Source organism: Salmo trutta, chromosome 17, assembly GCF_901001165.1.
Source record: "Salmo trutta chromosome 17, fSalTru1.1, whole genome shotgun sequence".
NCBI lineage: Eukaryota > Metazoa > Chordata > Actinopteri > Salmoniformes > Salmonidae > Salmo > Salmo trutta.
In genome coordinates, this window is record NC_042973.1 from 32,797,103 (window position 1) to 33,037,627 (window position 240,525).

At 44.3% G+C, this 240,525-nt stretch overlaps 6 protein-coding genes across 9 annotated transcripts; 5 read left to right on the plus strand and 1 right to left on the minus strand.

Annotated features, from left to right (window-relative positions):
* The first annotated feature begins 7,286 nt into the window (after positions 1-7,286).
* On the plus strand, positions 7,287-14,088 carry LOC115151358 (receptor-type tyrosine-protein phosphatase beta-like). The gene is made up of 6 exons (XM_029695272.1): positions 7,287-7,388; positions 7,764-7,947; positions 8,068-8,672; positions 13,261-13,414; positions 13,556-13,659; positions 13,985-14,088. The coding sequence occupies exons 3-6, from the start codon at positions 8,543-8,545 to the stop codon at positions 14,086-14,088; spliced, it is 492 nt and encodes a 163-aa protein (XP_029551132.1). The 5' UTR covers positions 7,287-7,388; positions 7,764-7,947; positions 8,068-8,542.
* Positions 14,089-17,629: 3,541 nt separating this feature from the next.
* On the plus strand, positions 17,630-70,809 carry ptprq (protein tyrosine phosphatase receptor type Q). Its single transcript, XM_029696534.1, has 43 exons — positions 17,630-17,979; positions 18,120-18,231; positions 19,473-19,581; positions 22,031-22,145; positions 24,926-24,995; positions 25,079-25,278; positions 25,748-25,976; positions 26,135-26,263; positions 26,389-26,535; positions 26,750-26,913; positions 31,660-32,167; positions 36,391-36,552; positions 36,644-36,823; positions 37,710-37,817; positions 37,939-38,220; positions 38,426-38,534; positions 38,620-38,792; positions 41,749-42,099; positions 42,180-42,455; positions 42,578-42,729; positions 42,867-43,008; positions 43,138-43,419; positions 43,518-43,735; positions 43,872-44,034; positions 61,017-61,135; positions 61,218-61,404; positions 61,526-61,767; positions 61,930-61,999; positions 62,173-62,331; positions 62,475-62,793; positions 62,905-62,978; positions 64,585-64,684; positions 66,095-66,223; positions 66,607-66,651; positions 67,399-67,425; positions 67,640-67,721; positions 67,805-67,895; positions 67,964-68,040; positions 68,187-68,321; positions 68,421-68,546; positions 69,504-69,785; positions 69,940-70,063; positions 70,154-70,809. Exons 1-43 carry the CDS (start codon positions 17,926-17,928, stop codon positions 70,189-70,191), a joined length of 6,861 nt encoding a protein of 2,286 aa, XP_029552394.1. The 5' UTR covers positions 17,630-17,925; the 3' UTR covers positions 70,192-70,809.
* A 2,897-nt stretch (positions 70,810-73,706) lies between these two features.
* On the minus strand, positions 73,707-119,062 carry LOC115152061 (IQ motif and SEC7 domain-containing protein 3). Of its 3 annotated transcripts, none has more exons than XM_029696553.1 (15): positions 118,138-119,062; positions 111,276-111,341; positions 108,321-108,450; positions 107,284-107,634; positions 106,412-107,163; positions 105,027-105,188; positions 102,704-102,826; positions 91,811-91,977; positions 89,498-89,637; positions 87,626-87,757; positions 86,290-86,389; positions 77,248-77,406; positions 77,064-77,159; positions 76,940-76,983; positions 73,707-76,250 (listed from the first exon to the last, which is right to left on the minus strand). In XM_029696553.1, the coding sequence occupies exons 1-15, from the start codon at positions 118,668-118,670 to the stop codon at positions 75,792-75,794; spliced, it is 3,414 nt and encodes a 1,137-aa protein (XP_029552413.1). In that variant the 5' UTR covers positions 118,671-119,062; the 3' UTR covers positions 73,707-75,791. The 3 variants fall into 3 exon arrangements, with proteins under 3 accessions (XP_029552413.1, XP_029552414.1, XP_029552415.1); XM_029696555.1 differs by having other exon boundaries at positions 76,064-76,233; XM_029696554.1 differs by lacking the exon at positions 111,276-111,341.
* Positions 119,063-132,349: 13,287 nt separating this feature from the next.
* On the plus strand, positions 132,350-156,335 carry LOC115152062 (WASH complex subunit 1). Of its 2 annotated transcripts, none has more exons than XM_029696556.1 (11): positions 132,350-132,431; positions 142,960-143,100; positions 144,474-144,585; positions 144,699-144,845; positions 152,435-152,571; positions 152,654-152,789; positions 152,969-153,161; positions 153,269-153,427; positions 155,124-155,279; positions 155,561-155,629; positions 155,758-156,335. In XM_029696556.1, the coding sequence occupies exons 1-11, from the start codon at positions 132,355-132,357 to the stop codon at positions 155,904-155,906; spliced, it is 1,476 nt and encodes a 491-aa protein (XP_029552416.1). In that variant the 5' UTR covers positions 132,350-132,354; the 3' UTR covers positions 155,907-156,335. The 2 variants fall into 2 exon arrangements, with proteins under 2 accessions (XP_029552416.1, XP_029552417.1); XM_029696557.1 differs by having other exon boundaries at positions 132,423-132,575.
* A 10,490-nt stretch (positions 156,336-166,825) lies between these two features.
* On the plus strand, positions 166,826-173,556 carry fkbp4 (FKBP prolyl isomerase 4). The gene is made up of 11 exons (XM_029696558.1): positions 166,826-167,261; positions 168,540-168,684; positions 168,765-168,907; positions 169,023-169,143; positions 169,251-169,407; positions 169,720-169,810; positions 169,987-170,070; positions 170,185-170,370; positions 170,477-170,620; positions 170,739-170,834; positions 172,398-173,556. Exons 1-11 carry the CDS (start codon positions 167,172-167,174, stop codon positions 172,464-172,466), a joined length of 1,326 nt encoding a protein of 441 aa, XP_029552418.1. The 5' UTR covers positions 166,826-167,171; the 3' UTR covers positions 172,467-173,556.
* A 27,728-nt stretch (positions 173,557-201,284) lies between these two features.
* Positions 201,285-203,348, plus strand: LOC115152066 (beta-1,4-N-acetylgalactosaminyltransferase 3-like). Its single transcript, XM_029696562.1, has 6 exons — positions 201,285-201,423; positions 201,598-201,751; positions 202,252-202,324; positions 202,435-202,586; positions 202,847-202,973; positions 203,105-203,348. Exons 2-5 carry the CDS (start codon positions 201,639-201,641, stop codon positions 202,887-202,889), a joined length of 381 nt encoding a protein of 126 aa, XP_029552422.1. The 5' UTR covers positions 201,285-201,423; positions 201,598-201,638; the 3' UTR covers positions 202,890-202,973; positions 203,105-203,348.
* The last annotated feature ends 37,177 nt before the right edge of the window (positions 203,349-240,525 follow it).

Consider the following 240,525-nt stretch of genomic DNA (forward strand, 5'->3'; position numbering starts at 1 on the left):
TTTAACCTGTCTCCTCCCCTTCATCTCCTAACCAATTGTGCTATTATGTGTTTTTTTCGCGATATTTGTGAATTATTTTGTACATAATGTTTCTGCAACCGTATCTTACGGCAGAAAAGAGCTTGTAGATATCAGGACAGCGATCAGTCACCTCGGATTAGACAAAGATTTTTTCAACAACAACAGCAGCAGCAAGCAGGACTCACACGATATTCTCCAAACACCCCACAGGGCAGACGTCCCAATTATTCGCTAAAGAAGGTGACGCAGAGGAAGAAGAGCGGGATGCCTCGTCCGGACCCGAAGAAGGCAACTAGGAAAGCTGCCGTTACCGTCAATATTACTCGCCAACGTGCAATCATTGGACAATAAACTAGACGAGGTACGATCACGAATATCCTACCAACGGGACATCAAAAACTGTAATATCCTATGTTTCACGGAATCGTGGCTGAATGACGACATGGATATTCAGCTAGCGGGATATACGCTGCACCAGCAAGATAGAACAGCACACTCCGGTAAGACGAGGGGGGGTGGCGGTCTGTGCATATTTGTAAACAACAGCTGGTGCACGGAATCTAAGGAAGACTAGATTTTGCTCGCCTGAAGTAGAGTATATTGTGATAAATTGCAGGCCACACTACTTGCCTAGAGAGTTCTCAGCTATACTTTTCGTGGCTGTTTATATACCACCACAGACAGATGCCGGCACTAAGACCGCACTCAGCCAGCTGTATAAGGAAATAAGCAAACAGGAAACCAGAGGCGGCGCTCCTAGTGGCCGGAGACTTTAATGTAGGGAAACTTAAATCCGTTCTACCAAATCTCTATCAACATGTTAAATGTGCAACCAGAGGGAAAAAAATTCTAGATCGCCTGTACTCCACACACAGAGACACGTACAAAGCTCTCCCTCGCCCTCCATTTGGTAAATCCGACCATAACTCTATCCTCCTGATTCCTGCTTACAAGCAAAAATTAAAGCAGGAAGCACCAAAAAATGGTCAGGTAAAGCAGATGCTAAACTACAGGACTGTTTTGCTATCACAGACTGGCACATGTTCCGGGATTCTTCCGATGACATTGAGGAATACACCACATCAGTCACTGGCTTTATCAATAAGTGCATTGAGGACGTCGTCCCCACAGTGACTGTACGTACATACCCCAACCAGAAGCCATGGATTACAGGCAACATTCGCACTGAGCTAAAGGGTAGAGCTGCCGCTTTCAAGGTGCGGGACTCTCACCCGGAAGCTTACAAGAAATCCTGCTATGCCCTGCGACGAACCATCAAACAGGCAAAGCGTCAATACAGGGCTAAGATTGAATCATACTACACCGGCTCCGACGCTCGTCGGATGTGGCAGGGCTTGCAAACTATTACAGACTACAAAGGGAAGCACAGCCGTGAGCTGCCCAGTGACACAAGAATACCAGGCATGCATGAGAGCATCAGCTGTTCTGGACAACTGTGTGATCACGCTCTCCGTAGCCGACGTGAGAAAGACCTTTAAACAGGTCAACATTCACAAGGCTGCGGGGCCAGATGGATTACCAGGACGTGTGCTCTGGGCATGTGCCCTGACTAACTGGCAGGTGTCTTCACTGACATTTTCAACATGTTCCTGATTGAGTCTGTTATACCAACATGCTTCAAGCAGACCACCATAGTCCCTGTGCCCAAGAACACAAAGGCAACCTGCCTAAATGACTATAGACCCGTAGCACTCACGTTCGTAGCCATGAAGTGCTTTGAAAGGCTGGTAATGGCTCACATCAACACCATTATCCCAGAAACCCTAGATCCACTCCAATTTGCATTCCTCCCAAACAGATCCACAGATGATGCAATCTCTATTGCACTCCACACTGCCCTTTCCCACCTGGACAAAAGGAACACCTATGTGAGAATGCTATTCATTGACTACAGCTCAGCGTTCAACACCATAGTCCCCTCAAAGCTCATCACTAAGCTAAGGATCCTGGGACTAAACACCTCCCTCTGCAACTGGATCCTGGACTTCCTGACGGGCCGCCCCCAGGTGGTGAGGGTAGGTAGCAACACATCTGCCACGCTGATCCTCAACACTGGAGCTCCCCAGGGGTTGTGCTCAGTCCCCTCCTGTACTCCCTGTTCACCCACGACTGCATGGCCAGGCACGACTCCAACACCATCATTAAGGTTGCAGACGACACAATAGTGGTAGGCCTGATCACCAATAACGACGACTAAGACCAAAACTAAGAAGATGATTGTGGACTACAGGAAAAGGAGCACCGAGCACTTCCCCATTTTTATCGACGGGGCTGTAGTGGAGCAGGTTGAGAGCTTCAAATTCCTTGGTGTCCACATCAACAACAAATTAGAATGGTCCAAACACACCAAGACAGCCGTGAAGAGGGCACGACAAAGCCTATTCCCCCTCAGGAAACTAAAAAGATTTGGCATGTGTCCTGAGATCCTCAAAAGGTTCTACAGCTGCAACATTGAGAGCATCCTGACCGGTTGCATCACTGCCTGGTACGGCAATTGCTCGGCCTCCGACCGCAAGGCACTTCAGAGGGTAGTGCGTACGGCCCAGTACATCACTGCGGCAAAGCTGCCTGCCATCCAGGCCCTCTACACCAGGCGCTGTCAGAGGAAGGCCCTGAAAATTGTCAAAGACCCCAGCCACCCCAGTCATAGACTGTTCTCTCTACTACCGCATGGCAAGCAGTACCGGAGTGCCAAGTCTAGGACAAAATGGCTTCTCAACAGTTTTTACCCCCAAGCCATAAGACTCCTTAACAGGTAACCAAATGGTTACCCGGACTATTTGCATTGTGTGCCCTCCCCCGCCCCCCCGCTACTCTCTGTTTATCTTATATGCATAGTCACTTTAACTATACATTCATGTACATACTACCTCAATTGGCCTGACTAACCGGTGTTCCTGCACATTGGCTATCCGGGCAATCTGCAATGTGTCCCTCCACCCGCCAACCCCTCTTTTTACGCTACTGCTACTCTCTGTTCATCATATATGCATCGTCACTTTAACCATATCTACATGTACATACTACCTCAATCAGCCTGACTAACCGGTGTCTGTATATAGCCTTGCTACTCTTATTTTCAAATGTCTTTTTACTGTTGTTTATTTCTTTACTTACCTACACACACACACACACACACACACACACACACATACCTTTTTTTCACACTATTGGTTAGAGCCTGTAAGTAAGCATTTCACTGTAAGGTCTACACCTGTTGTATTCGGCGCACGTGACAAATACACTTTGATTTGATTTGATCTACACTGATTGAAGTGGATTTAACAAGTGACATAAATAATCATAGTTTTCACCTGGATTCAACTGGTCAGTCTATGTCATGGAAAGAGCCGGTGTTCCTTGCACTCAGTATATAATTACCATGACAATAAACCATGTTAATGACACTTCGTCATCAGTAAAACACCAGTGGCCTCCACTAGGAAGAAGTGAAGTATTGAAGAAGCAGGAAACCACATTGATCCGTCATTGATTAGTGATTGATCAGTAAATTATTCATTTTTTTCTCATTCTCCACAGACCACTAGCTCACATTCAACTCCTCGCTGTTCAGCTCTCTGGATGTGCACACTCACTCTCTCTCATACACACACAGACTGTTTTGATCTGCCGTGTGGAACACACAGCAGTGGAGTTGGTTAGCAAACCACTGCATCAATACAGCCCAGAAATTAATCGACTGAACAGTGGGTGGGTGTGTGTCTGTGTGAGAAAGAGAGAGTGGTCCTGAATGCACTGGAGAATTAATCTGCAAAGAGGCTGAGGTGTATGGAATGCTGTCTATCTGGTCAACTTTAAGTTCTTTACTTTCACCCCGTTCTCTCTCTCTCCCTCTCTTTCTTGCTTCCTTTCTTCCTCTCTCCTCAGGAGTTGCTCTCTGTGTGGCTGCAAGCCTGGTTGTCAGAGCTATGGTTGTCATAGTTCTTATCCCAACAAAAAGGAAAGGGCAGCAGGGCAGAAAAAAATGGGCTGAACGACACACGCACTGATTGAATTGGACTGTTTATGTCTTCACACGTGGCTCTGCTTCTCAGGAAAGCTACTGCTAAATTCAAAGTTGTGTTGCGTCACTGGGGAGGACTCCTCGGTGCAGTTCAGCTGTGATTACACTCCTCCTCCTCTTACACAGAGCTCTGACAACCTCAGTCCTTACTGAAGCCACTGGACATGTAGTTACCTCGCTCTTCGGTACATAGATGAGATATCCAAACAGCCAGGTATTCTGATTCCAAAGCCATATTGATATTGGCTGTATGCATGTTGTGGTACTATCTTTAGAGGATAGTGCATGCCACTCCTGTTGTGCACTGATGAGATGACCAGGCTTCCCCATGGATGGAACGGTGCGTGTGTGGCTGCTGGTAGGGTTCATCCAGGTAAGACACACACACACAGTTTCTAGCTATTAATTTTAGGTGAAACAGTTATCTATCACAACACTCGTTTAACAGTCTGTGTCAAAGTTTCAAATGTGACACCTATAGTCTGAGCGATTTATAGAATGTCTATGTATAGAACGTCTCTCTCTTTTCCCTTTCACTCTCCCTCTCTTTCCAGGTGGTCAGTCTCTCTTGTGTCCAGTGCTCCGAGCCGGCGGTCGTGGTTGTTGAGGTTATGTTTGGCCGCTTCCCCTCCGGTCAGGATCCAGACTGCTACACTATCTCCTACAGAACGGCACACAACCTCAAGGTCAGAACCCACCGACCACACAACCTCCATACAACCATCACCCAACCTCACAGTCTGACCACACAACCACCGGACAACCACAAACATATCGCAATCACTAAACCACTCTCTGTCCTCACCCCTTCAGGTGTGGCTTGATCCTATTGGCCACTCTGAGAGTTCCCCTGACTGCAGGAAAGAAACATCACACTGAACGCTATAAAAAAACGCCACACTGGAGATTAAGACCTTTCATATTGGTGAGCCTAACCTTGACCCCTGACCTCTATGGTCCTGTTATAAAACAGAATTTAACAGATAATGGATGAAAAGGAATGGTTTACTGTTTCACAATTAGGCTTGTGCAGTTGTAACAGGTTCGTGTGTGTGTGTGTGTGTGTGTGAGTGCGTGCGTGCATTTGTGTTTGTTTATGTGTGCACTCTGTAGCTCCTGTCCCCCTCCTCTCTCCGTGTCGAGGTGACCACCACCAGTGCTTTGCTGTCCTGCAGCCTACAGAACCAACAGACCCTCACTGCCCTCAGTCTTCACAACCATGCACACCAAACACACACACACTGAACACACACACACAGACCACACACACACAACTCCTCGTACGCAGTGAGAGGTCTGCAGTCTGGAGCACACTACAGCATCACAGCAGAGTTGACCACGCCGTTCACACACCTCAACATCAGCCTCACCCAGAGACTACACACCACCATAGAGACAGGTATATTTTTAGATTTTTTTCCTTTATTTAAGCTGGGGGTCAACATTGAGACCAGGGCTCTTTCACAAGGGAGCCCTGCATATACAATTTCATGAGACAAAATCACAAATCTAATACAATATAAACCAAGTAAAATACAACATAAATATTCACGAAAAACAATTGCATTCCTCAATAAGAAGGTTCCCAATCAGTATTTGAAATTGCTCGAGCAACACCAGAACATCCAATCGTAATGTATTTTGTAGTTAGTGCCAGCAATGAGGTGTTTTAAAACTAAAAGCGGATTTACCTAGTTCAGTGGAGACCCGAGGAACCTCAAGAGTTAACCAACCTTGTTAACAGGTTTGGTATCTCATATTTTAATAGTGAAGTTAGGTGAGTTGGAATGTTGTGTAGTAGAGCTTTGTAAACAAAACGGGAATAATGAAGTGATCTACGGGACTTTAATGAGGACCAGCCAACCAGATTCAGATTCAGATCAACTTTATTATCCCACCAGCGGGAAACTCATTTGGTCATGTGCTTGAAAAGACAGTAGATAAAATATGACAACACAAAAACGACACAATAGAATTCAGTCAAAGTGCTATAGCTCCACATTTAAAATAAAAGTGTAATATACTGTGTTCACGAAGGACCAACAGACTATCTATTATACAGCCTAATGGCTGTCGGAATAAACCAGTCCCCATATTTATCTGTTTTGATTTTCTTTTGAAGAAGTCTCTTTCCCCCTGTTCGGCTGCTGCTGTGACTGAATTCTAAGTGAAGGGGATGAGTACTGTCCTGTAAAATGCTTTCAAGTTTTAGGAGGATGAGTTTTGTGTACAGGTTGATGGCTAAAGGTGTAAGAGAACTTTTGCCTTATGGCAAGGTGCTCCATCATGCTGGAAAAGGCATTGTTCGTCACCAAACTGTTCCTGGATGTTTGGGAAAAGTTGCTCTCGGAGGATGTGTTGATACCATTCTTTATTCATGGCTGTGTTCTTATGCAAAATTGTGAGTGAGCCCACTACCTTGGCTGAGAAGCAAACCCACACATGAATGGTCTCAGGATGCTTTACTGTTGGCATGACACAGGACTGATGGTAGCGCTCACCTTGTCTTCTCCGGACAAGCTTTTTTCCCGGATGCCCCAAACAATCGGAAAGGGGATTCATCAGAGAAAATGACTTTACCCCAGTCCTCAGCAGTCCAATCCCTGTACCTTTTGCAGAATATCAGTCTGTCCTTGATGTTTTTCCTGGAGAGAAGTGGCTTCTTTGTTGCCCTTCTTGACACCAGGCCATCCTCCAAAACTATTCGCCTCACTGTGCGTGCAGATGCACTCACACCTGCCTGCTGCCATTCCTGAGCGAGCTCTGTACTGGTGGTGCCCCAATCCCGCAGCTGAATCAACTTTAGGAGACGGTCCTGGCGCTTGCTGGACTTTCTTGGGCGCCCTGAAGCCTTCTTCACAACAATTGAACCGCTCTCCTTGAAGTTCTTGATGATCCGATAAATGGTTGATTTAGGTGCAGCAATATCCTTGCCTGTGAAGCCCTTTTTGTGCAAAGCAATGATGACGGCACGTGTTTCCTTGCAGGTAACCGTGGTTGACGCAGGAAGAACAATGATTTAAGCATTCCTTTTGAATTTTCCAGTCTGTTATTTCAACTCAATCAGCATGACAGCGTGATCTCCAGCCTTGTCCTCGTCAACACTCACACCTGTGTTAACGAGAGAATCACTGACATGATGTCAGCTGGTCCTTTTGTGGCAGGGCTGAAATGCAGTGGAAATGTTTTTTTGGTCTATGAAAAAAAGAACAACACATATAAATGTAATTAACGTTGACTGGTATATGTCTGAGTTGACTATTGTCTCTCCTCAGCCCAGTGTCCTATTGGTTGGCTGGCGAGTGGAAGGAGCTGCTATAGTGTGAGTAGGCAGAGCCTGTCATGTGGCGACGCCCAGCACACCTGTATGGGCGTGGCTTCAGGAGGTCACCAGGTAGAGGTTAAAACAGAGACAGACCTCCTCCTCCTCTCACCTGACCACACATAACAATCTGCTACTGCTCTGGACCGCTCTCAATGACAGAAAGGTCACACACACATAAGCGAGTGAGTGAGAGAAACGGGCTGTGTTAGCATGAATGGTGTTTGCTTTTCTAAACAGGCAGACACATTAGTTTCCTCCTTACAGAGGAGCGTGTTAGTCTGTGATTTAAAACTAATGATTGGGACATTCTCAGCATGTCTGTCTGACACGAACAAACACAAAATGTTTTTTTGTTGTTGTTTCTCTTCACAGGATAAGAGGTGGCCCCACTCGTCCGATGGCTCCTCCTACAACATGACTAGTGCTATGATATCATCATCGCTGCCAGCCAATCAGACGGACTGTTCTGCCCTGCAGAAGAACTCTACTGGACCCCGCTACTTTCTTACGCTGTTCTTCTGCCACATCCTTTTACCCTTTATCTGTCACTGGGAAAGTATGCATTAATACAGTCAATACCCAAGTAAATATACACCCCAATGCATCTTTACCACTGCCAGACACACATTAACCCTATCTCTCTCTGTCTCTCTTTCTCTCTCTCTGTCGCTCTCAGTCCCTCTCCTCCCTCGTTTGTTCACCTTTGACCTGCTGGACGTAACAGAGAGAAAAGCAGATATCCACTGGAGTGACGTCACATTCCTAAACTCCCAACCCGCCCCCCAGCTCATGTCCAATACAAAGATCAGGAGGAAGGGGAAGAAAATGGGGAAAAGGAGAAAGAAAGGGAGAAGAGAAGTGCAGGTCGTGTCCCAGTGTCCTTATTGTCCAGAGGGCTGAAGGTGCCAGGTCTGTCCCCAGGGAAGGTCTACTCTCTGTCCCTCAGAGCCTCTCACTTCACTGGGGCCGCTTGGCACCTTGGGAACACGCACATAACTCACACACGGCCCCTTCCCCCTCGGAACATCACCATTTGCAATGTGACAGCCAGTCAGATCACAGTAAGCTGGACGGCCCCAGACTCCCAGCATGCTGTGCAGTGGGGCTTCCTGGTTTGCTGGGGGGATGTAGCTTCAGGCCAGGAGAGGAGAATGGGCGTGGCCAGCAGTTCCAGGTCGACTGTGATTGGAGGACTGGAGGGTTCAGGAAGTACAGGGTCAGAGTTAACTCCGTCACAGAACATGGTGTGGAAAGCTGTGGATGAACTGACCATACACACCGGTATGAAACTCTGTGTTTGTGTAATTCTTTATGTGTGCATCTGCCTGGTTGTGTGTCTTATAAATATATTGAGTGTGTGTTTATGTGGTTCTGTACAGTATATTGACTGTGTGTGTGTGTGTGTGTGTGTGTGTGTAGCGGTGAGCCCCCCAGGTGGTGTGTATGTTTCTAGCAGAGGGGAGAATCTGACAACATGTTGGCCGACCCTGTCAGGTGCATGTGTGTAGTTCTGCCATCACCCAGCAGTGTGAGAGAGGGCTCAGTAACAGAGTCGTCAGTAGAGATGCTTTGGGATCCAGCCCCTGGACATGGACACAACTATGAAGTCATCTGTCTCGACTGTCACCACACACTTACCATACGTCTGTAGAGTGTGTGTGTGTGTGTTTATAACGTGTGTGTGCATGTATACTGTCTGTATGTGGTCGAGTAAATCAAATGTCATGTAGATTAAGAGTGAAATACTTACCTAAGCAGCATTTTTTGGGCCCTTCCTAACAATGCAAAGAGAAAACGAGAAATTATAGAAAAATAATAACACCAAGAATAAATATCCAATGGGTAACGATAACTTGGCTATATACACGGGGAATGAGGACCGAGTCAATGTGCAGGGGAAAGAGGTAATTGAGGTAGATACAGTTGAAGTCGGAAGTTTACATACACTTAGGTTGGAGTCATTAAAACTCGTTTTTCAACCACTCCACAAACTTCTTGTTAATGAACTATAGTTTTGACTACTTTGTGCATGACACAAGCCATTTTTCAAACCATTGTTTACAGACAGATTATTTAACTTATAATTCACTGTATCACAATTCCAGTGGGTCAGAAGTTTACATACACTAAGTTGACTGTGCCTTTAAACAGCTTGGAAAATTCCAGAAAATTATGTCATGGCTTTAGAAGCTTCTGATAGGCTAATTGACATCAATTGAGTCCATTGAAGGTGTACCTGTGGATGTATTTCAAGGCCTACCTTCAAACTCAGTGCCTCTGCTTGACATCATGGAAAAATCTAAAGAAAACAGACAATACCTCAGAAAAAAATTGGACACCTCCACAAGTCTGGTTCATCCTTGGGAGCAATTTCCAAACGCCTGAAGGTACCACGTTCATCTGTACAAACAATAGTGCGCAAGTATAAACACCATGGGACCACGCAGCCATCATACCGCTCAGGAAGGAGACGCGTTCTGTCACCTAGAGATGAATGTACTTTGGTGCGAAAAGTGCAAATCAATCCCAGAACAACAGCAAAGGACCTTGTGAAGATGCTGGAGGAAACAGGTACAAAAGTACCTATTTCCACAGTAAAACGAGTCCTATATCGAAATAACCTGAAAGGCCGCTAAGCAAGAAAGAAGCCACTGCTCCAAAACCGCCATAAAAAAGCCAGACTACGGTTTGCAACTGCACATGGGGGCAACGATTGTACTTTTTGGAGAAATGTCCTCTGGTCTGATGAAACAAAAATATAACTGTTTGGCCATAATGACCATCGATATGTTTGGAGGAAAAAGGGGGAGGCTTGCAAGCCGAAGAACACCATCCCAACCGTGAAGCACGGGGCTGGCAGCATCATGTTGTTGTGGTGCTTTGCTGCAGGAGGGACTGGTGCACTTCACAAAATAGATGGCATCCTGAGGAAGGGAAATTATGTGGATATATTGAGCAACATCTCAACACATCAGTCAGGAAGTTAAAGCTTGGTCGCAAATGGGTCTTCCAAATGGACAATGACCCCAAACATACTTCCAAAGTTGTGGCAAAATGGCTTAAGGACAACAGAGTCAAGGTATTGGAGTGGCCATCACAAAGCCTTCAATCCAATAGAAAATTTGTGGGCAGAACTGAAAAAGCGTATGCGAGCAAGGAGGCCTACAAATCTGACTCAGTTACACCAGCTCTGTCAGGAGGAATGGGCCAAAATTCACCCAACTTATTGTGGGAATCTTGTGGAAGGCTACCCGAAACGTTTGACCCAAGTTAAACAATTGAAAGGCAGTGCTACCAAATACTAATTGTAAACTGTATGTAAATCTTATGTATGTAAACTGTATGTAAACTTCTGACCCACTGGGAATGTGATGAAAGAAATAAAAGCTGAAATAAATCATTCTCTCTATTATTATTCTGACATTTCACATTCTTAAAATAAAGTGGTGATCCTACCTGACCTAAAACTAGGAATTTTACTAGGATTAATGTCAGGAATTGTGAAAAACTGAGTTTAAATGTATTTGGCTAAGGTGTATGTAAACTTCCGACTTCATCTGTAGGTAAGGATAAAGTAAATAGTCAACAGGATAGATAAGAAACCGTAGCAGCAGTGTATATGATGAGTCAAAAGAGTTAGTGCAAAAAGGGTCAATGCAGATAGTTAAATAGTTAACCAATAGCTACCCGGACTAACTATTTAGCAGTCTTATGGCTTGGTGTAGAAGCTGTTCAGGGTCCTGTTGGTTCCAGACTTGCTGTATCGGTACCGCCTAGTATAGAGGTCCAGGATAGCAAGGGAGCTCGGCCCCAGTGATGTACTGGGCCGTATGTGCTACCCTCTGTAGTGCCCTTAGGTTGGATGCCAAGCAGTTGCCATATCAAGTGGTGATACAGCTAGTCAAGGTGCTCTCAATGGTGCAGCTGTAGAACTGTTTGAGGATCTGAGGGCCCATGTCCAATCTTTTCAGCCTCCTGAGGGGGAAGAAACGTTGCCGTGCCTTCTTCATGACTGTGTTGGTGTGTGTAGAGTGGGCCATGATAACAGCTGGTGCTCTCATGCATGGTTCAGTGTTGATTGCCTCTAAGCAAGCATAGAAGGAATTTAGCTTGTCTGGTAGGCTTGCGTCACTGGGCAGCTCGTGGCTGGGTTTCCCTTTGTAATCTACGATTGTTTTCAAGCCCTGCCACATCCAACAAGCGTCAGAGGATTCAATCTACGTCCTGTGTTGATGTTTTGACTGTTTGATGGCTCAAACAGTCAAGTTCATAGCGGGATTTCTTATAAGTGTCTGGATTAGTGTCCTGCTCCTTGATAGCGGCAGCTCTAGCCTTTAGCTCAGTGTGGATGTTGCCTGTAATCCATGGCTTCTGGTTGGAAGATATAAATCCAGTTACTGTGGGAATGATGTCGTTGATGCAGTTATTGGCGGCCTGCATACTCACAAGCCCTGTCACTCATTGAGCATGTTTTGGATGCTCTGGATCGACAGCGTGTTCCAGGTCCCGACAATATACAGCATCTTTGTACAGCCATTGAAGAGGAGTGGGACAACATTCCACAGGCCACAATCAACAGCCTGATCAACTTTATGCAAAGGAGATGTGTTGCACTGCATGAGTCAAATGGTGGTCTCACCAGATACTGACTGGTTTTCTGGTGTTTTTACATTTACATTTTAGTCATTTAGCAGACGCTCTTATCTAGAGCGACTTAGAGTAGTGAATGCATACATTTCATACATTTTTTCCCCCGTACTGGTCCCCCGTGGGAATCAAACCCACAACCCTGGCGTTGCAAACACCATGCTCTACCAACTGAGCCATGCCCCTATAATTTTTTTAAGGTATCTGTGACCAACAGATGCATATCTGTATTCCCAGTCATGTGAAATCCATAGATTAGGCCCTAATTAATTAATTTAAATTGACTGATTTCCTTATATGAACTGTAACTCATTAAAATCTTTGAAATTGTTGCTCAGTCCATGTCCTTGTTCAGCCACGACTCTGGGAAACATAGATTATAACAGTTCTTCAGGTCCCGTTGATAGGATAGTCTCGAACGGAGCTCGTCCAGTTTGTTCTCTAGTTATTATACGTTCCTGAGGGTAGAGGCGGTTTATTTACTCGCCATCATGGTCTCATCAGGGAGAATCTCCGGGACTTGAAAGAGATTAGGGCCTGGTTTGGAATGAGCAGTACATCCACAGCTGCTGCCTCGTTGAAAAATATGTCTTCATCTAAATCGAGGTTAGTGATTGCTGTTCTGATGTCCAGAAGCTGTTTTTGGTCATAGGAAATGATGGTGGAAATAATATGTACCAAAAAAAGTCAAGATCAGCGTAAAAAGCACACACACAAAAGAACAGAATTGGTCAGGCAAGGTCAGGTAAGACGGCAGCTATCCATCTCTGCAGCGCCATCTCATGTGGGTTGCACACACATTATATAGATACTCGGCCGCATATCTATAGAATATGTTAATATGTGTGTGTTAGGTCCAGAAGGTGTGTGTTCAGAGGGCAGTGTTCTCTGGGTTGCTACCAGGCAGGCTGTACCACTTCTTTCTGAGGACGGAGAAAGAGTCCTTCACAGACAGCCCCCCTGTCACACTCAACGTCACGGAGAAAGAGTCCTTCACAGACAGCCCCCCTGCATGCACACACACACACACACACACACACACACACACACACACACACACACACACACACACACACCCCCGTCTCCCTCCCTGCTTAATCAGTGTGTGTGTGTGTGTGTGTGTGTGTGTGTGTGTGTGTGTGTGTGTGTGTGTGTGTGTGTGTGTGTGTGTGTGTGTGTGTGTGTGTGTGTGTGTGTGTGTGTGCGTGTGCGTGTATGTTAGCTCCCAGTCCAGTGGAGGTGTTTATCCTCAGTAAGACCACCTCATCTGTGACAGTTGGCTGGGGCCAAGCCAGTGGCGAGGTGAAAGGCTTCATCCTGTCAATTACAAACCAAACCTCCAATCAGCAGCTGAACCTCTCTGCCCAGGAGACATGGTGAGTCCTGCCCTCCTGGCACACTGTGTCCTTATTGGCTGATCTAGCTGCCCCTTGCTGTCTGGGTAACTCTGGGTGTGTTTGTGTGGGTTTGCTTGTTTGTGTGTGTGTGTGCGCGTGCGTGCGTGCATGCGTGTGTAGGTCCTACAGGTTTGAGGGCCTCTCCCCAGGAAGCCATTACACAGTAGATGTTATCAGCAGCAATGGAGAGAGGACTACAAATGCTTCTGTAGACATCAACACCAGTGAGTAACGGAGACACAAAAACACACACCAGATATTTGACTGGCAGAGAGTTATCTTGGGAGTTATCTTGGGAGGTTCCAGCAGGAACTGAAGAATTCCAGAGTTTATCTCCAGTTTATGTTCCAGGTTAAGGTCAAGTTCAAATGCTTTTTTTCTACATGCACACACACACACACGCACATACCTCCACAACACATCACACACACTACATATTAACCACATACAACGAACCCAGTACGATTAATTAAGATTGGTTGAGAGCGATGAGGGGAATGTTGATTGACTGATATGACAACAGATGTTCTGATTGGTGTTTCTCTCTAGTCCCAGGAGCCCCACAGGAAGTGCTGCTGGTGGAAGAGGATGTGACCTCATCAGTGTTTGTGAGCTGGGGAGCTGCCGCAGGGGGATGGAGGGGTACAAGGTAGTACACCGTCCTATCCTCTCCCTTACTTTCTCCTCTCTCTCTCTCTCTCTCTCTCTCTCTTATTTTCTTCTCCTCTCCTTCTTCTTCTCCTTTCCTTTCCTCTTTTCTCCATAATTTATAATTTACATCCCCTGACAAATCATTAACAATAGCAAATCATTAGCAACAATAGTCTCAGTTTACCCATTCATAATAATCCCCTTACATACACACATGCACACACAAATGCGCAAACACACAGTCATCACTCTGTCTCTCTCTCTCTCTCTCTCACACACTAACACACACACACATAGAATGAGTTCTTCGTAAGAGAAAGCAGGACAGGTGGGTCAAGTAACACTCAAGAGAACACACTCACCTGGTGGTTGCCTAGTGATCGTCGTCAGCGCAGATTGACTCTGGTTACCGGCCCTTTAAAGATGTATGACCCCCCCCCCCACAGCCACCGCCAGGGAGAATGACCAAGCACAATACACACACGCACGTACACACACACAAACACACACACAGACAGACTTACTGCTTTATTCTGTCCAGATCAACTGAAATGCTGTTCGCTCTATGTCATTGATTTGGGGTTTGTCACTGCCCAAACAACATTTGATTTTGCCCAAACAACATCCAACATTTGATTTTGTCCTCTAATGTTTTGTCTGATTGTGTGTGTTCTTGCTAGCTACTGTTGTGTCCGTCCGGGGACAAGTCATCATGTTGTGAGATGGTGGTCCATAGCAACAGTCTCCAAGTTGGAGGTTTGACCCCAGGATCAGATTATGACTTTACCATCCTTAGCCTGCTGGGATCAGACACCAGCCAACCTGCCATTACACAGTTCTCCACACGTAAGACTCAAACACACACACACACAAATCAACCTCTTTGTGGCAACTCTAAATGTGGCTGGCCATATCAGGGCCGTATCAGAGTTCCTAGTTGTAACCTTTGACCCTCAGATATGTGGAGAGACTGAGACAGAGCTGAGTGTGAGATGAGCCAGATCAGACGTTATACTAATGTGTCTGTGTGTGTGTGCTGCAGGTCCGGCTGGTGTGTGTTCCCTCGCGGGACGCTGCCAGTGGCCAGTTTGACTTCAACAGGGTAACTGTGGTAAATGGCTTGCATTCACACACGCTAGTGGTTGAGGCACGGCTGTAGCTACAACATGAGCGTGGAGTGCATCAGACGAGGAGAGGCAGGGACAGCAGCCTCCCTGACCGTAACCACAGGTACCTGAGTGCAACACAACTATTACTGAACAAAAATATTAATGCAACATGCAACAATTTCAATGATTTTAATGAGTTACAGTTCTTATAAGGGAATCAATCAATTGAAACAAATTATTTAGGCCCTAATCTATGAATTTCACATGACTGGGCAGAGGCGCAGCCATGGGTGGGCCTGGGAGGGTATAGCCCCACCCACTTGGCAGCCAGGTCCACCGACTGGCGATTCAGGCCCAGCCAGTTAGAAAGAGTTTTTCTCCACAAAAATACATATATCTCTATCTGTCCCTCCCTCCATCTCTCTCCCTCCCTCCCTCTCTTTCTCTCTCAGTACCGGGCCGTGTGCGGGGGGTGTGTGTGGTGAGTGTGTCTGCTCAGAACTTCTCTCTGCATTGGGAGCAGTCAGAGGGGTGTGTGGACCAGTACCTTGTCAGCCTGCTACCCATCCAAGGAACTGTCTCTGTCTACCACACACACAATGGACACACACACACACACACACACACACACACACACACACACACACACACACACACACACACACACACACACACACACACACACACACACAAGGAAGCGATTACACAGTCGATGTTATCAGCAGCAGTGGAGATGAGAAGTTAACCTGCTTCTGTGAACATCAACACAAGTGAGTTATGGAGAAACACACACACACACGAACATACTAGCACATACAGTGGCTTGCGAAAGTATTCACCCCCTTGGCATTTTTCCTATTTTGTTGCCTTACAACCTGGAATTAAAATAGATTTTTGGGGGGGTTTCTATCATTTAATTTACACAACATGCATACCACTTTGAAGATGCAAAATATTTTTTATTGTGAAACAAACAAGGAATAAGACAAAAAAACTGAGAACTTGAGCATGCATAACTATTCACCCCCCCTTGATGGCCAAAAAGCTACATTTTAGTCTCATTTGACCAGAGTACCTTCTTCCATATGTTTGGGGAGTCTCCCACATGGCTTTTGGTGAACACCAAACGTGTTTGCTTATTTTCTTCTGTAAGCAATGGCTTTTTTATGGCCACTCTTCTGTAAAGCCCAGCTCTGTGGAGTGCACGGCTTAAAGTGGTCCTATGGACAGATACTCCAATCTCCGCTGTGGAGCTTTGCAGCTCCTTCAGGGTTATCTTTGGTCTCTTTGTTGCCTCTCTGATTAATGCCCTCCTTCCCTGGTCTGTGAGTTTTGGTGGGCGTCCCTCTCTTGGCAGGATTGTTCTGGTTCCATATTCTTTAAAAAAATGTAATAATGAATTTAATGGTGCTCCGTGGGATGTTTCTGATAAAAAAATGTATAACCCAACCCTGATCTGTACTTCTCCACAACTTTGTCGCTAACCTGTTTGGAGAGCTCTTTGGTCTTTATGGTGCCACTTGCTTGGTGGTGCAACTTGCTTGGTGGTGCCCCTTGCTTGGTGGTGCCCCTTGCTTGGTGGTGCCACTTGCTTGGTGGTGCCCCTTGCTTGGTGGTGCCACTTGCTTGGTGGTGCCCCTTGCTTAGTGGTGTTGCGGACTCTGGGCCCTTTCAGAACAGGTGTATGTATACTGAGATCATGTGACAGATCATGTTACACTTAGAATGCACACAGATGGACTTTATTTAACTAATTATATGACTTCTGAAGGTAATTGGTTGCACCAGATCTTAATTAGGGGCTTCGTAGCAAAGGGGGTGAATACATATGTACGCACCACTTTTCTGGGTTAAAAAAAAATAGATTTTTAAACAAGTAATTTTTTTCAATTCAGTTCACCAATTTGGACTATTTTGTGTATGTCCATTACATGAAATCCAAATAAAAATAAATTTAATCTACAATTTGTAATGCAACAAAATAGGAAAAACGCCAAGGGGGATGAATACTTTTGCAAGGCACTGTAACTCCCCCAGACCCAAACCCTTCCCAGCCCTGCTCAGCAGCCAGGTGTCAGATAACCCCCAATGTAACCTAACACACACACAGGTTGAGTAATAGAGCTCATTATTTATTTGGTAGACCTCCTGAGCTAAACCCTGAATCATTTATTCAGTGAAGCTGCTCTCCCCAGAGAGAGTGAGATAGAGAGAGAGAGAGTGCCTGCAGGGAGTTATGGTGGACACAATGTCCTGACTCTCTCTGACCCTAACCGGCTGACCACTGGACGACTGGGTTACTACCAGAGCTGGACTATAACTACTACTGCTGAAGCTAACCTGTTGCTACCCTGGACTAGTACTACTACTGTAACTTACCTGCTCTAACCATTTCTACTTTACGGTGGTATGCACTGCCCTGAAACTCTTCAACTCTAACCGGCTAACCGTGGCTAACTGTTCTTAACTGTGGACTGGGTTACTACTTTAGGCCTGGACTACTGCTCTAAGAACTAAGCTGCTGTAACCTGCTGTAACACTGACCTGCTGTAGCTAAACTGCTGACAACACTGGACTGAAGAACTGCAAACTAGAACTTCACGCTAACTGCTAACTCTAGACTAAGCCCTCTAATCTAGAATCTTTCGATAATGGCTAGCACTAGACACTAACACGGCCTCTTCCTCTCTAACCTGCTGCCTCTGACCAGCTAACTGTGCTAACTCCATCATGGGCCTCACTCTCCTCCTGCTCATCACCTACCTGGGATACACACACTCACAGGTTAGACTGGCGCACACACACACACACACACACACACACACACACTCACACACACACACACACACACACACACACACACATACGTCTGCAACCGCATAGTTGTGTTGTAGTCATGTTCTGACCATGCGGTCTCTCATCAGGCTGATGTATCCAGTCTGAGTTCTCGAACAGCGTTTACGGTCATGGTGACTGCCGCGTCCTCCTCCAACCTCAGCCCTCCGGTCAGCCGCATTATCAACACCAACGAAACCGGTGAGACACAAACACACACACACACACACACACACATACACACACGCATACACAAACACTTGAATGTGTGACAGCCAAACTGATAGTGCTCTGAGGAATTGTTGGGTCTGTTCTGCTGCTGCCCTCTGCTTTATTATCTCCCACACTGTGTGCGTGTGTGTGTGTGTGCGTGTGTGTGTGTGTGGTAACTGTAGTCGTACTAAGCAGGATGAATGATGCTGTAGTGAATGTCAGTGAAATGCCAGAGCGCTCACCAGAATAGAGCAAGCTGGTCACATACACCCACACCCAGTTGGTTGACCCAATACCAAACAACAACAGTATCTGCAACAAGAGTAGGGGAGACCGGGGTTGGTTGTCTCACGGGTTAGTTGTCATAGATCTAATTATTCCCAGTCTAAATGGACCTGTGTAATATTTTTAAGGTTAAAATGTGTGCATTTTTTAAAAATAATTCATCCAACTGGTCAACTCACACGCATGACAAACAATTGAGGTGAGTGAAACTATGTTTTTCATAGGTGAAAGTAAAAATAACAAATCTTGGAATTTTCTTTGGAAATGTTTGAATTATGTGAGTATCCATGAACAATTATGTTTGTAGAAAAGAGTAACAGGAGAGCTAAATTTCAAGCCTATCCTTTTTCTATCACACACCCACACACGCACACATGCGTGTGCAAACACACATAAATACACTCACATTTACACAAAATTTCATATGTTATTCTCACAGCATAAAATGCTGAATTCTGTTAGGAATATTGTTCAATCAAAGAAAGGCTTTGATGTTTCTAAGACTGTATGGTATAGTGCTTCATTTCTTGTTACAAAAGGAATAAGCTGCTAGCAAGCATAGTGGCAACCAACCCCATACTGTGTGACATCCAACCCCACGATGGGGCTGGTTGTAACAAGTGGACAGAGTGTGTTTGATGGCTTATAATTCCATGTTGGAATATGATATGAGAATTAAAAGAGTCCCCATTTCAACCCAAGACCTTGGACTTGTAAGACTTGTAAGATATACTGGTGCTGAGAAATACACAGGAGAGTAAAAAAGTGTGACAACCAACCCCGGTCACCCCCATCTTTCACTACATCCTCCCAATTTGTTGAATAGATTTACTTGTTAAGGACTTTTATGTATGGTTTGGATGCTTTATGATGACATATCTAATAGAATTTCAGGAGATTTTGGTGAATATGGCTTGAACTACTTCTTCTTCTTCCTCCTCTAGCCCCAACATCCCCACCTACCAATCTAGAGGGAGAGAGGGTAGGCTCCAATGGGATTCTTCTGTCTTGGACCATGCCCTCTGACTCTCCCATCGACGGTTATGTGATCAGGTAAAGAGACATATTGTATGATGTAAACCCAGATTAAGCTGGACTGAGCCATGCGTCCTCTGAAACACAACCCAGCTAAGCCACACTGCTTCTTGACACAACGCCCACTTAACCCAGAAGGGCCAATGTGTCGGAGGAAACACTGTACACCTGGCGACCATGTCAGCATGCATTGCACCTGGCCCACCACAGGAATTGCTAATGCACAATGGGACAAGAACATCCCTACCCACCAAACCCTCCCCTAACCCGAACGACACTGGGCCAATTGTGCACCACCACATGGGTCTCCCGGTTGTGGCCGGCTGCGACAGAGCCTGGACTCGAACCAGGATCTCTAGTGGCACAGCTAGCACTGCGATGTAGTGCCTTAGACCACTGCGCCACTCGGGACACTCCTGGTTTTTATAAGAAATATTAATGTTGGAAATTCAAAAAAATCCAAATAGTTTGCATAGTCAACTTACACACAGCATTGACACACACACTTACCCCACCAGGACCTCTATATCAGGTGGTGTGAAAAGAAGGCCCGGAAAGTCGTGAAAGACCCCAACCACCCAAGCCATAGACTATTTACTCTGCTGCCTCACAGCAAGACGTACCGATGCATCAAGTCTGACACCAACAGGCTCTTGAAGAGCTTCTATCCCCAAGCAATACGACTGTTACGACTCCCGCCAAAGTCGGCTCCTCTCCTTGTTCGGGCGGCGCTCGGCGGTCGACGTCACCGGTCTTCTAGCCATCGCCGCTCCACCTTTCATTTTCCATTTGTTTTGTCTTGTTTTTCCGCACACCTGTTTTACATCGCCTCGTCACTCTATGTGTATATTATCCTATGTTCTCCCCATGTCTGTGTGTGTAATTGTTTGTTACGTGTCATGTGTGACGCTTCATGCTGTTTTTTCGCCAGGTCTTGTTTGGAAACCGTGGTATTGCATGCTGTACATTATTTGTGTGACGAGTGCGCTATTCAGTCTTGCCTTTGGCGGGAGTGTCGTTACGCAGTTGCGTCTGACTGTTTTCCTTCTGCCAAATAAAGTGTGCCTGTTCACTCATCTCTGCTCTCCTGCACCTGACTTCAGTTAACCAGTTGCGCACACTCCTGACAATGACTGATAAATAGCTAACAAAATAGCTAGATGGACCGAGTTTACCTTGTATCTTTATTGACCTTTTATTTCAATCTTTGCACCGTCTCTATGCACACAGGGCCTTACACACTCACACAGCCACTCCAACACACACACACGCACGCACGCACGCACACACACACACACACACACACACATGCACACACACACACACACACACACACACACACACACACACACACACACACACACACACACACAAACACCCACTCCCATCATTTGCTCACTCGCACATAATATGCACATACATTTATACTGACTATAAACCCTCACACCCACTCACATGCACCTGCTGCTACTCTGTTTATCTTACATCCTGTTGCCTAGTCACCTTTCCCCTATACATATCTACCTCTATCACTCCAGTATCCCTGTACATGTAAATATGGTACTGGAACTGACTTTTTAAATATTTCCTTTATATAGTATGCTTACTTACTTACTTTATTGTGTATTCAATATTTCTTATTCTTACTTCTTGTGTTTTTTTTCTTTCTAGGAATACATTGTTATTGATTATTGCATTGTTGGGTTTTGAGTTTGCAAGAAAGGCATTTCACTGTACTTGTGCATGCGACATTTAACATGCCACCAGGGTCTTTTCACAGTCCCCAGGTCCAGAACAAATTCAAGGAAACATACAGTATCATATAGAGCCATGAGTGCATGGAACTCACTTCCATCTTATATAGTGCAAGTGAACAGCAAACCTGGTTTCAAAAAACAAATAAAGCAACACCTCACGGCACAACGCCTCTCCCCCATGTGACCTACTTGTTGTGTGTATGTACTGACATGCGTGTGTAACTGATAGATGCACACACACACACTGCATGTGGGTGTCGGCTAATGGGGAAAATGTATATGAAGTGCAACGGGTTTCCTCAAAGGTTTTTAGTAATGACAGCACATTGGAGTTTACAGTCTAGGCTTAATCTGGGTCGGGAATAACACTATAAGGAGAATAGGTTGTTGATATTCCACAATTATTTACTTCTAAATCAAATTTAAATAAAGTTGTTTTTATATAATCTGGTGGTTAAATTTAGGGCTCCCGAGTGGTGCAGTGGTCTAAGGCACTGCATCTCAGTGCTAGAGGCGTCACTACAGACCCATGTTCAATTCCAAGCTGTATCACAATCGGCTGTGATTGGGAGTCCCATAAGGTGGCATGCAATTGGCCCAGCATCGTCTGGGTTTGGCCAGTGTAGGCCATCATTGTAAATAAGAATTTGTTCTTAACTGACTTGCCTAGTTAAATTAAAAAAATAAAAATAAATGTGTTTCTATTTCAGGTACAAGGAGATGTGTCCATATCCAGATACCACCTTCAAAGAGGTGACCAAGCACTTGGATGTCCCTGAGACCCTCCTCAACCTCTTTTTACCAGGATCTACCTATAACATTAAGGTAACACTCAATCAATACACATAAGTACACTGTAAATCCCAATGTGCTGTCATTAATCAAAACTTTTGAGAAAACCTGTTGCACTTCATATATCTGAGTACAGTTACTCTAAGTGATTTTGTAGTCATTACTCAAACCAATAGATTCACTGTGACCCTGTAGGGCAGTAGTCACCAACCGGTCAATCGCGATCTCCAAGCCATTCGTAGTTGATTACCAAACATTTCTGTATAAAATCCAACGATAAAGCTTTGCGTTCCTATTTTTATTTCTTGTTTCGCGCTGTTGACAGTAGGTGCAGTAGTGATTCTAGCATGTAATACTTGGTGTGGCAAACCCCCCAAAATTTGGCCAGATGCATGCCAGCAAAGCCACTACACAACACAACACAACACTAAACAATACATTAGTTGCACTGTAATGGTGACAAACGGTGCCCACAAACTGTTAGGACAGCAGTCCCAACACCTTACCACTACGACACTTGGCTATCAACAGAGCCTTGTCTGGCAGCGAAACAGTTAATTCAGCCTCATTCACTGACTTTAAAAAAACATAGGTGATATGGCTGACTTGCTTAAACAAATGTGGTTTCTACTGACAGTTGAGAAGTACAAACTATGGCATAAGGGGATGACAAGCGGATAAGAGGCAATCCGTAATTTCGATTAAGACATTAATAAGCAAGCCACGACGGATGTAGTCAATATATCTATTTGATTAGCACTTTGGAAATGTACAGCGACAGAATTCAGAACATGGGCCGTTCTCCCTGTTCACCAAGTCAGAACCATAGGATAAATAAAGGGGGCATATAAGCACACGATGAAAGCTTTTACAATATTCAATGATTACATTTCTCTAAAACATGTTATAGGCTACATGTGCACCACCAAGTCAGAACAGTAGATGAAATGAAGAAGGGAAAATATACCAAATTATAAGGATGAGGCACATGGGCTACGAACAGCTTACCTCACAACATACACTTAGTATTACTTTCTTAGCTACAGTATACATATCTCTGTGGCATATTACATCATTTATGCAGCACCATACAAGACATTTTTGGACTCACATGCTGACCAGACCGGACGGGAGCGTTGCAAAATACAGTATATTCACACATAAATCTTATTCTATCATTGCACCAACACTGCTCGTGCGCGTCAGCGAGCGTCTGCGTAGCCAGGCACTAAAATAGAACTTGGTTCTATTTGTGATACTCAACGTGCTGCAAGTCCTGCCTCTCCCATCTTCTCAATGGTTTTTAGGAGCATATACCCACTTGGGTGATTGAAAGATGAACTGAGGTCCACACTGCAGTCCAGTTGGTTGTGGTAATGCACCTTAAAGTTTGTTAACAACTGCCATATAAAGTCCAAAGAAGAAGAAGCATGAATGAGGAGAGATTACTAGAAATGAACTTAGTTGACCATTTTATCTGTGGATTAATTGTCGGAATAGAGAACCTCATGCATTTCAGGTAAAATAACAACCCAATGTTTATGTCCCAGGACAAATTAGCTAGCAACAGCAAGCTAGCTAGCTAAATTGCCATAAATGTTTAATGCTTTTCAACCTATCCCCAAATTAATATAATTGGTTCAGAGTTTGTTTTGATATTTCAACCTACGTGTCCTGATCGTGTCTGGTGTGGGTAGACAAAATCAACTCACATGCGATGGCGCACGCGGACAAATGCGCGTGTGCGGTCTGGTCAGTATGTCACCTTGTTGTGATGTGCTCACTTGAACAGGAATGTGGCGCGGCGGTCCTTCGTGGGTAAATTTTGTCATCAAAGTCTGGCATTCTCTGGATTTATGGCGCTTTCAAGAAAACTGGGAACTCTGGAAAAAAACAAAGTCAAATCATGATGACGTCAGTGATCTTCAGGTCATAGCTCTAGAAAGAGGCCCGAGTTGGATAACCGTTCAAAACGTATTTTCCCAGTCGGAGCTCGTTTTTTCCCCCCAAGATCCCAGTTGTCTTGAACTCACTGAAGATTTCCCAGTTCCGAGTTAACAGTTGTTTTGAGCGCGGCAGAAATTATACTGGATTGACAGCATGGCCAATGTTGAATGTTTATAATTTTAAGCTTGGAAAAGAGACCCTTAAACCCAGAATTGGGACCACAGAACCACTCCACTGAATTTCTCTTCATTATTTCTCTTCAAATGACAAGGATTGAAAAGCATTTGCCAGTAGATCGTTGACTTGATTCATGATGATGACTGCTAGCTTGTAAGATAAGTTACTGTAGATACGTGATTTTGCTTAATTGTATCTGTGGCCAATGACCTTGAGCCTTCTTGGATGGGCACTTCTAATGTAACTCGATGGCAGAACCCAAAGGGCTACAATTTTTTAGGTCTAACCCTTAGACTTGGCGGTGACGTAGTGTCCCCATGAGTGACAAAACACTGAGCCAATCACGATGCAACGCTCCGTATTTTCTGCTGGCTTGCCCCACCACCACAGAAAGCACTGAGCTAGTGTTGTGTGGCTGTTGCATCAGTAAACGTCCCTGATCGCTGGTAGAGATTAACATGGGGGAGATCTGATGACTGAATCTTGAATTAGTAATAATGTCTCTCTCTCTCTCTCTCTCTCTCTCTCTCTCTCTCTCTCTCTCTCTCTCTCTCTCTCTCTCTCTCTCTCTCTCTCTCCTCTCTCTCTCTCTCTCTCTCTCTCTCTCTCTCTCTCTCTCTCTCTCTCTCTCTCCCTCTCTCCCTCTATATATATATATATATATATATATATATATATATATAATCTAGGTTGCAGCAGAAAACTCTGCTGGTATTGGTCCCTATAGCAAGTCTATGTACATCAAAACTGCTGAGGCCCGTAGGTATCCAATAAAAACATACAAATACAGACACACTTATACACACAGACAATGACATCAGTTTGTCTATCCCTTTCTCAAGCCCCCGGCCTGGTGACTAATCTGACAGCATTTGCTCAGAACCACACGTTCGTAGTGGTCACGTGGTTCCTGCCGCTCCGCATCAACGGTCTGATCAACAAGTTTGCGGTCAAAGCCAAACACGCTCGTACCGGTCAGACCGTCCGCATGCTGGAGCTGGATGCTGAGGACATCATGACCGTAGCGCTACCACACTGCAACGTACGTATGTCTATCTCTGTCTTTCTCATTCTTTCTCTGTCTGTCTAGAGATACTATGACCACATCGGTAACAGTTTTAACTTTGGTCCTCTGTGAAGTATGTGAGATTAGCTTTTTCAACTGGTTTTTCAACTTTCAGAAAATATATTGTGGTCCAAACAGAGCAATGCTACAGGCCTCCAGTTTTTTTTCTCTCCCTCTCTTTCTTTCACTCTCTCTCTCTATTCAACTAAATTGAAAGTGGATTTATTGGCATGGAAACAAACGTGTTTATAATGCCAAAGCAAGTGAAAAAATAAAACAACATCGACAAAACGAAGACAAAAACAATCAGACATTAACAGTAAACATTAGAAAGCTTTAAAAATATTATATCATTAGCAGTTAAAAAATGTAGCATAACATTTCAAATGTTACATAAGCTCTGTCTTTGTGTACTTAAATACATAGTGTGTGTCTGTGTGTGTAGGATGCAGTAGAAATCCTGTCTCGTGGGACCGCAAGTCCATCAGAGGTGACAGCGTCCTCTCCTCCTGTCACCCTGTCAGCCGTCCCACCTGCCACCACATGGGCTGTACCAATATCCGTAGGGGTGGACCAGCTGCGTCCCTACACAGCATACGTCTTCGAAGTGTCCGCTTTCACCTCCGACGGAGAGGGACAGGTAGCCTCCACCATGGTCCGCATGCCTGAGTCAGGTACACAAACACACACTCCACCTCTCTACATATCTCTGCCCATCTCTCCATATTGCTTTCTATAACCGTGTACATCTCAATTCCTCCGTGTCTCTCTATCTATTCCTCGCTTCATCTCTCTCTCTCTCACCATGTCAATATATATTTGTGTGCTGCAGCCCCAGAGGACCCACCCTACAACCTGTCGGTATGGAATGTGACGTCTAAGTCAGTCTCTGTCTCCTGGGATCCGCCAACTATTGTTACCGGACGCTTCAGCTACGTCACCCATCTCTACGGCCCCACAGGTACACACACACGCACGCATGCAGACACACACATATACAGTACATTTAAAATACTTGCTGAAGCAAAAACACTGAAGGTGGCAGATCTAACCCTAACACTGTGTGTGTGTGTGTGTGTGTGTCAGGGTTTATCTATGAGAACAGCACAGGGGACCTGAAGTTTGTGTACTCTGGTCTGACTCCCTACACACACTACAGAGTAGAGGTCCGGGCCAAGTCTGCTGGCCTGCTGGGGCCTGAGGCCTTTTCTGCTGTACTGACACATGCTGAGGGTAAGAACAGACACGTGCCTTGAGTGATGTGCTCTACCAGTGCAGTACTTTTCCTTTCCCTATTGGTCAATGAGGTGAGTGCAGGAGTATTTTCCTACCTTGAACATCTAAACATTCTGCCTGGTTCTCTAACATTGTCTCTAAGACTGTCTGGTTCTCTCTCTCTCCACGTGTGTGTGTGTGTGTGTGTGTGTGTGTGTGTGTGTGTGTGTAGCTCCCAGTGCGGTGCAGGCTCTGCAGGCAGTAGCACTAGACTCTGTGTCGGTGGGTGTGAGTTGGAGAAGCCCTGCCCAGCCCAATGGTCTGATCACACAGTACAGACTCCTGGTTCTGTCTGACAACACACTGCTGCAGGACATCACTCTCATCGGAACACAGGTACCACTCTGTGGGTCTGGTTTTACTATCCTTGTGAGGACCAGAAGTCCTCACAAGGATACCAAAACAAGTCAAATTCAGACAAGTGGAGAAAAATATATATACAGTACCAGTCAAAGGTTTGGACACACCTACTCATTCAAGGGTTTTTCTTTATTTTGACTATTTTCTAAATTGTAGAATAGTAGTAAAGACATCAAAACTATGAAATAACACATGGAATCATGTAGTAACCAAAAAAGTTGCTAACAAATCAAAATATATTTATGTTTGAGATTCTTCAAAGTAGACACCCTTTTTCTTGATGACAGCTTTGCACACTCTTGGCATTCTCTCAACTAGCTTCATGAGGTAGTCACCTGGAATGCATTTCAATTAACAGGTGTGCCTTGTTAAGAGTTAATTTCTGCAATTTCTTTCCTTCTTAATTCGTTTGAGCCAATCAGTTGTGTTGTGACAAGGTAGGGGTGGTATACAGAAGATAGCCCTATTTGGTAAAAGGCCAAATCCATATCATGGCAAGAACAGCTCAAATAAGCAAAGAAAATGACAGTCCATTAAGACATGAAGGTCAGTCAATACGGAAAATTTCAAGAACTTTCAAAGTTTCTTCAAGGGCAATCTCAAAAACCATCCAGTGCTATGATGAAACTGGCTCTCATGAATACCGCCACAGGAAAGGAAGACCTGGAGTTACCTCTGCTGAAGAGGGTGGACTATTTCAGATCGTCAGTGATGTGTATGCCGAGGAACTTGAAGCTTTCCACCTGCTCCACTACGGTCCCGTTGATGTGGATAGGGGCGTGCTCCCTCTGCTGTTTCCTGAAGTCCACGATCAGCTCCTTTGTTTTGTCGACATTGAGTGAGAGGTTATTTTCCTGGCACCACACTCCCAGGGCCCTCACCTCCTCTCTGTAGGCTGTCTCGTAATTGTTGGTAATCAGGCATACTACTGTTGTGTCATCTGAAAACTTGATGATTGAGTTGGAGGTGTGCGTCAAATCAAATCAAACTTTATTTGCCACATGCGCAGAATACAACAAGTGTAGACTTTACCGTGAAATGCTTACTTACAAGCACATAACCAACAGTGCAGTTCAAGAAGAAGAAAATATTTACCAAGTAGGCTAATAATAAAAAGTAACACAATAAGAATAAGAATAACGAGGCTATATACAGGCGGCACCGGTACCGAGTCAGTGCAGGGGTACAGGTTAGTTGAGGTAATCTGTACATGTAGGTGGGGGCGAAGTGACTATGCATAGGTAACAAACAGTGAGTAGCAGCAGTGTACAAAAGGGAGGGGAATTGTTCAGCAGTCTAATGGCTTGGGGGTAGAAGCTGTTGAGGAGCCTTTTGGTCCTAGACTTGGCGCTCCGGTACTGCTTGCCGTGCGGTAGCAGAGAAAACAGTCTTTAACTTGGGTGACTGGAGTCTCTGACAATTTTATGGGGTTCCCTCTGACACCACCTATTATATAGGTCCTGGATGGCAGGACGCTTGGCCCCAGTGATGTACTGGGCCGTTCGCACTACCCTCTGTAGCGTCTTATGGTCAGATGCCAAGCAGTTGCCATACCAGGCGGTGATGCAACCGGTCAGGATGCTCTCGATGGTGCAGCTGGAGAAGTTTTTGAGGATTTGGGGACCCATGCCAAGTCTTTTCAGTCTCCTGAGGGGGAGAAGGTTTTGTCGTGCCCTCTTCACAACTGTTTTGGTATGTTTGGACCATGATGTTTGGACCATCCACTGCAGCTCCGTCGATGTTAATGGGGCCTGTTCGGGCCGCCTTTTCCTGTAGTCCACGATCAGCTCCTTTATCTTGCTCACATTGAGGGAGAGGTTATCCTGGCACCACACTGCCAGATATCTGACCTCCTCCCTATAGGCCGTCTCATCGTTGTCGATGATCAGGCCTACCACTGTTGTGTCGTCAGCAAACTTAATGATGGTGTTGGAGTCGTGTTTGGCCATGCAGTCGTGGGTGAACAGGGAGTACAGGAGGGGCCTGAGCACGCAGCCTCGTGGGGCCCCTGTATTGAGGATCAGCGAAGTGGAGTTGTTGTTTCCTACCTTCACCACCTTGGGGGTCGCCCATTTGCACAGGGCGAGGTTCAGACCCAGGGCTCCAAGCTTAATGATGAGATTGGAGGGTACTATGGTGTTGAATGCTGATCTATAGTAAATTAGCAGCATTCTTATATAGGTATTCCTCTTGTCCAGATGAGATAGGGCAGATTGCATCATCTGTGGATCTATTGCGGCGGTAAGCAAATTGAGGTGGGTCTAGGGAGTCAGGTAAGGTACGGGTGATATGGTCCTTAACTAGCCTCTCAAAGCATTTCATGATGACAGAAGTGAGTGCTATATTCATTTAGTTCAGTTACCTTTGCTTTCTTGGGTACAGGAACAATGGTGGACATCTTGAAGCAAGTGGGGACAGCAGACTGGGATAGGGACAGATTGAATATGTCCTAAACACTTCAGCCAGATGGTCTGCGTATGCTCTGAGGACTCGGCTAGGGATGCCATCTGGGCCGGAAGATATCGGTTTCCACGACGTGGCTGGTTTTCACTTTCTAGTCTGTGATTGTCCTTAGACCTTGCCACATACGTCTCGTGTCTGAGCCATTGAATTGCGTCTCCACTTTGTCTCTGTACTGACGCTTTGCCTGTTTGATTGCCTTACTTAGGGAATAACTACACTGTTTGTATTCTGCCATATTCCCAGTCACCTTGCCATGGTTAAATGCGGTGGTTCGCGCTTTCAGTTTTGCGCAAATGCTGCCATCGAGCCACGGTTTCTGGTTATGGTAGGTTTTAATTGTACACAGTGGGTACAACATCTATACACTTCTTGATAAACTCAGTCACCATATCCGTGTATTCGTCAATGATATTCTCAGAGGCTACCTGGAACATGTCCCAGTCCGCATGATCAAAACAATCTTGAATTGTGGATTCCGATTGGTCAGACCAGCGTTGAATAGTCCATTGCACGGGTACTTCCTGTTTGCGTTTCTGCCTATATAGATTTGCCAAAGGGAGGGCGGGGAAGGGCCTTGAAGGCATCCTGGAAGTTGGAATAGCAGTGGTTGAGTGTTTTAGCAGCACGAGTAGTACAGTCAATGTGCTGATAGAACTTCTGTAGCGTTTTCCTCAAATTTGCTTTGATAAAATCCCCAGCTACAATAAATGCGGCCTCAGATATGTGGTTTCCAGTTTGCATAAATCCAGTGAAGTTCTTTGAGTGCTGTCGTGGTATCGGCTTGAGGGGGAATATACACAGCTGTGACTATAACCGAAGAGAATTCTCTTGGGAGGTAATACAGTCTGCATTTGATTGTGAGGTATTCTAGGTCGGGTGAACAAAATGACTTGAGTTTCTGTATGTTATCACAATCACACCATGAGTGGTTAATCATGAAACATACACCTCTGCCTTTCTTCTTCCTGGAGAGTTCTTTATTCATGTCTGCACGATATACAGAGACCTCAGCTGGCTGTATGGACAAATACAGTATATCCCGAGAGAGCCATGTTTCCATGAAACAGAGTATGTTACAATCCCTTATGTCCCTCTGGAAGGAGATTCTCGCCCTGAGCTCGTCTATTTTATTATCCAGAGTCTGAACATTAGCGAGTAATATACTCGGAAGCCGTGGATGGTGTCCGTGCCTCCTGAGTTGGACTAGAAGTCCACTCCGAACACCTCTGCTCCACCGTCTGTGTTTTGGATAAGCCTCTGGAATCAGTTCAATTACCCTGGGAGGTACGAACAAAGGATCCAATTCGGAAAAGTTGTATTCCCGGTCATAATGCTGGTGAGTTACCGCCGCTCTGATATCCAAAAGTTATTTCCGGCTATATGTAATAACACAAAACATTTCCTGGGCTTATAATGTAAGAAATAACACAAAAAAATGAAATACTACAAAGTTGCTTAGGCGCCATCTTACACACCTCAAGGCTGTTTAAGAGCTATTTGACCAAGAAGGAGAGTGATGGAGTGCTCCATCAGATGACCTGGCCTCCACAATCACCCAACCTCAACCCAAGTGAGATGGTTTGGGATGCGTTGGACCGCAGAGTGAAGGAAAAGCAGTGCTCAGCATATGTTGGAACTCCTTCAAGACTGTTAGAAAAGCATTCCAGGTGAAGCTGGTTGAGAGAATGCCAAGAGTGTGCAAAGCTGTCATCAAGGCAAATGGTGGCTATTTTGAAGAATCTGAAATATAAAATATATTTTGATTTGTTTAACACTTTTTTGGTTACTACATGATTCCATATGTGTTATTTCATAGTTTTGATGTCTTCACTATTATTCTACAATGTAGAAAATAGTAAAAATAAAGAAAAATCCTTGAGTGAGAAGGTGTGTCCAAACTTTTGACAGGTACTGTATATATATATTTTTAATTTAGGAACTGAGTCGGGGTACCCCTGACCCCCAGCAACTGCGGCCCCTCATGATGGGTTCAGATTTTTTGTGGCCCCCAACACCCCCATCAAAGTTGCCCATACCTGGTTTAGGGTTAGGGTTAGAATTAGGGTTAGGGTTAGAATTAGGATTAGGGGTAAGGAGCTAGGGGTTAGGTTTAGGGTTAGGGTTTAAGGTAATGGTTAGGGGTAGGTTTGAATGGAAGCAAATGTTTTGATCCCCACAAAGACAGTAAAACAAACGATTGTGTGTGTGTGTGTGTGTGTGTGTGTGTGTGTGTGCCTGATGTTTTCATCTTATCTTCAGAACCTAAATGACACTGATCTCCATGGTGATGGAACATTAGTGCCAGGTATCCCTGGTGACTCTCTGCGGCGTAAGAGATCAGCTGACCTCAGCCTGACCACCTCTCCGCTTGCATTTACGGTCACCCTGCCCGACCACACGGTCGTCACCGGCATGACCATGACCACAACCAGCCACACACACAGCGCTTCAACCCCCCCTGACCTTAATCCTAACCTTGACCACAACAGTTACACTGTCCCCACAGTCACTGAGAGCCCCAGTCTGACCAGTATGGGCCCTGGGACTGGGACTGACCAGACCTTTGATGCTGTAACTTCAGGGACTTCTGTCCTCTCCCTGACCTCTTCAACCCCGGCCACACCCCTCCCCTGGCTCACTGCCCACTCACAGCCCGGCCAGCTCACCTCTGGCCAGCCACGCCTCTCCACCCGCTCTGCACCTGCAGTCACTGGACACCTCCAGACACTCCCCTCCACCAGGTCTGCAGCCTCCAGCACCCCGGGAGGTACTGCACTCACTCCTAACCTATAACCATTTCACCTTTTAACCTCTAAACCCTTTTAAATGTGCAATATGCAGAAATGGCTCTGCCCTTTCCTGGTTGCTAAAATTATAATATTTCTCCTAATTTCAGTTTACATGACCAAACAAGCACTCAAAGTGTAGAGAATCATTGTACAATCTATACCGCTGTAAAATATATTTGAAATACCCCAAAAAATAGTATTTTCACTTGTTTGAAGCTGGTGTACAAAACCGAACGTAAGACGCAAACGCAAAACTTAAGAACGGGAAGCATAGAAATAGAGCACAAAGAACAGATCCACCGCATCTTAGGCTTGCTTTCAATACCAATGACAGATCTATAATTCACATTACTATGTGAATTTGGTTGGGTCGCCCAAAAAGTTACATATTGCAGCTTTAACACTATATATATCTACCTCCATCACTCCAGTATCCCTGCACATTGTAAATATGGTACTGGAACTGACTAACCCTGTATATAAATCAAATCAAAGTTTATTTGTCACGTGCGACGAATACAACAGGTGTAGTAGACCTTACAGTGAAATGCTAACTTACAGGCTCTAACCAATAGTGCAAAAAAGGTATTAGGGGAACAATAGGTAAGTAAAGAAATAAAACAACAGTAAAAAGACAGGCTATATACAGTAGCGAGGCTATAAAAGTAGCGAGGCTACATATAGTCAGGCTGATTGAGGTATTATGTACATGTAGATATGGTTAAAGTGACTATGCATATATGATGAACAGAGAGTAGCAGTAGCGTAAAAGAGGGGTTGGCGAGTGGTGGGTGGGACACAATGCAGATAGCCCGGTTAGCCAATGTGCGGGAGCACTGGTTGGTCGGCTCAATTGAGGTAGTATGTACATCAAGGTATAGTTAAAGTGACTATACATATTTGAAAAACAGAGAATAGCAGCAGCGTAAAAGAGGGGTTGGGGTGGGCACACAATGCAAATAGTCCGGGTAGCCATTTGATTACCTGTTCAGGAGTCTTATGGCTTGGGGGTAAAATCTGTTGAGAAGCTTTTTGTCCTAGACTTGGCACTCCGGTACCACTTGCAATGCGGTAGTAGAGAGAACAGTCTATGACTGGGGTGGCTGGGGTCTTTGACAATTTTTAGGGCCTTCCTCTGACACCGCCTGGTGTAGAGGTCCTGGATGGCAGGCAGCTTAGCCTCAGTGATGTACTGGGCCGTTCCCACTACCCTCTGTAGTGCCTTGCGGTCAGAGGCCGAGCAATTGCCGTACCAGGCAGTGATGCAACCAGTGAGGATGCTCTCGATGTTGCAGCTGTAGAACCTTTTGAGGATCTCAGGACCCATGCCAAATCTTTTTAGTTTCCTGAGGGGGAATAGTATTTGTCGTGCCCTTTTCACAACTGTCTTGGTGTGTTTGGACCATTCTTGTTTGTTGTTGATGTGGACACCAAGGAACTTGAAGCTCTCAACCTGCTCCACTACAGCCCCGTCGATGAGAATGGGGGCGTGCTTGGTCCTCCTTTTCCTGTAGTCCACAATCATCTCCTTAGTCTTGGTTATGCTGATGGATAGGTTGTTATTCTGGCACCTCCCGGCCAGGTCTCTGACCTCCTCCCTATAGGCTGTCTCGTCGTTGTCGGTGATCAGGCCTACCACTGTTGTGTCATCTGCAAACTTAATGATGGTGTTGGAGTTGTGCTTGGCCATGCAGTCGTGGGTGAACAGGGAGTACAGGAGGTGACTGAGCACGCACCCCTGCGGAGCTCCAGTGTTGAGAATCATCGTGGCAGGTGTGTTGCTACCTACCCTCACCATCTGGGGGCGGCCCATCAGGAAGTCCAGGATCCAGTTGCAGAGGGAGGTGTTTAGTCCCAGGATCCTTAGCTTAGTGATGAGCTTTGAGGGTACTATGGTGTTGAACGCTGAGCTGTAGTCAATGAATAGCATTCTCACATAAGTGTTCCTTTTGTCCAGGTGGGAAAGGGCAGTGTGGAGTGCAATAGAGATTGCATCATCTCTGGATCTGTTTGGGCGGTATGCAAATTGGAGTGGGTCTAGGGTTTCTGGGATAATGGTGTTGATCTGAGCCATGACCAACCTTTCAAAGCACTTCATGGCTATGGACGTGAGTGCTATGGGTCTGTAGTTATTTATGCAGGTTGCCTTTGTGTTCTTGGGCACAGGGACTATGGTGGTCTGCTTGAAACATGTTGGTATTACAGACTCAGTCAGGGACATGTTGAAAATGTCAGTGAAGACACGTGCCAGTTGGTCAGCACATGCCGGAGCACACGTCCTGGTAATCCGTCTGGCCCCACAGCCTTGTGTATGTTGACCTGTTTAAATGTCTTTCTCACGTCGGCTACGGAGAGCGTGATCACAGTCGTCCGGAACAGCTGATGCTCTCAGGCATGCCTCAGTGTTGCTTGCCTCGAAGCGAGCATAGAAGTGATTTAGCTCGTCTGGTAGGCTCGTGTCACTGGGCAGCTCGCGGCTGTGCTTCCTTTTGTAGTCTGTAATAGTTTGCAAACCCTGCCACATAAGACGAGCGTTGGAGCCGGTGTAGTATGATTCAATCTTAGCCCTGTATTGATGCTTTGCCTGTTTGATGGTTCGTCGCAGGGCATAGCAGGATTTCTTGTAAGCTTCCGGGTTAGAGTCCCGCTCCTTGAAAGCGGCAGCTCTACCCTTTAGCTCAGTGTGAAGGTTGCCTGTAATCCATGGCTTCTGGTTGGGTTATGTACGTACAGTCACTTTGGGGACAACGTCCTCGATGCACTTATTGATGAAGCCAGTGACTGATGTGGTGTACTCCTCAATGCCATCGGAAGAATCCCGGAACATGTTCCAGTCTGTGATAGCAAAACAGTCCTGTAGTTTAGCATCTGCTTCATCTGATCAGTTTTTTATAGACCGAGTCACTGGTGCTTCCTGCTTTAATTTTTGCTTGTAAGCAGGAATCAGGAGGATAGAGTTGTGGTCGGATTTACCAAATTGAGGGCGAGGGAGAGCTTTGTACGCATCTCTGTGTGTGGAGTACAGGCGATCTAGAATTTTTTTCCCTCTGGTTGCACGTTTGACACGTTGATAGAAATTTTGTAGAACTGATTTAAGTTTCCCCACATTAAAGTCTTCGGCCACTTGGAGCGCTGCCTCTGGGTGAGTGGTTTCCTGTTTGCTTATTTCCTTATACAGCTGGCTGAGTGCGGTCTTAGTGCCAGCATCTGTCTGTGGTGGTAAATAAACAGCCACGAAAATTATAGCTGAAAACTCTCTAGGCAAGTAGTGTGGCCTGCAATTTATCACAATATACTCTATTTCAGGCGAGCAAAATATAGAGACTTCCTTAGATTTCGTGCACCAGCTATTGTTTACAAATATGCACAGACCGCCCCCCCCCCCCCCCCCTCGTCTTATTGGAGTGTGCTGTTCTATCTTGTCGGTGCAGCATATATTCCGCTAGCTGAATATCCATGTCGTCATTCAGCCACGATTCTGTGAAACATAGGATATTACAGTTTTTGATGTCCCGTTGGTAGGATATTCATGATCGTACCTCGTCTAATTTATTGTCCAATGATTGCACGTTGGCGAGTAGTATTGACGGTAATGGCAGCTTTCCCACTCGTCTTTTCCGGGTCCTGACCAGGCATCCGGCTCTTTGTCCTCTGTACCTGCGTCGCTTCCTCTTGCAAATAACGGGGATGTCGGCCCTGTGGGGCGTTTGGAGAATGTCCTGTGCGTCCTCCTTGTTGTAGAAAAAATCTTTGTCTAATCCGAGATGATTGATCGCTGTCCTGATATCCAGAAGCTCTTTTTTGCCATAAGATACGGTTGCAGAAACATTATGTACAAAATAAGTTACAAATAATGCGAAAAAACCCCACATAATAGCACAATTGGTTTGGCGCCCGTAAAACTGCTGCCATTTCTTCCAGCGCCATTTTGTGTAACTTTTTGTATGCTTCCTTACTTACTTGTGTTCTCTTATTTTTATTTCTCGTGTTTTCTTTGTTCTACCTTATGATACTTTTAGTATTGCATTACTATTGATTCCTGCATTGTTGGGTTTAAAGCAATAAATGTATTTCACTGTACTTCTGCATGTGACATTACAACTTGAAACTTGATTGAAGACTACAGAAGTTGATGAGTAGAGTGAGGTGTGTTACCTTGCACTACAGTCTGTCCTTTATACTGTGTGTGTGTTTGTTCCAGGACTGTATGTGAGAGAGGAGGTGATAGACATGAAGTCTGAGGAGCTGTCTTACCTCGTCTCTGGTCTTAGTCCCTTCACTGAATACACCTTCACCGTTACCGCGGCTACCGCTATTGGAGAGGGTCCTCCCTCACACGTCTCTGAGAAGACCCGCGAGCAAGGTACACATAGACACTATATATACATTGTTTTTTAGTAGTATCATTGTTGTTTATTATTGTTCTTTATTGTTGTGTGTTGTTGTTGTCATAGTTCCTAGCTCGGTGGTGGCTGTGTCCTATCAGAATGTTAGCTCCACTTCCATCCTGGTCAGCTGGACTCCGCCTCTCTACCCCAACGGACGAATCACACATTACACCGTTTACGTACTCAACCTGCACAGCAACCAGGCCCTGCAGAGAGTTACCCACAACACCAGCGTACTGCTCACAGGTAACTCACACACATACTGTATGTACACATATACACACATGGTACAGGCCTGGTTCAAGCCTGTGAAGATGTATTGGTGTTAAGCTGCTTGCTGTGTGTTTCAGGGCTGGGGTAGTATACAGGTTATAAGCTGCTTGCTGTGTGTTTCAGGGTTGGGGAAGTATACAGGTTATAAACAGCTTGCTGTGTGTTTCAGGGCTGGGGAAGTATACAGGTTATAAGCTGCTTGCTGTGTGTTTCAGGGCTGGGGAAGTATACAGGTTATAAGCTGCTTGCTGTGTGTTTCAGGGCTGGGGAAGTATACAGGTTATAAGCTGCTTGCTGTGTGTTTCAGGGCTGGGGAAGTATACAGGTTATAAACAGCATGCTGTGTGTTTCAGGGCTGGGGAAGTATACAGGTTATAAGCTGCTTGCTGTGTGTTTCAGGGCTGGGGAAGTATACAGGTTATAAGCTGCTTGCTGTGTGTTTCAGGGCTGGGGAAGTATACAGGTTATAAGCTGCTTGCTGTGTGTTTCAGGGCTGGGGTAGTATACAGGTTATAAGCTGCTTGCTGTGTGTTTCAGGGCTGGGGAAGTATACAGGTTATAAACAGCTTGCTGTGTGTTTCAGGGCTGGGGTAGTATACAGGTTATAAACAGCTTGCTGTGTGTTTCAGGGCTGGGGTAGTATACAGGTTATAAGCTGCTTGCTGTGTGTTTCAGGGCTGGGGAAGTATACAGGTTATAAACAGCATGCTGTGTGTTTCAGGGCTGGGGAAGTATACAGGTTATAAGCTGCTTGCTGTGTGTTTCAGGGTTGGGGTAGTATACAGGTTATAAGCTGCTTGCTGTGTGTTTCAGGGCTGGGGTAGAATACAGGTTATAAGCTGCTTGCTGTGTGTTTCAGGGCTGGGGAAGTATACAGGTTATAAGCTGCGAGTGGCTGCATCTACTGCTGTAGGAGAGAGCTCTCTGTCTGACCGAGATGATATCTTCGCTGTCACACCTGAGGATGGTACCTGGCACACACACACACACACACACACATACATACACACACCCCCACAGCCAACTCTCTCATTATGTGGGTTTCATGATAGAGAGTCCAATGTTATCCCTCTCGCTCTCCCTCTCAGAACCTGACTCCCCACCCATAGGATTAACAGTGGTAGACACCTCTCCCTCCACCACCACCCTCTCTTGGTCACCCCCGGAGAGAGCCAATGGGGTGATCCAACAGTATGAGGTCCTGTACGAGAACCAATCGTATGTGGCAGTGTTGAACATCTCTGTCCCCAGAGTGACTCTGACAGGGCTGATGCCGTTCTCCTACTATAACGTGTCTGTCAGAGCATACACACGCCTCGGACACGGGAACCACACCTCAGACACACTCACTATGCTGTCTGGGGAGGACGGTGAGTCTGCACACACACAAACATACACACACACATACAGTACATACAAACACACACCACTCTCCGAGTGGTTACCCACTTGAACATGCAGTGAAACAGGACAAATATAAGCACCCCCTATTTGACCATTTATTTCACACACACACAAACTAGGCACATGCACACACTAACGCCACATATTGAAGTGTGTGTGTGTACCCTCTAGTACCGGGAAGTCCTCCCTACGGCTTGTCCTATGAGTCCGTCAGTCCCAATGAGGTGAATGTGACCTGGGAACCCCCCCTAGTGCCCAATGGAGTTATCACGCACTACAGGTACATTTCTGCATGGATTCTGGATTTGTACTGTCTCATGATGAAAAGGCACTTTAAATTAAGTTTGATTTGATTTGATTTACAGCCTTGAGCTGCGAAACTCTTCCCACTTCCTCAACCTGACCACACCCATTAGCCACGTCCAGATCACTCACCTAAGGAAGTTTGCGCAATATACTCTGGTGGTGAAGGGACACACACGAATGGGCCCTGGAAACCACAGCAGTGACCCACTCAACATCACCACACTGGAGGATGGTGAGAGCCTCTCTAACACACAAACACACCCCAGAACCACCGCAGTAAACCATTATACATCACCCCAATGGAGTGAGGGATCTGGGGTAAGAGGGGGGAGGTAGAGGGAGACCATGGTTAGGGTCATTGTGTTTCAGGTGGCTGCGTAGTGGACTATGGTGTTAAGACCAGAGACCCTGGACCACAGAAGGTTCATCATCACCTCCTCTCACTTCCTTTGTCTCAAGTCTTCCTGATCCTCTGACAATACAGGTCAAAGGTCAGGGGCTACCACAGTGTTATTTAACAACATCAAAACCATCACTTCTAACCAACCAGCTTTACTTCACAGGGCTGTGCTTACAGATGAGCCAGCATGCAGGCGATATTTCCAACGATCAAGGAGCGTTTAGCTAACATTCTCTCCTCCTTCCAGTCCATTTCCCCTAGGGACGTGGTTGGTCTTAAATAATAGGAAGTGTGTTTCAGACCCAGACACTCCCCCTCAGTTCCTGTTAGCCAGGAAGTTGTCAGACTACGAGGTAGAATTGTCATGGGAACCGCCGAAAGAGGCCAACTCTGAGATCCTCTACTACATAGTCAGAGTCTGGTGAGTTTGATTTCAATATTGATCGTTAGTTTGAAACCTACTGCTGATGTGATGTTGAAAAAGATGTTGAGGGATGAGGCATTCTGATTGAAGCATGAATTACAGCTGCAACATGGCCAGCTCCAACACAGCTCCAACACGACCTCTTCTTCTTCCTCCTTCCTTCTCTCTCCTGTAGGAATGAGTCATCTGAGGTGTGGCATAATGTAACAGGTACAGCGGTGGTGATCAGCGTTGACTCAGAAAGTCGCTTCAACGCCTCTGTCTCCAGCTGGACGCGCCTGGGGGACGGGGGAGTCCTCATATACATCAGCTTCAGTATTATTGACGCAGGTACACACACACATATACGTATGGCAAACACGCATGCATGAACACCCACACACACAAACCTTTGAGAAAATCTTGTAGTCCCAACTGAACATGCCTCCAGTTCATTTTTAGTAAACACAAGTGACATGCAACTTGCACCAAATCACTCCTGCAATTCTCTTCCAGTGCCATTTGACCCACCCCAGAATGTGTCGTTGGTGAACCTGACCTTTTCTTCAGTGACTGTCCTCTGGCAACCCCCCACTCAGCCAAATGGAATCCTCCTTCACTATACTCTGTACTACTCAGACAATACCACTGTCACAGAACAGGTGAGTTATACAGCATTACATTGTATACTACACAGACAATAACGCTGTTATAAAGCAGGTGAGTAACACACACACACTGTACGCTCATGTTTAAAAGTGTGTTATTTTCTACTGTAAAGGCATTGTTTCTCTCTCTCCTCTCCATCAGCGTATCCCAGTGTCAAAGCTGGACCCTGTCTCTCTGGGGGAGGACCTGTCCTACTGTCTGTCTGGCCTGAGAGGAGGACAGAACTACAGCCTCTGGCTGACCTCCAGCACCATGCAGGGGGACGGAGGGGTCCGTACTGATCCTTTAGACCTACTCACCCCAGATGGCGGTCAGTTTCACACCACACACACACACACGCACGCGCACACCACACACACACACACACACACACAGAGAGAGAGAGAGAGAGAGACTGCACTGTTTTTTCCAACCTCTTGTTGAACTTGATAAAATCACGTAAAAATTCTGCGATTGAAGTGTAACTTTCAGCTGGCTGGTAAAAGGAGGTAAGTCTGTCAGTCTGACAAACTGGCCCTTTTTGTCCCTCCGAGGCCTCCGTACCTCAGACAACCAGTTTGTATCTCCTTTTACTGAACCCTTTGGAAGTTTACTCTTTGACCTGTTGGATATCTGATAATGTCTTATATTCCAAACAGAGCAATGATACAGGCATCCAGTTCTTTTGTAAACACATTGGCTATCAACATACATCCAGTAGAGATGTTTTATCGTGTAGTTTTGTGAGTAGGTCATTATCGTATTAGTGTTAGTAGTTTAGTCTGTAGCTTAAGATGCAGATGAATCATTTTTAAATGGCAGTATCTGGATGATCACAAGAAGTAGCAATGTCCCTGTCAAATAAATGATGTAGATAAAAATAGTAGCTTTTGTGTTATTCAAAAGAAATGTAGTTATTGTTCCTATTTGACGATGATCTCTTTGTTTTTATGTGATTTTGGGAAAAATTGTGTAGACAGACTGCTGCCTTCACCTGACGTGTAATACTGACTGCCTCTTGTTTCGGTCTGAAGATGTCTCTAATACTGACTGTGTGTCTCTGCCTCTGTGCTCCAGCCACGGGACCTCCAGCTCACCCTGCCTCTCCTGCCCTGCCAAGCCCAGCAGGGCTCACTGCCCTGGGCTCAGACACGCACACACCGCCCTCTCTCCTCCACCCATCCATCCACTTCACCAGCCTCTCAATCTGCCTTCACTGAGGTCTCCCCTCCCTCCTTATATCTTCCATCTCTGCGTCTCTCCTTCTTTCCATCCCTGTTTCCCCTGGTGCACATGCTCAGTTTGCTCTCTCCATATGGTCAGACTCAGTGACCGGAGCTTAGAGGATGGACACCGGAAGTGGGTGTGGCCAGGATGAGTATCTGCTATTCAAAATGTCTCTGTTTTTTTGTTTCTCTGGTCAAAGTTTTCTTGTTTTATTCCACACTGATGTTATTCTCTCCATATGGCTCATGGGGTGATGAAGATGTTAATGATGATGATGTTGTTAATGATGATGATGATGACGAAGTGCTGTTTTATTTTTGTTGGTGTGTTTTTCTCCCTGGGGTGGCTCCAGTGTTTGATTGGTTGATAATGTTGCTGGTTTGGGTGTAGATGTAGTATTATGTGTATATACAGCACAAATAACCTGTAGTGTTCTTCTAGTGCTAGGACTAGAGTCTGAAGAATGATGTAGTTCAGTCAGTGATATTAATTCCCCCTCTCTCCCCACAGTGCCCAGTGATCCGGTCCACAATCTCAGTGCTCAGATCTTCAGTTCTACAGCCATCATAGTAAGCTGGGACCCCCCTATGGAACCCAATGGACGCCCCTTCTACTTGCTCACCCTGCAGGAAGCAGGACACCCCCAACCCCCTAAACCTCTGAACCCCTCTTACCCTAACACCAACCCTCCCGGACCCCCCGCTGTCAACAATACCATCACCAAAACAACCAACGATAACGTCTTCCTGTTTACCAAACTGAGGAAGTACTATCCCTACGTCTTCACCGTTACCCCGGCAACCAGCGCCGGCCCGGCCCACAACCACACCAGCCTGCTGCACGTGAGGACTGATGATGATAGTGAGTCTACAGACACACACACACACAAATGCACACATGTGCATACACATACATACTATTAACCCACTCTCTCCCTCCAGTTCCCAGTTCAGCTCCAGTGCTGGTGTCTAGTAGGAACCTGTCGTCCTCCTCAGTGTCTGTGGTGTGGCAGCGCCCCCTGGAGGCCAACGGAGAGATAACAGAGTATTCCTTTACCATGTTCGGCCCTGGCGGCTCCAACACCACACACACCCCCAACACCACCCTCACACTCACACAGCTCCTGCCCTACACAGCTTACAACCTCTCCATCACCGCAGCCACCCGCAAGGGCTCCGGACCCCCGCTACTACTGATGCTGCACACCGATGAAGCAGGTCATCTCTAACCTCTCACCTTTAACCCCTACTAACCTCTAACCTCTACCCTACCATAATCCATCCAACTGCTGCTATACAGATGAAGGCCAGTAATGTACTCTAACATTGTGTTCAACCAGGTCCGATGTCTCCTCCCCGGAACCTGTCTTTGTATAACCACACAGCCTTCTCTGTGTGGCTGACCTGGGAACCCTCTCTGGAACCCAATGGTGTGGTCACAAACTACGGCTTCAGGATCTGGGAGATTAACACAAACACAATCAGATATCAGGTACTGCACACACACAAACACACACACTCACAAAGAAACATTAACATTTTTAAACTGGAGTGCTGCAACTTTGCTATGTTCTGTCTAGAAGATGTCCTAATTTTTTTTCTCTCTCTCTCTCTCTCTCTCTCTCTCAGAACTCTACAGGTCCGTGGACAGAAGGACAGCTGAGTGGGTTCAGGCCTCACAGCTCCTATGAGATCAGTGTGCTTAGCTACACCAGAGTGGGTCATGGAGACCAGTACAGCACTCCTGTGTCCTTCACAACCAATGAGTCCGGTATGTATGTGGGTGTATGTGGTATGTGTGTGTGGGTATGTGTGGTTGTGGAACTAGAAATAAAGCGCCATATGCATGTGGAATTGGCTATTAATCCTTTTGCATAAACCCTGTGTCTCCTGGCTTCAGTGTCTGAGGCGGTGGGTAACCTGTCCTGCTCTGGGCTGGGCTGGGACTCTGTGTTTCTACACTGGGAGCATCCAGCCAACCCCAATGGACTCATCCTGTACTACCAGGTCCAGGTGGACAGACACTCAGACTCACAGTCATACATACACCAGGCTGACACAAACCAGTATACGGTCAGCGGGCTGGTGCCGGACGCAGAATTCACACTCACCGTAACAGCTGTCAACTCTGCCGGCCCAGGAGACCAGGACAACTGTACTGCCTACACACACCCCGAGTCAGGTACACACACACACACACACGCACACACACACACGTATACTACACCAGGAGACCAGATGAACTGTACCACCTCAACCCACCTTTATATCCCCCTGCAGTTCCTGGTGTCCCTCGCTTCCTGAGTGTGTCAGAGGCCACGTCCACCAGCGTGACGCTCCAATGGGCTGCTCCCCTCTCTGCTCTGGGCATGCTCACTGAGTACCGCATCACCGTGCAGCTGCTGTCACCTGACTGCCTGTTCAACACACCCCTTTCTGAAGCCACACCCCTCCCAGAGCCGAGCCCTTCCCTGGCTCCAGGCTGCGTGGATCAGGAGGTATGTTTACCTGGATATCTGAATGTAAATGTTGTTAAGCTGCTGTGTCGTACATCTGTCTACATGTATATCTGCAGAATGAATTTCCTAACATTGAACTCAACATCATGTTCATGTTCATGATGTTCCTGGTCAGGTGTTGGTGTCAGTGAATGGTTCTGATGGTGGTGAGGGCAACAGGAGCATCACTCTCCAGTCTCTGGCCAAGTACCGCCTCTACCGCTTCAGAATCACAGCCCTTACTAATGCTGGGCCAGGAGAACACACACCCTGGAGATACACACACACACTAGCTGGGAGTAAGTACACCCACCCACGCACGCACACACACACACATACAGTCACATCCAATAGGATTGGAACCCTTGACAAAGATGAGCAAAAAAGACTGTTTAAAATAAATAATACAAATACCGAGCTATATTGTATGCTCCAAAAAATGAGAAAAATCTATTATTTTATACTAATACAATGTACTAATACAATGGTGAATGTGCATAAAGATTACATAATTCAGATATGACATAATTGTTTTGACTACAGTGCCAATGAGCCAATAAATCAGCACAATCTACATTGTTGTTTTTTTCTAACTGTCGGCGTCTTGGAGCTAGAATTATGATAATGAATATGGTGCTAATGACGATACAAAAAAAGATTCAATGTTGAGACCAGTTGAGCCCTGTATAGCACCACAACATACATCAAAATACAATAAACACATTAAACTACACATTAAAACACACATTATTATAGACAACAATACACGAAAAGCAAAACATAATCAGTAGTGGAGCGGGTCGAGAGTTTCAAGTAGAGGTCGACCGATTATGATTTTTCAACGCCGATAACGATGCCGATTATTGGAGGGCCCAAAAAATGCTGATACCGATTAATCGGCCGATTTTTCCCCTTTATTTGTAATAATGACAATTACAACAATACTGAATGAACACTTATTTTAACTTAATATAATACATAAATAAAATCAATTTAGCCTCAAATAAATAATGAAACATGTTCAATTTGGTTTAAATAATGCAAAAACAAAGTGTTGGAGAAGAAAGTATAAGTGCAATATGTGCCATGTAAGAAAGCTAACGTTTAAGTGCCTTGCTCAGAACATGGGAACATATGAAAGCTGGTGGTTCCTTTTAACATGAGTCTTCAATATTCCCAGGTAAGAAGTTTTAGGTTGTAGTTATTATAGGAATTATAGGACTATTTCTCTCTATACGATTTGTATTTCATATACCTTTGACTATTGGATGTTCTTATAGGCACTTTAGTATTGCCAGTGTAACAGTATAGCTTCCGTCCCTCTCCTCGCTCCTACCTGGGCTCGAACCAGGAACACATCGACAGCAGCCACCCTTGAAGCAGCGTTACCCATGTAGAGCAAGGGGAACAACTACTCCAAGTCTCAGAGCGAGTGACGTTTGAAACGCTATTAGCGCGCACCCGCTAACTAGCTAGCCATTTCACATTGCTTACACCAGCATAATATTGGGAGTTGATAGGCTTGAAGTCATAAACAGCGCAAGGCATTGCGAAGAGCTGCTGGCAAAACGCACGAAAGTGCTGTTTGAATGAATGCTTACGAGCCTGCTGGTGCCTACCATCGCTCATTCACACTGCTCTATCAAATCATAGACTTAATTATAATATAATAAACACACAGAAATACGAGCCTTTGGTCATTAATATGGTCGAATCCGGAAACTATCATCTCGAAAACAAAACCTTTTTTCTTTCAGTGGAATACGGAACCAGTCCCTATTTTATCTAACGGGTGGCATCCCTAAGTCTAAATATTACTGTTACATTGCACAACCTTCAATGGTATGTCATAATTACGTAAAATTCTGGCAAATTAGTTCGCAACGAGCCAGGCGGCCCAAACTGTTGCATATACCCTGACTCTGCGTGCAATGAACGCAAGAGCAGTGACACAATTCCATGTTAGCAGGCAACATTAACTAAATATGCAGGTTTAAAAATATATACTTGTGTATTGATTTTAAAGAAAGGCATTGATGTTTATGGTTAGGTACATTGGTGCAACGACAGTGCTTATTTCGCAAATGCGCTTGTGTCACGGGAATTTTCGAATCCCAATGATAATAATTAACAATCAATAAGCCTTGACTAATCCCCAAGGTTTGTAAGACACTGGGTTAATAATAATAATTAGGCAAGGACTCAGCTTTCTGCAAAAGGTCTGTACAGTTTATTCGGAGAACGTTCTGAAGTACATTATACAAAGAAGTTAATTTTATGCTCCCTCCCCGCTTACGCACATACCTCCACACAAACAGTAGATATCCTACGCACATCCATACACACAAACAGTAGGTGAATAGTATCCCTCCCCGGACTTCTCACCACTGTTAATCACTATCCAGCGCTGCCTGTTCCTTTCCCCCGAGATTAGGGGGACCTTGAAGGTTACTCCCTGTTTCTTCCAAGCCTCTTCAGGTCGGGTCACACACACATGTCTCCAGTTCCCTTAGGCCCACTAACACACACACAATTCTCTTCCTCCTGGGCCTCTACTAGGCCTTATGGGACTTACGTTCAGTACTTTAACCTGTTGGGGCTAGGGGGCAGTATTTGCACGGCCGGATAAAAAACGTACCCGATTTAATCTGGTTACTACTCCTGCCCAGTAACTAGAATATGCATATAATTAGTAGATTTGGATAGAAAACACACTAAAGTTTCTAAAACTGTTTGAATGGTGTCTGTGAGTATAACATAACTCATATGGCAGGCCAAAACCTGGGAAGATTCCATGCAGGAAGTGGAAATCTGATTTGTGGAATCACCTTCAACACTTTGCCTATGAAACACACCGTGAGTTAGGATTCACTTCCTAAGGCTTCCACTAGATGTCAACAGTCTTTACAAAGTGGTTTGCGTTTTCTCCGGTAAAAACTGACCGAACGAGAGGCCTGGAAAGTTGGTCATAGGGGGAGGGCCATTACTACTATGATGCGGGCGCCCGTGGGTACCCTTTCGTTCCGAAATGTTTAGTAAGACAATGCAATCGTCCGCCTTGAATATTATTGAAGCTCTGATTGAAAAAGGCCCTAAAGATTTATGTTATACAACGTTTGACATGTTTGAACGAACGTAAATATATATTTTTTGCACATTCGTGGCGACAAGTCCTGCGCGTCTCATACATTATGAGTAGCCTTTGGAACGTGCTAACAAGAAGGAGCTATTGGGACATAAATTATTAACTTTTTCGAACAAAACTACATTTGTTGTGGACCTGGGATACCTGGAAGTGCCTTCTGATGAAGATAATCAAAGGTAAGGGAATATTTACAATAGTATATTTGATTTTAGATGGTTCCAAGATGGCGCTAACCTGTATCGCCTAGCCTATTTTTCTGAGCATAGCACCTCGTTTATTGCAAAGTGTGATTTCCCAGTAAAGTTATTTTTAAATCTGGCAATGCGGTTGCATTCACGAGATGTTAATCTATAATTCTTTGAATGACAATATTAAATTTTAACAATGTTTTCGAATAGTAATTTTGTAAATTGTAGTGCTGATTCACCGGAAGCATTTGAGGGAAAATATTTTCTGAACGTCACACGCCGATGTAAAATGCTGTTTTTATATATAAATATGAACTTTATCGAACAAAAAAATGCATGTCTTGTGTAACGTGATGTCCTAGGAGTGTCATCTGATGAAGATTGTCAAAGGTTAGTGCCGCATTTAGCTGTGTTTTGGGTATTTGTGATGCATGCTAGTTGCTTTCAAAATGGCAGTGTGATTATTTTTGGCAGGGTACTCTCCTAACATAATCTAATGTTTTGCTTTTGCTGTAAAGCCTTTTTGAAATCGGACAACGTGGTTCAATTCAGGAGAGGTGTATCTATAAAATGGTGTAAAATAGTCATATGTTTGAGAAATTGAAGTTATAGCATTTATGAGGTATTTGTATTTCGCGCAACGCGATTCCACTGGCTGTTGACTCGGGTGGGACGCAAATGTCCCAGGTTCCCAGACAGGTTAATTATTCATCACACATGCTACATATCTACTAATGACTAATCAGTTACGTTTCAAGGAGGGATTCTTTATTCATTTACCTTTATTATATAATTTCCTTATCATTCCACCACCCTTAAATGACTAAATAATTCACATTGATTATCAAATGCTATATGGAAACATAATTGTGATACACGGATTAACCAAACCAATACATGTATATACATCCGATACTCATCAATGACTGTCCTGGGCCTATCTCCAATTATGACACTTCATTTCATGATTTACATCATAATTATCATGAAAGGAACAGGCAATCTAAACATTGAAAACGGTCTCATCAAACATTGGCTCCTCGTGGTTAAAAGAGATGGAGCCATCTTCCAAGCCTGGAGGCCTGTATTCGTCATCCCACTGGTTGGAGCTCGGAATCGGTCCATATCTCACCATCTGCTGCATCAACGATCTCTCTAGAGTTCTGGTGATTAAACCACACATGGGACCAAACAACATCCACACAATACTAACACACTCATACAGGTGAAAGCAGCCCACAATACAGTACTTATGTAACGATCGTCGTGCAGGAAGGAAGAAGTGGACCAAGGCGCAGCTGGGAGCGAACACATGTTATTTATTACAGACTGAAATAACACGGTCAAAACAGAGAATAAACGTATCGCTACTGCTCCAACAAAAAAGAGACAATAACCCACAAACATCGTGGGGGGAAAAGGAACTTAAATATGATTCCCCAATCAGAGGCAACTAGCGACAGCTGTCTCTGATTGGGAATCGACAGAACCCAACATAGAAATACGCCCCAAAGCAAGGCTATACCAAAAACATAGAAAATAAACTATAGAAATGCCACACCCTGACCAAAATAGAAGAGTTCACCTGGTCAGGGCGTGACAGTACCCCCCCTCCAACGGTGCATACTCCCGGCGCACCAACCTAAAGTCTATTAGGGGGGGACCCGGGTGGGCGCCTCACCCTCGGTGGAGGCTCTGGCCCCGGGCGTGTTTCTACCCCTGCCTCCACCCTAGCCCTACCCCTCTGGCCCGGACTGGACCACGGTGGAGCGGCATGCTCAGGCTCCGGAGCGGAGCCGCCGACCGGAACAGGACTGGTCACCGGTGGACCGGACACAGGCCGTGCCGGACTGTGGACACGCGCCGTGGGCCTGGTGCGGGGAACAGGGACGGGCCGGACAGGACCGGGGACACGCACCACCAACCTGGTGCGGGGAGCAGGGACGGGCCGGACTGGCCTGGGGACACGCACCACCAACCTGGTGCGTGGAGCAGGGACGGGCCGGACTGGACTGGGGACACGCACCACCAACCTGGTGCGGGGAGCAGGGACGGGCCGGACTGGACTGGGGACACGCACCACTGGCTTGGTGCGGGGAGCAGGGACGGGCCAGACTGGACTGGGGACACGCACCACTGGCTTGGTGCGGGGAGCAGGAATGGGCCGGACAGGACTGGGGACACGCACCACTAACCTGGTGCGGGGAGCAGGGACGGGCCGGACTGGACTGGGGACACGCACCACTGGCTTGGTGCGGGGAGCAGGGACGGGCCAGACTGGACTGTGGACACGCACCACTAACTTGGTGCGGGGAGCAGGGATGGACCGGACAGGACTGGGGACACGCAACACTGGCTTGGTGCGGGGAGCAGGGATGGGCCGGACAGGACTGGGGACACGCACCACTAACCTGGTGCGGGGAGCAGGGAAGGGCCGGACTGGACTGTGGACACGCACCACATTCGCCCGGCAAGGGCGAGGTGCCGGCACAGGACGTGCTGGACCGTGACCGCACACCGGCGACACAGTGCGCCTAAGCGGCGCCGGATATCCTGGACCGAGGAGGCGCACTGGAGGTCTGGAGTGCACAGCTGACATCACCCGTTCTGGCCCAACGCCCACCTTAGCCTGGCAAGTGTGGAGCGCTGGCACAGAACGCACTGGGCTGTGCAGCCGTACCGGAGACACAGTACGCGTCCTCGGCGCAGGATACATCGGACCGAGAAGGGGCACCGGAGGCCAGGAGCGCTGAGCCGGCACAACACGTCCTCGCTGAACACTCCCCCTAGCCCGGCAAATGTGGGGCGCTGGCACAGAGCGCACTGGGCTGTGCAGGCGCACTGGCGATACCGTGCGCACCTCTGCCACCCAAGGCTCTTCCTCCACGCTGTCCCTATGCAGGTCCTCCAGGACCTGCCACATCTCTGCCTCCTCCTTCGCCGTTATCGCCCACGAGAGGAGTGGTCTGGGCTCTTCCTCTGCCCTTCCGGACCACCCCATTAGCCCCCCAAAAAAAAATTCTTGGGGGTGTCTTCCGGGCCTCCTCGACCGTCGCCTGCGACTCCTTCCACCAGCTGGCATCACCTCCTCAACCTGGGAATCCTTCCGCCAGGGTCCTTTCCCCGACATGATCTCCTCCCAGGTCCAGAACTCCTTCCCCTCGCGAGCCCATCTCTCGTGCTCCTTATCCTCCCGCTGCTTGGTCCTGGTTCGGTGGGTTGTTCTGTAACGATCGTCGTGCAGGAAGGAAGAAGTGGACCAAGGCGCAGCTGGGAGCGAACACATGTTATTTATTACAGACTGAAATAACACGGTCAAAACAGAGAATAAACGTATCGCTACTGCTCCAACAAAAAAGAGACAACAACCCACAAACATCGTGGGGGGAAAAGGAACTTAAATATGATTCCCCAATCAGAGGCAACTAGCGACAGCTGTCTCTGATTGGGAATCGACAGAACCCAACATAGAAATACGCCCCAAAGCAAGGCTATACCAAAAACATAGAAAATAAACTATAGAAATGCCACACCCTGACCAAAATAGAAGAGTTCACCTGGTCAGGGCGTGACAACTTATATACTTTTCCATTTCCCAAACATGCTATCGAACCACCCTGTCAGGGAAGTATCTACCCCAGAGTTCTCTGCTACCTCATGAGCTAATGTGGTCAAACCGGCCAGGACCTTAGTCACTGATCCATCTGAAGCTGTGTTATCAGGAATGTACGTGCAGCAATGAAACCCAATCATTCTACCTACACCACCCTTCTCTGCCAATAACATATCGAGAGTCAGTCTATTTTAGGTCATGAGGGAGGTGGCGGATAATTGGTCAGAGAACCCCTTTACTGCATCCCCGGTTTCATTCATGAATCTCTGTTGATTATAATAGATGTCATTAATCCAATCAACATTTTTATTTATTGTCAACCACCAAAATAATGTAGTGGTACAGCCTTCACCTATTTGATTCATAGCTTCATATTCATCTGGAACTCCCATGGGGATGCCAATAGCATCCATCTAGACAAGGCTACTCCCATCCTAGTCAAAACTCCTCCTGTGCCTACTTTAGCCTCCTATTGTCACGTCCTGGCCAGTATAAGGGTTAATTGTCATTGTATTTTGGTCAGGACGTGGCAGAGGGTATTTGTTTTGTGGTTCGGGGTGGTGTTTTGGTAAAAGGGCGTTTGATTTAGTATTTCCAGGTTTTTGGTTTGTGGTCTATGTTTATGTATTTCTATATGGAGTCTAGTGAGTGTGTTTCTATGGTTGATTAATTGGGGTTGGGACTCTCAATTGAAGGCAGGTGTTTTCTCTTTGCCTTTGATTGAGAGTCCCATATATATGGGTGTGTTTGTGTTTGTCATTTGTGGGAGATTGTTTCTTGCTTAGCGTGTGTGAGCCTAACAGGACTGTCTAGTAGATCGTGAGTACGTTGTTTATTATTTTGTGTTCACTTTTGAGTTAATAAAACTTCAAGATGAACATACATAATTCTGCTGCATATTGGTCCTCCTTTTCCGACGATGATTTCGCCATATCGTTTGACGACGACGAAATCCCTGACACCTATAACTGGCCTCTGATGACTAACTCGAACTGGTTGGACCAATAACCCCGGGGCGCAAGTTCCTAACCACCCTTTTTGGTAGTTTCTGTCGTATGCGTCCTTTGCTGGTACTAGCCCACCCTACATCAGTTATAGGTGCTGTGAGGTTAAGAATTTTCTCCTGTTCTTCTAAACCTAAGTCAGTCACATTAACGATTACCTTTCAGCCCTTAAACACCCCTTCTTCCCCTCACTTCGGAATAGTTCAATAAGGTCCATTTCCAAAAGTTGGAAAATTAAAAAAATAATAATTTTTAAAAGTAATTATCCTCTAGGCCACTAAGTCTTTCCTAACCTTTAAGTAATTATCTTCTAGGCCGCTAAGTCTTTCCTAACCTGCAGTGTTTCTTTACCTGCTCTACCATCCTTCCTCCCTGTTGACACCTGGCTCCGCCCATGTGTCAATATTGCCGCATATCTAAACAGTGTCTTTGGTAAGATTAGTAAATTATCCTTATGTCAGACCTTCTCTTGTAGGATTGCCCCTTTCATTTTCCACATGTCCAATTCTTCCTGGGGCGTTCCTTCTCGGCTATCCTGTAACAATTCCCTGTCAAGGGTCTTATCTTCTTTAACCTCTCTAGGGCAGGTGGCACCAAATCGTCCCACCTACATAACAGCCAGTTGAATCCTGTGGCGCGATTTTCAAATACCTTAGAAATGCTATTACTTCAATTTCTCAAACATATGACTATTTTACAGCTATTTAAAGACAAGACTCTCGTTAATCTAACCACACTGTCCGATTTCAAAAAGCCTTTACAACGAAAGCAAAACATTAGATTATGTCAGCAGAGTACCCAGCCAGAAATAATCAGACACCCATTTTTCAAGCTAGCATATAATGTCACAAAAACCCAGAAGACAGCTAAATGCAGCACTAACCTTTGATGATCTTCATCAGATGACACACCTAGGACATTATGTTATACAATACATGCATGTTTTGTTCAATCAAGTTCATATTTATATCAAAAACCAGCTTTTTACATTAGCATGTGACGTTCAGAACTAGCATACCCCCCGCAAACTTCCGATGAATTTACTGACAATTTACTAAATTACTCACGATAAACGTTCACAAAAAGCATAACAATTATTTTAAGAATTATAGATACAGAACTCCTCTATGCACTCGATATGTCCGATTTTAACCTGTTTGGGATAGGGGGCAGTATTGAGAATTTTGGAAAAAATATGTGCCCATTTTTAACTGCCTCCTACACCAACTCAGAAGCTAGAATATGCATATTATTGTTCAGGTTTGGATAGAAAACACTCTGAATTTTCTAAAACTGTTTGAATGGTGTCTGTGAGTATAACAGAACTCCTATGGCAGGCAAAAATCTGACAAGGTTTCAAGCAGGAAGTACCCTGTCTGACAAGGAGTCGTGCGTCTTGCATCTGTTTATTGAAAAGTAAGGATCTTAGCTGTAACGTGACAATTCCCAGGGCTCCGATAGGCTCTCAGAGCCCGGGAAATAACTGAAGGTTGACGAGGGAGCCTCAGGCTGAAACACATTATCGGCTTTGGCAAGTGGCGGCTCAGAGGACCTTTGAATGAGGCGCGTGCACGATTTGCTCCTGAGGAGAAATTTTATTTGGCTGTTTAGGCTCAATGCATATTCCCGGTCGGAATATTATCACTTATCTACGAGATAAATGGCATAAAAATTGGTTTTAAACAGCAGTTGACATGCTTCGAAGTACGGTAATGGAATATTTAGACATTTTTGTCACGCCAATGCGCCATGCGCGACACCGTGATGAAGCATTCTGATAGTGTCTAGAACTCACGAACAAAACGTCGCTGTTTGGATATAACGATGGATTATTTGGGACCAAACCAACATTTGTTATTGAAGTAGAAGTCCTGGCAGTGTATTCTGACGAAGAACAAGCAAGGTAAGAACATTTTTCTTATAGGGAATGTAATTTTGGTGGAGGCTGACCTGGGTGGGTATCTAAATAGCTAGCCCTGTGATGCCGGGCTATGTACTTAGATTATTGCAAAATGTGCTTCATCCGAAAAGCTATTTTAAAATCGGACATATCGAGTGCATAGAGGAGTAATGTATCTATAATTCTTAAAATAATTGTTATGCTTTTTGTGAACGTTTATCGTGAGTAATTTAGCAAACTGTTAGTAAATTCCCCGGAAGTTTGCGGGGGTTATGCTTTTTCTGAACGTCACATGCTAATGTAAAAAGCTGTTTTTTGATATAAATATGAACTTGATTGAACAGACATGCATGTATTGTATAACACAATGTCCTAGGTGTGTCATCTGATGAAGATCATAAAAGGTTAGTGCTGCATTTAGCTGTGGTTTGGGTTTATGTGACATGATATGCTAGCTTGAAAAATGGGTGTCTGATTATTTCTGGCTGGGCACTCTGCTGACATAATCTAATGTTTTGCTTTCGTTGTAAAGCCTTTTTGAAATCGGACAGTGGGGTTAGATTAACGAGATTCTTGTCTTTAAATAGCTGTAAAATAGTCATATGTTTGAGAAATTGAAGTAATAGTATTTCTAACGATTCAAAAATCGCGCCACTGGATTTCAGTGGCTGTTACGTAGGTGGGACGAGTTCGTCCCACATGCGCCAGAGAGGTTAAAATAGCTTTTCGGTGAAAGCACATTTTGCAATATTCTAATTAGATAGCCCGGCATCACAGGGCTAGCTATTTACACACCCACCAAGTTAAGCCTTCACCAAACTCCGATTTACTATTAGAAAAGTTTGATTACCTTTCCTGTACTTCGTCAGAATGCACTCCCAGGACTTCTACTTCAATAACAAATGTTGGTTTGGTCCAAAATAATCCATAGTTATGTTCCAACAGCGACGTTTTGTTCGTGCGTTCAAGACACTATCCCAATGGTAAATAAGGGTCATGCGCACGGCGCATTTCGTGACAAAAGATTTCTAAATATTTCATTACCGTACTTCGAAGCATGTCAACCACTGTTTAAAATCAATTTTTATGCCATTTTTCTCGTAAAAAAGCGATAATATTCCGACCGGGAATCTGCAATTAGGTAAACAGCCGAAAGAAAATACAGCACGGGGTCGACTCGGGCACGCGCCTAATTCCTTTGTCCTCTTATCGGCCACTTGGCAAAGGCGATAATGTGTTTCAGCCTGGGGCTGCCTCGTCATCGTTCAGCTTTTTCCCGGGCTCTGAGAGCCTATGGAAGCCGTAGGAAGTGTCACGTTACAGCTAAGATCCCCACTCTTCAATAAACAGAGACAAGAAGAACGACTCCTTGTCAGACAGGCCACTTCCTGCATGAAATCTTCTCAGGTTTTTGCCTGCCATATGAGTTCTGTTATACTCACAGACACCATTCAAACAGTTTTAAACTTTAGGGTGTTTTCTATCCAAAGCCAATAATTATATGCATATTCTAGTTACTGGGCAGGAGTAGTAACCAGATTAAATCGGGTACGTTTTTTATCCGGCCGTGTAAATACTGCCCCCTAGCCCTAACAGGTTAAGATTTATCTGTGCTGCTTTGTGTGGTTTTAAATGCTATGTGCTTGTCTGTGTAAATAGTAACCGTTCTCTCCCTTCTTATTTCGCAGGCTCTAGTCAATGCTACTATTTCGGCCTGCTGTGCAGAATAGTGTCTGGGCAATGGTTCAGTGTCTAACACTTTAGTTCCTGAAACCAACTAAGCTTTCATTCCCCTTTTAGTTAGGGTAACAACTACTTTCAACAAAATCATCATATCTCTTCCTAGCGAATTTACCAAACGTAACCTTAAATGTAAACTAAACGTAAACTAAAATACATGCCTCTTCCTCCTAACTTTTCATATTCTTTTTTTTTAAACCAATGGAGCCGATAGTCTCCATAAATAGTCTCCAAAAAGCGAACCAAATTCTCTTCCCCTTTTATTCTTATTCTGTCTTTTTCTGTCTGTCACGGTATTATTTCTGTCCCCCATTTCTCGGGAGAGCCTTACACTTTGCCATCTAATCCTGTTTATAATTTAACTATGCTGGTCTCCACTCAGTAACTGTTATCTAAACCTTCTGTGTCACTTCTATCTTCTCTTCCTGGCTTATGCTCTCCTCCTGCTACTCCCAAACCATCAAGGTCTCAGCAGTGCAGGGGAGGACTTCTCCGTCTGCCCTTCCTTCTATCTGTCTGTCGCTCTTTCTCATAACAGTCAGTGTCAAATATTGGTTCTGTTTCCACCTATTGACTAACTGTCTCACTGTCTCCCTGGTTGCACTCCTGGATTTTAGAAAAATCAACATGTCTATGGTAGTAATATCAAGATTATTGCATAGTTAAGTAAGTTTATCTGATACTCTCAATGATCCTGGATCACCACGGATGTCATATATCCCTGTCCTGTTGGTTTAGAATATGTCCTAAACACTTAACTTCTTGGGGCTATGTGGGACGTTAGCGTGCCCCCCGTGGCGCACCCTATCAACAGCAGGTGCATTTCAAGAGCGGCAAATTTGAAACCAAATAAATGTCAAAATTCAAATTTCTCAAACATACAACTAACTTACAGCCTTTGAAAGATAAACATCTTCTTAATCTAACCACGTTTTCCGATTTCAAAAAGGTTTTACGGGGAAAGCATAAAGTTAGGTTATGTTAGGAGAGTACATTGACAATAGCTGTGTGTAGTGTATTGTCGATTCAAAGACAGGCGTCACCAAAACCATCAAATCAGCTAAAATTATGCACTAACCTTTTACAATCTCCATCAGATGACACTCCTAGGACATTATGTTAGACAATGCATGCATTTTTAGTTCTATCAAGTTCATATTTATATCTAAAAACAGCGTTTTACTATGGCGTTGATGTTCAGGAAATCGTTTCCCTCCAATACCGGCAGTCAAGTCACGACAACAAAATAATTAATTAATATTAGAAAACATTGGTAAAATATTATATTGTCATTCAAAGAATTATAGATTTACATCTCTTGAACGCAATGGACTTGCCAGATTTAAAATTAACCTTACTGGGAAATCACACTTTGCAATAATCTGAGCACTGCGCCAGAAAAATACGCATTGCGATACAGACTAACCGCCATGTTGCAGAGATCTAAAATCGAAAATACTATGTAAATAATCCATTACCTTTGATTCTCTTCATCAGATGTCACTTCCAAAGAATCCCAGGTCCATAACGAATGTAGTTTTGTTCAAAAAAGCTCATCATTTATGTCCAAAAACCTCCGTGTTGTAGCACATGATCTAAGCCAGCCGGACTTCACTTCACTTCAAGAACGGAAAAAATATATTTTCGTTCGTTCAAACATGTCAAACGTTGTATCGCATAAATCATTAGGGCCTTTTTTAACCAGAACATGAATAAAATTCAAGGCGGACCATTGGGTTCTCTTTTAAAACGTTTCGGAATGAGAGTACCCACCATCAAATCGCGCGCCAGGTGTCTAATGGGCCATCACGTTCCATGGCTCTTCTTCAGTCAGATCTCACTGTAGAACACTCAAAACACTTTGTAAAGGCTGGGGACATCTTGTGGAAGCAATAGGAAGTGTCAAAATATTCCTCCTTCCCTTTGTTTTTCAATGGTATAGGCTTAAAGTCAATTCAACACATCAGGTATCCACTTCCTGTCAGAATCTGTCTCAGGGTTTTGCCTGCCAAATGAGTTCTGTTATACTCACAGACACCATTCAAACAGTTTTTGAAACTTTAGGGTGTTTTCAATCCAAACCTGAACAATAATATGCATATTCTAGCTTCTGAGTTGGTGTAATAGGCAGTTAAAAATGGGCACATATTTTTTCAAAAATTCTCAATACTGCCCCCTATACCCTAACAGGTTAACCTAAGTCTTACCATTATTAAACTTTTCTTGCTAAGATTATAACCTTATTCAACAACAAAATATAATAATACTATTATATCAATTCCACCGCCTTGTTGTGTTAAATCTCTTCCACTGAATACAACAACAGCTGACTACCTAAGGGAAAATAAACTTAGCTAGATAATGTATAAGAATACTACTACTGGTCAAAAGATATTCAAATAACATAATCAGATCAAAATCACTAATCTGAACAATTCCACAAAGACAAATCATTGTACCCTTATGGTTCTAGGAAAATAGACTTAAGGAAGCCTACCCTTAGTCTAAGGCTTTGCCCTTTCAGTCTTCTCATTGGTTCAAATTACAAATATGTCTAAGAACTTTAAACTCCATCATCATTATCAGGTATACAAATTTCTTTAAAATGAATATTACAAATGACCTAACCTCTCTTGGGCAGGTGGGACGCTACTGTCCCACCCCCGGTTCACACTATTCAACAGCCAGTGAAAAATCAGAGCGCCAAATTCAAAACAACAAAATGTCATAATTCAAAGTTCTCAAATATACGACAATTTTACACCATTTTAAAGATACACTTCTCCTTAATGTAACCACATTGTCCGATTTCAAAAAGGCTTTACAGCAAAAGCATAAAGTTAGATTATGTTAGGACAGGGACAACATAAGAAAAACCACACAGCCATTTTCCAAGAAGGAGAGGGTCACAAAAAACAGAAATTCAGCTAAAATATTCACTAACCTTTGACGATCTTCATCAGATGACACTCCTACGACTCAATGTTAGACAATACATGTATGTTTTGTTCGATAAAGTTCATTTTTATATCCAAAAACAGCATTTTACATTGGCACGTGATGTTCAGAAAATACACTGCTCAAAAAAATAAAGGGAACACTAAAATAACACATCCTAGATCTGAATGAATGAAATAATCTTATTAAATACTTTTTTGTTTACATAGTTGAATGTGCTGACAACAAAATCACACAAAAATAATCAATGGAAATCCAATTTATCAACCCATGGAGGTCTGGATTTGGAGTCACATTCAAAATTAAAGTGGAAAACCACACTACTGGCTGATCCAACTTTGATGTAATGTCCTTAAAACAAGTCAAAATGAGGCTCAGTAGTGTGTGTGGCCTCCACGTGCCTGTATGACCTCCCAATAATGCATGGGCATGCTCCTGATGAGGTGGCGGATGGTCTCCTGAGGGATCTCCTCCCAGACCTGGACTAAAGCATCCGCCAACTCCTGGACAGTCTGTGGTGCAACGTTGCGTTGGTAGATGGAGCGAGACATGATGTCCCAGATGTGCTCAATTGGATTCAGTTCTGGGGAACGGGTGGGCCAGTCCATAGCATCAATGCCTTCCTCTTGCAGGAACTGCTGACACACTCCAGCCACATACGTTCTAGCATTGTCTTGCATTAGGAGGAACCCAGGGCCAACCGCACCAGCATATGGTCTCACAAGGTGTCTGAGGATCTCATCTCGGTACCTAATGGCAGTCAGGCTACCTCTGGCGAGCACATGGAGGGCTGTGCGGCTCCCCAAAGAAATGCCACCCCACACCATGACTGACCCACCACCAAACCGGTCATGCTGGAGGATGTTGCAGGCAGCAGAACGTTCTCAACGGCGTCTCCAGACTCTGTCACATGTGCTCAGTGTGAACCTGCTTTCATCTGTGAAGAGCACAGGGCACCAGTGGCGAATTTGCCAATCTTGTTGTTCTCTGGCAAATGCCAAGCGTCCTGCACGGTGTTGGGCTGTAAGCACAACCCCCACCTGTGGACGTCGGGCCCTCATACCACCCTCATGGAGTCTGTTTCTGACCGTTTGAGCAGACACAGGCACATTTGTGGCCTGCTGGAAGTCATTTTGCAGGGCTCTAGCAGTGCTCCTCCTTGCACAAAGGCGGAGGTAGCGGTCCTGCTGCTGGGTTGTTGCCCTCCTACACGTCTCCTGATGTACTGGCCTGTCTCCTGGTAGCGCCTCCATGCTCTGGACAATACGCTGACAGACACAGCAAACCTTCTTGCCACAGCTTGCATTGATGTGCCATCCTGGATGAGCTGCACTACCTGAGCCACTTGTGTGGGTTGTAGACTCCGTCTCATGCTACCACTAGAGTGAAAGCACCGCCAGCATTCAAAAGTGACCAAAACATCAGCCAGGAAGCATAGGAACTGAGAAGTGGTCTGTGGTTACCACCTGCAGAACCACTCCTTTATTGGGGGTGTCTTGCTAATTGCCTATAATTTCCACCTGTTGTCTATTCCATTTGCACAACAGCATGTGAAATTTATTGTCAATCAGTGTTGCTTCCTAAGTGGACAGTTTGATTTCACAGAAGTGTGATTGACTTGGAGTTACATTGTGTTGTTTAAGTGTTCCCTTTATTTTTTTGAGCAGTATATTTTGCCTCCAATACTGCCGGTGAATCAGCACAACAATTTACAAAAATACTCATCATAAACGTTGATAAAATATTAAACTGTTATTCAAAGAATTATAGATAACCATCTCCTTTATGCAACCGCTGTGACAGATTTAAAAAAACCTTCACAAGGATTTTTCTCAAGTTTTTGCCTGCCATATGAGTTCTATTATACTCACAGACATCATTCAAACAGTTTTAGATACTTCAGAGTGTTTTCTATCCAAATCCACTAATAATATGCATATTCTATTTTCTGGGCCAGAGTAGTAACCTGTTTATATTGGGTGCGTTTTTCACAAGGATTTTTCTCAGGTTTTTGCCTGCCATATGAGTTCTGTTGCAAAATAGCCCCAACAGGTTAAATAAAGGTGTAATTATTATATATATTTTTTAAATAAATAAATTTAAAACAATCGGCAAATCGGTGGCCAAAAATACTGATTACCGATTGTTATGAAAACTTGAAGTCGGCCCTAATTAATCGGCCATTCCGATTAATCGGTCGACCTCTAGTTTCAAGTTCCTTAGTGTCCACATCACCAACAAACTATCATGGTCCAAACATTCCAAGACAGTTGTGGAGGGCACAACAAAACCTTTTTCCCCTCAGGAGTCAGTTAAGAACAAATTCTTATTTACAATGAAGGCCTAGGAATAGTGGGTTAACTGCCTTGTTCAGGGGCAGAACAACAGATTTTTACCTTGTCAGCTCAGGGATTCAATCCAGCAACCTTTTGGTTACTGGCCCAATGCTCTAACCACTAGGCTACCTGCCGCCTACATTTATTCTACAATGTAGAAAATAGTAAATATAAAGAATAACCCTTGAATGAGTAGTTGTGTTCAAACTTTTGACTGGTATGGTTTATATATTTTTAAAATTTGCATACAATATAGCTCAGTATTTGTATTATTTATTTTATACAGTCTTTTTTATCATCTTTATCAAGGGTGGCAATAATTCTGGATGTGACTGGAAATACAAGTACCTACACTCCCAGGCACTATGTGTATATGTATACCTGTCTCTCCCCTCAGACCCTGATGCCCCTCCCAGCAACCTCTCAATGACCATGTCCTCCAACGGCCTCCTTATCGAATGGCAACTCCCAGATGTGATTACCGGCCCCACTTCCTACCTCATAGACGTAATCTCTGTGAGTACACATGCACACACACACTCAAATAATAATGAGAAAAAAGGAGTTTCTTACATCTGTATGTTGTGTTGTTGTTCAGCTGGATAGCGAGGGGTTAAACCAGTCTGTAGTACGCGGCCCAGAGGAGCTGAGGACTGTAGTTGTGTCGAACCTGACTGCGTTCACTCGCTACTCTGTGACCGTGACCGCCTTCACTGGACGACTGGAGAACGCACGGCGGGACGGACAAGCCACTGAGCCCACTGTCATCAGAACAATGGAGGAGGGTGAGGAACCCACACATACAGTAATACAGTAGCGACTTTATTCAACTGCTAGAAGGTAGTTAAGCACTCTCTCTCTCCTCCTCCTCATCCTCCCTCCATCCCTCTCCCCTCCTCCCTCCAGAGCCCAGGGATCCTCCTAAGAACGTGACCCTCCAGATAATTCCAGAGGAAGTGACACGTGTGTTTGTGACCTTTGCCCCCCCGGAGGAGCCTAATGGGAACATCAGTTCCTATACGGTGCTGGTCTACCGCCAGGGCCAGCTAGAGATGACCATCGACCGCCTCACCGTGGTCCAAAACGAGAACCGTACCCTGACCGCAGTCATCGATGGGCTGAAGGGAGGCTACAACTATAGTATACGGGTGAGGATCTCACACACACACAGGCACAACCACACAAACACATGGTTCACAACTATAATATACGGGTGAGGAACACACACAGTGTCACAGAACAATTGTGCTTTCTGAAAAAGGATTCTCACCACTTGAAACACTCCGACCAACTCTCTCTCTCACACACAGATTGCAGCGGTAAACGGAGCAGGTTTAAGCCCCCCCAGCTCAGAGGTTCAGATCACTACGGGGATCAAAGGTACAGTGCTACTTAAACACTACATAACCCATTCATAATCCCTACATAACCCCTTTATAACCCCAACAGCCTTAGAAACTTAGTCGTAGGGGGTGTCATATTGTGAATATATGTGTATGCACTATGAACACTTCATGATATAGAAATGTGTGTGTGTGTGTGTGTGTGGGTAGCTCCTGCCAAGCCCACCCAGAGACCCCAGGTGGTGCTGGACCGAGGAGGAGTTGCCATGGTAACCTCCAGAAGCATCATTGTTCGCATGCCAGCCTGTTTCTACAGCAATGACAACGGACCAATCAACAGCATCCAGGTCATCGTGTCCGAATCTGGGGGTACAACATCTCACACACACTAACATGCTCAGACACACACACATAAACACACATCTATCGCACAGAAAATATATCCTGAACTAAAATATATAGGAGCCACTGCTATAGGTCTAGTCTGACATCTGTCTGTCTCTCTGTCTCAGTGATGGACAGCATGAACCTGACTAACTGGAAGACAGCATTTCTCTCTCGTCCCGCCCCCTACCTAACAGACAATGGCTTCCCCAACCCACTCTGTGTGAGGGACCGTATGAGCATGGACACACAAACCAGCAGACTCACTTTCTCACGCATTAGACACAGCATTGTGAGGGACAGGGTTCTGGAACATAGAGACTCAGGGGGGGAGCGCACAGACCACCAGGATGATCACTATATCATCGGAGAGAAGGACAACTGTCTGACTGAAGAGTACAGTAACACACTCTGTAACGGACCCCTCAAACCAAACACTGTCTACGTGTGAGTATACACAACACAAACATGTAAACACATACACGTGTACATAGATAGAAACACGTACACACATACGTACAAAGTTCAATACAGTGCATGTCTTTGTCTGTGTGGCAGGTTTAAGTTCCGAGCCACCAACATCCGGGGCCAGTACACAGACTCTGAGTACTCTGAGCATATCAGAACAGCAGGTAAGCACTCCTCTTCTCTCCACAAACATCTTTCCTCTCCGATGCAAACTGATTAAACAACACCACTCTCACTCCTTCTGAATTTTTTACATTTTAGTCATTTAGCAGAGGCTCTTATCCAGAGCAACTTACTGTTAGTGCATTTATCTTAAGATTACTAGGTGGGACAACCACATATCTCAGTCATAGTAAGTACATTTTTCCTAAAATAAGTAGCTATCAGTAAACTCAGAGCTAGTAAGTTTCAAGTTAATGTCACATGCACAAGTACAATGAAATGCCTTTCTTGCTCTAAACCCAACAATGCAGGAATCAATAGTAATGCAATACTAAAAGTATCATAAGGTAGAACAAAAACACACAATAAAAAAGAAGAAGAACACGAGAAAATTAGAATCTATATACAGGGTCAGTTTCAATATCATATTATTTTCAATGTGCAAAGATACTGGACTAATGGAGGTAGATATGTATAGTCAGTGCTTGACTTTGACTGAAATAGGTTCCAGTGTCATGCAGAAAATCTCCCCCCCTTCTAATTTCCTCAATTTTGTGCCTAGAGTCAAATACTTTCTGTGACACACATCAGAGTCAAATACTTTCTATAGAACAAACTTCTCGTCAGGATAGGCAACCTAAATTAATAATTAATGCATGTGTGTTATATTAAACATAGAGGGAGTAAAATGTAGGCAAGCAATAAACATTTCAGAACAACTACTAGTCGAATAAAACATGGGAGAGATGACGAATTTTGGCAAAGAGATTTATTTATAGACTAATACAAAATCAGTAGCGGATTTAGGTACGGGTGACATGGCCAGCCGCCTAGGGCTGCATCTTGCCGGGGGGGGGGGCGGCACAGGGCGCCCCCGGGTGCGGGCGCTGAAGGGGGGTTCGCCCAGGGCGAAATACCAACTAGAACCGCCACATACACTTCAAACAAATAGCCAAACCGAAAACTGCAGACAAAAATGCTTTCTTCTACTATGTCAGTGAACGGAGTGGAGAGCAGTAATCTCAACTAGCAAGCAAGTCGCAGCAATGAAGAACGCGAAGAGGGGGAGAATTCTAGCAGGGGGGAGATTTTCGGTACAACACCTGTTCTCATTTTGGGTGCCGGTACTGTTTACATTTAGTTGCAGGAGCTCCACGATACTTTTGAGGTAATATTCTATAAGAGGAACAGGAGCTCAAGCAGCGTAAATGATGATTGTATGTGAGTGTGTGGACGTGTGTGTGGAGTTAGTATTTGTGTGTGCATGATATGCGTGTGTTGGATTGTCAGTGTGTGTGAGTGTGTAGAGTCCTGTGAGTATGCATATACTCAGTGCAAAAATAAAAACAAAATGCAAGGGTCAACTCACATAGTCCGTGTAGCCATTCTTTTAGCTATGTCTTGTGGCTTGGGAAAATAAGCTCTTCAGGCACTTTCTTTACGACTGTGCGTGGTTGAGTGGACCATTTTAAGTCCATAGGGATTTGGACACCGAAGAACTTGAAGCTCTTGACCCGCTCCATTGCAGCCTGTCAATATAAGTGCAAGTGTTAGTTCACGAAAGGCTACTTAATTTTTCTCTTCCCCTCAACCCCTCCTGTCTGTCAGTGGATGGGTTGTTGACCAGAGATGAACAGATCATTCTGGGAGTTCTCCTCTCCTTCTTCCTGGCCCTGCTGCTCATCCTCATCATCTACGCCTCTGTCAGGTAAACTGGTTACAGCTGATGCTTCTAGTTTTGTATTTTTTTTTTTGTTATTTATTTTTTGTTTTTCTATATTTTTATTTTTTTATTGTTTACGTTTTTAATAATTTTTTAAATTTTTATTATTAACAAATATCAACAAACAAAAGAGGAATAGTCACATGCAAACAAGCATACATACAAACTATTTACATTGCAAGCAATCCTAAACAAACAAGTCATATTCATTAATAACAAGTTTTAATTGCCTTTTTGTTTTTCATTTTAGTTAAAATAGTGCCATTTTGATTAAATTAGTTTCTAAAGTGAAAATAAAATTGGTTTTGAATTAGACCATTTGCATTTGTGAATATGAAATTTACCTAGTATTATTAGCAGTTGAATTAAATATACTACATCTTTATCGGTCAGAATTTCTGAAATAAATCATTATATCAAAACCATTAAATAGTACGACTGGTCCTATTTTTTTGTAACAAAATTCTGTATGTCAATCCAAAAAATTCTACTATAAATACAGGCAAAAGACTAATTCAAAATGGTCTCCTTCTCCATTCCACAGAAATCACAGTTATAGTCAATATTCAGCTTGAATCTTTCCAAAACATGTTTCACAGGATAAATTCTATGTAGCATTTTAAATGAAACTTCCTTTACCTTGTTACTGATACAATATTTGCTAGCAATTTTCCATGCTTTCCCCCATTGTATATCACCGTAGATATTTGACCAAAAGAATCTTGCTGAGGGAATTGTAGTATCACAAACAATATTCCTAATCTGTTTATTACTACATTTATCTTTGATGTTAATATTGCCAATGAATATATTTTCATGTAAATCTATGTTACTTACATCAACCACAGAGGAATTTAAACGAGATACAACCCCCCTTGGAATCGCATCAAAAACAATTGCATATTCTTTCTGGGTTATTGGTATTTGAAATTGATCAAGAAATTCCCCGTATGAGAGTAGATATCCATCCTCATTCAGTAACTGACCAACCAAAATAATTTCATTCTCAAACCAGTTACGAAAGAAAAGAGACTTATTTTTAAATCGTAAATCTTTGTTGTTCCATATAAAGTATCTGTGAGGGGACAATTGTGTTTATACGCTAACATCCAAGCTAAAATTGCCTGCTTATGGAATTTGACCAACTTTACTGGGATTTTATCAACATCAAAATTACATCGAAGCAAACATTCTAAACCACCAACAGAGTCAAATAAATACTTAGAGAAGACATTCCAAATACTGTTCTGGTTCTTAACATACTTCGGAATCCAATTTATTTAAAAAGTATTATTTAGAGTATTGAAGTCTAAAACCTCAAGTTTTCTAGTTCAAACCCAGCCAGCCATAGTCAGTTGTGTCAGAATGATTGACATGTTCCTCATCCAATGACAGGATCCGTCAGCGTCAGAAGGAGGGCGGGACCTACTCTCCCCGGGAGGCGGAGATTATAGAGACCAAGTTTAAACTGGATCAACTGATTGCTGTGGCTGACCTGGAGCTGAAGGAAGAGAAACTACACAGGTCAGTGTGTGTATGCCTGTGTGTGTGTCTTTTTCTCACACATACACACTCATTTTAGTCACTCCCTCTCTTTCATTTGCACACAACTTCACAAAGGTTTACCCACTGTAACATTATGCTCACTCTGCCTCTACTACTCTACCTGCATGCCTACAGAATGTGCATGGCTGCTGCTAACACACGCACGCACATACATACACACACACACACGCACACACATAAACACACACAAGGCTGTCTGTGCTTTCCACTCTCACTCTAACCCAGAGTGGGACCCCAAGGGGTACACGTTTTGGCTTTTGCCCTAACACTACACAGCTGATTCAAATGATCAACTAATCATCAAGCTTTGCTCCAACTCCTCTCTCAAACTCTCTCTCCAGGTATTCCTCCTTCTTCTTTAGACGGAAGGAGATATTTGTCATCCAGTAAGTTGTAGTGGGCAGTGTGTGTAGCCCTTGTTATATAGCACTCCATGTGTGTGTGTTGCTGTGTTGCATTGCTACAGTTGGCAGTGTGTATTGTTGTCTCTCATAGCTTTAGTCTACTGAAGTGTTGTTCAGTGTGCCAGTCTGTCTGTAACTGTACAGTAATGGAAAGTAAAGTCTTCTGTACACAGTGTACTGGTGTAACTGTACAGTAATGGAAAGTAAAGTCTGCTGTACTCAGTGTACTGGTGTGACTATACAGTAATGGAAAGTAAAGACTGCTGTACTCACAGTGTGCTGGTGTGACTGTACAGTAATGGAAAGTAAAGTCTGCTGTACTCAGTGTACTGGTGTGACTATACAGTAATGGAAAGTAAAGACTGCTGTACTCACAGTGTGCTGGTGTGACTGTACAGTAATGGAAAGTAAAGTCTGCTGTACTCACAGTGTACTGGTGTAACTGTACAGTAATGGAAAGTAAAGTCTGCTGTACTCACAGTGTGCTGGTGTGACTGTACAGTAATGGAAAGTAAAGTCTGCTGTACTCACAGTGTACTGGTGTAACTGTACAGTAATGGAAAGTAAAGTCTGTTGTACTCACAGTGTGCTGGTGTGACTGTACAGTAATGGAAAGTAAAGTCTGCTGTACTCAGTGTGCTGGTGTGACTGTACAGTAATGGAAAGTAAAGTCTGCTGTACTCACAGTGTGCTGGTGTGACTCATATTGTTCTGTCAACTCTGTTTCAGACTTCTCAGCTACAGAAAGTCTCTTAAGTAAGTCACCTAATGAGTGTGTATGTTCTATGCGTACATTATGTGAGTTGGTTGGGCAATAATATTTGGATTGGTGCCCTGGGAAGGATTTCTCTTACCTCCTGTTTGTTTGATCTGTGTTTTCATATTTGGTTTATGTATTCATGTGTGAGCTGTGCCAAGATTTTCCTCTTGTAGGACAATAAACATGATTCTGATTATCTCTGTCTCTCAGGCCGGTCAATAAGAAGTCTTTCTTGCAGCATGTAGAGGATCTGTGTGCCAACGAGAACACCAAGTTCCAGGAAGAGTTTGCAGTACGTAACTCTAACCTCTGACCTCTGTGAAAACCTATGTGTACGTGTACGTGGATTGACAGCGTTAACCCTGTCTTCTCCAGGAGTTGCCCAAACTGCTGCAGGATCTAGCAACTTCAGACGCTGACCTTCCCTGGAACAGATCCAAGAACCGCTTCACTAACATCAAACCCTGTATGTACACACACACACAGTGAGCGTAACACACACACACACAGCCTAACACATTATCTCCTCTACAGACAACAACAACCGTGTGAAGCTCTTGTCTGAACCTGGCATGCCTGGATCTGACTACATTAACGCTAGCTTCATCTCAGTGAGTGTCACACACACAGAAAAGAGAACACTCATGCTTTCAGAGAAGCTCACATTTCTAAACACCCCAACGTTTGTGTTTACTACAAAACTGGAGACCTGTGACCTACTCTGTTCTGGCTATAACATTCTTCCTCTCCCCCTTAGGGTTACCTGTGTCCCAGTGAGTTCATAGCAACCCAGGGTCCTCTCCCCGGTACTGTGGCTGACTTCTGGAGGATGATCTGGGAGACTCGCACACGAACCATCGCTATGCTCACACAGTGCTATGAGAAAGGAAGGGTAAGGACCGGACCAAGGTTTTAGTAGTGTCAGGGTTGTATGTCTGTTTAGATCCGGTCACCAATTTTGTGTGTGTGTGCTGTGTGTGGGTGTGTTTAGATCCGGTGTCATCAGTACTGGCCAGAGGACAATAAGCCGGTGACAGTGTTTGGGGACATCATCATCACCAAGCTGACAGAGGACGTTTATCCTGACTGGACCGTCAGAGCTCTCAAAGTGGAGCGGGTAACACACAAACACAGTGCATTTGGAAAGTATTCAGGCCCCTTGACTTTTTTTCACCTTTTGTTAAGTTACAACCTTATTCTAAAATGGATTAAATTGTTTATTTTCCTCATCAATCTACACACAATACCCCATAATGACAAGGCAAAGAGATATTTTTTTTTTACATTTAAATAAGATATTTGTTAAAAAATATATATAAATTAGCAAACATGCCAACTGTTTTGGCTTTGTCATTATGGGGTATTGTGTGTAGATTGATGAGGGGAAAAAAATAGTTTATCCATTTTAGAATAAGGCTGTAACGTAACAACATTTGGAAAAATTCAAGTGGTCTGAATACTCATCGGGATATGGACTCTACAAGGTGTCAAAAGCGTTCCAGAGGGATGCTGGCCCATGTTGACTCCAATGCCCTCCACAGTTATCAAGTTGGCTGGATGTTCTTTGGGTTGTGGACCATTGTTGGTTGATACACTCAGGAAACTATTGAGCGTGAAAAATCTATCAGCACTGCAGTTCTTGACACAATCAAACTGGTGCACCTGGCACCTGCTGCCATACTCCGTTCAAAGGCAATTCAATATTTTGTCTTGCCGGTACAGCCTCTGAACAGCACACATACACAATCCATGTCTCAATTGTCTCAAGGCTTAAAAATCCTACTTTCAATTGTCTCCTCCCCTTCATCTACACTGATTGAAGTGGATTTAACAAGTTACATCATTAAGGGTTCATAGATTTCACCTGGATTCACCTGGTCAGTCTGTCATGGAAAGAGCAGGTGTTCCTAATGTTTTGTACACTCAGTGTATATTTGAGTACCCCAGAGTAAACAAGTTCAGAGTTATCCTCTTGACAATAAAATCATTATTCTCTCTCTCCTTCTCTAACTCCCTTGCTCTCTCTCCCTCTGTCACTCCTCCCCCCTCTGTCTGTCTCCCTTTCTCCCCCTAGCATGGGGACTACATGGTGGTTCACCACTTCAACTACACCTCCTGGCCAGAGCATGGCGTACCAGATTCCAGCACCACACTCATACAGTTTGTTAGAGCCATCAGAGCCAACAGGCATGAGAACACCACTATCGTGGTGCACTGCAGTGCTGGTGTAGGCAGGACAGGAGTGTTTATAACGCTGGATCACCTGATCCAACACGTCAGTGATCACGACTTTGTGGACATCTACGGTCTGGTGGCTGAACTACGCAGTGAGAGGATGTGTATGGTGCAGAACCTGGTGAGAAATATGCATTTATACAACATGTATCATAATATAATGAAATATTCTTACTATGATATGGATATGATACTTCATAGTATGATCTAGTTTTCCTGGTGCATTCAAACCTGCCAGACAGAATCTTAGAGAGTCTGTTCATGCATGTCCCCAGGCCCAGTATATGTTCCTACACCAGAGTACTCTGGATCTGCTGAACAGTAAAGGAAACAGCCAGTCCATCTGGTTCATCAACTACTCTGCTCTGGAGAAGATGGACTCACTGGAAGCTATGGAGGGTGAGCACACACATATACAAGAACACACACTAGCATACACATACGTCATTAACGCACATTTCACATATCTACTGTTTTGTGCTCTTGCAGGTGATGTTGAGCTGGAATGGGAGGAGACTACGATGTAAAGGCTGAGAACTTATCAGTCAACTTCACACCTGATGAACACACACCTATCCCTTGGTCATGGGGCCAAATCCTGGACACACTGACTGTTTGTCAGATGGATTGCTCCACCAGAGATAGAGGGAGAGAGATGATAGAGAGAGAATTGTGTAGTCCAAACAGAGTAATGTTTCCTCCAGCTTCTTTTGGAACACAACTTGCCCTTTTCTGGCAGGAGGGTCAAAACAACACAACAGAAACTTTGTTTACCTGGCCTGAATCATCACACCATTACAGTCCTCGTGAAGTCCTGCATCTTTTGTATAAATCCACAGGCAGAAAAGAGAGGTGTGTGTATATATATCACACATGGAAGTTTACAGGTATCTTGCAATAGTCATTTCACTGTGTATTTCATTGGTTTCTTGTATATTAAGTTTTTCGGCCAAATAGTGTTGTCACTGTGTTCATATGTTTTCTTCGCTGTGTTACTACGTTTATATCACGTGTTGCTATGTTTGTCATTGTAATTGGGGGGTTTGAGGTATAATGTATTTGTGGGGTGTTCTTGTGTATTTGATGTATTTTGTTCCACATCTGTGTTTTGGACCCGAAGTAAAATCAACTCCACTACTCACCTACTCTGTCTCTCAGTGAGCTGTTTAGTGTATAAAAATGACACCCCAAAAAGAGTGAAGCATGAAATACACTGAGAATCTCACTGCTGATACTGTAGGTACTTGTGGGAGGCCGTTCCTTCTCTTGCTAGAACAAAAGCGGTACCTGCTGCGTGCCGACCCGGTAGCGACGAACCTACGCAATGCTCGTCAGTGGCCAACAACTTGACTTGGAGCCAATCAGAAAGCACAAACCCCCATGTGGGGGAGCCAACAAAAAAAAATGAAAAATCTGGGGGCTTTCTACAAAATAGAATCGTGACCATAAGCAATACGCATGGATATGCATTGCCAAACAACGCTACTGCCACCTTCTGGTTTGGAGTATTTTAACAAGGCTGAGTGGCTGACGACTTCCAAAGTCTTTGCTGTGTGAACACAAAAGAGATTGACTGACTGTCATAAGATTTGTCTTCTGATGAAGAGTAAGAAATATCGGACCAATACGCAGCGTGGTAAGTGTCCATACTTATATTTTTATTCATACGTGAACACTGAAACAAAACAAGACAACGCACGACAGTCCTGTAAGGTAACCTTGCCTATACATGGAACAATCACCCACAAACAAGATAAAATAAACCCATATAAATATGGCCTCCAATTAGAAGCAACAACAACCAGCTGCTTCTAATTGGAGGTCGTTCCCAAAACTAACATACAAATACTAGAAATACGAACATAGAAATACAAAACAATACCCAAAAAACCCAGACAACACAAAACAAACACACCCCTGCCACGTCCTGACAAAACGACAATAACAAATAACCCCTTTTACTGGTCAGAACATGACGGTACCCCCCCCCCCCCCCAAAGGTGCAGACCCCTGATTCACCTCACACACAAAAAAATAAAAAATAAACCCGAAACAAAAATAAATCCTAAACTAATGGGAGGGAAGGTGGCTACCGTCACCGACGGCTCCCGTGCTACACCACCCCCCTCCCCAATCCTCCTCCTATGGAGGTGGCTCAGGCTCTGGCCTTAGTCCCCAACCTAACCTTTCCACCCCCGCTGAAGACCTCGGGCTGAAGCACGTCGCTGGAGACCTCGGGCTGAAGGGCGACTCTGGCTGCGCCGGTTCCGGACCGGAGGGCGACTCTGGCTGCGCCGGTTCCGGACCAGAGGGCCGTCTCTGCTGGCTCCGGACTGTGGGCCGTCTCTGCTGGCTCCGGACTGTGGGCCGTCTCTAGACGGGGCACTATCGCCGGAAGCTCTGGACGGGGCACTGTCGCCGGAAGCTCTGGACGGGGCACTGTCGCCGGAAGCTCTGGACGGGGCACTGTCGCCGGACACTCTGGATGGGGCACTGTCGCCGGACACTCTGGACGGGGCACTGTCGCCGGACACTCTGGACGGGGCACTGTCGCCGGACACTCTGGACGGGGCACTGTCGCCGGACACTCTGGACGGGGCACTGTCGCCGGACACTCTGGACGGGGCACTGTCGCCGGACACTCTGGACGGGGCACTGTCGCCGGACACTCTGGACGGGGCACTGTCGCCGGACACTCTGGACGGGGCACTGTCGCCGGACACTCTGGACGGGGCACTGTCGCCGGACACTCTGGACGGGGCACTGTCGCCGGACACGCTGGACGGGGCACTGTCGCCGGACACGCTGGACGGGGCACTGTTGCCGGACACGCTGGACGGGGCACTGTTGCCGGACACGCTGGACGGGGCACTGTTGCCGGACACTCTGGACGGACAGGGAATGTGCACTGGAAGCCTGATGCGTGGGGCTGGTACTGGAGGTACCAGGCTGGAGACACGCACCCCAAGGCTAGTGCGAGGAGCAGGAGCAGGACGAGCTGGACTGGGCTGACGCACTGGAGGCCTGGTGCGTGGGGCTGGCTTTGGAGGCACCAGACTAGGGACACGCACCTCAAAGCTAGTGCGAGGAGCAGGAACTGGATACATGGGGCCTTGACTACGCACTGGAGGTCTGAAGGACACAGCCTGCATAACCCGTTCTGGCTGGATAGTTACCCTAGCCCAGCACGGGCGAAGTGCTGGTATCGACCGCACCGGCCTATAGGTGTGCACTGGTGATACAGTGCGTATCTCCGCATAGCGTGGTGTTTTCTTGGTCCGACGCTCCCCATAATAAGCACGGGAAGTTGGCTCAGGTCCCCTTCCTGGCCTAGACAACTTACCCGTGTGCCCCCCCCAAAAAAAAAAAAATTGGGGGGGCTGCCTCTCAGGCTTCCTTGCCAGCCATGTTCCCGAATAACGTTCTCGATCCTCTCCAGTCTTCCTCCATGGTCCTTCTCCAGCCAGTATCTCCTCCCAAGTCCATGACTCCGTATACACCTCCTGCTGCTCCCTCCTCCGCTTCTTGGTCCTCATTTGGTGGGTGATTCTGTCATACGATTCGTCTTCTGATGAAGAGTAAGTAATATCGGACCAATACGCAGCGTGGTAAGTGTCCATACTTATATTTTTATTCATACGTGAACACTGAAACAAAACAAGAACACGCACGACAGTCCTGTAATGTAACCTTGCCTATACATGGAACAATCACCCACAAACACAAGAGAAAATAAACCCATATAAATATGGCCTCCAATTAGAAGCAATGACAACCAGCTGCTTCTAATTGGAGGTCGTTTCCAAAACTAACATAGAAATACTAATACTAGAAATACGAACATAGAAATATAAAACATAGAACAATACCCAAAAAACCCAGACAACACAAAACAAACACACCCCTGCCACGTCCTGACCAAACTACAATAACAAATAACCCCTTTTACTGGTCAGAACGTGACACTGACACTGTTCAGAGGTGCTAAGTACTGTCGGCAGGCAAACTTTTCACACACACACAGACAGACAGGACCCAGGACTCAAGGCAGAGTACAAACTACTTTATTATGTAATTCTCTTCAAACAGAAATCTTTAGAAATATTCCATTAGTAAACACTGTAATTGTTATAAACATGATATCTTAGTAAATACTTAATGTGACGGTGCACAGGTGCTCTCTTCAACAGTGTAAGACATCTCCAAGATGGATGCAGGACAGGCGAGCCAGACTCAGGGTTAGGGTGATATGTTAGGGCTTTAGAACATGCTAAAATGTCTACTATGACTCCTGTTTGTTTTCCACTAAGCCATCTAGCTAATGCTAACGCTAGTGTGATCACAGCTACAGTATAGCCCTTTACACAGAGCACTAATTATGATAATGTGTCATCATCTCTCTGTGTGTCTCTCATGGTAACAGTGGGGTTCTGTTGCCCCCATGATCTGAAAAACAAATAGATTTCCACCTCTCTGTACAAATACATAAATACACACATCGGCAGTCCGTTTGTTCCTTTTACATTATATATATATATACCACCTATATACTGTGCACATATCCAGTATTCCGATATACTCTAATAATATGGTGTAGCACGAAGAAGATCAGCCTCAGTGGGTCACCACGTGTCACAGATCTCAGAGAGAGGGGAAGGGAGGAAGAGATGTAACAACACTCTATAATAATAATAATGAAACATATTCAATATTCTGACAAATAAACATACTTAAGTAATTCTGTGGTTTAATGCTCTGTGTGTGTGTGTGTGTGTACTGTGTGTGTATATACATTCCTATGTGACATGCAGTCCAGTGGAGAACAGGTTAATCATGTGAGAATGGGTAATAGTTAACCCTTTAGGGATTCAGAAAGTGAGATTGATTATTCAACAGGACAAATTAGATAGAACGTTAGAACATTACCAGTTAATAAGATACAATGTTCATGTTAATACTGATCAAACGATAAGTTAGAATGTTGAACAGTTTGTCGTCAGTACTGGTATTTTCCTGAGTGTGAGGCTTGGACCAGTGTAGCAAAACCTCAGAGAATAGAACAATGGTATTCGCACACACATGCAAACAAGCACACACAGACACACCCTTTCACACGCACATACACTGGCAGACCCTCATATTCTCAAACACACATGCACACGCAGATATGATAATCAGGGTAGAAGTCAGACATTACGAATAGAAATACAGATTGTAATCATCTGTAAGCCAGGAGTCAGGAGAAACAGTCTTCCCTCCCTGCTACTCTGACATCCTCACTTCTTCCCTGCCTGCTACTCTGACATACTCACTTCTTCCCTCCCTGCTACTCTGACATACTCACTTCTTCCCTCCCTGCTACTCTGACATCCTCACTCTTTCCCTGCCTGCTACTCTGACATACTCACTTCTTCCCTCCCTGCTACTCTGACATCCTCACTCTTTCCCTCCCTGCTACTCTGACATACTCACTTCTTCCCTCCCTGCTACTCTGACATACTCACTTCTTCACGATCAAAAGTATTATTAGCATCTCATTATCATATTTTACCACACATCACCAAAACATAGTGTGCTAAAGAGGAGGGCTAAAACCCTAGATGATGTTGATGATGTCATTGAGGTGACCTGTCTCCATGTCCAGACAGCTCCACACATGGAAGAGATCTGTGTGTTCTATCAGCTGTGTGACATCAGGGCAGGGTTAGAGTCAGGGATCAGGGGATGAGAGGGTGCACCCCTAAGTCGTTCTTTCTAAAGTCAGGAACAGATATAGATATGTACAGATGACACTGTGTCACAAGAGCTGGACGATTAGAAAATCTCTGTTTAGAAATGTTGTCAAAATGACATCCTATTCAAAAATACACATGAAATCATTAGATGACTTTGATTTTATATTGATTTAAATCCTCTCCATTATCTCCCACTCGCTTTATCGGCTTATTCCCTTTCTCTCCTTCCCTCCCTCTTTCTGTTCCTCCCTTCCTCATCTCACCTTTTCTCTATCTTTGTCTATGAGTGTTTGTGTTGTGTGTGTTTCACCAATAAAGTACATGACTATTTAACAAAAGGTCAGAGGGCACATGATAATGTGTGGTAGGGTCAGGGGTGAGGGGGTCATATGTCAGACGAGGCTGCGGGAGCCACTAGAGTTACGTCTGCGGAGGGGGTGAGGCAGGGTGTGTGAGAGAGGGCAGGGGGAGTCGGGGGGACAGTACTGGTGGGGGTGGTTGTAGGGGGGAGGAGGGGGAGGCAGAGGGGGCTCAGATCCCTCTCTGACCCGTACTGGCGTGGACATCGCTGATTGGATGAGGCGGTGGTGGGAGGCGGGGCTTCCTTGGTTGAGGAAAGCTTCCATTCTCCCGCGGCCGCTCTGGTCCATGACGATCACCTTGACGATCTGCTGGCATTGAATGAGGGTGTCTGGGCGGAGCTCTCCGGGGTGGGTGGCACTTAGCATGGCCGGTGCTGCCAGAGCCAGTTGGGTGGAGTCAGGACTGGTCACATGGTAGGTCTGGAGCAGCCTATCAGGGCTGGGCTGGGTCATGTGGTAGGTCTGCAGCAGCCTATTGTGAATTGACACCTAGTTTAGAAACAGCCAGAGAATGGCATGAGGAGTTACCAGCCTGAATGCAGCCTACAGCAGCCCTCTGGTGGGTTAGATACACTGGCAGCATGCAGGCATGCAGGGAGCGAGCGCATGCTAACACACACACACCAGCCCAGAGACACACCTGTGTTTGGGTGGAAGGACGTTTCAGGGTCAACATTTGGGCTCCAGTGGGTGGGTGTGAGTTTGCGTGCGTGTGTGGAGGAGGAGGAGTGTGTATGGAGTGGGATGAGTGTGTGGGGGGAGATGACACCGAGGGCATGGTGTCTCCCCACACAGAGATATGCAACGCTAAAGGACTGACTAAGAGTTAGGGGTTGGGGCTGCTAGGTCTGTAGAGAGGGTATTTAGAGCAGAGGAACTGGGCTTGAGTCATACATGTGCATGCATACACAGACACATACGTACATTAACTCTGAGTCTTGCCATGGAGATGGTTTTCTAGCAAGCCAGCAGGGCTTAGAAAGGCTTATGATGGCTGGGAGGCAGATGTTGTGTTAGCAGGAGGCTAATAGCTAATAGATAACCCTGCATTGGCAGCTGTGTTGCTATGAGGCACACAGAGCTGGAGGGAGCTGAGGAGGGTCTCCCTACTCCTCGCCTGTGTGCATCTTTGCTAACACACATACACTTACCTGAGGCAGAGTGTGTATGTGACTCACCTCCACAGTGTTGTTGCCAGTCTTGTCATACAGATCTTGCTGGGCTGAGGGGAGAAACACACAAGTGACACTCAGAGACACAGCATTATGTGTGGATGCTAGTCGCTAACTTCGTGTTTGTTACCAGTGGGCGATCCTGTGTGTCGACTGAGTGTGTCCATCTGTCCTCCATTGGTGTGGGGGGTGTGAGTCTGCACCCCCTGTTCTCTCTCCAGCTCCCCTACAGACAGCGAGATATGACCATATAATTACATAAAGAGCATGTGTGTATGTGCATGTGGTGTGCGTGCGTATGCGTGTGTGCTTACATTGGATGTGTATCTGCTCCATCTCGTTAACCTCAGTGATGGACTCACGGAGCTCCTCTGTGAAATTCCTGAGCTCCTCTCCGCTGGGGGAGCAGAAACTCACCAGCTGCTTCTTCTCTGAAGAGAACGGACTCAACATGGTGATGCCATGAGCATAGTCTGGACACACACACACACACACACACACACACACACACACACACAAAAACAGTTAGCTATGTAACTAGAATGGCGATGCCATGGCCATAGTAGGATTCTGGACAGACAATGTCCCCGCTCATAGTTAGCTATGTATGGAGCAGTACAGTGTAATAGTATAGTAGTAGTAGTAGTAGTAGTAGTAGTAGTAGTAGTAGTAGAAGAGTAGTAGTAGTAGTGTAGTAGTAGTAGTACTAGTAGTAGCAGTACTTTTAGAGTAGTAGTAGTAGTAGTAGTAGTAGTAGTAATAACAGTAGAGTAGTAGTTGTTGTAGTAGTAGTAGTACTAGTAGTAGTACTAGTAGTAGTACTAGTAGTAGTGGTAGTAGCGGAGTAGTAGTAGGAGTAGCATAGTAGTAGTAGTAGTAGTAGCAGAGTAGTAGTAGTAGTAGTAGAGTAGCAGTAGCAGTAGTAGTATTAGTAATAATAGTAGAGCAGTAGTAGTAGTAGCAGCGTAGTAGTAGTAGTAGAAGTAATAATAATAATAGTAGAGTAGTACTAGTAGTAGTACTAGTAGTAGTAATAATAGTAATAGCAGTAGTAGTAGTATAGTAGTAGTACTAGTAGTAGTAATAATAGTAATAGCAGTAGTAGTAGTAGTAGTAGTAGTAGTAGTAGTAGTAGAAGAGTAGTAGTAGTAGTGTAGTAGTAGTAGTACTAGTAGTAGCAGTACTTTTAGAGTAGTAGTAGTAGTAGTAGTAGTAATAATAACAGTAGAGTAGTAGTTGTTGTAGTAGTAGTAGTACTAGTAGTAGTACTAGTAGTAGTGGTAGTAGCGGAGTAGTAGTAGGAGTAGCATGGGAATCGAACCCACAACCCTGGCGTTGCACACACTATGCTGGCGTTGAAAACACCATGCTCTATCAACTGAGCCACAGGGAAATAGCAGAACCAAATTACCTGGTTTGAAGTTGAGATTACAATAATAGTACATGCTGCAAGTGATCAATGCCGTTCGAGATTCTACAGACTACAGCAATTGTGAATATCTCCACAGATCCGCCACAACCTACAGTATGCATGCTATCTTGAACATGCACGCTTTATTTGATTAACGTTACATACGATTAAATGTATAGTTACAGTAACCTCAAAATGTGGCCATGGATCTGTTACTTATTTTACGGTTGAAAAAAAAAATGTTACATTAGTTTGTCAGATAGCCTTAACCTTAGGCTATTTACTGTATTACAAAAGTAATATTGAATTGTGTTTAGTTGACAACACAACCAAATATCAACATTTAAAGGATATATTTACTGCTTGGATAGTTCAATCTAAGACACTGGCTTAATTCCATTCTTTAACTTTTATTTTTGGTTGAGTTGGGTTTAGCGCTGACTCAAAACGAATGAACGACAAGAAAACACACACAACTACCACTATCGTAGTATAGAAGTCAAAATACCTATAGCTATGTTCCTACTTGGACATAATCAAAAACATTGACACCACAGTGATTCTCGTTCTAAGAGGATGCTATAATAAATAGATAATTGCGATTTTCAGATTTATTTGATTACTGGGAATTTATTTGCCGTGCATATATGCTGATAAGTTGAATACGAAACTAAAATTGTGAATTTTTTTCAAAGGCGTCTGTGTGGCGTCAGCTGGGAATGTTCCACACAGATGTTCAATGAGCGATCGAGTTCTACAAAACTCACTAGGCCTACGCTCATTTTAATAAATTCAAAACCACTACTGTAATGAAAATAAAAGCCAATAAACTGAATAATTACTGTCAAACTATTATTTTTATTAAATTGTTGATTTAGGCCTATTGTATTTAATTTTACATTTCATGCCTATTCAAATGGTTTTGACAAACTTTTAGGATGTGGACGGCTGCTATGTCATAATGTACATGATGTCATAATGAAGCATTATTTTGTTAAACTAAGACAATCCATAGACAGGTCATTGACACTCTTCCTGAACTGAGGTAGGACCTATAATTTAATGAAATAATCTCAAATACATTACTTTTATCTTATGAGAACTTTATTTGATCAATAACTGTCAAAAACTTATATTTTGTGATTTGTGATTTAAAACTAGGTCTTGTGGTCTTCTGTTTCAATTATATATTGTTGAAACTTTATAGTCAAATCCTACGTGTGCAAATTATCTGGAAGTCCAAATTGAAGGTAGGCCTTAGTCTGTGAATCTTTCATTTTTATGAATTCATGAACATTTTGGCAGGAATTGGAATGTCTTTTGAAAGTGGAAAAACACTAGTTTATAATAACAACTTTGATCAAATTCTATTGTAATATATGTAATTTATTCTATATTATTTTTCTCAAACATGCTTTTTTGTTGTTGTTTGCTCCTCCACTGTGACTCTCACAGCCATGAAAGACAGAGTGATGTCCAGGACTAAGACACAAGAGACCAGTCAGAACAGTTCTGAGAACAGCCTGACAGACATCCTCAGTGTCCGGAGTGCTAGTGATATTGTCCTACAGCCAATGCCACCAGGGAGAAAGAATAGCCGATCCCACTTCCACAACATGGATGTGACTAAAGAGAGGGCTGACATGAGAAGGCTTCCAATGGCCACTCCACCCATCAGCCTCCCAATGCTCACTGTGACCTCTCTCACTGTCCAAAGGATCAAAAACTCCCTCAAGGTGCCTCGCATGCCTCGTCTGCAGCTGGAGGGACAGATGGGTAACAAGCATCTGGGTCCGGTCAAAACCAAAACCGGAGGGAGCACATTGACTTCCAGCCACAAGCAGGAGCCAGAGCTTAAATCCAGCAGACCACAGACACCAGGAAGCATCCCTAGGAGGCCCAATGTATGCTCCACTGCAGCCAAGGCAGTAGCTCCTTTATCTGGGACTCCATGCAGCCAGTCTGAGGTCAGGATCCAGACCCATCCTCTCCAGAGGTCTAACATCCAGGACCAAAGGCCCCGCTCTCCTCCTGCTCAAGCCAGACGGTCTCTGTCCGACGGCAGCCTCTTGCAGCCGCCATGTTCTCCAGTGGATGTCCTACAGCCGGAGGTCCAGGCCAGCAGAAGCCTGGCTCGACCCAAGACCGGGATAGCTAGGATAACAAAACATACTGATGGCAGCACTCTGAGGTTCCCTAACCAGACCTTAGAGCTTATAAACTCCATGGATAGGAGGGAGAGCACCAATTCTTTCCCTGTGCTGCCAACCATTGCAGTGTCAGCCTCACCTGCCCAGATGGCCATCCCATTGCCTACCCCAATGGTCAGCCATGTGCCTGACCTTCTGGTGCCTACTCAATCTGCTTCTCCGGTTCCTTCCAGCCGAGTGCCTGCCCCACCTGCCTCCCCAGTGCCAGCCCGGCCTGCCAACACCAGATCACGGCGTGTGTCAAAGAGGATCCAGCTCTTACAGATCCAGTCTGCTATGAAGGACCAGCAGCTACCAGAACAACTGGGTGACAAACAAATCATATTACCCTCTGAGCCCCTGTCCTTCAGTAGCACTGAGAGGATGTTCCTCTGTGGTCCACCTTTAGTCTGCCACCCAGCTAATGTAGGTGGAGATGATGGCTGTCACCCCCTGCACAGACCTACGCCCAGCCACACAGGTCACACCAACCACTCCGCTTTACTGACCAGTAGGAGAGCCGTGCAAGCGGGTGAGAAGTGCCCCTTTGAAATCCTCTTGACCCCCTTGGTCCCACTGGCAGAACAGCCTCCTATCAAGCGATGCAACATGCCCACCTCCCGTGCCAAGGCCAAGCGTGAGAATAGCCAACGAGGGCGCAGGAAGAGAGTGAAGCCCATTCACTGGAACGTTAACTTTAAGTCTGGGCCTTTCTTCCCAGTGTGTGTCGCTCCATCACTGCCCTCGATCTTGGAGGTGGATGAAGAGCCTCTTTCTGAAGAGATGGAGCAAAGCCAGTTGTAGGGGTCGCAAACACACACATCTTCATTTTTTAAAACATTTTTTACCTTTATTTAAAATAGGCAAGTTAGTTAAGAACAAATTCTTATTTACAATGACGACCTACCCCTGGCCAAACCCTAACCCGGACGACACAGGACAAATTTTGCGCTGCCCTATGGGACCAATGCCTTAGACCGCTGCGCCAATTGGGAGCCCTATTGAGACCTCATGGCCTCCCATGGACCAGAGAGGATCAGCCAGCATCATCCCAGCGTCTGCCCTGCCTGTCATCCTAGTACCTCCACTGCCCTTTCAACCCCAAAGCACAAAGGGCAGGTGACAGAAATGATCCAGCGCCCACCGATCCAGGCTGTTGTGCATGAGAAGCAGCAGCTACTGTCGGAAGTACTGTTGGAACATACTTTTCCTATGAGACCCAACAGGAGCCACAAGCTGTCAAAGTACTTTCATCCCTGGGGTGTGTAGCTTCTCGAAGAGTGTTCTCTTCCTGAAGATGGACTGCTTCAACCCCTTGGGAGTATCCAGAGTATCTAGTACGCTGGTCTGATGATAGAATATGTCCATCAGTATCAACTAGAGATTAATATTAATCCACTTGTTATTCCAGTTAGGCAAATGTTAATTTATCATCAGCATGTTCCAAAGAAATCTGTTTCTATAAAGTTTTATTGCAGTTGAAAATGATCAGGGGTGTGTGTTGTTGGTTTCTTGTGAGCTATGAAGTATACCGTTTTAGTAGAATGTTTATTTCTTCATTGGATTTGTTGATTTGTTGACCAAGGAGAAGAGGTAAGTGCTGACCGGACTAACAGAAGTGAAGGTCCGATTCAAATTTGTATTAATCCGAAGGAGGCACATCTGACTCACACCTTAGTGCCATAATTCTTCACATTTTGAACACCATCTGAACTTACACACAGCCTCAACTATTTAAATGACAGACAATGTCATATCTGCTCTCACACAGTACACTAATAGATGATTATCCCTTGGGTTTTTCACAGTCCATCATAACAAATACTTTTTGGCAACTTATGTATTGTTGTCTAAGGTTCATTCCGAAACACATTTTCTCCACCAAAGCCCAAAGCTTACTAGCATTATAAAGATATCACTGAAGTTTAAGAGGTGTTACCACATTTTTGTAGAGATTTATTGGGGCCAGTGCAAAGATCTTACATTGCACTGTAAGATCAGTCATGCATCGTACCCAGTTTCTCTCTAGAAACATGCATGAGAAAGCTATGACCAAGCAGAGAAGTATTGCTGTATCAATTGTTCTAGAACTGGTTCAAGAAAGAAGAGCGAGAGATAGAGAGCAAAGCATAGAAGGATGTTGGGTTACATATGAACACTTTCCATCATACTCTCAGGAAGGTTAGGTTAGTTAGGCTACATGTGATCGTGCGTCACCATAACTGAAACAAGGCCTTCTTTCTTTCACGGTTTCACGTCATGGTGCAAGTATTTGCATAAACTGGGAAATATTTGCATACATTTCAATTTCCCTGGCTGGCAGTGTAGGGGTTAATCAGCTGAGTGCTCTCAGTTTACGCTCACTAGCAGAATCTGTCTGCCACAGCTGCTGCGCTAAGGCTAATCTTCTATCACAGAGAGCGCTGGCAACCAGAGGTGTTTCCAGAGGCCAACAAAACAGAGCAGGTTAGCCTCTCTAGGGTAGGTGGGACGAAATCGCCCCACCTACTCAACAGCCAGTGGAATCCCGTGGCGCGTTATTCAAATACCTTAGAAATGCTATTACTTCCATTTCTCAAACATATGACTATTTTACACCATTTTAAAGACAAGACTCTCGTTAATCTAACCACACTGTCCGATTTCAAAAAGGCTTTACAACGAAAGCAAAACATTAGATTATGTCAGCAGAGTACCCAGCCAGAAATAATCAGACACCCATTTTTCAAGCTAGCATATAATGTCACATAAACCCAAACCACAGCTAAATGCAGCACTAACCTTTGATGATCTTCATCAGATGACAATCCTAGGACATTATGTTATACAATACATGCATGTTTTGTTCAATCAAGTTCATATTTATATCAAAAACCAGCTTTTTACATTAGCATGTGACGTTCAGAACTAGCATACCCACCGCAAACTTCCGGTGAATTTACTAAATTACTCACGATAAACGTTCACAAAAAACATAACAATTATTTTAAGAATTATAGATACAGAACTCCTTTATGCACTCGCTATGTGCTTTTCGCTATGCGCTCCTTTATGCACTCAAAATGTGCTTTTCGGTGAAAGCACATTTTGCAATATTCTGAGTAGATAGCCCGGCCATCACAGGCTAGCTATTTTGACACCCACCAAGTGTGGTACTCACCAAACTCCGATTTACTATTAGAAAAGTTTGATTACCTTTGCTGTTCTTCGTCAGAATGCACTCCCAGTAGTAGTGGTAGTAGCGGAGTAGTAGTAGGAGTAGCATAGTAGTAGTAGTAGTAGTAGCAGAGTAGTAATAGTAGTAGAGTAGCAGTAGCAGTAGTATTATTAGTAATAATAGTAGAGCAGTAGTAGTAGTAGCAGAGTAGTAGTAGTAGTAGTAGAAGTAATAATAATAATAATAATAATAATAATAATAATAATAGTAGAGTAGTACTAGTAGTAGTACTAGTAGTAGTAATAATAGTAATAGCAGTAGTAGTAGTATAGTAGTAGTACTAGTAGTAGTAATAATAGTAATAGCAGTAGTAGTAGTAGTAGTAGTAGTAGTAATAGTAGTAGCAGAGTAGTAGTAGAGTAGTAGTAGTAGCAATAGTAGTAGCAGTAGTAGAGTAGTAATAGTAGTAGTAGCAATAGTAGTAGCAGTAGTAGAGTAGTAATAGTAGTAGTAGTAGCAATAGTAGTAGTAGTAGAAGTAGTAGAGTAGCACTAGTAGTAGTAGTAGCAATAGTAGTAGCAGTAATAGAGTAGTAATAGTAGTATTAGTAGTAGAGTAGTAGTAATAATAATAGCAGAGTAGAAGTAGGTGTAGTAGAGTAGTAGTAGTAGTAGTAGTAGTAGTAGTGGAGTAGTAGTAGTAATAATAGTAGAGTAGAGTAGTAGTAGTATTAGTAGTAGTAGTGTAGTAGTAGAGCAGTAGTAGCAGTTGTAGTAGTAGAGTAGTAGTATATGTGTAGTGGTAGTAGTAGTAGTAGTAGAGTCGTAGTAGTAATAGTAATAGCATAGTAGTGGTAGTAGTAGAGTAGTAGTAGTAGTAATAATAGTAGAGTAGTAGTAATAGTAATAGTAGTAGTAGTAGGTGTAGTAGAGTAGTAGTAGTAGTACTAGTAGTAGTGGAGTGCTGTTCTTCGTCAGAATGCACTCCCAGTAGTAGTGGTAGTAGCGGAGTAGTAGTAGGAGTAGCATAGTAGTAGTAGTAGTAGCAGAGTAGTAATAGTAGTAGAGTAGCAGTAGCAGTAGTATTATTAGTAATAATAGTAGAGCAGTAGTAGTAGTAGCAGCAGAGTAGTAGTAGTAGTAGAAGTAATAATAATAATAATAATAGTAGAGTAGTACTAGTAGTAGTACTAGTAGTAGTAATAATAGTAATAGCAGTAGTAGTAGTATAGTAGTAGTACTAGTAGTAGTAATAATAGTAATAGCAGTAGTAGTAGTAGTAGTAGTAGTAGTAGTAGTAATAGTAGTAGCAGAGTAGTAGTAGAGTAGTAGTAGTAGCAATAGTAGTAGCAGTAGTAGAGTAGTAATAGTAGTAGTAGCAATAGTAGTAGCAGTAGTAGAGTAGTAATAGTAGTAGTAGTAGTAGAGTAGTAGTAATAATAATAGTAGAGTAGAAGTAGGTGTAGTAGAGTAGTAGTAGTAGTAGTAGTAGTAGTAGTGGAGTAGTAGTAGTAATAGTAGTAGTGGAGTAGTAGTAGTAGTAGTAATAATAGTAGAGTAGAGTAGTAGTAGTATTAGTAGTAGTAGTGTAGTAGTAGAGCAGTAGTAGCAGTTGTAGTAGTAGAGTAATAGTATATGTGTAGTGGTAGTAGTAGTAGTAGTAGAGTCGTAGTAGTAATAGTAATAGCATAGTAGTGGTAGTAGTAGAGTAGTAGTAGTAGTAATAATAGTAGAGTAGTAGTAATAGTAATAGTAGTAGTAGTAGGTGTAGTAGAGTAGTAGTAGTAGTAGAAGTAGTAGTAGTAGTAGTACTAGTAGTAGTGGAGTAGTAGTAGTAATAGTAGTAGTGGAGTAGTAGTAGTAGTAGTAGTAGTAGTAGTAGTAATAATAGTAGAGTAGTAGTAGTATTAGTAGTAGTAGTAGTAGTAGTGTAGTAGTAGAGCAGTAGTAGCAGTTGTAGTAGTAGAGTAGTAGTATATGTGTAGTAGTAGTAGTAGTAGTAGTAGTAGAGTCGTAATAGTAGTAGCATAGTAGTGGTAGTAGTAGAGTAGTAGTAGTAGTAATAATAGTAGAGTAGTAGTAGTAGTAATAGTAATAGTAGTAGTAGTAGCAGTAGTAGTAGTAGTAGTAAAGTAGTCTTAGTAGTAGTAATAATAATAGTAGAGTAGCAGTAGTAGTAATAGTAGTAGTACTAGTAGTAGTAAAATAGTAGTAGAAGTAGTAGTAGTAGTTGTAATAATAATAGTCGAGTAGAAGTAGTAGAGTAGTAGATTAGTAGTAGTAATAATAATAATAATAATAATAATAATAGAGTAGTGATAGTAATAGTATTTTTAATTTAACTGGGCAAGTCAGTTAAGAACAAATTCTTATTTTACAATGACGGCCTATTATGCGCCGCCCTATCAGACTCCCGATCACGGCCGGTTGTGATCCAGCCCAGGATTGAACCAGGGTCTGTAGTGACACCTCTAGCACTGAGATGCAGTGCCTTAGACCATTGCGCCACTCGGGAGCTACTAGTCGTAGTGTAGTAGTACCAATAGTAGAGTAGTAGTAGTAGAGTAGTTATAATAGTAGTAGCAAGTTGTAGTAGTTACATTCATTGCTGAAGAGGTGAAACTGCATGCCCAGTAGACCCATGGCTTTACAGAAGGTGTAGGAAGCAGAAGTCTTCTTCTTTGGACACAGCTTCAGGATCTGTGTGAGGAGATAACAGAATGGACATAAGCCATACAGTGAGCACACACACACACACACACACACACACACACACACACACACACACACACACACACACACACACACACACACACACACACACACACACACACACACACACACACACACAAACAACAGGTGGGTCTAATCCTGAATGCTGATTGGTTAAAAGCGCATTCCAGCCGGTGTCTATTCCACAAATTACCACCGGCTAAATCTATGACTGTTCCATCTGACTGCGCCATCCACTGTCTCATCAGCCCAGCCAGACAATTAAATGAACTTGATCTCCACTATAAAAAGCATGTTGACTTTATCTCACATTTCTTTTAGACTAACATTTAGTTTTCAACAGCGAAAATTTGTATAAACCTTGCTGTCTGTCTCTCTGACATTTGCAACATTGTTTCAATATTCAAATTCGATCTCCAACTGTCCCATAGTAATGAACGTGTTGGGGTTGAGAAGAGAGAGAGGCAGGCAGCGTTTTCAGCCAGTTGAAATCATGAATCAGCTGGCATCAACAACAATGGATCTATTACCGGTGTGATCATATAGCCTACCTCAAGTTTTGAAATATAATTTTTTTAAATGTCCCGAACAACAATGCATTGGCAGGTAAATTCAAGCAAAGCCAGTATGCGGTGATAATGTATTGGGCCTATAGCTTAGTGCACAAACCTCATTGCTACAGTACTGTTTTTAATTGGTTAATATTGCATAGGCTTAAATGTTTTAAGTCATGTTAATACAAAATCAGAGCGGTAGATCTCGGCATGAATTTTGACTCAGAAAGTGATCTTGACTCAGAAAAGATTGGTGACCACTGATTTAGAACGAAAGATTGGGTCGCGTCTCTGGCAACCGAGCCAATAGAACGAACGACCAGCCGGCTTGGGTAGCAACCCTAGATTTGTTTTGGGACTATATCTTGTGGAAGGAAGAAAAATATGAATAAATTCATCAGAATAACATTTTTAATGAAAATCATTATTTGATTATGTTGGTACCGTTGTATAAAAGTGATAATGCCCGAGAAGCCGGTGTTTGGAGGATATATTGGCACGGTTTGCCAGGCACCAGTGCCAATATATCCTCCAAACACCAGCTTCTCGGGCATTATCACTTAAATAAACACTAGTCATGCTTTAACGTGTGGGTGTGTGTGTGCATGTGTCCATGTGTGCGTGTGTGTGTGCTTGTGTGTGTTCTCACCAGTATGAGGTCGTTGAAGAGGAACACCTCTCTTTGGGTGTTGGCCAGTTTCTGTTTCAGAGGTTTGTTGAAGTCTGCCACCTCGAACAAACGACAGCAGCAGACCAGCCTACGGTGGGGCACAGACAGGATCTACAGAAACACACACACAAATACAGTTGAAGTGGGAAGTTTACATACACTTAGGTTGGAGTCATTAAAACTCGTTTTTCAACCACTACACAAATTTCTTGTTAACAAACTATAGTTTTGGCAAGTCAGTTAGGACATCTACTTTGTACATGACACAAGTCATTTTTCCAACAACTGTTTACAGACAGATTATTTCACTTATAATTCACTGTATCACAATTCCAGTGGGTCAGAAGTTTACATACACTAAGTTGACTGTGCCTGCCTTTAAAAAGTTTGGAAAATTCCAGAAAATGATGTCATGGCTTTAGAAGCTTCTGATAGGCTAATTGACATAATTTGAGTCAATTGGAGGTGTACCTGTGGCTGTATTTCAAAGCCTACCTTCAAACTCAGTGCTTCTTTGCTTGACATCATGGGAAAATCAAAAGAAATCAGCCAAGACCTCTGAAAAAAGTCTGGTTCATCCTTGGGAGCAATTTCCAAACACCTGAAGGTACCACGTTCATCTGTACAAACAATAGTACACAAGTATAAACACCATGGGACCACGCAGCCGTCATACCGCTCAGGAAGGAGACGCATTCTGTCTCCTAGAGATGAACGTACTTTGGTGCGAAAAGTGCAAATCAATCCCAGAACAACAGCAAAAGACCTTGTGAAGATACTGGAGGAAACAGGTACAAAAGTATCTATATCCACAGTAAAACGAGTCCTATATCGACATAACCTGAAAGGCCGCTCAGCAAGGAAGAAGCCACTGCTCCAAAAACCACCATAAAAAAGCCAGACTACGGTTTGCAACTGCACATGGGGACAAAGATCGTACTTTTTGGAGAAATGTCCTCTGGTCTGATGAAACAAAAATAGAACTGTTTGGCCATAATGACCATCGTTATGTTTGGAGAAAGAAGCCGAAGAACACCATCCCAACCATGAAGCACGGGGGTGGCAGCATCATGTTGTGGGGGTGCTTTGCTGCAGGAGAGATAGATGGCATCATGAGGCAGGAAAATGATGTGGATATATTGAAGCAACATCTCAAGACATCCGTCTGGAAGTTAAAGCTTGCTCGCAAATGGGTCTTCCAAATGGACAATGACCCCAAGCATACTTCTAAAGTTGTAGCAAAATGGCTTAAGGACAACAAAGTCAAGGTATTGGAGTGGCCATCACAAAGCCCTGACCTCAATCCTATAGAACATTTGTGGGCAGAACTGAAAAAGCGTGTGCGAGCAAGGAGGCAGACAAACCTGACTCAGTTACACCAGCTCTGTCAGGAGGAATGGGCCAAAATTCACCCAACTTATTGTGGGAAGCTTGTGGAAGGCTACCTGAAACGTTTGACCCAGGTTAAACAATTTAAAGGCAATGCTAACAAATACTAATTGAGTGTATGTAAACTTATGACCCACTGGGAATGTGATGAAAGAAATAAAAGTTGAAATAAATCATTCTCTCTACTATTATTCTGACATTTCATATTCTTAAAATAAAGTGGTGATCCTAACTGACCTAAGACAGGGAATTTTTACTAGGATTAAATGTCAGGAATTGTGAAAAACTGAGTTTAAATGTATTTGGCTGAGGTGTATGTAAACTTCCGACTTCAACTGTACACCATGGGGTAAACACACACACAGACTCCACTCTCTCTTTCTATCTCTCTCACTATCTCTCACACACACACATACACAAATCTCTCTTTCTATCTCTCGCTCAGTCACACAACACACTCACAGTCTTCATGCCCAGTATGGACTGTTCCACACGGCTGACGTATGTGACGTGGTCTTCGTTGGAGCGTAGCTCTCTCTGCTGGGTCCTCTCATAGATCCCTGTCACCATCTCCCTGGGGATGTCTGCCCCATCGTCCACTCCTGAGGGAACAGGGACACACTACCAGTCACACACAAGGAACTAGAGAAGGAATTCAGAAAATGAATTGCAAACTGAATTGACTCCATCCCTGGTTCAGGCTCGTTGCAGGACAGGGCAGGAGTGGCTGATGTTAGGATCATCAGGGACCTCAGCCATTCGAGCCATGGCCTGTTCTCCCCACTTCCATCACTCAGATGCGGGCAGTACAGGGGCATCATGGCTAAAACGAACAGACTGGCCAATAGCTTCTACCCCCAGACCATCAGGCTACTGAATAGCCACCACTATTCAGCCCCCCCCCCCCCCCCACCCTTTTCTGCTTCCCCATTGGACATCCCCCCTCAACAGACATCTACCCTGCCCCCAGCCCAATGGACATGTATCATACTGAATAGCCACCACTACTCCTACCATATTATTATTATTTTATTATTAATATTATTGTTTCATTCACACCTGCACTGAGCTTAAGTATTTCACTGTACATTGCAACTACATCTGCGACCCTGTGCATGTGACAAAATAAAAATCCAATCTATCACCCTGCTGTGGCTGTATCTCACCACTAGAGGGAGAACTTGTGTTGTGTTTCAGTCAAAAGAGACTCAACAGAAGCCTCATCCCCAGTAGAACATAATTATTGATGTATTTATTTCATTTAACTAGGCAAGTCAGTTAAGAACAAATTCTTATTGACAATGACGGCCTACATCGGCCAAACCCGGACGATGCTGGGCCAATTGTGCACCGCCCTATGGGACTCCCAGTCACAGCCAGTTGTGATACAGCCTGGAATCAAACCAGGGTCTGTAGTGATGCCTGTAGCACTGAGATGCAGTGCTTTAGACCGCTGCGCCACTCGGAAGCGGACAGGAGTTAATCAGCCCCCAGTCCATCCTCTCTCACCCCTCGATTTGGTGTGTTCTCTAGACTCACCATCCCTGATCCCTCCACAATTCAATCTGTCTCCTTCAACCAGCTGTCACTCATTCCATATGAAATTGGTCCTGTGTTGTATTAAAATATACAATGAGTATATAAAACATGAGATAGCTTTCACCTGGATTCACCTGGTCAGTCTATGATCCCTTATTGATGTCACTTGTTAAATCCACTTGAATCAGTGTAGATTAAGGGGAGGAGACAGGTTAGATAAGGATTTTTAAACCTTGAGATAATTGAGACATGTATTGTGTATATGTGCCATTCAGAGGGTGAATGGGCAAGACAAAATATTTAAGTGCCTTTGAACAGGGTATGGTAGTAGGTGCCAGGCACACCGGTTTGTGTCAAGAACTGCAACACTGCTGTTTTTTTCACGCTCCAGTTTCCCGAATGTTTCCGGTGTGTAACTTGATACAACTGTGGGAGTCAACATGGGATAGCATCCCTGTGGAACGCTTTTGACACCTTCTAGAGTCCATGCCCCGACAAATAGAGGCTGTTCTGAGGGCGAAAGGGGGTGTAACTCAATATTAGGAAGGTGTTCCTAATGTTTGGTATGCTCAGTGTACAAAGCATTGTCTGTGCGCCTGTTCTATAAATAACCGCTCCAGTGTCTCTAGTCTCTAACACCAGGCTCAGAAACGCTGTCATAAATGTTGCAAGACTTCTGCAGCTTACTATACTGAGTCAAACACACACAGGCACACACTGTCCAAAAATTACCACCGTGGACTTCAGATTATTTTTATTCTATCAGTAGGCTCAAAAGAAAAGCAAAAAAGGCAAAAACAAAGACACAACCCCCTTAACAAGCTAGGTACCGTTTAATAAGCTAGGTACTGTTTAACAAGCTAGGTACCGTTTAACAAGCTAGGTACCGTTTAACAAGCTAGGTACCGTTTAACAAGCTAGGTACCGTTTAACAAGCTAGGTACCGTTTAACAAGCTAGGTACCGTTTAACAAGTTAGGTACTGTTTAACAAGCTAGGTACCGTTTAATAAGCTAGGTACCGTTTAACAAGTTAGGTACCGTTTAACAAGCTAGGTACCGTTTAATTAGCTAGGTACCGTTTAACAAGCTAGGTACCGTTTAACAAGCTAGGTACCGTTTAACAAGTTAGGTACCGTTTAACAAGCTAGGTACCGTTTATAGACTTGTGTGTTTCACACACGAACAACACACAGACAGACAAACACAGACACACATATACAAAGACAGCCAGTCACCTCGTAGGTTGCGTATGAAGTCGTCAAGGCCCATCTTGCGTTGAGGTTTGATGTTAGGGGAATACATATCAGTGTTGAGGAGGACCACAGCAAAGGCCAGGATGAAAATGGTGTCTGGGTTATGGAACTGCTGCACCACCTCGGGATTACACATACAATACCTCTGACTGGAGAGATGGAGAGAGAGAGATGTAAAGAGAGTTGTTGTTACACATACTGTACCTCTAACAGGGGGGCAGAGGGAGATATTGAAAAAGAGACAGAGAATGAGATAGTCAAAGAGAGAGACAGAGTGAAAGAGCGAGACAGTGAAAGGGACACAAAGATAAAGAGAGTGAAATAATAACAATAATAATTTGGTGGACGCATAAATGTGTCCTATTTCTGTGCACTGGACATGAATTGGATGTGTTTTTTGCATATACCAACTCCCCCTGAGAGTGGGGTCAACAGCAACCCTGACGTAATTAGGGTTAAGTGCCTTGCTCAACGGCACATCAACAGATTTTCCACTTTGTCGGCTAAGGGATTCAAACTAGCAACCTTTCTGTCTGGCCCAACACTAAATGCTAGGCTATCTGCCGAGACAGAAAGGTATTCTGTTGTAATAGCCTCAGAGACAAACTGCTCGTCCATTCGTGTCATTAGTTAGTAACTATTTAATGTTTCTTTCTTAACTTCAGACATTATGTAATAGTGTTTATTTGTGGGTTCTTACATCCTGAGAAGAGATACACACATACAAGCTTCCTGAGTTTTCAGATTCTTGAGAGTCCTGCTGCACATCAAATACTCTTGACACTGGGAAGGAGCAGTATGTGTGTGTGTGTGTTTGTGTGAGTTCAGAAGCTGATCTCCAGGTCACTGCTAACATATTCACAAAAGCATACAGCAGGATGGGTCTAACACTTAACCCCAGAAAAACAAAGATCTTCTTCCAGCAACCATGGGAAGCAACCTGCCATCCCCCAAGATCACTGCCAAAAATACAATACTTGAAAACATTCCCAGTTTCACATACCTAGGTAGCCACCTCTCCACCAATATCCTAATGGATAATATCCTAAGACTGCACTCAATGAGCTGTATGAGGCCATAAGAAAACAGGAAAACGCTCATCCAGCGGTGGCACTCCTAGTGGCCGGGGACTTTAATGCAGGGAAACTTCAATCTGTTTTACCTCATTTCTACCAGCATGTTAAATGTGCAACCAGAGGGAAAAAAACCCTAGACCAAGTTTACTCCACACACAAAGACTTGTACAAAGCTCTCCCTCGCCCTCAATTTGGCAAATCTGACCATAATTCAATCCTCCTGATTCCTGCTTACAAGCAAAAACTAAAAAACTAAAGAAGGAAACACCAGTGACTCGGTCAATAAAGAAGCAGATGAAGCAGATGCTAAGCTACAGGACTGTTTTGCTAGCACTGACTGGAATATATTCCGGGATTCTTCCGATGGCATTGAGGAGTACACCACATCAGTCGCTGACTTCATCAATAAGTGCATCGATGACGTCATCCCCACAGTGACCATACGTACATACCCCAACCAGAAGCCATGGTTTACAGGCAACATCCACACTGAGCTAAAGGATAGAGCTGCCGCTTTCAAGGAGCGGGACTCAGAAGCTTATAACCCAGAAGCTTATAAGAAATCCCGCTATGCCCTCCAAAAAACAATCAAACAGGCAAAGCATCAATACAGAACTAAGATTGAATCGTACTACACCAGCTCCAACGCTCATCGGATGTGGCAGGGCTTGCAAACTATTACAGACTATAAAGGGAAGCACTGCCGTGAGCTGCCCAGTGACAAGAGCCTACCATACGAGCTAAATTACTTCTATGCTCGCTTCGAGGCTAGCAACACTGAAGCATGCTGGCCAACTGGCAACTGTCTTCACTGACATTTTCAACCTGTCCCTGACTGAGTCTAATACCAACATGTTTCAAGCAGACCACCATAGTCCCTGTGCCCAAGCACACTAAGGTAATCTGCCTAAATGACTATCGACCCGTAGCATTCACGTCTGTAGCCATGAAGTGCTTTGAAAGGCTGGTCATGGCTCACATCAACACCATTATCCCAGAAACACTTGACCCACTACAATTTGCATACAGATCCACAGATGATGCAATCTCTATTGCAGTCCACACTGCCCCACCTGGACAAAAGGAACACATACGTGAGAATGCTATTCATTGACTACAGCTCAGCACCATAGAGCACTCAAAGCTCATCCCTAAGCTAAGGACGCTGGGACTAAGCACCTCCCACCGCAACTGGATCCTGGACTTCCTGACGGGCCGCCCCCAGGTGGTAAGGGTAGGTAACAACACATCTGCCACGCTGATCCTCAACACGGGGGCCATTAGGGGGTGCGTGCTCAGTCCCCTCCTGCACTCCCTGTTCACCCACGACTGCATGGCCAGGCACGACTTCAACACCATCATTAAGTTTGCAGACGACACAACAGTGGTAGGCCTGATCACCGACAACAATGAGACAGCTTATAGGGAGGAGGTTGGAAACCTGGCCGTGTGGGGCCAGGATAACAATCTCTCCCTCAACGTGATCAAGATCATGATTGTGGACTACAGGAAAAGGAGGACAGAGCACACCCCCATTCCCATCAATGGGGCTGTAGTGGAGCAGGTTGAGAGCTTCAAGTTCCTTGGTGTCCACATCACCAACAAACTATTCAAACACCAAGACAGTCGTGAAGAGGGTACGACAAAGCCTATTCCCCTCAGGGGACTGAAAATATCCTGTCGTGTCTTTGGCTATGCCGGATTAAGTGATATGACATGCTAACTTATAAAATGATTTCTCTGTAATTAATATTACCTGATTAAGCTAATCATGTAAATGTAATTAACTAGAAAGTCGGGGCACCACGGAAGAACGTTTATAGAGCTGTTATCTTCCGAATAAACTCTTAAAATACTTAGTAATATTTTACATCGATAGCAGTCAATATTAACCCTTATCTTATTTTCAGTCTCATAATGAAAGTTGTAAATTCTTGGTTATCTTCACGAACCCTGGCTAACAAGTTGAATCAGCAATACAAAATTGGGTTTAATTATTTATTTACTAAATACCTAACTAATCACACAGAATTACAAATACACAGAATACCAATGATGTCATACAGAAAACGTCCCGGTGGACGGAACCTGGTTACACAAAGGAAAGGGGGTTGGGCTTGAATGAAAGAGCGGGAAGATTTAGGAACAGAGAAACAGCAGCTATGCTATCGTAAATACATTATCTTATGCATTCTAAATTACCGCCCATTTGGAAAAGGAAAATGCAATAAATATTTACTCTGAGCTGCGCTTCGGTAGATTGGTCGTAGATGCTGGCCGGGTTGGCCAACAGATCTTCCTGTTCTCGGAACAATGTCTCTGGTGGTAAATTGGATACGTGGTGGTATCTTCGTCTGTTTGTTAGACTGGATCCGTCGTCCGTCCTTTCCTAGCCCACGTCGACAGCGGCCGCTGCTAACTCAACGGCTAGGAAGTATCACTTCTGTAGTGAATAAGCTCAAAGTTCATACCAGTTCATACCATAGCTCACGCCAAGGTTGGCTTAGTTCTGTTCTTGACATGTGTCCTTCTAACGTAGAGGCTGCAGACCTCACGTACTGGAACTACTGGTTATCTTTTCGTCAAAGGCTTATATAGTGGAGAGGGGGAAGGAGGTGTTTCATCGTTTATCCTAGGCATGGTTGCATCCCAAGTATGCTAACCAATGTTGAAGTCAGTTCCAGTCAATTCAGAAAGGGAATAAAAATATTTGTAAGTATTGAAAATAATTGGAATTAGAATTTCTGTGTACTTCCCAAATACAGTTAGGTGTTGTACAGTATACCATGCATTCGGAAAGTATTCAGACCCCTTTACTTTTTTCACATTTTGTTACGTTACAGCCATATTCTAAAATTGATTAAATTGTTTCTTCCCCCTCATCAATCTACACACAATACCCCATAATGGCAAAGCAAAAACAGGTTTTTAAACATTTCTACAAATGTATATAACAAAAAAACTGAAATATCACATTTACATAAGTATTCAGACCCTTTATTCAGTACTTTGTTGAAGCACCTTTGGCATTGATTATAGCCTCTTGGGTGTGACGCTACAAGCTTGGCACACCTGCATTTGGGGAATTTTTACCATTCTTCTCTGCAGATCCTCTCAAGCTCAGGTTGAATGGGGAGCATCAATGCACAGCTATTTTCAGGTCTCTCCAGAGATGTTTGATCAGGTTCAAGTCCGAGCTCTGGCTGGGCCACTCAAGGATATTCAGAGACTTTTCCCGAAGCCAATCCTGCGTTGTCTTGGCTGTGTGCTTAGGGTCATTGTCCTGTTGGTAGGTGAACAGTCACCCCAGTCTGAGGTCCTCAGCGTTCTGGAGTAGGTTTTCATCAAGGATCTCTCTGTACTTTGCTCCATTCATCTTTCCCTCAATCCTGACTAGTCTCCCAGTCCCTGACGCTGAAAAACATCCCCACAGCATGATGCTGCCACCACCATGCTCATCGTAGGGATGGTGCCAGGTTTCCTCCAGATGTGACGCTTGGCATTCAGGCCAAAGAGTTCGATCTTGGTTTCATCAGACCATCAGACCAGAGAATCTTGTTTCTCATTGGCAAACTCCAAGCGGGCTGTCATGTGCCTTTTACTGAGGAGTGGCTTCAGTCTGGCCACTCTATCATAAAGGCCTGGTTGGTGGAGTGCTGCAGAGATGTTTGTCCTTCTGAAAGGTTCTCCCATCTCCACAGAGGAACTCTGGAGCTCTGTCAGAGTGACCATCAGGTTCTTGGTCACCTCCCTGACCAAGGCCCTTCTCCCCCGATTGCTCAGTTTGGACAGGCGGCCAGCTCTAGGAAAAGTGTTGGTGGTTCCAAACTTCTTCCATTTAAGAATGATGGAGGCCACTGTGTTCTTGGGGACCTTCAATGCTGTTTTTGCTTTGTCATTATGGGGTATTGTGTATAGATTGATGAGGATAAGTATTTAATCAATTTTAGAATAAGGCTGTAACATAACAAAATGTAGAAAAAGGGAACTGTAAGTATAAATAAGAGGCGATACTATACTGCACTGCAAATTATCGGTGGTAAAATTATATATATAATATATATATAATGAATGTATAATATTAACACTGACAATTAACACTGAAAATATTTGAATAAGTCTTTACACTAAGCAGTGTATTAATTGAACACTTTTCAAGTGTCTATATGGGTCCACAGACTCCACACTTTCAGTGTTGATTTACCACTCTCAGTGTTAATTATTATTATTAATTCTATATTTTTGTACATAAAAATGTGTCTATCATATGTCCATGTCCTAGGCCATTTGTGTAGAACCATATACACTGAGTTTACCAAACATTAGGAACACCTTCCTAATATTGAGTTTAAGTTTGAGACCTAAAGTTAGAGACCTTGATGTTCATCAAATGCAATTTCCATCTTAAATGATTAACCAAGATCTAAAATGACCGTTAAAGAATCATAGGCTATGACAATGATGTAAAGAGTAATGTAATGCATGATGTAAAGCAATTCTGAAAAATGTCTGTTAAACAGTTTTTTGGCAGTCAAATGACTTGCATATATTCAAATACCTTCAAATATTATTTGTTTTTCTGAGACCTGTATTTGAATATCAGAGGAAATAGATGCCAATGGATGCCTTTAGTTGAATCTCTATATTCGACTACCTTGAGTATTTCAAAAGTTGGTATTTTCAAATAAACTACAAAATGCAACTATTTTCTCTAGCTGTGAGTAGAAGATCTGTTTAGGAAGCCTTGAGTCGCTCATCCTCATGAGGTGACCTGCCCATCGGAGTTGGTCTCATTACGATGGCATCTATATTGGAGGAGTTGGTTCACTCCAGGTCACTGATTTTGGTTTGTCTGTCTTCCCAGCTGATGTTAAGTATTTTCCTGAGGCAGCGTTGGTGGAATCATTCAAGTGGTTTGATGTGTTTTCAAAATGCGGTCCAGGTTTCCGCACTGTATAGCAGGGTCGGGATGATCACAGCTTGTACACTTCCACTTTGTTCCTGGTGGTAGTGTTGCGATCCTTGAAGATCCTGTTTCTGAGTTTGCCAAAGGCAGCACTTGTTCAAGCAATTCGATGTTGGATTTCATCATCAAATCAAATTGTATTTGTCACGTGCCGAATACAACAGGTGTAGACCTAACAGTGAAATGCTTACTTACAAGCCCTTAACCAACAATGCAGTTTTAACAAAAATAAGTGTTAAGTAAAAAATATACTGCTCAAAAAAATAAAGGGAACACTTAAACAACACATCCTAGATCTGAATGAAATAAATAATCTTATTAAATACTTTTTTCTTTACATAGTTGAATGTGCTGACAACAAAATCACACAAAAAAAATCAATGGAAATCCAATTTATCAACCCATGGAGGTCTGGATTTGGAGTCACACTCAAAATTAAAGTGGAAAACCACACTACAGGCTGATCCAACTTTGATGTAATGTCCTTATAACAAGTCAAAATGAGGCTCAGTAGTGTGTGTGGCCTCCACGTGCCTGTATGACCTCCCTACAACGCCTGGGCGTGCTCCTGATGAGGTGGCAGGTGGTCTCCTGAGGGATCTCCTCCCAGACCTGGACTAAAGCATCCGCCAACTCCTGGACAGTCTGTGGTGCAACGTGGCGTTGGTGGATGGAGCGAGACATGATGTCCCAGATGTGCTCAATTGGATTCAGGTCTGGGGAACGGGCGGGCCAGTCCATAGCATCAATGCCTTCCTCTTGCAGGAACTGCTGACACACTCCAGCCACATGAGGTCTAGCATTGTCTTGCATTAGGAGGAACCCAGGGCCAACCGCACCAGCATATGGTCTCACAAGGGGTCTGAGGAGCTCATCTCGGTAACTAATGGCAGTCAGGCTACCTCTGGCGAGCACATGGAGGGCTGTGCGGCCCCCCAAAGAAATGCCACCCCACACCATGACTGACCCACCGCCAAACCGGTCATGCTGGAGGATGTTGCAGGCAGCAGAACGTTCTCCACGGCGTCTCCAGACTCTGTCACGTCTGTCACGTGCTCAGTGTGAACCTGCTTTCATCTGTGAAGAGCACAGGGCGCCAGTGGCGAATTTGCCAATCTTGGTGTTCTCTGGCAAATGCCAAACGTCCTGCACGGTGTTGGGCTGTAAGAACAACCCCCACCTGTGGACGTCGGGCCCTCATACCACCCTCATGGAGTCTGTTTCTGACCGTTTGAGCAGACACATGCACATTTGTGGCCTGCTGGAGGTCATTTTGCAGGGCTCTGGCAGTGCTTCTCCTGCTCCTCCTTGCACAAAGGCGGAGGTAGCGGTCCTGCTGCTGGGTTGTTGCCCTCCTACTGCCTCCTCCACGTCTCTTGATGTACTGGCCTGTCTCCTGGTAGCGCCTCCATGCTCTGGACACTATGCTGACAGACACAGCAAACCTTCTTGCCACAGCTCGCATTGATGTGCCATCCTGGATGAGCTGCACTACCTGAGCCACTTGTGTGGGTTGTAGACTCCGTCTCATGCTACCACTAGAGTGAAAGCACCGCCAGCATTCAAAAGTGACCAAAACATCAGCCAGGAAGCATAGGAACTGAGAAGTGGTCTGTGGTCCCCACCTGCAGAACCACTCCTTTATTGGGGGTGTCTTGCTAATTGCCTATAATTTCTACCTGTTGTCTATTCCATTTGCACAACAGCATGTGAAATTGATTGTCAATCAGTGTTGCTTCCTAAGTGGACAGTTTGATTTCACAGAAGTGTGATTGACTTGGAGTTACATTGTGTTGTTTAAGTGTTCCCTTTATTTTTTTGAGCAGTGTATATTTACCGGGCTGCGCCCCATGCGTCTTTTGTTTTGGGAACGTGTTTTCCCTAGTTGAGTTTATGTGCGCCCTGTGCCTGTCGGTTTCTTGTGTTGTTCCCGGATTTCCTATTAAAAACCACTATCACTCCGGATCTCCTGCACCTGACTCTGCCTCTCTACTGATCCTGGTAATCGTGACAGCTACTCTATATAGAAATAATGACAATCAGATTTAAATCATTAAAGAAAATAGTGAGGATTTCTATCAGCCTAATCGAGGTGTAGATCACATATCCTATTCCAGTGTTCCAACTAGTAAACATGCAAGTCCTGGTATAATTCCAGGGGCCACTTGTGGATTTGACAGCTCTAATGCAGTTCCACTGTCACGGATCCCTCCGGAACATTCATTACACACACTGTTCCCACTGATTAGTACTTGTATAAGTGTGCCCTTTGGTTTCCATTGGGCTGTCGTTTATTGTTACAATGTCCGTTGGTGCGTGTGAGTACATGTGCTGTGTGTTTTGGCTTTCGTGCCATTGTGGATTGCGCAGATGATTATGGGTCTCGTCCCGTGGGTTAATCATTGTGTGCGTGTGTTATTTATTCAAGGTACTCCTTGCTCTTTTGTTTTGGGTTTCTACCCTGTTTTGTTACGTGTTTGTTTGGTCTTTGTCCCCGTGCCTTTACACGGTACGCCTTAATTTGGGCTTAATTAAATAAATAAAAATACGCATTCCTGCATCTGTCTCCCGATCCTTCATACCAACGTGACATCCACCACCGAAACAACTGCTATGCAGGTGTTTGTTAGCGCAGATCTGATAGGGCTAGATTCTAAGTGAGCATAAAAAACTGAGCTAATATGGCTTACTTGCTTAAGCAAATGTGGTTTCTGCTGACAGTTGAGATGTACAAACTGTCATAAGGGGATGACAAGCGGATAAGAGGCAATCTGTTACTTCGATTGAGACTTTAATGAGCGAACTAGGACGGACGTGGTCAATATAACTATTTGTTTAGCACTTTTGAAATGTACAGCGACAGAATACAGAACGTGGGCCGGTCTTACAGTATTCTCCCTGTACACCAAGTCAGAACCGTGGATAAATAAAGGGTGCATATAAGCATATAATGAAAGCTCTTACAATATTCGATGATGACAATTCTCTAAAACAGGCTATAGGCTACATGTGCACCACCAACAGCTAACAGCTTACTACACAACATACAGCTAGTATTACTTTCTTAGCTACAGTATACATATCTCCCTGGCATATTACATCATTTATGCAGCAGCATACAAGACATTTTTGGACTCACCTTTAGGTGCTGTGCTCACTTGAACAGGAAGGTGGCGCGGCGGTCCTTCGTGGGCAAACTTTATCATCAAAGTCTATCATTCTCTGGATTTATGGTGCTTTCAAGACAACTGGGAACACGTAAAAAAACAAGGTTGAATCATGATGACATCAGTGATCTTCAGGTTGGAGCTCTAGAAAGAGGTGACCTGCAATTCTAAGTTGGATGACCATTCAAAACGTATTTTCCCAGTCGGAGCTCGTTTTTTTCCAAGTTCCCAATTGTCTTGAACGCACTGAAGTCAGATTTCCCAGTTCCGAGTTTCCAGTTCTTTTGAGCGCGGCAGAAGTCTTGCCGGATTGACAGCACTGCCAATGTTGAATGTTAATCCTTTTAAGCTTGGAAAAGACACCCTTAAACCCAGATTTGGGACCACACCCACTCCACTGAATAACAGGCTAGTGATTGCTTTGCAATGCTTGCAGTTAGCCACTGTTCCTTCCAAACCACTCATTGTTGAATTTGCGATTTCCAACTTGTTGTGTAATGTTTATGTCCAATGGCCGATGAGCACCGATACATTTTATCTATAATTTCTCTTCATTATTCCTCTTCATATGACAAGGATTGAAAAGGATTTGCCAGTAGATTGTCGACTTCATTCATGTTGATGACTGCTAGCTTGCTATCAAAGCTACTGTAGATACGTGATTTGACTCAATTTTATCTGTGGCCAATGACCTTGAGCCTTCTTGGATGGGCACTTCTAACGTAACTCTATGGCAGCACCCAAGGGGTTCGAATTCTCAAGCTCTACCCTTTGATTTTTCAAGGCATAGTTTCCCCACGAGTGACAGAACATTGAACCAATCATGGCGCAACTAGAAAACATTACCAGCCCCTACGTTCCGTATTTTCCGCTGGCTGCCCCACAACCACAGAAAGCACTGAGCTAGGCTGAAACACCTGCATTTTGGAGCTGCCTTACAAAATGTGGCTTTATTAACTCAATGATCATTTTTGTTATTTTTTTTACCTTGTTTGCAAACTGATATGTGACATGTATTAATGCCAAAATAACGGGTCACCACTGCTTCACATGTTGTCACATATTGCTTCACATGTTGTCACATTAACTTCACATTAAATGAGATCTCATAAGATCACGTGCTCACATGATCACATGCAAAATTAATGTGTTTATCTGTAAAGGAATACCTCCGTTAAAATGACTTCTTATGTCACCCTTATGACAGATGACATAACATCTGTTACCTAACAGACCTGTAATAGCATGTCTACCCTACTACCCCCTCCCAGTTCTGTATTATGTCAACCTTGAGCTGTTCTTGTCTAATGATGTTCTGTATTATGTCATTCTGTATTATGTTTCATGTTTTGTGTGGACCCCAGGAAGAGTAGCTGCTGAATGGGGATCCTAATAAAATACCAATACCAAATACTAAAGACCCTGATCCAGGATGTAGGACACTTCTTGTTTTAGACCTGGGAGAACACTTGGTAGGTGGAATTGAGCTAATCTCTGATATTGATAGATTATCTCAGCTGCTGGGGTTATTAGTAGTTAGGTCAAATGTGGTGCGACGTCGGAACCTGCTGTTCATGGCACTCTAGAACGAGAGTGCCTAACCCTGGAGTAACCCTGATTGACTGATCAATTTAAGGGTGTGATGTGATTGGATGATGGGTCTGACCTGAAAGCTTCAATGAGTCTCTCCACCTTCTGGGCCTCTCCCTGGACTCTGATGTGAGACTGGAACTTCCTCAGAGCCTCATCTAGCTCCATCCCAGAGAAGTCCATCTCATCCACCACACAGCTAGAGAGACAGAGGGGGAGGAGAGGTTAGTTGCGTATGTCTCGCTCATGTCACTGTTGACGTCATTGGTGTGTGTGTGTGTGTGTGTGTGTGTGTGTGTGTGTGTGTGTGTGTGTGTGTGTGTGTGTGTGTGTGTGTGTGTATACAACTGCTCTTGGTGTTTTTTTTCTTCCTTTTTTAGTCATAGTTTCATTACAGAACCACTGACCTGGAACACATATATACACACACACACACACACACATATGCTTACACACTTAACAAATGCAAATATACAGTACATATTCTGTCCAATGGATAAGGGCAAAGAAAGCTGTGTGAGACAGAGAGAGAGAGAGAGGGGGAGTAGAGAGAAAAGAAGAGAGAGAAGGGCGAGAGATGTAGAGAAAAACATTGTGCTGAGTGCTGTGACCTATTTTTTCTCGAAGCAAAACACACTCTCTCCTGGCTCTCTCTCTCTCTGCAGTATGAGAGCATGCATCCATGTGTGTGTGTGTGTGTGTGTGTGTGTGTGTGTGTGTGTGTGTGTGTGTGTGTGTGTGTGTGTGTGTGTGTTTGTGTGTGTGTGTGCTCGCATGTACAGTGGGGTCCGGAATTATTGGATCCCTTGATAAAGATCAGCAAAAAGACTGTATAAATTAAATAATACAAATACTATGCTATATTGTATGCTCAAACTACATATACTGTACTAATACAATTGCTCAGAGAAAGAGATTTTGTTTAACAAGTAATACAAAACTCCCAGAAAACTAGAGGTCAACATTTTCTGCAAATGCAATGTTCTTTTAAAGGCCAGACCAACCATTGTGGCGCATGGCCAAACAGCTCAACTTTCATGTCAACTGACCAAAGTTTGGAGGTTTGCTTAATGGCATTGTCACTTGGATTGGAACCGGTGCTTGGTCATATGACATGAAAATAGAGGTCTTTGGCCGTGCACACCAGCGGTGGGTTTGGCCTTCGAAAGAACAATGCATATGCAGAAAATACATTATCCCTACTGTAAAATCTGGTGGTGGAGCTGTGATGTTATGGGGAAAATTTGCTTCCACTAGTCCTGGGTCTTCCAGCAGGACAATAACTCCAAGCACACATCAAAATCCACAAAGAAATTGTTAATTGACCACAAAATCAACATCACACTCAAGACATGAACCCCATTGAAAACCTCTGGTTTGAATTGAAGAGGGTAGTCCATAAGCGCAGACGAAGGATGTCAAGGATCTGGAAATATTCTGTATGGAGGGATGACCTAATATCCCTCACAATGTGTTCTCCAATCTCATAAAACATTTTAGAAAAAGGCTCAGTGTCATTATCCAATATTTAGATTTTTTGTATTTTTTTGTATTACTTGTTAAACAAAATCAATTTCTCTGAGCAATTGTATTAGTATAAAATGTTTATTAAATTGAGCATACAATACTTTTGGAGCATACAATCATTGGTGTAAAGTACTTAAGTAAAATTACTTCAAAGATACCCCGTTTTTTGGGGTATCTGTAATTTTGACTACTTTTACTTTTACTTCACTACATTCCAAAAGAAAATAATGTACTTTTTACTCCATACATTTTCCCTGACACCCAAAAGTACTCTTTACATGTTGAATGCTTAACAGGACAGGAAAATTATCCAATTCACACACTTATCAAGATCCCTGGTCAACCCTAGTGCCTCTGATCTGGCGGACTCATAGCACACATGCTTTGTTTGTTAATTATGGCTGAGTGTTGGAGCGTGCCCCTGGCTATCCATAAATAAATAAAACAAGAAAATGGTGCTGTCTGGTTTGCTTAATATAAGGAATTTTAAATGATTCATACTTTTACTTTTGATACTTAAGTATATTTAAAATCAAATACTTTTAGACTTTTACTCAACTAGAATTTTACTGGGTGACTTTCAATTTTTACTTTTTCATTTTCTATTATTTTCTATAAATTTTCTATAAATTACTTATACTCAAGTATGATGATTGGGTACTTTTTCCACCACTGCAAACAATATACAGTAGCTCGGTATTTGTATTATTTATTTTATACAGTCTTTTTTTCTCATCTTTATCAAGGGATCCAATCATTCCAGACCCTACTGTATGTGTAAAACATACTGTATATGCCGTATGCATGCATTCAAGTGTGTATGTGTGGTTATCTGTGCATGTGTGTGTGCTATATTATGTGTGTGGACTCACTCCAAGACGTCTCTGTTGAAGAGTAGCTTACTGTTCCCCAGGAACTCTCCAATCATCTGTCGGCTCAGGCCCTTCCTCTGTAGCAGGAAGTGGGCCACGCCCATGGGCGTGTCTGGGACAAAACCACGCGTGATCAGGAAGTGGATGCCTCGCTCTGGGTTCCTACAGCAGAGATAGACAGCACAATATCGGTGTATGCACGTGTGTGTGGGTGGATGTGGATAGGACCGTAAAGTAACAGGCAACTCTCTCAGTGATGCACTTTAGCTAATTTACATTAACTACAGGCTGCAGCCCAACAGTATGTACCACTATATATAGAGAACACCTCTCTCTCTCTCTCTCTCTCTCTCTCTCTCTCTCTCTCCCTTTTCCCTCTACCCCTCTCTAGACCAGATACCTGTTCTGTGAATAATTCTGTGAGTAGCTAAAGGACAATTCGACCCTGTATGTGTCAGGGAATTGAATTGAGAAAGCCTCATAAATTCCAATTAAATTCTTGAATTTGAATTGAAGTAGTAAACAGGATGCAGAATTGCAATTTTCATTTTAATTAAAGGAAATAGAATTGAATTCAGTGAAATTAAATAAAATTCAAATGCCTCTTCTATTTTAGGTATAGTCTATACAAATATACATCTTGTACATAAAACATCAAACATGTTGTTATATATATATGCATATAAAATATTGTTGAAGCAATTGATTTTCAGGACAAACTCTTAAAAGGAATGATCAAGGAAAACAAACCCACTGGGCACAGACGTCAATTCAACGTCTACTCCACGTTGGTTCAACGTAATTTCATTTAAATGACGTGGAAACAACGTTGATTCAACCATTGTGTGCCCATGGGAAACCTGTATGCAAATATTATAGGTTATTATATTTCATTAATCCCTTACATTTGGTTTAATATGGGGGAAATACTACCTTTCCCAGAATGCATTAGTTTGACCATCATGTTGACCCTTAAAAAAACAAGCCAAACAAATGAAATGGTTGTTTGAAATATAATTGGCTATTCTAAGCATTAAGGTTAAGAGTACATGAACATTGTTTCCAGATAATTACATATTCTTTGGTATCTGGAAGTTTGACCTTTCAGAATAAATGAAACTCTCATGTTCTCTGACTGAAAGGAATTTCTTTGAATTGTACTGAATTAAATTCTACTTCCTGTCACTCAAACTCAAATTCTACATCCTCTGGGTTGTGGCCAATTCAATTCAAATTTCAAATCATGAGTTGAATGGGAGCCCATTCCAAAATTCGGAATTGAGCACAACCCTGGTATGAGGTATATAAAGTCTGTATTTGCGCGCATATGTGTGTGTGTGTGTGTGTGTGTGTGTGTGTGTGTGTGTGTGTGTGTGTGCACTCACACGTTGAAGAGGTTGAGTCCAATGCGATAGAGTCGTTTGCGATGCGTGTCAGTGGAGAGTGTGGGGGATCGGCAGGAGGTAGGGTCCTGGCAGCGGTCTCTAGGCAGAGAGAGGACCAGGGCCTGGAGAGCCTCAGAGGTGGGGTCCCTGGTTGACTGGGACCCTGGCTGGGACTGGGGGTGATGAGCCTTGGGGTATGTGGAGTACTGGGGGTACTGGGAATAGGAGGACTGAGTGGTATACTGGTTAGACTGGGCTGAGGTAGAGGTGGAGGTGGAACTGAGTCTCTCTGAGCCACTCTGCCCCCCCATCTCTCCCCCTTGGCCTGTCACAGTCGACCCCCTTCTCGACCCTCCTCCCTCCAACAACTCCTCACTGGAAGGGGGGGCAGGAAACTCCTCCTCACCCCTCAGCTGGGAGGTTGTTGATTGAGTCCTCACCCCTCCTCCCCTCTCTCCCCCGTCCACTGAGGCTTGCCTGCTCCCTCCCGCTCCTGCCCCTGTGTTGCCGTGGGTAGCAGTGGTTGTGGAGGTGGTAGTCGTGGAGACAGTGAAGTTGTTGGTGTCGATGTGAACGGTGACGTCTCTGAAGGCCATGAGCAGGGAGCTGGCGCTGCGAGGCATACAGGCATTCTGTGCAGCCATCCGAAACGCCCCTGGGTCCATCAGCAGCCCCCCTGTCCCCCCCTCAACCCCCTCCGACAGGCTCCACCCACGCAGGGCCTCGTCTATCGAATGGGCAAGTGAGCGTACCTGGAATAAGAATCATAATACTAGTCATTGGAACATCTGTAAGTTTTATGATGCTACGCTAGGCTTACTGTTTACTGATTCTAGACTACGCTAGGCTAAAGTGCTACATATAAAGCCCACCTGCTCTGAGAAGCAGTCCTCCAGCTGTGTGAGCGAGGGCCCGGGGCCCGGGACCGTGGCGGGGGAGGGGGGCAGGGAGGTGGAGCGTGAAGGTGGTGGTGGGGGTGTTTTGGGGCGCAGGGGGGGTCTCCCGGTCTCTAACAGGAAGCTGTGTCGCTGGGTGGGTTTTTGGTTCCGGCTGGGGTTGGGCCGGCGCAGGGAGATGCGGCGTGGTAACTTGCTCTCTGACAGAGAGTTCCGGATCTTCTGGAAGTTCTTACTGAGCTGGTACTGACGGAACGCCATCTGAATACAACACGCAGCACGTCGCGACACCAGGTGACCCCCATATCTCTGTTCCAACTCCTCTATCTACAAACAGAGAGGGAGAGAGAGGAAAGAGAAGAACAGAGAAAAAGATTGTTAGTAAGGTTTTGGAGGGGAGGGATATTGTAGTCACAGAGCAATGCTACAAGCCTCCATTTGTTAAACTGGATATTTCTCCAAAATAAAAGGATAGCAGGACAAGCTCTCCTCTCCTAAAACAGTACAACAGACTCCAATCCCTCTTCATCACAGACACCAATCACTACATAACTGTGTTTCAGGGAAATAGAAGTAAAAAAGAAAGCTATTTTATCAAGACATTCTTCTGTTTCACATACAGATGTAGGATCTTAATTTGATCACCCTGTTGCAGGACAACTTTCCTGCAATGCAGGAGATTTAAAATATTTTAAAAATGTATCCAGCCCTACAAAAATGTTCATTAATTACAATCCACATAATACTTCACATTTCCTGTGGATGCAGGAGTATTTTCCAGCTGTAGCAAACTGGCACAAATTAAGATCCTACATCTCTATTCAGCAAGCAATCCCCTTTTACTTCCTCTGAGACTCAGAGAGAGGGGGAGTGGGAAGGAGATGCAGAGAAGGGGGAGAGAGAGAGAGAGAGAGAGAGAGAGAGAGAGAGAGAGAGAGAGATAGAAACACACACAGGCGGCAGCATGGTCCGTTTCTGCCGGCCTGCCGGCCTGTATCCCGCTACACACACACCTGTTTGGTCTTGTTCTCCAGGGCAAGTTCGTAGTCGCTGGGTCCTTCTCTCCGAGCCACACCCCCTGACCCCTCTCCATCCTGTCCGTTGGAGGAATTCCCGCCCTCCAGACTCAGCAGCTGCCCATCACTATGGAAACAACAACACACACCTTCAACCCCTGGGAAAACGTGTGTATATACACTACCGTTCAAAAGTTTGGGGTCACTGCATTTCGCTACACTCGCATTAACACCTGCTAACCATGTGTATGTGACAAATACAATTTGATTTGATTTGAGGAGTGATGGTTGCTGACAATGGGCCTCTGTACGCCTTTGTAGATGTTCTATAAAAAAATCATCCATTTCCAGCTACAATAGTCATTTATAACATGAATAATGTCTACACTGTATTTATGATCAATTTGATGTTATTTTAATGGACAAAAACAAGGGCATTTCTAAGTGACCCCAAACTTTTGAACGATAGCGTATGTATATATGTGTGTGTATGTGTGTGTGTCCTTTACTTATCTTTCTTAGTCTTTCAGTTGTTATATAAGCCAGCTCTAACACCGCAGCTACTGTATAAAAGCAAAGACTGCTCATGCTTAAATAATGACTACATCAATAATGTTCCTCTCTGGTTCTGCTATTCAGCTAACACAGCCTGACACACTGTGTGTGTGTGTGTGTGTGTGTGTGTGTGTGTGTGTGTGTGTGTGTGTGTGTGTGTGTGTGTGTGTGTGTGTGCGTGTGTACATGTCTCTCTCTCTCTGTGTGCGTGTGTGCGTGCGTGCGTACTGTACATGTCTCCATCTCTCTATCGTGTGTGTGTGTGTGTGTGTGTGTGTGTGTGTGTGTGTGTGTGTGTGTGTGTGTGTGTGGCGCATGCTGGAGGCTGCATTTTATTAAGACTCTATTAAAAACACCACCATGCCTCAGCACTGCACCAGAATACAACAAAGTACATTCAAATGTATTTAAGGCTTTAACAGACAAGTAGATATGGACAGTAATGGCTCTATAACAGTACTCCTGCTTCACACACACACAACCACACACACACACACACACACACACACATACACACTCACACACACACGCACACACACACACGCACACACTGGTTTCTCCACCTCCTCCTCTGATGTCACAGTGAAAGAGAAATTAACATCTGTCATCTCACATCACTCAAGAGCTGCACAGCGGTCTACAGCCAGAGGACACACAAACACACACACAAACACACCTGCACATACACAAACAGACACACACAATTCTATCTAAAATACGATGGAGCGATGACCCCCATCTTATTTTAGATAGATAATATGCAACAGTATTGTAGTAGGCCGTCTCGAGTCCGGTCTTGAGGCCACATATTTAGACTCTCGGTCTTGTCTCGGTGCCGGGTATATTTTTACTCGGCCTTGACTCAGTCTCGGACAATGAGGACTCGTAATTTCTTCCTGAGACTAGCCGAGACCATAACTATCAGCTCACATTCAGTCAGAGCATAAAGCCAACAAGCTCTCACAGTCTCATTGCATAAATAGATAATACACATTCCCCAAACGTCAAATTTTGATGTTCCTCCTGCTGCTCTGTTTCGTTCCTCCTGCTGCTCTGTATCGTTCTTCCTGCTGCTCTGTATCGTTCTTCCTGCTGCTCTGTATCGTTCTTCCTGCTGCTCTGTATCGTTCTTCCTGCTGCTCTGTATCGTTCCTCCTGCTGCTCTGTTTCGTTCCTCCTGCTGCTCTGTATCGTTCTTCCTGCTGCTCTGTATCGTTCCTCCTGCTGCTCTGTATCGTTCTTCCTGCTGCTCTGTATTGTTCCTCCTGATGCTCTGTTTCGTTCCTCCTGCTGCTCTGTATCGTTCCTCCTGCTGCTCTATATCGTTCCTCCTGCTGCTCTGTATCGTTCCTCCTGCTGCTCTGTATCATTCCATTTATCCAAACATCAAATTTCGAAGTTAAGGGTTAAGTTTATGCACTCATTCCGAATGGTTATGGTAAGGGTTAAGGTTTGGGATAGGGTTAAAACATTAAGGTTAGGCACTCATCAACACCCTATCAAAACCCAAGTCTACTTGATGGTAATAGCGCTCACTGTTACCCTTAGTGGCTGGTTTTGAAGACCTTTCCCAACCTCCTCAGGGCATGGATAAACGTCCAATTTTGACATGAATCTTGAACGATCTTCCTGCATAAAACCACTTCGCCAGGCCAAATATCCACACTCATTTCATGACACTGTCACGTCCTGACCATAGTTAGTGGTTATTTTCTATGGAAGAGTAGGTCAGGGCGTGACAGGGGGTGTTTGTCTATGTTTTGTATTTCTATGTTCAGTTTCTAGTTTTGTATTTCTATGTTGGTTTTGTTTGGTATAATCTCCAATTAGAGGCAGCTGGTTGTCGTTGTCTCTAATTGGAGGTCATATTTAAGTTGATGTTTGTCCCACCTGTTTTGTGGGTGATTATATTTTGAGTAGTGTGTATTCTCTCTGCGTCATGTATTCTCACCCCCCCCCCCCCCCCCCCCCTGGTTTTGGTCTTGACTTCTCTACTCCCAGTTCATAGACATAAAATGTAATGACAACATTGCTCTGCTCCCTCCAACCTCTTCAGGGCTAGAGAGGTTGGATCAGTCACTGGCAGCACTTTCACTACCCCGCAACCACACACAGACAGAGCTGGAGTCTGATGGCATTTGTGTAGTGTGTGGACATGGCTTGAGCAGCACACACAGACACATACCAACAAACTAAAGGGAGTTCCACAGGGACACAATCACAGAGCCATTAGATAGCCCATCTGAGAGAATCAGTAATGGCACTGCAGGGTAGACTGGAAGGGGAAGATGAAATGATCAAAATAAAAGAAAGACAGACAGAGAGAGAGGGAAAAGGGTGGGCAGAAGAAAAAAGAGATCCGATGGAGTGATTTCAGAGTTCAGATTTCAACCTTACCTGGAGGTGCCAGTGGGAGCAGCCTCTGGGGCAGGACAGCAGAACTGATGTAGTATTGTCTGACTCCTGTAGAGGAAGAGAGGGGGAGGAGAGGAGAGGGGGCAGAGAAGATGAGGTGAGAAGGGGAGAGGTGGGTGGGACAAGAGGGGGCTAAGAGTTGGTAAAGTGTGAGTGTTTCTTTTACTCTTATGGTAGTAGCGCAGAGTTGAATCAGAACCAAACTCTATCAACACACAAACCTTATTAACTACATCAAAATAATTCAGACATCAGACATATCTGTTGTTTTAGTAAGATTTAACAAGTACAGATGGTTACTCAGATGGCTACTCTCTCTCTCGCGCCCTCTCTCTCTCTCACACACACACACACACACACACACACACACACACACACACACACACACACACACACACACACACACACACACACACACACACACACATTCATATGCACACATGTGCAGTGACAAGTAACAAAACACTGATACACTGATAGACTAGGACAGTCACACAATAAAAAATTATACCATATACAGTACAAACAATACAACTAAAAATAATCAGATTTTTTTGTTGTTTTAAAGTGGCACATGCTTCGTAGACAACAGCTGTAGAACAACAGTGAAATGCTTACTTAAGGGTCCTTTTCCAACAATGCAGAGTTAATTATATTTTTTATTATTATAAAAAATAGAAATAGTGACACAAGGAATAAATACACAGTGAATAAAAAATACAAATAAAGAGTAAAAATAACATGGTAATATATAGGGAGTGGAAAATAACATGGCTATACAGGGACTACCAAGTTGATGTGCAGGGGTATGAGGTCATTTAGGTAGCTGTGTACTGTACTTATAGATAGGGGTAAAGTGACTAGGCAACAGAATAGATAATAGACAGTAGCAGCAGCATGTGTGTCTGTGTGTGTTTTTGTTGAACTATCCTTGAGGGTACCAGAAGTCCTCACAAGGATAGTGAAACAAGGAACATTTGGACGAGTGGGGACATTTTGGCTGTCCCCACAAGGGGAAATGCTATTTTAGGCATAGGGTTTATGTTTAGGGTTACAATTAGAGTTACAATTAAGGTTAGGGTTAGGGGTTACAATTAGGTTTAGAGTTAGGAGTTACGGTTAGGTATAGTTTTAGGGTTAGGGTTAGGGATTTGGGGTTAAGTTTAGGCTAAGGGTTAAGGTAAGGGTTATGGTTAGGGTGTGTGTGCATATGTAGTGTGTGTGTGTGTGTGTGTGTGTGTGTGTGTGTGTGTGTGTGTGTGTGTGTGTGTGTGTGTGTGTGTGTGTGTGTGTGTGTGTGTGTGTGTGTGTGTGTGTGTGTGTGTGTGTGATGGGGTGTCGGTGTAAGTATGTGTGAATGTTAGGGTAAAGTCCAGTGTGTGTGCAAAGAGTCAGTACAAGAGAGTTTGTGCAAAAAAGGGTCAATGCAGGTAGTCCGGGTAGCCATTTGATTAGCTATTTAGAAGTGTTGTTTAGAATTCTTATGGCTTGGGGGTAGAAGGGTTCAGGGTCCTGTTGGTTCCAAACTTGGTGCATTGGTAACGCTTGCCGTGTGGTATCAGAGAGAACAGTCTGTGGTTTGGGTGGCTGGAGTCTGTTGGGCCTTTCTCTGAAACCGCCTGGTATAGAGGTCCTGAATGGCAGGGAGCTCAGTCCCAGTGATGTACTGGACCGTACCCACTACCCTTTGTAGCACCTTGCAGTCGGAGGCCAACCAATTGCCATATTAAGTGGTGATGCAGCCAGTCAAGATGCTCTCGCTGGTGCAGCTGTATAACTTTTTGAGGATCTGAGTGGGAAGAGGCGTTGTCATGACGTGTTAGAGTGTTTCTGCGTGTGTGTTTGTTTGTGTGTGTGGCCCCTCACAGTCCCTGCTGTTCCATGAAATGTTATTTAATCTTTTTTTTTTAAAGGTGTTCGCTTGAGTAATTGCAAATGGGAGTTCCATGAGATCATGGCTCTGTATAATACTGTTTGTTGCTGTGAATTCGATTTGAACTTGTGGACTGTGAAGAGACCCCTGGTGGCATGTCTTGTGGGGTATGTATGGGTGTCTGAGCTGAATGTTATTTCATTACACAGACAATCTGGAATTGTCATTACAGTAATGCTTCTTATATAAACTACAAAAGAAGCAGTTAATCTCTCATCAACCCTCAACCAGGAAAGACTGGCCTGTATGTTGTTGATGTTAGTTCTGTATGTGCAGTAAAGGACAATGTGTGCTGCTCTGTTTTGAGCCAGCTGCAGCTTTGCTAGGTCTTTCTTTGCTGCACTTGACCATATTACAGTAATCAAGATGGGACAAGATGGGACAAGATGGGACAAGACCAGAGCCTGAACAACTGGTACAGATGATTTTTGTGTGAAAAACACAGATCATCTTTTTAGAACAGACATACCCCCCCATCTTCACAACAACTCTGTCAATATGACTTGACCAAGATCATTTATCATCCAATGTTATACCTAGGAGTTTAGCTTCCTCAACTTCCTCAATGGTCATACCATTTCTACATAACTCCAGTTGAGGTTTAAGTCTTAGAGAATATGTTTTGAACCAAATACAATGTTTTTAGTTTGATGTATTTAAAAGCAGTTTATTATTATTCACCCATTTATGATACTGACTATAACTGCTTATTTAGAATTTCAGTGTTCTCGCTAGCTTTGGGTGCTGACAGGTACAGTGTGGAATCATCCACATACATAGTCATTCTAGCTTTTATAAGACCAGTGGCAAATCATGTTTGTTGTCATGCCAAATATTGTCAAAACAACGTCAAGGTAGGAACTCCGTTACAGGAATAATTCAAACCCAGCTGGTTCAAAAAGCTCATAGGACCAACCCAGAGCTTTATCTCCAGTAACAGTGGAGTTCTCTTTCTGTCTGTGTTGGCCATAGCAAGGTCACCTCTCTGTCTGTACAACACACACAAATGCTGTAACATCTCTAACACAGAGAGCAGGTTAATATTTTAACACTACACATCTCCCTCTTCTCTCTCTCCTTCTCTCTGCTCTCTCACTCAGTCTCTCTCTCCCCTAGCCCAAGACTAGACACTCTAACATGTTATAAATTATCCAGGAGCGGGGGGTCAGAGCGGACAGTTACTCTCTCTCTTTCCCCCTTTCATCTCTATTTCTCTCTCTGTCCTGAGAGTAGCTGATTGCAGTTTGCGCTAAGGGCTAAGTGGGCCAGATACATGTGGACCAGCTGGAAGGGGGAGAAATAAGCAGACCCACGTACCCCCCCCCCCCCCCCCCCACACACACACACACACCCTATTTTAGTGTGTACTGTATGTTATATAGTGTGCCGATTCCACGTCATCTTCCACGTCATCCCCCCACATTTGCAGTTTGTGCACTGTGTCATGTGAGAGTATTGTCAATCATATGGAGAGAAGTAGCGGTTGAAGGGAGACAAAATGAGAGAAGGAGAGGGAGGTAGAGAGAGCTCTGAACCCCTAGACATGGTTGTCATCATTGGGGTAAACGATTGTAAAATGTATTTTAAAACTACCCCCGATTTTAACCCAATCTTAACCCTAACCACAAATTAAGACTTAAAAGCTAATATTCTTGTTCTTGAATATTCACGGTATAGCAAATGTTGATAGAACAAAAGGAAGTTGATGCTGGATAATGAACAATCAAAAAAAAGCCTTTGTGCAAAAAACTTCCAGAAGTAATGAATGTAGTGGAAACATTTTAAAGCCTTTATTTTCGATGGTTTATGCATTGCAAGAATAAAAATGTTTGACTTAACCTAATTGGATATTTTCTACTGTAGTTCCTGTATATCCCGTGTGCCATTTCCTCTATGCTTCCAAAGTCTAAATATCAGTAACGGTCTACAGGTCCAACAGCCTCATGGAACCCTGGTTATTCCTCACAGTTAATCATCATCAATCTCCCCTCCTCTCTTCCCTCTTTATCTCTTCTACTCTGTTCTTGTCCTCAGTGGGAGAGGAGTCCCAGAGAGCATAATCAGCAGTCCTGCTGGGATTTCACTCATAATCAGAACATCACACACACACACACACACACACACACACACACACACACACACACACACACACACACACACACACACAGGGTTTAATTCAAATTAATTCAGTACCATGGACAGGGCCACTAGAGCTGTAACAGTAGAGCTGAGCTGTAGCTAAACCAACTACAGTAGGTCTACAACAGTTGTAACAGTAACCTACACAGCTACAACAGTAGAGTTGTATTCAATCCAACTACAGTCTGATATTTAAACCTCGCCCCTCAACCAGGTTTCAAAGCAGTGTTTCTTTGCCAAGGGTGTAGTATGCATCTGAGCAATATCCTTCCAAACAAACACATACCCAAACAGACACACACACACACACACACACACACACACACACAGCTGTGTGTGTTATATAATCTCATTTTGGTTTTGGTCTCTCTCAGAAAATAATCCACTACATTTTGGTTTTGGTCTCTCTCAGAAAATAATCCACTACTTTAAATTCTCCACGTCACACTCATGATGATCCTACCATTGTACCAGCCAACATCATCAGGAAAGAAGGCAGGCCTGTATCTTACAACCTGGTCCCCCATGGGTCTACTCGAGTTGAAATCGATGTTGACACACACACACACACTGTAAAAATAATCTAGTGTTTTCAACTAATTATTATTAAGTAACTAATTCCACTGCCTTTTTTTAGTTTACTCAACTTTTTGGTCCAGGTGTTGCCAAAAAAAACTAAACGTTTGACCAAAAACAGCTTCTGGACATCAGAAGCTGGACATCAGAAGACATCACGAACCTCGATTTGGATGAAGATTTCTACTTCAACGAGTCAGCAGCTGTGGATGTACTGCTCATTCCGGACCAGGCACAAATCCCTGTGACTCGAAAGAGGAAGAGACGGCCCAAGAGAGAAAAATGAGCGGTCTCCCTGATGAGACTATGATGGCGAGTAAATAAACCGCCTCTACCCTCTGTTCAATTGGCGAACGTATAATAACAAGAGAACAAACTGGACGAGCTCCGTTCGAGACTATCCTATCAACGTGACCTGAAGAACTGTTATGTCCTATGTTTATCGGAGTGATGGCTGAACAAGGGCATGCCGACTAGGCACACACTGGTTGAATCAACGTTGTTTCCACGTCATTTCAATAAAATGACATTGAACCAACGTGGAATAGATGTTGAACTGACATCTGTGTCCAGTGGTTGGATAATACATTGCCTATAAAAGTATTCACACACTTTGACTTTTTCCACATTTTGTTGTGTTACAGACGGAATTTAAAATGGATTAAATTGAGATGATGTGTCACTGGCCTACACACAATACCCCATAATGTCAGTGGAATTATGTTTTTGACATTTTTACAAATTCATAAAAAATGTAAAGCTGAAATGTCTTGAGTCAATAAGTATTCAACCCCTTTGTTATGGCAAGCCTAAATAAGTTCAGGAGTAAAAAGTTTAGCAAAAAAATGAATTTTAAGTTAACTGAATTTTTGCCTACGTTTTCTCAAGTTGAAGCTACATTTGGGCTAACTCATTTATTTTAAAACTTCAATTAATACCCTGCCGTTTATTTGATTAAATCACTGAACACAACCTGCGCCTATTAGAGACAGGCTTCTATTTCAGCCAGGCATCTATTTTCTTAACACACACAGGTTTTGCTCATTTGCATATTTCATTGTTTAATTCCAGCATTTACTTCCACCCATTTGTTCATTTCAGGCACTAATGTGTTATCATGTACAGTATGCCTCTGTAAAAAATACAATTAAAAAATGACATTTTCCTTGAAAGAATAATTATTCTCCTCTTTCACAATGCACTTTTGGCAGTTTTTACTTTCGCCACTACAGGGCGATCGGCCGATTTCTGGGGGTCTGTACTGACCAAGTTGTTGATTATTCTTGTGCTTGCCAGTTAGCTAGCAGTTCTCAGCAGAAGGAAGTGACAAGAATAAGGGCTGTCCAGAACGTCTCCTATCCATAGACGTTGAGAAACGTGGAAGAAATGAGTGATGTTGAAGAAGTAATGGTAGTAGGAGTTGAGACACAAGATGATGTTCCTTGTCAACAGAGGGATCCTGACATGTTGCATATTAAGAAGGTGGACTTTGTAGCGTTTATTACTTTGGTTATCAACTGCACAGCGCAAACTGAGAGGAAATCGAAGAAAATAGGCATCATTGTGAGTGCGGCTGAGCGTTTTTTGGGACTAAGAGATTTTTCCGCAGAGGCATTACAAGGAATTATGTCGATGAATCCTCAGTACTCCCAGGCACCTGAGCCTATGTAGAGATGTGACTGAAGGAGTGGGATGGTTCTTTGATTTATTTTTGTATTACAGTATGTCGCCTCCCCCCCCCTTCTTCCCCAAATTGAATATTTTTTTTGTTTCAATACCCTGTATAGTAGGTGGCGGCAATACACCAACAGGTGTAGTCTGCCATCACAATGTAAAACTTTTTTTTTTTAAAGCAGTTTTCAGCCATCATTTTTCGAGTCATTACTGAATTTTTTTATGTAACAAGTCAAACATTAAACCTAAAACAATTCATGGTAATTCATGGTAACCCCCTAAACCATTCGTTTAAAGGGTGTTTATTTGCTAAAATGTGTACTATTGCCTGGTTATTAAAAGGGACATGTGGCTATTTGAGACTCAGTGTTTAATTGAAGTTTTACGTAAACAAAACAAAAGTCTGTGGAACCAGTTACTTAATAGTAATTAGTTGAAACATCTCGTTTTTGCTTCGTTTTTTTTACAGTACACACACACTTTATCACATTCGCGTTGATAAAAGATAGTAAATGGACTCACTCTGATTGATTGGCGAGAGCCAGCGAGCGGCAGAGAGTGGTAGGAGTGAGGGGAGCTAGGGGAAACAGGGGATTCAGTGTGCGGCAGCCCGGGCTGGTCCTGCCGTCCTCCCCCTTGCCAGGGCCGGCCTCGCTTGGCGGAGGGCTCGGTGACTGGGCCGGTACCAACTGCATGTCCTCCGGATTAGCGGGTTGAGGAGGCGGCTTTTCTTCGTCCGGGTGGATCTCAGGCGGAGGCTGGGCAGGCAGAGACCCGGTGTCATGAGGTTGTGTGTCTGGATGTTGGTGCTGAGGATGACGATGATGAAGGTTCGGGTTGGAGTCCGGGTGATGATGATAATGATGTTGTACTCTTGCCTCGCGCAGATTCCTGTTCTCTCCGAGCAGCTCGTCCACGCGCCGGTCCAGTTCGTCAATGCGCAGGCGCTGTGTCTGGATGAGGCTCTGCTGGTTCTGAACTATAGTGGTCAGTTCTCTAAGGTACAGAATTGCCTGGACCGGGTTCTCTAGCAGGCTGGTCCCCTGCACAGCCATGACCAGAGAGAGATAGCGCAAAGGAGAGCGATATTGAGATTATCGAGTGTAGTCTACGGAGAGGTAAATTTCTCCTCTCTTCTCCTTTGCTTTTTATTCCTTCATTAGTCCCTCCCTTCGTTGTAACGTTACTCTTCTCTTCTGTTTTTAAACCTCTTCTGTTTCTGAGAGAGATAATCGGGTGTAGAGAAGAGACTATTCCGTTCAAAGGGAAAAAAGCAAGAGAGAGACAGGAAAAAAAGAGATATGATGATCAGATGTAGAGGTACACCTTCCCGTCTTCCGGTGATGAGATTCTCCTTCTCTCCCTTGCGGCCACCGATACGGCTGTGCTGCTGATTGCTGCTGCTGATGACAGTTTTCAGATCCAGATGCGACGCAGAGCGAGTTGGGCGGGGGCGTGTGGCGTCATCACACATGAATGCGCACGCGCGCACACAGCCTAGCGTGTTTAACACTCCTCTGTATCTATGAGTTATTTACTGTATTTCAGAATTATGCAACACATGCTCTGCCTGTGCACTATAACCCTTCACACACGCAAGCACTCACGCACCCACACACACACACATACACACAGAGAGGGAACCCATATTTATGTTTATTTATTTTCCCTTTTGTACTTTAACTATTTGCACATCATTATAACACTGTACATAGCCATAATATGACATTTCAAATGTGTCTATTCCTTTGAAACGTGTAAGTGTAATGTTTACTGTTCATTCTTGATTGTTTATTTCACTTTTGTTTATTATCTATTTCACTTGCTTTGGCATTGTAAACATATGTTTCCCATGCCAATAAAGACCTTTGAGTTGAATTGAATTGAAAGAGAGTGAGAGAGAGAGAGAAAGATCTGAATGTGGTTGTTTGTAGCTGTGTCTGTCTCTAGGTCATCATTGGAAGGCCTAATGGTTCAAATAGGTCACCTGGACAAAGCTGTAAAATAAAGGTTGAATGAAATCAAGCTGGTGTTTGTAATCCAGTGCTATGTTGTTGCTATGGTAGCCAAGAACTGACTGTTGCCATGGTTACCCCCTACTGACTGCGCTGTTGCCATGCGGCTGCTTGATTACAGTCATGTATGTGTGTGTTTGACCTGTCTCCTATCTGTTTGCTCATGATAATAATATTTCAGGTATGTGTGTGATGGGGAGTTGGGAGAGCGAAAGAAAATCCTGTATCCCTGATAGTTTCCATGGTGCAGCAGGGAGACAAGATGAAAGGAGCACTTCTCTGTGATATAACACACACATACCCATGTGCCTATTCCCTTGCCAATCTGCCCTGCAATAATTATCTGTGACCCAGTCACTATCAACCCACACACATCCCATTTCTGGCACCAATGTAGTACACTAACAAATTGCTGTACATTTACAGCAAAACTTGAACAGTTAGCTACTGTAATTCTATATTACAGTACAGTACTGTAAAGAGTAACGCTTTATAGGAACTATTATCAGAGGAACTATTATCAATTATCAGAGGTCAATAATCCAGAGAGGATGTAAAGCACCGGGACAGCAGGCGAGCTCAGGGTGAGGTCAGGCAGAGGTTGGTAATCCAGAGAAGAGGCAAAGGTACAGGACAGCAGGCAGGCTCAGGGTCAGGGCAGGCAGGAATTGTTTAAACTGGGAAACTAGAAAACAGGGTCTATAGCAAAGACAGGAGCAAGGGAAAACGCTGGTAGGTTTGAACGAACAAAATGAACTGGCCCAGACAGACAGAAAACACAGGTATAAGCACATGGGGAAGATGGGCGATACCTGGAGGGGGGTGGAGACAAGCACAAGGAGAGGTGAAACAGATCAGGGCGTGACAATATACTGTTTATTTGTTAAATATATTTGTTACACCCATTAGTGAGATTGCTGTACCCCACAGAATACAGTACATACCATATTTTGTTTATATTTGTTCTGTAAATGTACAGTAACTTACTGGCTCTGTAACGTCCGTCGTTAGGAATGGACCAAGGCGCAGCGGGATTGTGGACACTCATGTTTATTAAATAAAACACGTAAAGCATCCACTTGAAAAAAACAATAAACAGTACTTACGACAGCAACAGCACATACAATGCAGTGCAAGGACAACCACCCACAACCCCAAAGAAAAACACACACACCTATATAGGACTTCCAATCAAAGGCAACTCAACACACCTGCCTTCAATTGGAAGTCCCAATCACCAACACAACATTTAACAAACACAAACCACCTGCCACATCCTGAACAAGACTAACACAATTACGCCCTCTGCTGGTCAGGACGTGACAGTACCCCCCCTCAAGGTGCAGACCCCGGGATGCACCTAAAAAAAGAAAACACAAGAAAATCCCCAATACCCCAACAAAACCAACAAACAATAACCCCTAAACAATAAGGGAGGGAAGGGAGGGTGGCTGCCGTCACCGACGGCACTGTGCTACACCCTCCCAACCCACCTATCCTGGAGGTGGCTCAGGTGCAGGACGTGGAACTCGCTCCACCTTCGGCGTCGCCCACTTCGGTGGCGCCGCTAGCTGCGCCGGGCAGACGGGCCACTTGGGCTGACCCTGGCAGACGGACCACTCGGGCTGGGCCGGAGGACAGGAGGGCCACTCGGGCTGGGCCGGAGGGCAGGAGGGCCACTCGGGCTGGGCCGGAGGGCAGGAGGGCCACTCGGGCTGGGCCGGAGGGCAGGAGGGCCCACAGAATAAAATACTACTCGGGCTGGGCCGGAGGACAGGCAGGACACCCTGGCAGTTCCGGGCAGGCGGGCACCTCTGGCAGATCCGGGCAGTCGGGCCACTCTGGCAGACCCGGGCAGTCGGGCCACTCTGGCAGACCCGGGCAGTCGGGCCACTCTGGCAGACCCGGGCAGTCGGGCCACTCTGGCATCACGCACACCTATATAGGACTTCCAATCAAAGGCAACTCAACACACCTGCCTTCAATTGGAAGTCCCAATCACAAACACAACATTTAACAAACACAAACCACCTGCCACATCCTGACCAAGACTAACACAATTACGCCCTCTGCTGGTCAGGACGTGACAGGCTCCCAGTAATTTATTGTAATTCAGTACCACCCCACAGTATACAGTACCACACTGTATTTTTGGAATCTAAAAACCTTTTCCTGGAAATCTACAGTAATTTACTGGCTACTGTGTTGCCAGTTATTGACTAAAATTCAGTACCACCCCCACAGAATAAAATACTACTCGGGCTGGGCCGGAGGACAGGCAGGACACCCTGGCAGTTCCGGGCAGGCGGGCACCTCTGGCAGATCCGGGCAGTCGGGCCACTCTGGCAGACCCGGGCAGTCGGGCCACTCTGGCAGACCCGGGCAGTCGGGCCACTCTGGCAGACCCGGGCAGTCGGGCCACTCTGGCATCTCCGGGCAGTCGGGCCACTCTGGCATCTCCGGGCAGTCGGGCCACTCTGGCATCTCCGGACAGTCGGGCCACTCTGGCATCTCCGGGCAGTCGGGCCACTCCTGACTGGCAGGCAGCTCTGGCGACTCCTGACTGGCAGGCAGCTCTGGCGACTCCTGACTGGCAGGCAGCTCTGGCGACTCCTGACTGGCAAGGCTGGGCTGACACACTAGATGCCTGATGCGTGGGGCTGGTACCGGACGTGCCAGCCTAGAGACACGCACCTCCATGCTAGTGCGGGGAGCTGGCCTGGGGCTCCATTCTTTCCCCGCCAAACAGCCCTTGTGCCCCCCCCAAAAAATTATTGGGGCTGCCTCTCGGGTTCCCTTAGCTCCCTTAACTTGTCCTCCCAGAATCGTCTTTCGTCCTGCCATGTCCATTCATCCACCCTGTTCTCCTGTGGCTTCCTCCTCTTCCGCTGCTTGGTCCTTTGGTGGTGGGTGGTTCTGTAACGTCCGTCGTTAGGAATGGACCAAGGCGCAGCGGGATTGTGGTCACTCATGTTTATTAAATAAAACACGTAAAGCATCCACTTGAAAAAAACAATAAACAGTACTTACGACAGCAACAGTCTTGCAGGCACATACAATGCAGTGCAAGGACAACCACCCACAACCCCAAAGAAAAACACGCACACCTATATAGGACTTCCAATCAAAGGCAACTCAACACACCTGCCTTCAATTGGAAGTCCCAATCACAAACACAACATTTAACAAACACAAACCACCTGCCACATCCTGACCAAGACTAACACAATTACGCCCTCTGCTGGTCAGGACGTGACAGGCTCCCAGTAATTTATTGTAATTCAGTACCACCCCACAGTATACAGTACCACACTGTATTTTTGGAATCTAAAAACCTTTTCCTGGAAATCTACAGTAATTTACTGGCTACTGTGTTGCCAGTTATTGACTAAAATTCAGTACCACCCCCACAGAATAAAATACCATACTGTAATTTTGGAGCATCAAAAACTTTTTGTGGTTTGTGGGTGCATGGTATTGTTGAGGCTTATGAACAAATTTTGAGGCGTGCCTTGTAAGAGGCTATACTTGTTGCACCCGTTAATGAGAGTGCTGTACCAATTTAAGTGACATGTGGTAGTAGTTCCCTAATAATTACATGTATATAGGGGACAGATAAGAGTGGCAGCAAGTCTCTAACCTTTAATGGTTGAACATTTAGCCATGTTTGCAAATGTATAAAAATCCTCTGAAGCTCTGTCAGGTTGGATGGGGAGCGTCACTGCACAGCTATTTTCAGTTCTCTTCATAGATGTTCGATCGGGTTCAAGTCCGGGCTCTGGCTGGGCCACTCAAGGGCACTCAGAGACTTGTCCCGAAGCCACTCCTGCGTTGTCTTGGCTGTGTGCATAGGGTCTTGTCCTGTTGGAAGGTGAACCTTTGCACCAGTCTGAGGTCCTCAGCGCTCTGGAGTAGGTTTATATCAAGGATCTCTGTGTACTTTGCTCCATTCATCTTTGCCTCAATCCTGACTAGTCTCCCAGTCCCTGTCGCTGAAAAACCTCCCCAAAGCATGATGCTGCCAGCACCATGCTTCCACCGTAGGGATGGTGCCAGGTTTCCTCCAGATGTGATGCTTGGCATTCAGGCCAAAGAGTTCAGTCTTGGTTTCATCAGACCAGAGAATCTTGTTTCTCATTGTCTGAGAGTCCTTTTGGCTAATTCCAAGCGGGCTGTCATGTTCGTTTTACTGAGGAGTGGCTTTCATCTGGCCACTCTATCATAAAGGCCTGATTAGTGGAGTGCTGAAGAGATGATTGTCCTTCTGGAAGGTTCTCCCATCTCCACAGAGGAACTCTGGAGCTCTGTCAGAGTGACCATCAGGTTCTTGGTCACCTCCCTGACCAAGGCCATTCTCCCCCGATTGCTCAGTTTGGTCGGGCAGTCAGCTCTAGGAAGAGTCTTGGTGGGTCCAAACTTCTTCCATTTAAGAATGATGGAGGCCAATGCTGCAGAATATTTTGGTACCCTTCCGCAGATCTGTGCCTCAACACAATCCTGTCTCTGAGCTCTACGGACAATTCTTTCAACCTCATGGCTTGGTTTTTGCTCTGACATGCACTGTCAACTGTGAGACCTTATATAGACAGATGTGCGCCTTTCCGAATCATGTCCAATCGATTCAATTTACTACAGGTGGACTCAAATCAAGTTGTAGAAACATCTCAAGGATGATCAACAGAAACAGGATGCACTTGAGCTCAACTTAGAGTCTCATAGCAAAAGGTCTGAATACTTGAATTTTTTTATACATTTGCTAAAATTTCTAAAAACCTGTTTTTGATTTTAATTATGAGGTATTGTGTGTAGATTGATGAGGGGGGGAAATTACCTTAATCCATTTTATAATAAGGCTGTAACGTATCTGTCACGTCCTGACCTTAGAAAGCTGTTATTTTCTATGGTAGAGTAGGTCAGGGCGTGACAGGGGTTTTTTCTAGTTTCGTTTTTCTATGTTGTCAGGTTCTAGTTTTGTATTTCTATGCTGGGTTTTGTTTGGGATGATCTCCAATTAGAGGCAGCTGGTCCTTGTTGTCTCTAACTGGAGATCATACTTAAGTAGGTTTTTTTCTCCTGGGTTTGTGGGAGATTGTTTTTGAGTGAGTGTATGTTTCACCTCTGCGTCACGGTTTGTTGTTTTTTTGTTCTTTGGTTTATGTATTGCATAGTTTCACAGTGAAAATAAAATGTGGAACGACACACACGCTGCACTTTGGTCCACTCCTTTCTACGACAACCGTGACAGTATCAAAATGTGGAAAATGGGAAGGGATCTGAGTACTTTCCTAATGTACTCTAAAACACAAAATATTAATTGCTATTCTGTAATGTATAATTACGTAATCACTATTACAAATTTCTGTAATTTTATTACAATACAATTTAACAGTTATGTACTGTTTTGCTGTATATTTACTGTAGAATTCTGTAAATTATGGTGCATTGTGGACACATTTTGTGGGAGGGAAAATAATCGCTGTGTCACAACGTCTACAGAAGGTGGGGCCTTTCCCCGTTCGGGCAGCACTCGGTGGTCGTCGTCGCCAGCCTACTAGCTGCCACCGATCTCCTTTTCATTTTCATTTGGTGATGTCTGTTTTATGTTAGCACCTGTTTTGAGTTAGTTCATTAGTGGGGGTATTTAGTCTGTCTGTTTTGGTTTGGGAATGTGCAGGATTTTTTGTAGGTTGGGGATTTGGGTTTTCATATGCCGTTCGGTTGTTTAGACATACGGGTTTGCTGGGCTGCGTCCCAACTCGGTTTGAGGGTTCTTGCCTGTTGCTGGATTTATTGTACCCTGCCTTGTATTTACGGCACTTTTGGACTGGTGTTTATTAAACGTGTTTTTCCACGTACCTTAGTCTCCTGCGCCTGACTTCACCCCTCCTGCATGTTAGAGTTGCATGACACGCTGGCTCATTAACATATTTTGCTTTGTAAATTGTTATATTTGGTTTGATTTGATTAACTGAATTTACCTAAACAAGAGGGGGAAAAATCACCAGATTCACAGGGAATACATTACAAATGATGAAGTAGCAATATCCTGTTTTTCCTAAATCGCTGATTCCTGGTCTGGTTCATTCTCTGCTCATAGGTTCAACTCTACCACTTCACATATCCCAAGCAGCAGCTCCATACTTGTCGGACATAGAGAACTGATACTGTATACTGGTTGTTCAGGTGGGATTGGCGTGGGATGTGGGGGTCCATGGGTGGCTTTTGGTCATTTTATTGGATTCCTCATGTCTTACTCATTGTTAAGAAGAGTTATGGTACAAATTGGACTTTAGGTACTATATTTATTGAAAATTATATGAATCCTATCAATTAAAATAGCCAATTTGGGGGCAGTCAATTATCTTAATTTCTCAGATATCACATTATATTTCAACAAAATAATATTTACTGAATGCTAATCATTTTTATTTTTATTTATTTTATTTCACCTTTATTTAACCAGGTAGGCTAGTTGAGAACAAGTTCTCATTTACAATTGCGACCTGGCCAAGATAAAGCAAAGCAGTTCGACATATACAACAACACAGAGTTGCACATGGAATAAACACACATACAGTCAATAATACAGTAGAAAAAATCTATATAGAGTCTATATACAAATGAGGTAAGATAAGGGAGGTAAGCCAAAAAATAGGCCATGGTGGTGAAGTAATTACAATAATAGATGTGCAGAAGATTAATATGCAAGTAGAGATACTGGGGTGCAAAGGAGCAAGATAAATAAAGAAATACAGTATGGGGATGAGGTGGTTGGATGGGCTATTTACAGATGGGCTATGTACAGGTGCAGTGATATGTGAGCTGCTCTGACAACTGGTTCTTAAAGCTAGTGAGGGAGATAGGAGTCTCCAGCTTCAGTAATTTTTGCAGTTCGTTCCAGTCATAGGCAGCAGAGAACTGGAAGGAAAGGCGGCCGAAGGAGGAATTGGCTTTGGGGGTGACCAGTGAGATATACCTGCTGGACCGCGTGCTACGGGTGAGTGCTGCTATGGTGACCAGTGAGCTGAGATAAGGCAGGGCTTTACCTGCCAAAGACTTGTAGATGACCTGTAGCCAGTGGGTTTGGCGACGAATATGAAGCGAGGGCCAGCCAACGAGAGCGTACAGGTCGCAGTGGTGGGTAGTATATGGGGCTTTGGTGACAAAACGGATGGCACTGTGATAGACTGCATCCAATTTGCTGAGTAGAGTGTTGGAGGCTATTTTGTAGATGACATTGCTGAAGTCGAGGATCGGTAGGATGGTCAGTTTTACGAGGGTATGTTTGGCAGCATGAGTGAAGGATGCTTTGTTGTGAAATAGGAAGCCAATTCTAAATTTCATTTTGGATTGGAGATGCTTAATGTGAGTCTGGAGGGAGAGTTTACAGTCTAGCCAGACACCTAGGTATTTGTAGTTGTCCACATATTCTAAGTCAGAACCGCCCAGAGTAGTGATGCTGGACGGGCAGGCAGGTGTGGGCAGCGATCGGTCGAAGAGCATGCATTTAGTTTTACTTGCATTTAAGAGCAGTTGGAGGCCACAGAAGGAGAGTTGTATGGCATTGACGCTCGTCTGGAGGTTAGTTAACACAGTGTCTAAAGAAGGGCCAGAAGTATACAGAATGGTTTCGTCTGCGTAGAGGTAGATCAGAGAATCACCAGCAGCAAGAGCGACATCATTGATGTATACAGAGAAAAGAGTCGGCCCGAGGTTTGATCCTGTGGCACCCCCATAGAGACTGCCAGAATTCCGGACAACAGGCCTCCGATTTGACACACTGAACTCTATCTGAGAAGTAGTTGGTGAACCAGGCAAGGCAGTCATTTGAGAAACCAAGGCTGTTGAATCTGCCGATAAGAATGTAGTGATTGACAGAGTCGAAAGCCTTGGCCAGGTCGATGAATACAGCTGCACAGTACTGTCTCTTATCGATGGCGGTTATGCACCCATGACCAGCTCTGAAACCAGATTGCTTAGCGGAGAAGGTACGGTGGGATTCGAAATGGTTGGTAATCTGGTTGTTAACTTGGCTTTCGAAGACCTTAGAAAGGCAGGGTACGATAGATATAGGTCTGTAGCAGTTTGGGTCTAGAGTGTCTCCCCCTTTGAAGAGTAGGATGATCTCGGCAGCTTTCCAATCTTTGAGAATCTCAGACGATACGAAAGAGAAGTTAAACAGGCTGGTAATGGGGTTGCAACAATTTCGGCAGATCATTTTAGAAAGAGAGGACCCAGATTGTCTAGCCCGGCTGATTTGTAGGCGTCCAGATTTTGCAGCTCTTTCAGAACATCAGCTATCAGGATTTGTGTGAAGGAGAAATGGGGGAGGCTTGGGCGAGTTGCTGTGGGGGGTGCAGGGCTGTTGACAGGGGTACGGGTAGCCAGGTGGAAAGCATGGCCAGCCATAGAAAAATGCTTATTGAAATTCTCAATTATAGTGGATTTATCGGTGGTGACACTGTTTCCTAGCCTCAGTGCAGTGGGCAGCTGTGAGGAGGTGCTCTTATTCTCCATGGACTTTACAGTGTCTCAGAACTTTTTGGAGTTTGTGCTACAGGATGCAAATTTCTGTTTGAAAAAGCTAGCCTTTGCTTTCCTAACTGCCTGTGTATATTGATTCCTAACTTCTCTGAAAAGTTGCATAACACGGGGGCTATTCAATGTTTTTGGATGTTTTTGTGCTGGTCAAGGGCAGTCAGGTCTGGAGTGAACCAAGGGCTATATCTGTTCCTGGTTCTACATTTTTTGAATGAGGCATGCTTATTTAAGATGGTGAGGAAGGCACTTTTAAAGAATCACCAGGCATCCTCTACTGACGGGATGAGGTCAATATCCTTCCAGGATACCCGGGCCAGGTCGATTAGAAAGGCCTGCTTGTTGAAGTGTTTTAGGGAGTGTTTGACAGTGATGAGGGGTGGTCGTTTGACCGCATACCCATTACGGATGCAGGCAATGAGGCAGTGATCGCTGAGATCCTGGTTGAAGACAGCAGAGGTGTATTTGGAGGGCAGGTTGGTTAGGATGATATCTATGAGGGTGCCCGTGTTTACGGATTTGGGGTTGTACCTGGTAGGTTCATTGATAATGCGTGTGAGATTGAGGGCATCAAGCTTAGATTGTAGGATGACTGGGGTACTAAGCCTGTCCCAGTTTAGGTCACCTAGCAGCACGAGCTCTGAAGATAGATGGGGGGCAATCAATTCACATATGGTATCCAGGGCACAGCTGGGGGCAGAAGGTGGTCTATAGCAAGCGGCAACAGTGAGAGACTTGTTTCTGGAAAGGTGGATTTTTAAAAGTAGAAGCATGAATTGTTTGGGTACAGACCTGGACAGTAAGACAGAACTCTGCAGGCTATCTCTGCAGCAGATTACAACTCCGCCCCCTTTGGCAGTTCTATCTTGTCGGAAAATGTTATAGTCAGGGATGGACATTTCTGGGTTTTTGGTGGTCTTCCTAAGCCAGGATTCAGACACGGCTAAGACATCCAGGTTGGTAGAGTGTGCTAAAGCAGTGAATAAAACAAACTTAGGGAGGAGGCTTTGAATGTTAACATGCATGAAACCAAGGCTTTTACGGTTACAGAAGTCAACAAATGAGAGCGCCTGGGGAATGGGAGTGGAACTAGGCACTGCAGGGCCTGGATTAACCTTTACATCACCAGAGGAGCAGAGGAGGAGTAGGATAAGGGTACGGCTAAAGGCTAATAGAACTGGTTGTCTAGTACGTTCGGAACAGAGAGTAAAAGGAGCAGGTTTCTGGGCACAGTAGAATAGATTCAAGGCATAATGTACAGACAAAGGTATAGTAGGATGTGAATGCATTGGAGGTAAATACAGAATTAATCTGTTTGTAAATACGGAAACGATTTCATAACAATCTGAGATGGTGGGTGTCAAAATCCTCCTTCTTGTGCTTTTTGAGGTGGAATGAAACTAAAGTCAAAATCCATGGCTTTCTGTCCCTTTAAGTACCAGAACCTATCACGCGGTAAGACAATGCGGAAGTAGACAGACAATTAATGAACATGCACCTGTGGAAAGGTCGCTAAGACACTAACAGCTTACAGACGGTAGGCAATTAAGGTCACAGTTAGGAAAACTTAGGACACTAAAGAGGCCTTTCTACTGACTCTGAAAAACACCAAAAGAAAGATGCCCAGGGTCCCTGCTCATCTGTGTGAACGTGCCTTAGGCATGCTGCAAGGAGGCATGAGGGCTGCAGATGTGGCCAGGGCAATAAATTGCAATGTCCGTACTGTGAGATGCCTAAGACAGCGCTACAGGGAGACCCGACGGACAGCTGATTGTCCTCACAGTGGCAGACCATGTGTAACAACACCTGCACAGGATCGGTACATCCGAACATCACACCTGCGGGACAGGTACAGGATGGCAACAACAACTGCCCGAATTACACCAGGAACGCACAATCCCTCCATCAGTGCTCAGACTGTTCGCAATAGGCTGAGAGAGGCTGGACTGAGGTCTTGTAGGTCTGTTGTAAGGCAGGTCCTCACCAGACATCACTGGCAACAACGTTGCCTATGGGCACAAACCCTCTGTCGCTGGACCAGACAGGACTGGTAAAAGTGCTCTTCACTGACGAGTCGCGGTTTTGTCTCACCAGAGGTGATGGTCAGATTTGCGTTTATCGTCGAAGGAATGAGCGTTACACCGAGGCCTGTACTCTGGAGCGTGATCGATTTGGAGGTGGAGGGTCCATCATGGTCTGGGCAGTGTGGTGGTTTATTTCTGTATTATCAAATTAGGAGTGACAAACTTATCCCACAAGTCAGAGTTATACTTAAACAACATCTTTAATAAGAAGAGCGTTGCAATAGCAATGACTTTCAATGATTCACTATTTCTAATGATCCGTTGAGAGTGATAAAACAAAAGTACAAATATCTATTATAGCCAAGATACACCCTTTTCAACCTACATGACGAACAACAGATATACAGAATAAATATGTCACAAGGTTAAGACTCCAAACTGGATAGCCATCTCTCCCTGGTACAGTATAGAACAAAACATTAACTCATGTTCTCTGGAATGCTCTTTAGGTTTTATCACCCAAAGACATCGTAAATCTCCTCTGTCAGTGTTATCTCATAGAGGCCCATCCTCAGTAGAAGACACACACAAATAACAGAATACCCTATTCTGTCGAATAAAACAACCATTATAATGCAGTACAAGCATTATAACATAATCTTGCAATTTCCCTGACAGCGGTGTGTCACAGCATCATCGGACTGAGCTTGTTGTCATTGCAGGCAATCTCAATGCTGTGCGTTACAGGGAAGACATCCTCCTCCCTCATGTGGTACCCTTCCTGCAGGCTCATCCTGACATGACCCTCCAGCACCCTCCAGACAATGCCACCAGCCATACTGCTCGTTCTGTGCGTGATTTCCTGCAAGACAGGCCAGCGAAGAGCCTGGATCTCAATCCCATTGAGCACGTCTGGGACCTGTTGGATCGGAGGGTGAGGGCTTGGGCCATCCCCCCCAGAAATGTCCGGGAACTTGCAGGTGCCTTGGTGGAAGAGTGGGGCAACATCTCACAGCAAGAACTGGCAAATCTGGTGCAGTCCATGGGGAGGAGATGCACTGCAGTACTTAATGCAGCTGGTGGCCACACCAGATACTGACTCTTACTTTTGATTTTGACCCCCCCTTTGTTCAGGGACACATTCCGTTTCTGTTAGTCACATGTCTGTGGAACTTGTTCAGTTTATGTCTCAGTTGTTGAATCTTGTTATGTTTATACAAATATTTACACATGTTAAGTTTACTGAAGATAAATGCAGCTGACAGTGAGTGGATGTTTCTTTTTTTGCTGAGTTTATAAGAGATCATAGCTTTCACCTGAATTGTCTATGTCATGGAAAGAGCAGGTGTTCTTAATGTTTTGTCCACAGTGTTTAAGCGCTGTACAGCCTTACCTATGTGGTATCAGCCTACTCAGTGACACCCACAAATATTAGCGTCATAGCTCTTAAGTCGCTCTGGATAAGAGCGTAAATGTAAATGTTATGGCAGGACTTTGACGGTGGGAAATCACCTCCCCACTCAGACTATTGTGGGTATTGAATATTAATATTGGACTGTAAAGCCTTATCTATAGAACATTCCAACCTTGTTCAACATTATCTAGTCTAAATACGGCATTAATCCTCTTTATATCCGTATGAATAAGTTTCAACGGGGGACATGTATTTTGAAGGCGACCCGCAAATTCCACTATTATGGCGCATCGTTATTGTGGCTGTAGTTTCACGCTGAGAGACAGAGGGTCGTTGTTGTGTTTTAGCGAAGAAGAATAATAATAAGCCACTATCAGATAGGCCAACAAGTGATATATGTTTCAGTAAGATTGGATTTTTAGCATTTATAGCAATGGTTATCAACTGTACTGCAGGGATGGAACGTAAGTCGCAGAAAATTGAGGTTGTGGTGGCAGATGCAGAGTGGTATTTGGGTGTGCGAGACGACATAAGAGTTACAGGGTGTTAAGTGGTGGTGTCCCATCCTTTCAGGTTGTTGGCATGAGGCAGGGCTAAATAGATTTAAATAGTGGAGTAGGATGGTGTTATTTTTATTTACAATTTTTGCGAGTGTAGTGTTAGATGGTAGGGTATTTGTTTATTTTTTCAAGCAAGTATAAGGGAGTTGTACTCCAGTCTAGTAGGTGGCGGTAATGCAACATATTGGATGACAACCGACGTTAAACCTCATCGAAGAAAGAACTCTCAGCGGCCGTGTACACACTGTATGCTGTCAGTGGTCAGGTAAGACTAATGAGAAAGCTTAGTGATTATTTGACTAATTTGTGAGTGTGTCAGTCTGCCGAGAAGATATGGGTCCACGGCCCTGGGCATGTAGCCGGGTAGAGTCTCTGCCGAGAGCGGGCATGATATGAGAAGCTCTCTGGTGTAAGTATTTTCGTAGTGGAGAAATTCATGTAGACAGGATTTACATGGTCTCGCTGCACATTACTAATTAGCCAACTGGACAATGCTAACGTGACCTAGCTAGCTTGCTAAGTATGCTAACGTTGTCATATAATATGGGACCTCAACATAAAGATGAGCTGCCAAGGCTGTTGCTTCACTCCCAAGTTAGTTATCTGTATATATACAGTTATTGATTATCTGTGAAGGACAGTTGGATCTGAGGGGGGGAAGTGGTAAACCCCGTCACATGACAGTCAGCCGAGACCGACACACATGCCGCGTTCATGAACAAGTCTGGTAACTGGTTGAGTTGTAACGCAGGTTTACTAACGTTATGTCTCTCGAGGAGGCTGAAAGGATATTTCGGCTTGGACAAGTTATATATTTTCAGGAGTCGGGTAATTGGTTAAGGAAGGAGGATTGGGGGCAAAAAGAGAGGACGTTTGAAAAGACTGAGGGATGCAGAGGATAGGTTTGAATCTGTTGAAGGTAGCAATAACAATAACCCTCTGAATGTCGAGGATGATTGGTGTCAAGTTCAAACAGAGTGAGTCGGACCCCAGTTTGAGTTTTGGAGGTGAAATGGAAGGGGGAGAAGTAGGGTTGCACATTTTGAGGAGTATTCAGAGTTGGAAAAGAAGGGGTAGAAGGTGTTGTGAGGAGCTCGAAGCCCGAGCCCTGCATTGATGGACATAGTTATGGTAAAGATACATTTGGTCCAGTGTGAGTGAGATTTTTTACGAGGTTGGAACCAGTCCTTTTGTCCTGTATTAGCGGACTGATATAGATGTTTTCAGCGCAGGCTATTAATTTTTTCTGCATCCCCCCTCCTCCCCGTCAGCAAAATAAGTCCCACCCCCAAATTATTTCCCGCGGCTGTGTGTAAAGGTGGATCAATTTAAGTTGAACATTCCTGGTGTTTGTGCGATGGGGAGCGGGATGAAACAGAGGTGTCAGTCTGTTCTTCTGAGATTTGATTCGGAGTCTTTACCTGACAAAGTAATGTTAGGATAAATGAGTTATACTGTTAAAGCTGTTATGCCGAATACACTGCAGAGTTACAGGTGTCGCGTTTATGGGCATGTTGCAGAAGTGTGTAGGAGGGAGATTCCAAGATGTGGGAAGTGTGCAGGAGGACACATTTCGGTGGAAAAAGTTGTGTAGGGGTGCCCATGTTGCAGGGGATCTGCGGTGTCCTGTGTGAAAGAGGCAGGATCAGGTGGCCAGGGTCAGAGTAGTGCAGAAGATGTCCTATGCTGAGACAGTGAAGAAGGTAGAGGAGAGTGGATCAAGGGTGAGGGATTCTGAGAGGATTCCTGTGAATAGTAGATCTGGTCCTGAATAGAGGGATAGGCAAATGAGTGATATACACTGCTCAAAAAAATAAAGGGAACACTTAAACAACGCATCCTAGATCTGAATGAAATAAATAATCTTATTAAATACTTTTTTCTTTACATAGTTGAATGTGCTGACAACAAAATCACACAAAAATAATCAATGGAAATCCAATTTATCAACCCATGGAGGTCTGGATTTGGAGTCACACTCAAAATTAAAGTGGAAAACCACACTACAGGCTGATCCAACTTTGATGTAATGTCCTTAAAACAAGTCAAAATGAGGCTCAGTAGTGTGTGTGGCCTCCATGTGCCTGTATGACCTCCCTACAACGCCTGGGCATGCTCCTGATGAGGTGGCAGGTGGTCTCCTGAGGGATCTCCTCCCAGACCTGGACTAAAGCATCCGCCAACTCCTGGACAGTCTGTGGTGCAACGTGGCGTTGGTGGATGGAGTGAGACATGATGTCCCTGATGTGCTCAATTGGATTGAGCACAACGGGCGGGCCAGTCCATAGCATCAATGCCTTTCTCTTGCAGGAACTGCTGACACACTCCAGCCACATGAGGTCTAGCATTGTCTTGCATTAGGAGGAACCCAGGGCCAACCGCACCAGCATATGGTCTCACAAGGGGTCTGAGGATCTCATCTCGGTAACTAATGGCAGTCAGGCTACCTCTGGCGAGAACATGGAGGGCTGTGCAGCCCCCCAAAGAAATGCCACCCCACACCATGACTGACCCACCGCCAAACCGGTCATGCTGGAGGATGTTGCAAGCAGCAGAACGTTCTCCACGGCGTCTCCAGACTCTGTCACGTCTGTCACGTGCTCAGTGTGAACCTGCTTTCATCCGTGAAGAGCACAGGGCGCCAGTGGCGAATTTGCCAATCTTGGTGTTCTCTGGCAAATGCCAAACGTCCTGCACAGTGTTGGGCTGTAAGCACAACCCCCACCTGTGGACGTCGGGCCCTCATACCACCCTCATGGAGTCTGTTTCTGACCGTTTGAGCAGACACATGCACATTTGTGGCCTGCTGGAGGTCATTTTGCAGGGCTCTGGCAGTGCTCCTCCTTGCACAAAGGCGGAGGTAGCGGTCCGGCTGCTGGGTTGTTGCCCTCCTACAGCCTCCTCCACGTCTCCTGATGTACTGGCCTGTCTCCTGGTAGCGCCTCCATGCTCTGGACACTACGCTGACAGACACAGCAAACCTTCTTGCCACAGCTCGCATTGATGTGCCATCCTGGATGAGCTGCACTACCTGAGCCACTTGTGTGGGTTGTAGACTCCGTCTCATGCTACCACTAGAGTGAAAGGACCGCCAGCATTCAACATTGACCAAAACATCAGCCAGGAAGCATAGGAACTGAGAAGTGGTCTGTGGTTACCACCTGCAGAACCATTCCTTTATTGGGGGTGTCTTGCTTATTGCCTATAATTTCCACCTGTTGTCTATTTCATTTGCACAACAGCATGTGACATTTATTGTCAATCAGTGTTGCTTCCTAAGTGGACAGTTTGATTTCACAGAAGTGTGATTGACTTGGAGTTACATTGTGTTGTTTAAGTGTTCCCTTTATTTTTTTGAGCAGTATATGTTTAAGTAAGGTTGGCTTCTTAGCATTCATAGCAATGGTTATCAACTGTACCGCAGAGATGGAATGTAAGTTACAGAAAATAGATGTTGTGGTGGCAGCTGCAGGGAAGTACTTGGGGGTACAAGATTTGACTTCAGAAGAGTTACAGGGTGTGTTGAGTGGTAGTGTCCCGTCCTCTGTCGTTGGCCTGGGATAGGATCAGATAGGGTTCAGGAAGTGGAATAAGGTGGTGGGTTTAAATGAGTGTAGGGTAATAAAACATTATATTTAGTATTTTTATTTTAAAAAAATCCCATTTCCCCTTTTCCCATTTTGTATCACAAAGTGTAATGGATTAATACTATAGTTCAATTGGGGGCGGTTATGCAACATATTGGATGCCAACCGCCGTTAAACTCCATGAAGAAGAATGCTCAGAAGCAGCTATGATGTTAGCTACCTTTCATTGCTGACAGATGGTGAAAGGACAGAACGGGTAGAGCGGTTAGTTTCTGCATTCTGCTGCCAGGGAGAGTTCCATTAGCAATATCCCTTTGTCTCTGTCTCTCTCACTCTCTCTCTCTCTCACACACACACACACATACACACACACACACACACACACACAAAAAAAATGTAATTGAAAGAGCTTTATTGGTATGGGAATCATATTTACATTGCCAAAGCAAGTGAAATGGATAATAAACAAAAATGAAATAACCAATCATAAATGAACAGTAAACATTACACTCACAAGTTTCAAAAGAATAGAGACATTTCAAATGTTATATTATGGCTATATACTCTCCCTTATTTTATTTTTTTTAATTTTTATTTCACCTTTATTTAACCAGGTAGGCTAGTTGAGAACAAGTTCTCATTTACAACTGCGACCTGGCCAAGATAAAGCAAAGCAGTGTGACACAAAAAAAACAACACAGAGTTACACATGGAATAAACAAACACACTCAATAATACAATAGAAAAAGTCTATATACAGTGTGTGCAAATGAGGTAGGATAAGGGAGGTAAGGCAATAAATAGGCCATAGTGGCGAAGTAATTATAAATATAGCAATTAAACACTGGAGTGATAGATGTGCAGAAGATGAGTGTGCAAGTAGAGATACTGGGGTGCAAAGGAACAAAATACATAACAGTATGAGGATGTGGTAGTTGGATGGGCTATTTACAGATGAGCTATGTACAGGTGCAGTGATCTGTGAGCTGCTCTGACAGCTGGTGCTTAAAGCTAGTGAGGGAGATATGAGTCTCCAGCTATAGGGATTTTTGCAGTTTGTTCCAGTCATTGGGAGCAGAGAACTGGAAGGTAAGGCAGCCGAAGGAGGAATTGGCTTTGGGGGTGACCAGTGAAATATACCTGCTGGAGCGTGTGCTATGGGTGGGTGCAGCTATGGTGACCAGTGAGCTGAGATAAGGCAGGGCTTTACCTAGCAAAGACTTATAGATGACCTGGAGCCATTTGGTTTGGCAACAAATATGAAGCGAAGGCCAGCCAACGAGAGTATACAGGTCGCAGTGGTGGGTCGTATATGGGGCTTTGGTGACAAAACGGATAGCACTGTGATAGACTGCATCCAATTTGCTGAGTAGAGTGTTGGAGGCTATTTCGTAAATGATATCGCCGAAGTCAAGGATCAGTAGGATAGTCAGTTTTACGAGGATATGTTTGGCAGCATGAGTGAAGGATGCTTTGTTGCGAAATAGGAAGCCGATTCTAGATTTAATTTTGGATTGGAGATGCTTAATGTGAGTCTGGAAGGAGAGTTTACAGTCTAGCCAGACACTTAGGTATTTGTAGTTGTCCACATATTTTAGAGAAATATGTGGACAAGGTACGGAGAAGGTACAGTGGGATTCGAAATGATCGGTGATCTGTTTGTTAACTTGGCTTTCGAAGGACTTAGAAAGGCAGGGTAGGATAGATATAGGTCTGTAGCAGTTTGGGTCTAGAGTGTCTCCCCCTTTGAAGAGGGGGATGATCACGGCAGCGTTCCAATCTTTGGGATACGAAAGAGAGGTTGAACAGGCTAGTAATAGGGGTTGCAACAATTTCGGCAGATAATTTTAGAAAGAGAGGTGTTTCCTAGCCTCAGTGCAGTGGGCAGCTGGGAGGAGGTGCTCTTATTCTCCATGGACTTTACAGTGTCTCAGAACTTTTTGGAGTTTGTGCTACAGGATGCAAATTTCTGTTTGAAAAAGCTTGCCTTTGCTTTCCTAACTCCCTGTGTGTATTGGTTCCTAACTTCCCTGAAAAGTTGCATATCGCAGGGGCTATTCGATGGTAATGCAGTATGCCACAGGATGTTTTTGTGCTGGTCAAGGGCAGTCAGGTCTGGAGTGAACCAAGGGCTATATCTGTTCCTGGTTCTACATTTTTGGAATGGGGTGTGCTTATTTAAGATGGTGAGGATAGCACTTTTAAAGAATGACCAGGCATCCTCTACTGACGGAATGTGGTCAATATCCTTCCAGGATACCCGGGCCAGGTCGATTAGAAAGGCCTGCTCACTGATGTGTTTTAGGCAGCGTTTGACAATGATGAGGGGTGGTCGTTTGACCGCAGACCCATTACGGATGCAGGCAATGAGGCAGTGATCGCTGAGATCCTGGTTGAAGACAGCAGAGGTGTATTTGGAGGGCAGGTTGGTTAGGATGATATCTATGAGGGTGCCCGTGTTTACAGATTTGGGGTTGTACCTGGTAGGTTCATTGATAATTTGTGTGAGATTGAAGGCATCAAGCTTAGATTGTAGGATGGCTGGGGTGGAAAGCATGTCCCAGTTTAGGTCACGAAACGGCACAAGCTCTGAAGATGGATGGGGGCAATCAATTCACATATGGTGTCCAGGGCACAGCTGGGGGCAGAAGGTGGTCTATAGCAAGCGGCTATGGTGAGAGACTTGTTTCTGGAAAGGTGGATTTTTAAAAGTAGAAGCTCAAATTTTTTGGGCACAGACCTGGATAGTAAGACAGAACTCTGCAGGATACCTCTGCAGTAGATTGCAACTCTGCCCCCTTTGGCAGTTCTATCTTGTCGGAAAATGTTATAGTTAGGGATGGAAATTTCAGGGGTTTTGGTGGTCTTCCTAAGCCAGGATTCAGACACGTCTAGGACATCCGGTTTGGTGGAGTGTGCTTAGGCAGTGAATAAAACAAACTTAGGGAGGAGGCTTCTAATATTAACATGCACCAGAGGAGGAGTAGGAGACAGACAAACAAAGGTATGGTAGGATGTGAATACATTTGAGGTAAACCTATGCATTGAGTGAAGATGAGAGGGATATATCTCTAGAAACATCATTTAAACCAGGTGAGGTCAACGCATGTGTGGGAGGTGGAGCTAAAGGGTTATCTAAGGAGTATTGAGCAGGGCTAGAGGCTCTACAGTGAAATAATGCAATAATTACTAACCAAAACAGCAATGGACAAGGCATATTGACATTATGGAGAGTCATGCGTAGCCGAGTGATCATAGGGGTCCAGTGAGTGGCTCAGGCGGGCCGGAGACATGGCGATTCAGGCAGCTAGCGGGCCGGGGCTAGCAAGCTAGTAGAAGGGCCTTAGTGGTACGTCGTGACAGAAGAAGTCAGTAGTAGCCCCCTCGCACTGTAATGTCGGCAGACCAGTCGTCGTGGATCAGCAGGGCTCCGTGTGGTGAAAGGGTCCAGGCCAATTGGCAAAATAGGTATAGTGGCCAAAGAGTTTGTCCGATGGGCCTCTTAAGCTAACAGTCCGATATGCTCTAGACGGCTAGCAGATGGGCATTCAGGGGATGTCGTGATGGTGGAGCCAGTTGAAAAAGCCCTTCGGTTGAATTACGTCGGTAGTCCAGTCCTGATGGGTCGACAGGGGTCCAGGCCAATTGGCAAAATAGGTATTATAGCCCAAGGAGTGGCTGATGGACCTCTTCGGCTAGCCGGGAGATGGGCTTAGCAAAGGCTAGTTGGTTCTTGCTTCGGGACAGAGACGTTAGCCAGGAGTGGCCGCTCGGATAGCTGATAGCTTGCTGCGATGATCCAGGTGAAAAGGTTCAGAGCTTGCGGTAGAAATCAGTCCGATTTGCTCTGGTTTGAGTAGCGCTGTGCAGACTGGCAAGAGTTGTCCGGGCTAAAGGCAGCTGATGACTGCTGGTAGTGGCTAGCTGACTACTAGCTAGTAGCTAGTTAGCTGGCTTGCTCCTGTTGGGGGTTCCGGTTCAAAGTAAAGAAAATAGTAGATCCATACCACATTGGGTGAGGCGGATTGCAGGAGAGTATGTTGAAGTTGAGGTTAAGAAAAAATATATATAAAGATATATACATGATTTATACATGGGACTCGACAAGACGAGGACAAAAGACGTCTGACTGCTACACCATCTTGGATCAGGATGATCTCTCTCGATTCAATTTAATGCAAAGGGCTTTATTGTCATGGGGAACATGTGTTTACGTTGCCAAAGCAAATGGAATAGGCAATTAACAAAAGGGAAATAAACAATCAGAAATTAAAAGTAGACATTACACTCACAAAGGTTTTTAAAGAATATAGACATTTCAAGTGTTGTAACAATCCGCAAATAGTTGAAGTATGAAAGGGAAACAAATAAACAGATAAATATACGTTGTATTTACAATGGTGTTTGTTCTCCACTAGTTGCCCTTTTCTTGTGGCAACAGGTCACATCTTGCTGCTGTGGTGTCACTTCACCTAATCCATATGGGAGTTTATCAAGATTGGATTTGTTTTAAAATTCTTTGTGGGTCTGTGTAATCTGAAGGAATTATGTGTCTCTAGAATGGTCATGCAGCTCGGTTTTCACCTCATTTTGTGGGCAGTGGGCACATAGACTGTCTTCCATTGAGAGCCAGGTCTGCCGATGGTCAGTCACAGTAGTTAGGTATTCCGCTACTGTGTAGTCTCTATTTAGGGCAAAATAACATTCCAGTTTGCTCTGTTTTTTACTTGATTCTTTCCAATGTGTCAAGTAATTATCTTTTTGTTTTCTCTTGATTTGCTCTAATTGCGTTGTTGTCCTGGTGCTCTGTCGAGTTTGTGAACAGAGTTCCCATACCTGCAGGATGAGGGGACTCTTTTCCAGGTTCATCTCTTTGTAAGTGAGGACTTTGTTATAGGAGAATTGCTACTTTTTAGGTAGTTGTAGAATTTAATTGCTCTTTTCTGGATTTTGATAATTAGCGGGAATCATCATAATTCTGCTCCGCATTCATTATTTGGTGTTTTTGCAGAATTCTGCATGCAGTCTGTTTGGTGTTTGTCCCATTTTATGAATTCTTGGTTGGTTAGTGGACCCCAGACCTCACAACCATACTGGCCAATGTGTTATATAACTGATTCCAGCCAGATCCTAATTGGTATGTTTTACATTTTTGTCATTTAGCAGACACTCTTATTTAGAGTGATTTACAGTAGTGAGTGCATATATTTTTTTTATACTGGTCCCACCTGGGAATCAAACCCACAACTCTGGCGTTACAAGTGCCAGGCTCTACCAACTGAGCCACACGGGTATGTCGAATTGCATCTTTCTTTTGATGGTGTAGAAGGCCCTTTTTGCCTTGTCTCTGATTGTTCACATCTTTGTGGAAGTTAAATGTGGTGCTGGTCCTGGCAACTGGACCTTTTTTGGAACACCGTTATTGAGTGTCAGAGCCCAAGTCTGAGAGAATCTATGCAAAAGATCTAGGTGCTGCGATAGGCCCTTCTAGTTTGGGGACAGAAGCACCAGATCATCTGCAAACAGTAAACATTTGACTACAGAGTCTAGTAGGGTGAGGCCAGGTGCTGCAGACTGTTCTAGTGCCCTCGCCAATTTGTTGATGTACGCTGAACAAAAATATAAACGCAATGTAAAATGTTGGTCCCATGTTTCATGAACTGAAATAAAAGATCCCAGAAATGTTCCATATGCACAGAAAGCTTATTTCTCTAAAATGTTGTGCACAAATCTGTTTACATCCCTGTTAGTGAGAATTTCTCCTTTGGCAAGATAATCCATCCACCTGACGTGTGGCGTATCAAGAAGCTGATTTAAACAGCATGGTCATTACACAGGTGCATCTTGTGCTGTGGACAATAAAAGGCCACTCTAAAATCTGCAGTTTTTTCAAACAACACAATGCCACAGATGTCTCAAGTTTTGAAGGAGCGTGCAAGTTGCATGCTGACTGCAGGAATTTCCACCAGAGCTGTTGCCAGAGAATTGAATGTTCATTTCTCTACCATAAGCCACCTCCAACGTCATTTTAGAGAATTTGGCAGTATGTCCAACCGGCCTCACAACTGCAGACCACGTGTATGGCATCGTATGGGTGAGAGGTTTGCTGATGTCAACTTTGTGAACAGAGTGCCCAATAGCGGAGGTGTGGTTATGGTATGGGCAGGCATAAGCTACGGACAACAAATAAAATGTCATTTTATCGATGGCAATTTGAATGCACAGAGACACCGTGACGAGATCCTGAGGCCGATTGTTGTGCGATTCATCCATCACCTCATGTTTCAGCATGATAATGCATGGCCCTATGTCGCAAAGATTTGAACACAATTCCTGGAAGATGAAAATGTCTGTTCTTCCATGGCCTGCATACTCACCAGACATGTCACCCATTGAGCATGTTTGGGATGCATGTTTGGGATGCTCTGGGTTGACGTGTATGTCAGCATGTTCCAGTTCCAGCCAATATCCAGGGTCTTCGCACAGCCATTGAAGAGGAGTGGGACAACATTCCACAGGCCATAATCAACAGCCTGATCAAGATGTCGCGCTGCATGAGGCAAATTATGGTCACACTGGTTTTCTGATCCACGCCTCAAACTTTTTTTTAAGGTATCTGTGACCAACATATGCATAGCTGTATTCCCAGTCATTTGAAATCTATAGATTAGGACCTAATTAATTTATTTAAATTGACTAATTTCCTTATAAGAACTGTAACTCAGTAAAATCTTTGAAATTGTTGTCTGTTGCGTTTTTATATTTTTGTTCACTATATATGTTGAAGAGGGTGGGGCTCAAGCTGCATCCCTGTCTCACCCCCCGGCCCTGAGGAAAGAAATGTTTGTGTTTTTTGCCAATTTTAACCTCACATTTGTTGTGTTCATGGATTTTATAATGTTGGATGTTTTCCGCCCAACACCGCTTTCCATCAGTTTATAATGCAGACCCTCATGCCAAATTGAGTCAAGCTGTTTTGAAATCAACAAAGAATAAAAAGGCTGTTGTTTTGTTTGTTTGTCAATAAGGGTGTGTGCAGGGTGAATACGTGGTCTGTCGTACGGTAATTTGGTAAGAAGCAAATTTGACATTTGAGGAAATGTAGGAGTCCGCTGTCAATGATAATGCAGAGGATTTTCTTTCTCTCTCTCTCTCTCTCTCTCTTTCTCTCTCTCTCTCTCTCTCTCTCTCATATTGTGTGTGTAGGATGAGTGTGAAGCAGTGTCTCGAGGGTCAGGTGTACTCGGTGCCTCTGATCCAGTCAGACCTGAGGAGGGAGGAGGCTGTTCACCAGATAGCAGATGCCCTGCTCTACCTAGAGACCATCTCTACTGACATCTTTACCAGGTACACACACACACAGATCGAGGAGTATAAGTCGTCCAATAAGAGCATGTGCTACATGTGTTGTTTGGTAGCTAAGATCCTCCTGATAATTCCTTACATATTGATTGATTCCATGCCAGCGGGAGTGGAAAATATTTTTGGTATCTCAGATTGTTCTGGGAATTCTCACACGGAAACTTCATTGGCAGGAAGGATGTTCAACATGGTTTTTACGTTTGTATCACAAACCATTTTTGAGAAAATCATGATGAAAGTGGCCGTTTTAGGCCCTTTTTAGACCTACACATGCCTCCTGTGAGATCTGTGAACCGTACACGATAAAGACAATATATTGGTGTCATTATACAATGCGCTTTCAAATATGAACTATGTCTAGATTCTGAAATATGTTTTCTTACATTGAGTTATTCAACATAAAAAATATTAATATGAATATCTCAACCTTTGTTGATTTTGCTTATTTTTAGACATATTGCTTGGACCAATATACTTTTCAAACACATCAAATTTCCATAGTGGGCTCTCTGGTACTTTTAATGATATGACCCATCTTCTACATAGAAATGTAAAGTGGTTCCTCCTTTAAAAGTTGCGTCATACTGCAGCAGAATTCTATGGCACGTTATTTAATTGTCAGCCAGTGTTACCATTAATGCTAGTTGGTGCTAGTTTGACCACCAGAGGGCATCTTTGAGAAGCATTTGATAGCCTTCAATAGTGGCTGTACTAGAGAATTTAAAAGCTTTTTTGTAAGAACATCATATATGGGATTGATTTTAAGAAATTTAGCTTAATTAATTTGATTAATATTATGGTGTTTCTTTTCCAAGAAAAACAAAAAACTAAACCCTCAGGGTTTCCGTTAGGCTTGAATGGAAAATATGGCGCTGTACAACGTGACGGTCGGGAGTAGGCTACAGTAGTAAGAGCATAGCATTCTAACTTCAATATACTTTTAAAATAAATAAGACCTACACCACTTTTAACAGCACATTACTCAACACTAGTGAGAGTCATGTCGCCTACGGTAGGCCTACAGTATATTGAAAAATATATTTTTCAATGACGTGGCTCTCCACCAATAATTACCTTTAGAGGATTGGAGTATTCTAAATTAATATCTAAGGGGCATTTTCCATTACGACAAATCTGATCTGTGAGAATATCTGAGGGGCTTTTATAAAATGTAAAATTAATTAATAGTAATAATAATAATCACTTTGTTTAAAAAATAACAATATTTTGGAGATGATTTCGTCACCTAGAGTGAGATAGAAAAAGGCCATTCTTGGCCATGGGGTGAGACATGCTCACTAATTTGTAAATAAAGCCAGTTTGTTATTCAGAATGTATTTATTTCTGTGTGTGTGTAGGGTATCTGAGAGTGTAGAGCGGAATCGCTGTCAGCTGCAGAGTGTGACAGATCGGATCAGGCTGGCCCAGGCCCGCGTCGACAAGATCAAAGGCAGCAAGAAGGCCACCAAGGTAACACGCTTCACACACAGAATTGCATATATCTGCAAAATAGATTACTTTTGATGTGTGTGTGTGTGGGGGGGTGTGTGTGTGTGTGTGTGGGTGTGGGTGACAATGTGTAGGTGTTCTCCAGTGCTAAGTATCCAGCTCCAGATCGTCTCCAGGATTACTCCTCCATCTTCAGTGGAGCCACAGACCCCGCCTCCCAAACACGCCCCCGATACCACATACAGGCCAAACTACGACCCCTTGATGACAAGGCCCTGCAGGTAACACACACAAACACATAAATATACAATACTTTATTTGATCATCTGCAAAACATTGCAGTACAAAGAGGTCAAATCAAACTTTGTTTGTCACATGCGCCCCGATTACAGCAAGTGTAGACCTTACTGTGAAAGGCTTACTTACAAGCCCTTAACCAACAGTGCAGTTCAAGAAGAGTTAAGAAGATATTGACCAAATAAACCAAAGCTAAAAAATAATAAAAAGTAACACAATAAAATAACAATAATGAGGCTATATACAGGGGGTACCGATACCAAGTCAGTGTGCGGGGGTACAGGTTAGTTGAGGTAATTTGTACATGTAGGTAGGGGTGAAGTGACTATGCTTAGGTTATAAACAGCGAGTAGCAATAGTACAAAACAAATGGGGGGGGTGTCAATGTAAATAGTCCGGTGGCCATTTGATTAATTGTTCAGCAGTCTTATGGCTTGGGGGTAGAAGCAGTTAAGGAGCTTTTTGAGACTTGGCGATCTGGTACCGCTTGCCGTGCGGTAGCAGAGAAAACAGTCTGACTAGGGTGGCTGGAGTTTCTGATAATTTTATTGGCTTTCCTCTGACACCGCCTAGTATATAGGCCCTGGACGGCAGGAAACTTGGCCCCAGTAATGTACAGATGCCGAGCAGTTGGTTGCTGTACCAGGCGGTGATGCAACCGGTCAGGATGCTCTCGATGGTGCAGCTGTAGAACTTTTTGAGGATCTGGGGACTCATGACAAATCTTTTCAGTCTCCTGAGGGGTGAAGGTGTCGTCGTGCCCTCTTCACAACTGTCTTGGTGTCTTTGGACCATGATAGTTCGTTGGTGATGTGGACACCAAGGAACTTAACTCTCGACCTGCTCCACTACAGCCCCGTCGATGTTAATGGGGGCCTGTCCGGCCCGCCTTTTCCTGTAGTCCACAATGATGATGTTGGAATCATGTTTGGCCACGCAGTCGTGGGTGAACAGGGAGTACAAGAGGGGACTAAGTACACACCCCTGAGGGGCCCCAGTGTTTAGGATCAGTGTGGCAGACATGTTGTTGCCTACCCTTACCACCTGGGGCGGTCCGTCAGGAAGGCCAGAATACAGTTGCAGAGGGAAGTGTTTAGTCCCAGGGTCCTTTAGCTTAGTGATGAGCTTTGTGGGCACTATGGTGTTGAACTGAGCTGTAGTCAATGAACAGCATTCTCACATATGTGTTCCTTTTGTCAAGGTGGGAAGGGCAGTGTAGAGTGCGTCATCTGTGGATCTGTTGGGACGGTATGTGAATTTGAGTGGGGTTGCCACACACACACACACACTATACGATACATTTATTAAACATAAGAATGAGTGAGTTTTGTCACAACCCGGCTCGTGAGAAGTGACAAAGAGCTCTTATAGGACCAGGGCAAAAATAATAATATAATAATAATCAATAATTTTGCTTTATTTAACCATCTTACTTAACCAATAACTCATCACAGGTTAATGAGAAGGGTGTGCTTGAAAGAATGCACATAACTCTGCGATGTTGGGTTGTATTGGAGAGAGCCTGTCTTTAATAATTTTCCACACATTCTGTGCCTGTATTTAGTTTTCATGCTAGTGAGGGCCGAGAATCCACTCTCACATAGGTACGTGGTTGCAAAGGACAACTGTGTCTTAACAGCGTGATTTGCCAAGGCAGGATACTGAGTCCAGCCCAATCCAGAAGTCTGGCAGTGCCTTCTGATTAAATTCAATTTTCACAGAACCACTTGTTGCAATTTCGATGAGGCTCTCTTGTTCAGATATCGGTAAGTGGACTGGAGGCAGGGCATGAAAGGGATAGCGAATCCAGTTGTTTGTGTCATCCATTTCGGGAAATTCATCAATTTCGGGAGTTCATTTGCACACAAAAAATCATACAATGATGGAAAGACCTGTGTCTTGTCCTTGTTAATGAAGACAGAGAAGAGCTCCAACTTCTTAATCATAGTCTCAATGTTGTCCCGCACATTGAATATAGTTGCGGAGAGTCCCTGTAATCCTAGATTCAGATCATTCAGGTGAGAAAAAACATCACCCAGATGGCAAGTTATGTGAGAAACTCATCATCATGCAAGCGGTCAGACAAGTGAAAATTATGGTTAGTAAAGAACTTTAAGCTCGTCTCTCAATTTAAAAAAAAAATGTGTCAATACTTTTCCCCTTGATAACCAGCGCACTTCTGTATGTTGTAAAAGTGTTACATGGTCACTGCCCATATCATTGCATAGTGCAGAAAATACATGAGAGTTCAGGGGCCTTGCTTTAACCTCTCTGGCGCATGTGGGACGAACTCGTCCCACCTACGTAACAGCCACTGAAATCCAGTGGCGCGATTTTTGAATCGTTAGAAATACTATTACTTCAATTTCTCAAACATATGACTATTTTACAGCTATTTAAAGACAAGAATCTCGTTAATCTAACCCCACTGTCCGATTTCAAAAAGGCTTTACAACGAAAGCAAAACATTAGATTATGTCAGCAGAGTGCCCAGCCAGAAATAATCAGACACCCATTTTTCAAGCTAGCATATCATGTCACATAAACCCAAACCACAGCTAAATGCAGCACTAACCTTTTATGATCTTCATCAGATGACACACCTAGGACATTGTGTTATACAATACATGCATGTCTGTTCAATCAAGTTCATATTTATATAAAAAAACAGCTTTTTACATTAGCATGTGACGTTCAGAAAAAGCATAACCCCCGCAAACTTCCGGGGAATTTACTAACAGTTTGCTAAATTACTCACGATAAACGTTCACAAAAGCATAACAATTATTTTAAGAATTATAGATACATTACTCCTCTATGCACTCGATATGTCCGATTTTAAAATAGCTTTTCGGATGAAGCACATTTTGCAATAATCTAAGTACATAGCCCGGCATCACAGGGCTAGCTATTTAGACACCCACCCAGGTCAGCCTCCACCAAAATCACATTTCCTATAAGAAAAATGTTCTTACCTTGCTTGTTCTTCGTCAGAATACACTGCCAGGACTTCTACTTCAATAACAAATGTTGGTTTGGTCCCAAATAATCCATCGTTATATCCAAACAGCGACGTTTTGTTCGTGAGTTCTAGACACTATCAGAATGCTACATCACGGTCTCGCGCATGGCGCATTGGCGTGACAAAAAATGTCTAAATATTCCATTACCGTACTTCGAAGCATGTCAACCGCTGTTTAAAACCAATTTTTATGCCATTTATCTCGTAGAAAAGTGATAATATTCCGACCGGGAATATGCATTGAGCCTAAACAGCCGAATAAAATTTCTCCTCAGGAGCGAATCGTGCACGCGCCTCATTCAAAGGTCCTCTGAGCCGCCACTTGCCAAAGGCGATAATGTGTTTCAGCCTGAGGCTGCCTCGTCAACCTTCAGGTATTTCCCGGGTTCTGAGAGCCTATCGGAGCCCTGGGAATTGTCACGTTACAGCTAAGATCCTTACTTTTCAATAAACAGATGCAAGACGCACGACTCCTTGTCAGACAGGGTACTTCCTGCTTGAAACCTTGTCAGGTTTTTGCCTGCCATAGGAGTTCTGTTATACTCACAGACACCATTCAAACAGTTTTAGAAAATTGAGTGTTTTCTATCCAAACCTGAACAATAATATGCATATTCTAGCTTCTGAGTTGGTGTAGGAGGCAGTTAAAAATGGGCACATATTTTTTCCAAAATTCTCAATACTGCCCCCTATCCCAAACAGGTTAACAAAGTTAACCATTTTCACTGTAGTGTCCAAAATGTCTATCAAGCTGTCAGGCATTCCCTTGGCAGCAAGAGCCTCTCGGTGGATGCTGCAGGGTACCCAAGTGGCGTCGGGAGCAACTGCTTGCATGTGTGTTACCACTCCTCTATGTCTCCCTGTCATGGCTTTTGTGCCATCAATACAGATACCAACATGAGCAGCAGCTACGTTTGGCTACATACGGATCGTTAGTGGAATTCCCGTGAGAGAGTAACGGTTAATGTGATTGGATGTTAATTATTTGACTAGGCTACCTGTATTTGACATTGTGTTGTTTGCAGAACACTAAATGGTTTAATTTTATTTTTGGCAGTGAAACGCAGCTACTCAGGCGAGGAAAAAAATCTCAAATGTATAGCCCCGTTGGAAAATATAAATGGACTATTTGAAAATGTGAAGATAGATGTCGCCTCCTACCTACCAGACCTGCCAGGCATTGCACCGAGTTTGGGAATACCTGGTCTAGGGTATCCGGGAGGATGCTGTTGATGTGAGCCTTGACCAGCCTTTCAAAGCCCTTCATGGCTACCGACGTGAGTGCTATGGGGCAGTAATCATTTAGGCAGGTTACCTTCGCTTCCTTGGGCACACGGACTATGGTGGTCTGCTTGAAACATATAGATATTACAGACTCGGTCAGGGAGAGGTTGAAAATGTCAGTGAAGACACTTGCCAGGTGGTCCGCACATGCTTTTAGTACACGTCCTGGTAATCCGTCTGGCCCCGCGGCTTTGTGAATGTTGACCTGTTTAAAGGTCTTGCTCACATCGGCTACCAAGAGCGTTATCATTCAGTCATCCAGAACAGCTGGTGCTCTCGTGCATGCTTCAATGTTGCTTGCCTCGAAGTGAGCATAAAATGCATTTAGCTCGTCTGGTAGGCTCACGTCACTAGGCAGCTCGCGTCTGGGTTTCCCTTTGTAGTCCATAATAGTTTTCATGCCCTGCCAAATCCGACGAGCGTCAGAGTCGGTATAGTAGGATTCAATCTTAATCCTGTATTGACGCTTTGCTTGTTTGATGGTTCGTCTGAAGGCATAGCGGGATTTCTTATAAGCATACAGATTGCTGGACACAGAAAGCACTGTCTCCTCCTCAGCTAAAGCTGGCCATTACAGTTGATATATGTATAGTTTAAATGCACAGCTTTATAGCAGTATAGGCCTAGCTGTTTAGATAAATTAAATATGACCATGCCTTTTTGGCTTTCACTCACAATATACACTACTGTTCAAAAGTTTGGGGTCACTTAGAAATGTCCTTGTTATTGAAAGAAAAGCATTTTTTTTGTCCATTAAAATAACATTAAATTGATCAGAAATACAGTGTAGACATTGTTAGTGTTGTAAATGACTGTTGTAGCTGGAGATTTTTTACGGAATATCTACATAGGCATACAGAGGCCCATTATCTAGGCAGAGTTGCAAAAAAAAGAGCCATATCTCAGACTGACCAATAAAAGATTAAGATGGGCAAAAGAACACAGACACTGGACAGAGGAACTCTGCCTAGAAGGCCAGCATCCCGGAGTCGCCTATTGACTGTTGACGTTGAGACTGGTGTTTTACAGGTACTATTTAATGAAGCTGCCAGTTGAGGACTTGTGAGGCGTCTGTTTCTCAAACTAGACACTAATGTACTTGTCCTCTTGCTCAGTTGTGCACCAGGGTCTCCCACTCCTCTTTCTATTCTGGTTAGAACCAGTTTGCGCTGTTCTGTGAAGGGAGTAGTACACAGCGTTGTACGAGATCTTCAATTTCTCGCATGGAATAGCCTTCATTTCTCAGAACAAGAATAGAATAGTTTCAATAGTTTATTTGTTTTTAGCCATTTTGAGCCTGTAATCGAACCCACAAATGCTGATGCTCCCGATACTCAACTAGTCTAAAGAAGGCCAGTTTTATTGCTTCTTTAATCAGCACTACAGTTTTCAGCTGTGCTAACATGATTGCAAAATGGTTTTCTAATGACCAATTATCCTTTTAAAATGATAAACTTGGATTAGCTAACACAATTTGCCATTGGAACACATGAGTGAAGGTTTCTGATAATGTAGATATTCCATACAAAATCAGCCGTTTCGGTTACATTAACATTTACATAATTTAGCAGACGTTCTTATCCAGAGTGACTTACAAATTGGTGCATTCACCTTATGATATCCAGTGGAACAATCACTTTACAATAGTACATCTATATCTTTGGGGGGGATTAGAAGGATTACTATATCCTATCCCAGGTATTCCTTAAAGAGGTGGGGTTTCAGCTACAATAGTTATTTACAACATTAACAATGTCTACACTGTATTTCTGATCAATTTGATGTTATTTTAATGGACAAAAAATGTGCTTTTATTTAAAAAACAAGGACATTTCTAAGTGACCCCAAGCTTTTGAACGGTAGTGTACATTCTGCTCCACTCAGCCGTACAGCTGAGTCCACAGGTATTTAACAGCTGCATAGACAAACCTGGGGGCTGAGGTGATGGGTTTAGACCTGGCTGAGAGACACCGCTAGTTAGGCTCTGACCTGTTCTGACCTGGGGACATGAGAGGCCCTGACTAAAACTACCCTCAGGAAACTACTGTGTGCATGTAGTGGTGGAAAAAGTACTCAATTGTTATACTTGAGTAAAAGTAAAGATGCCTTTTAGTAGAAAATGACTCAAGTAAAAGTGAGTCACCCAGTAATATCCTTCTTGAGTAAAAGTTTTAAAGTATCTGGTTTTAAATGTACTTAAGTAGAGTGGTGGAAAAAGTACTCAATTGTCATACTTAAGTAAAAATAAATTCTACACATGAAATTCCTTATATTAGGCAAACCGGAAGGTTTTTTTTATTTACGGACAGCCAGGGGCCCACTAAAACAGCAGTATTTGTGTTTAGTGAGTCCACCAGATCAGAGGCAGTAGGGATGACAGCATGTTATATTGACAGGTGTATGAATTGGACCGTATTACTGTCCTGCCTGAGGATTTGAAATATATTGAGTACTTTTGGGTGTCAAGAGTATTTTTACTTAGTTACTTTACACCACAGTTGTGTGTGTTTGCACCTTAGCTCAGCAGTGAAGTTGTGCGTTATTGATAGTGAACACCCCTGAGATCTCCCTCGCTGCCGGAATCGAAAACTTCCAGGAACAGTAGTATTTTGTCCTGTGTGTGAGAGGGAGAGAAAGATGTGGAAAACAATATTTCCTGTGTGCTTCCCTGGCTCAGAGATGTATTATTTATGAAACCTCATGCGCTGCGGAGAGAGCGAGGGAGAGAGAGAGAAATAGACAGAGGCTGCTGACGAAAAGGGAACGAGTGGGAGTTATTCATGTGGTTTGGAGTCTGGTTGTGTGCAGACTCCAAACCACAGGGTATTTGAATCCGTCTTTGAATCTGTATCTCTCTTTTTTGCCTGCAAGGCTGTCTCTATCAAAAGCTACTACTGTAACTATTTTTTATATTTGTTTTTTATTTAATATTATTATTTTATTTAATATTTTTTTCTATTGTGTTATTGACTGTATGTTTGTTTATTCCATGTGTAACTCTGTTGTTGTTTGTGTCGCACTGCTTTGCTTTATCTTGGCCAGGTCACAGTTGTAAATGAGAACTTGTTCTCAACTAGCCTACCTGGTTAAATAAAGGTGAAATAAAAAATAAAAAACTTTCTTTGTTCAAAACAGAGGTGCAAAGCAAAGCTAATGCATGTTTGTCTGGTGGCCATTTGTGTTTTTTAAAGAAAAGTAGGTTCTTACCAGACTCATTTAATATTGGTCTTCTCTTGTTTTACACCCCCTGTCTATATCCACCTCTAGGAGAAGTTGTGTTATTACCCGGTGTGTGTGAGCAGTAAGAAGCGTTCGGAGGATGAGACCGAGGAGGGGCTGGGCGGTCTGCCTCGAAACATCTCCTCTGTCAGCTCCCTGCTGCTGTTTAATACTACAGAGAACCTGTTAGTACACACACAAACACACACACACACTCTAACACACACTCTAACACACACTCCTCTAACTGTTTGTGTATGTGTTTAGGTATAAGAAGTATGTGTTCCTGGACCCCCTGGCGGGGGCGGTGACTAAAACACACACCACCCTGGAGACAGAGAAGGAAGAGAAACCATTTGACGCTCCGCTATCCATAACCAAGAGAGAACAGCTCGAGAGACAGGTACACACACATCGTACACACACATCGTACACACACTCCCTTACATGTGTTCACTGAAGAACTGGAGGCCTGAAAGATTATTTCAAAGGGCCTTGCTAACAGGTTAAAGTGTACCTTTGAATTAGGACACTTTCTCTCTCCCTTCTTCTCTCATTCTCTCTTCATCTGTCCCCCTGTAGACAGCAGAGAGTTACTTCTATGTTCCAGACCTGGGTCAGGTCCCAGAGATAGATGTCCCCTCCTACCTACCAGACTTGCCAGGCATCGCTGACGACTTGTCCTACAGTCAAGACCTGGGGCCAGGCATCGCACCCTCTGGACCAACGCATACCTTCCCTGAACTACCGACCTTCACTGGGGAGGACATGTCTGGTACACACGCTGTTTCTGTTGTGTGGATTATACAGAAGTTTCCCTGGAAATCGGTCATGTCAACTGACGGAACTGTTTCTATTGATTGATGTTTGTTTGTGTTACAGGTTCTCAGTTCCAAGTTGCAGTCCCGCCTCCTCCCCCTCCTCCCCCACCAGAGCCCACACACACCCCCGCCCCTCCCCCTGGTCTCCCCCCTCCCCCACCTCCTCCCCCACCTCCACCTGCAGACAGCCCTGCCGACCCCAACCGCACTCGGAGCACAGGTACCACACACACACACACACACACACACACACACACACACACACTACATACAGTACATTCGGAAAGTCTTCCGACCACTTCACTTTTCCACATTTTGTTACGTTACAGCCTTATTCGAATATATATATAAAAAAAATATATAAAAAAAATCCTCATCAATCTACATGCAATACCCTATAATGACAAAGTAATAACTGTTTTTTAGACATTTTTGCAAATGTATTAAAAATAAAAAAACTGAAATAACATTTACATAAGTATTCAGACCCTTTACTCAGTACTTTGTTGAAGCACCTTTGGCAGTGATTACAGCCTCAAGACTTCTTGGGTATGACACTACAAGCTTGGCTCACCTGTATTTGGGGAGTTTCTCCCATTCTTCTCTGCAGATACTCTCAAGCTTTGTCAGGTTGGATGGGGAGCGTCGCTGCACAGCTATATTCAGGTCTCTCCAGAGATGTTCGCTCAAGTTCGAGCTCTGGCTGGGCCACTCAAGGACATTCAGAGACTTGTCCCGAAGCCCCTACTGCGTTGTCTTGGCTGTGTGCTTAGGGTCGTTGTCCTGTTGGAAGGTGAACCTTCGCCCATATCTGAGAACCTGCTCCAGAGCGCTCAGGACTTTATCAAGGGTCTGTCTGTACTTTGCTCTGTTCATCTTTCCCTCGAGCCTGAATAGTCTCCCAGTCCCTGCCGCTGAAAAACATCCCCACAGCATGATGCTGCCACCACCATGCTTCACCGTAGGGAGGGTGACAGGTTTCATCCAGAGGTGACGCTTGGCATTCAGGCCAAAGAGTTTAACTTGGTTTCATCTGACCAGATAATCTTGTTTCTCATGGTCTGAGAGTCCTTTAGGGGCCTTTTTGCAAACTCCAAGCGGGCTGCATGTGCCTTTTACTGAAGAGTAGCTTCTGTCTGGCCACTCTATCATAAAGGCCTGATTGATGGAGTGCTGCAGAGATGGTTGTCCTTCTGGAAGGTTTTCCCATCTCCACAGAGGAACTCTGGAGCTCTGTCAGAGTGACCATTCGGTTCTTGGTCACCTTCCTGACCAAGGCCCTTCTCCCCCGATTGCTCAGTTTGGCCGGGCGACCAGCACTAGGAAGACTTTTGGTGGTTCCAAACTTCTTCCATTTAAGAATGATGGAGGCAAGTGTGTTCTTGGGGACTTCAATGCTGCAGAAATGTTTCTGTACCCTTCCCCAGATCTGTGCCTTGACACAATCCTGTCTCGGAGCTCTACGGACAATTCATTTGACCTCATGGCTTGGTTTTTGCTCTGACATGCACTGTTAACTGTGGGACCTTGTATAGACAGGTGTGTGCTTTTCCAAATCATGTCCAATGAATTGAATTTACCACAGGTGGACTCCATTCAAGTTGTAAAAACACCTCAAGGATGATCAATCGGAACAGGGTGCACCTGAGCTCAATTGAGTCTCATAGCAAAGGGTCTGAATACTTATTTCTGTTTTTAATCAATTTGCTAAAATTTCTAAAAACCTGTTTTAGCTTTCTCATTATGGGGTATTGTGTGTAAATTGATGAGGGCAAAAAATTATTTAATACATTTTAAAATAAGTCTGTAACGTAACAAAATGTCGAAAAAGGGAAGGTGTCTGAATCCTTTCCGAATGCACTGTATGTAAGTATACACACACACACACACCTTTCTAACTGTGTGTTTACGTCCAGCTCCTGTAGCGGGGGCTCCCAGTGAGGTGGTTGAATCAAACAGCCGGGCCAGTCTATTAGAGTCCATCCGCAACGCTGGAGGCATCGGCAAGGCCAAACTACGCAACATCAAAGAACGCAAGATGGAAAAGAAGAAACAGAAGGAACAGGAACAAGGTATGATAAAAAGAGGGGGAGTGAGAGGGGAGAGGTGGTGGGGAGAGGGGAAGAAGAAGAATAGAGGGAGAGGAAAATAAACAGATTGCCGTTGGTTGAGTGTTTTGGTTCTCCACTTGAATAACAAGCGAGAGATCAGTCTTGAATCTGGTGACTCTTTGAGAACATGTAGCACCAACAGAGCAATGCTACAGGATTCCAGTTCTTTAACTTACAGAGCATATTTGGGACATAGTGTTACACACTGCTTTCTTACTGTGTTCTCCCTCCGTCTCTCTCAGTGGTAGCAGCAGCCAGTGGAGGAGACTTCATGTCAGATCTCTTCAATAAGTTGGCCATGCGAAGGAAAGGTGAGAACATCCCTCTCCCTGCCTGTCCTCCCTTCTTTGCTCATCTCCCCTGGGTTATTGTTGCAAAGGCTCTGATAATGGTGTAGAAGTATTCCTGTCTTGGTGATCGTGGTGTGTGTGTTTCCTAGGTATCTCTGGTAAGGGTCCTGGAGGCGGGGACTCTGGGGAGGGCCCAGCTGGTTCTGGCAGCGCATTCGCTAGGATGTCCGATGTAATCCCGCCTCTTCCTGCCCCCCATCAGCCAACCGCTGAAGACGAGGACGACTGGGAGGCCTAACAACTGAGACTAGCCAATCAGAACCAATGGAACTCTGAGCACATATCGGGAACGCCACTGGTTTCTTTGCGGATTATATGATTGTTTGACCATAGTGACGTGGTCCCTACGTTTTGCAATCAGCCGCACTTCCAGTGTCTGCCATGTATTTGACCCAGGTGTATTCTATAGTTCAGTGACTCCCTCTGCTGGCTTTCTGTAGTTCTGATCAACACACAGGAACCATCACGGACTGATCTTTACTGAGAAAATGAAAGGACAAACAACTACAGGAGATAAGTCAGACCTCATCTCAGCATTGTAAAGATGTTTAATAAAGTAACATGTAAATATTACATCATGTGTAACACCACACTAAAGTAGAACATTTCAATCAGAATGTTAACACATTTCATTCAATAAATGGCTTTTTGCATTTAAAAAAAAAAAGTCAGTGGAGAGTTGACTGATCTGTACTGCTGGAGAGGTGTGTGAGACAGACAGACAGAGCCTAAACCTACAGTGCCTTCAGAAAGTATTCACACCCCTTGACTTTTCCCACCTGTTGTTACAAAGTGGGATTAAAATGGATTTAATTGTCTTTTTTTTTTGTCAATGATTACACAAAATCCGAAAAATAAAACATCTTAAATAGTTAGGTAATTCAACCCCCTGAGTCAATACATGTTAGAATCACCTTTGGCAGCGATTACAGCTGTGAGTCTTTCTGGGTAAGTCTTAAGAGCTTTGCACACCTGGATTGTACAATATTTGCACAATATTCTTTTAAAAATTCTTCAAGCTCTGTCAAGTTGGTTGTTGATCATTGCTAGACAGTCATGTACAGTAAGTCTTTTCAAACCAAAACTAGGCCACTCAGGAACATTCAATGTCATCTTGGTAATCAACTCTGGTGTATATTTGGCCTTGTGTTTTAGGTGATTGTCCTGCTGAAAGGTGAATTTGTCTCCAAGTGTCTGGTGGAAAGCAGACTGAACAAGGTTTTCCTTTAGGATTTTACCTGTGCTTAGCTCTATCCCGGTTCCTTTTATCCTAAAAAACTCCCTAGTCCTTGCTGATGACAAGCATACCCATAACATGATGCAGCTACCACCATGCTTGAAAATATGAATAGTCATACGCACATCCTTAAAAACATAGGTGCAGGGCTAACAAAGAATACTAGTACAGAACAAGGCCTGCACACTGTTGAAGCTCCCAATTTCAGTTTTATTGACAACGTTATGATCAAAAACGGATCTTCGACTTTTGGTCTTAACTTGTTTGATTTGCCCCAAACATAACGCTTTGTATTCTGGACAAAAAGTAATTTTTCTTGCCTCATTTTTTGCAGTTTTACTTTTATGCCTTATTGCAAATAGGATGCATGTTTTGGAATATTTTTATTCTGTACAGGCATCCTTTTCACTCTGTCATTTAGGTTAGTATTATGAAGTAACTACAATGTTGTTGATCTACCCTCAGCTATCTCCAATCACAGCCATTAAATTCTTAACTATTTGGCCTCGTGGTGAAAACCCTGAGTGGTTTCCTTCCTCTCCGTCAATTAGAAGGACTCCTGTATCTTTTTAGTGACTAGGTGTATTGATACACCATCCAACGTGTCATTATTAACTTCACCATGCTCAAAGGGAAATTCCATGTGCTTTTTTAAATGATTACCCATCTACCAATAGGTGCCCTTCTTTGCAAGGCATTGGAAAACCTCCCTGGTCTTTGTGGTTGAATCTGTGTTTGAAATTCACTGCTCGACTGAGGGACCTTACAATTATCTGTATGTGTGGGGTACAGAGACGAGGTAGTCATTTAAAAAATCATGTTAAGCACTATTATTGCACACAGTGAGTCCATGAAATTTGTGACTTGTTAGCACATTTTTACTCCTGAACTTATTTAGGCTTGCCATAAAGGAGTTGAATACATGACTAAAGACTCAATCTCAATTTAATCTATTTGAAATTCGGGCTGTAACAAAATGTGGAAAAAGTCAAGGGGTGGGAATACTTTCTGAAGGCACTGTGCTGTATATGCTGCAACGAGTGTGTGTGTGTGTGTGTGTGTGCTTTTGATAAAAACATCCCTCCAATTGAAAAGAGAGACTCTTGTCCAATCAGAAGTCCTGGCTCCAGGCTGAGAGAGGTGAAGCAGCTTAACTTTTTGACAAGGGGTACACACCTGGCCGCACTCTTTCCCCTTCCTCTCATAGCTGCTGCTGTTGCTTTTTCTTCTCCATGAAGAGAGAAGTGTTGGGTCAGAGAGGTCCTGTGCTCCAGGGTTGTGCTCTACAGGAGTGCGTGTGTGACTGTGTGTGTGCGCGACTGTGTGTGTGTGATTACCCATCGCAGGCCAGCGAAGGCAGGGCCGAAGCTGGTGTGTGTGCGTGTGCGTGTGTGCTCTGATCTAGTCGGGCAGTTTGGCCAGCGTTGCAGGTTGGGAGTAGTGTCGGTCACAAAAAATAATACAAGCATAGTCTCTGTGATGACGAGGAGAGGAAATGTTCATCCCCAGAACATTGATTAGGGGTACAGATTGATTGATTAGGCCAAGGGTATACATACCTTGAGATATATACTGAACAAAAATAGCACAACATGCAACAATTTCAAAGATTTTACTGAGTTACACTTCATATAGGGAAATCAGTCAATTGAAATAAATTCATTAGGCCCTAATCTATGGATTTCACATGACTGGGAATACAGATATGCATCTGTTGGTCACAGACACCTAAAAAAAAAAGAAATCAGTACCTGGTGTGGCCATCATTTGCCAAATACAGTGCGACACATCTCCTTCACATAGAGTTGATCAGGCTGTTGATTGTGGCCTGTGGAATGTTGTCCCACTCCTTTTCAATGGCTGTGCAAAGTTGATGGATATTGGCGGAAACTAGAACAAGCGGTTGTCTGGTGAGTATGCAGACCATGGAAGAACTGGGACATTTTCAGCTTCCAGGAATTGTGTACAGATCCTTGCGACATGAGGCAGTGTATTATCATGCTGAAACATGAGGTGATGGCGACAGATAAATGGCACGACAATGGGCCTCAGGATCTCGTCACGGTATCTCTGTGCATTCAAACTGCCATAGATAAAATACAATTGTGTTTGTTGTCCATAGCTTATGCCTGCCCATACTATAACCCCACTATGGAGCAGATCGCTCGCCCACTCGACGCCATACACAGTCTGCCATCTGCCCAGTACAGTTGAAACCGGGATTCATTCGTGAAGAGCACACTTCTCCAGCATGCCAGTGGCCATCGAAGGTGAGCATTTGCCCACTGAAGTTGTTTACGACGCCGAACTGCAATCAGGTCAAGACCCTGGTGAGGACGACGAGCAAGCAGATGAGCTTCCCTTAGACAGATTCTAACAGTTTTGCCAAAATTCTTTGGTTGTGCAAACCCTCAGTTTTATCAGCTGTCCAGGTGGCTCATCTCACTCCATCCCGCAAGGGAAGAAGCCGGATGTGGAAGTCCTGGGCTGGCGTGGTTACACGTGGTCTAAGGTTGTGAGGTCGGTTGAACATATTGCCACATTCTCTAAAATGATGGAGGTGGCTTATGGTAGAGAAATTAATATGAAATTCTCTGACAACAGCTCTGGTGGACATTCCTGCAGTCCGCATGCCAATTGCACGCTCCCTCAAACCTTGAGACAGCTGTGGCATTGTGTTGTGTGATGAAACTGCACATATTTGAATGGCCTTTTATTGTCCACAGCACAAGGTTCACCTGTGTAATGATCATGCTATTTCAATTAGCTTCTTGATATGCCACACCTGTCAGGTGGATGGATTATTTTGGCAAAGGAGAAATGCTCAATAACAGGGATGTAAACAAATGTGTGCACAAAATTTGAGAGAAAAGCTTTTTGTGCATATGGAACATTTCTGGGATGTTTTATTTCAGCTCATGAAACATGGGACCAACACTTTACATGTTGTGTTTATATTTTTGTTCAGTATACTGTAGATAGATATGTTACCTATAGATTAACTGAGAAGGTCTATAGATAGAGAACCTCTACATGAAGGCTGTCAATCAATCCATAGGTACTCTATCACAGCCTGGCCTGGACTCCTCCCACCAGAGTGAGGCTGAAACAGAACTGAGTGTGAGTGTGACTAAGCCATAGGCAAACAATTAATGGATGCAGGATGGACTGAGCTTTCCATTCAACCCTATGAGAAATGGAGAATGGCGGTTTTGGGCTGATGTTGGGCGATTAGGCCTGGCTCACAGTCGACGTTCCAATTCATCTCAAAGGTGTTCGATGGGGTTGAGGTCAGGGCTCTTTGCAGGCCAGTCAAGTTCTTCCACACTGATCTCGACAAAACATTTCTGTATGGACCTCGCTTTGTGCACGGGGGCATTGTGTCATGCTGAAACAGGAAAGGGCCTTTCCCAAACTGTTGCCACAAAGTTGGAAGCACAGAATCATCTAGAATGTCATTAATTGTATGCTGTAGCATTAATATTTCCCTTCACTGGAACTAAGGAACTAGCCCGAAACATGAAAAGCAGCCCCATTTGGTCCTAGACGTTTCCACTTCACAATAACAGCACTTACAGTTGACGGGGGCAGTTCTAGCAGGGAAGAAATTTGACAAACTGACTTGTTGGAAAGGTGACTGAGCTCTTCAGTAAGGCCATTCTACTGCCCATGTTTGTCTACAGAGATTGCATGGCTATATGCTCGATTTTATACACCTGTCAGCAACGGGTGTGGCTAAAATAGCCGAATCCACTAATTTGAAAGGGTGTCCATATACTTTGTATATATACCTATTCAATGGTGGATTCAAGTATGAAAAGGTAAAATAGTCATATTAAAAGGTGTTTAACCTCTCTCGGGTATGTGGGACGAAATCGTCCCACCTAGTCAACAGCCAGTGGAATCGAGTGGCGCGATATTCAAAAACTTTAAAAATGCTATAACTTCAATTTCTCAAACATATGACTATTTTACACCATTTTAAAGACAAGACTCTCATTAATCTAACCACATTGTCCGATTTCAAAAAGGCTTTACAACGAAAGCAAAACATTAGATTATGTCAGGAGAGTACCCAGCCAGAAATAATCACACACCCATTTTTCAAGCTAGCATATGTCACAAAAACCAAAACCACAGCTAAATGCAGCACTAACCTTTGATGATCTTCATCAGATGACACTCCTAGGACATTATGTTATAAAATACATGCATGTTTTGTTCAATCAAGTTCATATTTATATCAAAAACCAGCTTTTTACATTAGCATGTGACGTTCAGAACTAGCAAACATACCGAAAACTTCCGGTGAATTTACTAAATTACTCACGATAAACGTTCACAAAAACATAACAATTATTTTAAGAATTATAGATACAGAACTCCTTTATGCATTCGCGGTGTCAGATTTTAAAATAGCTTTTCGGCAAAAGCACATTTTGCAATATTCTGAGTAGATAGCTCGCCATCACGGGCTAGCTAATTTGACACCCACCAAGTTTGGCGTTCACTAAACTCAGAATTATTATAAGAAAAATTGGATTACCTTTGCTGTTCTTCGTCAGAATGCACTCCCAGGACTTCTACTTAAATCACAAATGTTGTTTTGGTTCAAAATAATCCATAGTTATGTTCAAATATCCTGTTTTGTCTGTGCATTCAGATCCCTATCCGAACGGTGAGGTGCGGACGCATGTCGTGACAAAAAGATTCTAAATATTCCATTACTGTACTTCGAAGCATGTCAAACGCTGTTTAAAATCAATTTTTATGCGATTTTTCTTGTAAAATAGCGATAATATTCCGACCGGGAGACGTTGTTTTCGTTCAAAGACTCAAAGAAGAAAATGGACTCTTCACATGCACGTGCGCCCCCGTTTCATTGTTCTCAGATCGACCACTTTCCAAATGCGCTACTGTTTTTCAGCCAGGGACTGCAGAGTCATCATTCCCCGTTCTGGCGCCTTCTCAGAGCCTATGGGAGCCTTAGAAAATGTCACGTTACAGCAGAGATCCTCTGTTTTCGATAAAGAGGCTATAGAAGGTCAAGAAATGGTCAGAGAGGGCACTTCCTGTATAGAATCTTCTCAGGTTTTGGCCTGCCATATGAGTTCTGTTATACTCACAGACACCATTCAAACAGTTTTAGAAACTTTAGGGTGTTTTCTATCCAAATCAAACAATTATATGCATATTCTAGTTTCTGGGCAGGAGTAATAACCAGATTAAATCGGGTACGTTTTTTTATCCGGATGTGAAAATACTGCCCCCTACCCTAGAGAGGTTAAGCTTGGTTTACCTTTTCAGCTGCACCCCTGATGCTCTCCTTATCCCCTCATGGAGTACTGTCTGATAGGGCAGCACCACCAGCTACACACACACACAAACACACACACACGAACACACAGTCAAAGACCAGGGACTTGGGGGCCTCCCAAGTGGCGCAGTGGTCTTAGAGATTCTTGGTTTGAGTCCAGGCTCTGTCGCAGCCGGCCGCGACCGGGAGCCCCATGGGGAGGCGCACAATTGGCCCAGCATCGTCCGGGTTAGGGGAGGGTTTGGCCGGCAGGGATGTCCTTGTCCCATCGCACACTAACAACTCCTGTGGCGGGCCAGGAGCAGTGCTCACTGACACGGTTGCCAGGTGCACGGTGTTTCCTCCAACACATTGGTCCGGCTGGCTTCCAGGTTAAGTGGGCAATGTGTCAAGAAGCAGTGCGGTTTGGTTGGGTTGTGTTTCGGAGGATGCGCGGCTCTCGACATTCGCCTCTCCTGAGTCCGTATGGGAGTTGCAGCGATGAGACAAGACTGTAACTACTACCAATGGGATACCACGAAATTGGGGAGAAAAAAGGGTACAAAAAAAAGAGGCAAATGTTGGTTTCTTGAGGAGGGGAGCGACTCAGGCCATTTTGAAGTCAGAGGGGTCAGGGATGAGTGGATGAGGCAAGTGAGGAATGGGAGAAGGTCTCCAGAGATGGTCTGGTGAAGGGAGGGGATGAGCGGGCAGGTTGTCAGGAGGCCGGACGTCACTATAGGCTGAGTGAATGAGGGGTGGATGTCGTCAACCTTCTTTTCAAAGTGGTTGACAAAGTCATCCGCAGAGAGGGAGGGGGAGAAGGATTAAGGAGGGAGGAGAACGTGTAAAAGAGTTTCCGAGATTTAGAAGCAGAAGCTTGAAATTTAGAGTGATAGAAATTGACTTTAGCAGTGGATACAGAGGAAGAGAAGGTAGAGAGGAGGTAGTGAAAGGAAAGGTCCTCCAGAAGTTTAGTTTTCCTCCATTTTCGCTCAGCTGTCCGCAGCCCTGTTCGATAAGCTCGCAATGAGTCACTCAACCACGGTGAAGGATGGGAGAGCTGGCCGGGAGGAAAGGGGACATTGTGCGTCATAGAATGCGGAAAGGGAGTAAGGTCGAATAGGCAGAATCAGGAAAAAGAAGGATTTAGCAGAAGGGAGAGGAGAGAGTAGTCGTAGATATAGTGACAGCGCATGATCATCTGGGTAGGGGCTGAGTGGCTAGAGTTGGAAGAATGGGAGACAGAAAAGGAAACAAAATAGTGATCAGAGACCTGGGGGGGGGTTGTAGTGAGATTACTAGGTGAACAGCCTCTAGCAAAGAAGAGGTCAAGCATATTGCCTGCCTTGTGAGTGGGAGGGGACTGGGAAAGAGTGAGGTCAAAAGAGGCAAGGAGGGGAAAGAGAGAGTTGGAAAGAAATACATCTAACACGGAACCCAAACCGGCTGCGCGCGTGCGCCGTCATGCAGAAATGTATTTTGTCCCCCTACACCAAACGCTATCACGACACGCAGCTTAAAATATCAAAACAAACTCTGAACCAATGACATTAATTTGGGGACAGGTTGAAAAGCATTAAACATTTATGGCAATTTAGCTTGCACTTGCTAGCTAATTTGTCCTATTTAGCTAGCTTGCTGTTCCTAGCTAATTTGTCCTGGGATATAAACATTAGGTTGTTATTTTACCTGAAATGCACAAGGTCCTCTACTCCGACAATTAATCCACACATAAAAACGGTCAACCGAATAGTTTCTAGTCATCTCTCCTCCTTCCAGGCTTTTTCATCATTTAACTTATATGGTGATTGGCATCTTAACTTTCATAGTATTACCACGACAACCGGCAACAGTTCGAATTTCAATCACCCACATGGGTATAACCAATGAGGAGATGGCACGTGGGTACCTGCTTCTATAAACCAATGAGGAGATGGGAGAGGCAGGACTTGTAGCGTGATCTGCGTCAGAAATAGGAATGACTTCTATTTTAGCCCTTGGCAACGCAGACGCTCGTTGGCGCGCGAAAGCAGTGTGGGTGCAATAATTGAATAACATAGATTCCTACATTTATTTTGCCATGCTCGCGCACGCGACGCGAGCGGTGTGGTCAGCCTGTAAGGCAGACGTTGGGAAGTTAAAGTCGCCAAGTACGAAGAGCAGTGAGCCATCGTCAGGAAATGAGCTTATCAAGGTGTCAAGCTCATTGAGGAACTCTCTAAGGACACCTGGTGGGCGATTAGATGACAATGTTAAGCTTGAGTGGACAAGTGACAGTGACAGCGTGGAATTCAAATGAGGAGATGGACAGGTGAGTGAGGGTGAAAAGAGAAAATCTCCACTTAGGAGAAATGAGTAGCAGTGTGCCACCACCGTGACGACCAGATGCTCTCGGACTATGAGAAAAAACATAGTCAGATGAAGAAAGAGCAGCTGGAGTAGCAGTGTTCTCTGGGGTGATCCATGTCTCCATCAGGGCAAAAAAGTCAAGGGACTGAAGGGCAGCATAGGCTGAGATGAACTCTGCATTCTTGACTGCAGATCGGCAGTTCCAAACGCTGCCAGAGACCAGGAATTCCACATGGGTTGTGTGCGCAGGGTACACTAAATTAGAAGGGTTGCAGCCAAGGGGTGGGGAGCGTCTGTAAAGCCTACAGGGAGAGGAGCGAACAGGTATAGAAAACACACACATAGTTGCCAAAGCTACAAAATAACAAAATGAGATGATGTGAAAATAACTAGGTAAGATGCTAAAGTGAGAGTGTGGTGTGGAGCCTTCCTTTCTGCAGAACAGTCTTTGTTTCGGCGACAGTCTTAGTTTTGCGACGAGACCGCTGCCGCTGAAAAAACAGGAGCACACCTCCCAGTACTGAATTGCTGATTGCCTTGGAGAGGAATTCATTAACTTCGTGAAAAAGTTGCCCAACCAACTAACCCTGCACCCATTAAAACCTCACCACTATTCCACTACTTTGGCCCTATCAGATCCTACTACACACCAGCAGCCTGGGAGGACGGGACACTATCATTCAAAACATTGTGTAAGTCTTCTGCAGTAAAATCTTGTACATCCAAGTACTTCTCTGCAGCTGCCACCACATCTATCCTTTGAATTGTGTTCCATTCCTGCGGTACAATTGACAAGCATTGCCATAAACGCCCCCCCCCCAAAAAATAAAATGACTGAAGCACGTTATTCCTATCACTCTCTATTGGCCTCGGCCTACTCATTGGGACCCTCTTAGGATCCCTCACCCTGAACCCATCTTCCTCTACTACTCTCTTCACTGCCTCAGCATATGACACCTTCCGCACTACTCAACCTGCCATTCTCACACCAGACACCTCTGATCTCCAGCACCATGGGTAATGTGATGGAAATTTTTGTGCTTTTCTAATAATCAATTTCTGTGCTCTTCAAATAACTGTTTTCTGTGTTCATGCAAGTGACTGACTAAGTGTATCCTCACTATCAGTATCTGCAATTTGGCAGTACGCCCAGACCCTTATTTTGAGAACGAAAGATATCTCAGTGTCAAGGTCTCAGCAAGGAAAAGGCCTTGTGAGGTGTTGGTATGTCATATGCATGACCCAGTATTGGTTTGTCACATGAATTAAGCAAACATTAATGATGAATGAATTATGAATAAGCTAAATCATGCAAATATAACTTGTCTGTATATAAGCGATCTAACGGGACTGCCCCGTTAGCGCTCCTGACAGACGTTCACTATGGTGCAAGTTTGTTGGAACCTCTCCAGTTAAATGGATCATTGTTTATTATCAGTTAAGATTGACTTTAAGTGTCCCTGTGTGCATTTTTTAAATAATCAGTTCAAGGACATACATGTGGTGTATTAGAAGCAATTATTGGTACCAGTATTGTCTTAGAAACATGCCTGCAGTACTGCGGTCGGCCTTAAACTTCAGCGTCTTCAAAGAGAGGGAGGGGGCAGTCATTCTCCCCTGGTCTTGACAAATTGATCCACTCGAACGTGCTCAATTTTCCCTTCCCTGTTCACCCACCCTGACTATAATTTTTTTTTGCCAGTGATAGATGACTCTTTATCATCTATGCTCAGACCTCATGCATGTTCAAGACAACTCTGAAATTCGGAACCTCTGACTTAAAATTAGCATAGAGCTTCCTATTGGTTGATTCTGATCGTTTCCAAGTTTCCAAACCTCATCTTTCTACGAGTTTCTAAGTCGGACATTTCGAGTTCTAAATTGACCTGAACGGAGCGCTGGGCTGACTGGGCTTTTATTTGGGGAAAAAAAGATTATTTGAGAGAGAGTTTATTCATGACAAGTCGAAAACTCGGAACCTCCGAGTTAAAATTAAAGCAAATTATTTGCGTAGAGCTTCATATTAGTTGATTCTGATCATTTCCAATTGGGAAACTCGGGCCTCATCTTTCTACAATGTGTTTACAAGTCGAAATGTTACGTTTCCGAGTTGTCCTGAATACGCCACCTTTCCCCCAAATAAAACATTGTTTTAAAAAAGATCCCAATACATGTGTTTATCACACCATAAAACAATGTGTGAGCTCATGTATATTTCGTTAGACGGCAATTGAGTCACTTGCTTCACACGACGATGACAATTCCGCCACCCCTTTCCTCGCTGCGTATCTGGAAAGTTCTCGGCTTTTCCTCCAGGTGCTAGAACTAAGCAAGCAACACAGCAACGTGGACCCCTTGATTTATTAGCCAATCAGCTCAACAGCAAACATTCAGTTTGGAGACGGGTGCACAACGGTCGATATCCGGCATAATTTGGCGCTAAATGTGCGAAATATAGCTAACAAGACAAACGGATTCTTGATCTAGCTGATTTGTGGCGCAGCTAGCCTTTCCGAACCATAGTTAGTTATTTAGCTAGCTTGCGCCCTACTAGCCAGCCGTATTGTTAGCTAGCTAACGTCAGCAGACAATTGTTTCAGGCCAGGGGCTCCAGGGCTATGACTGCTGAAGAGGTGACCAACGAAGAACAGAACATCCCGATGGAGGGAGAGGATATCACGCAGAAGAAAGATGGAGGGGTTTTAAAGGTAACTGAGTAAGCTACGTTAGTTAGCTTAGCTAACGTGGGCTTGCTCGCTTATCTAGCCAATGCAATCAATCATATTACCAGATAACTACGGTAGCCTAAACTATTTGTCATTTGGTTAGCTAGGTTAACTTAAGACTACTTAGATGGTTTTGCGCAGTACAACGACTGAATTGGCAACATTTGGGTTTTGCCGTTTTCTAACGTTAGCCAGCGATAAATATGTTGGACTAACATGGTTAGCAAGCTAACTGGCTAGCTACCCACATCTTCGTTAGCCAGTAGATCTATAACCTTTAAGTTCATATGCCTTGCCACCATGATATAGGCCTACGGCCGAGACAGTAATATCTAAGGTATGCACCACACAAAGGTGCTGCAACTGCCTCTGGAAACAACCGTGCAGCATTCCATTGGAAACAAATAAACGCAACATCCAACAATTTCAGACTTTACCGAGTTAAACTCATTATTCCCTAATCTATGCATTTCACATGACTAGGAAAACAGATACCTTAAAGGGTAGGGGCGTGGATCAGAAAACCAGTCAGTATCTGGTGTGACCATTATTTGCCTCATGCAGCGCTACACATTTCCTTTGCATAGAGTTGATCAGGCTGTTGATTGTGATGTGTGAAATGTTGGCCGCTCCTCTTCAAAGGCTGTGCGAAGTTGCTGGCTATGGGCTTTAACTGGAACACAATGTCGATCCAGAACATCCCAAACATGGTTGGACGTACTGACAAATTCTCGAATGCCAGTTGGACATGCTGACAAATTCTCTAATGACGTTTGAGACGACTTATGGTAGTGAAATGGACATTCAATTCTCTCGCAACAGCTCTGGTGGACATTCCTGCAGCCCGCATGCCAATTGTACGATCCCTCAACTCAGCATCTGTGGCATTGTGTGACAAAACTGCACATTTTAGTGGCCTTTTATTGCCCCCAGCACAAGGTGCACCTGTGTAATGATCATACTGTTTAATCAGCTTCTTGATATGCCACACCTGTCAGGTGGGTGGATTATCTTGGCAAAGGAGAAATGCTCAAGAACAGGAATGTAAAACAAAGAGAAAAATAAGCTTTTTGTCCGTATTGGAACATTTCTGGGATCTTTTATTTCAGCTCATGAAACATGGGACCAACACTTTACATGTTAGGTTGAATTTTTGTTCAGTGTACTAGACCACATACAGTAACATTACCATAGGCTGACTGGGCCATACATTGCTACAGCACAACTAATCTTCAGTCTCTCCCTCCCCTCCATCTCTAGTTGGTGAAGCAGGAAGGCACAGGGACAGAGCTGCCTATGACTGGAGACAAGGTGTTTGTTCACTATGTTGGCACGCTGCTGGATGGAACCCCGTTTGACTCCAGTCGTGAACGAGGAGAGAAGTTTTCCTTTGAGCTGGGCAAAGGTGTGTGTCTATTAGTGTAGGCCAGGTGATCAAGGTGTTGGACCTTGGTATAGCTACTATAACTTTGTGTGTGTGTGTAGGCCAGGTCATCAAGGCGTGGGACCTGGGAGTGGCTACTATGAAAGTAGGAGAGATCAGCCAGCTGATCTGTAAACCAGAGTATGCCTACGGCACTGCCGGCAGCCCCCCGAAGATACCCCCCAACGCTACACTTGTCTTCCAGGTAACCCTCTGTCTGTCAGGGATTGAGAAGTTGTGTTTTTGAGAGAAACATTCTGTGCCAACATTGACGTGTGACTTTGTAAGAGTGCCCAAATTGAATGTTTTGTGTGTGTTAGGTGGAGTTGTTTGAGTTTCGAGGGGAGGACATCACTGAGGGAGAGGATGGAGGAATCATCCGTCGCATCGTCACTAAGGGAGAGGGATACACCAAGCCTAATGAAGGAGCTGCCGTAGAAGGTACGAGCGCGCACACACAAACGTATCATCAATAAGGAAAAGGGATATGCCAAACCAAACTAATACCTACCAGCTCTCTCACACCTATCTCTCTCTTTCCCCTGCAGTGTGTTTGGAGGGCAGCTGTGAGGGCAAGGTGTTTGACAAGAGGGAGCTGAAGTTTGAGTTGGGAGATGGAGAGAGCCTGGGTCTGCCAAGCGGAGTGGAAAAAGCCCTGATGGCTATGGAGCAGGGAGAAGAGTCCCTCTTCATCATCAAACCCAAGTAATACCCACTACAAACCTTGTGTACATACTATGTTATTTTGAGAAATGTGTTATTGTGTGTTCTCTTGGCAGATTAGCTGAGTTGTCTGCACTCTGTATCACAGGAGGTTGGTGGCACCTTAATTGGGAAAAACGGGCTCGTGTTAATGACTGGAGCGGAATGGTATTAAACACATGGTTTCCATGTGTTTGATGCCATTCTATTTGCACTGTTTTGGCCTCAGCAGCACCCTGTGCTCTGTATGTATGGATATCTAAGTGTGTGTGTGTGTGTGTGTGTGTGTGTGTGTGTGTGTGTGTGTGTGTGAAGGTATGGCTATGGAAACACAGGCAACAGCAAGTACAATATTCCTGGTGAAGCCACTCTGCAGTACAAACTCAAACTGACCACCTTCGATAAGGTATGACCCCTCATCCTTTAGCCATATCACCTCGATGGTCCTGTCCAGAAACATCCGTTCTGCATTTTATTCATGGCATTTCCACACATTTTGCCTACTGAATGTTCCGTAGATGTGTCTGGTGTTCTGAGAGGCGATATGCTAGCTGGCTGACTAAAGTATTTCCTATTCCCCAGGCCAAGGAATCCTGGGAAATGAACTCAGCAGAGAAACTGGAGCAGAGCATCATTGTCAAGGAGAAGGGAACACAGTACTTCAAGGTGTGTGTGTATTCACGTTTCTGTGTGTGTATTAACGTTTCTTTGTGTGAAGGGAAGTAGCTTCAAACATCGGTGCAGATTTACACAGGATGTAATATATGTGTTTTTGTGTAGGAGGGAAAGTATCGCCAGGCATCTGTCCAGTATAAGAGGATTGTGTCCTGGCTGGAGAATGAATCGAGTTTACCCGAGGGGGAGGAACAGAAGGCTCAGGCCCTGCGGTTGGCTGCTCACCTCAACCTGGCCATGTGCTTCCTCAAGCTACAGGAACCAAGCTCTACTTTCGACAACTGTGACAAGGTACACTCACTCAGAAGATACACACCTGACTGTATCTGACTACCTGAATATTCCACACCACACTTATTCACCTATGGTTTCTGCTCTCTCTCATTCATGTGTGTAGGCCCTGGAGCTGGACGAGACCAATGAAAAGGCTCTATTCCGTAGGGGGGAGGCGCTGTTTGCCATGAAGGAGTTTGATAGGGCGAGAGCAGACTTCCAGCGTGTCATACAACTGTATCCTAGCAACAAGGCCGCCAAAAGCCAGGTACTGTACTAGAATGGTCTTTGTGTGCCTCAGTCGAAACTTCCCTCTCCTCTTCTGGATGTCCCATCTCTCCCTGCTGGTCTGTCTGATCTGGGTCTCTGTTTTTTTGCCCTTCCAGGTGGCTCTGTGCCAGAAACGGATTAAGGAACAGCATGAGAAGGACAAGAGGCTCTATGCCAACATGTTCCAGAAGTTTGCTGAGAGAGATGCTAAGGTGAGACAAACAGCCCTTAGCCACTACACACTTTTCCTAGTTCCTCCACACCACACAATTCCCCTGGCCCCAATGTAAGTGGTGATGGAACACTGAAAAAAAAACACAGAACAAGGCTGTAGTTCTCCAAATTAAACACCAGAGGGCAGACTAACTCACACTTAGCATCCTATAGACAGGTTGGTTGTTAATCAACAAAACTGACGGTATACCAAAACTTTGGTACTTTTTCGATACTAGAACATGAAAAACATTTTGGTACTAGAATGTGTTACTTTCGGTAATTCTGTCATGTGTCTCACGGATCAAGCTTGTCTATCAGCGCAGTCGACCCGTTATTATAGCTTGCACTGTGCCTGCTCCACTTAGTCATTTATAAATTAAGATACTTCTATGCAAATGTTGTTGATCAGTACAATAAGTCCCAAATGGAAGGAAAGCAGGTTGTTTGTCATCTTAGCCCCATGAAATCAGCCAACACAAGCTCAATAACTAAATGCGTGTACACACTGCTATTGAAAATGCCTTCACCTGTATTGTGGATAGGCCTAGGCTACATCTTTATTGATAAACTGGGTAAATCAAGATTTACCATTCAAATAAATTATTACCGTTGTGTAATTGGTAAAAACCAAGTCAAATTGACTATAATTAATTCATTTGGAAAGCATTCAGACCCATTGACTTTTTCTCCATTTTGTTACGCTACAGCCTTATTCTAAATTGGATAAAATATATTTTTCCCCCTCAATCTGCACACAATACCCCATAATGACAAAGCAAAAACAGGTTTTGGGATTTTTTTTTGCCAATTTATTGAAAATAAAAAAAACGGATGCCTTATTTACATAAATACATTTTAGATTGTAACAAAATGTATAAAAAGTCAAGTGGTCTGAATACTTTCCAAATGCACTGTACATGGCTGTGTCTGAACAATGTTGATGTAAAAAAAAAAAAATGCGCATGTAATGATATTGAACTTTAAAGGTGCCCAACGATTGAAAAGAGCAGTCGCTGAGTTTATCTGTTTGGATCAAGTGCCATTCTGTGACTTTGGTTAATATGTCTTGTTTTTTTCCCCGTGGTATCGAGTATTGTGATACTAAACCTGGTATTGAAGTCAATTCTGGTACCATGACAACACTATGCGCAACTATGGGGCAAAACATACTGGGTTGGCTTAGACTGTTGACAACATGCAAACTATATTTAGTCTCCAAATGTTTATTGAAAACATAAATACATTTGCATTATGAGCACATGTCTCTCAAATACATTGTTATTTTAACCATATTAGCATAGATATGACACCAGTCAAAACACCTAAAAACAAGACATGGTATCATTAACGAGCCACCTACAATTCCCCACATGGTAGCAGCTTGTCATTGTTGCTAGCTATCTGACCATTCAGAATCATAACAACGCACGCCTTCTGGCCACAGACTCATCATTTTCATGTCGTTGTCAGCCAACCTGTCTATCAAGCTACATCACCTCTGAACATGGAACTAAACTGTATTAATGTCTCTCTTGCTCTCTCTCTGCTGTGATGATCAGGAGGAGGCTGACAAGGGGATGGAGAACGGAGGCGGGATGGAGGTGGAGGAGAATGGAGGACAGGAGTAATGGCTGCTGGAGACAGATGTGGTAGTCTGTCTGTCATGAAGACTTTTAACTTCAGACATTTGTGTTTCTAAAGAGAGAAAATGTTAGTGTGTGTGAGAGAGAAGTGCATGTGTGCCCATGGCTTGACTGTATCTCCTGTGTGTCTGTGTGCTATCATCATGGCAGCTAGCTGGCTGGGTGGGCCTTCTGTAGTTGACTGCACTCCAGAGGTGTGGCTAAAAGGAGTTCCCCTCCCTCTGGTTAGCATGTAGCAGGCTCCCTCCCTGCACGCTCCTGCTCAGACTTCTTTGCTTAATGGAGTTGGAAGCCCAGTACTAGATGTGTGTAATCACCCCCTCCCCCTTCCAAGGCCAACTAATCAATTCCTGGGGTCTGCTCCCTGTGTGTGTGCGACTGTGTCTGCTGACCGTAGCAGCACCCTCTCTAGCAGAAGTCATGCTCACTAAACAATTGCTCTCTGCTTCTCAAACACTGTATGTTCTTACCCTGGGTTTATGATTTCTCTCTTTAAATGTTCTTAATGGGATGATGATTTACTTCACGACTGGAAAGTGTGTGTGTGTGTGTGCGTGTGTGTGTGTGTGTAGTAGCTGATATGAACTAGCAGCTTCTCCTGGTTGAACTCAGCCAGTATAAAGCTCAGTCAGATTACATATATATATATATATATATATATATATATATGTCTTACTGTAGTTTATGGTTGCATCCCAAATCACACTCTATACCCTGTAGATGACATATGCCCAACTTTTTGACCAGTGCCCTGTGTCTAACCTGAGGAGGCTGCTATAAAGTAGTGCACTATATAGATAATGGGTGTTGTTTGAGATGCAGACTTACAGCATCCAGCTCTAGCGGACCTGGCTCTAGAATAATACCTGATTCAGCTAATCACGGTCCTGTGGAGCAGTTGGTTTGTAGAATCAAGTCTGTTGGAACAGGACGGAGCAGCTAGGGAGTGAGATTGGTCAGTGGGTGGGGTTTGGGGTGTCAAATGCGTGTGTTGATGGGGGGGGGGGGGCTTTCTGTTTGGAGCATTGCGGTTGGTTCTCTGACTGAAGGATCTAATAAACAGAAATGACTCAAACGCTTGTTTGTGTATCCACTTGTTTTGTACAATACAACTTTCTTTGGCCAACTGTTAAATCAGAAATGCATCTCCCCAGTGGTGAAAAAAGTACCCAATTGTCATACTTGAGTAAAAGTAGATACCTTAATAGAAAATAACTCATGTAAAAGTCACCCAGTAAAGTACTACTTGAGTAAAAGTCTAAAAGTATTTGGTTTTAAATATACTTAAGTATTCAGTAAACTAATTGTACATTCCTTTATATTAAGAGAACCAGATGGCACCATTTAAAAAATATATATATATATATATATATATATATTCACGGATAGCCAGGGGCACACCAACACTCAGACGTCATTTACAAACGAAGCATTTTTGTTTAGTAAGTCCACCAGATGAGAGGCAGTAGGGATGACCAGGGATGTTCTCTTGAAGTGTGTGTGAATTGGACCATTTCCCTGTCCTGCTAAGCATGTGAAATATAACCAGTACTTTTGGGTGTCATGGAAAATGTATGGAGTAAAAAGTACATTATTTTCTTTAGGAATGTAGTAAAGTAAAAGTGTCAAATAAATATATATATATATATATACCCCAAATAACTTAATATTTTTACTTAAATACTTCATGCCACTGCTTCTCTTCCCCCTACCTCCCCTACACTGATTTGAAGTGGGTGACCTCAATAATGGATCATAGCTTTCACCTGGATTCTCCTGGTCAGTCTATGTCAAGGAAAGAGCAGGTGTTCCTAATGCTTTATATACCATACAAGTGCATTAGAGGAAAATATGTATCTTTATGAATAATCAATTTTCACCATAACTGAGAATGTATGGTATATCTACAGCCTAGCCAGAGTATCCAGATAGAAGAAAGTGCTTGTTTTAGATTAATAATACATTTTCACAATTATATTTGCACTCACAACTCTAAACTGTCTTCATAAGGCGTCTTTAATGTAAATAGACATCAGTTAGCAGTCTGTGAGGGCTTGTATAGTACAGTATATCTACAACCTAGTCAGAGTAGCCAGATATAGGAAAATGCATGTAAAAATCAAAAGAAGCAATTTTCACGATCATTGCATTTAAACTTTAAATAGATGAGTCTTGAGAGCCTGTATTGTATGGAAGCATATAGCTGCCAAAACTAAATTGCACGCATAATCGGACAGGCCGTAATGCAAAAATCCAGTTTGATTATTTTTTTGATTTAAGTACTGTTTGCCACATTTTAAAATGAAAATAGTAGCCTAGTGGTTAGAGCGTTGGTCCAGTAACCAAAAGGTTGCTGGATCGAATCCCTGAGCTGACAAGGTAAAAATCAGTCGTTCTGCTCCTGAGCATGGCAGTTAACCCACTGTTCCTGGATGCCGAAGACGTGGATGTCGGCAGCCCCCCCGCACCTCTCTGATTCAGAGGGTTAAATGCGGAAGACACATTTCAGTTGAAGGCATTCAGTTGTACAACTGACTAGGTATCCCCCTTTCCTTTCCCATATAAGGAATGTGTGTGGGTGAGCGGTTTGCTGATGTCAACATTGTGAACAGAGTGCCCCATGGTGGTGGGGTTATGGTTTGAGCAGGCAAAAGCTATGTGATGTCAGCGGATGAATGGCATGACATTAGGCCTCAGGATCTCGTCACGGTATTGCTGTGCATTCAAAATGCCATAGATAAAATACAAATGTCTTTGTTGTCCGTAGCTTTTGCCTGCTCAAACCATAACCCCACCACCACCATGGGGCACTCTGTTCACAATGTTGACATCAGCAAACCGCTCACCCACACAACGCCATACACATGGTTTGTGATTGTGAGGCCGGTTGGACTTACTGCTAAATTCTATAAAACGACATTGGAGGCGGCTTATAGTAGAGAAATTAACATTCAATTATCTGGCAACAGCTCTGGTGGACATTCCTGCAGTCAGCATGCCAATTGCATGCTCCCTAAAAACTTGAGACATCAGTGGCATTGTGTTGTGTGACAAAACTGTACATTTTAGAGTGGCCTTTTATTGTCCCCGGCACCTTGTGGAAAATGTGTAATGATCATGCTGTTTAATCAGCTTCTTGATATGCCACACCTGTCAGGTGGATGGATTCTTTTGGCAAAGGAGAAATGCTCACTAACAGGGATGTAAACAAATTTGTGCACAAAATTTGAGAGAAATAAGCTTTTTGTGCATATGGAAAATGGTAGGCCATGACATTATCAGGTGTATCTGCTTCCTGTTTCCGTCACACACACACACACACACACACACACACACACACACACACACACACACACACCGGTGTCCTGGTTTCCATCTCAATTAATAAGTAAACAGATGAAGATCACATGCTATGGCTGGAGAGAAAGAAGGGGAAAGCAGGACAGGTTAAAGCATCATGATGGAGGGCGAGCCCAGATATTAGCTTTCACCTGCTCTTTGACGGAATAGAGATTCCTGCTGAATGAATTAAATATTGAGCTACATGAGTTAGGGTTCTTATTTTGTAACATATGCCCTTACAACCTAGCATAAAAATAATGATGTATGAAGATTGAAGAATTGACGCTAACCTGTTACGTCATTAACACAATCTGCCTCTCCAGGGTAACAAGGGGTGGAAAAAGTAGCCAATTGTCATACTTTAGTAAAAGTAAAGATACCTTAATAGAAAATGACTCAAGTAAACTTAAGTAGGATTTTACTGGGTGACTTTTAAGTAAAAGTCTAAAAGTATTTGGTTTTAAATATACCTAAGTATCAAAAGTAAAAGTACGAATCATTTTCCAATCCTTATATTAAGCAAACCAGACAGTAAAAAATGTATGGATAGCCAGGGGCACACTCCAACACAAAGATATAATTTACAATCGGTGCATTTGTGTTTAGTGAGTCCACCAGATTAGAGGCAGTAGGGATGACCACATGTTCTCTTGATAAGTGTGTGAATTGGACCATTTTCCTGTCCTGCTAAGCATTAAAAATGGAACAAGTACTTTTGGGTGTCAAGGAAAATATATGGAGTAAAAAGTACATTATTTTCTTTAGGAATGTAGTGAAGTAAAAGTAAAAGTAGTCTAAAATATGAATAGAATAGTAAAGTACAGATACCCAAAATAACTACTTAAGTAGTACTTGAAAGTATTTTTACTTTAAGTACTTTACACCACTGAGTAAAAGTAAAAGCTGTCAAAAATATAAATAGTAAAGTACAGATACACAAAAAAAACTACTTATTAAAGAAGGATTTTAACTTAAGTACTTTACACCACTGAGGGTCACTGCTGGGTAACACACACTGGGCGCCAAGGCAGGGCCATCCGCGGTGTCATTTTACGGACATTTACGGATAAAAACCACAGGCTGCCACACACAAACACACTGACATAGATGACTCAATCCCCAGCGATAGGGCTGTCATCCTGTCGTGTAGTTAGTTTGACTATGACAAAAAAACACTTTATTACAAAAACACTTAACAGGGGTGGTGCTGCCTCATATATTGACTTGACCTCATTTAAAACCATATAATAACTCATCCAGTGGTATTGAAAATATTCAGATGGAAAGGGGGGAATGTCTTTGGTACACTCTCACAAATACACAGCACACGATCTGCTAGACTGCATAACAAAGGTTTTGACAAAGAACAGATTAGAATCAAGGTCATGTGGGATCATGTGACAGGCCTACCAATGTCTCCCAGGTAATCTATATGGGGTAATCCTTTTCACGTCCATATCCTAACCTTGAACATTCCCTTAACCTTGAACCTAACCTTTACCACTTTAACGTTGTCCCAAGGATCCCGGAAACTACCTGTGCCACTGGCTGCGAATGCGATGTGGGCGTGGCCACGTAACCACACCCCTAAATCTCTCGCTGTCCGGGGGGTGCAATCTGTTTGTCCGTGTTCGGTGTGCATGTGCAGTGGGTTGGTGGGCATTTTGTTTCATTCATTCTGTAGCATAGTCAGACAACCCACGTGCCAGTGTCGATTCGGTTAAATCCAAGATAGCACTCGAGTCAGAGCAGCCGAAGCCAGCGCGGTTTTTTTTATACGGGATGAAATTAAAGCTGTTTCGGGACCATCGCTAGGTGGGAGTGTTGGGGGGCCGCCGGTGTGTCACGAACAGGGTCGCGAGACTGACGAGTGGTCAGTCTGGTCCAACTTTGCCGAACAAAGCCGTTAAATTCACGGTGGCAGAATCAATGACTGACTGAGTACCCTGGAGCAAGCAGCAGGGAGATCAATCAACATGTTCAAATCGTTCTTCCCGCTGAAGAAGCTGAGACGGAGTCGGAAACATCTGCTGTTCTTAGCTCTGCTGATGCTGGGAGCTTTCTCTGTTTACCAAGAGTTTGTAGCTACTAGAGTGTGGAGGATCACCAATAGCCGTGAGTAGGCTATATTGGCCATCTGAACCGTTGCTATGATGATCAGCTTGTGTGTGTGTGTGTGTGCGCGTGATTCGGAAAGTATTGTGTGTATATTGAAGTTTTTTTTTTAATGATCCATTTTAGAATAAGGTTCTAACGTAACAAAATGGGCCGACTCTAGCTTTTTGGTGGCCCTAAGCAAGATTTGGTTAGCGGGTCCCCTACCTTGTGGTAAAACATTTTAGTGTCCCCCCCCCTCTTGTCGTTGGAGAGAAATGTAAGTTTTAAAGCAAATTCTCTGCAATTCTACGCATTTTGCCATGGCACTGAGTAAACGTTGCAATTTTATAACATACACTTCTACTCATTTTGCCATTGGGCAGGGAGAAAACGTGCACTTTTACAGCTAATTTCCTGCAATTCAGCACATTTCGTAATGATGAAAGCAAATAAAAAAATGTAACCTTTATTTAACTAGGCAAGTCAGCTTCTTTCTTATTTTCAATGACGCCTAGGAACAGTGGGTTAACTGCCTTGTTCAGTGGCAGAATTACAGATTTTTAGCTCAGGGATAAGATCTTGCAACCTTCCGGTTACTAGTCCAACGCTCTAACCACCACGCTCTAACCACTAGGCTACCTGCCGCCGGGGGATATGTTAATATGACATCTAAATGAGAATTAATAACAAAATCAATATGGGCCCCCTGGAGGTCTGGGCTCCTAGGCACATGCCCTGCATGCCCAGCTGTTATTCAGCAATGATTAAGCCTATTGCAAGTTTAGCTGGCTAGACTAACTACCAATCTAAAAATTGTTAGCTGTCATGGCTAATTGAGTGACTGACATAACAAGAGGAAAACTTCTGATATGCAACCAAATTTCGAAATTGCACCTGGTGTATTCTCCCATTCTTACTCTAAAAAATAAATTGGGTCGGGGCCCTAAGTGACCGCTTATGCCCTGAACCGGCCCTGTGTAGGTGTACTGGTAGTTTAGTTCCTTACACTCTAAAATGAAAAGGTTTCTGGATAATACTTTAGGGGTTCTTCAAATTGAAACTGTGGGGGAACCCCTATAAGTTCTTCAAAGAACCCTTTAAAATGGTTCTTCAAAGAACCCCCATTAATGGTTTCCCGAACAGGGTTCATTTTTAAGCATTATTATTGTTGTTATTATTGTTAATGATAATAATCAGCATCACAATATTTTAGTTGTCAGTGTTTATTATGATTTTAATGGCAAAGCAGATTATATATATTTTTTTAAATATGAGGTGAACTCCCAGCAGAGCCCCAAGTCCAATAGGTACATCCTCTGGCATGTTGATGTGATGATATCCTCTTTAGGCTATCCATAGCCAGAATGATTTTGCAGTGCATGGTGATCGAACAGATTTTCATTCGATGTGTAGGGACGGTGAAGTCTGATTACAAACATTAAAAAAATTTCAGATGATTGTTGGTTAAGGGCTTGTAAGTAAGCATTTCATATGTTGTATTCGGTGCATGTGACAAATAAAATGTGTTTTTATTAACAAAAAGTGCACAACAGTATTCATACTTTGGTTTTTGTGATAAATGTGAATTAAAAAACATAACTTTTAATAATGGTTTTCATACACATAGCCTTCCTTGTCCATAATGTCGAGGCCTCTGGGATTTTCATTGAAGAGGTAAGGGAGGAGGAAGATGGCTGATGTGACTGAGTCCTGTAACGTTTTAGAGGAACCATTAATAAACTTTAACTAGATGATACATGGGATCTGCATAACATTGAGGCAAACCAATATCAATTGTACATACAGTACCTTTGTGTGCCTCCTCATCAGTATACTTGCTGACACAGACACACACAAAAGGGAGCAGTCACCTGCGCCCAATGCAGCGATAGCCTTTAGCATATTCTTACCTCTTTGTTGATTTGATATCCATTGAATTGTGTCCATTCTGTTTTAGAAAGGATTTTATAAGGGAGATAAGTGTCAAACAACACATCCATTTTCACAAATATGAAAAGATAGATGGTATCATCATATAAAATATAAATTTATATCATACAAGGGAGAAACCTTAAATTGAGATCTTTCAATTTTTCAGTTAATGGATAGCCCCCCCCCCTTTTTTAATTTTTTTGTTGTTGCCTAAATGACATACCCAAACCTAGCTGCCTGTAGCTCAGGCCCTGAAGCAAGGATATGCATATTCTTGGTACCATTTGAAAGGAAACACTTTGAAGTTTGTGGAAATGTAGGAGAATATAACACAATAGATCTGGTAGAAAAAAATACAAAGAAAAAAATCAACCATTTTTTTTTTCTACCACCATCTTTGAAATGCAGTAAAGGTCCCATGTCTAGCCATCACTCTGGTTGTAATTCCGATGGTGTCCACAAGATGGCAGCAGTGTATGTGCAAAGTTTAAGATGGATAACTTGAAGTATGAGCAAACTACGTGACATTTAGTGTGAAGTCACCCAGGTACATTTGATAAAATTGTGAAGGGGACATTTGCATTCACATTACATTTTTTCTGCAAGAATATCGTCAAATCTGGACACTTGGACTTTGATTTAGCTTTTCCAGTATTAGTAGCCATATTATAAGTTCAACATTTGCAAAACAACCAGTTTTCATAACTTCATAACTCTCCATATTCTTATAATTTTTGTCCAAAAGGAAAAGTCTTGCTGTCGCACAAGGTTAGCAGCTACATTTTGCGACAGATACGGGGTTTCCAGATACTCCTGCAAAGCCCAGCTCATTGGCTATCTAGCTAGCTTTATTTGACCCCGATTGGTGCTTATTTGACAAAGTTACAGTCGATCAAGTGAAGACTGCCGCGTCATCAGCGTGCCATGAAGGTGTTGCTCTCTGACCAAATTTGGTGTCATATAGGATATACTACACCCCTAATGATATAGTGAAGTCTGGTTACATTCTAGGATCTCTGAGAAATAAATACGAACGGGATATGACTGGTTGAAACAACGTTTAGGGTTAGATTTTCACAGATTCCTATCTTTGCAAATTCAACAAGTGGAAATACAAAATCGATCGTGCATGCTATATGGACCTTTTTTGGATATGAAAAATTATTTTATCTAACAAAACGACACTTCATGTTTCTCTGGGAACCTTTGGATGATATATCAGAGCAAGATTTCAGAATGTAAGTACACATTTAACCTTCAGAGGTGAATTTATCAAACCTATCGCGGTGAAAAAAGTTTTTTGTTGTTAGGAGCTCTCAAACAATAGCATGGCATTTTGTTCAGTAATAGATACTCTAAATTGGACAGTGCAGTTACATTAACAAGAATTGAAGCTTTCAGCCGATATAAGACACTTATATGAACTGACATTTGTTGTTTCTCTAAAATCTGCGATTGTGACAGGACCCGAAAGATGGTGAACTATGCCTGGGCAGGGCGAAGCCAGAGGAAACTCTGATGGAGGACCGTAGCGGTCCTGACGTGCAAATCGGTCGTCCGACCTGGGTGTAGGGGCGAAAGACTATGATTTACAACTGTCCCGTTGACGGGACGCCTATCCCTAAGAAGTTGTTTTAAGTACCTGCTCCAGCTGTTGTCTCAAATTCAAATCGAAATGTTTCTGCTGAGCAGTTAGGTTCCTGCAAGAACCCCCAAGAACTGAACCCCAGCTCCTTTGGGGTTCTTGCAACAACCTTTTGGGGGCATTTTTCAGTTCCAAGAAGCCTAAGGTTCTAGCAAGGCAGAGGTCCTCGGTTCGAGCCTCGATGTGAGCTGAATCAGGAGGAAGTGGTACTCGCTAAGCAAGCGGTGTGACTTCCTTTACATGTAGATGTTAGTCTTTGTGGATGGCTTTTCTTTCCCACCGTCCTTTTGCTCCTGCTGTCCACACACACACACACACACACACACACACACATTCGTTTGTAGCAGTGGTAGCCTCATACCTGGGGCTGGAGGGGACAGGGCTTTGGAACCCTGCTGTTAATACATACACACACAGTGTGTGTGTGTTTTGTAAAGAAGAGAAAATGAATAATACACCCCACTCTGGACAGACACACACACAGTGCATTCCTGAGCCCCCTCCTCAGATGGGGCTATTCTCAGGAGCGAGGACATCACCCTCTTAACATATGTATGTTTGTGCATGTTTTTGTGTGCATAGTGTTAGGACAGATTTTGTAGATTTGTCTATGTGCCCAGACACTTAGCCAGAGGAGAGGAAAGAGAGTGCAGAGGAACAGGGAGAGGAGAGAAAGACATACAAACATGAGAAGGGAGATAGGAAGGGGATAGAATGTCTTATTCCTTGAGTTAAAAATATCATTATTTTTCTGTCCTCAACTACCACTCTAAAATGACCGTGTATGTGTCTCCCCCCTGGTGATAATTACAGACTTCCAGAACTTAAAGTTCTATCTCCCCATCGCAACCCCCCCCCCCCCCCCCAAACACACACACACGCTAACCCTGTGGCACTGCCTCTATAAATACACACAGGGTTGTCTAATTGTAGTGTGTTTGTTTGTGTGCGCACACGCCTGGTTAGTGTTTCTGAGTCTAGAAGCCTGTTGTTGTTTACCAGACCCGATGCCTTTAGCTCAGCGGGTTAACATGACCCTGAATTAAGCAGAGGACACTTGTTGGAACATCAGCAGTAGAGCGAGGAGTGTGTGTGCATGTGTGTGTGTGTGTGTGTGCAGTATGTTCAGATTAGTATGTGTCATTTCCATTGTTATGACCAGCTGATTGTGTGTTTAGAGTTAGATCTATGATTTAACTTTGGACTAGAACCAAGGAGAGAAAGTGTGTGTGTGTGTGTCTGTGTTTGTTTGTTTCTCGTAATACGTAATTATAATTTTAGAGTGGCAGTTTGTTTCCCTTTCCTTCCTAACATTTCTCCCTTTCTCTCTGCTGCAGATTTCAGTCCTGCCAGTAAGGACAGTCCCAGGAGAAGACCTACCCAAGAAAGAGTGGTAAGGATAGGGGGAGAAGAAGAGAGAGATGGACGGTAAGGGAGAGTCACATACCAGTCTTCCCATACACACCCATCACAAAAACCAGAAAAGGAGTTACCTCATCTGTGTGTTCCAGGTTGGAGGTGATGTGGGGGAGGATTATTCAGAAGCCTGGTGTTCCAGCTACACACCACAGCCCTGGAGGCCAGAGGTACGTTATTCACCAACAGGAACCTTCCACAACCTGCCCAGGCTTGCCCAACAAGTGTGTCTGTGTTTTGTGTGTGTGTGTTGGAGTGTCAGTGTAGTATGTGTGAGTGTGTGGGTAAGTGTGCATAGAGCCAGTGGAAGAGAGTCGGTACAAAAAAAAAGGGGATCAATGCAAATAGTCTGGGTAGCCATTTGATTAAATGTTCAGCAGTCTAATGGCTTGTGGGTAGAAGCTGTTTAGGAGCCTTTTGGTCCCAGACTTGGCGCTCCGGTACCGCTTACCATGTGGTAGCAGAGAGAACAATCTATGATTTAGGTGGCTAGAGTCTTTGACCCTGGTATAGAGGTCCTGGATGGCAGGGAGTTGGGCCCCAGTGATGTACTTGGCTGTACACACAACTAGAGGTCGACCGATTTATGACTTTTCAACGCCGATACCGATTATTGGACCAAAAAAAGCCGATACTGATTAATCGGGCAATTTTTTTATATCTATATTTGTAGTAATGACAATTACAACAATACTGAATGAACAATGAACACTTTTATTTTAACTTAATATAATACATAAATAAAATCTATTTAGTCTCAAATAAATATTGAAACATGTTCAATTTGGTTTAAATAATGCAAAAACACAGTGTTGGAGAAGAAAGTAAAAGTGCAATATGTGGCATGTAAAAAAACTAATGTTTAAGTTCCTTGCTCAGAACATATGAAAGCTGGTGGTTCAATATTCCCAGTTCTTCAATATTCCCAGTTAAGATGTTTTAGGTTGTAGTTATTATAGGAATTATGACACGTCGACTATTTCTCTCTATACCATTTGTATTTCATATACCTTTGACTATTGGATGTTCCTGTAGGCACTTTAGTATTGCCAGCCTAATCTCAAGAGTTGATAGGCTTGAAGTCATAAACAGCGCTGTGCTTCAAGCATTGCTAAGAGCTGCTGGCAAATGTAGTAAAGTGCTGTTTGAATGAATGCTTACGAGCCTGTTGCTGCCTACCACCGCTCAGTCAGACTGCTCTATCAAATCATAGACTGAATTATAATATAATAAACACAGAAATACGAGCCTTTGGTCATTAATATGATCAAATCCGGAAACTATCATTTCGAAAACAAAACGTTTATTCTTTCAGTGAAATACGGAACCGTTTCGTATTTTATCGAATATTAAGTCTAAATATTGCTGTTACATTGTACAACCTTCAATGTTATGTCATAATTATGTAAAATTCTGGCAAATTAATTACGGTCTTTGTTAGGAAGAAATGGTCTTCACACAGTTCACAACGAGCCAGGAGGCCCAAACTGTTGCATATACCCTGACTGCTTGCACTGAACGGAAGCGAAGTGACACAATTTCCCTAGTTAATATTGCCTGCTAACATGCATTTGTTTTAACTAAATATGCAGGTTTAAAAAAATATACGTCTGTGTATTGATTTTAAGAAAGGCATTGATGTTTATGGTTAGGTACATTGGTGCAACGATTGTGCATTTTTCGCGAATGCGCTTTTTTTAAATCATCACCCGTTTGGCAAAGTTGAAGTAGGCTGTGATTCAAAGATAAGTTAACCGGCACCGCATTGATTATATGTAATGCAGGACAAGCTAGTTAACCTAGTAATATCATCAACCATGTGTAGTTAACTAGTGATTATGTAAAGATTGATAGTTTTTTATAAGATACGTTTAATGCTAGCTAGCAACTTACCTTGGCTCCTTGCAGCCACAAGCTCCCTTTGACGCTGCACTCGCGTAACAGGTGGTCAGCCTGCCACACAGTTTCTTCGTGGATTGCAATGTAATCGGCCATAATCGGCGTCCAATAAGGCAGATTACCGATTGTTATGAAAACTTGAAATCGGCCCAAATTAATACACACTACCCTCTGTAGCGCCTTGCGGTTGGATGCCAAGCAGTTGCCATACCAAGCGGTGATGCAGCCAGTCAAGATGCTCTTAATGGTGCAACTGTTAACCTTTTTGAGGAGCTTCCTGAGTGGGAAGAAGCGTCGTCGTGCTCTCATCATGACTGTGTTGGTGTGTTTGGACTTGATAGGTTGTTAGTGATGTGAACAGAGAAACTTGAAGGTCTTGACCCACTCCATTACAGCCTCGTTGATGTGAAGGGGGGCGTGCTGCTTGAAACGTAGGTATTTTAGACTGGGTCAAGGAGAGGTTGAAAATGTCAGTAAAGACACTTGCCAGCTGGTCAGTGCATGCTCTGAGTATGCATCCTGGTAAATCCGTCTGGCGCTACGGCCTTGTGAATGTTAAGTTGTTTACAGGTCTTACACACATCAGCTACGGAGAGCGTGATCACAGTTATCTGGAACAACTGGTGCTCTCATGCATGGTTCTATGTCGAACTAGTGCAAGATAAAACATCATTGCGCGAGCAAACACTTGAGTCGAGAGAGAGAGAGAAGAAATGTGGTCAAGCGAGCAGAGGACAGGTCCCGCGAGTGCAGGCCAGCATGGTGCGCGCAAATTAAACTTGAGTGCTTGCGAGTGTGACTTTGAGCGAGCAGAACTGCATTTAAATCGAGAGCGGAGACTTTTGTTCGCCTGAAGAAATACTTACTATATGTCAAGACTCAGAAAATAAATCCCCCCGCCCCGACACAATGATGTCTTTTCTCCCTCAGTCTCACATAGGGCTGGGCGGTATACCGTATTCTATGATATATCGGTATTGATGCAGGGACCGGTTTGGGTTTTTACTTTACCTTCTGTACCGGTATTTGAATGTTTGGTTTGTTAAATGGGATACGCCATGTGTAATGTCAATTTTTTTAAATTTTTTGAGTCATCTCTCTACGCTCTTTCTCTCCGTGCCACTTTCCACACAGACCTAGCCACGCCCCCTGTCACTCAAGGAGCGAATTTGATGTTCCTAAACCATGAGACACTTGCGTTCAGTCTGCATGGTCAGTGCAGCACAGGCAACAATGTTGATGACAACAATGCTGTTTTCACTTTGCTTCTTAATATAAATCCACTAGCGTTCTATAATGACACTTTTAGTTTGTGTTTCTTACATCAGCAAACAGCTAGTATGTCTTTTCTTAGCAAGTTGCCCTAAATCTTGTGAGACGCTAATTGTTAGCCGCTAATAACTAGCTAATAAATGTACGGAGTAAGAGCAAACCTAGCTAGCTAATACAGCCTGATAATACCAGTGATGGTGTAGACCTAAATCAGCATGTTGTTTGTGCAACAGTATCTTTAAATCAAAGCAGAATATGCAAAGCAAGAATATGTTAGCTTCATGAAGTAGCTAAGAGAGAACATGCAGTGTAGCCAAAGCTTATAGGGTCCCCTAGGAAACACTTATCAACACTTTAGTTCTTACCCTGTCACAATAACTCCTCCCTGGCATTTTAATTTGTTGTCATCTCAAACAACACTGTATTCAAAGTGCGCACTATTATATTCTAACTATAGAATTAGAATAGTATTTCTATTTCCATGATTCCAACAGTTTTGCTCTAATTCGCAAGTCAAATCGCAATTGCAACATTTGGTTAAAAATAAGTCCTAGATTATTTGCCCATATCGTGCAGCCCTACGTGGCAGTGTGGAAATGATCTCAATTGAGCAGTGGTGTATTTAAGTAAAAATACTTTCAAGTACTACTTAAGTCTTTTTTTTGGTATCTGTATTTTACTTTTTGACAACTTTTACTTTTACTTCACTACATTCCTAAAGAAAATACTGTACTTTTTACTCCATACATTTTCCCTGACACATAAAAGTACTCATTACATTTTGAATGCTTAGCAGGACAGGAAAAGGGTCCAATTCATGCACTTGTCAAGAGAACATCCCTGGTCATCTACTGCCTCTGATCTGGAGGACTCACTAAACACAAATTATTTGTTTGTAAATTATGTTTGAGTGTTGGAGTGTGCCCCTGGCTATCCGTAAATAAAAAATACAATTGTTTGCTTAATTTAAGGAATTTTACTTTTTTATACTTTTACTTTTGATACTTAAGTACATTTTATCAATTACATTCACTTTTGATACTTAAGTATATTTAAAACCAAATACTTTTAGACTTCTACTCAAGTAGTATTTTACTGGGTGACTTTTACTTGAGTCATTGTCTATTCATTTATCTTTACTTTTATTCAAGTATGACAATTTGGGACTTTTTCCACCACTGCAATTGAGTGCAGGAAATGCTGAAATTATAAAAGTGCTGAAATTTGTTTTGGTTGAAGTTGAATTGAACAGTATAAAACAATCAGAATGGAGAAAGATTCATTGAAATCACTTACAATGTATGTGTTGCCACCCTAGGATCACTCTCTACTCATAAAGAAAAGGTTGAACTTTTATTACTCAAAAACAAAAAATACCGTCATACTGTCTTATTTAAAAAAAAATATTTAAAAAAATCTATAAAAAATACCGTGATATAATACACTGCTCAAAAAAATAAAGGGAACACTTAAACAATACAAAGTAACTCCAAGTCAATCACACTTCTGTGAAATCAAACTGTCCACTTAGGAAGCAACACTGATTGACAATACATTTCACATGCTGTTGTGCAAATGGAATAGACATCAGGTGGAAATTATAGGCAATTAGCAAGACACCCCCAATAAAGGAGTGGTTCTGCAGGTGGGGACCACAGACCACTTCTCAGTTCCTATGCTTCCTGGCTGATGTTTTGGTCACTTTTGAATGCTGGCGGTCCTTTCACTCTAGTGGTAGCATGAGACGGAGTCTACAACCCACACAAGTGGCTCAGGTAGTGCAGCTCATCCAGGATGGCACATCAATGCGAGCTGTGGCAAGAGGTTTTGCTGTGTCTGTCAGCGTAGTGTCCAGAGCATGGAGGCGCTACCAGGAGACAGGCCAGTACATCAGGAGACGTGGAGGAGGCCGTAGGAGGGCAACAACCCAGCAGCAGGACCGCTACCTCCGCCTTTGTGCAAGGAGGAGCAGGAGTAGCACTGCCAGAGCCCTGCAAAATGACCTCCAGTAGGCCACAAATGTGCATGTGTCTACTCAAACGGTCAGAAACAGACTCCATGAGGGTGGTATGAAGGCCCGACGTCCACAGGTGGGGGTTGTGCTTACAGCCCAACACCGTGCAGTACGTTTGGCATTTGCCAGAGAACACCAAGATTGGCAAATTCGCCACTGGCGCCCTGTGCTCTTCACAGATGAAAGCAGGTTCACACTGAGCACGTGACAGACGTGACAGAGTCTGGAGACGCCGTGGAGAACGTTCTGCTGCCTGCAACATCCTCCAGCATGACCGGTTTGGCGGTGGGTCAGTCAGGGTGTGGGGTGGCATTTCTTTGGGGGGCCGCACAGCCCTCCATGTGCTCGCCAGAGGTAGCCTGACTGTCATTAGGTACCGAGATGAGATCCTCAGACCCCTTGTGAGACCATATGCTGGTGCGGTTGGCCCTGGGTTCCTCCTAATGCAAGACAATGCTAGACCTCATGTGGCTGGAGTGTGTCAGCAGTTCCTGCAAGAGGAAGGCATTGATGCTATGGACTGGCCCGCCCGTTCCCCAGACCTGAATCCAATTGAGCACATCTGGGACATCATGTCTCACATCATCCACCAACGCCACGTTGCACCACAGACTGTCCAGGAGTTGGCGGATGCTTTAGTCCAGGTCTGGGAGGAGATCCCTCAGGAGACCATCCGCCACCTCATCAGGAGCATGCCCAGGCGTTGTAGGGAGGTCATACAGGCACGTGGAGGCCACACACACTACTGAGCCTCATTTTGACTTGTTTTAAGGACATTACATCAAAGTTGGATCAGCCTGTAGTGTGGTTTTCCACTTTAATTTTGAGTGTGACTCCAAATCCAGACCTCCATGGGTTGATAAATTGGATTTCCATTGATTATTTTTGTGTGATTTTTGTTGTCAGCACATTCAACTATGTAAAGACAAAAGTATTTAATAAGATTATTTCTTTCATTCAGATCTAGGATGTGTTGTTTAAGTGTTCCCTTTATTTTTTTGAGCAGTATATTTGGTACAGAAACCTTTGTTTGCAATTACAGAGATCATTCCTGTAGTTCTTGACCAGGTTTGCACACACTGCAGCAGGGATTTTGGCCCACTCCTCCATACAGACCTTCTCCAGATCCTTCAGGTTTCGGGGCTGTCGCTGGGCAATACGGACTTTCAGCTCCCTCCAAAGATTTTCTATTGGGTTCAGGTCTGGAGACTGGCTAGGCCACTCCAGGACCTTGAGATGCTTCTTACGGCTGTGTGTTTCTGGTCGTTGTCATGCTGGAAGACCCAGCCACGACCCATCTTCAATGCTCTTACTGAGGGAAGGAGGTTGTTGGCCAAGATCTCGCGATACATGGCCCCATCCATCCTCCCCTCAATATGGTGCAGTCGTCCTGTCCCCTTTGCAGAAAAGCATCCCCAAAGAATGATGTTTCCACCTCCATGCTTCACGGTTGGGATGGTGTTCTTGGGGTTGTACTCATCCTTCTTCTTCTTCCTCCAAACACGGCGAGTGGAGTTTAGACCAAAAAGCTCTATTTTTGCCTCATCAGACCACATGACCTTCTCCCATTCCTCCTCTGGATCATCCAGATGGTCATTGGCAAACGTCAGACGGGCCTGGACATGCACTGGCTTGAGCAGGGGGACCTTGCGTGCGCTGCAGGATTTTAATCCATGACGACGTAGTGTGTTACTAATGGTTTTCTTTGAGACTGTGGTCCCAGCTCTCTTCAGGTCATTGACCAGGTCCTGCCATGTAGTTCTGGGCTGATCCCTCACCTTCCTCATGATCATTGATGCCCCACGAGGTGAGATCTTGCATGGAGCCCCAGACCGAGGGTGATTGACCGTCATCTTGAACTTCTTCCATTTTCTAATAATTGCGCCAACAGTTGTTGCCTTCTCACCAAGCTGCTTGCCTATTGTCCTGTAGCCCATCCCAGCCTAGTGCAGGTCTACAATTTTATCCCTGATGTCCTTACACAGCTCTCTGGTCTTGGCCATTGTGGAGAGGTTGGAGTCTGTTTGATTGAGTGTGTGGACAGGTGTCTTTTATACAGGTAACGAGTTCAAACAGGTGCAGTTAATACAGGTAATGAGTGGAGAACAGGAGGGCTTCTTAATGAAAAACTAACAGGTCTGTGAGAGCCGGAATTCTTACTGGTTGTTAGGTGATCAAATACTTATGTCATGCAATAAAATGCAAATTAATTACTTAAAAATCATACAATGTGATTTTCTGGATTTTTGTTTTAGATTCCGTCTCTCACAGTTGAAGTGTACCTATGATAAAAATTACAGACCTCTACATGCTTTGTAAGTAGGAAAACCTGCAAAATCGGCAGTGTATCAAATACTTGTTCTCCCCACTGTATGTGTTGCTCCATCTTCCCCAGTGCCCTACTTTTGTTTACTTTTTAACAATGTCTATGGATCGTAAAATAATTTTATGTTGGGACTTCGACTCCACACTAAATGTAGTTCCATGTCCTGTATTGTTCTGCACTCTCTAAAGTTTATGCTAATACCCCACTGTAAGAACCTGGAGATCTGTACTGGCTCTGAGGGAGGTGACATGGCCACAAAGAGGGGAGCACTTTCCAGCTCTACCGCTGTCTGGACAACAGCCAGAGGGTGGTCAGCTCTGCTGCACCTGAGAGCTAAAGGTATGTCACCACACTCCCAACAGTCATGTATGCTTAAACATACTTGTATGCTCATTTATGTGTTTCTTAAAGTGGCGATCAGCAGTTGAAACAATACAAAAGCGTACTCCCTACCCGTTTTGGCAAAAAGCTGAGGAATGGGCCTGGAGAAATTTGACCACTCAAATTCATAAACAGTTATGGATGCAAGGACTGACCATCACGCCTCCTTCTAAAACCCTATTGGAGGAGACAACCCAAGGTTCCTCACCTCAGATCGCCACCAATGGGTTTTGACAAGGATGTGAGTAGAGAGGAAGTGAGGAGTTGAGCAGAGATTAATTGGGACAGAGCTCGTCATTGTTTTTGGTGGAAACTTATGTTGAATGATACGTTTATTCTGTTTGTACTTATCTTTGTTCTACTTGTGCTCTTTGCACAGATGGCTCTGGCTTGCTTATAACATCTGATCTGACTCCCTATGTCATTTTTCTCCTGTATTACTGACTGTATTCAATACAACTGCAAATGTCAAATTGAAATAATTTTAGATTCTGTAATTGATAGATAATGGTAGTTCCCAATCAGAAAATTACTATAAAACAAATGTTTTCCTCAGTGCAATGTTTGGTGAATGCATGGCTTTGTTTTGTCCTCAGTCCTCCTTTTGAATGCTGTGTGTATTGATTCATTTCTAAACGACCATCATCGAATCCATCCTCACCTCCATTACCACAACGGATAGTCCGGTCTGCTGAGAGGGTCATTGGCTGCCACCTGCCCTCCATCAAGGTCCTGCAGGACTCCAGGGAAAGAAAGCATGGCGTAAAGATCATCGCCAAACCCTCCCACCTCCACTTCCAAAGACTCCTCTCTGGCAAACGGTTCAGGTCAATCACGACCAAACCTCCCACCACCTGAACAGTTTCTTCCCCCGTGCTGTGGGCCTCACTAACCGGTCACCTAGTCCGTGATGATCCTCTCATCCATGGACTTCTCACTCTGCACTATTCATTCAGTGACTATGCACCCTGCACTATCATTCCAGAACTGCACATTGCTCTTTGTACTCTCTGCACATTTCTTACATGCATCATTTATAATGTAGCATATAGTGTACATACTGTATGTGGATCTGTGGAAATTCTGCATCTATGTATATTCTGTTTATTGTGGCAGCACCATTTCACAGTCAAATTCCTCAACAAAGCTGATTCTGACATGTTAACCTGAGTTTAGCTGGTTTATCATGTCAGTTGGAGTTTACATTATATTATTTGGGACTGGTTATGTACTGTAGCAGGTAACAGATTATACCCTTTGTCTTCATATAATAAAAAATCCCCTGTGTGTGTGTCCTTGGGCTTAATACCCTAAATATTGTCTCTTTCCTGCAATTAGTGGACTCGTTTTATGGTGTTTGCTAGAGCTGACTGTCTGCTTTTTGTTTTACATACAAAAGTTGCTGGCTAACAAATAAGCTAGCTAACTTTAGCAAGTATACTGAACAAAAATATAAACGCGACATGCCACAAAGTTTTTGAGTTACAGTTCATATAAGGAAATCAGTCAATTTAAATAAATTCCTTAGGCCCTAATCTATGGATTTCACATGACTGGGCAAGGGTGCAGCCATGGGAGGGCATAGGCCCACCCGCTTGGCAGCTAGTGCAACCCACTGGGGAGCCAGGCCTAGCCAATCAGAATGCATTTCCCCCCACAAAAGGGGCTTTATTACAGACAGAAACACACTTCTGTACCCAGCATATGCCACACCTGTCAGGTGGATGGATTATCTTGGCAAAGGAGAAATGCTCACTATTAGGGATATTAACACATTTGTGCCAAAATCTGAGAGAAATACACTTTTTGTGCGTATGGAAAATGTCTGGGATTTTTTTTATTTCAGCTCAAAAAACATGGGACCAACACTTTACATGTTGCGTGTATTTTTTTGTTCAGTGTAAAGTCTACTCAACTCAAGGTATAGTATACGTATTAGAATTAATTTCCCAATTAATTTGGTTGTCAAGCTGCTGGGTTTCCGGCTCAAACCGCTAAACAGACGGCTCTGCAGTGCATCGCAAACAGAAGGCTCGTAATAGCCAATCACAACACTGGACTGGCCAATGGCAGGAATCTGTTAGTTCGTCCTTCACTCCAGTGAAATTTTCCAATCTAAGGTTTCTAGACACACACCAGCCTTTAAGCCCGCCCCCCATCACCCTGAAATCCAAACCCAAAGGTGCCAAGACTTGAGAGAGAGCAATTTGAGAAATGTAAATGTTCACAAAATGAAGAGCTGAAATGTCTTGAGTCAATAAGTATTCAACCCCATTATTATGGCAAGCCTAAATAAGTTCAGGGGTAAAACTTAGCTAAACAAGTTGCATAATAAGTTGGGTGTGGTATATGGCAAATATACCACGACTAAAAGGGCTGTTCTTAGCACGACGCAATGCGGAGTGCCAGGACACAGCCCATAGCCGTTTATACAACGGGTGGGTCTAATCCAGAATGCTGATTGGTTGAAAACGCATTCCAGCCGGTGTCTATTCCACAAATTACCACCGGCTAAATCTATGACTGTTCCATCTGACTGCGCCATCCACTGTCTCATCAGCCCAGGCAGGGAAGTTATAAACTTGATCTCCACTATAAAAAACTTCTCACATTTCTTTTAGACTAACATTTAGTTTGCAACAGTGGAGATTTGTATAAACCTTGCTGTCTGTCTGTCCGACATTTGCAACATTGTTTCAATATTCAAATTCGATCTCCAACTGTCCCATAGTAATGAACTTGTTGGGGTTGAGACGAGAGAGAGGCAGGCAGTGTTTTCAGCCAGTCGAAGTCATGAATCAGCTGGCATCATTTTTATGGATATATACAAAGAAATGTCAATTGAAAAAGGTAAAATGAAACAAAGTGCAGCTAGTTTGCAGTCTTTCCATCTTCAGTTTGAAGTTATTGTGTTAACTGTGTTGTTGGCTAGCTCCTCTGAACAACAGTGTCCTAACGAGAGAGCACATTTTCTATGCCAGGCGAAATCGTGCCTCATTAGTTCATTGTTATGGTTGTATCCAAATAAATGGCACTAGAAAACAGCTTAAATAAATGCAGCTACTGTTGTTATTCTGTCTGCACTGTTTGACGTGACTGTAAGTTATCCGTAGTTGGCTAGCTAGCAAGCAAGCCATAAGAACGTTGCCAGACAGTTTTGCAATGGAACATTTGGAACGAACAACTGGGTCACGTGCATAGATACAGAACAAAAAGACTGAAGGACTGGGTCGCGTCCATAGATACAGAACAAAAAGACTGAAGGACTGGGTCGCGTCCATAGATACAGAACAAAAAGACTGAAGGACTGGGTCGCGTCCATAGATACAGAACAAAAAGTCTGAAGGACTGGGTCATGTCCATAGATACAGAACAAAAAGACTGAACGACTGGGTCGCGTCCATAGATACAGAACAAAAAGACTGAAGGACTAGGTCGCGTCCATAGATACAGAACAAAAAGACTGAACGACTGGGTCGCTTTTCTGGCAACCGAACCAATAGAACGACCGACCAGCCGGCTTGGGCAGCAACCCTAGATTTGTTTCGGGACTATATCTTCTGGAAGAATGAAATAGTATGAATAAATTCATCAAAATAAAGTTTTTAATGAAAATATGTCAATAATGCCCTCGAAGCCAGTGTTTGGAGGATATATTGGACACTGTTAACAAACCTCCAAACGAGCTTCAACGCCATACAACACTCCTTCTGTGGCCTGCAACTGCTCTTAAATGCTAGTAAAACGAAATGCATGCTATTCAACCGATCGCTGCCCGCACCCGCCCGCCCGACTAGCATTACTACTCTGGACGGTTCTGACTGAATATGTGGACAACAATAAATACCTAGGTGTTTTTCTAGACTGTAAACTCTCCCTCCAGACTCACATTAAGCATCTCCAATCCAACATTAAATCTAGAATCGGCTTCCTATTTCGCAACAAAGCCTCCTTCACTCATACTGCCTAACATACCCTTTTAAAACTGACCATCCTACCGATCCTTGACTTCGGCAATGTCATTTACAAAATAACCTCCAACACTCTAATCAGCAAATTGGATGCAGTCTATCACAGCGCCATCCGTTTTGTCACCAAAGCCCCATATACTACCCACCACTGCGACCTGTATGCTCTCGTTGGCTGGTCCTCGCTACATATTCGTCGCCAAACCCACTGGCTCCAGGTCATCTATAAGTCTTTGCCAGGTAAAGCTCCGCGTTATCTCAGCTCACTGGTCACCATAGCAACACCCACCCGTAGCACGCGCTCCAGCAGGTATATTTCACTGGTCATCCCCAAAGCCAACACCTACTTTGGCCGCCTTTCCCTCCAGTTCTCTGCTGCCAATGACTGGAACAAATTGCAAAAATCACTTAAGTTGGAGACTAATATCTCCCTCACTAACTTTAAGCGTCAGCTGTCAGAGCAGCTTATCGATCGTTGCAGCTGTACACAGCCCATCTGTAAATAGCCCATCCAACCAACTACCTACCTCATCCCCATATTTGTTTTTGTTTTTCTGCTCTTTTGCACCCCAATATTTCAACTTGCACATCCTCATCTGCACATATATCACTCCAGTGTAAATTGCTAAATTGTAAGTACTTCGCCACTATTGGCCTATTTATTGCCTTACCTCCTTACTTCATTTGCACACACTGTATACACATGTTTCTATTATGTTATTGACTGTACTTTTGTTTATCCCATGTGTAACTCTGTTGTTTTTGTCGCACTGCTTTGCTTTATCTTGGCCAGGTCGCAGTTGTAAATGAGAACTTGTTCTCAACTTGCCTACCTGGTTAAATAAAGGTGAAATAAAATAAATAAGTAAAATAAAATAAATATTGGCATGGTCTGCCGGCCCTCGACTTCATCTTGGTCCTAACAACACTGTGCCAATATATCCTCCAAACACCAGCTTCTCGGGCATTATCACTTAAATATCACAAACCCCCAAGGTGCCTTATTGCTATACTAAACGGGTTACCAACGTAATTTGAGCAGTTAAAAGAAAAGTTTTGTCATACCTGTGGTAGCTGTGGTATATCAGCCAATCAGCATTCAGGGCTCAAACCACCCAGTTTATAATAAATAATATGTGTGAAATTTGTTTTGACAGAATGGACCATTATCATGCACCTGTCTCGAAACAGGAATAGGGGGAAAAAATACATGCAATCTATGCACTTAAATAGTGAATGGAGGATACTATTTCAGTGGTTAATTTTCATTCCATCCTGTTGTAAAGAGAAGCAATGTGCTTAGTATTAGTAAAGTTGAGAAATACATATAGTAGGCCTAGCATATAGAAAGCTGATGCGATCCTCCTCTTTTTAATAGAGGCCATCACTGTTTTCTCACGCAATAGCATAGCCTATAGAAATGTTGTGCACCATGAGCTCATGGGCTCTCATTTTTGATGTCAGAGTGATTAGAGGGACAATAGAGTGATGAGTACCAGGCAGTTAGCAACTTTGGTAGGCTACTAATGACCATCAGCAGCATCAGATCTTGGAGAAGCCTAGTTACCGTGACTAAATGGTGAAGTGAAATTTCACTTCCATCATGATTCGTGACCTCCGGTGTGGCGGTAATACGGTCACCGTAACAGCCCTAGGAAGGTTTTCTTAATGTTTTGTACACTCAGTGTAGGTTAGTAATGAACCTATTGGTTATTAACCCACAAATCACCAAGACCGCTCCTCCCTCTTCCCTCTCAAGATGTAGTAGTGTTTGAGGACATCATGGGTAGCAATTTTGCAGAGGACAGCAGATCTTAACCTAAAAACACGCAACAACTCTTAAGATTAAAGCTAGAATCCTTAGTTGCTACATCCGTGTTTGAATTTATGGATTAATGATGTAAACCCATTGATTATTAAAGATTATACCTTATAAATGCCTCATGAGCTTAGTTCAACTTTTGTATATATAGTGTACGTTAGAGCCTGGAATTTCAAATGAAGACTGACATACATTAGACGTTTGTTAATGTTAACATGCGAATCATTTAGTCTCAGAAATATCTCCAGCCAACCTTACCGCAAGACAGCAGAGGTAAATGGCTTACAGTAACTTCATATATTCAAAAACATTGAAGCATTCAAATCAAAACAAAAATACCTTATTTTGTGGCGTCAACTTTCAAATGAAGCGTGACATACGCTAAACGTCTGTTAACAGACATCTCTCCACCGAACCGACCACAACAGTCCCAGTCAATCCACTCGTCTCGCAGTCTCTCCAACCGGAAGAGGATGACCTGGCCTCTGTGACAGTAAATAAACACTGAAGCATAAAACTTGAGTAAAAATATAATGTTCCCTGTTAGATTAAAGCTAGAATCCTTAATAGAAACAATAACAAAATCGTCGCCCCTCCTCTGTTGTGGTAAAAAGCTGAGGGAAAGGCCTGGATAAATGTAACCACTCTCAGATTAATAGACAGAGCTATGGATGCAAGGACTGACCATCCATGATATCAAAATGATTGTTTTAACCATGTTATGAGACTATACAGTGTTTACATTTACAATGCTTAAAAACATTGGAGAAAAACAAGCTTATATTCTGGGTTCTCATGGAGTGTGACAGTTGAACTAAGCTCATGAGGCATTTATAAGTTATATTCTTCAAGAATCAATGGATATTTATACAGTTGAAGTCGGAAGTTTACATACACCTCAGCCAAATACATTTAAACTCAGTTTCACAATTCCTGACATTTAATCCTAGTAAAAATTCCCTGTCTTATGTCAGATAGGACCACCACTTTATTTTAAGAATGTGAAATGTCAGAATAATAGTGGAGAAAATGATTTATTTCAGCTTTTATTTCTTTTATCACATTCCCAGTGGGTCAGAAGTTTACATACACTCAGTTAGTATTTGGTAGCATTGCCTTTAAATTGTTTAACTTGGGTCAAACGTTTCGGGTAGCCTTCCACAAGCTTCCCACAATAAGTTGGGTGAATTTTGGCCCATTCCTCCTGACAGAGCTGGTGTAACTGAGTCAGGTTTGTAGGCCTCTTTGCTCGCACACGCTTTTTCAGTTCTGCCCACAAATGTTCTATAGGATTGAGGTCAGGGCTTTGTGATGGCCACTCCAATACCTTGACTTTGTTGTCCTTAAGCCAGTTTGCCACAACTTTGGAAGTATGCATGGGGTCATTGTCCATTTGGAAGACCCATTTGCGACCAAGCTTTAACTTCCTGATTGATATCTTGATATGTTGCTTCAATATATCCACATAATTATCCTCCCTCATGATGCCATCTATTTTGTGAAGTGCACCATTCCCTCCTGCAGCAAAGCACCCCCACAACATGATGCTGCCACCCCCGTGCTTCACAGTTGGAATGGTGTTCTTCGGCTTGCAAGCCTCCCCCTTTTTCCTCCAAACATAACGATGGTCATTATGGCCAAACAGTTCTATTTCTGTTATTTTTTTATTTTTGTCAGACCAGAGGACATTTCTCCAAAAAGTATGATCTTTGTCCCCATGTGCAGATGCAAACCGTATTCTGGCTTTTTTATGGTGGTTTTGGAGCAGTGGCCTCTTCCTTGCTGAGCGGCCTTTCAGGTTATGTTGATATAGGACTTGTTTTACTGTGGATATAGATAGTTTTGTACCTGTTTCCTCCAGCATCTTCACAAGGTCCTTTCCTGTTGTTCTGGGATAGATTTGAACTTTTCGCACCAAAGTACATTCATCTTCATCTTGCCTGATTTCTTTTGATTTTCCCATGATGTCAAGCAAAGAGGTAGGTTTGAAGGTAGGCCTTGAAATACATTCACAAGTACACCTCCAATTGACTCAAATTATGTAAAATAGCCTATCAGATGCATCTAAAGCCATGACATAATTTTCTTGAATTTTCCAAGCTGTTTAAAGGCACAGTCAACTTAGTGTATGTAAACTTCTGACCCATTGGAATTGTGATACGGTAAATTATAAATGAAATAATCTGTCTGTAAAAATGTTTTGGAAAATGTACTTGTGTCATGCACAAAGTAGATGTCCTAACCGACTTGCCAAAACTACAGTTTGTTAACAAGAAATTTGTGGAGTGGTTGAAAAACGAGTTTTAATGACTCCAACCTAAGTGTATGTAAACTTCCGACTTCAACTGTATATAACTTATAAGGCAAAAAATGGATGTAGCAACTACAGATTGCCCCTTTTAAGTCTTATCAAAAGTGTGCGAGTTTGAGCATGTGTCCATTAGACCTATAGATCACCATGAATTAGATTGAGCAATAAAAGCCCCACTTTTATTCCATAGGCTGGGATCCACACTATGCAGCTGTTGCAAGAGCACGTTTTTCACTGGCTGTCCACTGGTTTCAAAACCAATGATTGATAGGCAGCTTAAACTTCTTGAACTCAACCATTATTGGGTTCAAATACACATTTAGATTTGTGAACAGCCATCCACAACAAGAAGACCGATACGAAAGCAGCGCAGCCTTTCTTTCGATCCTATCAGTATCAACACTATGCCTTAATGACGCACTTAACTAACATTCTCTCTGCGGGGTTCTTTGGGAAACTAATGTTACATCTTTGGCCGTTGTAGGAAAGATGCATCTTTAAAAGACTCGTAAGCCTAAGTTCCATCACTATCGGGAAACCGGGCTCTGGTCTGAGCAGAGGCTTATCCTGTATGAGGTCATTACCATTACCATCCAGCAGAGGGCAGGGTGCTATCACTGATGTTATGGATAATGGTGTCTGAGAGAGACAGACAGTGTGCAATGATGAAATTCTCTCCCTTTCTACTCCCTTCCTTATCTCCACTCTCTAGGTATGGCTTTTCCAGGTACATGAGGCTGGATGAGCCAGAGGGACAGGAGGGAGAGAACAGAGCCAGAGGTAGGGGAGACACACATTCGTTTTTCTTCTAAAGTATATGAAATGTCGTCGGTCAGCGTTCGTTTTATATGAACACTCTTCTCCATCTGTGTGTTGACTGGTAGATATTGGCATCTCGATGAGGAGAAAGGCGGTCCCAGAGGAGGGGTTAGATGGTGAGGCTCCTCCAAATGTGGGAGGGGCTAGTGAGACAGACCACACCCCTCCTGACTATGACGAATATGCTCAGAGATGACGACACAAACTCTTCTCCCTGCCACAGGCCGACAGGGCACCTACACACACAAACATGTCTGAGACTCTCACATACAAGAAGAGGAGGAGGAGGAAGAGGAGAGAATCTAATGCAGCAGCTGTAGTAGAGCAGCAAGCCGGAGTCCAGACCAGAGCAACTGAACTGGATGGGTTAGAAAATCCCTCTTGGTCATGGGTCACACAAACCTATACAGACTACACCAGAAGAAAAGCTGAGACCAGAAGACAGACAAGCAGATAGACCAGCTGAACAGCTCAGACCAGCACAAAAAAACAGGAGGGAATCCAGCAGACAGAGAAGATCTGGGTCCAGCAGACCAAAATCAACCCAGACCAAGAGAGGGACCAGCAGAACAGAACTCAACTGGGTTAACGATTTTACCTGCACCACAAAATCTAGACCAGAACATGCCAGCAGAGAGAGACAGGCCAGCAGAGAGAGACAGGCCAGCAGAGAGAGACAGACCAGCAGAGAAAGACAGACCAGCAGAGAGAGACAGACCAGCAGAGAGAGACAGACCAGCTGACAGAGAAAAGCTAGCAGACGGACCAGCAGACGGACTAGCAGACAGAGACAGACCACAAGTTAGGCTTCCCCAGCAGCAAGGGAGGCGCCGGCGCGTTCAACAGCCTGGTCAGAGGGGTGGGACTAAGATTAAACCACCCCTAGTGAAGTTGTACCACAAAGCAACTGTGACCAGGAAGAGAGTCCAGGGCCTAGAGACAGATATCATCCTCCGAGCACAAACACATATAAAGTCACGACCGCAACCTGACTATGACAACACAGTCCACTGTGCTCTGCCCCCTGGCGTGATCAGAGGAAGGAACCATCTGGTTGAAGGGATTGACAGAGTGGGGGAGGGTGAAAGAAAGGGGGAGAGAGAGGGTGAAGAGGTGGGTGTGAGTGAGTTTTTATGGAGTCTGGGGTCGAGACTCTGAAGAGGAGGAGGGGCTGGCTTATGACTCCACGCCTCCACCGGTGTTTGACCCTGAGGTGAACTGGGCTCAGACATTCCAGGTGACCCCTGTTAACCTCCAGGCGATGCGTTCTGATTGGATAGACCTCCGCTGTAACGTGTCTGGTAACCTGCTGCTCCGCCCTAGTGATGCTCTGCCTGTCGTCAAGGCCTTCATGGACAAACTGTGTGTGTGTGTATATGTGTGTGTGTGTGTGTGTGTGTGTACAGTATATGTGTGTGTGGAAGTTTGTGTTAACCCTGTCCCTCTGTCCCTCCCTAGGCATTTCTCCCTGGTGCGTGTGCTGAATGTTGAGAGGAAAGTGGATGGGGTTCAGGGCAGCAGGTACTTCCTGGAGCTGGAGCTAAGGGACATAACTGGCCAACACCTTCGTCTGTCACACTACATCTATGCTCTGATTCGCCAGGGGGGGACTCCTTCGCCCTGCCCTTGAGGCGTTGCTATGCAAGCCTCTAGGCTTCCACTGGAACCCGACTGCCACTGTACAATTCATAGTACCAGGTACTACACACACACACACACACACACACACACACACACACACACACACACACACACACACACACACACACACACACACACACACACACACACACACACATACTGCTACTCTCCTAATGTTGTATGGTGATATAATGATTTATTACTCTGTGTATGCGTGCTTGTGTGTTTCAGTAAAGAACCAGGCCCGCTGGGTGCAGCAGCTGATAGTTGACATGGAAGGTCTGTTCCAGACCACTGGAGACCCCTACTTCAACCTCATCATCACTGACTACAACAGCACTGACATGGATATAGAGGCAGCACTAAAGGCATCCATACTGCACAGGTATGCAGAGTGTGGCATAAGCACAAGTCATAAAATGTTCATATCATTGTCAAACAAATCACCTCAAAGGCTCCCGTAGACTACCTGGGCACATTCCTTCACTCTAAAATAATTTCAGCATCCAAACAGTGATGGAAAGAGACATCTGTTACGAATCAGAAAAAAGCGTAATGACATTTTGGAACTGAGACACATGGAGCCTGGATTGAGTTTAGGTTGATGCATTCCACTGTTGTCTCTGTCTCGGACATTCATCTATGCCTTGGAAAAATGTCACTACATTCTCATAGCAGAGACGAAACCACACCACATTTTGTAGCACATAATACCCGTTTTCAACTCAATTTACACATTTTTGAAGTGGCTGAGATGCGGTAATGGTAAATGATGGTGTTATAGCCTACAGTTTTGTTGACATCTTTATTGTATTTATTGTGATAGGCTAACGTTTTAATTGTATGGCTTACTTTCACCCCTGATTACTTGCCTCTGTGCACCAGGTACAAGTACGTGAAGCTGAGTGGAAACTTTGAGCGTTCCGCTGGTCTACAGGCTGGCATCGACCTCATCACTGTGAGTACGACATCCTCAGTGACACCATCACTATGTGATAGACTGGGTGTGTCCTGTTTTGTGTCCTTAGTTTCATTAAATGGGCTTGTATATTTTCTCTTCCTCCCCAGGATGAGCACAGTATAGTGTTTCTGTGTGACCTTCACATCCACTTCCCCCCCTCCATCATCGACTCAGTCAGGAAACAGTGTGGAGGGACACATGGCCTTCGCCCCCATCGTCATGAGACTGGACTGTGGGGCTGCGCCCAGGAAGCCCAGAGGTACACGCACACACATATACACACCAGAGGAGGCTGGTGGGAGGAGCTATAGGAGGACAGGCTCATTTTAATGGCTGGTATGGAATAAATGGAATGGTTATCAAACACATCAAACACATATGGAAACCACATGATTGACTCCGTTCGATATATTCTATTCTAGCCATTGCAATGAGGCCATCCTCCTATAGATTCTCTCACCAGCCTTCACTGATATACACACCTCCACCTCTCTTTCTTTCTCTCTCGTTGTGTTCCAGGTTACTGGGAGGTGAATGGGTTTGGTCTGCTGGGGATCTATAAGTCTGACCTGGATGCAGCAGGAGGCATGAACACACACGACTTCACTAACCGCTGGGGCGGAGAGGACTGGGAGCTGCTGGACAGGTGTGTGTGTTTGTTTGTTTGTCTGTGTTGGGTTGTTTGGTGCATGTCTGTGTATGTTCTATTGCTCATGCCTGCTCTAACAATCTGATCATTAATAGCATTTTGTTGCTCTCCCCTGCTCTGTGTCTCAGGATTCTGCAGTCGGGTCTTGAGGTGGAGCGTATCTACCTGAGGAACTTCCTGCATCACTACCATTCTAAACGTGGTATGTGGAACCGGCGCACTCAACGCAGCGGCACGTAACCCACAACAACACAGCCAAATTGTACAACGATGCAGCCGTAACCCACTACGACACAGCCGTAACCCACTACGACGCAGCCGTAACCCACTACAACGCAGCTGTAACTCACGACGACACATCCGTGGCCACAAGGAAATCAAGGAAACTGGCGCACTTTAATGTCCCCACTCCTCGCATCAGCCATTTCCATCTGTTGACTGGTTAAGAAGAGGGCAGGACAGAGGAGATTCCTGACACACCATTGGGTGATATCTCCTGTCACTCAAACTGTTTGAGGGTGTGGTGATTATGGAATACAGAACATAGTACTAACTGTCCTGGAAGAAGACACTCCTGAACTAGTGCAGAGGTACTTCAATCTTAACATGGAGGTCCACAGTACTACTGGTTAGCCACACACACACACACCCACACACACACACACACACACCTTGTTAAATATCAGTGATCACACAGTATTTGTATGTAATCAGGGCCTTGCTCATTTATTGACAATGACAGGATGCACCAATGTTACACTCTACCAGTGTAATACTGTATTTCAGTTTAAAACATGGTTTTATTCATATAATTCATTAAGATGGGGAAAGAGGGATGACTTCTGATAGAAGTGACTATTATTCAGGCTTGTGGGGGCTTACTATACTGGATGGGGATATTTCCCATCCAGTATATTTCCCTTATTTCCCCTTAGCAATGTGCATTATGAAGCCCTGTATTCACCAGAGTGCTTGCCAGAGCTCTACTACTGACTCTTGGATGTGACATTGTGCCTATATGTATGTGTCCTTCAAAGCGCTGTCCATTTAATTTTTTATGGATTACACTTAAGAGGATCCCGCACCCAAACGCTTTTGGAGATATTTTGAGCAAGTTAACAATTTTTTTGCAACACTGTGCCTTCTCTACAGCTCCCCGAAAATGAGAAAACTTTTGGAATTGGAAAGTACAACCTGAACATGTCAGTTAAAAATGCTAAATGTTGATTTCTATTTCACAATAAGATTAGGAGTATCACAGGACCTTGTATATACAGTTAAAGTCGGAAGTTTACATACACAGGTTGGAGTCATTAAAACTCGTTTTTCAACCACTCCACAAATTACTTGTTGACAAACTATAGTTTTGGCAAGTCGGTTAGGACATCTACTTTGTGCATGACACAAATCATTTTTCCAACAATTGTTTACAGACAGATTATTTCACTTATAATGAACTGTATCACAATTTCAGTGGGTCAGAAGTTTACATACACTAAGTTGACTTTGACTTTAAACAGTTTGGAAAATTCCAGAAAATGATGTCATGGCTTTAGAAGCTTCTGATAGGCTAATTGACATCATTTGAGTCAATTGGAGGTGTACCTGTGGATGTATTTCAAGGCCTACCTTCAAACTCAGTGCCTCTTGGCTTGACATCATGGGAAAATCAAAAGAAATCAGGCAAGACCTCAGAAAATAAATGTAGACCTCCACAAGTCTGGTTCATCTTTGGGAGCAATTTCCAAACGCCTGAAGGTACCACGTTCATCTGTACAAACAATAGTACGCAAGTATAAACACCATGAGACCACACAGCCATCATACCGCTCAGTAAGGAGACGCGTTCTGTCTCCTAGAGATGAATGTACTTTGGTGCGAAAAGCGCAAATCAATCCCAGAACAACAGCAAGACCTTGTGAAGATGCTGGAGGAAACAGGTAAAAAAGTATCTATATCCACAGTAAAACAAGTCCTATATCGACATAACCTGAAAGGCCACTCAGCAAGGAAGAAGTCACTGCTCCAAAGCCGCCATAAAAAAGCCAGACTACGGATTGCATCTGCACATGGGGACAAAGATCATACTTTTTGGAGAAATGTCCGATCAAACAAAAATTGAACTGTTGGCCATAATGACCATCGATATGTTTGGAGGAAAAAGGGGGAGGATTGCAAGCCGAAGAACACCATCCCAACCATGAATCACGGGGTTGGCAGCATCATGTTGTGGGGGTGCTTTGCTACAGGAGGGATTGGTGCACTTCACAATATAGGTGGCATCATGAGGATGGAAAATTATGTGGATATATTGAAGCAACATCTCAAGACATCAGTCCGGAAGTTAAAGCTTGGTCGCAAATGGGTCTTCCAAATGGACAATGACCAAAAGCATACTTCCAAAGTTGTGGCAAAATGGCTTAAGGACAACAAAGTCAAGGTATTGGAGTGGCCATCACAAAGCCCTAACCTCAATCCTATAGAAAATTTGTGGGCAGAACTGAAAAAGCGTGTGCGAGCAAAGAGGCCTACAAACCTGACTCAGTTACACCAGCTCTGTCAGGAGGAATGGGCCAATATTCACCAAACCTATTGTATGGAAGCTTGTGGAAGGCTACCCGAAACGTTTGACCCAAGTTAAACAATTTAAAGGCAATGCTACCAAATACTAATTGAGTGTATGTAAACTTCTGACCCACTGGGATTTTTTTTATTTTTTTTTATTTTATTTCACCTTTATTTAACCAGGTAGGCAAGTTGAGAACAAGTTCTCATTTACAATTGCGACCTGGCCAAGATAAAGCAAAGCAGTTCGACAACATACAACAACACAGAGTTACACATGGAATAAAACAACATACAATCAATGATGCAGTAGAAAAAAATAAGACTATATACAATGTGAGCAAATGATGTGAGATAAGGGAGGTAAAGGCAAAAAATGCCATGGTGGCAAAGTAAATAAAGTATAGCAAGAAAAACACTGGAATGGTAGATTTGTAGTTTGAAGAAAGTTCAAAGTTAAAATATAAATAATATGGTGCAAAGGAGCAAAATAAATAAATACAGTAGGGGAAGAGGTAGTAGTTTGGGCTAAATTATAGATGGGCTATGTACAGGTGCAGTGATCTGTGAGCTGCTCTGACAGCTGGTGCTTAAAGCTAGTGAGGGAGATAAGTGTTTCCAGTTTCATAGATTTTTGTAGTTCGTTCCAGTCATTGGCAGCAGAGAACTGGAAGGAGAGACGACCAAAGGAGGAGTTGGCTTTAGGGGTGACCAGAGAGATATACCTGCTGGAGCGCGTGCTACAGGTGGGTGCTGCTATGGTGACCAGTGAGCGGAGATAAGGAGGGACTTTACCTAGCAGGGTCTTGTAGATGACCTGGAGCCAATGTGTGAATGTGATGAAAGAAATAAAAGCTGAAATAATTCATTCTCTGTGGTGTTAATGTCTGTCTGATTGCAACAGGGCCTACACAATAGGGCCTACACACACTCGGTAACATAACAAAGAACACACAGAGAGGGCGGGACTGAGACAGGTAATGGCGGACTGAACGTTGTTATGTAGAGCAATTCAAGATAAGAATCTAATATTCAATATCGGCAAGTTAGACTAAATATTAGCACTACACAATCTGGTGGGTGATAACCTTCAATCTGGATAATAACACAAAACAAATCTTAAGACAAGTGTCACGTCCTGACCAGTATAAGAGGTTATTTGTTATTGTAGTTTGGTCAGGACGTGGCAGGGGTGTGTTTGTTTAGAGTGTTTCAGGGTTTGTTGGGCTATGTTCTTGTTAGTCTATTTCTTTGTGGTGTTTGTTGGGTTGACCTTCAATTGGAATGAGCTGCTCCTAGTTGCTTCTAATTGAAGGTCCTATTTAAGAGGGGTGTTTTTCTGTGGGATTTTGTGGGTAGTTGTTCCTTGTTTAGTGTTTGTTGCACCTGACAGGACTGTTTAGTTTTGTTCTTTTTTGTATACGTATTTAGTTGTTTCTCCTTCTTCAAATAAAAAGAAGATGAGTATACATATTCCCGCTGCATTTTGGTCCAATCCATACGACAACCGTGACAACTAGAGACATTTATCGACAAATATTACGAAAACAAGCAACATGCAAACATGACGGAGAGTAAGACAGGGGAACTGATTTAAAAACGAAAACGTGACTCTTCTACAGACACAGACGATTTAATATTTTCACCACCGGGAATGGTAAAGGTCGAAACCGATCTGTTAAAATCAATAAATGACAAACTGGGTATACTTGAATTAGTCAGTAAGGATATAAAAGAGTTGAAGGCAAGCCTCGAGATGAGTGATGAAAAAGCTGTGACATTGTAGATGGAAACAAAGAACCTAAAAGGGACAGTCAATAAGATTGAAATCGAAGTGAATGAACTTAAAAAGGAGAACACCGTTCTGAGAGAAGCCTTACTTGACAGCCAGACTAGATCCATGAGAGAGAATCTGGTACTTACAGGTATCCAAGAGAAAGAAAGAGAAGTTCCTGAATCTGTAGTTAGAGAGTTCCTCCTTACAGTGCTTCAGATTCCACTCGAAGATATCGACAAAATCCAACTCGAACGTGTACACCGCTTCGGACAGAGAGGGCAAAGGTATGAACGTCTAATCGTTGCCAAATTTGCTTCCTTTAAAGATAAAATAATGGTTAAAACCCTGGGTAAAAGACTTGCTGGGACCAAAATTGGCATGAATGACCAGTTCCCGACTGAAAATTCAGAATGACGTAAAGTTCTGTATCCAATTTTCAAGGATAATAGATTAAAAGGGAAATGAGTAGCTCTCGTCGTTGATAAACTATATATTGATAACCAGGTGTTCAGAGACACAAAGACTACTCCATGGTTATTTTAAAAATTACAAAGTTCTTATAAACGAGGAAAATAATGAAACACAATTCTAGCCCGGTTATGGATTGTAACAATACAATAAAAAATATAGCATTTCTATATATCTTCAAATATAAGTAATTGGAACACACAAGCACTAATTCAACATGGTGAAGATAAAAACTCAATAAACAGAAGACATTTCCTGTCCACAGTATGTGTGGATGGTGTGGTGTGTTTATTTATATATATATTTTTTTTGTTATGTTTGGGAAAGTGTGGCGTTGAGTGAGAAAGGAAATGGTTGCATATCCCAGAACCAATGTATTGCTGTGAGCAGGGGTGTGAGAGAGCTTTCAATGTTGTTCAGATGATGGATATACTTTTATAATGAATTTTACGTCTTATTTATTTATTGTCCTATCATGGTGGAACTGTTTTAAAATAAATTATACATTTAATGTATTTATTGTCCTATCATGGGGAACTACATTTTTAAAATAAATGATATATCCAATTGATTTATTTATGATCCTATATTAATGGAACAGTCCACAATCCTATACCCTAGACACCAACCTGAATGACCCAGATACTAACGAGAAGTCTCTAACTGTTTTATGTGCTGCTGTAAGCGGTCTGTATGCAGCCAAAATGCGGTCAGAGACCTAGAACAGCACTGCCCCCTCAAGATTCTGAGCCTGCTTGGCAGGGTTGGTCCTGCAAAGCCAAAGCCCCCTAAAGGGAGAGCATAATATACAAGGAAATTCTCAAAGCTGCTATGAGAACCTTGACGACCTTGTACCTAGCCTGTGGGGATTCCGGTGGGGTGCCCCCACCCAGGCAGTGGCAGTGCTGGCAACACGGGGGGAGGGGGGAGGGGGTCACACTCGGACATTCAGAGAGAGGGTATATTATTGTGGCCCAGGTGGCACAAAATCAAAAGTCTGACTGCATGGAGATGCATGGGAATATGGTCAATACGGGGGACCGTGTTGTGAGTGTTTTCAGGGAAAAGGTGTACATTTGACCTCCATCATCTAGGACGTGACAATGGTTAATAAAATCTCTCAATTTCTGCCCAGTTTTTTGCACAGTCTTGCAGGCCTTCTCATACAGCTGCAACTGTATATGCATTCGTAAATCAAGACCTTTCTTGAGTTGGGCTCTGGGATGGTGCAACTGTTGAGAATGTGAGCCTATGGTTGTGTGGGGGGAAAGGGCTTTAGGTGTGCATGAGTGTGTGGATGTATGTGCTGTGGCGTACAGCAGGTCAGCCACCAGGGGGAGACTCGTCAAGGCCTGGTAACAGATGGAGTATACATCACGATATCATCAGTATACATAGCACACAGGGGGTGGGGGGAAGAAAGGACTCCCGTGGTATTGTTGACAGTTGCAGAGGTAACAAGAGGGAGTTCAGTTTTGTGCCCGACAGGATATAGCCAGACCCGGAACTCCGAAGACGGTATCCTGGAGAGGGTCTCATTGGGGAGACCTATCCTTTTCTTTTTGATCTATTATTTAAATAAACACCCTTGAAACTGAGCTAATCCTTCTCTGTCCGTGTCTGATCTGGGTAAACATAACCATTTGATTACCTTTTCAGGAGTCATGTCTTGGGGGTTAAAACTCTTGAGAAGCCTTTTTGTCCTAGACTTGGCACTCCGGTACCGCTTGCAATGCGGTAGTAGAGAGAACAGTCTATGACTGGGGTGGCTGGGGTCTTTGACAATTTTTAGGGCCTTCCTCTGACACCACCTGGTGTAGAGGTCATGGATGGCAGGCAGCTTAGCCCCAGTGATGTACTGGGCTGTACGCACTACCCTCTGTAGTGCCTTGCAGTCAGAGGCTGAGCAATTGCCGTACCAGGCAGTGATGCAACCAGTCGAACCTGTAGAACCTTTTGAGGATCTGAGGACCAATGCCAATCCTTTTTAGTTTCCTGAGGGGGAATAGGCTTTGTCGTGCCCTCTTCACAACTGACTTGATGTGTTTGGACCATTCTAGTTTGTTGTTGCTGTGGACACCAAGGAACTTGAAAATCTCAACCTGCTCCACTACAGCCCCGTCGATGAGAATGGGGGCGTGCTCGGTCCTCCTTTTCCTGTAGTCCACAATCAACTCCTCAGTCTTGGTTACGTTGAGGGATATGTTGTTATTCTGGCACCACCCGGCCAGGTCTCTGACCTCCTCCCTATAGGCTGTCTCGTCATTGTCGGTGATCAGGCCTACCACTGTTTTGTCATCTGCAAACTTAATGATGGTTCTGGAGTCGAGTGAACAGGGAGTACAGGAGGGGACTGAGCACGCACCCCTGGGGAGCGCCAGTGTTGAGGATCAGCGTGGCAGATGTGTTGCTACCTACCCTCACCACCTGGGGGCAGCCTGTCATGAAGTCCATGATCCAGTTGCAGAGGGAGCTGTTTAGTCCCAGGATCCTTAGCTTAGTGATGAGCTTTGAGGGTACTATGGTGTTGAACGCTGAGCTGTAGTCAATGAATAGCATTCTCACGTAAGTGTTCCTTTTGTCCAGGTGGGAAAGGGCAGTGTGGAGTGCAATAGAGATTGCATGATCTGTGGATCTGTTAGGGTGGTATGCAAATTGGAGTGGGTCTTGGGTTTCTGGGATAATGGTGTTGATGTGAGCCATGACCAGCCTTCCGGTCACAACTTGCAGACTTGTTTACGCTGTTGTGCGTTTTTACTTTGCTACCTGACGGTTTTTACTTTTTCATTACCGTATATTTTTACTTTTTCCCTCACTCAACTTTTTTTTTTTCATTCAACTTTCCTACCCCGGAGGTTTTATCTGGACATGGTTCGTCAGGACTTCAAACAGCCGAAGCTAAGTAACATTAACATGATGCCTTCTAATTGCAGTCGTTGTACTCATAATATACAGGAGAACGATCGCCTTACGGCAAGGATAGCTGTGCTGCAAGCCCAGCTTCAGACGCAATCGTTAGGCAAGGGTCATTTCAGTGTAGGAAAGGATGAAACAGCGTCTGTGCCACCAGCAAGTACAGATAGTAACGTTAGTATAAACCCCCTCGCACGGTCCCCGCAGCCGGACATCTTTCTCATGGCTTCTGGAGGGAAACGCTGTAGGAATGCTCAACCGGTGTCGCTTATTCAGCCGACAGAAACTTTCAACCGGTTCTCCCCGTTAAGCGAGTCGGAGTCGGAGGCCGAGACTTCTCTGGTCTCTGCTCCTCCCGCTGTGGGGTCTGAGACGCCGACGGCTCCCACCATTAGCTCTGACAAATTGAAAACCCTAGTCATTGGCGACTCCATTACCCGCAGTATTAGACTTAAAACTAATCATCCAGCGATCATACACTGTTTACCAGGGGGCAGGGCTACCGACGTTAAGGCTAATCTAAAGACGGTGCTGGCTAAAGCTAAAACTGGCGAGTGTAGAGAGTATAGAGATATTGTTATCCACGTCGGCACCAACGATGTTAGGATGAAACAGTCAGAGGTCACCAAGCGCAATATAGCTTCAGCGTGTAAATCAGCTAGAAAGATGTGTCGGCATCGAGTAATTGTCTCTGGCCCCCTCCCAGTTAGGGGGAGTGATGAGCTCTACAGCAGAGTCTCACAACTCAATCGCTGGATGAAAACTGTTTTCTGCCCCTCCCAAAAGATAGAATTTGTAGATAACTGGCCCTCTTTCTGGGATTCACCCACAAACAGGACCAAGCCTGGCCTGCTGAGGAGTGACGGACTCCATCCTAGCTGGAGGGGTGCTCTCATCTTATCTACGAACATAGACAGGGCTCTAACTCCTCTAGCTCCACAATGAAATAGGGTGCAGGCCAGGCAACAGGCTGTTAGCCAGCCTGCCAGCTTAGTGGAGTCTGCCACTAGCACAGTTAGCGTAGTCAGCTCAGCTTTCCCCATTGAGACCGTGTCTGTGCCTCGATCTTGGTTGGGCAAAATTAAAAATGGCGGTGTTCGCTTCAGTAATCTTACTAGTATAAAGACCTCCTCCATTCCTGCCATTATTGAAAGAGATTGTGATACTTCACATCTCAAAATTGGGTTACTTAATGTTAGATCCCTCACTTCCAAGGCAGTTATAGTCAATGAACTAATCACTGATCATAATCTTGATGTGATTGGCCTGACTGAAACATGGCTTAAGCCTGATGAATTTACTGTGTTAAATGAGGCCTCACCCCCTGGTTACACTAGTGACCAAACCCCCCGTGCATCCGGCAAAGGCGGAGGTGTTGCTAACATTTACGATAGCAAATTTCAATTTACAAAAAAAAAAACAATGACGTTTTCGTCTTTTGAGCTTCTAGTCATGAAATCTATGCAGCCTACTCAATCACTTTTTATAGCTACTGTTTACAGGCCTCCTGGGCCATATGCAGTGTTCCTTACTGAGTTCCCTGAATTCCTATCGGATCTTGTAGTCATAGCAGATAATATTCTAATTTTTGGTGACTTTAACATTCACATGGAAAAGTCCACAGACCCACTCCAAAAGGCTTTCGGAGCCATCATCGACTCAGTGGGTTTTGTCCAACATGTTTCTGGACCTACTCACTGCCACAGTCATACTCTGGACCTAGTTTTGTCCCATGGAATAAATGTTGTGGATCTTAATGTTTTTCCTCATAATCCTGGATTATCGGACCACCATTTTATTGCGTTTACAATTGCAACAAATAATCTGCTCAGACCCCAACCAAGGAAGATTAAAAGTCGTGCTATAAATTCTCAGACAACCCAAAGATTCCTTGATGCCCTTCCAGACTCCCTCTGCCTACCCAAGGACGTCAGAGGACAAGAATCAGTTAACCACCTAACCGAGGAACTCAATTCAACCTTGCGCAATACCCTAGATGCAGTTGCACCCCTAAAAATTAAAAACATCTGTCATAAGAAACTAGCTCCCTGGTATACAGAAAATACACGAGCTCTGAAGCAAGCTTCCAGAAAATTGGAACGGAAATGGCGCCACACTAAACTGGAAGTCTTCCGACTAGCTTGGAAAGACAGTACCGAAGAGCCCTCACTGCTGCACGATCATCCTATTTTTCCAACTTAATTGAGGAAAATAAGAACAATCCGAAATTTCTTTTTGACACTGTCGCAAAGCTAACTAAAAAGCAGCATTCGCAAATGGAGGATGGCTTTCACTTCAGCAGTAATAAATTTATGAACTTTTTTGAGGAAAAGATCATGATCATTAGAAAGCAAATTACGGACTCCTCTTTAAATCTGGGTATTCCTCCAGGGCTTCATTGTCCAGAGTCTGCACAACTCTGCCAGGACCTTGGCTCAAGGGAGATACTAAAGTGTTTTAGTACTATATCTCTTGACACAATGATGAAAATAATCATGGCCTCCAAACCCTCAAGCTGCATACTGGACCCTATTCCAACTAAACTACTGAAAGAGCTGCTTCCTGTGCTTGGCCCTCCTATGTTGAACATAATAAACGGCTCTCTATCCACCGGATGTGTACCAAGCTCACTAAAAGTGGCAGTAATAAAGCCTCTCTTGAAAAAGCCGAATCTTGACCCAGAAATTATAAAAAACTATCGGCCTATATCGAATCTTCCATTCCTCTCAAAAATTTTAGAAAAAGTTGTTGCGCAGCAACTCACTGCCTTCCTGAAGACAAACAATGTATACGAAACGCTTCAGTCTGGTTTTAGACCCCATCATAGCACTGAGACTGCACTTGTGAAGGTGGTAAATGACCTTTTAATGACGTCAGACCGAGGCTCTGCATCTGTCCTCATGCTCCTAGATCTTAGTGCCGCTTTTGATACCATCGATCACCACATTCTTTTGGAGAGATTGGAAACCCAAATTGGTCTACATGGACAAGTTCTGGCCTGGTTTAGATCTTATCTGTCGGAAAGATATCAGTTTGTCTCTGTGAATGGTTCGTCCTCTGACAAATCAATTGTAAATTTCGGTGTTCCTCAAGGTTCCGTTCTAGGACCACTATTGTTTTCACTATATATTTTACCTCTTGGGGATGTCATTCGAAAACATAATGTTAAATTTCACTGCTATGCGGACGACACACAGCTGTACATTTCAATGAAACATGGTGAAGCCCCAAAATTGCTCTCGCTAGAAGCCTGTGTTTCAGACATAAGGAAGTGGATGGCTGCAAATTTTCTACTTTTAAACTCGGACAAAACAGAGATGCTTGTCCTAGGTCCCAAGAAACAAAGAGATCTTCTGTTGAATCTGACAATTAATCTGGATGGTTGTACAGTCGTCTCAAATAAAACTGTGAAGGACCTCGGCGTTACTCTGGACCCTGATCTCTCTTTTGAAGAACATATCAAGACTGCTTCAAGGACAGCTTTTTTCCATCTACGTAACATTGCAAAAATCAGAAACTTTCTGTCCAAAAATGACGCAGAAAAATTAATCCATGCTTTTGTTACTTCTAGGCTCGACTACTGCAATGCTCTACTTTCCGGCTACCCGGATAAAGCACTAAACAAACTTCAGTTAGTGCTAAATACGGCTGCTAGAATCCTGACTAGAACCAAAAAATTTGATCATATTACTCCAGTGCTAGCTTCCCTACACTGGCTTCCTGTTAAGGCAAGGGCTGATTTCAAGGTTTTACTGCTAACCTACAAAGCATTACATGGGCTTGCTCCTACCTATCTTTCCGATTTGGTCCTGCCGTACATACCTACACGTACGCTACGGTCACAAGACGCAGGCCTCCTAATTGTCCCTAGAATTTCTAAGCAAACGGCTGGAGGTAGGGCTTTCTCCTATAGAGCTCCATTTTTATGGAATGGTCTGCCTACCCATGTGAGAGACGCAGACTCAGTCTCAACCTTTAAGTCTTTACTGAAGACTTATCTCTTCAGTAGGTCCTATGATTAAGTATAGTCTGGCCCAGGAGTGTGAAGGTGAACGGAAAGGCTGGAGCAACGAACCGCCCTTGCTGTCTCTGCCTTGTCGGTTCCCCTCTTCCCACTGGGATTCTCTGCCTCTAACCCTTTTACAGGGGCTGAGTCACTGACTTACTGGTGTTCTTCCATGCCGTCCATGGGAGGGGTGCGTCACTTGAGTAGGTTGAGCCACTGACGTGGTCTTCCTGTCTGGGTTGGCGCCCCCCCCTTGGGTTGTGCCGTGGCGGACATCTTTGTGGGCTATACTCGGCCTTGTCTTCGGACGGTAAGTTGGTGGTTGTAGATATCCCTCTAGTGGTGTGGGGGGCTGTGCTTTGGCAAAGTGGGTGGGGTTATATCCTGCCTGTTTGGCCCTGTCCGGGGGTATCATCGGATGGGGCCACAGTGTCTTCTGATCCCTCCTGTCTCAGCCTCCAGTATTTATGCTGCAGTAGTTTATGTGTCGGGGGGCTAGGGTCAGTCTGTTACATCTGGAGTATTCTCTTGTCTTATCCGGTGTCCTGTGTGAATGTAAATATGCTCTCTCTAATTCTCTCTTTCTTTCTTTCTTTCTTTCTCTCGGAGGACCTGAGCCCTAGGACTACCTGGCATGATGACTCCTTGCTGTCCCCAGTCCACCTGGCCATGCTGCTGCTCCAGTTTCAACTGTTCTGCCTGCGGCTACGGAACCCTGACCTGTTCACCGGACGTGCTTGTTGCACCCTCGACAATTACTATGATTATTATTATTTGACCATGCTGGTCATTTACGAACATTTTAACATCTTGACTATGTTCTGTTATAATATCCACCCGGCACAGCCAGAAGAGGACTGGCCACCCCTCATAGCCTGGTTCCTCTCTAGGTTTCTTCCTAGGTTTTTGGCCTTTCTCAGGAGTTTTTCCTAGGGAGTTTTTCCCAGCCACCGTGCTTCTTTCACATGCATTGCTTGCTGTTTGGGGTTTTAGGCTGGGTTTCTGTACAGCACTTTGAGATTTCAGCTGATGTACGAAGGGCTATATAAATAAATTTGATTTGATTTGATTTTGATTTCAAAGCACTTCATGGCTACAGACGTGAGTGCTATGGGTTGGTAGTCATTTAGGCAGGTTACCTTAGTGTTCTTGGGCACAGGGACTATGGTGGTCTGCTTGAAACATGTTGGTATTACAGACTCATACAAGGAGGGGTTGAAAATGTCAGTGAAGACACTTGCCAGTTGGTCAGCGCATGCTTGGAGTACATGTCCTGGTAATCCGTCTTGCCCTGCGGCCTTGTGAATGTTGACCTATTTAAAGGTCTTACTTATGTCGGCTGCGGAGAGCGTGATCACACAGTCGTCCGGAACAACTGATGCTCTCATGTATGTTTCAGTGTTACTTGCCTCAAAGCGAGCATAGAAGTAATTTAGCTCGTCTGGTAGGCTCGTGTCACTGGGCAACTCTTGGATGTGCTTCGCCTTGTAGTCTGTAACAGTTTACAAGTCGTGCCACATCCGACGAGCGTTGAAGCCGGTGTAGTACGATTCGATCTCAGTCCTGTATTGAGGCTTTGCCTGTTTGATGGTTCGTCAGAGGGCATAGCCATTCCGGGATGCTTCCTCAATGCCATCGGAAGCATCCCAGAACATATTCCAGTCTGTGCTAGCAAAACAGTCCTGTAGCTTAGCATCTGCTTCATCTGACCACTTTTTTATTGACTGAGTCACTGGTGCTTCCTGCTGGAATTTTTGCTTGTAAGCAGGAATCAGGAGGATAGAATTATTGTCAGATTTGCCAAATGGAGGGCGAGGGAGAGCTTTGTACGCATCTCTGTGTGTGGAGTAAAGGTGGTCTAGAGTTTTTTTCCCTCTTGTTGCACATTTAACATGCTGGTGGAAATTTCGTAAAATGGATTTAAGTTTCCCTGCATTAAAGTCCCCGGCCACTAGGAGCGCCACCTCTGGATGAGCGTTTTTCTGTTTGCTTATGGCGGTATACAGCTCTTTGAGTGCGGCCTTAGTGCCAGCATCGGTCTGTGGTGGTATGTAGACAGCTACGAAAAATACAGATGATACTCTTTAGGTAGATGGTTTTGTCTTCAGCTTATCATGAGATACTCTACTTCAGGAGAGCAAAACCTAAAGACTTCCTTAAATATCGTACTTTACAAATATACACAGACCGCCACCCCTTGTCTTACCAGAGCCTACTATTCTATCCTGCCGATACAGTGTAAAACCCGCCAGCAGTATGTCGTCGTTCAGCCACGACTCTGCGAAACATAAGATATTAAAGATTTTTAATGTGTTGTAGTTTAATCTTGCTCGTAGGTCATCAATTTTATTTTCCAATGATTGCATGTTTGCCAATTGAATGGATGGCAGTGGGAGTTTTCTCGCTCGCCTACAAATTCTCAGAAGACAGCCCGACCTCCGCCCCATTTTTCTCTGTCTTCTCTTCAAGCAAATAATGGGGATTTCCTTTTCCCGGGAAAGCAGTATATCCTTCACGTCGGTGTCACGCCCTGACCTTAGAGAGCCGTTTTATTTCTCTATTTGGTTAGGTCAGGGTGTGATGTGGGGTGGGAATTCTATGTTGTCTATTTCTTTGTTTTTGGCCGAGTATGGTTCCTAATCAGAGGCAGCTGTCTATCGTTGTCTCTGATTGGGAATCATACTTAGGCATCCTTTTCCCACCTGTGTTTTGTGGTTAGTTATTTTCTGTTTAGTATCTGTAACCTGACAGAACTGTTCGCTTTTCGTTTTGTTACTTTGTTCGAGTGTTTCGTTGATCAATAAAAATCATGAACACTTTCCACGCTGCGCTTTGGTCCACTCATTCCGACGAGAGCCATTACAGAACTAACCACCACCAAAGGACCAAGCAGCGTGCCCAGGAGGAGCAGGGATCCTGAGCCCGGGAGAAAAGGGAGTGGAGGACATCCTGGACCTGGGAGGAGGTAATGGCAGAGGACAAGACATTGTCATGGAAGCAGGCAGAGACAGCGAGAGAGGAACGGCGATGATATGATGAATTAGCACGGCAACGACAGAAGCCCGAGAGGCAGCTCCCCCCAAAAATGGGGGGGCACACAGGGAGATTGGCGGAGTCAGGGTTGAGACCTGAGCCAACTCCCCGTGCTTACCATGGGGAGTGTGTGACCAGTCAGGCACCGGGTTATGCAGTGATGTGCACTGTATCTCCAGTGCGCATTCATAGCCCGGTGCGCTCTGTGCCTGTGCCCCGCATTTGCCGTGCTAGAGTGGGCATTCAGCCAGGACGGATTGTGCCGGCTCAGCGCTCCTGGTCTCCGGTGCGTCTCTTCGGCCCAGGATATCCTGCGCCAGCTCTACACAAGGTATCCCCAGTTCGCCAGCACAACCCAGTGTGTCCTGTGCCAGCTCTCCACACTTACCGAGCTAAAGTGGGTATCCAACCAGGACGTGTTGTGCCTGCTCCACGTACCCAGCCTCCAGTGATGATCCATGGTCCGAAGGTTCCAGTGATGATCCAATGCACAAAGCCTCCAGTGATGATCCATGGCCCGGAGCCTCCAGTGATAATCCATAGCACGAAGCCTCCAGTGAAGATCCATGGCCCGGAGCCTGTAGGGACGATCCATGGCACGGAGCCTGTAGGGACGATCCATGGCACGGAGCCTGCAGCGACGGTCCCCTGTCCGGAGCCTGCAGCGACGGTCCCCTGTCCGGAGCCTGCAGCGACGGTCCCCTGTCCGGAGCCTGCAGCGACGGTCCCCTGTCCGGAGCCTGCAGCGACGGTCCCCAGTCCGGAGCCTCCAGCGACGGTCGGCAGTCCGGAGCCTCCAGCGGCGGTCGGCAGTTCCGAACCTCCAACGGCGGTTGGCAGTTCAGAGCCTCCACGGAGAGCCTCCACGGTCCGGGTCCACAGGATGAGGGGGTTCTTCATCCTGCACCAGAGCCGCCTCCAATGCTGGCGGAGCCGCATGATGAGAGGGTTCTTTGTCCTGCACCAGAGCCGCCTCCAATGCTGGCAGATCCGCAGGATGAGAAGGTTCTTCGTCCTGCACCAGAGCCGCCACCAACACTAGACACCCCCCTTAACCCTCCCTTTTGGTTTCAGGTTTTGCGGCCGGAGTTCGCACCTTTGGGGGGGTGGGGTACTGTCACGTCCTGACCATAGTGCTCTTATTTTCTCTGGTAGAGTAGGTCAGGGCGTGACTGGGGGTTTATCTAGTTTCTTTTTTCTATATTGTGTTCTAGTTTCTTTTTTCTATGTTGGGTTTTTTGTATGATTCCCAATTAGATGCAGCTGGTCATCGTTGTCTCTAATTGGGGATCATATTTAAGTAGTTGTTTTTCCCACCTGTGTTTGTGAGAGATTATTTTGAGTTAGTGCATGTTGCACCTCTGTCGTCACGGTTTGTTGTTTGTTTATAGTTTATTGTTTGTTTGGCTAAGTTTCACAATATAATAAAGATGTGGAACGAAACTCACGCTGCGCTTTGGTCCGTTCCTACACACAGTCGTGACAGTCGGACTCGTTAAAGGAAAGATCTTCTACCAGTTTGTGGTGAGTAATCGCTGTTCTGATGTCCAGAAGTTATTTACGGTCATAAGAGATGGTAGCAACAACATTATGTACAAAATAAGTTAAAAAAAAAACAAGTTACAAACAACGCAAAAAAAATGAACAAAATAACACAGTTGGTTAGGAGCACGTCAGCCATCCTCTCCGGCGCCATTCTAGTATGATATAGCCTACAGTAGCCTATATGTTGTGTTCAATGCAGGCCTACATTGCATTAAAAACTTTTTACATTATGAAGGGCTTGACATTAATGATTTTAAAAATTCTTGTTCTGTAACACCATGGGCCAAATAGGTGACTGAATAACATTGTGTTGTATGATGCAAGAAACCACTTTACAAAATACAGTTAATAATTATTACCATACAGAAAATTAGACAATGTAGGTTACCCCTCTGCCTATTTGCTTATTTGCATATTCAAGCCTGTCTCAAAATAAAACACTGCCCCTTTAATTAAGGCATAAGCTTTTTACCTGACTGTCTTTTCGAAGACAGCTTGAAATGTAGCCTACACGTTTTGTGCTCTTGTAGGAAGCAGTAACTCCTCATTGCTTACCTATACTTATCTACAACTGGGTAAATAACTTCACATGCACGGCACTGATATGAAAAGTTTACGCCGACTCGATCTTGCAAGATTTGTTTTGGTTTGATGCATAAAAAATTGAATAATGTTGATTTCATCACTGACAAATCTTTGATCTATATAGTGCAAACTAATGAGCGAACTCAGTGTCATAAGCGTCGTAAGGATAGGACCAAGGCGCAGCGGGTAAAGTGCTCATCTTCTTAATTTATTATAAATAACACTTAAACAAAAGAAACAAACAAACAACGAAACAGTCCCATAAGGTGCACAGACTATACAGGAAATAACCACCCACAAAACACAAGTGAAACAAACCTCAACTAAATATGGCCTCCAATTAGAGACAACGACAACCAGCTGTCTCTAATTGGAGGTCCTACCAAAAACCCAACATAGAAATAGAAAACTAGATTTAAACATAGAAATAGAAAGCATAGAACCTAAACCAAAAACACCAAAACAAACACCCCATGCCACGCCCTGACCAAACTACAATGGCAAATAACCCCTTTTACTGGTCAGCATGTGACCCCCCCCCCCCACAGGTGCAGACCCCGAATGCACCTCAAATACAAAAACCCCACAAAAACAACCCCAAACTTAAAGGGAGGGAAGGGAGGGTGGCCACCGTCAACGACGGGCCCTGTGCTACACCCCCCCCTTCCCAATCCTCCCACTACGGAGGTGGCTCTGGCTCTGGGCGTAGCTCCCGTTCAGAAGACTCTGGGCTGTGCGGCATCGCTGGAGGCCCCGGGCTGAGAGGCGTAGCTGGAGGCCCCGGGCTGAGAGGCGTCGCTGGAGGCCCCGGGCTGAGAGGCGTCGCAGGAGGCCCCGGGCTGAGAGGCGTCGCAGGAGGCCCCGGGCTGAGAGGCGTCGCAGGACGCCCCGGGCTGAGAGGCGTCGCTGGAGGCCCCGGGCTGAGAGGCGTCGCTGGAGGCCCCGGGCTGAGAGGCGTCGCTGGAGGCCCCGGGCTGAGGGGCGTCGCTGGAGGCCCCGGGCTGAGGGGCGTCGCTGGAGGCTCTTGACTGGGAAGCGTCGCTGGAGGCTCCAGGCTGAGGAGCATCGCTGCAGGCTCCTGACTGGGAAGCATCACTGGGAGGCTCCTGGCTGAGGAGCGTCGCTGGAGGCTCCGGGCTGAGGAGCGTCGCTGGAGGCTCCGGGCTGAGGAGCGTCGCTGGAGGCTACGGGCTGAGGAGCGTCGCTGGAGCCAATTTACGCAAATCTTTTAATTCCTCATTCAATTGTTTCAGGGCATTTCGAGTAACATTTCCAAATTTCTCTGAGTGTCTAGAGATTTGGTCTAGGGCACATGAAACTCCATACACAGGGAAAACACACTAAAGAACCTGGAGGCAGGTGCCTGAGTGTGAGTAATGTCAGCAAGAGATAGGAGGTTTGTAGTCTCTTAAACAGAACCTTCAGATCCTTCTGATTGTTTGGAACGGTTCTCATAGCTATCACCACAAACCCAACAGTGCAAGCATTTGATCCATTAAGATTCATAGAACATTGTTGGCCATAGTCTTAAAAGGCATTTTTCCTGCCAATGCTACAGTAAAGTTCACCACCTTAACCGGACCCAACACAGGGCCCAGCAGGGCTCTCCTTGCACGATGACCATCTAGTTCAGGGCCACTCCAGGCCTGCGTTGGTCCCTTTGACTCAGGACTCCTTCTACGATTACCATCTTCTGGGTCACTACTCCGGGCCTGCTTTGGTTCCTTTGGCTCGGGACTTATCTCACTCTTATAGAAACATTCTATCTCAAAGACAGGCCCCCTTTGTACTTTGCCTCCGGCCACAAATACTGTACATTTGTATATAAATCATTCCATCCAACCCATAACACATTAATTGCTCCACTTATATCGTTATAAACATACTAAAAACTTGCTCAAGTGAATTAGTCAGTTACAAAAAATTTGTCAGTTTCCAACAATCCCTTATCTGGAATAATGATCGCTGACATGTTCCACACCACCTAGAAAACGCCCTTGCTGTCTCTGCCTGGCCGGTTCCCCTCTCTCCACTGGGATTCTCTGCCTCTAACCTTATTATGGGGACTGAGTCACTGGCTTACTGGTGCTCTTCCATGCTGTCCCTAGGAGTGGTGCGTCACTTGAGTGGGTTGAGTCAATGACGTGATCTTACTGTCTGGGTTTGTGCCGTGGGGGAGATCTTTGTGGGCTATACTCGGACTTGTCTCAGGGTAGTAAGTTGGTGGTTGAAGATATCCCTCTAGTGGTGTGGGGGCTGTGCTTTGGCAAAGTGGGTGGGGTTATATCCTGCCTGGTTGGCCCTGTCCCGGGGTATAGTCGGACGGGGCCACAGTGTCTCCCGACCCCTCCTGTCTCAGCCTCCAGTAATTATGCTGCAATAGTTTGAGTCGGGGGGCTAGGGTCAGTCTGTTATATCTGGAGTATTTCTTCTGTCTTATCCGGTGTCCTGTGTGAATTTAAGTATGCTCCCTCTAATTCTCTCTCTTTCTCTTCTCTCGGAGAACCTGAGCCCTAGGACCATGCCTCAGGACTACCTGGCCTGATGACTCCTTGCTGTCCCCAGTCCACCTGGTCATGCTGCTGCTCCAGTTTCAACTGTTCTGCCTGCGGCTATGGAACCCTAACCTGTTCACCGGACGTGCTACCTTGTCCCGGACCTGCTGTTTTTGTTTTCGTCTCTCTCTCTCTCTCTCTCTCTCGCTCTCTCTCTCTCTCTCTCTCTCTGAATGATCGGCTATGAAAAGCCAACTGACATTTACTCTTGAGGTACTGACCTGTTACACCCTCTACAACCACTGTGATTAGTATTATTTGACCCTGAAGGTCATCTATGAACGTTTAAACATTTTGGCCATGTACTGTTATAATCGCCACCCGGCACAGCCAGAAGAAGACTGGCCACCCCTCATAGCATGGTTCCTCTCTAGGTTTCTTCCTAGATTCTGGCCATTCTAGGGAGTTTATCCTAGCCACCGTGCTTCTACATCTGCATTGCTTGCTGTTTGGGGTTTTAGGCTGAGCTTTTGTATAGCACTTTGTGACATCGGCTGATGTAAATAAGGCTTTATAAATACATTTTATTGATTGATTGATTGAGGAGTGTTTTGTGTGCTATAGGGTGAGTGAGTGAGTGACTACGTTCAACAGCAGATGTTCCACTGTGTTTACATTTACATTTTACATTTTAGTCATTTAGCAGACGCTCTTATCCAGAGCGACTTACAGTAGTGAATACATACATTTCATGCATTTTTTTTGTACTGTTCTATTTATTCAGTAACCTTTCTGCTACTATGTCTGTCCTCAACACAATGTTGCTGCCTGTTCCTCTCCATGTCTCCCCCCCAGCTGCTGCCACACCATAGATCATTCACATGACAGACTCAACACAACCCTGTGCTTTACCTAGCCTCAGTGCTCTCATTTCCTTATACCCCAACCTAACACAGCCCCAGCCTTCTCTCAAAGTCCTGTATCCCAGCCCAAACTAACCCAGCCCCTACTACCAAGCCACAGTCTAACCCTGTCTAATCTCCAGTGCTTAGACTGACATGCATATCTCTGGAAACAGTAATTCATTCTCTCAACACTATGTTTTGACTTCTCTGATACTATCATGATGTAGCCTCCCCGGTGATTTATGGTCATAAATAAAGGCAGTCTCCACAAGCGTGATAACACTCATTCCTGACTAGCTGGACTCAGCAGGTTAGAGTTAAAGGTACACTCTCTGAGTCTTGAGACATGAGCACTGGGGCCCCGAAGGGTTGTGTGTCTTCTCCCATCTTTTTCACACTGTATACAAATAAATGCACCGGCGGTAATCCTGATAATTACAATGTCAAGTTTTCAGATGATACCAACGTTCTTGGTCTGATGTATCAAGATGCTGATACTACTGTGTACAGGTCAGAGATCCAAAGGCTTGTCAAGTGTTGTGATGAGCACCATCTCATCGTAAATGTAAAGAAAATGGAAGAGATGGCGTTTGACCTCAATCTGTCGGTGACCATGTGCCTGTGGTTGTCCGCAATGCCAACATAGCACAGGTTAGTCCGTACAAGTACCTAGGTTTACATACATGTATGGACAATGTATTTAGCTGGAAGGTCCAAGTAGAGTGTGTCTGCTCCAGAGTCCTACAACACCTCTACTTCCTACATAGAGTTAACCAGAAAGAAATGCTCCTGTTCTACCATGCAGTTTTAGACTATCCTGAGATATGGCATCACAGTCTGGTTTGGTCATTTTAAATCACATTTGATTTGTCACGTGCCGAATACAACTGGTGTAGTTTAAAAATAATAATAACAACAAAATAGTAACACAAGAGCAATAAAATGAAATACACAAGAACGGAGCTATATACAGGGAGTACCAGATCAATGTGGAGCTATATACGGGGAGTACCAGTACCAGATCAATGTGGAGCTATATACAGGGAGTACCAGATCAATGTGGAGCTATATACAGGGAGTACCAGATCAATGTGGAGCTATATACAGGGAGTACCAGTACCAGATCAATGTGGAGCTATATACAGGGAGTACCAGTACCAGATCAATGTGGAGCTATATACAGGGAGTACATGTACCAGATCTATGTGGAGCTATATACAGGGAGTACCAGTACCAGATCAATGTGGAGCTATATACAGGGAGTACCAGTACCAGATCAATGTGGAGCTATATACAGTGAGGGAAAAAAGTATTTGATCCCCTGCTGATTTTGTACGTTTGCCCACTGACAAAGAAATGATCAGTCTATAATTTTAATGGTAGGTTTATTTGAACAGTGAGAGACAGCATAACAACAACAAAAAATCCAGAAAAACGCATGTAAAAAATGTTATAAATTCATATGCATTTTAATGAGGGAAATAAGTATTTGACCCCTCTGCAAAACATGACTTAGTACTTGGTGGCAAAACCCTTGTTGGCAATCACAGAGGTCAGACGTTTCTTGTAGTTGGCCACCAGGTTTCCACACATCTCAGGAGGGATTTTGTCCCACTCCTCTTTGCAGATCTTCTCCAAGTCATTAAGGTTTCGAGGCTGACGTTTGGCAACTCGAACCTTCAGCTCCCTCCACAGATTTTCTATGGGATTAAGATCTGGAGACGGGCTAGGCCACTCCAGGACCTTAATGTGCTTCTTCTTGAGCCACTCCTTTGTTGCCTTGGCCGTGTGTTTTGGGTCATTGTCATGCTGGAATACCCATCCACGACCCATTTTCAATGCCCTGGCTGAGGGAAGGAGGTTCTCACCCAAGATTTGGCCCCATCCATCGTCCCTTTGATGCGGTGAAGTTGTCCTGTCCCCTTAGCAGAAAAACACCCCCAAAGCATAATGTTTCCACCTCCATGTTTGACGGTGGGGATGGTGTTCTTGGGGTCATAGGCAGCATTCCTCCTCCTCCAAACACGGTGAATTGAGTTGATGCCAAAGAGCTCCATTTTGGTCTCATCTGACCACAACACTTTCACCCAGTTGTCCTCTGAATCATTCAGATGTTCATTGGCAAACTTCAGACGGGCATGTATATGTGCTTTCTTGAGCAGGGGGACCTTGCGGGCACTGCAGGATTTCAGTCCTTCACAGCGTAGTGTGTTACCAATTGTTTTCTTGGTGACTATGGTCCCAGCTGCCTTGAGATCATTGACAAGATCCTCCCGTGTAGTTCTGGGCTGATTCCTCACCGTTCTCATGATCATTGCAACTCCACGAGGGGAGATCTTGCATGGAGCCCCAGGCCGAGGGATATTGACAGTTCTTTTGTGTTTCTTCCATTTGCAAATAATCACACCAACTGTCATCTTCTCACCAAGCTGCTTGGCGATGGTCTTGTAGCCCATTCCAGCCTTGTGTAGGTCTACAATCTTGTCCCTGACATCCTTGGAGAGCTCTTTGGTCTTGCCCATGGTGGAGAGTTTGGAATCTGATTGATTGATTGCTTCTGTGGACAGGTGTCTTTTATACAGGTAACAAGCTGAGATTAGGAGCACTCCCTTTAAGAGTGTGCTCCTAATCTCAGTTTGTTACCTGTATAAAAGACACCTGGGAGCCAGAAATCTTTCTGATTGAGAGGGGGTGAAATACTTATTTCCCTCATTAAAATGCAAATCAATTTATACAATTTTTGACATGCGTTTTTCTCGATATTTTTGTTGTTATTCTGTCTCTCACTGTTCAAATAAACCTACCATTAAAATTATAGACTGATAATTTCTTTGTCAGTGGGCAAACGTACAAAATCAGCAGGGGATCAAATACTTTTTTCCCTCACTGTATAGGGAGTACCAGTACCAGATCAATGTGCAGAAGTACAAGGTTTTTGAGGTAGATATGTAATGTACATGAAGGCAGGATAAAGTGACTAGGTGTCAGGATAGATAAAAATAAGAGTAAAATAAAGAACAGAGTAGCAGCAGCAAATGGTGAGTGTAAAAGTCTGTGAGTGTGTGTGTAATGTGTGTTTGTGATGTGTCGGTATGCGTATGTGTTATGCGTGTCTGTGCGTGTGTATGTGAATGTCTGAGGGTTTTGTGTGGGAGTGTTAATGTAGTGTGTGTGAGTGAGTGTGTGTATATGGTGTGTATATATAGTCTAGTGCGTGTGCGTAAGGTCAGTGAGAGACAGTCAGTGCAGATAGTCAATTAATAGTACCCAAACTATGTAGCAGTCTGGTTATTTAGCGGTCTTATGGCTTGCGGGTAAGAAGCGGTCTCTGAGCCTGGTACCGTTTGCAGGACGGTAGCATTGTGAACAGTCTGTGGCTTGGGCGGCTGGAGTCTTTGGCAATTTTTCAGGCCTTCCTCTGGCACCGCCTGATATAGAGGTCCTGGATGTACTGGGCTGTCCGCACCACCCTCTGTAGCGATTTGCGGTCAAGGGCAGTGCATTTGCCATACCAAGTTGTGAGGCAGCCAGTCAAGATGCTCTCGATGGTGCAGCTGTATAACTTTTTGAGGATCCGAAGGCCCATTCCTGAGGGGGCAGAGGCACTGTCGTGCCCTTTTCACGACTATGCGGGTGTGTGTGGACCATGTTAAGTCCTTAATGATGTGGATGCCAAGGAACTTGAAGCTCTCGACCAGCTCCACAACAGCTCTGTCAATGTGTATGGGCGTGCACTCCCCTCTTTCTCCTATAGTCCACAATCAGCTCCTTGGTCTTACTGGGGTTGAGGGAGAGGTTGTTGTCCTCCTCCCTGTATGCTGTCTCATCACCATCTGTGATCAGACCTACCACCGTTGTGTCGTCAGCAAACTTGATAATGGTGTTGGAGTTGTGAGTGGCCACACAGTTGTGGGTGAACAGGGAGTACAGGAGGGGACTAAGCACACACCACTGAGGGGTCCACGTGTTGAGACTCAGCGTGGTGGATGTGTTGTTGCCTACTCTCACCACCTGGGGCCGGCCCGTCAGGGAGTCCAGGTTCCAGTTGCAGTGGGAGGGGTTCAGTCCCAGGGTCCCTAGCTTGGTGATGAGCTTGGAGGGGACTAGGGTGTTAGATACTGAGCTGTATACTATGAACAGCATTTTCCCATAGTTATTTCCCTCTTGTCCAGGTGGGAGAGGGCAGTGTGAAGTTCAATTGACATGGTGTCATCTGTGAATCTGTTGGGGTGGTATGTGAATTGGATTGGGTCTAGGGTGTCTGGGATGATGGTGTTGATGTGTGTCATGCCCAGCCTTTCAAAGCATTTCATAATTACAGCTGTTAGTGCTACACGGCTATAGTCATGTAGGCAGGTTACCTTGGAGCTCTTGGGAACAGGAACAATAGTGATCAGCTTGAAACATGTTGGGATTACAGACTGAGACAAGGAGAGACTGAATATTTCTGTGAAGACACTTGCCAGGTGGTCTGCGCAGGCTTAGAGAACGTGCCCTGGTTTTCCGTCTGGCCCAGAATACCAAGTCCGACTGAAATCTCAAATTGCCCGCCTGACACAAACTGCCATGAAGGTTATGGGTGTGAGGCAGACTCTGCAGACTATGTTTGACCAGACTGTTACCAAGTGCAGAAAATTATTTCAGAATCCTCCCATGAACTTCACTCTGTATCAGCTCTTCTTGTCACGTTCTGACCAGTAAAGGGGTTATTTGTTATTGTAGTTTGGTCAGGACGTGGCAGGGGGGTATTTGTTTTATGTGGTTCAGGGTGTGTGTTTATGTAGAGGGGTGTTTGGTTAGTGTTTTCCGGGGTTTTTGGGCTATGTTCTATGTTAGTATATTTCTATGTTCTACTCTAGTCTTTGTAGTTCTATGTTTAGTTTATTGATTTGGCCTTCAATTGGAGGCAGCTTCTCCAAGTTGCCTCTGATTGAAGGTCCTATATAGAGCGGTGTGTTTTGTTTGGGTTTTGTGGGAAGTTGTTCTGTGCATAGCTGTGTGTTGCCTGCAAGACTGTTTGTCGTCCGTTCATTGTTTTCGTGTTTTATTTTGTAAAATAAACATGAGCATTCACGTACCCGCTGCGCCTTGGTCCATTCACCACGACGGCCGTTTCACTTCTCCTCAGGCAGACGCTATAGTGTTCCTATGTGTAAGCTTAACAGGTTTAAGCACTCTTTAATTCCCATGTCTATTAAATACCTAAACAGCAATAAGTAAGTGAGCTGTGTTAGTATGCCACTAACATAATGTAAGGGAGATTTGCAATATGTATTATGTATGTGGCTATATGAAAAGCGTACAATGTGTATGACGGAGTATCGTGCAATGTATGTATTATGTTGAGTTTGTAATGACCAGTGTCTATTTTTGTATACAGCAGTACTATGTGTCCAAGACAATTTTCCCATTGGGGATATTAAAGTTCATCCTATCTGGTTCCTATCCTATCCCAAGTGTTACATGGGGTAATCTAGTGGGATTTTCTGTATCCTAAATGCCTCCCTCTTCCTAGGAGTGGGGGTTAGGAGTGGAATGAGAGATGGAAATGGGCTTGGCCACTCAGCCTGCCATGTAGGCCTAACCTTGAAAGTGGCCCTCTGGTCCTTGGCAGGAAGGAGAAAATAGGTTCCTAGGATGGAATGGATATCTGTGTGCTGACAGAATAAAATACCAGCCTCTCCTAACATCCCCCTGGAGACAAACTAACCAGGTGACAAGAACAAGGCTTTATGATTATATCCTGACAAATCCACCTAGCAAACAGGAGACACCCCACTCTGGGTGCGTTTCTTTGTTCAGGCGATGTGACGCAACAACCAATGTCGGTTCACACTGGGCTCATAGCCAAAAAAAGTGTCACAGCGGTAAAAGCAAACAGCATCGCTGATGGAGGTAGAGTCACTGCCTGCATTGGTGAAATTGCTGCAAATTGCGCAGCACTGTAGTTGGTCTCCACGACCTAGCTCATAAAGCAACGCTGCTCAATAGACGGGTTGGATGTTTAGCAACAAAACTGACGCGCAACTATGGGCAAAACAGATGGTGTTGGTTTAGATTGTTGACAACATGTAAACTATATTTCGTCTCCAATGCAATGTTTATAGAAAACAATCATTTATTGTATGGTGACCATGAGGTAGTCAAGTGAAGGTGCACAGGACAGTTCACAGAATTGCCTATTTAAAGAAATGTAGCCAATTTATTCATTACTACATTTAGCTAACATTAGATAGTTAATCCAGAGATTCTTACCTTTGCCTCGATTCAACAGTCTCGTCCAGATCATCACGACATTTGTAGTTCTTTATGGTAGTTACATTAACATCTAATTATCATTGAAAACATTTTTTTGGGGGGGGGGGGGGGTAAATGCAGGCAAATTCAGTATATTGAGAAAAGTCACCTTCTCCTGGAGAGATTTACACTGTTATCAAAACTTCATGCCAGGGTGAGCCTACACGAAACACAGCCTTTATTTGAAGTGTTTCTAAAGTCCACAATGGGAAAAATGAATGTTGGAAAAACGATTGGAAACATTTCCCTGTTTGACCTCTGTTTGGATTCATACTGTGGTACTATTTCCCTTTCTTTACAAAAAATATGCCTCAAAAAGGAAACTCAACTCGAAAGTCAAGAAATAACTGAAAGGATATGTTAGAAACGGCATGTTAAGGCAAATACTAAATTGAGAAATAGAGACAAACAAACACTACGAAACAATGTGATCAAGTAGCTGACAACTTGACTAAAGTGAGTCTAGAGACACTATTAACAGAAATGCGCACTGGCAATGAGAAACTGCCTAAGTAGATGAAGAACTGATATAACTGCTATGACTGACCTGGGCAAATGCGTCCGAATCCGGGTTAACCCTGGAGAAAATCACACGAAAAGCTTCAGCAAACCATGGATGAACAAAAACAGCAGGGCTTACTGAAAGACTAAAAAGGATGGAGGACTTCGTCGTCGTTAAAATCTTTTGTCGTTCAAATCTTTGTTTTGTAAATTTCCCCTGAAAGCTGTTGAACAACCGGAATGGAAGAATTCTTGGAAAAGTCAATAACCTACCACAACTACAGGACTGGGCCAGGAGAACTTTAAACTGGCTCCCACATCTAAATTAGCACATCAAATAATGCGGCCCAAGAGGGGACAGAAGCAGCAAACCAAGGGGCATCATTGTTATGTTCCTTAACTATAGGGACAAAGAGAAAGTTATACGGCTGGCCATCCAAGCCAAAAGCTGGGAGTCGGACCTTTGATGTTTGAGGGCCATCGAATCTATATCAACAACGACATGAGCAGACAACTCTATGAAACGCAGAGAATTCGACCCCAATAAAGGAAAATGCTATGGGGAAAAATGAATCCTGTTCACTTTGGTGTACCCCAGCTCACAACTACAGGTCAAATAGCAGCGGAAGGAAAGAGATGTCACACTGAAATCAGCAAAAGAAGCTACCTGAATCCTGGATAACATGGACAAGGAGAATGGTTGAAATAGCAATTAATGAAATGTGTAGACTACAGGACAGCCTCTTAACAGATGATGTAGGACAGATGGGATACGGGACTATTGAACTGTTTAGGCTACTGGAATGAGGTGAACGATGGACTATTACACCTCACCACATCAGACACAATAGAGAAAGGTACGTGTTGTTAATGCCTTCACTCACACGCTTATTGAAAAGACAATCACAGCACCACCCAGTCGATCTGTCTCAAAGAATAACACTTTAATGACCATATATGCAGCCTAAATGACAACCCATTAATTGGTAGGCTATATCCATGATCTATTTGTTTAAGTAAGGAACTGACAAGTGAACAAGACAACATGATGATTGCTATGACCAGGACAATTGTTTCTGAATGCTCCATAAGCTATAAAGGCCTTCTTCTTTGTCTTCTTCCTCCTTCTACGATATCATGGCGGTCCTCAAACAAACGTTTAAAGTGCATGCTGCCACCTACTGTGCTGGAATGTACTGTACGATCAATCATGATCTGCTCAATTCTGTACTGCCATGAAAATTCAAAACCAAATAAATCCTGAAAAACTTCTACCACACCCTCCCCCAACAGCCTTCCCAAACCCCTCTACCCCATTAACCAATCTATATCATGCTGAAACACTCCAGCCTTAGGATTGTTCAGCACGTCAACAACCATTTCAACAGTAACATCTGTTACCCCCAATATTTATTTTGCCGTCTCCACAATAACCTTCAACCTGGCATTTCTGCTTTCCACAACCCGGGTCGTGTAGGATAACTTTACCAATAAAAGATATGAAGTCAACTTTATTCATTATCAAAGTGTCCTTTGACACCACACATTAATGAGCGCAAGATTTCTGAACAGGCCTCGAAACCATGCCTGGACCATCAGAAGCACCAGCTTCCCCTTACTACAGAAACATCCATGTAAACTCCATGAGTACGCACTGTAGTTATACCAATCTGTCTTATAGCCTCTGCATATGATACATCATGACTGAATCTATATCTCTGAGCCTCTCTAGCCTCTCTCTGCACCTGGTATCCACCAAATGCTGCACTGTGTTCTCGCCCACAATTACAGCACTTAACCTTCACATTGCTTCCACATTCACCGTAATCATGTTCCCCTCCACACTTGGCACATATTTTCTTTCCTTTACACTGAACAGATACATGTCCCATTCTCTGGCATTTAAAACACTGCAGTGCATATGGGACAAATTCTCTAACATTGATACTAAGAATTCCTATCTGTACTTTTCCCAGCAAAACTTTCTCAAACCTCAGCATCACTGATAAGCTTTCACTTTTTTGACCCTCTTTCCTACTGATCAACCTTTTGGCCTCAATCACTCTGCCTCCCTTCACATTTTCTTCAATATCATCTGTGGACATAGATATTGGGACCCCAGTGATGGCTCCCCTCAACCTTGCAAAAAGCATGATGTACATGGCTTTTAATCTTCTTCTCATTAAGCTTTTCCATTTGCAGAATCTTCCCTTGCTGAGCCTGACTACCACAAAATATGAGCAATCTACCATTTCCAATGAACCGGGCTAGTTTAACTTCACCTGTCTCTTTCTCTACGACATTAGTTAGTTGGATAGGGCGTAAATGAGGCCCAGTGGTCTCATCAAACACCATCACAACATTCCACTCCGACACATTAATACTCTTGCTTCCTACTTTGACCCTCTTTTGCTTCCTACACTAGATGCACCACTGCTTTCAGTATCATGATCTCTCTTCTTCCTATGTCTTTCCACTACAGACCATTCAGATCCTTGACCCTCATCCTCCCGCTCCATATCATCAGAATGGTCACCCATATTGATCGCACTCCAGCACCGCTGTTGCTTCTCCAACCTTCTCTCTATTTCTTCCACACTACTTGCTGCCATCTTCACTATTATGGCCTGAATGGGTGGGAAGAATATATATGGCCCATATGTGGAAAAAGACTGGGAGATATCAAATGTCATACAGCCTAAGACTCTGAAATTGTAAGCACACAGTTATTATTCCCTTACTTCTTAAAAAATAAATACATGTACTTTTGCCCAAATTAAGGCATGATAATGGGGGAATTGACATGAATTGAAGAATATGTGCTATCAATGTGGGAAACATGATATCATCACGTGTCGATTATCCTTTTCTTTTTATTCTCCCATAGAAAGTACAATGAATAATGTTAATGAATGTTGAATAAACATGGGCAATTGCCGAGTTTACAAAAAAGAGACAAACACGCAGGCTATGTGCGCGAAGCCCACAATTATGCACCTTTTAATCATTATTTCCAATTATAATGAAATTAATTAATTAACTGAATCTCAAGGTGGAATGTACATTTCCTGGATGCCTAAATAATCAAATTCATTTTATTCTCAATTAATACAATGATGACAAGTGCTTTTTATGTTGTTTTTCTCTTGTTATTGACCCTGAAAGGGATAACCTATTCCTTTCCTTTGGTTTGAAAAAAAATAGAAGTAGGCCTATCACAGTGGCCTTCACATCCCTTGACTTTTTCCATATTTTGTTGTGTTACAGCCTGAATATAAAATTGATTAAATAAAGACTTTGTGTCACTGATCTACATATAATACCCCATAATGTCAAAGTGGAATCATGTTTTTTGAAATGTGTACAAATTGATTAAAAATGAAAAGCTTAAATGTCTTGAGTCAATATGTATTCAATCACTTTGTTATGGCAAGCCTAAATAAGTTCAGGAGTAAACATTTGATTAACGAATGGTAGACCATTCCATTCTTGTGGGCCGGCTAAGAAGTATTGGTATCTCTGACGGGTCTTTGGCCTGGTTTGCTAATTACCGCTCTCAAAGAGTGGAAGTCAGAACATCTGCTGTCTCAGCCACTGCCTGTCACCAAGGGAGTACCCCAAGGCTCGATCCTAGGCCCCACTCTCTTCTCAATTTACATCAACAACATAGCTCAGGCAGTAGGAAGCTCTCTCATCTATTTATATGCAGATGATACAGTCTTATACTCAGCTGGCCCCTCCCCGGATTTTGTGTAAAACGCTCTACAACAAAGCTTTTTTAGTGTCCAACAAGCTTTCTCTGCCCTTAACCTTGTTCTGAACCCCTCCAAAACAAATGTCATTGTCATGAGTGTAGGTGGCAGGGAAGTCAGGCTCAGGAGAAACCAACTTGGTGTAACTGGAGTAGTTTAATATTATAAAAACAAACTCTAAAAAACCAACGTACATAAAATAAACATGGGTAAACATACCCGTCGCACACCTATACTATTACATTATTGGCATTTATTGCATTATCAGTTGCTAAAGGGACCAATGGCGTGGGTGAAGTAGAATGTGTTGCAGAACATATAGACCTCAGTTCCCCATGAAATAAAACCATTATATACAGTACGCTGAACAAAAATATAAACGCAACATGCAAAGTGTTGGTTCCATGTTTCATGAGCTGAAATAAAAGATCCCAGAAATGTTCCATACGCACAAAAAGCTTATTTCTGTCATGACTTCCACCGAAGTTGGTCCTTCTCCTAGTTCAGGCGGCATTCGGCGGTCGACGTCACCGGCCTTCTAGCCATCATCGATCCACCTTTCATTTTCCATTGGTTTTGTCTTGTCTTCCCTCACACCTGGTTTCAATTCCATCAATTACATGTTGTGTATTTAACCCTCTGTTCCCCCCATGTCCTTGTCCGGAATTGTTGATTTTAAGAGTTTGTGCACGTTATTTCTGGCGTGCGAAGGGTTTTGTCCCATTGTATTTATTTATTGTTTTTGTTCACAGTGATTTTTATTATTAAACTGCACTGTTGTAACACAGTCTTTGCTCTCCTGCGCCTGACTTCTCTGCCGCCAGTACGCACGCATTACAGAATTCTGGACCAAACCTATGGAGTCAGCAGGAGCAGGTACCCCAGGTATAGGGGTGGAGGAGCGCGTCCGGGAGCACGCAGCAATGCTGCACCATCTTGGTACTGCCATGAACCGCGTTGTCCAGACAATGGACCGCTGGGAGAGACAAGTAGTTCTCCCATCGCCTCCACCAGCACAACCGGGGTCTCCACTAAGCACTCCTCCTTCTCCTGGTCCCAGTGGGATTCGCCTCTCCCTGCCCCAGGAATACGATGGGACGACTGCGAACTGCCAGGGGTTCCTATTACAACTGAACTTGTACCTGTCAACCGTCCACCCGGCTCCTTCGGGTCGTGAGAGGGTGTCCGCCTTCGTCTCGTGCCTCACCGGGAAAGCCCTGGAGTGGGCCAACGCCATGTGGAGAGAGGGAGATGCGGCGTTGGACCAATTTGAGGAGTTCACCTGCCGCTTCCGGGCAGTCTTCGACCACCCGCCCGAGGGCATAGCGGCGGGTGAGCGCCTCTTCCATCTGAGGCAGGGCACGAGCAGCGCACAGGAGTTCGCCTTGGACTTTCGGACCCTGGCTGCCGGCGCGGGATGGAACGACAGGGCTCTGATCGACCATTATCGCTGCAGTCTGCGCAAGGATGTCCGTCAGGAGTTGGCCTGCAGAGACACCACCCTCACGTTCGACCAGCTGGTGGACCTGTCCATCCGGCTGGAAAACCTGCTGGCTACCCGCGGACGTTCAGATCGGGGTCTGTTTGTTCCATCCCCACGCACCCCCTCTCCGATACCCATGGAGCTGGGAGGGGTGGTGCACAGGGAGACCGGAGGGGGTTCCAGCTCGTGCACCATCTGTGGCCGCAGAGGTCACACGGCCGGTTGGTGCCGGGTTGGTTCCTCTAGGTATCGAGGCAGCAGGCAGGGCGCTCTGGCGTCACCCCAGGTGAGCCGGCACCATTCTCACCCAGAGCCCTCTGTTGCACATATGTTTGTGTATGTCACTTTCCCTGAGTTTTCCCCGCATTCCCAGCATAAGGCACTCGTCGATTCAGGCGCGGCTGGGAATTTTATTGATAGAGCGTTCGCCCATAGTTTTGAGATCCCCATTATTCCTGTGGCTGTGCCCTTGCCTGTTCATGCAATAGATAGTCGACCATTAGGGTCAGGGTTGATTAGGGAGGTCACCGCTCCTCTGGGCATGGTGACGCAGGGGGGTCACATGGAGAGAATTAGTCTCTTCCTTATTGACTCTCCTGCGTTTCCCGTGGTGCTAGGCCTACCCTGGTTAGCTTGTCATAACCCCACTGTTTCTTGGCCACAGAGGGCTCTCACGGGGTGGTCGCGAGAGTGCTCGGGGAGGTGTTTAGGGGTTTCCGTTGGTGCTACTACGGTGGAGAGTCCAGACCAGGTCTCCACCGTGCGCTTTCCCCCTGAATATGCCGATTTGGCTCTCACCTTCTCCAAAAAGAAGGCAACTCAATTACCACCCCATCAACAGGGGCGATTGTGCGATAAATCTCCTGGTAGACGTTGCACTCCCCAGGAGTCACGTGTATCCCCTCTCACAGGCGGAGACGGAGGCTATGGAAACATATGTCTCCAAATCCCTGCGTCAGGGGTACATTCGGTCCTCCACTTCACCCGCCTCCTCGAGTTCCTTTTTTTGTGAAGAAGGAGGGAGGTCTGCGCCCGTGTATTGACTATCGGGGTCTGAACCAGATCCCTGTGAGGTATAGTTACCCACTACCGCTCATAGCCACAGCGATTGAGTCAATGCACGGGGCGCGCTTCTTCACCAAACTAGATCTCAGGAGCGCTTACAACCTGGTGCGTATCCGGGAGGGAGACGAGTGGAAGACGGCTTTCAGTACCACCTCAGGGCACTATGAGTACCTCGTCATGCCGTACGGGTTAATGAATGCACCATCAGTCTTCCAAGCCTTTGTAGACAAGATTTTCAGGGACCTGCACGGGCAAGGTGAAGTGGTGTATATTGATGATATTTTGATATACTCCGCTACACGCGCCGAGCATGTGTCCCTGGTGCGCAGGGTGCTTGGTCGCCTGTTGAAGCATGACCTGTACGTCAAGGCTGAGAAATGCCTGTTCTTCCAGCAGTCCGTCTCCTTCCTAGGGTATCGCATTTCCACCTCAGGGGTGGAAATGGAGAGTGACCGCATTTCAGCCGTGCGTAATTGGCCAACTCCCACCACGGTAAAGGAGGTGCAGCGGTTCTTAGGGTTTGCCAACTACTACCGGAGGTTTATCCGGGGATTTGGTCAGGTAGCGGCTCCCATTACCTCACTGCTGGAGGGGGGCCCGGTACGCTTGCAGTGGTCAGCTGAGGCGGACAGGGCTTTTAGTCACCTGAGGGCTCTGTTTACCTTGGCTCCCGTGCTGGCTCATCCGGATCCCTCTTTGGCGTTCATAGTGGAGGTGGACGCATCTGAGGCTGGGATAGGAGCTGTGCTCTCTCAGCACTCGGGTACGCCACCGAAGCTCCGCTCCTGTGCCTTCTTCTCGAAGAAGCCCTGCTCAGCGGAGTGAAACTATGACATGGGGGACCGGGAGCTGTTGGCTGTCGTAAAGGCCTTGAAGGTGTGGAGACATTGGCTTGAGGGGGCCAGACACCCTTTTCTCATCTGGACTGACCACCATAATCTGGATTACATCCGGGCGGAGAGGAGACTGAACCCTCGCCAGGCAAGGTGGGCCATGTTTTTCACCCGTTTTGTGTTTACCCTTTCCTACAGACCAGGCTCCCAGAACGTGAAGGCAGACACATTGTCTCGGCTGTATGACACAGAGGAGCGGCCCATGGATCCCACTCCCATACTCCCTGCCTCCTGCCTGGTGGCGCCGGGAGTGTGGGAGCTGGACACGGACATTGAGCAGGCGTTACGTGCAGAGTCCGCTCCCGTCTAGTGTCCCGCTGGGCGTCTGTACGTTCCGTCTGCTGTTCGTGACCGGTTAATCTATTGGGCCCACACGTCACCCTCCTCTGGTCATCCTGGGATCGGTCGGACAGTGCGCTGTTTGAGTGGGAGGTACTGGTGGCCTACCTTGGCTAAGGACGTGAGGGTTTATGTTTCCTCCTGCTCGGTGTGTGCCCAGTGTAAGGCTCCTAGGCACCTGCCCAGAGGTAAACTACACCCCTTACCCATTCCACAACGGCCTTGGTCGCACCTGTCGGTAGATTTTCTGACCGATCCTCCACTCTCACAGGGTAACACCGCGATCCTGGTCGTTGTGGATCGTTTTTCTAAGTCCTGTCATCTCCTCCCTCTGCCCGGTCTCCCTACGGCCCTACAGACTGCGGAGGCCTTGTTTCCGCACGTCTTCCGGCACTACGGGGTGCCTGAGGATATAGTGTCTGATCGAGGTCCCCAGTTCACGTCTAGAAGGTGTTCATGGAACATCTGGGGGTCTCGATCAGCCTTACTTCAGGGTTTCACCCCGAGAGTAATGGGCAGGTGGAGAGAGTAAACCAGGATGTGGGCAAGTTTCTGCGGTCCTATTGCCAGGACCGGCCGGGGGAGTGGGCGGCGTTCGTGCCCTGGGCTGAGATGGCACAGAACTCGCTTCGCCACTCCTCCACTAACCTCTCTCCCTTCCAGTGCGTTCTGGGGTACCAGCCGGTTCTGGCGCCCTGGCATCAGAGTCAGACTGAGGTTCCTGCGGTGGACGACTGGTTCAGGCGCGCGGAGGAGACATGGGAAGCTGTCCGTGTTCACCTTCAGCAGGCCGTGATGCGCCAAAAGGAGTACGCAGATCGCCACCGCAGTGAGGCCCCGGTGTTCGCACCGGGGGACCGGGTCTGGCTCTCGACCCCGAAACCTGCCCCTCTGCCTGCCCTGCCGGAAGCTGGGTCCGCGGTTTGTGGGGCTATTTAAAGTCCTGAGAAGAGTGAACGAGGTTTGTTATAGGTTACAACTTCCACCCAATTACCGTATTAACCCCTCGTTCCATGTGTCTCTCCTCAGGCCGGTGGTGGCTGGTCCGCTCCAGGAGTCTGAGGTGCGGGAGGTTCCTCCGCCCCCTCCGCCCCCTCTGGACATCGGGGGAGCCCCGGCGTACTCAATTCGCTCCATACTGGATTCGAGGCACCAGGTGAGGGGCCTTCAGTATCTTGTGGAGTGGGAGGGGTACGGTCCAGAGGAGAGGTGCTGGGTTCCGGTCGAGGACATGTTGGACCCGTCAATGCTGCAGGAGTTCCACCGTCTTCGTCCGGATCGCCCTGTGCCTCGCCCTCCGGGTTGTCCCCGAGGCCGGTGTCGGCGCGCTGCTGGAGCCGCGCGTCAAGGGGGGGGGGGGTGCTGTCACGACTTCCACCGAAGTTGGTCCCTCTCCTAGTTTGGGCGGTGTTCGGTGGTCAACGTCACCGGCCGACGTCACCACTTTCATTTTCCATTGGTTTTGTCTGTATTTATTTATTGTTTTTGTTCACGGTGATTTGTATTATTAAACTGCACCGTTGTAACACAGTCTTTGCTCTGTTGCGCCTGACTTCTCTGTCGCCAGTACGCTCGCATTACAATTTCGCTCAAATTTTGTGGTAAATGTGTTTACTTCTCTGTTAGTGAGAATTTCTCCTTTGCCAAGATAATCAATCCACCTGACAGGTCTGGCATATCATGAAGCTGACTAAACGGCATGATCATTACACAGGTGCACCTTCTGCTGGGAACAATAAAAGGCCACTCTAAAATGTGCAGTTATCACACAACACAATGCCACAGATGTCGCAAGTTTTGAGGGAACGTGCAATAGGCATGCTGAATGCAGGAATGTGCACCAGAATGAATGTTCATTTCTCTACCATAAGTTGCCTCCAACGTCGTTTTAGAGAATTTGGCAGTACTTCCAACCGGCCTCATAACCGCAAACCGCGCGTAACCACGCCAGCCCTGGACCTCCACATCCGGCTTCTTCACCTGCGGGATCATCTGAGATCAGCCACCAGGTCAGCTGATGAAATTGTGGGTTTGCACAACCAAAGAATTTCTGAACAAACTGTCAAAAACCGTCTCAGGGAAGCTCATCTGTGTGCTCGTAGTCCTCACCAGGGTCTTGACCTGAGTACAGTTTGGTATCGTAACTGACTTCAGTGGGCAAATGCTCACATTCGATGGCCACTGGCATGCTGGAGAAGTGTGCTTTTCATAGATGAATCCTAGTTTCAACTGTACCAAGCAGATGGCAGCGCGTATGGCATCGAACACAATTACATTTGATCTATGGCAATTTCAATGCACAGAGATAGTGTGACGAGATCCTGAGGCCCATTGTCGTGCCATTTATCCACCACCATCACCTCATGTTTCAGCATGATAATTCAAGACATCATGTTGCAAGAATCTGTACACAATTCCTGGAAGCTGAAAATGTCCAAGTTCTTCCATGGCCTGCATACTCACCAGATATGTCCCCCATTGAGAATATTTGGGATGCTCTGGATTGATGTGTACGACAGCGTGTTCCAGTTCCTGCCAATATCCAGCAACTTTGCACAGCCATTAAAGAGGAGTGGGACAACAATCCAGATACTTACTGCTTTTCTGATCCATGCCCCTAACTTTTCTTTAAAGGTATCTCTGACCAACAGATGCATAGCTGTATTCCCAGTCATGTAAAATCCATAGATGCGGGCTTAATTAATTAATTTAAATTGACTGATTTCCTTATATGAACTGTAACTCAGTAAAATCTTTTAAATTGTTGCATTTATATTTTTGTTCAGTGTAGATTTTACAGACCCTAGTGCCCTCAAACTCCACGATTTTTCATTGTTCACCTCTAATCAGGAGATCTGGATCTGGAACACCAGGCGTGTGCACAATGGCAGACTTACCATTTAGGCAGAAGATCATTTTTGTTTGTT

Excerpts from the sequence above, each read along its gene's own strand:
- fkbp4 (XM_029696558.1), top strand. The coding sequence starts at position 167,172 with ATGACTGCTGAAGAGGTGACCAACGAAGAACAGAACATCCCGATGGAG. Across the intron at positions 168,908-169,022 it reads ACGCTACACTTGTCTTCCAG|GTGGAGTTGTTTGAGTTTCG; the intron begins GTAACCCTCTGT and ends TGTGTGTGTTAG. Across the intron at positions 170,371-170,476 it reads CTTTCGACAACTGTGACAAG|GCCCTGGAGCTGGACGAGAC; the intron begins GTACACTCACTC and ends TCATGTGTGTAG.
- LOC115151358 (XM_029695272.1), top strand. The coding sequence starts at position 8,543 with ATGGGCGTGGCCAGCAGTTCCAGGTCGACTGTGATTGGAGGACTGGAG. Across the intron at positions 13,415-13,555 it reads CTCTCTGCCCAGGAGACATG|GTCCTACAGGTTTGAGGGCC; the intron begins GTGAGTCCTGCC and ends ATGCGTGTGTAG. Across the intron at positions 13,660-13,984 it reads TTCTGTAGACATCAACACCA|TCCCAGGAGCCCCACAGGAA; the intron begins GTGAGTAACGGA and ends GTTTCTCTCTAG.
- LOC115152061 (XM_029696553.1), bottom strand. The coding sequence starts at position 118,670 with ATGGCTGTGCAGGGGACCAGCCTGCTAGAGAACCCGGTCCAGGCAATT. Across the intron at positions 107,635-108,320 it reads TGGAGAACAAGACCAAACAG|ATAGAGGAGTTGGAACAGAG; the intron begins GTGTGTGTGTAG and ends CTCTGTTTGTAG. Across the intron at positions 87,758-89,497 it reads CCATACTGGGCATGAAGACT|ATCCTGTCTGTGCCCCACCG; the intron begins GTGAGTGTGTTG and ends GTGTTTCTGTAG.
- LOC115152066 (XM_029696562.1), top strand. The coding sequence starts at position 201,639 with ATGGAAGGTCTGTTCCAGACCACTGGAGACCCCTACTTCAACCTCATC. Across the intron at positions 201,752-202,251 it reads AAGGCATCCATACTGCACAG|GTACAAGTACGTGAAGCTGA; the intron begins GTATGCAGAGTG and ends TCTGTGCACCAG. Across the intron at positions 202,587-202,846 it reads TGCGCCCAGGAAGCCCAGAG|GTTACTGGGAGGTGAATGGG; the intron begins GTACACGCACAC and ends GTTGTGTTCCAG.
- ptprq (XM_029696534.1), top strand. The coding sequence starts at position 17,926 with ATGGGCCTCACTCTCCTCCTGCTCATCACCTACCTGGGATACACACAC. Across the intron at positions 24,996-25,078 it reads CATCAAAACTGCTGAGGCCC|CCCCCGGCCTGGTGACTAAT; the intron begins GTAGGTATCCAA and ends CCCTTTCTCAAG. Across the intron at positions 42,100-42,179 it reads CGTGAGGACTGATGATGATA|TTCCCAGTTCAGCTCCAGTG; the intron begins GTGAGTCTACAG and ends CTCTCCCTCCAG.
- LOC115152062 (XM_029696556.1), top strand. The coding sequence starts at position 132,355 with ATGACAACCGACGTTAAACCTCATCGAAGAAAGAACTCTCAGCGGCCG. Across the intron at positions 144,586-144,698 it reads GCAGCAAGAAGGCCACCAAG|GTGTTCTCCAGTGCTAAGTA; the intron begins GTAACACGCTTC and ends GACAATGTGTAG. Across the intron at positions 155,630-155,757 it reads GTTGGCCATGCGAAGGAAAG|GTATCTCTGGTAAGGGTCCT; the intron begins GTGAGAACATCC and ends TGTGTTTCCTAG.